Source organism: Rattus norvegicus, chromosome 14, assembly GCF_021556685.1.
Source record: "Rattus norvegicus strain SHRSP/BbbUtx chromosome 14, alternate assembly SHRSP_T2T, whole genome shotgun sequence".
Classification (NCBI taxonomy): domain Eukaryota; kingdom Metazoa; phylum Chordata; class Mammalia; order Rodentia; family Muridae; genus Rattus; species Rattus norvegicus.
In genome coordinates this window covers 85140928-85379596 of record NC_141547.1, presented here as the reverse complement: position 1 = coordinate 85379596, position 238669 = coordinate 85140928, and the positions used below count along the sequence as shown (strand labels likewise).

General features: G+C 50.4%; 6 protein-coding genes and 2 long non-coding RNA genes across 33 annotated transcripts; 4 read left to right on the top strand and 4 right to left on the bottom strand.

Annotated features, from left to right (window-relative positions):
- Window positions 1-8015: 8015 nt before the first annotated feature.
- On the bottom strand, window positions 8016-23480 carry LOC148001435 (uncharacterized). The gene is made up of 2 exons (XR_015637542.1): window positions 23336-23480; window positions 8016-10256 (listed from the first exon to the last, which is right to left on the bottom strand). It is a non-coding gene; the product is annotated as an uncharacterized LOC148001435 (long non-coding RNA).
- Window positions 23481-40372: 16892 nt separating this feature from the next.
- Camk2b (calcium/calmodulin-dependent protein kinase II beta) lies at window positions 40373-129238 on the top strand. Of its 10 annotated transcripts, XM_087582266.1 has the most exons (24): window positions 40373-40647; window positions 76287-76381; window positions 88860-88919; window positions 97194-97248; window positions 100675-100740; window positions 106353-106425; window positions 108957-109059; window positions 109133-109216; window positions 109711-109805; window positions 109928-110050; window positions 110358-110441; window positions 111227-111269; window positions 112228-112302; window positions 116510-116547; window positions 116704-116775; window positions 118158-118202; window positions 119515-119563; window positions 120711-120824; window positions 121278-121406; window positions 122250-122378; window positions 126202-126277; window positions 126364-126458; window positions 126564-126797; window positions 127088-128996. In XM_087582266.1, the coding sequence occupies exons 1-23, from the start codon at window positions 40583-40585 to the stop codon at window positions 126794-126796; spliced, it is 2001 nt and encodes a 666-aa protein (XP_087438392.1). In that variant the 5' UTR covers window positions 40373-40582; the 3' UTR covers window position 126797; window positions 127088-128996.
- A 1818-nt stretch (window positions 129239-131056) lies between these two features.
- Ykt6 (YKT6 vesicular SNARE protein) lies at window positions 131057-174005 on the bottom strand. 2 transcript variants are annotated; one of them, XM_087584266.1, is made up of 7 exons: window positions 173892-174005; window positions 138856-138965; window positions 137057-137157; window positions 135910-136014; window positions 135590-135655; window positions 133897-133998; window positions 131057-132811 (listed from the first exon to the last, which is right to left on the bottom strand). In XM_087584266.1, exons 2-7 carry the CDS (start codon window positions 138956-138958, stop codon window positions 132776-132778), a joined length of 513 nt encoding a protein of 170 aa, XP_087440392.1. In that variant the 5' UTR covers window positions 138959-138965; window positions 173892-174005; the 3' UTR covers window positions 131057-132775. The 2 variants fall into 2 exon arrangements, with proteins under 2 accessions (XP_087440392.1, NP_113880.2); NM_031692.3 differs by lacking the exon at window positions 173892-174005 and adding an exon at window positions 141992-142214 and having other exon boundaries at window positions 138856-138938.
- Gck (glucokinase) lies at window positions 146906-189350 on the top strand. Of its 9 annotated transcripts, NM_001270849.1 has the most exons (11): window positions 174162-174314; window positions 178525-178675; window positions 178971-179081; window positions 179538-179692; window positions 180659-180778; window positions 183146-183241; window positions 183349-183448; window positions 185434-185617; window positions 186751-186906; window positions 187667-187900; window positions 188368-189349. In NM_001270849.1, the coding sequence occupies exons 1-11, from the start codon at window positions 174270-174272 to the stop codon at window positions 188510-188512; spliced, it is 1497 nt and encodes a 498-aa protein (NP_001257778.1). In that variant the 5' UTR covers window positions 174162-174269; the 3' UTR covers window positions 188513-189349. The 9 variants fall into 9 exon arrangements, with proteins under 9 accessions (XP_087438426.1, XP_087438430.1, XP_087438429.1 ...); XM_087582300.1 differs by lacking the exons at window positions 174162-174314; window positions 178525-178675 and adding an exon at window positions 146906-147533 and having other exon boundaries at window positions 178971-179133; window positions 188368-189350; XM_087582304.1 differs by lacking the exons at window positions 174162-174314; window positions 178525-178675 and adding an exon at window positions 146990-147533 and having other exon boundaries at window positions 188368-189350.
- A 2086-nt stretch (window positions 189351-191436) lies between these two features.
- On the top strand, window positions 191437-193724 carry Myl7 (myosin light chain 7). Of its 2 annotated transcripts, XM_087582608.1 has the most exons (7): window positions 191437-191525; window positions 191751-191864; window positions 192043-192118; window positions 192342-192446; window positions 192959-193037; window positions 193183-193231; window positions 193578-193723. In XM_087582608.1, exons 1-7 carry the CDS (start codon window positions 191523-191525, stop codon window positions 193677-193679), a joined length of 528 nt encoding a protein of 175 aa, XP_087438734.1. In that variant the 5' UTR covers window positions 191437-191522; the 3' UTR covers window positions 193680-193723. The 2 variants fall into 2 exon arrangements, with proteins under 2 accessions (XP_087438734.1, NP_001099487.1); NM_001106017.1 differs by lacking the exon at window positions 191437-191525 and having other exon boundaries at window positions 191744-191864; window positions 193578-193724.
- Window positions 193725-195675: 1951 nt separating this feature from the next.
- LOC108352788 (uncharacterized) lies at window positions 195676-211367 on the bottom strand. Of its 3 annotated transcripts, XR_015637539.1 has the most exons (4): window positions 211139-211208; window positions 202155-202475; window positions 200567-200759; window positions 195676-197126 (listed from the first exon to the last, which is right to left on the bottom strand). It is a non-coding gene; the product is annotated as an uncharacterized LOC108352788 (long non-coding RNA). The 3 variants fall into 3 exon arrangements; XR_015637540.1 differs by lacking the exons at window positions 200567-200759; window positions 211139-211208 and adding an exon at window positions 211232-211367; XR_015637538.1 differs by lacking the exon at window positions 200567-200759 and having other exon boundaries at window positions 211139-211226.
- A 7895-nt stretch (window positions 211368-219262) lies between these two features.
- On the top strand, window positions 219263-225448 carry Pold2 (DNA polymerase delta 2, accessory subunit). Of its 4 annotated transcripts, none has more exons than XM_087582607.1 (11): window positions 219263-219307; window positions 220508-220784; window positions 222494-222615; window positions 222790-222913; window positions 223243-223357; window positions 223450-223648; window positions 223892-223972; window positions 224094-224251; window positions 224469-224596; window positions 224866-224967; window positions 225212-225448. In XM_087582607.1, exons 2-11 carry the CDS (start codon window positions 220565-220567, stop codon window positions 225370-225372), a joined length of 1410 nt encoding a protein of 469 aa, XP_087438733.1. In that variant the 5' UTR covers window positions 219263-219307; window positions 220508-220564; the 3' UTR covers window positions 225373-225448.
- A 92-nt stretch (window positions 225449-225540) lies between these two features.
- Aebp1 (AE binding protein 1) lies at window positions 225541-235532 on the bottom strand. Of its 2 annotated transcripts, none has more exons than NM_001100970.2 (21): window positions 235090-235532; window positions 233230-233568; window positions 232637-232708; window positions 232444-232515; window positions 232227-232337; window positions 232084-232152; window positions 231026-231103; window positions 230625-230705; window positions 230487-230543; window positions 229781-229890; window positions 229568-229707; window positions 229171-229255; window positions 228933-229077; window positions 228751-228836; window positions 228400-228523; window positions 227992-228188; window positions 227730-227909; window positions 227178-227529; window positions 226956-227095; window positions 226759-226858; window positions 225541-226357 (listed from the first exon to the last, which is right to left on the bottom strand). In NM_001100970.2, exons 1-21 carry the CDS (start codon window positions 235334-235336, stop codon window positions 225756-225758), a joined length of 3387 nt encoding a protein of 1128 aa, NP_001094440.1. In that variant the 5' UTR covers window positions 235337-235532; the 3' UTR covers window positions 225541-225755. The 2 variants fall into 2 exon arrangements, with proteins under 2 accessions (NP_001094440.1, NP_001423875.1); NM_001436946.1 differs by having other exon boundaries at window positions 230487-230540.
- Window positions 235533-238669: the final 3137 nt, after the last annotated feature.

Below are 238669 nucleotides of genomic sequence, written 5' to 3'. Positions count from 1 at the left end.
GCCCCTGCCTCCTGAGTGCTGGGATTAAAGGCTGTGCCACCATTGCCTGGCTTTTGGGTTTATTTCTTAAGATTCAAAATTGACAACTTTTGTCTTCAAATTGGGAACAGAGTCCCAGCACGCTCAGTGTTGGTTCTGCTGTCTGTTCTCCACAGTCAAGAGCCTAAGACCTGCACTGCCTATCCAGAAGGCCTTGTTCCAGGGAAAGCCTGCTGCCACCTGAAGCTTGGTGGCCCCTGCTGCTCCTGAGGTGAGGGAGCAGAGTCGTCACAGGGCCAGCTCACCTTGTGGCTATGGGGAAGGTCTGCATAATGGGAGCAGCCACACCCCAGCCCAGGCCGTGGACATCGCTGCAAGGCTAGCCATCTGGATTTCTGCCTGGGACGTTAGCATTTGCCAGTTGGTCAAGATTAAAGATACCCAGAGGTAGCCCTGCCTCACTTCCTGCCGTACCTCCATACTAGGTGTTGTAAAGAGCTAGACAAGGCCTCATAGACTTCCTGGCACAACCCTCCATGCTAGTTATAGGAGTGAGTAGCTCTCCCAAAGGTATGTGGCCTGTGGCTACCTTATCAGTCTTCAGCCATCCAACCGAAGACTGGCACAAGGTATCTTCTCCCCTTTGACAACAGTTGTCCCTGAACCCTCAACAACCCAGACGTGGGTGCCTCAGTGTCTCCCCAACCCTTTGCTGAGGCATTGTATAAGGTCAGGGTGGGATAGAGCCAGAGAAAGAGACATTCAAACCCCCCCCCCCCCACCACCACCACCACCAGCGGCAAGGATGCCTGGCCACTTTGTTCTGGTAGGTACTAAGTGGAGATACTATGTTGCCTGCCTGCCAGCATTTTGCGTTCTATGTGCACCAGCTTCCTCCAGCACAACAGGCAGGAGTTAACCTCACACCTCTGCAGACCTCAGGATTTCCCACCCTTAACTCCATGTAAGATCCCACCCACCCCCACAAATCACATGTGTCCCCTTATCCCTTAGGGCACAGACTGGTGTGTGCTAGCTAGCCTCTGATCTTCCCAACACCTTTGAGAAGTTCAAAGCCAGCTCTGGCCTGTCCCCCTGGCTGAGTTTCCATGGCAGTGAGTGCTCAACCCCTCTGTAAATGCTTTCCGAGGATGTCTGCTGTGTGGAGGCAGGAATCACCTCAGGCTAGCGAGCCCCTTGCTGCTGTCTTCAGAAGGCAGCAAGTGTTCAGTTACAGAGCCGCCTTTGTCTCTTGATTGATAACGCTCCTTTCTGCAGCCCTGAAGGTGTGAGTGTGCCCTAGAGTGGGTGCGTTTCCCATCTTGCCCTCTGTTGCCCTTTGCCAGTTCCCTAACTTGTGAGCCCTCTGCCTTTCCTGGATCCCCTCATTTGGGCCCCGGGTGGTGTCCAAACTACTAGGTCTGACTCTTCCATAGGCATCTGACACTGTCCTGCCTGTATGGCCACTCAGACTGCAGAGATGGCCACAGCTGGTATCCCAGATATCTGCTCCTGATTGGACCAGCAGGGTGTAAAGACATGGTTGGTTATTTTCTCAAGTTGAAGGTTAGGAGGCAGTTTGGGGCCTGGGCTGAGGAGATAGATGGGTCAGTTGGTAAAATGTTGCTGGGCATGTGTGAGATTGAGTTCAGATTCACAGACTCAACATAAAAGGCTAGGTAGGACGGTAGAGACATGGTTCCCTAGAGCTTGCTGACCAACCAGTCCCACCAAATAGGCAAACTCCATGTTGAGTGAGAAAGTCTTGTCATCAGAAAGTAAGGTGATACAGGTGTCTAATAAAATTCACCACACTTTCCAGAACTAAGTCATCGGACAAACTGCTTTTAATAAATTCCTACTGGCCCCTGACCCTGCAGCACTCTTGTCTATGTAGGACCCTTACTTTCACATACATTTCATAGCCCTCCTCTTCACCCTGGGTCCTCACGCACCATTTCTTCCCTTTCCCCACACTCTACACTCTTGTGACCAAACTGGGTCCTGGAACTCAGTCCCTTGTGAGGCCTGTAGCAGGTCGGAGAGGAGCAAGCTGTCCTTCAAAGCCCATCGGGTGGGGCTGTGTGTAAAGTGGAGGCGTGCAGGCCCTCGTTTGCCGGCCTGAGGACCGCCCATGGGAGCTGCTTCTACACAGGCCCCTCCTGCTCGTAACAGCTTTCCTCAGTTTATCCCGGATAGTGCTGGAGCTGCCATCCCTGCCTCCCATCTCGTAGCAGTCGGGAACCATAGGAACCCCTTGTCTTTGCCCCGAGATGACTGTAATTTTTAAATTGTATAAATAGGTGACTGCTTGTCCTTCTCTCACCCTTGCCTCTGTGAGCTGGCTCTGTGGCCTCCCTCAGAGAGGCTTTCTGACGTGAGTATTGCTTTAATTATCTCCTGCAGGTGAGTGTCTTGGTTGGTCTGGATTTCTCTGTCTTGAGAGTAGAGCTATGGTAGAATCTCCTGCAGCCTCCTCTCATTTTTATGACCCTTTTCCGCTTTTCCTTTTCCTTTTTCCTTTTTTGTCTTCGTGCCAGGTGAAGAGTTAAGAGTGCTGTGCATTACCACTTTGTGGGGAAGTTGAACAGTCTTTGACATTTTTACTAGATGGATTTCTTGTATAAACTTCTAGTTGCATTTTTCTATTCTTTGCTTATATGCTGTACACACAGGACAGGTATTGTCATCAGAACATCAATTGTTCTGAATTGATGCCTGTGTAAGTTATATACATTCTAGAGTTGAGTAGCCTGAAGCCCACCTTTTCTTAGAAGGCTCCTCCTCACTCTCCAGCCTGCTCCCTTTGGGTATGACTATTCCTGGGATCACCTCGGTGTCTTCAACTACTGTGTCTGTTTTACCTTCATCTCCTAACCACACCAGAGACAGGTCAGAGCTCTTTCTACTCCTGGCCTTGTTTCCAGAGCCAAGCCTGTTGTCCCTGTGATGCCCGGTGGCAGCTCCCATGCTCTGGAGCCTGCAAACACGTGCCTGTCTCCTCCCTGTTGGGACTACCTTTCTTATCAGAGGACATTAAATGCTTAAGATACTTAGCTTTCTCGTTTTTCATCGAACTTATGTAATGACGTGCAAAATACCAGCATCTAGCCTCTCAGCATCCTGGCCCCTCCGGGCTCAGCCTGCATAGACAGCATGCACAGGCCTGGCGGGGTAGATCTAAGGGAAGGATGCCAAGGATCTAAGTGTGGATGCAAAGGGACCCAATCCCCATATCCCACCTACAGCCTGTCTTCTTAGGTCACCCAGGAGCCATCGAGTACACTTAAGCCTTAAGGCACACTGAAGCAGGCTAAGTACCCCCACAGAGAGTGAGGAGGGATTCCTATCTGTGCAGTGAGAATCAATAACCTTAGAAAAGTCAGATTCAAGTCTACTCAACCAGGAAGTTGCTACTAGAAATCTCAATGCCCTTGGACCCAGATCCTTCCTGGGGCCAGCTGGAAGGAGCATAGTGTGGGAGCCGCTTCCTGGAGTCCTTGACTAGAGTCCTGACAAGCAGATAGGAAGGCACTAGAGCCCCAAGGGTTGCCTCTCCTGCACTTTTGTCCCCGATGCTGGTTAACAACAGAAGAGCTTATGGTGTATGACAGTGTCCAAAACTAGGTGAGAGGGAAGTAGGCAGAGGGCATTTAACTTGAGCCTTTCCACCCTCCTGCATTCCCTCTGGGGAGACCCTCTGGTCACATTTCACCTTGATCCACACATTGGGATCCACTTTAGGTTCTAACCCAGTTGTTCTCAGCTTGCAGGTTGTGATCCCCCTTCACAGGGGTCACACACCAGAAACCCTGAATAGCAGACGTTTTCATTGCAGTTCATAACCACAGCAAGATTAGTTATGAAGTATCAGTGAGAATGGTTCCATGGTGTTGGCACTACCACATGGGAAACTGTAGAAGGGCTCTATAAACAGCATTGGGAAGGTTGAGAACCTCTGCTCTAACCCCATTAGAGCCCAGAGCTGGTGTCCGGAACACCCCAGTCCAGCAACACATGAGAACCTTCACAGCCCTGCTTCCTCAGCATAGATGGCTGCCCACTTGTCCTCAGGCTTTCCCCACAGCCTTTCTGACCTTGAAGTCATGGGCTCTTGGAAAGAGATGATAGATTTCAGTCACTGTGCTAAATGATGTTCTAGTGAACGAACACAGATCCCACTGGAAAACGGGAGTGCCAGAGCACAGGTGGCCACTGGAACCCCAAATGACACAAGTTGTTGTAATGTGAGGACTCATGACCCCATGAGGGATGGAACCATCTCTTGAAGGCACTGGTCTTGTGTCAAGTTTTTCTAGATTCCTGAGGGCTCCAGCTAGACTCCAGAGCCTGGTACCCTCACTGCAGCTCTGTGCATCCTAGCCCACATCGCTGCCCCTCCTTCCCCTGCCCCAGGTTTCCTCTTGTTATTCTCTTTGCCCTAGGACTCCCAGACTGGACATAGACATGGGCGGTTGGAGGCATGAACCATTGGTATGCAAGATTGGGCTAATACTGTAAAGGTACCCATTCTCCCCAGCCACTAGGGTCCTCTTCCAAATCTACATTTGACGGAAAATGCCTATTTTTCTCTGTCTCCTCCATACCAGCTAGATGGTGTCCACTTTCTAGATGATCTGAATACCAGTCAAGAGCCAGATGTCCCTACATACAGGGGTGAGGGAATGGTCCTCTACTTACCCAAACTGTAAGAGGGAGAGCGCCTGATAGTCCCCAGCAGCTCGCTACTCAAACCACAGGAAGGCAACAATTAGAAGGCCCAGTGGTCCCCTAGTCTCTCCCATTGGAGGGCTCACCCAGGGTGCCTCAGACCCATCCAAATTCCTTTAATCCTTATTTTTCCAACTGCTACCTCTTTGCTTTCTCTGCTTGCAAGACTACAAAGCTTCAAATATTACTTCAGGGTGCCCCTCTCCCAGCCTAGAAAAACCCACCAGTTCCCTTTTCTCCCCCCACTCACCTTTGGCATACTCCACCACCATCAGGAAGCTTTTGTGTTTATATTTATATTGTGGAAAAATACAAATTACATAAAATTAGTTTGTTTTACATTGTGTGTGTGTGTGTGTGTGTGTGTGTGTGCGTGCGTGTGCGCGCGCAGACACACATGCATGTAAAAACTGGTTCTCGTTCTGCATGTGGGTCCCGGGGTGGAGCTTCAGGTGGTCAGTCAGGAGCCTTTACCTGCTGAGCTATCCTGAAGGCCCCACTTCAACCAGTTTTACGATTCCACGGTGGCACAGCCATCACCAGCATCCATCACCAGCGCTTTTTAAAACACTAAACTTTAATTTGTTGCTGTATTAAATAGGCGAAATGTTAAAAAAGGCCCTTTTCTAGGCTCTTGGAAGAGTTAAAAGCCAGTGGTCCCCACTGTAGGGGCAACTGGCTGCTGTAGCAAGTGTCAGGGTTGACCACCACAATACCCACTTTCCCCATCCCACCGCTCCCTGCAGGGTCAAGGCGTGGGATGGTGGCCCTGTGGATCTTCCGCCAGCCTACCTGGTCTGATTATTGCGTAGGAGTGGGAGAACTAGTGGGCTCCACTGTGAGCGCATTTGGGGTGGACAGCAGGGTCTAGCCGGTCTGAGGGCACAGCCAGGGAGGATCTCCTGACAAGCGTGCGGAGTGAGGGCTGCAGGATAAGACTTGGAATTTCTAACTGAGAATGGACTGCTCTGTCCTTGGTCTCTGTAGGGAGGAGTATCTAGGATCTGGGATCCTAGCTGAGAGATGGGCCTAGCTGAATGCCTCTTATGGAGACAAAGATGGCCAGGATGAAATGGTCCTGTAGGCCTGGCTGTCATAACCTACCATGATTACCTTTCACACATGGGTGCCTTTCATGTGTAGCCAAAAATAATCCTAGATTGGTTTTACAACTGCACAGTTGTGAAGATGCCTCCCCAGTGCAAACAGCACAAGATCAAAACCAAGTCTCCTTCCCCTCCTCTCCCTCCCTCCCTCCCTCCCTCCTTCCCTCCCTCCCTCCTTCCCTCCCCCCTCTCTGTCTTTCCCACCACCACCTCTCTCCACCCCCCCGTGTGTTGTGTGTGTGTGTGTGTGTGTGTGTGTGTGTGTGTGTGTGTGTGTGTGTGTGCGTGTGTGTATGTGCGCGCGCGCAGAATCAATATAGAACTGTTGGGCCTCTACAATCCATTATACTTCCTTTAGGTATCCTGCCCTAACCTCTGGAGACCACTAATTTATTCTCATTCACTGTAGTGAACCATTTCATGTGTGGTTTATGTGCAGTTGTTCAGTATTTTATTACTGAACACCAGACTTTCCCAGATGCCCACTCGGGTTGCCGTGTGTTGGGGTTTATTCCTTTCTCTTGCAGAGTAGCATAGCTGAGTACGTGGGTGTACCGTAACTTAACATCCACTCAGCAAAGCACATTTGGGCCGAATAGTTTGTGAGACAGGAGAAAAGGAAAAAGTAGAGGAAATAAGAAAAGAAAAGGCCCCACACAACACCACCAAAAAAAAAAAAAAAAAAAAAAAAAAGAAAGAAAAGAAAAAAGCTGGAATCTGCTTAAACCTCTCTCACTGAGAATCAAAACTTCTATCATATTTAACATTTGTTTAAGGCCTTTTTCTCCTCTCTGTTTCTGTCTCTGACTCCTTCCATTTTTCGTATTTGGTGTAGGTGTTGTCTGTCTGGGTGACCCTGTTGTTTTTTTTTTTTTGTTGTTGTTGTTGTTGTTGTTTTTTGTTTTTTCCGGAGCTGGGGACCGAACCCAGGGCCTTGCGGTTGCTAGGCAAGTGCTCTACCACTGAGCTAAATCCCCAACCCGGTGACCCTGTTGTTAAATGTGCAGAGATCTTTCTGCCTCTGCCTTCCAAGTGCTGGGATAGAAGATGCATGCCAGCGTTACCTGGCCTTCATTCCCATCTGTAAACCTGTAAGAGACATCCTAACCCTATGTTACCCAAGTGGCCCAACCTGTCCAGGGCAGCTTCAGAGCCACCCGATGATCCTGTTTATCTAGAGGGTCTGGCATGATGGTGCATGCTTTTAATCCCAGCACTGAGGATGAGGGGGGCGGGAAGCATGTGGGTTTCTGTGAGTTCAAAGCCAGCCTGGCGTACATAGTAAGTTCCAGTCCAGCCAGGGATACATAGACCCTGGGGGTGGGAAGAGAGAAATTTCTTAGCAACTCTTTTGTATAACTTGAGTACCGCTAAGATTATATTTAATGCCAAGATATATAGCTCTGGCTATCCCTTCAGAAGCCCACACCCATGTTTGGGTATGTCGTGTTCTTTTCCTGAGTGTCTCTTGACTCCCTTGATGAAAGTTTGAATAAATATCTTTTGCCAGGTATGGTACCTCATGCCTTTAATCTCAGCACTTGGGAGGCAAAGGCAGGTACTCTTCTGTGAGTTTGAGGCCAGCCTGGTCTATGTAGCTACTTGAGGCAGGTCCATGCTACATAGTAAGATCCCGTTATTTTGTTTGTTTGTTTGTTTTGTTTGTTTGTTTTTGTTTTTTAAGATATAAAGAGGGGTTGGGGATTTAGCTCAGTGGTAAAGCGCTTGCCTAGGAAGCGCAAGGCCCTGGGTTCAGTCCCCAGCTCCGAAAAAAAGAACCAAAAAAAAAAAAAAAGAAATAAAGAAAAAACATTGAGACTTTTAAACTTAGCAACTCTTGGGGTTGGGGACATGGCTCATTTAGTAGGGCAGTTACATGGTTGCCATACAAGCACAAAGACCTGTTTGGATACCCAGCACATACTATGATCCCAGCACTGGGAAGGCAGACATAAAAAAGATCATTGGAGCTTGCTGGCCAGCAATTGTAACCAGTTGGAGAGTTTCAGGTTCAATTAGAAATGTTTTCTCAAGAAATAAGGTAGAGGGATGGAGAAACAGCTCAGCAGTTAAGAACACTGGCTGTGGGCTGGGGATTTGGCTCAGTGGCAGAGCGCTTGCCTAGGAAGCGCAAGGCCCTGGGTTCGGTCCCCAGCTCCGAAAAAAAAAAAAGAACACTGGCTGTTTTTTGCTAGAGGACTGAAGTTCAATCTGTAACTACAGCTGCAAAGACCTGATGCCATCTTCTGGCCTCCACAAGTACCAGGGGTGTACACAGCAGACAGACATACATGCAGGTAAGATGCCTGATATCAACATCTGCCACCACACGTGTGTTCATACATGGGTATTTAATAGTTTTTGCAACTCCTCTTTAAAAGATACGTACATTCTTGGGCGCTTTTCTGTTTTTAATAAATTCCAACTTTGCCTCTGCTGGTTTGTTTGTCATAAAATTCTTTCTGCACCGAAGTCAAGGATGGAGTCTTTCCTGTGTTGAGGTCTCTAAAGACTGAAGGAATGGCGAAGGGGAGCTGAGCCTCAGGTCCCTGCTGCCAGTGGCAGTTTCCAGGTTGGTTTTCCTATCGCAAACAAAGCTGTCATTAACATTCATGTACAGGCTTTTGGGTGAACAGACATCTTTATATCTTTGGAATAAATACCCCAGAATGTAACTGCTAGGTCATATGTTTAAGTGCGTGTGTAACTTTAGTAAAGCTGTCAGACTGTTTCCAGAGCAGCTGCAGCACTACATCCCCACCAGCCGCACCGCGAGCTCCTGTTTCCCTGCATCAGTGCCCAGATTGTCTCTGCTGTGATAAGCAGAGTGGTGGCTCCACAGAGTCCTGGCCAGGCCCTGTGGGGGTGGGGCGGGGATCAAGGTTGTAGGTAGAATTTAAGTTTCCAGCAGTTGACCCTGAACAGCAGATTGTTCTGGATTCCTGGGTGGACCTAAAACCACCCAAAATAATTGCCTGATTCCATAAACGCAATGAGTTGGAAGAATCAGGAAGACTTGCTGTGGATCCCTGGCTTCTGCTGTGGGTGAACCCTGACCACGAACTCAGGGACTTCTGCCATCTAGATTGTGGAATACTTTGTTCTGTATAAGACTGATTTTGTTATCGTTTGTGACAGTAGTAATAGGAAATGATACAGGTTGGAACAAGATTGGTTTAGGTTTTTAGAAATGAGGCCTACTGCGTAGATCAGGCTGGCCTGAAACTCAGAGAGATCTGCCTAACCCCAAGTTCTGGGATTAAAGGTATGCCATTGCGTCTGACATCACTAAACATTCTGTCCCTCCTAATAGATATGAGAAGGCATCTCCTGATTTAATGTTCATGCCTCCGGTGGCCAGTGACTGAGCATTGAGCAGTCTTCTTAAGTGCTTTCTGTCACACATGGTGCGAACTCTGTGAGTCTTGGCCAGGTTCTAATTGAATTCATTGTTTTTTATAAGTGTCAGATTATGTACATTTTATATATTCTAGATAAAAATCATTTGCTGGCTGTGCAATTTAATGTTTTCCTATGGCTGCATGCATGCATATATACATACATACATACATGCTTTTATATACATATATAACAATCAATATAGAAGACTTTTATGTCCCCAAAAAGTGGGCAGCAACTGACCCAAGCTGGTATCCTCCAGTTTGACTCAGTTCTCATCCTGTCTCCCTGGCCATAACATTGGATTACACAGATTGAGGGTGTGGTCTCCCTCATTAGCCCCTCTTCAGAATCAGTCACAAGCCCCAGGTGTCTCACCTGTTCTTCTGCGTGACTGGCTATAACCTGGGTTTCTAGAACTTTCTGCTCAAACTCAGTTAATTTCCTTGGGCAACTTAATAGAGTTAGGGAAATTCCCAGGTACTTCACAGGCATTAACAGAACATGCAAATGAGGACTCAGAGTAATCTCTGTGGAAAGGGCCTTCCTAGACCACAGCCCAGGAACATTCACAGGTTTTAACTGGCTACCGTGTCTGAATGGGGTTTAATGAAGGCTCGTTGTGGTCAGTATAATTTTTAGCCCTTCCCTGTCCTGGGATAGATTTTGTAGTGGTCACCAGCCATCCTAGGATGCTACCTAGGATGCGGCAGCCACAATGTATCTCATTAGCACACAAGACACCATCACTCCAACAGGTTCCAAGGATTTGGGGAGTCTACATGCCTAGAAATCTATAAGAAGTCCAAATATATTCTCCACAACACCAGAGTAGTTAGTAATTCAGCACTTTTACATAGTCTTGCTATCCCTGAACAAAAGTTTTTAATGTTGATGAGATCCAGTGTTTCAAAATTTCCATTTATGAATCAGTTTCTGGCGTCAGATCTAAAAAAAAATCTTATCCTAGATCTCAGACTTTCTCCCATGTTTTTCTTGAAATTTTGTTGTTACTTTTTTTTTTGGTTCTTTTTTTCGGAGCTAGGGACCGAACCCAGGGCCTTGTGCTTCCTAGGCAAGCGCTCTACCACTGAGCTAAATCCCCAACCCCTTGTTGTTACATTTTTACATTCAAGTCTGAAGTCCGTCTTGAGGGAATTTTTATGTAAAATGTAGGGATTTTGATTTGCAAGCCTGGATCACACAGATTGAGGGCGTGCGGTCTCCTGGATTCAGCACTGTTCACTGAAAGGATGGTCTTCCCGCCATGACCTCCCTTTGTCCCTTTGTTCCTCCAAAGTGAATCGAGGCAGCTGGATAGATAGCACAGGCACTCAACACCAAGCCTGACAACTTGACTTCCCAGAACCCGCATGGTAGAAGGAGAGACTTGACTCTTGACACGTTATCTTCTGACTTTTACACATGCATACACGTGTACACATACATACAAATAAATGTAATTAATAAAATGTTGGAAAGTGAGGTTTTGTAATAGGAACAGAACAGAATCCCGAGTGACACCCTCTGAGATTTCCAAGGATCTTGTGTTCCAGAACAAAGAGTTGGACTAAGGACAAATGGATAGTTAAAGAAACTAGACAGTGTAAGAAAAGGGCTGGCATGATAATACAGACCTTTAATCCTAGCGCCCAGCAGGCAGAGGCAGGTGCAGGTGGATCATCTATGGATTTGAGACTAGCACTGAGTTCTGGGACATCCAAGGCTACACAGCAAAACGAGAGAGAGAAAGAGGGAGGGAGGGAGGGAGGGAGGGAGAGAGAGAGAGAGAGAGAGAGAGAGAGAGAGAGAGAGAGAGAGATTTTTCCCAAATGGAAATGCGTTGGAACATGACCAAGGCCCAAACAAAGCCTCCCTACCTCAGAGCCATGACGTGTATAGGTAACGTCATTTACCCTCTCCCACCTTTCTCTGTATATCATGATTTTCTAGAGCATGCTCTGTCTCTTACTTGTAGCACATTTTGGCCTTTCTTCATGACCAACCTACCCTATTACCATAGAGTACTAGTGAGTGCCCATGATTCTAGCTACTGGAGAAGCTGCAGTGGGAGGATCACTTGAGTCCAAGAGAATATCCTGGGACACAGTGAAGTACTCAACCAAAAGGAGAAGGAGCATTGGGCATAATTTCTTTTTCTGTTGAGTTCCAGTCATCTGTGTATCTACCTTCCACCAACACGGTTTTAGTTCTATATTTTGTAGGCCCAACACATTGAGGCCTTTTTGTATCTCTTTTACTTATTGTATGCTCTTTGCACATAAATTTTAGAGTTTAGAACAGTATGCATTTCTACAAAAGGCCATGTTGAGGGTTGCGTTTTCAAGGCAGACTTGCCACTCAGCTCTCAAACTCACAGCCCTCCCACTTGAGCCTCAAGTTCAGTGTTATGCCCAGCACTTTGTCACAATTCTAATGTTAGAATTAGATTAAACCTATAAATCAGTTTGAAAGATTTGACCTCTTTCCTGTGTTGAGTCTTCCAAGCCACAAGCATGGTATGTTTTCAAACATTTCAAATCAATCAAGTATTTCATTATTGTTTAAGGGCTTCTCTTGCTGTGATAAAATACCATGACCAAAAGCAACTTGGGGAGGAATTAATTTCATCTGACAGCTTACAGTCCATCATTGAGGGAAGTCAGGACAGGAAATCAAAGCAAGAAAACCTACATGCAGGCAGGAACCAAGGCAGAAACCATGGTAGAACACTGTCTATCGGACTGCTCATCATGGCTTCCTCAGCCTGCTTTCTTGTACCGTCTAGGACTACCTGCCTGGTGTGGCACCACACACAATGGACTGGAACTTCCCACATCATTCACTAAGAAAATACTCTACAAGCCAGTCTTATGGAAACATTTTCTCAATTAAAGTTCCCTCCTCTCAGATAACTCTTAACTTGTATCAAGTTGGGAAACTTTTATAATTTCATGCATTCTGCATGTGTTTTGTATGTATGCATGCATGCCAGAGCTCTCGAGAGAAACCACTGATGGGGTGAATCTATACATATTAAAAGGCACTTTATTAGAGAAGTTTATAGGCTGTGGTCTGGCTCATCCAGCACTTGTTGCCTCCTGATGGAAAGGCCAAGTTGTTCAGTCCATGAGACGGACATCTCAGGTGACCTTCAGTGTATGCTGGGATCCCGAAGAGGTAGGTTCTAAAGCCACTGAAAGAGCGCCTCAGTGGCAGGATTTATTTTTAAATGATGGCTTAAGGGAGGAAAAATTAGGTACGAAATATGGACTAGAAAATAAATACAAGTGTTAGCTGTTTTCTTACTAATTATTTTATAACCACAAACTTGTACAGAGGAGGATGCCCTGTACAAAGCAACAGATTCAAACATGATGCTCCCTTAGCCAGGTTGAAGATCCAGCCTCCGGTATTGAAATTTAGGATGCAGTCCTTGTTTTTGAATGAGTCACTGGGTGTTTGGCACAGTCCATGCTTTTAACCAGTGTCTTAGTTAGGGTTTTACTGCTGTGAAGGGACACCATGACCAAGGCAGCTCTTATAAGGACAACATTTAATTGGGCTGGCTTACAGGTTCAGAGGTTCCGTCCATTATCATCAATGTGGGAACATGGCAGCATCCAGGCAGGCATGGTGCAGGAGGAGCTGAGAGTTCTACCTCTTCATCTGAAGGCTGCTAGCAGAATACTGGCTTCCAGGGAGCTAGGACTAGGGTATTAAAGCCCACCCCTAAAATGACATATCTACTCCAACAGGCCACACCTCCAAATAGTGCCTCTCCCTGGGCCAATCATACACAAACCTTCACAACTAGATTTGAACAGAAGAATGGCCACCCGACCCAGGTAGAAGTAGATGAAGCGTCTGTGTGTTACCTAGCTACTGAAGTCCAGTCCCACAGAGCAGTGCCAGATACCTAACTACTGAAGCTCCATCCAGGGGCCTAACTACTGAGGTCCCACCCCACAGAGCAGTGCCAGGTCTGCTCCACGGTGTCTTTTTCTGCATTGTACTTCTCCAACACCTGAGTCTTGCGCTCCACTGAATCTTGTGTCCTGTCTTCTGACAAGTCTGCATTTCTGATCACCGCCTTCCAGTTGCACACGATTACCATGGAGCAGGGGCCAGTAGGCTCCAGGGAACTCCTGGGGAAGGTGCTGGTGCTGCTCAAGCAGCAGAGATCTGGTTGCTGCCGAAGCCATGGTGCGTCTCTTCTGTCTTTTTATACAGGCTGCTGTGAGAAGGCAGGGCCAGGTTTACAGCGGTCTCCTGACCTCAAGTGATCCAATCAAGAAAAATCCTATCCCTGTGCCCCAATGCTTGGGTTTTAGTTGATTCCAGACGTAGTCAAGTTTTGGTGTTTTCTGTTAGTTTATAGAAATAAAACAAACATTTGTGTGTTGGTTTTAGATCCGCAGCCTTACTAAACTTCTTGGTTCTAGGATCTCCTGTTGTAGTGGCTAGAACTTAAGTACTGTGTTGGCAAGGACTGTGGGCACACATTTACTTCACTTCTCTACGACTGAGGTGGAAATTATCCAGTCTGCTACTACCTAGGTACAGTTTTTGGTAGACCCCTTAAGGGTTGAAGAAATTTCTCTCCCTGTTTGCTGAGCCCAAAAGGTTATGCAGTAAAAGTTCGGTCCCCAGGACAGCCGTGTTCAGAAGTAACAGGATGGGGAAAGTAAGACAGTAGGTTAGTTCACTAGTGGAGTCTACATAGATGAGCTATTGGAAGGTAATAGAAGGAGAAGATACGACTGACTACCAGGAGAAGGCCTTCTAAAAAGATTTATTTTTATTATGTGTAAGTGGTAGCTATGTACATATGAAGCCAGATGCCCTTGGAGGCCAGCAGAGGCCATCAGATCCCTTGGAGCTGGAGTCACACAGTCCTGAGCTGTCCTGTAGGTGCTGGGAACAGAGCTCTGCAGGAACTGCACACAGTCTTTTTTTTTTTTTTTTTTTTTTTAATTAACTTGAGTATTTCTTATATACATTTCGAGTGTTATTCCCTTTCCCGGTTTCCGGGCAAACATCCCCCTCCCCCCTCCCCTTCCTTATGGGTGTTCCCCTCCCCACCTTCCCCCCATTGCCGCCCTCCCCCCAACAATCTAGTTCACTGGGGGTTCAGTCTTAGCAGGACCCAGGGCTTCCCCTTCCACTGGTGCTCTTACCAGGATATTCATTGCTACCTATGAGGTCAGAGTCCAGGGTCAGTCCATGTATAGTCTTTAGGTAGTGGCTTAGTCCCTGGAAGCTCTGGTTGCTTGGCATTGTTGTTCATAAGGGGTCTCGAGCCCCTTCAAGTTCTTCCAGTTCTTTCTCTGATTCCTTCAACGGGGGTCCTATTCTCAGTTCAGTGGTTTGCTGCTGGCATTCGCCTCTGTATTTGCTGTATTCTGGCTGTGTCTCTCAGGAGTGATCTACATCCGGCTCCTGTCGGTCTGCACTTCTTTGCTTCATCCATCTTGTCTATATGGGTGGCTGTATATGTATGGGCCACATGTGGGGCAGGCTCTGAATGGGTGTTCCTTCAGTCTCTGTTTTAATCTTTGCCTCTCTCTTCCCTGCCAAGGGTTTTCTTGTTCCCCTTTTAGAGAAGGAGTGAAGCATTCACATTTTGATCACCTGTCTTGAGTTTCATTTGTTCTAGGCATCTAGGGTAATTCAAGCATTTGGGCTAATAGCCACTTATCAATGAGTGCATACCATGTGTGTTTTTCTGTGATTAAGTTGCCTCACTCAGGATGATATTTTCCAGTTCCATCCATTTGCCTACGAATTTCATAAAGTCATTGTTTTTGATGGCTGAGTAATATTCCAGTGTGTAGATGTACCACATTTTCTGTATCCATTCCTCTGTTGAAGGGCATCTGGGTTCTTTCCAGCTTTTGGCTATTATAAATAAGGCTGCGATGAACATAGTGGAGCACGTGTCTTTTTTATATGTTGGGGCATCTTTTGGGTATATGCCCAAGAGAGGTATAGCTGGATCCTCAGGCAGGTCAATGTCCAATTTTCTGAGGAACCTCCAGACTGATTTCCAGAATGGTTGTACCAGTCTGCAATCCCACCAACAATGGAGGAGTGTTCCTCTTTCTCTGCATCCTCGCCAGCATCTGCTGTCACCTGAGTTTTTGATCTTAGCCATTCTCACTGCCGTGAGGTGAAATCTCAGGGTTGTTTTGATTTGCATTTCCCTTATGACTAAAGATGTTGAACATTTCTTTAAGTGTTTCTCAGCCATTCGGCATTCCTCAGCTGTGAATTGTTTGTTTAGCTCTGAACCCCATTTTTTAATAGGGTTATTTGTCTCCCTGCGGTCTAACTTCTTGAGTTCTTTGTATATTTTGGATATAAGGCCTCTATCTGTTGTAGGATTGGTAAAGATCTTTTCCCAATCTGTTGGTTGCCGTTTTGTCCTAACCACAGTGTCCTTTGCCTTACAGAAGCTTTGCAGTTTTATGAGATCCCATTTGTCGATTCTTGATCTTAGAGCATAAGCCATTGGTGTTTTGTTCAGGAAACTTTCTCCAGTGCCCATGTGTTTGAGATGCTTCCCCACTTTTTCTTCTATTAGTTTGAGTGTATCTGGTTTGATGTGGAGGTCCTTGGTCCACTTGGACTTAAGCTTTGTACAGGGTGATAAGCATGGATCGATCTGCATTCTTCTACATGTTGACCTCCAGTTGAACCAGCACCATTTGCTGAAAATGCTATCTTTTTTCCATTGGATGGTTTTGGCTCCTTTGTCAAAAATCAAGTGACCATAGGTGTGTGGGTTCATTTCTGGGTCTTCAATTCTATTCCATTGGTCTATCTGTCTGTCTCTGTACCAATACCATGCAGTTTTTATGACTATTGCTCTGTAATACTGCTTGAGTTCAGGGATAGTGATTCCCCCTGAAGTCCTTTTATTGTTGAGGATAGTTTTAGCTATCCTGGGTTTTTGTTATTCCAGATGAATTTGCAAATTGTTCTGTCTAACTCTTTGAAGAATTGGATTGGTATTTTGATGGGGATTGCATTGAACCTGTAGATCACTTTTGGTAAAATGGCCATTTTTTACTATATTAATCCTGCCATTCCATGAGCATGGGAGATCTTTCCATCTTCTGAGGTCTTCTTCAATTTCTTTCTTCAGAGTCTTGAAGTTCTTATTGTACAGATCTTTTACTTGCTTGGTTAAAGTCACACCGAGGTACTTTATATTATTTGGGTCTATTATGAAGGGTGTCGTTTCCCTAATTTCTTTCTCGGCTAGTTTCTCTTTTGTGTAGAGGAAGGCTACTGATTTATTTGAGTTAATTTTATACCCAGCCACTTTGCTGAAGTTGTTTATCAGCTTTAGTAGTTCTCTGTTGGAACTTTTGGGATCACTTAAAACACAGTCTTAACCACTGGGCTGTCCGTCATTGCAGCCTGAGCAGAGTTTTTAGGGATGTGCAGCTGAAGGCTGTGCCTATCTTAGGTTTCTTCACAACTCTTCCCTCTCCTTAGCGCTGTCTCCTTCTCTACCTGCTCTGCTGAATACATCACCATGATGTCGCCTCACTATGACCCAGAAACACAAGCCAAGCGATCAGAAATTGAAACCTGGGTCAAAATCAATCCTTCCTGCTTTAAGGTGGATGTTCTTGGGTAGTTTGTCGTATCACAGTGATGGAGATTTCTCATAAACACAGATGTGTGTGTGCACGCACACACCTTTGATGATTTGTCTTTTTTAAAGATTTATTTCTTATGTGTGTAAGTGTTTCCCTATATTACACACCCGGAGCCCATGGAGGCCAGGAGAGGGTTAGATCTCCTGGAACTAGAGTTAGAAGCAGTGTAAGACACCTGACGTGGGCTCTGGGACCTGAACCTGGGCAAGAGCAACGAGCTTCCTATAGCTGTCTTAGTGGTTGCTCTTGGCATGACCACAGTAGACATCTGTGACTTACACTGTTGGTGTCCACACCTCCTCGTTTTCACTGTGTCTAAACCTTAATTCCATTAACGTTCCTTTCCCCTCTCTGATTTAAGAATGAAATTGTTAAAGGATTCCTTCCACACCGAGGAACCACATCAGGCGGTACTCAAGTTTTTGCTTTAACCATTGGGTGTGACTAAAGAAATCCATGAAGTGAAGAGTCTGCTTTCCATACCTTACTTTTATTCTTTACATTAAATTGTTTTCTCTTGGGCTGAAAAGATGACTCAGCAGTTAAGAGTACTGACTGCTCTTCCAGAGTCCTGAGTTCAATTCCCAGCAACCACATGGTGGCTAACAACCATCTGTAATGGGATCTGATGCCCTCTTCTGGTGTGTCTGAAGACAGCTACAGTGTACTCACATACATTAAATAAATAAATAAATAAATAAATAAATAAATAAATAAATAATCTTTAAAAAGAAAAAGCGTGCACCTGTGAGAGTGCACCTGTGAGAGTGCACCTGTGAGAGTGCACCTGTGAGAGTGCAACCATGCAGGCGCTCACAGAGGCCAGTGATGGCCTCAGGTCCTCTGGAGCTGCCTGACAAGTGTGTTGGGAATCAAACTTGGATCCTTTGGGAGAGCAAGTGCTTTAACTGCTAAGCCATCTCTTCAGTCTAGTCCTTCCCATCACTCACTTCCCTTTTCCTTGTAACCTTTGCTTGTTTTGGGACATTTGACCCTTGAGGTTAGGTCGTAGGGAATCCATTCTCTTTCTTCTTCATCTGGAGTTGGATTTTCTCCACACCCCTGGAAAGGTTTTGTTGGATATTGAGTTTTTTGGTAAGAGGGTTTTGTTTTGTTTGTCTGTCTGTCTGTTTGTTTGTTTGTTTTTCTTTCCAGCACCTGAAAACACTTCTGCTTCTGACCATGGTGGATTCCAGGGAGACTTTACTGCCATGTGGACTGTGTGTCTCTGTGGGATATACACCAGCTTCACTTGGGATGCTGTAACTTCTTCCCTTTGCCTTGAGGGTTTTTTTTTTTTTTATAGATTTATTTATGTATCTGAGTGCACTGTAGCTGTCTTTAGACACCAGAAGAGGACATCAGATCCAATTACAGATGGTTGTGAGCCACCATGTGGTTGCTGGGATTTGAACTCAGGACCTGTGGAGGAGTGGTCAGTGTTCTAACCTCTGAGCCATTGCTCCAGCCCGCCTTGGGTTTTAAAAGTTTAATAGTGTGATGCGAATTGATTTAATATTATGATGTGAATTGATTTGGTTTTTGCATTATTTAGTATTTGATCCACTTCTTAAAAACTATAGGTTTGGTTCCTTTGTGACAGTTGGAGTGCTTTCAAACATGTTTTGGGTAATTTTTGATCCCTAACTCTTTCCCCCTCATGGACTCCAGTGAGATCTGCTTCTCCCCTCACACACACCTCGCCGCACCCCTCCCCAATCCCCCACACATGTTCCTGAGGCCTTGAGCCTTTCTTTTTTCCAGTCTGTTGCTGAGTAAATCCCATTGGCCTGCCTTCAGGGCTGCCACCTCAGTCCTCACTGGTGCACTCCTGAGTCCATGCAGCCAGGCTTTAAATCCAGGGGTTGCATTTCTCAGTTTTATATTTTTCACTTGGGTCCTTTACATAAAAAATAAATTTAGGGGGGCTGGGGATTTAGCTCAGTGGTAGAGCGCTTACCTAGGAAACGCAAGGCCCTGGGTTCGGTCCCCAGCTCCGAAAAAAAGAACCAAAATAAATAAATAAATAAATAAAATAAATTTAGGGACTGGAGAGGTGGCTCAGCAGTTAGGAGCATGTTCTGTTCTTCTAGAGAACCCAGATTTTTGTTGGCAGCATAGCTGGCTCACAACCTGTAACAAGCTTGAGGGAATCTAGCTTCCTAGAGCACCTGCATACACATGCAGGTGAATGTGTGCATACACAGAGGTGAATGTGTGTATTATATATATAGTGTGTGTGTGTGTGTGTGTGTGTATGTGTGTGTGTGCGAGCATATACATACAATCCAATAAAATAATAAAATGATAAGTCTATAAAAAAACAAACTTATGAAAGCCAGATATGGTGTCTTAATCCCTTTAATCTCAACACTTGGAAAGCAGAGGCAGGTAGACCTCTGAGTTGCAGTCTGTCTTGGTCTCCATTAATCAATCAGTTAATTCCCAGACAGGCAGGACTGCATAGGAAGACCCTGTCTCAAAAACAAAACAACCATTCAATAAATAAACTTATTGAGTGTTTTGCTGCTTAGGTCAAAATAATTGGTAACTCTTTTGCCTGAGCATTTTAATGATAGCTGCTCTCCAGTCTCTGTGAGGGAACTGTAGTGTTACAATGGACATCAGTTGATTACTTCTCTCAAACTGTGGCTTTCCCAGCTTCTGGTACTGTGTGTGAGCATCTATCAGATCATGGAAACTGGTGGTTATCCTAAGGGACTCTCACTCCTCTTTAGGTTGCTTTAGCAGGTGCTTGTCCTTTTTTGGTCTAACCTGAGCAAGCATCTAGACTACTCTGTGAGATACAGTTTCACGGGCATGGCAGTTTCCGAGACCCGGCATTTCCGCTGTGGTGCGCTGCGTGCCACAGTAGATGGTCCTTCCGCTGGGCCCGGCCGGGCTCCTGTAGCACTCTGAGGAGAGAAGGTTGCACTGCCTCTTCCTTCCCGTCCCAGCTGTGGTTGACTCTATTTCCCAGTCCTTCGACAAGATGTAGATTTTCCTGTGCTTTGCTTATTTTCTGTTATTCCTGTAGAAAATTCGCACTGCAGGGCTCTCTGTGCCTAATCCCAGCATGTGGGAGCTAAGACAGCAACCAGGAGAGCTGCCACAGCGTAGCTCTCAAGAACCAGGCCCCAGCCAGTGTGCCGCTTTCTTTTCAGCTCTCTGGGTCCCTTTGTACGTGTCGTATGGTATCGATGGGGAGAAGCCCTAGAGAGAGTGGGTCTGCGCTGTCTTGTCCTCACACCAGAAGCCCGGTTCTGCCATCTCATCCTGGTATCTTTCTCCCCAAAGAAAGGAATTGTGGGTGGAAGTCCAGTCCACACAGAAAGCTCCTGAGCTTTCCAAAAGGCTCTTGTCATTGTGAAGGCTGATGAGAGGACAGGCTGAGTGTGCACGCAGAAGTTATGGGCCAGAAAACACCAGATTTCAGGAGCACAGAATGAAGGAGCCCCGTTTGCAGAGTTCCTGTCTGGTAGGCCACAGAGTGCCAGGGCCTTATAAAGCACAAATGCTGGGGACAGGAGAGAAGGCTAGGAGAAAGGCAGGCGAGGCAGTTGGGAGAGGAGGAATGGTCGACCTGGACCTCGGAGGCTTGGACTCTCATGTTTCCTGATGGACCCAGGGTAGATGCTTCGCTCTGGAAGCTCTGAGGCCCCACCCAAACCTCGGTTGGTCAGAAACTGCCTTACTAAGAAGGGAAGACACAGCTGGGCACAGGGCCAGGAAGGATTTGTAGGGAGCAAGGTCCCTGGGTAGAACAGGAGGGAAGCACTCAGAGGAGCAGGAGGTGGCCGCTCTCAGCCGTTCCCATCCGAGGATAAAAATACCAGCTTGCAAAATCAGCTGCTAATCTTGTTGCTAGGTAGAGTTCAGCTCCTGAATTGCTGTTCTGTGCTAAGTTTGGCTGAACAGCTTTTCCTGGGAATCAGACACCCTGCCTGCTAGCTCTGGACCCTGGAGGAGGCGCAAGAAGGCAGGCATTTGGCTGTTGGTGTACAGGGTATAGCTCGATTATTATCAGCTTTCCCACCCCTAATGACAGACAGACAGACATGGAAAACAAAGGCACAGATCCCACTGAAGCACATAAAGGAAGATCTGGCCTGTGGAAAAGAGCTAGTCTTGGGCCAGCAAAGCTGCCTTCAACCATCTGCAGAGCTGTGGAAAAGGCTGTGCCTTAGATGGTTTATAAAGACACACAGCACACAGAGAGCTGGACAGGGTGGGTCATGGGCATTGTGGCACCATGATATGAAGACACTGAACACATAGGGAACTGGACAGGGCAGGTCACGGCAGTGTGGCACCATGATATGAAGACACACAGCACATAGGGAGCTGGACAGGGCGGGTCATGGGCAGTGTGACACCATGATATAAAGACAGCACATAGGGAGCTAGACAGGGCAGGTCATGGGCAGTGTGACACCATGATGACGATCTTGAACTGCATGGATCTTAGTAGGATGGGCTTCATGCAGCTCTAGACACCAGGGAACAGACTTGCAGAAAAAGTGCCCTTGTCCCCTCCAATTCCATCTGACCCTTGAGTGACCTTGGTCGAGGCCTGAACAGAGGATGCATGGCCTCTGTAGCTGACCATTTGGACAAAGGGACAGGGAGAATGGCTAGAGAACTGTGTGAGGGACCCAGGAAGGGTTACGCAGGAGTGAGAAAACATGGGAAAGAAAAGCTTTTATTCTCTGAAGAGTGGTGTGGAAGAGTAGGGGGGCGTTTGTTTAATCTAGAACAGTCTCTTGCACGGCGGGGTCTGGCCATGGCCAGCAGGCTCTGTGCAACGGGTCCTCTCTCCTCGAAGCAAGAGGCAGGGGTGTCAGTGTGTCCTCCCTCATCTGGGCCACCAGCTGTTCCTTTTCTTTGTTCCTTTAATAACAGCTTTATTGAGGTATAATTCACATAGCATAAGATCCACTGTTTAGAGCATGCAACCCGGTGCTTTCGGGCATTCACAGCATTCGGCAGCCCTTACCACTTCCTAAATTTAGACTGTGTTCTTCACCCCAGAAAGAATCCTGTATCCACCGGCAGTCAACTCCCCGTCCCCACAAAGCCTCATCAGTCAGTCTACTCACTGATACCACCTCTCTGAGTTTACCTGCCTCATAGAATAGAGTTGGACCTCTACTGCACACCACAAAGAGAAATTAACCCAAAATATATCCCGACTTAAACATAAGAGCTGACCCCATAGAACGCTGAAGAAAACAAGTATCTTCATGACTTTGGGTTTGACCATGGCTTCTTTGCTATGGCATGGATCAAGTGATCTTTATTGAGATTAGGACTTTTAGGACATCAAAATACATTATCCAGAAGATAAGCAATAACCTACACTTCCACCTGTACAATGAAATAAAATACCTGTGATCATATATCCTGCGCGTGTTCAAGGTCAGGAATGTAGGAAGAAGCTGGGCATGGTGGCGCACACCTTTAATCCCAGCACTCGGGAGGCAGAGGCAGTGATCTCTGAGTGAGGCCATCTGGGCTACAGAGTGAGTTCTAAGACAGCCAAAGCTATGTGAGAGACCCCATCTCAAAAAATTGTAGAAAGAGCCTTCCCTACTCACCACAGGACAAAGTGGTGGAACGTGGGCAAAGCACATACTCAAATGTCCAAACTCTCAGGAGGAAATCAAAGGTGTCAGGGAGGCTGTAAAGGAGCAAGGGCCTGGGCTGGAGAGATGGCTCAGTGGTTAGAGCACTGACTGCTGTCCCAGAGGTCCTGAGTTCAATTCCCAGCAACCACATGGTGGCTCACAACCATCTGTAATGGGGTGTGGCGTGTCTGAAGACAGCTCCAGTGTGCTCATATACATAAATAAATCTTTTTTTTTTAATAAAGAAAAGTGAAGGCCTCATTTACTGCTGGGAGAGTTGGGAAATGGTGCAGGTGCTTATGGGAAACAACCCACCACTTCCTTATGCTAAACATGGAGTTGCCAATATGAGCAGTCATTCCACTCCTAGATATAGACCCAAAGAATTCAAACCACTCAGATGGGTACTTGCAGTCAGTGAAGCAGTATTCATAGTCACCCAAAGGAGAGAACCCCAAGTGTCTAATAACCTTTGGATGGTTACAAAGAATGTGGTATATCTGTGCACTGATTCTCATTCTAGCATAAAGAAGTTTGGGGGCTGAGGCTATGTCTCTCCATTTGGTGTAATGCTTGCCTAGCATGCACAACTCTTGAGGTTGAGCCCCAGCACCAAATTAAACCAGGTGTCATGGCATGTGTTGTAACCTGAGCACCTGAGAGGTGGAAGCAGGGTGGATCAGAAATTTCAGCTCATTCTCGGCTACACAGAGAGTTTAAAGCCAGTCTCGTGTGGGGATGCTAGGAGATGTTGTTAATGGTATAGCACGGTTGGGGTTGGGGATTTAGCTCAGTAGTAGAGCGCTTGCCTAGCAAACACAAGGCCCTGGGTTCCGTCCCCAGCTCAAAAAAAAAAAAACAAAAAAAAAAAAACAAAAAAAACCAAAAAAGGGGTTGGGGATTTAGCTCAGTGGTAGAGCACTTGCCTACCAAGCGCAAGGCCCTGGGTTCGGTCCCCAGCTCTGAAAAAAAAAACAAAAAAACAAAAAAACAAAAAAACAAAAAAACAAAAACAAAAAAACAAACTTGCAGACATGCTCAGAGGAGCAAGTCAAAGAGTAGGATTTTGCTACTTGAATATTTCAATGTTCAGGCAATTCACAGAGACAAGGAGGTTATAATGCTCCATGGCTAGAGTTCTGCGTGGGACAATGAGTGGTTTGGAAATATGTGAGTGATGGTTGCATATCTGGTGGAAGCCCTTCATGTCACTCGAATCGTCTACTTTGATTAAAATCAAAATTTTGTTGTATAAGTGCTTTAGCGCCAGTTTTAAAATGTTAAAAATGTATGCGCGTGTATTACCTCAGAACTCAGGAGTCTGAGGAAGAAGGGTTACAGAGAGCCAGCCTAAGGGACGCAGGGAAACACTTGTCTCAAAGGAAGTAAAATGCAAACAAACTGTATGCATGCTGGTTCCAGGACATGGCTGGGTGGCCTAGAGAAGTTAATCATTTCTTTTACCTCCTACAGCGGCCCTACATGTATTACGTAGCCTGTGAAATTGTTGTCAAAATCAAATGACATCATTCGTGTGGCTACTTAGAACAAAGTCTGACCAGTAGTGAGTGTTTAATAAGGGGAACCTTTGTTATGTGATCATTTTTGCTCTCTCTAGAAATATGCTGTTTGACACCATCTATAAAAATACATCTTCTGGGGCTGTAGAGAGGGCAGGCTCAGTGGTTAAGCACACTCACTGCCCTTGCAGTGGATCCCAGTTTGGGTCTCAGCACTAATGTGGTAGCTCACAACCGTGTTCCAGGGGATGGATGTTTTCTTCTGCCACACACTTAATCTTAGGACTCAGCGGGGCAAAGGCAGGTGGATCTCTATGGGTTTGAGGCCAACCTGGTCTCTATAGAAAGTTCCAGGCCAGTGATAGTTAAATGGTGAGACTACCCCTCTTCCTCCGTCTCTCTGTCTCTCTCTGTCTCTCTCTGTCTCTCTCTCTCTGTCTCTCTCTCTCTCACACACACACACACACACACACACACACACACACACACACACACACACTTCCTCTGGAGCTGGAAAAGTATCTGGTGGTGAGGAGCGCTTCCTGCTCTTTCAGAGGTTCTCAGTACCTCAGTATGGTGGCTCACACCTGCCTATCTATCTCCAGGGGATCTGGTACTCTTCTGGCCTCCTCAGGCACCTCACACATGTGGTATACACACAGAGACATGCATATACATAAATAAACATTGGTTAAAGTAATATCCCCCTAGGAGAACATTGGGACTAGCTAGAAAGTCCAGGCTAAACAATTATTTGAATAGCAGTGGGCAGCTGCCAGCAGCCGGAACTAAATGAGCCACATTTCCAAAGAAGAGAGCTAGACGGTGAGCTGCCCATACCATTTACCCCCTGTGTGGTTTTTATTTAGGAGACAGAGACTAATCTGAACAACAGTAGACATGCTACTGTGGATGGGGGAAGTTTAGGCGGACTCAACTCTATGCCAAGACTAAGGACTGCTGAGAGCAGAGAAACAGTCGTCCTCGGAGAAGTGCACACTAACTGGTTATCCAATAACAAATGCTCACCCCTGAAAACACACATACAAGCACCATCATACGCACCAAGCAGTTTGTGTTTATCTATTCGGGAACACACAAAAATCCATGAATTCGAGAGAGACTGCAAGGGAGGGGATTACTACATGGGAGAATTTGGAGGGAGGAATGAGAAGGGGGAATACATATAAAATACATGTATAAATACATATATAATATAATATAATACATATACATATATAAATACATATATAATACATATACATATATAATATAATACATATATAATTTTTAAAAAGCAAAAGAAAGACAGACAGACACTAGGAGTTCAAGCAAGAGGCCAGTATGCTAAGGTAAGGAAACTGGAAGAACTTTCAGGAATTTCATGAGAGAGGGAGAAAAATTTAATTATAGGGCTGACAAGCCAGGCAGGACCCAAGAGACCAGGAGCCCCAAATGTAAAGGTTTCCCTTGAAATGCTTGCCTGCGCATTAAATCCACATGGTGAGAGGCTAAGACCAATGGAGTTGTGAAAAGTGGAGTTTCTGATGATCCCATGGTTCTGAGACAGAAATGGAAGTTCAGAGTCTTAGCTCGGTCTATGGAGAGCAACAGCCTAGAGGCATGTTTGAGCAGTGATACTGCACAATAAAACCCACTAGGGCCAGCTTTACCCCGTGCCACCCTGATTATGATGGTTGTCTCACACGATCAATCCTCCAAAAGACAAGGCCAACTCCTGCCGCCAATATACATATACAGTTGGGAAAGACAGGCATGGAGGGCTTCTGCTATAACCCTACCCTCACCCCTCAAAAAAGTAACAGCTTGAAAAGGAAGCCATCAAAAAGAACACATAGGGGCTGGGGATTTAGCTCAGTGGTAGAGCGCTTACCTAGGAAGTGTAAGGCCCTGGGTTCGGTCCCCAGCTCCGAAAAAAAGAACTAAAAAAAAAAAAAAAAAAAAAAAAAAAAAAAAAAAAAAAAAAAAAAAAACACATAACAGTTGTGATTAGGATGCTGAAGTGCAGCTCCACAGCTGGCAGCTTCAGGCAGGGGTCCAAGTCTCCTCAGTGGGAGAGTCACTGGGACTTAAACCATGCTCTGGTAAGTATATGAACAACTAAAGAGTTGACATTTTAAAAAATGTTGTTGGGGTGGGAGGTCACAAAGTTGGGCATGGGGCAGACATGGAAAGACTGGGATATGAGAGTGATGGGGGTGTACGTGGTGAAATTCCCAAAGAAACAATACAAATATTTTGGGTAAAAAAGATGCTTAATACAGAAGAAGATAAGACATGTATGGGATGTTTTGAAAAGACACACAATTGTTGTCTCAAACACAAGAAAAATATAACAAAGAAGTGATTAGATTATGATTATTTTAGAAACAAAAGAAAGCCATCAGCCCACAAACGGAAGAAAAGCAAGGAACCCAAACAGGATAAACTCAGTCTTTAAAGGACCCAAGGATTCATACTCAGCTGGACAGCACACACATACTCAGAAGGCAATGACATATTTAGAAGGTTTAGAGGAAGATAACTGCCAACCTAGAATTTCTTAGAATTTTGGAATGAAAACATTGTTTTTTAAATTTGAGGATAAATTTCTAGGGAAAACATTAAAAATGAGTACATGGCGCTCTTCAGCCCTCTCGGCTCTGGGAATAGCTTCTACAAAGCAGCACAAGCTTGTAAGTAGCAAAAAGTAAGAAAAACAGCTAAAACATAACCAAAGGCTAACGAGGAATAGAATAAAAAACAAAAGTTATTTAATCAAACACAGGCAAACAAAGAGGACAAACAATATAAAACATGTAGCTGGTATAAATAGAAGAAAGAATACATAGCGGGTAGAAAACAACGTATATCAGAGAGTACATTAAATGTAAGCAGACTAAATATTTCACGAAAAAGATCAGGACAGTCCAAAGGGAGAATAAGCCACATTGCCACAAAGAGGTATGTCTTAATAAAGATGCAGAGGGGAAAGCAAAAGGTGGAAACTACACCCGGTCAGCTGTCAAGGGGTTAATACATAACCTCTCCATACATAGGCCATCCCTGTAGACCACACTTTGCATAGGCAGTCTGATAGTATTGTCTGCTAGGTCTTCCATAAATACCAAGCATCTTAACAGAGGAGGGTTTTCTCATAGTCCTGGTGTCTGGAAGTCTCAGACGTGTGGGAAGGGCTGGTTTCTCTGGGGCCCCTCCTTGGCATGGGAAAAGTGTCTTCCTGTGCCCTCAGATAGCTGTCCCTCTGTGTGCCTGTGCCTAAATTTCTGTTTCTTCCAACGACACCTGCCTGCCAGGTTAGTGTCCACCAGGCTGATTTCAGTTTTACCTTAGCCAAATCCTCAGTGTCACATTCCAAGGCACTAGGTTAGGATTTCAGTGAGTTTACAGAACAACATTTAGAAACTGATGCTGCTACAGCATGGTGGACAGCCTCCGTCGTGTAACACTGGGGACAGGATGCACCAGACTCCATACTTGCCTCCAGGGAATCTATTCAGTTGGGGTCTTTCCCGGAACATACAGCACTTGAGCCAACTAAACCTTTCATGCACTATCAACCCTAACAGAACTGTTTGGATAAATCAGGCTCTAGGAGAATAAGGATTGCTGGAGATGGAGACATACCATGGTGCTGAAGGGGGCGTACTCACCAGACATCTTGAAGATTTCACATGAACTTAGTAACTTCCTAGCATGAAGTTGACAATCTTCAAGTGAGGACTAGAAGCTTTGGCAGCCACAGCAGACAATTTTAACTCACCTCCCAAACGAAATGAGAGAACAGGCAGACACCAAAATTCAGTGAAGAGCCTGAGTAACGTGGTTAACAACTTGGTATGCTTGGCACATTTAGCACACCATCCCCAGGAACGACAGAATACACATTATTTCCCAGTGCATATGGAGCATTGCGAGAATTGATCATATGGCTGAGCCATAAGTTTCAACACATTTTAAAGGATTAGAATTATTCAGATCATGTCCCAGGAATAGAAGGGAACTTTTCTTGTTCTGTTAGAGAGTAGCTATAAAAAAAAAAAAAAACCATTTTAATGATGAAATATTTCAAACGTTTCTCCTGAGACTTGGACTGGGGTGGGGGAAATGCAGTATCCACTAGAGTTCTGTGTCCCCGATCCACAGTGGACATATTGCAAGACCCCAGCAGATGCCCAAGGCCATACATAGTAACAAGCCGTATAGACTCTGTGTTTTCCTATGTGCTCCAAAGCAGATAGGGAACCGGGGGTGGGAGAACGGGTAATGTATACAGCATGGTGCACTAAACAAAGGATGATTCAAGGCAGCGGAGATGGGGCGTGATGACGGAAACTCAAACTGTCCTCGAGAGAGTGGCGTGACTGGGCATGAGTCTGTCAGGGACTCCTATCTTTTCATGGCTGGTGTCTCCCGCCTGAAACCATTGCTTTCTGAATTTTGTCCAGGTTTATGGCTAGTCACAGGGAGTGAGGCTACACTGGAACGAGCCGGTCCATGACATAGGAAAATTATAAGCAATTCCTGATGGAGGTGCTGACCCCCGACTTGCTGGCACCATTTCCTCCTTGACCAGCACCCCACCTGGCTGTGGCCGACTGCCCGACTGGCGTGACCGCCTTGAGCCTCCTTGACAGACTTGGCAGATGTGCCCTTCCCTCTGGGTCTTGTAGGCTCTGCTTGCTTCTCTGTGTTCTTACTCACTCCCTCCTCAGGCGGCCACCTCGACGACGCTGCATCGTCCTGTGGGATTCCTAGCTCTAGTTCCAGCCTCCTCCTGTTGCCGATCCCGCGATACTCTGGAAGACCTCCCATTCACCTGATCCTGTGGGATGGGTGCGTGTCTGCACCTCCTGAGCTGAATTACTATCGATCCAGAGCCTCTTAACTTTGTTTTCCTCCATCTTGCCTGCATACAAGGAAAGCAGGAGTGATCCACACTGCCTGTTTCCCTCTACTACCTACCTTCCGGTCGATCACATCCTGCCTTCAGGATGCCTCCCTTCCAACTGGACGCCTGCCAGCTCCCCCGCCCCCGCCAATAAACGGCAGCCATTATTAGTTGGTTAGTGACCCCGAAGGTGAGGTGGGTGTGAGTACCTCACTGTGTACTGTAGAAGTGTAAATACACTTTCTAGGGCATGGCAAGGCATTGCTTAGGCCTCCCTCAGCACTTCGCCTTGTGGCATAGAGGCACAATCAGGAAGAATGTAAGGGGACACCGAAAAGATCCCTGGAGCTCCCAGGATCCACCCGATCCCCACAGATGCTGATTGTGCTGACACAAAACTAGGTGTCACTAGGAAGAGGGAACTCGGTTGAAGAATTTCCTCCATCACATTGTTCTTTGGGCACGTCTGTAAGGTATCTCAATGGTTGGTTGATATGGGAGAGCCCAGTGGGCAGTGGCACCCCTGAGCGCATGGTCCAGGGTTGTTTAAGAAAGCAAGAGAGCGGGGCTGGGGATTTAGCTCAGTGGTAGAGCGCTTACCTAGGAAGCGCAAGGCCCTGGGTTCGGTCCCCAGCTCCGAAAAAAAGAACCAAAAAAAAAAAAAAAAAAGAGCAAGCCGCTAAGCACTGTTTTCCCATGGTCTCTGCCTCAGTTCCTGCCCTGCATTCTGTCAGGGACGACTGTTATGTGGAAGAATAAACCACATAAACCCTTTCCTCCCTGTCTCAGTCAGGGTTTCTATGTCTGCACAAGCACCATGACCAAGAAGCGAGTTGGGGAGGAAAGGGTTTATTCAGCTTATACCTCCACCTTGCTGTTCATCACCAAAGGAAGTCAGGACTGGAACTGAAGCAGGTCAGGAAGCAGGAGCTGATGCAGAGGCCGTGGAGGGATGATACTTACTGGGTTGCTTCCCCTGGCTTGCTCAGCCTGCTCTCTTATAGAACCCAAGACCACCAGCCCAGGGATGGAACCACCCACAATGGGCTGGGTCCTCCCTCCTTGATCACTAATTGAGAAAGTGCCTTACAGCTGGGTCTCATGAAGGCATTTCCTCAACTGAGGCTCCTTTTTCTGTGATAATTCCAGCTTGTGTCAAGTTGACACACAAAACCAGCCAGTACACTCCCCAAGATACTTTTAGTCACTGGTTTTTTTTTTTCACAGCAAAAGAACATAACAAATATATTGATGATCCAAGCAGAGAGCAAGGGCTGTGATAATAGGGTGCAGCTGCTGCCACCTTACCCCAGGCAACTGGAGCTTCTGGGGACTGGGCAGAGCCTTGACCAGATGGCTGACCCCATCACGACCACATCAGAGTCTGTCTGACTTGGTTGCCAGTCACTCACTGGCTGCTGTGGGGTCTGGGGCCCCTGGCCTGAGGCTGAGGCTCCAGCAGAAGTCTTGTGGTCTGGGTATGTGACTAATGTCCAACTAAGCCGGAAACTGAGGGACATCCAAAGAGAATCACAGAGAGGCCTAAAACCCCCGCCATGGTGCAGACACATAATGGATGCTGTGTGCCAAGACACTGCCTGGCCTTCACCTTTGACTCCCTTGGTCCCTTGAGCTCGGGTGGGAGTACAGCAGGGCTGAGGACATCAAGAGCACGTTATCTCTTGTACCAAACTCTTGAGATGCAGGGAAGGCCATATGCAGAGTGCAGCTGGTGGTCAGGCAGGGGCCACTCCAGCCTAGGAGCTTGTAGGGCCTTTTCATGGCCCACTTCTCTACCTCCCTGACCCTTCGAGGACTCCTGAGTCGTAAGGTCAGGAGACTTAGAGGCCCTTCCAAAGTGCTGGCCTCAGTCAGCTATGGGAACCCCTGAAGGACACAGGGAGGGGCCTGTGGCTCTCCAAGGAGGAAGTGAGTTTAAAACATTCCCACCCAAGCCTGGCACTGCCACCCCAGTCACCTGGGAGCTCAAGGAAGATTGGAATTTCATTTAGTTTTGGTCAGCTTCAAAAACTCAGTGAGATCCTATCTCAAAACAATTTTTAAAAGGTCGGGAGAGAGGTCCGGGATATATGAGGCCCTGGCTCAGTCCCATGAACTGCAGAGAACATCACAGCGCCTCCCACTTCCCGTTCCAGAGACACCAAAATCTCGGAGAGGAGATGGTAGAGCCCCCACGAGTTCCCGCCGGGGAAAAGGCCCCATGACCTCAGGTATATCCCTGTGCATTTGAGACAGACTTGTTCCTTCCTACACGTGGTTTGCTCAGTGCCTCATTCTGGCCTGTACTGGAGAGGGAGGCAGGGAATAGGATCCCCACAGCCACCCACTGCCTCCCTCGCTGCTGCTGGCATCAGGCGATTTCCTTAGCCGCAGACTAGGATGAGAAGCGAGAAAGGCAGCCCTGCTGTCGTGTGCCGGCCATCACCCAACACTGAATGTATGTCCGTGCCAGCAGCTTTTCCTAATTACGGTGGCTGTGTACAAATCGCATTACATTTGTCTTCCTCCACAAGAAAGGCTCCCGCATTCACAAGCCTTCACCCTCCTTGCATATCACGTGGCCGACAGTTGCCTCCTATTGCGGGACTCTCTGCCAGGCCTGTCCCCTGTGGGGGGCAATTTGGGCTGTTTCCAGTTTTCTTGGTTATAAATAGCACTGCTGTGCATATCTTCATTACAAATTCCCTCCTTTCCCTGAAACCCAGAGCCACAGAGCCTACAGGCATCCGGAACCCAGGCTCGCTGCCACACAGACCCTTGACAGACCTGGGGATCTCAGCCATGTGCTTCCTGGACACCATGAACCAAAACCTGATGCTCCACGTCCCCAGTTCACAGGCAGAAAACAAGCAGAAACGAAAATTACAATTGTCCTTTCTACCACCGTCTCCCTCAACTTTCTATACCTTAGGATCAAAGACCTCTTTGTATGTTTGGGGCTGAGGGAAACCACGACTCTGGTGGCAAAGAGCATCAGCTTTCTTCAAAAGGTTAAAAACGTACGTGTGCGTGTGTGCGTGCGTGCGTGCATTCGTGCATGCGTGTGGGGGGGGAGGAAGGGAGAGGAGAGAGAGAGAGAGAGAGAGAGAGAGAGAGAGAGAGAGAGAGAGAGAGAGAGAGAGAGAATGAGATACGAGGATGCTGGGATCTGAACGCTAACCCTCAAGCTAGTGCATCAAGCACTCTTAGCCCTGAGTGGTCTCCCCAGCACCACTCACCCAGGGTTATTTCCTCCTCTCTCCCTTTTAATATTCACACTATTTTTTAAATGTGCAAATATAATACATCATACATTTTTATTGTGCAGAGTTCAACATTTCTTTTGTGGGGTTTTTCTCTTTTGAAATCAATATGAGTAGTTATTGAATTTCAACAAAATAATTTTCTTTTTTAAAAGATTTATTTATTTAATGTATATGAGTATGCTGTTTTTATGCACACCAGAAGTGGGAATTGGATGCTATTACAGATGGTTGTGAGCCACCATGTGGTTGCTGGGATTTGAACTCAGGACCTCTGGAAGAGCAGTCAGTGCTCTTAACCACTGAGCCATCTTTCCAGCACAATTTTCTTATTATTGGTAAAATGAACATCGTGCAGGAGTCCCTGAGTATCACTGGGACAAGGGCACCAGGGCCCCTTGCATATTCCAGAATCCTCAAATGCTCAATTCCTTTCTATAAAGTGGTGTTGTAGCGTGTGTATGAAGCCCTCACATATCCTTTCGTAGACTTTATTTCTGTGTACTCAGTTTTTGTTTGTGTGCATATGTGAGTGTGAGTACACACACAAGCTACAATGTGTGTGCGGAGGTCAGAGGACAGCTTCTGGGAAGCCGACCCTCTCCCTTTACTTGGTTTGAGGCAGAGTCTTGTTTCTACCCCAGCATTGTATAACTCTCGGTCAGCTGCCTTGTGCTTTGCCCTAGTACTCTCTGCCTCCCTTCCCTGCCAGAAGCACCGGGCCTGAAGCTGTGCTCCACTATATAGGCTTCCGTTTGGTACTGTTGTTTGTCGTTTCGGTTTTTTGAGACAGGATTTCTCTGTGTAGCCTTGGCTGTCCTGGAACTCACTCTGTAGACCAGGCTGGCCTCAAACTCAGAGATCCACCTGCTTCTGATGACCAAGTGCTGGGATTAAAGACGGGGCACTACCACCCCTGCTCGCCTCTTTTTTTTTTTCCCCAGGATTGAACTCAGACTGTCTGGCTGGTCCTCTCTGCATGGCTTCATGCCCAGGGCAGTGCAGTGCTGTGCAAATAGGTAACAGTCCCCATGGCTCGGACAGTGGCAATGGGAAAGATGTCTGAATGCAGTACAAGTGCATTTTCCAAAAAACGGGTTTTTAGATTTATTTATGTATATGAGTACACTGTAGCTGTCTTCAGACACACCAGAAGAGGACATCAGATCCCATTACAGATGGTTGTGAGCCACCATGTGGTTGCTGGGATTTGAACTCAGGACCTCTGGAAGAGCAGTCAGAGCTCTTAACTGCCGAGCCATCTCTTTACCACCACCAAGTATTTTTGGTTGGTGCTTTGTTGAAGTTACAGAGGTTACCTGTTCCCTCCCTCCCTCCCTCCCTCCCTCACTCCCTCCCTCCCTCCATCCCTCCCTCCCTCTCTCCACCCATCCCTCCCTTCTTCCCTCCCTCCCTTCATCCCTCCCTCCCTTCATCCCTCCCTCCCTTCATCCCTCCCTCCCTCCCTCCATCCCTCCATTCCTCCCTCCCTTCATCCCTCCCTCCCTCCCTCCCTCCACCCATCCCTCCCTCCCTCCCTTCATCCCTCCCTCTCTTCACCCTTCTCCTCATCCCTCCCTCCTTACTTGCTTGTGCTCTCCCCGCTCCCTCTCTTTCTCTCTCTGTCTTTCTGTCTTCCTTCCTTCCTTCCTTCCTTCCTTCCTTCCTTCCTCCTCTTCTACTTTATTTTTCTTTTCCTTTTGTTTTGGGGCAGGGTTCCTCTGTGTAACAGAACCCTGGCTGTCCTGGACTCAAATCGTAGACCAGGCTGGCCTTGAACTCATGCCCCTGCCTCCTGAGTGCTGGGATTTAAGGCTCGAATGTTCTTTTGTTTGCTAATTTCTGTGTGGCATTGTCAAGCCCCGCCCTCCCACTTCCTTCAGGCTGTTTGGCTTGTTTCTAGCTTGAGCTAGAATCCTTAGATTCTGCCTAATCTTACTGCTTTCCTGGTGAGTGCACACGAGCGCAGGGCTTCTCCGAGTGTGGCTGTGGCCATGGCTAGGGCTCCCAGCAGCAAACATTCTTTCTCTGTGTGTTCCTTTCCACAGCCCTTGTCAGCTAACGTCTCTGCTCTGTCTACAGAGCCTCCTTTGGTGATTCCTGAATTTTCACATCGCTCTCAGTGGCCCTTACTTGTGTAGAATTTGTCCAGGGCTCTTCTGTCTCCTAACCCTTGCTCTGTGACTAAGACTGATCCATGGGAATGAGGAGCAGTGTAGTCACCATATGGGATCCCAACACAAGCATACACTTTGTGTAGTTTTTAGCTTGAGGTATGATTTACACACATAATCCCATGGAATTCATGTAAATCACATTTCCACAAAATGCACCAGTTTTATGTTTCCGACATTTTGGGCAAATGTATTCACTCGTGTAACCATGGAAAAGAGAAAGAACAATTCTGTCACCCAAATCGATTCCTTTGGGCCCTGCTAGTCCATCCTGGTTATGCCGTGCCCTCTGGAGTGAGTTCTAAATCTGTGCCCGTAGAACCCTGTTGGAGTGGAGGTGTACCTCATGCATTTGTACCTGAGCCCTTTGGCTCTACCTTGACCTGCTTGTGCTATGCGTGTGCCAGTAAGCACTCGCTTTGACTTACACCAGCTTGTTCACCTGCGCTCATCCTGAGTCTCAGCTGTATCAATGCAGTGATATCAATGTTCTTATATCCATTTCAATCTGTCTTTTTTGACAGATTTTTGTTTCTTCAGATGAATGCCTAGGAGGGAATCTGATAGGTCATAGAGTAGATATCTGTTTAGTTTTATAAAAACTGTCAAACTTCCTCAGTGGCTATCATGTGTTTACCAGCACAGTCTCATAGTCTTAAACTCTGACTGCCACCACATATTAGCTCCTAGCCGACCTGGGAGACAGTTGTTACACACGCCCTTGTCCTCCCCCATCAAACCTGCTTGGCACAAGGAGAAGACAGCTGGATCTTAGTGTCAGAATCTAAGAAAGCACTTACATTAGATAGACACTAGACTGTGCAGTCAGCCTGAGAACCTTGTGGTTTTCTGACCATCATGGTGGTCTCTACTGTCCCGGTCAGCCTAGCTGCAGCAACAGACCTCTGTCTGTGGTGGGACGCCAACCCCAGCCCCACCCTCACGCCCACCCCAGCCCACCCCAGCCCACCCCAGCCCACACCAGCCCACACCAGCCCACACCAGCCCACCCCAGCGCACACCAGCCCACCCCAGCCCCACCCCCAGGCCTCCTTTTGCCTATGGGTAGAGGCTGTGCAGAATAGCCGGGGAGGTGGTTCCAGTGCAAGTCTCCAGTCTCCCCTCCAGCAAAGAGAAGGGAGTGTCCAGGCTGGCAAGCCCCTAGTGTTCAGTATGGGGTAAGGAGGAGCTAGGGCCATCCCTGGCCCCTCCTGGTCATATGGGCATGCCCTATCACTATAGTCTCCCCTGCTAGTATAACGGACTGGATTATGTTGAGCTGGGATAGTGTCATGTGTTCTACTTCCAGTCCGAAGGCCGTTCTAGGAGAACAGAGGTAACATCAATCAGAATAGGCATGGTGAGGTCACACTGAAAGGGTCCAGCTCACCAAGGGGCCAGGGAGGACCTGGAGTGTTCCAGAGAACCTCAAGCAGACAGAAGCCTAGACAGGACACCAGAGAAGTGACCCCAAGCTGCAGTCGGAGTGGGTTTTGTGCGACTACTCTCACCTCCCTTCCCCCCTGTGCCCAGGGTTACGGCCTGGTCTCTCCTGGGCATGGCGGTACCTGCCTTAAGCTTGGTGGCTGGTGAGCAGGAGTAAGTCTGAGGCTCCTGTCTGGTGTCCTCAGGTTGAACCTTTGAGCCAGGCCTGTGGACATTGCTCGGGGCTGACTAGAGAGCTCTACCATGTAACTGTTGACCATGATGGTGGGCTCACATCTATTAGAGAACTCAGATACCAGACAGAGTCTGCTACAGAGGAGCCACCGACAAAACCCACTGGGGCTTCTTCGGGCTCAGTCTCCCTATTCTTTTCTCTAAACAACGAACCCATTCCACTTGCAGGGCCTTAGCATAGCTGCCTCTTCTGCTAACATCATTTTCTCGAATGCACTTAACGTCATCCTCTCCACATCATCCAGAGCCCTGCTTACATGTCACCACCACAGAAAGCCTTCAGTGGACACTCTGAAGGCAGTACCTGTCACCCTCTAGCAGGTCTCTTGCTTTAAATCTGTGTAGACTAGCCTCTCCACCCTAATCGTAAAGTGGAGGGGGAGGGGGGCCCAAGGCCTCCAGTGGCCATGGAGGAGACCCCTGTGTGCCATTTGCTCCCATAATGCATACAATATAGAGGGAGATACAGGACCAAAGGCTGGCTCACAGCCAGAACAGGATGCAGTGCAACCGGGCTCTCCCCGCAGTCGCATACAATTGAAAACATAAGAATCGTTTCTTCCTGCAATATATCATTTAGTATTTTGGGGACTGTGGCTAATTGGAGGCACTGAGACTGTGGAAAAACAAGCAGTCATTGTCAGGAGTGGGCATCATTGTGTGTCAAGCATCACTGTGGAAAGCTGTTTCGTGCTCTTGTCAGTTTGAATGTATAAGCCCTGTAGACACGACTACCTTGTCATTCTCTGGTGTGAGGCTGTGCTTGGGCAAGCCCATGCACACAGCTGGCACACGGCGATTGCACTAAGAGTACTGGGGGTCTCTCACTCTTCAGCACCATAGTTAAAGGCTCTAGTTAGGAAGATAGATCTGGATGCCAATACTGGACTAGCTTTGTGATCCAAAGCTGGTCAGTCTGCTGTTGCCATGACCACCACCAATACCATTACCACCACTGTCCCCACCATTACTGCTAATGTCACCGCCATCACCACTACCACTACCATCACTGCCGCCACCTCGCATGCCTACCACACTGTCCTAAATGGACCGATGTGTTCCGGGCCAGGCGATTGGGCATCGGTAAGCTCTGGTCCTCCTGCTCAGAAGACATGGCCTGATTACTGGGCTGGTGCTATACCGTGAGAGGTGGGAGTGGTACCTTACTCCTGTACCACAGCAGACCCCGGAGGTAAAGGCATCAGGAAAGTGGTGATTTTCTTTGGGAGAATGAGCCCCATGTGCATCACTTGTGGCTCTGCAGATGTGATGCTTGTTGCCATGGTGACCGTCCTAACAATAACCTTCCAGAACCGATATTCCCCACAACCACCCCAGCTGCCACCTGGGAGGGAGAACCCTCCTTGCTTACAAAAGTGAGCCCAAAAGGACAAAGTGGGAGGTGGAGATGACATGGGGTGGGGGTGGGGCTGGAAGAGCCGAAGCCAGATGAGAAGGCTTCTGGGGTTCAGGAGCAGAAAGAGTCACAGCTGGAAACCTTTCTCCCTCCCAACCTAAGCATTCTGCTAGGGGGGAATCCACTGGGGCTGAAGGTAGCAGGTGGGGTGTGCTGTCTGGGCAAGGACAGCCTGTGGTAGCTCACCTCCTCCCCATTGTCTCTTGCTGGATCCTCTGCCTTCCTGACCCAGCCGGGTTAGAGTGTAATGCTCAGTCCAGAGAAGGGGCTTCGAGAGGAACTCACAGGAACAGAGTAGGGAGAAAGGGTAAGGACACAGGGGGCTCCAAACTACTCTCTTTACTGACTGCAACTCTGTGTAGCACAGCCTACCCATTTTGAAAGGTGACTTAGGGGTTGGGGATTTGGCTCAGTGGTAGAGTGCTTGCCTAGCAAGCGCAAGGCCCTGGGTTCGGTCCTCAGCTCCAAAAAAAAAAAAAAAAAAAAAGAAAGAAACCCTTGAAAGGTGACTTAAAAGAGTACCCTGAGTACTGCCATGTCCTCACCTGGTGTGTACATCTGTGTGTTCTGTGTATAGGTATATTTTGTGTCTGTGTGCTTATGTGCACGTTTTTGTATAAGCATGTTTGTGTATGTGTGTTCGTGTTCCGTTTTGTTTTTCTGAGATATGGTTTCTCTGTGTAGCCCTGGCTCTCCTGGAACTCACTCTGTAGACCAGGCTGGCCTCAAACTCAGAGATCACCTGCTTCTGCTTCCCCAGTGCAGGGATTAAAGGCGTGTGTCACCACCAACCCCCTGGCTGTGCGTATATCTTTGTTTGTGTGAAAATAAAAATGGGGTGGGCTTTATGGGCAGTCCCGGCCACCCCTCTTTCTTGTGAATCTATTTTTATTTTGTGAATGTGTGCGTATGTGTGCCCACGAGCGCCCACAAGCCTGTGTAGACCAGAGGTCAATGTATGGCTACCTAGGCCACTTTCCAACTTTTTTTATTTGAAATGGGGTTTCTCACTGAAACTGGAACTTGCCAGTTTGGCTAAACTGGCTGACCAGTAAGCCCCAGAGACCTTCCCCTCTCCGTCCCTAGTGCTGGAATCACAGGCCCGTGCTTCTGCACATCGGTTCTGGGGATCGAACTTAGGTCCTTGGCTTGCACAGCAAGCCTTCGCTCAAGCTCCCACCCCCCCAGCACATCTTATTGACTGTGTCACAAGCTACTTCTGTCTCTTTGTTGACCCGTCTGTGGTGGAGATGGGGGTAACTAACAGTCAAGATCAGCTACCATTAGGATTCAGACACCACCTAGGTCATCTCTCCCCTGGTGGAAGAGTCTGTGATTTCTTGGCCTAAAGACAGCCTAACTCCCCTGGAAGGGTGCAATTGTGATGTGTTTGTTTTGCTAATTGTATTCTGTTGTTCAGCCTTGCCTCCCTCTCCCACCAGAGCTCAGAAAGAGCCCAAGCAGCGGCTCTCGGTGATGTTACAGGAGGCTACATTATCCCCAAGAACAAGCTTCAGCCTGGCCTTCACCCTCTCCACACCCTTCCCATGCCTGTCCCACAGCTCAGCATCCCCCACTCTAAACATACATCGGTGGGGGCACAGTAGAGTTTCCCTTTCTGCTCAGGTTCCTATTTTCTCAGCTGGACATCTCTAACTGGGACCTGCACTTGCTCATGCAGTCTCATGTTTGCTAGCCATTTGCCTTGTGGTGAAAGTCAGAGCTGTACACCGGTCATCAGGACCTGCCAGAGGCCTAGTTTCACCTGGGAGCACTCTGTCAGATCTACCTTTAGGAAGATCCGTAGTAGCCGCCCAGCAAAAACCCCATTCTTCTAGGAAGATACTTGGTAGAATGTCCAGGGCTAGTCTTTGGTTGAGATCCCAGTCCACCAAATCTGTTCTTGGGGATCAGTAAGTGGAAAGAATCCATAAGGTCGCCTAACAGTGCCACCCAAACTGGCTGCAGAGTTCCTCCTAACTGCCCAGGGGGGACCTGGCCCCAAACACCAAGAATCAAGTCAGGGATGCTGGTTGGGGGCAGGGGGGGCTTGTGGAAATCCACCTGTGCCTTCCTTCCTTCCTTCAGGGCCACTTTCAAGAGAGGCTGGAGGAGAGAGGGAGACAGAATGGAGGCTCCCCTTCCTGGCCAGGGCAGAGGCAAAGGGCTGTCCAGGCTACCTGAGAGCTGTGAGCTCTCAGAACATGAGCCCCTCACAGAGCTGAGTAGCCCCTGTTTTGCTGCCTCAAGACCCAAACTGGACTCCAAATGATCAGCCCAGGACAGAAGACACCTTAGTTGCCAATCCCAGGAGATGCAGGGAAGAGTCTTGGGACCACCGCCCCATCCTTTTTCTCTCGCCTAGAAGACTTGGGGGTAGCTCTTCCAGGCTATGGGGGAAGGGTCTGGTAGCATCTTATGGGGGATACAGGAATGGGGGAGCCCATGGGAGGGCGACACACGACCCCTCCCAAGTGGGGTGCAGTTCCCTACTGCTAAGGGAGGTGGGCCTTTAGGGGAGAAGAGTCTGAGTCCACTGGTCAACTGCCGCAGCCCAGTGGCTTGTCCGTACAGGGCGCGGGCTTAGAGGGTCAGACGCAGTGCGTGGGCACCGTGTGGTGCAGCCCATGTGCTGGGACAGGGCGCGGGCACGGGTGGGATTGCATGGTGCGGGCGCAGTGCGGGTGCCGGCGCGGGCGCGACCTGTGTGCGAAGGGAGCCGCGGTGCGGGTGCAGTGCGCGTGCAGGCGCGAGCGCTAGTGCAGGTAGAAGGCGCGGGTGCGGTGTGTGTGCGGGTGCAGGCGAGTGTAGGGTGCGAGAGAGGCGCGTGCAAGGGGCGGCGGGCGGGGCGGGCGCGGCGGCGACAGCGGCGCCCGCGCCTCTGCGCGCGTAGGTGTGCGGCGCGCTCCTGGCGGGGACAGAGCGAGCAGATCTCGCGTGCGCTCGCCGCCCGGCGCAGCCCAGCCCGGCCCCCGCCCGGCGCCGCGAGCCGAGGTGTCTCCCGCGCCCGCGCCCGTGTCGCCGCCGTGCCCGCGAGCGGGAGCCGGAGTCGCCGCCGCCCGAGCGCAGCCGAGCGCACGCCGAGCCCAATCGCCACCGCCATGGCCACCACGGTGACCTGCACCCGTTTCACGGACGAGTACCAGCTATACGAGGATATTGGCAAGTAAGAGCCTCGGCGCGCGCGGGCTGTCCGCAGACCCCGGGGAGCGGGGACCCCATCGCCGTCCGCTTCGCGCGCATTGCGGCCCCGCGCGCCCCCGGCTCCTTCGAGCTGCGGGCCCAAGCGCACTGCCCCGTGCAGCCCCGACCCCCGAGCCTCGGGTTCTGGGCCCCGCTGCCCCACTGCAGCGCTTATGGCCCTGCCGGGTGCCATAGCTTGGCGGGGACCGAGACTCGGGGATATGGACTCGGCGCGGCGGGGGCGGCAGCAGGTGTCCCCCGAGCGCCGGGCAGACGTGACGCATTTGGCGGCGGGGAGGTCAGAGAGGAACGGCACGCGGGGGAGGCTGCCAGGCCTAGAGTGCCCGAGGGGTCGGTCCTAGCCCTAGGGGGTCGTCTCCGGTGTGGGCACGCTGTCCTCACCCCCACCCGAGAGGCGGGCGGCAGCGGTGGCGGACCCGCTCCGCGCCTGCTCCTCGCGTGGCCCCATCTGCTCTGGGGGAGCAGCGTGGGAGCAGCTTCTGCCTTGGGTCCCTTGGGGAATCTGGGTTCTAGAGGATTTTCCCCCAGATTCTTCTGGAAACAAGAATTTGGAGGGGGTGGACGAGGTCAGGAAGCCAGGATCAGGCCATGGGGTGGGGGTGGGGGTAAGAGAGCGAGGCAGGGAGCCAGTTGGGCCTCTGATTTCAGGGTCATCGAGGCAGACAGAGGCTGGCTTCTGGACCTTTTTTTTCCTCCTGTGGTGGGAAGGCTGAGGGGAGGGACTTTAAAGGCGTATTTCTAGTAGGGCCTCGTGGGGAACAGGTGCCCTGGTGCTAGGACGCTGCCCAGCAGCACAAGCAATATGGGGGTGAAGCTATGGTTTAGAACATCCAGAGTGGGCTTTGTCCTAGGGTCTCAGATACAACGAAGCCCCTCAGGGGCCTGGGGCTTCCCTCTGTGATTTAAGGTGACCGCAGGGGCATCCTTAGGTGCTGGCTGCATAACTCCAGAACTGGATCCCACTCCCTCTCCCCTCCCCCATCCGTCTTGTGCCGTGGGGGCGCTGGCGAGATTTCCTCTTACACATCCAGCCGCAAATCCTCCCCCCCCCCCTTTACTGAAAAAGCGTCTGAAAGCTTGTGGTGGGCGAGGGACGCTGATCATTGATAATTGTGGAGTGCCCAACTGGAGGAGTGTGGGGGTGTGTGCATTCCCCACTTCTTCCTGCACGTGCCGAGAGGATTTGGGTCAGGTCTTGGGGGGCGGGGGTGAGGAGCCTAGTGGAGTGACAGGAGGAAGTCTATGCTGGATGGGAAGGAACAAGGCTGGGTGGACCTGGACAGCCATCCCAGCCTGCAGAGCCCAGCACCCCTGTGTCTCAGGCGTGGGGGCATTGAAGAACCTTCCAGTAGCCTGTGGGGCTGTGCTCTGTGAGGAAGAGGTGATGGGCTGCCTGGGAGTCCTGCGGTGGGGTTAAGGCAGCCTCGAGGTTATGGGGGCCAGCCCTGCAGCTCTCAGGTCCTCTGATGCCTTGAGGAAGAGCTCTTCTGAGCCAGACTCATCTCCTCCACAGCTGTGTGCTGCCAGGGCAGGTGGCAGTTGTCAAAACAGAACAGTGGGAAGCCTCTCCTTTCCTAGGGAACCTTCTTGTCACCTTCTCCTGTGTGCCCAGGAGCTTGTATCCCCACCCTGGGCCTCTTGGTATCTTCCAAGCAGTCCACCTCAGGAGACCATAACCTACAGATCACCTAGGCGGTTGGCTTCCAGAGTTGGTGGGGGCCGTCCTGTGCTGAGCAGCAGCATAAGGTGTCCAGGGGCACCCCCACTGGGGAGCAGAGGCTGGAGGGTGACATTTGCAGTAGACTAGCCACTACCAGCTCCTCCCTGGGTACAAAAGAATGAGCACTCACCCAAGCGTGGGGAGGCTCCCGCAGGTGAGCCCCCAAGCCTGGTGTGGAGGGGCCACTCTAGTCAGGAGCAGTCAGCTCAGCCCAGCATATCTTTGTGGAGACTGCTAGGCCCCAGGCATGGGCAAGGAAGGATGAAGGGGATGACACCTTCAAGCTGTGGGGACTCCCCCTCCCCCACCCCACTCTCCCCTAGTAGCCATATTGACCATGTTTGCTAGTTGTTGCCGTTCCCTGCCTGCCGCCCAGTTGGTGCTGCTTCAGAGTCCCAGGTAGACACATCCAAGTTTATTTAAAGCTGTAGCCCCTGGCACCCGGTCAGGAGATGCTGAGTCCCCTGCTTGGCCGAAGGGCCACTCCCAGGCCGGCTCCCAGACCCACAGCTGCTCTTGGTTCTCTGGTGGCAGCTATGGACTCCCCCCTCCCTCCCTAACTCTCTTGGATCCTCAGCTCTCCTTCCTCAGGCCTAGGCATCAGATGGGACGCCTGAGGGGAATGGTTCTCTGGGGCCCGGCCTATGAGGCACCTCAGCCTGTGTCTCTCTTTGCAGCTAGTTCTTGCCTCGTGGTTCATATGCTGGGCTGCAGACACAGCATGAACCCAGGGCCCCAGGAAAAAGCACAGTGCACAGTGGGGGATGCCCTCAGTCCACATGGACCAGCCTTACTGTGGTTGAAATGATTTCTTATTGGATGTGTTTGAATAACTCAGATACCCCAGGAACAATAACCATCGGTGTCCCTTCTACCCAGAATGAAAAAGTATGTCGTTTTGCCTCTCAGTCCTGTCTCAAAATTATAGCAAGTAAAGCATTACGAATAAATATTAAAGAGCCCCTTTTCTTCTGCCTCTGTCTTGCATTTGCACAGATACGAGGGTCCATCCCTATCAACACTAGGATCCTTCCCAGTTTTCTTAGAACTTGGTAAAAATCCAGAACTTGTGTTCTCAGTCAGGCTAGTCTTGCTGACATACATGGCGCTGACAGGCAGTGGCTGTGGCTGCCACACGGTCACCGTGTATGAGCACCATGTATCATCCGCTTTGCTCCTCGTGGAAATCTAGGCTGCCGCCTATTCTCCCGTCACATGACCGACGCTGTGCGCACGTTCGATAGCACACGGGTGACATTTGCTTTGGTGTTTGTCCCTGGTGATAGGGTTTACACCTGGTGACGCTTTACAGTATCCTGCGGTGCCCAATCCCACTGGCCATGAGCCCGATGCACGGGCCCTGCCTTTGGCAGGTACAAAACGATAGTGGGTAGAAAATGATCACAAGTTCTGGATTAGTGCATGTGAATTTTCCACTTTTAGAGAATTGTTGTCTTATTAAAATATAGGTGGTCTCCTGTGAGAGACTTCCATAAGTTTTGTATATAATTTGGGGTTCATGGACACTCCTACTTTGGGGGAGAGAGCATGGGAGCCTTGGCCTATAGCTTAGTTCCTATTTTTATAGCAGTGTCTATGGTTACTCTACCTCACCAAGCTTGGGCTATGGAGATCACCTTTGACCTTCAGCCCAGAGAGTTCCCACCATTCTTGACCCTGCCCCCATGGGCCTAGAACTGACCTTAGTGTGTCCTTGACTCCATCTCCCATCCCCAGTCAGCATCCAGAGCAGGCTGGGCTGTTCAGGTGCTGCCCACTCTCCAGGACTGTTGCCGTCAGCTGTTGGTGCTTCTTCTGACTGGACAGCTCTGAACTGGTGTGTGACCTGCTGGGTAGTTGATAAACTTCGGACATTCAAAGCAGGCTAGTTTGGGATTCAGCCATGTCCTGGGACTGGTTGCAGGAGAAATCTTGTTCTTACTACATGTTTGCTCTCTCTCTCTCTTCTGCCCTGGAGGACCCCAGGCACTATCTGCCTCAGGGCCTTTGCCCTCCTCCCATCTTCTTGCCCTCCCCCTTCTCCACCTGTACTTTCTGCATTGTCTTGCTCTCTCTGGGACTGGGCCACTCACTCACATGAAAGCAGGAGCTGGGACCCCTGCCTGGTGGCTGTGTCCCACGGCTCAGCCACAGTGGGTTTCACATCACCTGAGGGGAAGGGGTAATTGGACCTCTGGCCTTTGCCTGGTGGCTTGCTCTCCAGAATGAGCCCTGGTCTTGATTCTCTAATATAGGGTAATTTAAAAAGAAGTCGCACATGCTGGCTTTGCTGGCAAGATGCGCATTAAGGTGACGCTAGTTTAGTTACTATTTAATGATATTTTTATACCATAACCTACTTTGCTGGGAGCTAAGAATACATCTGCATGCCTGCTGCCGGACTCTGTTCTGGTGACAGTTGCTAACACTTCAGGGGTGCCTTTTTTATTAGCATGCTGGGTCTGTGGAACAGGTCCTGTGGTCATGGCTAGTTCACCGGGGAGATGCTTGAGGGGTGCAGAGAAGCTCCATCTCTTAGTAAAGGTCCGGTTTCCGTCATGGAGTTTGCCCTGGGATCCAGTTCTGCTCGTTGAAGCTGATGAAGCCGTTCAGCCCTGGGATTTAGACGTATCACCGCTCGGATGGTGAACTCTCAGCTACCTTGTGTTTTCCTCCGATCCCAGGCTCCTGAGGACCATGCCTGTCCTCCAGCAAACGACTTGCCACACCATCTTTGTGCATTTCCAAACCCAGGGCCCTGTTCACTTCCCTCTGTGGAAATGTCATTTCCTCTTATCACCTCTCCCCGACAACCATCACTCTGACCCCATTTGAGACCAGCAAGATTCAACATTTTATTTTATTCATTAAACAAACTAGGGTAATACAGTCTTGTTAATAAAAAAAAAAGTCAAGCAATACAGAAGTCTGTGTGGTGACATGGGACCCTTTGCTTCTCCCACCCCTCCCCCCGGCCCAGGAAGCATGCCTGCCCGTCAGTGTGAGGTGTGTGTGCATGTACAGTTCTAGTCCATACACATCCACATCATGCATGTGGTTTGAAAGCAGGCAGGCTCACCATGTGTGTGGCCCTAACATCTGTTTACCTGACACTTCTTCTGCACAACAGCCCCTCATGCCAGAAAGTCAGACGCCGTGTTCATGTGTGTGCAGAAGCACACGGGGGCCAAAGTCAGGAGTCTTCCCCAGTCAATCTCCACCGTGTTTTCTGAGACAGGGTCTCTCACTGGGATTAGACTATTGGACCAGTAAGTCCCAGGGGACCTCTTGTCCATCCGGGGGGCTAGCAAGCTGAACGCAAGCCCGTGTGCTTGTATGACAAGCCCTTTACTGACGGAGCCATCCCCTGAGCCCCTCATGTTAGAAAGCCTTTCTTATGTGTATGAATTGTGTTCATTTGGAAGAGACATGGGTGCACGTCCATAAACTGTCTTTTTTGAAAGAAACTTGGCATCAGTCTCCTGATATGTGATGGAGCACGAAAGGACCATGTATCTGAAGACAGAGCCTGGCTGCTCGTTGGGAAGATGGGGCGTAATGAAGGAGTGGCTGTGGGCTCAATGCAGCCATGGGCCCTGATGGGCAAATGCCCTCATGGAGGCTTGTCAAAGTCAAGGTCACTGGGACTAAGGGAGACGGAGTCCCAGGTCTCTCTTGAAGGAGTCAAAGAATATAGTCTTGTATTTTTTTTCTTTCTGAGACCCCCCCTACAAGCGGAAGGCTGGAAGATTAAGAGTTCACACTAAGCCACCCTAGAACTCAGCAAGTTGTTAATTTAGTTGGAAGGACCGAATAGTCAAGCTCAACTTCTGCCTCTACGAGAACCTCCGTCATCTTGTACCTCTTGGTCCAAGCAAGATCGGTGGCCTTTCTAGACATGTTAATACACTTCTAAAACTGGCCCCACTTTTCTAGGTTCTCTGTGAAAAAAGCCTGTTTTGTCCTTCGAGCAAGCACTTGATTTGTTCTCCTCTTTTTGAGTCAGGGGCTCATGTGACCCAGACTGGTCTTGAGCTGCAGCTGGTCTGGAGCTCTTGATGTCCCTCTGCCACCTCCTCAGTGCTGGGCTTACAGGCTTGAGTCACCACACCCAGCATCGAGTACAGCTCAAGTCACTTTGTCAGTGGAGAGACAGAGTGCGTTGTGTATCGACTTTGGTTTTTCAAGTATTGTCCTATTGCATAGTATATGGAAGCATACATTCCATTCATATGAAACTCTGAATTTATTGACAATGAAATCATCTCTTCCTGGTGTTACCAGCTGTCTTCCCTTGGGATGGCCTATGTCTCCTGGGTGAGCATCACACACTGTGTCGGGGCTCAGCGACCCTGCAAGCTTTAGGATTGGTACAGTGATCCCAATCCCATAACGAACTTATGATTCTTTGTCAAGCCAGATACCCGTTTTTGTTGAATCCTAGAACAGATCAGCAAGAGCCAGGCAATGATTTAAGGTTGCGTTCTAGGGGGATCAAGGTCTATAGTTGCACATGGGGGCTGACTTGAGACCCTGAGACATTGCCCTCCTATTTTGTGAGCTGCAAGACTGAAGGAAGAGGTGGGCTCCTCTTTTTTTTTTTTTTTTTTTTTGGTTCTTTTTTTTGGAGCTGGGGACCAAACCCAGGGCCTTGCGCTTCCTAGGTAAGCGCTCTACCACTGAGCTAAATCCCCAGCCCCGAGGTGGGCTCCTCTTGGGGGAGACTCCAGGCGTTATGGTACAGTAGCATGCTCACTGACGGCGCCTTTCACAGCAAGGAGCCAACATATTCAGTGGCTTAGAACCGTGCCTTGCATGTATACAGTAGGTGGTCAGCAGTGGATCAGCAATGGCCTGGGCCACTCAAGCCTTATTACTGTGACTATCCAAGAACCACAACACAATTTGCCATTCCAGGCAGGTGAGGGTCCTCAGAGGTACCCAGATGACTAGGCTGAGGGGTCGGATGGTTCCCCTTGGAGGGGTACATCCGTGAGCTTCCCGCCCTCTACGGTGGCCCAGTGGTGCCCTGGATTTGCATTCTTCCACTGCTCTGCAATACAACACTTCCCGTTATTTCTTGTACGTTAAGGTATTTTGAGGCTCAGAGTCTGAAGGGTTTGATCCGGGTCATTTGCTAGGGGGATTTGGGGTGTAGAAGAAGCAAGGTAGGCTGAAGAGGATGAGCAGGACACTGTCTCTCCACCATCGACAGCGTTTAGGCTTCACTCCAGCCCACCACGTCAGACGTGATCGAGAAAGGCCAGGGGGACTGAAAACCTCCCAGGTGGCTTGGATGACCTCACCTACATCCCCTTGCTTCTTTGAAAACCTCACTAGCTGCATTTGGAATTTGCTTTTGTTTCCTGTTAATAAACAGTGATACCTTACCTAGACTTCACTGTCTAGAGCAGCGGTTCTCAACCTTCCTAATGCTGCGACCCTTTAATATGGTTCTTCATGTTGCGGTGACCCCCGGCCATAAATTTGTTTCCCCTGCTACTTCATAACTAGAGTTTTGCTACTGTTACGAATGGTAATGCAAATCTCTGACATTTCCGGTGGTCTTGGGCGATCCCTACGAAAGAGTTGTTCAACTCCCAAAGGGGTCTCCACTGGTTGAGAACCGCTGGTCTAGAGGAGAGAATATGTGGTCACAAAAGGAAGTTATAACTGCGATTTAAAATCATTTTGTAAGTAAATGAATTTTAATAAGGTATTTGCTATAAATCCTCAAATATATTTCAACATGTAATTAATGGAAGTTATTACACCTTTTACACTCCTTTTTATATCACAACTTTGAAACTTGCTGCATATTGTAAACGCATGACACATGTCAGCTTGGGCCAGCCACAGTTCAGGCTCTGGTGTTCACCTGCTGGCAGTGGCTGTCAGGGTGGAGGGGTTTTTGTCTGTTTGTTGGGTAGCAGTTACAGTCTGCTTCTTGTTTCTCCCCTCATAGATGAGTTCATTCATTGTACACATCTCATTGCACGTTCACCGTCTGCCAGGAGTCTTCTGGCCACTTGAGAAATTCTAGTGAGCGAAGCAGTCAAGGATGCCTGCCTTGGGCTAGTGGGGAGACATGGCAAAAGAGCTAAACAGAGCGCCTGCTAGGGCAACAAGTGATGGGCACCTGCTAGGACAGCAAGTGTGAGCACCTGCTAGGACAGCAAGTGATGAGCACCTGCTAGGGCAACAAGTGATGAGCACCTGCTAGGACAGCAAGTGATGAGCATCTCTGGGAGTGCAGGAGCATCAGGTAGGAGGGAGGGCTTCATCTATAGAAAGGGTAGTAGGACCAAGAAAAAAGTAATGATAGACTCATTTAGATCTGGAAGGAGAGAGGTGACATTACTACCATCCCAACAGAAGGGATTATACAAAAATATTACGAACAGTTGTGTGCCAAAGGGTAGATAACCTAGGTGAAGTCGAGAGGTTCTTAGAAAGACACACACTACCGGCAAACAACTCAAGACAGAATCAAAAGTCAGAATGGAGATTGGATTAGTAATTCATCGTAGCCTCCACAGATGGCTTCCCAGTTTATTTCATGAAGTCAGTAATAACACTAGACTGACCACTACTAATGCAGAAGAAAACTACAGACGAGTCTCCTTTATGAATATAAAAGCAACATCCTATACAAAATTAATAACACCAGCTTACCAGTGCATGGGCAGACTATACAGCATCACGAGTAGGATTTATCCCAGAAACAGCAAACGCTGGTTTAATGTTTAGAAAGGAATCTGTCTACTTGATAGAGTAAACAAACACTCTGAGCATCCCCGTGGATTCAGAAACACGTTTTCGGGGTTGGGGATTTAGCTCAGTGGTAGAGCGCTTGCCTAGCAAGCACAAGGCCCTGGGTTCGGTCCCCAGCTCCGAAAAAAAGAAAAAAAAGAAAAAAGAAAAAAGAAACACGTTTGCATTAGCTACTTAAATTTGTGTGCGTGTGTGTATACACATATGTGTATGGTGTGTATATGTGTGTATACACATATGTGTATGGTATGTGTGTATACACATATGTGTATGGTGTGTATATGTGTGTATTCACATATGTGTATGGTGTGTATATGTGTGTATACACATATGTGTATGGTGTGTGTGTATGTACACAGGTGTGTATGGTATGTGTGTATGTGTGTACACAGGTGTGTATGGTGTGGTGTGCATAGACTCATATAAGTGTTGGGGCCAGAGGTCACTATCCAACGCCTTCTTCAGTTGCTGTCCATCTCAGGTTTGGGGACAGGGCCTCTCTCTGACTCTAGTGTTTACCCATTTGCTAGACCGAGTGGCCAGTGAGCTCTGGGGATCCACCTGTCTCTGCGCGTCCTTCTTCACGTCAGAGCTAGGGCTATAGACACACAACCTTGTCCAGCTGTTAAGTGGGTGCTTGAGATCTGAACTCAGGTCCTGCCTGGGTGGGAGGCAGTCGTAATGAGCCTTGGGCCTCTGGTAGTGATTTTTCTCATTGCTGGGGCAGAATACTCCACAGAAGTTACGTGAAGACACAGAACCAGGGCGATTTTAGTCCATCACGTGGGGACAGGCGTGTGTGTGGGTGACACTGTGGTGTTGGGAGCACGAGGCGGTGCCCCCACATCTCCACAGAACCAGACGCACGCTAGAAGGAACCAGCTCTGGGCTTTCGATTTCCAAGACCCACCACCAGCACCTTAGGTCAGGCAGCTGGGCGCCTCAGACAGCGCCACTAGCGGGACCAAGTCCTCAGCACATGAATCTGGGTGTAGGGGCACAATTTACAGTCAGGTCCTAGCAGCATTTTGACAAAGGCTTATACTCTTTCTTGATTTGGAAAGAAAACAAAAATATTGCAAAATGGAGTAGAAGGAAGCTTCTTTAACTTGACAGAAGGTGTTTATGAAAATCCAGTGATGTGACCATTTTTTAATTGATCACAGTGATGAAGTTCTTGCCAGGGATATTTGGGCAAGAAAAGAAAAATAATCATATTTGGAAAAAGTAGGTAAAACTGGTTGAGATATATATATATATATACACATATATATTTTTTTTCAATCTTGTACAAAAGTCTAAGAAATCCATTATAAAATGTTAGAGAAAAAACCAGCTAATTTCAGACTACTGATACAAAAACCCATTGTATTTCATCACACTAACAATGTTTAACCCCAGAATAGAGTTATGAAAACAATTCCATGAACATTGATAACTAAAGGAATAAAATATAGTGGTAGGTTTTATAAAAGAGGAGTAGGGGATATGATCATTGATGCCCAAAGCCCTGGCTGGGTTCAATGCCCAACACACACACACACACACACACACACACACACACACACACACACACACAAAACAAATTACAAAAGACGAGAAGTACACTGAAAACTACAAACCACCGTTGAGAGCATGTAAAGACCAAAATAAATGGACCAGCCGCTTCTGGTCATGGGTTAACCGGCTGACAACTATTCAGAGCTGTGTCGTCACCCTTCCATTCCTGAAACAAGATCCCCTTGGAGGCTCAGTGCCTCAGAGGTTGCAGTCTGTGGTCACTGGCCTGGTTGCTCACTTCTGGGCTCATGCATGGTGAGGCAGAGTGTCAGGGTGTGGGGAGCGTCAGTCGGGGTAAAGGGCTTTACCTCAGTGCAGACAGGAGGCAGGAGGTAGGCAGAGGAGGTAGAAATGCCCCCCACCCCACCACAACTACTTTCTCCAGCAAAGCCCCACCATAGCTTCTGTCATTTTAGTGGTTTAATTCATTGATGAGAAGCCACCCCCAAAGCCTGTCTGCTGCCCCCGAGCCTTCCCAGGGATCTCTGGGGGATGTTTCAGATCCAAACCACAGCAAGATGGCCAAATTGTTGTTGTTATTGTTGTTGTTGTTGTTGTTGTTGGTGGTGGTGGTGGTGGTGGTGGTGGTGGTGGTGGTGGTGGTGGTGGTGGTGGTGGTGGTGTTTTCAAGACAGGCTCTCACTTTGTATGGATGTCCTGGATGTCCTGGAACTCACTGTGTAGACCAGGCTGCCTTGAACTCACAGAGATCCACGTGCTTCTGCCTCCCACGTGCTGGAATTAAAGGTGTGTCTCAACTTGACTATGGTTTCAATGTACTACTGCCTGAAAGATTCTAACATCCTTCTGTTTACAGAACTTGACAAGTTTGTCCTAAAATCTGAGGGATCTAGAAGAGCCAACACAATCCTATAAAAGAAAGAGTCTTGGAGGATCCAGGATCCTAGTTTTTAAATCACACAACTAGAGCAATCAGGACGTAATTGTGTTCGCAGACCAATAGTGTATGACCAGTGAATCTGAACTGAGTGCCTGGGATAAATCTGCATCTTTACGCTCAAGGTTTTGTTTGCTTGTCTGTTTTGGTTTTGGGGGCGCCACAACTTGAACGCAGGATCTTTGAATACAAGACAAGCACTCAACCACTGAACTGCCTCCCAGCCCAACGATTGATGTTTGACCAGGATACCCAGAAAGAATAAAATGGTTCATTCAGCAATGGGACAATTGGGTCTTTGTGGTGGGACACGTCCATAAATCCCATCACTGACAAGGCTGAGACAGGAGGATTGTAACCCAGGATTCATATCACAACTCTGTTCCAGAACAAACGAATGAATTCAAACTACCCAACTGCAGAAGAGTGAAATGAAAGGGACACTATTGATCTCGAGATGACTCGTAGATTTAAAGTGCTTACCTGGAGATAGAGTGAGTCTTTGTGGCCCCGAGTCAGGCGATGGTTGTTTAGATTGGCATTAGAATGTAAGCAACAAAAGAAAAAGCAGGTAAATTGGACTTCGTGGACATTGAAAACATCAGTGCTTCAACGGCCGTGAACGAAGGAGAAGACAACTGATGGGATGGGAGAACTGATTTGAAAACCAGGTGTCTAGGAGTTCGTGTTCAGAATACTTAAGAACTCTTCCTGCCTCGCACCAAAATAAATAACCCAATTTTAAAAAGTGGCCAGAGTGGACAGGGAGATCTCGGAAGATATCTCAGTTGGTGAAATATGCTTGTCTTGCAAGAGGGCGGAACTGAGTTTTAGCCCCAGAACACACAGCTTGGCCAAGATGGGCGGTCCTCTGAAGCTCACCGCCTGGCCAGCCTAGCCTATAGCGTGTCTCCATGCCAAAGAGAATAACTAGTGTCTCGGAATAAAAAAAAAGCAGGTGGCACCTGAGGGAAGGCGAAGCTCTCTCTGGCTTCCACATGCACATGCGCCCTTTACACACAAGTAGATAGAAGACCCACTCGCCAGGGTCCTGAGGAGCAGCCAGTGCTCACTGGCTCTGGTCCACATCTCCCTGGTCCTTAGCTGGAGTAAGAAGGACGGATGGGGAATGACTGTCCTGGGGCAGAGCTTGGAGTGATGAAACAGGGAACTTAGATCATGAATGGAACATACTACAAGCCATTGGGTGATACATTCTAACTGGATGAATTGTTACATGATTTATATCTCCAGAGGCCCCAGGCCTCCCTTAACCTGCAGAAAGGTAGGTGTGGAAAGGCCAGCCCCATCAAGCCAGCTTCTGCTCCGAGGCCTTCTCGGATCACTCAGTGAGAAGCACTGCTGTCCCCAGAGCATCTGGCAGGTGCTCGGTGGGTGACTGTGCCTCTAAACTTAGCCGTTCCTTGGGCATCTGCCTAATGTGAGCTCAGGCCCAAGGCACAGCAGAATCAGATTCCCACTAGGTGAGCCACTTGCAGGACCAGCTCTTCCAGGCAAAGCCAGGAACTGCAAAAGCTCTATCTGAATATGAAAGACTTGTGCCTGTCCTTTCAACGACAGGAGAGGAGGGTGGTGAGCCTGCTCTGTTCCCTCCGTGTCCAGAGCTGCCTTTCTTGAAGCTTCTACTTCTAGGGATCCACTAAGTCCCCTGACTTTCGAATGTCGCTGGTGTGGCTTCACCTCAGTGTTCTTCTCTCACGGTGTTGTCCCATTTACCACTCCACATGAGCCGCACTTGGTGTCCATGTCCCCTTTTCTTTCTTGGAGCTCGGTCCACAGAACAGCACACAGCTTCCTCTGTCTTGAGCCTCCCAGGACACATATGTGGTTGCCCTGAAAGGCAAATGGCGACCTGTGGGATGTGGACCAGAGCCAATGAGTACGGGTTACATTTCAGGACCCTGGCTGGGGTGGTGGGATGAGGGGTAGGTCCCCATGGGCTGTGTGCTCCAGGGGTCATGGAGAGTGTGATGTCATAAGGCCACCATGGGCTGGATCGACTCATGGGTCTCATTGTGTCTCCAGAGACCAATGTGGCTCAGCTTGTAGTGCTGAGAACCCTCACCCATCCTGGGCCCTCCGTTCCTTTCCCTTCCCCCCACTTTCCCTCGTCACAATAATCCCTATGGACCGAGGGAGAAGATCCTTCACCCAAAAGTCCTGCCCAGATCCATGACACTGATGCCCTTTCCCCTTCTCAATTCCTCAGTTTCATTCTCTCTTCGTCCACACTCGTCTTTGTGAGTGGCAGACACGGTGGGCCACTCTCTCGCTGGGAGGATCTCTCTCTCTCTCTCTGTGGCAGGTGCCCTCCAAGGTCTGGGGAGGGGGAAGGGGCTGTTGCTCTGGGTCCACTCTGGGGCCTAAGCACAGAGCTTATCCCAGCCCCCTTGGCTTCTACTTCACTATGTACTGCCTGGAACCCTTATAGATTCCCGCCCCACCGCCCTCAAATCTTTAGCATTTTCACCAGAGGTGAAGGTTTGATTGGTCACAGGGATCACAGGGACTCTTTTTAGACACACCCTTTAAGAGCTGGGGAAGTTAGCTCAATGGTTGAGCACATTTTTGATGTGTGAGGTCCTGCATTTCACCACACAACCAGGACAGGACAGTTCCGTCCCAAGTTCAAGCTTATTTCATATCTTAAAGAAAAAAATGGCTGTTGATTCTCTCTTTTTTTTACTTTTTATTTCCTTTTATGTGTATGTATTTTGCCTGCATGTGTGGCTGTGCACCATTTGTGTGCAGTGCCTATGGGGGGCCAGAAGAAAACATTGGATCCCCCAAGAGTGGAGTGTTAGAGAAGGTTGGGAGCCGCCATGTGGGAGCTGGGAATGAAAGCCAGGTCCTCTGGGAGAGTAGTGAGTGCTCTTGACCAGTGAGCCACATCCCCAGCGCGATTTCATTGTTTCTTAAAGCTTCCAGAGGCACAGCCACATTCACCACTGGAACGTTTTTTAACTTGTGGTAAAACTTAGCATCTAGGTGGCTCACAGATGTGGTTGAGCAGCAACGCTCCCTGCTGTGTAGACAATCACTGTTCACAGTGACTGCTCACCATCCTGCCCTCGTACTAACCCCCGTCCTCCACCATCCTGGCAACCTCTCTTCTACCGTCTGCCTCTGATGTCACTCTCCTAAGGACTCCATAGGGACGGAACTAAGCAGCCTGTCATCTAACTCAGCACAGTGTCTGCGGGGTCAGTCACGTGAGAGCATGCATAGGAACCTCCTTCCTAAATCTGGTCCATTGGCTGACGGGACACGTGCTATGCATCCGTTCACTCCTCAGCGGACACCTGGGTCTCGCCCACCACGTGAATGACACAGATTTGATGTCACTGTGTAGAGGACACTTCTACGGACATGATGATATATGTCCATGTCTGCCAGGCATGTGTTATGAGTTGCTGGTCTGTTCGGCCTTGCGTCTGTGGGTTTCATTCTCCCACCTCTAAACCAGGAGTATGGTGTCCCTAAGGCCCTCTGCTTTTTTTTTTTTTTTTTTTTTTTTTGCATATGAGACTTGCTGAGCTTTCCTGCAGGCTGGCCCGGTGTCCTGCAAGTGACATGAGCACCAATCCGTGTGCAGTGTAGAGCCCTTAAGAATAGAACAAGATGAGTGAAGTCAGATTGACTGGAGGTGCAAGAGATCCCCAGTCCTGAGAAACTCTAAATATTAGATAACTGCAGGGTGGAGCTGTTGCAGCCTCTGAGCTGGGAAGCTTCGTGTTCTAAGTGTAGCTTCTGCTTGGTGTCCAGCGTTCTCGTGATACCCTCTCCAGACTAGGAATGTCATGTCTCCTCCTTGCCTGTCCTCCACGAGCCAATGTGGCCTTGGCTGTCACTCTACTCAAAGGTAATCTCAGACCCTCTTTTGGGGTTTGATGCAATTCTTGTCTCATCTCTGCATGGTGACATCCCCACTGTCCCTTCCCCAGGCACAGCCACCAACAGTCTTTGCCGGGAGGATGTGACTGGCTCTGGAGTGGCACCTTTGAAGGTGGTGGCCTGGCGGCTGTCGGTGGCCTTCTGTGGAAGCTACCGCTGGGCCGACTTTCCATCAACTCACGATTTGGGACAGTTTCTTCCTCGTTGGCATACTTTCATATGCTCCTGTCCCACAGATGTCTCAATGTCACGGGCTGCTACCCAAGGTGACCCCTTCCTGCTAGCGTGCTCTAAGGCCACAGAAAGGAGTCTGGAGTTGTCGAACTGGGCCAGGGGGTCATCGCGCAGTACGATGTGCTGTCGAGTCACCGTTCTTGTCGTGACTCCTGTCTGTGCTCTTACCCTGGGGTTAGATGGCTCCTCTGTATTTGGAGATGTCTCGTGGCCTTCTACATGTTGTGTGATGATGGAGCCAGGGCTCAGACATCCAGGACAGATCCGGAGGATACACCACAGCTCAGATCCTTAGAGCTGAGATTCTGGACTGTCTTAGCACAGTGGTTTTGAAGTTGCTCCTGCTAGGCCCCTGCATGGCCTTGACCCAAGAGCCCTCCTTCATCTGAGCCAAAAGAAGACTCCGCCTGGTTGTAGTAAGACCCCTCTTTCTGAGCTGGTCTGGTACCTGCCTGCCTGCTCTTTGGGACAGCCCCTGGTGTTAAGATGGCACTTTGGGGACCTTGTGGCTGTAGTGGGTGCTTGGCATGCAAAGCAGGCAGGGCTCTGGGCTGAGAAACAAGCCACCCTTTGCACCCTAGTGCCCTCTGTGCCTGCGACATCTTTCTGGTCCTGCCCAGCTTGGCAGGCAACAGGAACAGACCAGCATGGGCAGATGCCTAGGGAGAGGTGCCCATTCAGTCCCTGGGTGCACAGCAGGGGGTGTTGAGCGATTGGAACAGTGCCGCATGGTCAGGACTATTGCTAGGCAGAGTGCCTTCTGGAGGCATCGTGCAGACAGTGTGGGTGTCAGTGGTCACCTGTGTTTTCTGCACAGGATTGGAACTGATCCTTGTGACACAGGCCACGTCTGGTCCCTCACAACCCTTGCTGTGGTCTCCCTTTCACCTTCATCCTCTCTTTAAAAAATGGGGTGACCTTGTCTGGCCCCCAGGCATACCAGCAAGGGGTGGCAACTGGAGAATCCTGAAGGTAGGCATCGGGGGACATGAGCTGTGAGGAAGCATCAGCAGCCCTGGCAGAGCAGGGGTGGTTGGCGAGGACAGGAGCTGTGTGTGTGTATGGGGACGGGGGAGTGGGGGGACTTGGGCCACAGCATGTGGCATGATGGAGATTTCAGCCCTCCTCTAAGGGCTGTCCTGGGCCTGCTGGCTCCTGTTGGTCCCTGCCATCTGTAAGGTCAGACTCAGGGAGGTACCAGCCCTGTGCCAGTTAAGTGCCAGCACCGCCTGACAGGCAGAGGCTGCTGCATATTTGGACGCTTGGGACGTAGAGAAGATGCAGTTCTGTCCTCAGAGTGCCCACCCTAAAGTTTTGAGGACAGACAAATGTTCACTGAGCCATCTTTCTCAAGCACTTTCTATGCCACTGAGACCATGGCAGGTTCACACGGTATGGGAGCTGAAGGTGCTGAAGAGGTGGCATCCCTCACATAAAGGGTACCCATGAGTCCATAAGAAAAGAGCCAGAATCCTACCTGATACATAATTGAAGGGGCAGTGTGCAAAACAAAAACAAAAAACAAACAAACAAACAAACAAAGGTTTGTGTTTGTAAAACTGAGAAAGGAAACCAAAGCTGGCTTCTGTCTTGTGGGTCCTTGATAGCCTGTGTGCTGACCAGCTCCCTCACCCGGCTCCCTCACCCGGCTCAGGCTCAGGCTCAGGCTCAGGCTCAGGCTCAGGCTCAGGCTCAGGCTCAGGCCTCCTGTGGTTAAGGACCCTGGTTCAGGCTCAAGCCTACAAGCACTAAGCCTGGGGGTGGGTCAGCCTTGGATGTGTTTCAAGGCCTCTTGATGTGGGCAGTTAAGGAATGTCAGAGATGTGGCTAACCCTGGGGGCCTGGCCCTAGAGCCAAAAGCCAGACAGTGTGATTCCAACACTGAGTCCTGCCCTTCTCTTCTGCTCCGACCCTTGCTCCCGGTCCCCAATTCCTCCTTCCTGCTGCTGCCACCTCCCCTGCCTGCACTCTCCTTCAGCAGAGGACGGTGCTTGTGGTAGGGAGTCACAGTCAAGATCTCCCACAAGTGCTGATTCTTGTCACACTCTGTCCCCAGGACCCTGAAGTACCTTCTCCTAATGTTCCTAGTGTGGGTCCTTGTCACTCAAGTGCAGATGTTTCCCCTGCGTGGCCAGTGCACCAGTGCGGTTCAGTGACTGGCACGTCTCTGCATTTGGGATTTTGAAATCCTTCTCTGTCTTGGCATCAAAGAAATACACTTTTGTGTCTTTATAATTTCACATGGAGGCAGGTTTTTATTATGTAGCCCAGGCTGGCCTCAAACTCAGAATCTTCCTAGCTTCTCCCAAGGGTCACTTCTAGCCCAGGAAAGAACATGGAAAGGTTTTTGTTGGTAGTGTTGGTGTTGGTGTTGGTGATGTTTTGTTTTGTTTTATTAAATAAGCCCATTTAGAGTAGTTTTATGCTTACAAGAACAGAAAGCACGGGGCTTCCATCTGTCCCTTCCCCACCCTGTATTACTAACTTTTCTCACGGCGGTGACAACACACTGACAAGAAACTTAAAGAATGAAGGGTTTATTTTGGTTCCCAGTTTAAGGAGAAAGCCTACTGTGCAAGGAAGGCAGGACAGCAGGAGCGGAGGCAGCCGGTCACCTCCCATCCCATCCACAGTCGGGAAACAGAGCAGAACACCCCAAGTCCCACGCCCTGAAGTCTCACTGCCACCACCTGGGGACCAAGTAGTGCGACACTGAGGCCTAGGAGGGTATCCCACAGTCTGACCACAACACCTACCCACCCTGAATCCTTCTAATGTTTTAAAAAGACTCCTCTGTTTTCATTTTATGTGTGTGCATGCTTTGTCTGTATGAATGTAAGCGCCACGTGTGTCAGTGCCTGAGGAAGCCAGAAGAGGACATCGTACCAACTGGAAGTGGAGTTAGAGGAAGGTGAGCTCCTGGATGTGGGAGCTAGGAACCAAATTCTAGTCCCATGTAAGATCAGGATGTGCACATGATGGAGAGATGATGGCTCAGGGGTTAAGAGCACTGACTGCTCTTCCAGAGGTCCTGAGTTCAAACCCCAGCAACCACATGGTGGCTCACGACCATCTGAAATGGGATCCGATGCCCTATTCTGGTGTGTCTGAGGACAGCGACAGTGTACTCACATACATGAAATAAATAAATCTTAAAAGAAAAAGGAACAGGATGTGCTTAGCTGCTGAGACACCTCTTCCGCCCCACTATGTCATTTTTAACATTAGGGGTCACCTAATAACATGTATTCACCTTCACCACACCATGTAATGTCACTACCCTAACTGTCTTCTGGGCTCTCCCTTGACACCACCCCTGAAAAAACCTTGGCAACCTTTTTTACCATCCCAGTATCATTTTCTAGAAGTTGGGGCCGGAGAACCATCTCAGGAACCATGCAGAGCATGGCCTTTCAAATGGAGTTCTTTCTCTTGGAGCCACATCAGGCTCCCCGGTGTCTTCCCATGACCTGATGCTCATTTGCCTTTAGCTAACATCCCACTGTCTGCACAAACCACCATTTATGTACATGTCCCTATGGAAGTGCATGAGCCACCATTTATGTATATGGAAGGATGTCTTGGTGGCTTGTAAACTTTGGCAGTTTGCTCCGAGCTGCTTCCAGTGTCTGTGTTCAGGATCTATCGCTCTGTGACTATCAGAGTGCATCCTAGGGAGTGTAATGGCTGGATCTGGTGGCATAGCAATTTGAATTTTGTAGGAAACCGCCAAACTGTCTTCCTCAGTGGCAGGGCCGTCCCCACTATCAGTGAGCATTCCTGTAGCCTCTCCTGCACCAGATGTCAGGGTTCTGGATCTCAGCCATCTTCGGAGGTGCGTGGTGTATGTCTTTGCTGTTTTAATTTACAGTTCAGGATGAAGGACGTTTGGTGTCCTTCCATACACCGTTTTCCCACCTGTAAAGCCTTCCCTTAGGTGGCTATTTGGATCATATGCTTACTTTTCCACTTTGCGTTGTTTGCTTTTAAAGTTTCTTTGCATATTTTGGAAGCCAGTCCTTCACCAAATAATGTGTTTTGCAAACACTGTTTTCTGCTCAGTAGCAATTTGCATTTTTGATCTTTAAACAGTGTCCCTCCCAGTGCTTCAAGCCCACCTTCCCATTCTTAGTGCTGTGACTAAAGTCGATTTCAAAGTCCCGTCACCTAGACTTTCTTTTCTGTTTCTCCTTAGGGTTCTGTGTACTATCTTGGCGCTTGTAGTCCTTTTCATGTTAATTTTCGTAAAGGACTTAAGATCTTGCCAGGTGTGGGGCCCAGGGGAGCACAGGCCTTTAATCCCTGGCACTTGGGAGACAGACAGGAGGAAGTCTATAAGTTCAAGGCCAGCCTGGTCTTCATAGCAAGTTCCAGGCTAGCCAGAGCTACTGTCTGAAAATAAAGAAGACGCAAGCTCTATGTCTAGATTCTGTTTTCCAGCTGGATGTCCACTTGTTCCAAGGCCATTGTTGGCAAGACCCTCCTTTCTCTGTGTGCTCTCCAGCGTCCTGGGACTGTGTTCTTTTCTTCCAGGCTTGTGTTGGCCATTCGGCATCTTTTTCTTCCCCACATCAGCTCTAGAGTAAGTTTGTCTGGATCCATACCTAGCTTCTCTTATCCTTCATCTGTCCACGTAGCTGGGAAGGGTTTCCATTACAGAGTCGGTCTGCATCATCCGTGATGGTTTACGCCCCTCAGTTCGTCTTCCATTTTTTTTTAAATCCAGATTTCGCCCTTTCCCCTAGGAGGTCTTACTTATATTTTGCCAGAAACACACCCACTTATTTTACTTTTTGTGGTGCTGACGTAGATGTTACTATATTTTAGGTTTCAAATTCTAATTGCTTATAAGACAGCAGTTGGATTTTAAATATCTACCTAACGGCCTCCGTCCTTTGGTCCCACCTGTGACAAGGCTTTTGTTGGTCAAAAGAGGGTTCTGCCGAGGAGCATTGTTTCTAACAAAGATGCTTATTGTTTCCCGTCCCCATCGATATGATCCATGTCTCCTTTTCATTGTCTTACTGCATTATCTGGGACTTTCCAGTATGGTGGCACGTCACAGTGAGCATGGAGACATTCTAGCTTTCTTCGGATCACACAGGGTAGTATCTAGCTTTAAGTATGATAGAAGTTGCAGGTCTTTGTCAATTCTTTTTTTGAATCAAGTTGTGCAAGTTCTACTATATTTCTAGTCTGCTGAGAGTGTGTGTGTGTGTGTCTGTGCTGTAATGAGTATTGGATTTTTTTTTTTTTTAAAAAAAGCTCTTTTTGCTATCTGTATGGTCATATGATTTTTTGTCTTTAATTTGTTGATGACATGATTATATTGAATTTGCATGACTGTATTGATTTTGAGATGAAGCCAGCCTTGCGTACCAACGGTGAGTCTCACTGGATTCACCTTGGAGACCTGTCAGGGATTTCTGCATTTAGTTTATGAGAGATCGAGCCACAGAGACCAAATGGCTAAAATGAGTTAGGTATTCCTTAGGCTGTTGATTTTCTAGAAAAGAATCGGTACACTTTCTATGTGTTTGCTTGTTTTGCTTTTGAGGCAGGATCTCACCATAGAGCCTTGACCTGCCTGTAACTCTCTGTGTAGGCCAGGTTGGCCTTGAGCTTGTGGAGGTCCATCTGCCTCAGCCTCGCAAGGGCTGGGATTAGAGATGTGTGCTAGGGCATCCCACTTCTTATCCTTTCTTAAACATCTGATAAAGTCCGCGAATGAGACCATGCGGCAGGGTTCTTTCTGCTTGTGAAAGCTGTCAGTTACTCCCTCAGTTCCTCTGAGAGATCTAGACCTAGTCAGATGACCTCAGAGAGGCGAGCTGGTCTTCCTTGAACACGGGTCTTGAACACCAGATCCTCCTTGTCTTAGCCTTCCACATACCAGAACTGCAGCTATGTGCTACCACGGTGTGACATTTGTCTTTCCAAGAGTTGGTCCATCTCACCTAATTTATCAAACCATGGCCACAGGGCTGTCCACACTGTCCCTAGTCATCCTTTCAGAGTGGGCAGGCTCAGGAGCGACGGTCCTGCCTTCATTTCTATGGGTCCCACGCCATGGCCCCATCCTGCTTGCATCTGCCCTCTTCCTCCTCCACCTCATCTGGATCACACACATTTGTGGCCAGCAGTTTTTCACTAGCATTGATCTTTCTGAAGCTTTTGGGTTTGTTGATTTTCTGTATTGATTTTCTGTCTACAGTTTCACTGATTTCTGCTCTAGATTTCATTGTCCTTCTGCTTCCTTCAATACTATTCTCTCTTTTTCTCGTTTGGTTTTATTTGGATGTGTACAGATGTCTTGCCTGCATGTGGACATGTGTACCAGGTGTGTACCACACGTGTGCCTGGTGCCTACAGCAGTCAGAAGACGGCTTCAGATCCCCTGAGTTATGGATGGCTGTGCATCATAGTGTGGGTGCTGGGAATTGAACTCAGGACCTCTGCAAGAGCAGCCAGTGCTCTTAACCACTGAGCCCTCTCTCCAGAGCCTCTTACCCATTTCTTTAGGAGATGCTCATGTTACTGACATTAGATACTTCTTTTTTTCTAAATATATGCATTTTATGATAAAGTATTTCCTCTGAGGATCAATCTCACTCCATTTGACAATTTTTAATAAGCTGTACTTTTGTTTTTTTTAATCAAAATATCTTCTAAATTTTCCATTAGCCCTTTCCTTTAATCCTTAAACATTTGGAAACATGGCGTTTAATAAATATTAGGATTTTTCAGGCCGTCTTTCTGTTACTCATTCTCTTTTGATTCCATCACAGCCTAAAAGCCTACTTTGATTTCTGTTCTCTTAAAGTCAATGTGTGTTTACGGTCCAGCACGGAGTCTATCTTAACAAACATCTTATGTGAGCTTGAGAATGGTGGGTAGATCCTGCTGTTGAATAAGCTGGTCTGTCTCTAGACCTCCATCATGTCCTGACTATCTGCCTGCTCCGTATTCTCATTTCCATATATATGGGTGTGTGCACATATATATGTTCATATGTGTGCAGGCACACTGTGTGTGTGTGTGTGTGTGTGTGTGTGTGTGTGTGTGTAGGCCAGTGGACAACCTCAGGTGTTTCCTCCTAAGATGTCACACAGTATCACACAGGGCTCACATTCACCTGGTAGGCTAAACTGGCTAGCCAGCAAACCCTGGAGTGCACCATGTTCACCTTCCAAATGCTGGGGTCAGTAGTGCGTGGCACCACCCCTATTGTGTTGTTGCTGTTGTTGTTGCTGTTGTTGCTGTTGTTGTTGTTGTTTTATGTGGGTTCTCGACAGGAGACTTAGGTTTTTCTGTCTGTGCAGCTGTTATCTCCCCAGCCCCTGACTCTGGGCATTTCTGATCCAAGGTTTTGAAATCTCCAGTTGTGTAGCAGGTCTGCCTAATTCTCACAGTTCCACCAGCCTCAATCTCCAGCCCGTGCTTTTTTTGTTGGGGTGACCATGTCTTGGGTTGCTGTGTCTTCTTGTTTAACTGTTTTGGGGGACTGCAGGTCTTCTTATCGTTTTACATCCTCAACTCTGAGACCAGAGTCCTCTGCCTTCCCCATGAGCACTCGTGTGCAGTGTTTTGAACTTTGTCTGTTTGTTCTCTGTAGTAAAAGTGGCCATCCTTATGAACGGAAAGTAACACCTCGCTGTGGCTTTGTCATGATTTTCCTGCGGTTATAGGATGCCGCCATCTCTCAGGGTCCTTACTGACCCTGTGGCTTCTGTGGAGAAATGTTTACTCAAGTTCTTGGCTTATTTTTAGAATTGTGCTTTGGCTTTTGTTTTTTTGTTAATTTAGTTTTTTTCAATTTAGTTCTTATAGGATATATGAATTACAAATATTTTCTCTATACTGTAGTTATCATTGTCTTGGTAGTGTCCATGTCTCTGGCTGTGTTTGTGACCGTGTCTGTGACCATGTCTGTGACTGTGTCTCTGACTGTGTCTGTGACTGTGTCTCTGTCTGTGTCCGTGACTGTGTCTCTGTCTGTTTCCATGACCTTGTCTCTGGCTGTGTGATCTGGGAATTGAGCTCTGCCTCATGCTTCCTAGGCTGCACTGAGCTACATCTTGTTCCCAGTGATTTCATACTTTTGTGAAGTTCAGTTTATTATTCTTGTTGCTTGCCCTTTGATGTCACATCTAAGAGATCATTGCCAAGTCTAATGCTATGAAGATTTCCACCCATGTTTTATAACTGGATCTCTTAAAGTTAGGCTTTGGTTCATTTTGAGCTAATTTTTATTTATGGCGGATAACAAGGGCCCAACTTCATTCTTTTGCACATGGCTATTCATTCAGCTTCCCCAGGAGAATTTGTTGACAAGACTTTCCATTCTATAGTGAAAGGCTTAGCATCCTTATTGCAAGTTGTTGGACAGTGTTTCATCCCGCTGGTCAGTGTCTGTTCTTACTCTAGAACCACATTTATTTTCATTACCTTTGCTTTGTAATGAGTTCTGAAATCATGAAATGTGAGTCTTTTAACTTTGTTCAGCTTTCCCCCAAAAGATTGTTTTGACTATTTGGTGTCCCTTGGGATTACATATGAATGGGTGGGCAGATTTTTACTATTTCTGTGGGCAGCAGAGCTAGAGAAAGTTTGATAGGATAGTACTGAGCCTATAATTGTTTTGATAATATCTGTCTTTATTCCTAATCTGTTTGTGCCTTTACTTTGAAAGTGGGTTTCTTGTACACAGTATATAGTTGGGTCATGTTTTATACTCCAGTCTAGTTTGTCTTTTGTTTGTTGTTTGTTTTTGTTGTTTTTGGGTTTTTTGTTTTTTGTTTTTGTTTTTGTTTTTGTTTTTGTTTTGAGACAGGATTTCTCTGTGTAGCCTTGGCTGTCCTGGAATTCACTCTGTAGATCAGACTGATCTCTGCTTTCCAAGTACTGAGATTAAGGATGTGCATCACCACCCTGCTGTATTTTATCTTTTAAGTGGAGTATTTAGACTCAATTGAATTGATATCCTTAGGTTAATAACTACCATATTAGCTACTATTCTCTCTCTCTCTCTCTTTCTCTCTCTCTCTCTCTCTCTCTCTCTCTCTCTCCTGTTTCCTTTTTGTCTGTTGTGGTCTAACTGAACATTTTAAACACTGATTCCATTTTTTCCCTCTCCCCCTTCTTTCTCTCATACTCGGCCCTCTCCTGTCCAGTGTATCAATATCAGTAATACTTCATGATTCTGTAGTCATCCTAGAGTTTACGGTATGCATTTACAGTTGATCCAAGTCTACACTTAACACTGCCCTGCTTCTCAGGTGGCAAAGCAGTACATTACCTTGTGGGCTTTCTCATTTATCCATTAGCTATCATCACCAAATACATTCATTATTGCTGCTATTGTTAAGGAGAAATAAAGTGTTCTCAAACAGACATGGGGGAGCCGTTCACCAGTAAACTGCCTATTAAGTAACATTAAAATTTTTCAAAAAAAAAAAAAAGATCAGAACTCGTATCTAGGGGAAGAAAGAGAAGGAACAAGTGACAGTAATATGATAAATATGTTATAACTAAATAAAAACACTATCACTTGGTCTAATGGGTAGTAGTTTATTAAAACATTAGCAGCTACAACATAGTGACTATAAGTAATGTAGAAATAGATACACTGGGAGAGGAGCAAGACAAAGAGGAGAGAGAGAGAGGAAGGAGGAGGGACAAAATGGGATCAGTTTATAAATGTTCATTAGGCCGCAGCAGGCAGAGATAGAGAGACGGGACAGCAGGAAAAAGGAAAAGAGAAAAATAGTAGCAAATGTGATAGCTAAGAGCTTTGCTCTGCTCCTTAGATGCATGGGTTTGGATCATGCTCTATTCGTCCTCATTCCAGTGTTTCTCATTTTTCCCCCCTTCCTTCCGTGCATCACGGGTCCTGGGCATTTCCCTCTGCACATCTCAGTTCTGCAGTTTACCATAGATGCCTCTCCAGATCCCTTGTCCTTTCTTCAGCCCCACCCAGAGTGGTTTTGAGCTCCTGCAAGGCATTCTCCCTTTCCGCCCTTGCCTCTGCTTTGCTACATTGTTTCTTTCCCAGGCTCTCTCAGAATTTCCATTACTCTGATCACATTGACCATCTGCTTCTATGTGTATCCCAGCCTCCCCATTAGCGCCTTTAACATGTTGATCGGAGTTGTTTCCAATTCCCGATCTGCCAGTTCCAGCGTCTCCCTGCCACATGGGAGCCTGCCTGCTCTGCTTCTTTTTGTCCTTTTGTTTGATTAGTAGGCTTTGGTTGAAAGTCAGACATAATATAGAGGCTACAACTCTGGTAGACAGGTGTTCAGTGATTCGGGAACTGCATGTTGGGGAGAGAGCTCTGTCACCTCATACTCAGGTGGCATCTGAGTTGTGACCTTCACACCTGCTGCTTCTTCCTTCTCTTCACCGTTAATGTGTTACAGGAGAGCTGGAAGGGTTTAGGGTTGGGTTTGGCTTGAGTTAGCCAGCATCCTGGGTGGCAGGGTTTGTTAAGAATGCGCAAGTGTATCTAAAATTATTACCTCTCCCCCTCCCTTTGCCTGATACCCAGAGAATGGTCCTCTGATTTCACTGTGGGAGCTGCTAGGGCTCTTGGAAGTTAGACTGACAAAAGGGTGAGTGCGTGCTGTCAAGGCTGGCCCGTCCACATCGGGCTTCCAGCGCTAGGGGAGTGGGCTCCTACCCCAGCACTGACTCCCAACAGCCTGTGTCTGCTAAGCCGTAGTTCAACAGCAGTTTGCCTGTGCCAACTGGTGGACCTGGGAAGAGTTCATGACCTTTATTTAACATGCTCAGCCTTGTGTGTGGGAAGAGGAGGACGCACTCCCGAGCTGTCGTGCATGCTGCAGCCTCCACATTAGCTCTTTAAACAAATCAAAACACCAAGAACTTATTTCACCCTGGTCTGTCTGAAGCAAAGCCACATTCTCTCATTGTTTTCCTTGATATCTCCGAGTTTGGAGTAATGAGCCTTCAGCCTCTTCCCGTGGCGTCTCCTGTTCCAAGTATATCTACTAGGATAAATAAGTTATCCTTGTCTGCTGAGCCCTGACTGCAGCCTCTCTCCTCTACCTGCATCCGACCTTGCTGCCACCTGGCTGCCCCCGTGCTGGGGAGGGGCTAGGTTACTTCTGTGATCCAAGGATGGCCATGCTGGAGCCAGGGGAGGTCAGTACCTGATAGGTTTACCTTAGGAATTTATTAATATGCCTTATGAGTCTCAGATGATTCATGGCCAGGGTGCCAGGGAGATGAGCAAGCCAGCCTTGTGTGACCTTTTCAGCTGGTATGTGCTTCCTGGTACATTATGGGGGAGGATTGAGAAAATGGGGAATGGGCCAAGATTGGGGAACAGATCCTAGAACCTACAGCAGAAAAGGATATCCGGCAGGTCTGAGACCACCCTACCCTTGTTCCCAGGGCCTTTACTGTGGAAACACCAGTTGCCAAGTCAAGGACAGATTTCCAGATCACCCGGTGCCTGAATGGAGGGAGGAACAGAGGGCCAGGAGATAGGATTCACTCACATTGAAAAGTGAAGGACCAGCCTGTTGACCTGTGGGTCCTCCTAAACCAGAGATCACATGATATACAGCCCACAGTGTCCTCCTAGGGTCAGCAGACATTGCTGGTCAACCACCGTGCATCCAGGCAGCTGTGTTCCAGGCTGCTATTCCTGCCCCACAGTTGTCACTTTTGCAGCCAATCCTTGGCTTGTTGCTGGGATAGGAGAGTCAGCAGCCAGTGCCTGCTGACTGATGGTCCATCTCATATCCCTGCTTCTGCCCAAGCATGTCCCTCTGTCTCAGCTGTCCACCACACTGGCAGCAGCCCAGGATGCCTGTGGCCCTGTTCCCACCTCCTGACTCTTCTCTGTGTGCAAAGTAGACAGAAGCGTCCTGTGTGGGCCCGTGACTCTAGCAGCTTTGGTGGGAATGAGGAGGGTCCAGGAAGAGGGGTAGGAACCCCAGTTCCTGTCACATTCTTCAGATAGGGGCCTGAGTGTTAGGGGCGCTGGGCCAAAAAAAAACAAAAAAAAAAAAAAACAAAAAAAAAACTTGGAACAGCTCTCCTGGGAGGGTGAGAAGCTCCCAAAAGCCTCTTAGACCTCACCTGGCCCCAGAGTACCACCCCAGCACATGGCTCTTGCTGCCTCAAGATAGCCAGACAGTCCAGGATGACTAGACAGTCCAGCTGTGGCAGGGAGGGGTCAGACTGAGACGTGCTGCAGCCTGTGAGACTGAACTCTTAACACAGGTTCGTGAAAAGCAGGTCATGGAGAATCATCACCTTGCACCTTGCACCCGGGGCACCTGAACTCAGGTGGTGACAGTGACAGGGCTCCTGTGTACACCCATTTGCACACCTGTGAGCTTTGCCAGGCCGCAGGGTTGATCTGATCACGGGAAGCCACGTGTGTCCCCTTAGCCTAACCCTACCTAGTTGAGAGTTGAGAGAGAAGATGGGGACCATGCTAGGGATTTCTCCATCTGAGATGTGCTCACAGAGCCTCCAAGAGTGGCAGCTGTGGTCCTGGGGTGAAGCCAAGGAATCTGGGTGTGTATTTGTGTGTATTCCGATGGACGACACATTCACCCTTCAGACAGAAGCATCTGTTACAGGCGTCTGTGGGTTGCATGGAGTTCCAGCCGAAGTCAGTGTTGGATCTCTTGGAGCCTTTTTTTTTTGAATGGAGATTTCTTTAGCCAATAGGTTAGGGGAAAGCTGCCTTGCAGGGAGAACTCACAGGGATGATGGCTAAACAGAAGATCCTGAAAAGTCCTACACCAAATAAAAAAGAACGTTCCACTTCACGCCCACACCGTACACCCACATGCACACACAGACCAACACAAAATAAGTAAGATGAAAAATTCAAAACAGAACTGGGCATAGTCGCACACGCCTTTGATCCCACCAAGTGGTAGGCAGAGGTAGGCATAGCTCTAAGTTCAAGTCCAGCCTGGTCTACAGAACAAGTTCTAGGGCAGCCAGGGATACACAGAGAAATCCTGCCTCAAAAAAAAAAAAGTAACTAAATAAAAACCTTGAAAGTAAATAGGGTATTTGCACATGTCATTAGGTTTAGAATGGGGTCATACCAGAAACATGACTGGTGTTGTCATGGGAACGGGGGAATTGGTCACACAGCTATCCAGGCATGTGACCACTCAGTCATACAGAGTGATCCATCTCCATGCCAAGAAACAGATGCCTCAGTACAGAGACCCAAGGAGAGGTTCAGAGACCCAAGAAATACCAGAACTAGAGTACCTGGCAGCTGTAGCTTGGCTGGCTGTTGCTAGGGTTATAAATTAATGTAAGAAAACCCAGTGATTTGCATTTGGAAATAGACACTGTGGAAATAACCGAACTGCTCACAGCAGGTCATTCAAGAGACAGCAAACTGGAAGCAACCCTTCCGTTGCCAAAAGAGAAGTGCTCAGTTTTCAGAGAAGGGGAGCTCTCCACAGTCTGAGGAGGGGCTCTTGTCCAAGTGTGAACATGATGAGTGAAGTAATGTTCAGTGGAAAAGGCAAAAGCCAAGAAAGGACTTGCTGAGGAAGCCACGTTTGGTGCTTGGAGACCACTTAGAGTTTGTGTGTATGCAGACAGAAGTCAGTGCTGTCCAAATGTTTGTCCCCAGAAGGGCGCCACCTCAAGCCCAATGCTCAGAATCAGGACATCTGGATGTTAGGCAGGGCTGGGCATACAGCCTGGGAGTTTAGCCTGCTCTCCAGCCATCTGTAGATTGTACTGGATAGCAAGCACTCCTCTGTGAGGACTTTGCTTCTGTCATAACTGAAATGCTCCCCTCACCTGCTTCAGGGCCACAGAGCGGTGAATGGAAGTTCACTACTGCAGACCACACTCAGGGTATCACACAGCAAAGCAATGCTCACAGGTCAGACCATGCTGTGGAAGATGTATTCAAGGCGTGTGGAATCCTGATGGGGACAGGAAGCAGAAGAGTAGACAAGCCACTCTTGAGTAACAGGAAGCCTCCACATGGTGCAGAGCCACACCTGCACAGGCAATGTGCAGGCTAGGAGGTCACAGTGATTCCAGCGTGTTCTTAATGACCTTGGCTATTCTGTCACAGACCTTGTAATCATAATGATACAAAAGCGATCCCTGCTGTTGGTGGGTGGATAGATGAGTTCTGTCCTTGCGTTGTTGCTTAGAAGTTGAAAAACACATAAAAGGAAAGTCTTGTTGTAACATCAACACTGTGTTTCATGCAGAGGTTAGTGTTTCCAGGAAGTTGCTTAGGTCAGTGTTAAAATAAGCAAGGACTAGGTATGTTGATGGGCACCTATAGTCCCAGCCACTCAGGAGCTGGGAAGATGGTTTGAGACCAGTGGTTCAGAGTCAGCCTGGAAAACACCAGAATCTCATCTTAGGTTATGATAAATAGATGAATGGATGGACAGACAGATGGATTCACGCATGGATGAATAGACAGACAGGTAGATAGATGATAGAAAGGTCTTCCTCTTCATTTTTTAAGAGCTCTTTATAATCAGAGGGAGAAAGGGATTTTGTTCAGGCTAGCGCCTAAATGGCAATTTAAGAATAAACAAAGTTTGAAGTCCCTCAGTGTGGCCCTGACTTTCACCTAACCAAAGTTTTTAACTTTGACCCAATCAGTAGAGCCTGCTTAGAACTGACCGTGTCAGAAGACTGGACAAATGGTTGGTTTCAAGACAGCTACTTGGTAATTTACAATAGGAAATAAAACCATTGCATGGTCAGTTTATTCCAAAGAGTTCTGCTAGGGTGGATGTGGTGGAGAGGCTCTTCTGAGGAGGATCCCCTGTGGGGAATCTGCTTGAGTGGGACTCCTGAGGGATCTGATGGAGTGGCCTTGTTGGGAGGATGTTCTTGGGGTCGTCTGGGAGCACTGTGCTTGTTCCTGACTCCCATGGGACCTTTAGACAAGAAACCTGATGGGAAACATTCATTCATAAACCTGATGGGAAACATTCATTCATAAACAGGGCCAGTGGGGTTGGAGCTTTGGTCTTCACTTAAAGCTACTGGTCATCTTTCTTCCTAAAAGAGAGGAGCCCCTGGAACTGCCAGTAGCCTCTCTGTGGATGACAAAGTCCCCGACTCAGCCCTGAGCTGCCATTGTAGCTGGCTTCTGAGAGCATGTGAAAGGCACACTGTACTTCGTTGTCAAGCAACCAAAGGCGTTTGTGGGAGAGGGCCAAAGTCCTGGTGGCAAGTGTACTTATGCAAATAGTTAGCTTCCCTCACAGCAGAGGCCAGAGACAGAGGCAGAAAAGCCTAAGGTGGCAGGAAGAGGCCATAAGGCATGGTGGGGTTCAGAGATGGAAGTGTGGAAAGGTCCACTAAGGGGCTAGAACCTCGAGGGAGTGGCTAAGAACACCCCTTGGACTCGGTGGCCTGTTGTGGGGGTGGCTGGGGTTCCTATCTATACCATCCTGGAAGCAGAATCACGTGGTTCTCTGTGTACTGAATGATGCATGTAGCATCTGTACGGATAATCTCATTCCACCCAGACGTGGTCTACAAGAAGATAAACAGCCATTATCTCCTTGTCATCTCAAGTCCCCAGAGGACAGCCGAGCAGAGTCTGTGAGGACAGAGGATGTCATTAGCAGTGTCTTAACCATGCTCCCAGATCTGGGAACCATGGTAACTCAGTCTTTGCCAGAGTATAAGTGACTAGATTCTCCCCAACAGGAATCTTGGCCAGAGAATCAGTAACTTCTGACTTGGGACTACTGGTCTACCATCTCCTCTGTGGGTGTCAGCTTCTGTACTACAGTTGCCATACTGTGACGAGGCAGCAGGGGGCAGCCTAGACAGCAGGAGAGGTCTAGGGTGCTGCTAGCAAGACCTAGTATAGGACAGAGAGAACCACAGAGTAAAATGGGAAGGGAGTTCTGACGTAGTCCATGGGAGCCACAGACGATTAGCAATGGGCAACAGACTCCTGGTGTTGGCTGGTTTGGCAGCATCTCAGAGCCAGGGTCTACGGAGGGCAGCAAGGCTGGGGCTAGTAGATGGCCAGACTGTCTATCATAGGCCAGGAATGGGTTTCCTGAAGACTGACCTTCTGTCACTCCTCTGATGTCAGTGGTCATCTGACCAGATTGCTTTTCCCCTGGGCTTGCAAGGGAGACCTCACTCCAGTGATAAGCAGGTGTGGAAAGCAGTCTCCTGGGGCTGCCCAGCTCGAAGGCTCCAATCCCGCTTGGAATTAATCCCCACCCCTTTTCTCTCAGGACCTGTTTCTGGGTACTGTTGATCCTGTTGTAAACGAGGCAGTGTTTGGAGCCTCCACTGAGTCAGGGCTCAAAGAGTACTTCCTTGTTTTAATTAGCTTTATTTGATTTTAAAAGCCCTCTAACGTACTCAGTGCCCTGGGGCCTCATGATCTAAACAGGTTATTCAAATCACTTTCTACTTCGTTCTGAAGTAGGCAGCCCGCACCAGACATCCCACATGTGACCTTGGTGTTCAGATGAAGTACACGCCAGTGTCTAGCAGAGGTGTCGGCCTGGACCCTGGACCTTTTTCTTCCGTGGCTCCACTTCTGTCCCTGTGGCCATGGGTAGGTGGCCCAGTTTGGGAGCCAGTAGTGTTTTCCAAGGTGAGTGCTGCTGCTGCCCATCCTGTGTTTCTGTGCCTGGCTCAGTTCCTCAGGGCCATCTCTTCCACCCCTTTAAAGCCAGCCCTGAGGAGTCGTCCCCCAGACCACTGCAGGCATGGAGAAGCAGCCGTAGGACCACCCTCTCCTTCCCCAGTGACTCTGCCTCCCACTAGGTGCTCCTGTCACAGGAACACCCCCTGAAGGTGGACACACACACACACACACACACACACACACACACTCTCACACGTGTCTAGCATGTATCATATAAGCAGGGGGGTGCAGCACCTGACACCGTGGACATCTTCAAGATGGGGTTTTTTTTCTTTCCTTTTTTTTGGAGCTGGGGACCGAACCCAGGGCCTTGTGCTTGCTAGGCAAGCACTCTACCACTGAGCTAAATCCCCAACCCCTCAAGATGGGGTTTTAAGCCTACCCAGGTATTTGCCTCCCATTCCCCAGGCTCTGCTCATTCTGACCATGAGGCCTCAGCATATTTTCCTAGGCCACATCCACCTGAGGGGACCCCTTCTGATGAGCCATTTCAGGGCCCTCCTCCTCCTGCCCCTCTTCCTGGCTGCCATTCTCCTGCAGCATCTCCTGTTTTGCTAGGCTGGACCAGCACCAAGGCCCGAAGCTGCAGCGCCCTCAGCCAATCTGCAACACTTGCAGTCCGCTCTGACTTCCATGCCAGACCAAGGGCTGGGCCTAGCACCAGCATTCGGAGCAGGCAGGACACAGACTTGCGTGCAGAGAGGAGCAGTGGGGAAGGACAGAAATATAGTCATAGTAGAGTAGAGAAACGAATTGCAGCTATTCAAGATGGCGAGAAGGAAGATCAAAAGTTCAAGGCTTAAATGGACTCTGGGGAAAAAATTAAGTTTGGAGGGATGGGTGTTGGGATAATCCAGGAGGAGTTGGAAGAGGGGAGAGGGAATAGATATTAACAGCGTGCATTGTATGAATCTATGAGGTTCTCAGAAGACAAATTAAAACATTCTATGTTAAAGTAGATATTTTCCTTCCCACTTTTTAAAAGTTGAGATGTAAAATTTAAAAAAAATATATGGTACTTTTTTTTTTTTTTTTGGTTCTTTTTTTCGGAGCTGGGGACCGAACCCAGGGCCTTGCGCTTCCTAGGCAAGCGCTCTACCACTGAGCTAAATCCCCAACCCCGGTACTTTCTTAATTAAAAAAAATATCCGAGGCCTGCTCGGCAACTCAATGAGTCTCTCTTTAAAAAGTAAGAAGGGGGCAAATGGTGGAGTGCTTGCCTGGTATGAAGGAAGTCCTAAATCCAAGAGTGGGGAGGATGGGGGTGGGGTGAGGGCTGGAAACCAACGGAAGGAATTATCATGAAACACGGGTGGGCAACAGTCAGAGGAGACTGAGCTGTCTGAATCTGGTCTTGAAGGAAAGCTTAGGAGTTAGCCTGAGGCAGGAACAGGGTCGCGGTCCACACCAACGATCTTGGTCCTTATTGTTTCTTAGTCATTACAAATTGGAGTGGTGGGTGCTGTGAGTCCCAAGGGGGTCAGCAATGACATCGGCCTCCTTGCCCTCGAAGATGTGCAAGATACCAGCCCCGTCCTCACTGTCCATATGCCAGGGGTGGGGGATGTTCCTGTGACAGGAGCACCTGGCAAGAGACAGAGTCACTGGGGAAGGAGAGGGTGGTCCTACAGCTGCTTGTCCAGGTCTGCAGCGGTCTGGGGGATGGCTTCTCAGGTCTGGCTTCAAAGGGGTGGAAGAGATGGCCCTGAGGCACCGGACCCAGGCACAGTAGGCATCCAGGGTCAGGCTCCTACCCTTATTGCATAACAGCCACCGTCTCCCTGTAGGGTATCTGGGTTGCTGGAATCGGGATCCTGCTTGAGGTTGAGGCCAAGCAGGGGCCAAGCAGTAGGACTTTTGGCTGGTCCTCCTGAGAAGTTACTGACTGCCTGGCTATACCTGCACCTCCCTGCTTCAGGGCCTTAGCCCTGTTTCTCCTTCCCTCTGGCAGCTGCCCAGGCTTGGCTCCTTCCATCACTGCTGGGTGCCTAGCCAAACCTGAACTGACAGCACGGAGCCTTCTGCAGAGGAAAGGAGGGAATCTGGAGCAGGGAGGGAGCTACCAAGCAATCTGTAGACTGCCCGCCTGCCACAGACTCTTGGTAGTTTTGTGTATGGACGCCCTCACACTGGGGGAAGGCTATGGTGCACCAACACTTACTCATGTCCTTCCCTGGGTCTGGTCAGCAGCTGGGAGCCTACTCTGCTGATAAGATGTGTGTGGGTGAGGGAAGCCCTACCCTCCTTTGTGTATGGGCTCCCCAACTGAGACACTGTCTGATGTCTCAGAGATGCACAATTTGGCCTCCTGTGAGGTCTTGCCCATGGCACAGGGAAGCCCAGACTCTTGACTCCCCTCAGGAGGCTACACTCACTGTGCTCTCTGGGCTTGAGAAACACAGATGACAACATGGGCCCCTGAGCAAAAGGAAAGTGAGTCTACGAGGCAGGCAGACGAAGCTTGCTGGGGCAGAGAACCACACGACCACCCTGTGAGGCCCTGCTGCTGGGCTATATCCACCATGGGGAAAACAGATGTACACCAAGCCGTGCAACCAGGAAGCCACAGGCAGGAGGAAGCCAGTCCACACAGTGGCTGTAAAGGACCGTAACCCAGGGAAAGGAATGGTTCAGATATAGAACATTTCCCTACAGCGCACAAGGCTCTGGGTTCTGTCTAACGTGGCTAAAATCAGAAAGAAGAAAACTGGGAGGGGGAGAAAAAAAACACCAATAACTTTATATTTTCCTTACGAAGGGATATTTTGAGACTCTAACCCGCACAGAGTGGGAAAATGGAACAAGAAGCTGCAGATTAAACATATGCTGTGTTGCCACACCCGCCCCTGAGCAGCCCTGACCCTGTCCACAGGGTCACAGCAGCTAGGCTGTGTGGCCCGCCTGGGCGAGACTTTGTGTCAGCCCCTGAGTTGAGCCGCTGATCTCAGTGGCTTCGGAGGGTAACTGTTGGTCATGATGGTGTGAGCCACTCAGACGCCTTCAGATGGAGGGCAGTTACTTTTTGTTCTTTTATTTCTCGGAAAGCAAACAGTATTTAAAAAAAAAAAAAGGTTCATTCCGAAAAGAAACAATGGCAGTCACTGTCTGAGCTGTGGTGATCTGAGCTACTTGAGGGGTGCAGAGAGATGTAAGGTGCTAGGCTAGGGAGTGTTTGGCCTGGTTTGGCCTCCTCTCCCCTCAGCTCCAGGTCTCTGTGGCTTGGCCTTGTGGGCAGCATTCAGAACCAATCCTGACACTGCTGTCACTTTAAGTCACACCCTTGAGTTCCAGCCCTTTCTTACTATGACCCATCCTGGACCTCTGTGGCCTCTTCAGTGATACGAGGATGGTTGTGTATCCCAGGGAGGTCCTTGCCTCTGGTTTTGCGGTTAAGCTATGTCATGTTTCTCCCTGTGAAACCTTCCATGGGTCCCAACGGCCAGCTACACCAATTACCAGTATACGTCCCCTCCAGCCTGGCCTCACCCCTCAGTGGAGTATGCCCGGGGATTATGAACTTGAAGATGCCTCTTGTTCCAGCTGACCAATAGATCAGGACACGTGTGTTACACAGGGATCGAGTGGGGGACCCTCTCAAAGCTGATACTCCTTTTTCAGAGTCCCCACAAGAGTATCTGTCTGGCTCTGTCCTGCAGGTGCCAAGTAGGGTGGCCAGGAACTGTGTGGGAGGGGCATGGGCTTCCTTTGGTCACTGGCTTTGTGCCTAAGGTCTGGCAGAGGCTAGGTTCCAAGTGTCCTTGGAGATTAATTGGTTCTCTCTTTCTCTCCCTGTGTCTGTCTCCTGCCCCACGTCCTTTCCAGGGGGGCTTTCTCTGTGGTCCGACGCTGTGTCAAGCTCTGCACCGGCCATGAGTATGCAGCTAAGATCATTAACACCAAGAAGCTGTCAGCTAGAGGTAGGACATGGCGGGGAGGGAGGGTGTTGTGTGTGGGTGTGTGGAGGCGCTGTCTCAGCCTTTTGGGATGATGGTGAGGGATCAGGAATGGCAGTGCCTTCAAGATGGATCTGGCTGAGTGGACGTCGGGGGAGTTGACCCTCAGATGCCTCACAACTTTCAATCTCTGATTTGGGGGTTCCCTCGTAGCCTCTCCTCCTTCCCAAGCCTGCAGGGTCTCCGTCCCAGACCTGAAGAGAAGTTCTCACATTGGCGAGGCACTGGGGGACTAGGTGATATTTCCCTAAAAATGATGGCCAAGGAAAAGCAGGGGGTGGCCAATGGCAAGGCTACTCTTGGGCCCTGGCTCACCCGGAGTGTCTCAGATGGTTTCTTAACTGAGTCTTCTGAGCTGGGAACACCATTGCCTGCCCCAAGGAAGCCTCTGCAGGCTGGCAGGTATATCGGTGCTGGCTGGGCGGGCCACCCAGACAGACAAAGGCAGGGCCTGCGTGGGGGTAGGGCACATCATTTCAGGCAAGGTGGTTATCCGAAGCCACTGTCTGATGATTTCCTGGGGATGGGTCTAGATGTGAGTGGGGTTCATGGATCTGCACAGGGATCTGGATAGAGTCCCCAAGTACTGTAGGGGCCTTGGGGGTGGCGAGTGGGTGGCTGCCAAGGTGAGATGGCATTTGCCATGCCACCACTCTCTTCCCCCTCTTCCTCCTCCTCCCTCTCCTCCCCCTCCTCCTCCCCATCCTCCCCCTCCTCCCCCTCCTCCTCCTCATCCTACCCCTCCTACCCCTCCTCCTCCTCCCCATCCTACCCCTCCTCCCCCTCCTCCCCCTCCCCCTCCCCCTCCTCCCCCTCCTCCCCCTCCTCCCCCTCCACTTTCTCCCCCCTTTCCTCTTCCTCCTCTCCCTCCCATCCATCCTCAGACCGTGCAACCAGAGTGAGCTTCCAGATTGAAATCCGAGCTAGCAGAGGGCCAAGGAGCCCTGACCGCTCTCATCCTGACTGGTAGATGCTTTGAAGCTGAATTACGATGGAGGCAGGGGCTCATCCAGTGGGCATGGTGAGGGTGTGACCTGCTTTGCTGACTGCAGGGTCTACAATTTACAATCTGGCAACTCACAGGTCACATAGCTGACCCCACTCCGGCAACTTATCAGGATATGTGTGAGCACATTTGAGCACCTGCTGTTTACCAGACCACGGGGGCGCCCATATGGGTTTCTTCTTGGGAGTGTTCTCTGAAGCTAAGACGGTGATCCTCCAGGCCCAGGGTGCTTCTGTACCAGCCTGTCTCCATCCGCATCTCTGAGAAGTACTGGGCCTGGTCAGTTCCCATGTTGGCCCTCTGTCCCCAACGGTCAGGGGAATGATATGCAGAAACCTTGCAGGCAGGGAGGACGTGGCCTCGTCTGTTCCTAGATAGGGAGCTGCACTGGGTGGGAGAAATTCTTCATGGGCTAGATGTGGGCCACCTACTGTCAATGGGCCTTCGCGCTGTCCTGACTATAATTCAGGACGTGGGCTGGGAGCTTGGTTCTTCTCTGACCAGACACAGAACTAGCGTGGAGCTCTCCAGGCTCGAAGCCAGCCCAGGCCCAGTGTGAGGCAGTTCCTATGGGCCTCCAAGCAATCCCCCTGAAGGCTTCACACTCCCTCCTGTGAGAGATCACAAAGGAGATGAGGTTCATGGTTCAAAGCACATTAGGTGTGCGTGCACACGTATGTCTCTGTCTCTGTGCGGTATGAGTGCGCACGAGTCTGTTTGTCTGCGTGTGTCACACTGCTGGTGATACTGTTGGAGGTAACGCCCACAGATGGCTTACTGTGTACACCGATGCTCCATGCTCCCCATCTTCATGCCCCCCTCACTGCCATCAGTGTTGGTTGGTATGCACACAGGTGTGAAACATTCCTGGCATCATAAGGCGGGTGGCACACGGGCCTCACGTACCCAGGAGGTGCCTGAGCACCTTCTGTGTCAGCCTCACTTCCTTATGTTGTCACCATCCCTAGACATCTCCAGCTTTTGCCACATTGGTATTTTATCCCACCTGTGTCTCTCACTGCCACAAGAGCTGCCCTGTTCTCGGGGGTATCTGGGAGACAGGTTGCTTCCCACCGTTGGAGTATTCTTTCAAACCAAGGCTGCTCTTCTTCTAGCTCTGGTGCTAGGTCCTGGCTGTGCCAGCAGGCTCCCTGGAATCCTGGCCAAGCCAGTTGCTCAGTAAAAGCTGCACACGTTACGTTCGGCAAACCATGCTGCCTTCCCCAACAACTTAATCGTGTAAAACCCCATCCAGATGTGTTAACCTAAGCAACCAGAATCCAGAATGCTTTGCTTCTCCTTTTGCCTCTCTGTCCACCGCTGACCCTCAGAAGCCCTGCTGACCTTGACCTTGGCCTCATCCCGAGGCAATACAGATGTAAGGCTCAAGCCCGTCTGGGCTAGCGAACCTCTTTGGCTGTATGACCTCACGGGCCGGCTCAGTGGGCACCTTTTTTCAGAGCTGGAGAATCTGTGTCACCTCCTCACTGCCAGTCACCGCTGCGCCAAGGAGGAAGAAGTTGGTACTGAATCCAGAAAGAGATGAGACCTCCCAGTAAATGACAGTGCTTAGAGTCACATGCCCTGTACCAAAGGCCTCACCTCAACACTCAGATTTTCAAATTTAATACTTAGTTAAATAGAGAATTGTGAGGCATTCAGTCTGTGAATAATTAGAGATTATTAAGCTACTCTTAACAAAGCAGCTAAGGGAAAATTAATTGATTGAGGTAGAGAGATCATTGCACACATGAGTCTTAGAAACATTGTTTGCTGTTATTCCCCACCACCACCACCACCACTGTCACACAAAACAGCTGCTCCTTTGGGGGTGGCTTTGTTGTCCCTGTGGACACCCTGTGCGGAGGTAAGCTGCAGCTACGGAAGCCTGCACAAAGGTCAAGCCTGGTTAGTGACTGTGCACGGGAGGACGGTGTGAACGGAGGGAGAGCCTGCACCTCAGGTCTGCTGTGGGAAGTTGAGGGTGTCCTCATCATGGTCCCCATTGCTGCTGACTCTCCCACAGACCCTTAAGACAACTCGGACTTACCAGGTACAGAGGAGGCAACAGTCTTATAGATGCCGAGAGATCTCAGACCCACAGCTGGTAGGTAGAAGAACCCAGCTGGGGCAGGCAGTGGGCTCACAGTAGGGATCAGATGTCCCAGGTTGGGGCTCATGTCACCGATAGGCCTGCCATCACATGTGGGCGGCTCTCACAAATGAGGATCCAAGCTCAGCAAATTCCTTGCACCCTCAGGCCCGTGCCCAGCTAGCCCTGCCTTGCATGCCTGGCACCTGGCCTCCCAAAGGCTCACATGGTGTCTTCTGCATTGGGAGACACACCCTGCCGGAAGCTAAGAGGAAGAAACTGTCCTGATGTATCAGGGTCCTGGGGTGCAGCTGGAAGGATGTCTACATCGTCTCAGAAACCTGCCTGCGATGTGTGTGGGCCTAGGGTCCACATGTGAGGTGGCTGCTGTGACTGACAGGGTGCCTTTCTTGGCCTCACTACCCACAACCCCATACACCCCCTACCCAAGGGATGCACATGCAGAACCTACAGAACTGGGTTAATAGAGTCGGGCCGCTGCAGTGCACAGCAGCCTGAGCCTGTGCCTCAGGCAGTGCCCTCTCCTCCTGGAGACCCTCCCCTCCTTCCTTTCCAGCTCCCTGGCCAAAACCACAACCCTTCCACCCCCATCGGTTGGAGCCCAGGGGCGTTCCCTAGGGACTTGGTGTGTGGAATGGCTTCCCTTGGGCACTCCTTCCCTACTGCCAGGGTCTGCCTGTCACTGTTTTGTTCTGTCTACCAGACTTGGGCTTAAGGGGTGTGGGGGAACAGGTGAAGAGCCCTGGAAGAGAGAGTCCTCATCCTCAGGGTCAGCCACCCTGAACGAGGGATCCAGACGGAGTTGCCAGATTCCACATCTGATAAATAGGGTTTTTTTTTTTTTTATCTTTTAACTGATAAACAGGTTTAGTAATATTATTATAAACAGATAAAAGATTACATAACCATGCTCAATATTACATTCTTATACTTAAAAAAATACTTTTGAACTCTGTCTGCAACTTAAACTTACCTGGGCATCCTGTGTTTGATCTGGTGGTGTGGACAGGGCTGTGGAAGACAGTTCATAAACTCAGTTGGTTTAGTCTAAGCTTCTGACAAAGCCAGACCCACAGAAAAGCCTGAAGTGGAGAGACAGGTCATGGCTGAGGAACCCTGGCCCTTTGTGCCCTCACCTGTGAAACGGGGACAGATGAGGCTCTTCCTGCTGACTGGTTGTAGGGTGTGGCCGCTGGTGTGAAGGGTTGTAAAGACTTCGGTCAGACTGCTGGTGGGAACAATCCCAAAGACTGGGATCAGGGTGGTTGGAAGTGGCTGCCAAGAGCTATGCTTTGGAGCCCCTTAGACCATGGCGTACATAGTGCCCACCCCTGGGTTGAGGTGGATGAGGGAGATAAGATAGTCTTCATCTAGGGCCCAAGTCATCAGGGAAGCCCTCTCTCCTTGAGTCCGTCTCTCCTAGGGTCATTTGTTGCTCGATTCACCATCTTGCAGGGCTGAGGCTGGGGTTTGAGCCTCATCAGCTGGTTGGCATCATGAGAGGTTTCTGAGGACGGCCTGTAGGAAGTGAGTTACTGGATACTGGGTTCTAGGCCCTCCTGCCTCAGCCTTCTGTAAAATGGGTGAAATTGGCTTAGGGTAGCCTGAATTTTCTATCTCTAACATCCCTCAAATCTGGAGGAATCCTGCCCAACACCTACCAACCACCACAGAAGGTGTACACGGGATCCAAGGGATCCATGGCCCACACTGTGGACCCGTTTTTGAGGCCTGGCTTTAAGCATAATTCAGGAGCTGATCTCTCCTTGCTTTGGCTCTGGGCCCATCCCAGTAGGGAAAGGGATGTCCCATGGCTGCACTGGTTATGTGGTAGGCACTTAAGGAATTGATTGGCCTGGAGAGATGGCTACGTGGCTAAGATCACTGTCACTGGCTGCTCTTCCAGAGGACCTGGATTTGATTCTAAGCAACTACATGGTGACTCATAATTCCATCTGTTATTCCAGTTCCAGGGGACCTGATACCTTCCTCTGGCTTCTCTGGGCACCGGGAACACAGGTGCATCGACATCATTTGGGAAAACTACCCATGCACGTAATAAAATAAAAATTTAAATTTTAAAAAGAAATGGGCTTTGAGGAGAGAATTGTGCGGATTGAACTGCGGGTACCTAGCTCGTGGTGGAAGAATGGGAGAGCAGGTCCTAAGACACCTCTGTCATGCTGGCCAGGTGGACATTTTGAAGAGCTGGAGTCCTCATGGGAGCCAGCTTCAGAGAGGAGAATCCAGAAGATATCCTCTCAACTCTGCAGGAGCCTCTGTCCCCGGAGGCCAGGAGCTCTGGGCCACAGGGTGCTTCTGTGTCTTAGTGTCACCAAAGGGAGCTGCGGCCCTAGGTCTGATGTGAAATAGTTGATGCTGTCTGTAGCTTGGAGGGAGGCTGGAGACCCGGGCAGGCCCAGGCTTCTTATGAGGAGAGGATGTTTCCCAGAGTGGGAAACAGACACCAAAGAAGATGAAATTTCTTTCGAGGCCAGTTCCTCTCCTTGAGCTCCCTTGGGAGTTGGGATGCTGGAAACCGGCCTCAGCTGACTGGAGATGCTTGCATATCAGGCCTCTTTGGCTGCAAGGACATGATAGGACTTCTCCGCATGGTTTATGTGGCTGGCTTGGGGTAGAGCACAGAAGGGCAATGAATAGTGTGCATTACATAAGTGGGCTGGAGTTATATGAGCTCATTTGCTAAGTCCCCCCCCCCCTATGTCTTTAGCAGCTAGAAGTGCTTCCTAGTCTCATGAGAGCAGGTCTCAGGCCACATTAGGTCCTAGGTGTCCAGTCTGGGATGCTTGAAGATCTGGGCAATAGTTGCAGTCTCTGGAAAATGCAAGGATGTGGTAGGTACAGGTAGGAGGCCACCATGCCCAGGATCTGTGGCAGGAATGTAACCCGAAGCCTTGAGGCTGCTGTGATGTAACGTGTAGGGCCACAGTGAGTGAGTCTTGTCCTCGAGAAGCCACTGACCCCAAGAGCTCCTTGTCCCATGACCATGTGACATGATGCTTGGTCTCCAGCACAAAGCACCAGCTTGCCCACTGTCACTGGAGGACTTTTTGATGGTATCTGAAGAGGTGGGCTGCTCTGGGACCTGCGTGGGGAGAGACATCACTCCAGGTCTAGACTGATGGCCCCAGAGCTGGGAGAGGGAACAGCTGATCAGACCAAGGCCTGTGTAAGGACAGTGATTGGTCAACAGCTGACAAAGCTTTGAGACCTCAGAGTCTAGGCTCCTCACTTTGGTCCCTTTCTGTTCACAGCCAGGGATGTAGAAGTTCTGTCCCAGGGCAGTGGGCATGACCAGCACAATGGCCGACACTGGTCAGGTGAGATGCATACAAGCTGCAATCACGTGTTCTCAGAGACCATGGAAGAACATGTGTGCAGGGCCCCAGGCTGCTCTCTGAGCACCGTGAATCAGCAGGCTTGGGCAAGGCAGGGTGTGTGATAGCCAGGAGAGGTGACCCAGGTGCCTGCAGGAGGATGTTTGCATAATTCTGTGGTTTGCAAGAATGAACAAGAGCTGTGCCCTCTCCTGGTGGGGGGCGGAGATGGAGAGCGTCACTGCCCTATCCCTAGAGATGGAGCGGGGGAAGGGGGCACATGGTTGAGCATGTGAGGACTTCCCTAGTTTCTCTGTTATGGCTGTGCACGGCACTGACCCCAATTTTAGGCCTCACCTTACAACTTTGCCAGCTTAGCAGGGAGAGCAGGGATACCAAGCAATATCTCTGCTTCGAAGCAGAGCCGCAACCACGGGTAGACAGACAGTTCTCATTTCTGAAGAGGGCCCCGGGAGTGGAACATCAGCTGAAGGGCAAGGGGACCCTGTGGAGGGAAGATAGTGAGTGCCCTTACCATGTAGCCCCAAGGTGGCTATACTGTAACCCACATGCCCAGACCCCAGAATGCCAGCCATCCCTGACTGAGAAATAGTTCACAGGCCCTCCACCCCGGGGTGGGTGGCAATTCTTAGGGACAACTGTATGCTGCACGCAGGTGGCCAGGGTCCCTTGGGAGCCCTGCTTCCTTTCTTGATGCCAGTGGGGTGGCAGGCAGCTGTGGGACACGCTCACAGATGCCTCTCCTCGTGGTGGCTGCTGGCTGATGTTGTCAGGTTAATTGCTGGTTGCCTTGATGCTTTCTTAAAACAAAACATGTACAGAAAGCCACAGTGAGAGCCACCTCTTTCCACTTCTCTGGCCTGCCATCTTTAAGCTTCGAGTGTGGGCCTGACTGAAAATCCCTGCCGTCTCTGGTCCTGGGGGTTAAGCAGGAGTCCATGTCCTCCTCCAGACCCATCTCATTGTCACTTCCACTGTCGGGTGCCTGCTAACTCCCATGATGCCCTTGGAGAGCACCCTAGGAGAGCTCCTACAGGAAAGAATGGGAGAGCTCTCCCGGGTCACCCAAAGACGAGCAGACAGAAGCCTTTCCCCTGAGGGGCTGTGTAGGAGTCTTTGCTCACCCACAAGAGCCACTTGTCTTTCGTAAGGAATAGTTAGTCTCTGCCCTGATCCATTTTCAGCCTCTGCATCAGCTGTGCCCCCAAGATTGGGTCGGCAGGCCCCACTGCAAGCCTGCAGTGGACTGACCAGAGAGGGCCCGGGGTTGGTTCATCTCCATGTGAACTAGCCTGGGGAATGTGGGCAAAACTCTATGCAGGCTGGATTTCACCTGGGTGACATCCTTCCTTCAAAAACCACTCCCGACCTAATTCAAGACTCCTTGTCTTTGAACCAATCCAAGCTTGGAGCTTTGAGGCCTTCCTACTGGCCCTGGGCTAGCTTGTACCAGTCCTTAGATTTGAACTCACTTCTGCTGCTTTTCTGGTATCCACCTAGGTCTGCAGGTCTGGTGAAGCTACAGCCAGCAGGGTATCCTACAATCTCCAGGCTGGCCGCTCACCGCCACAAAGACTTGGCAATTGGCTTCCTTAGCATGCATGGCCCTTGGGAGTGCAAAATTCTGATGTTTAACGTCCAGGTGGAGAGGACCTGGGATGGAAGTGTGTGGTTACTGGGCTGGACTGGAGCCCTGGGTGTTATGTGATGTGGTTGTTCTGAGCTCTCTGAGACATAAGATGGCTGACTCCCAGGCTGTCCAGGATGCATGTGGCTGAGAGAGATGAGAAAGAACAGGACCCTGGGGCTGAGACAGTTCCCTTGGGACAGGTCTTTCCACATGCTGAGGTCAAAGGCAGCAGGGCCTTGATCCCACTGCAGTCGGGCACGCCGGCTAGGCTGTGCCCAGCTCTCTAAGTGACTAGGGTGAGATTCAGACAGATGGAGAGCCCTTCTCTGTGGCGCCCTTTGTTGCTTTTGAATAGGTCCAGCAATGGTGGATGTAGCATCCCTTTGCATGGGGAGAGTCTGAGACACCCCCCCCCTCAGAGGACCTTGTAAGGAGCTGCAGTTTCCTGGACACCCAGCAGAAGCCTTATTGGTAAGGCTGTGTCCCTCTGGGGAAGGACAGAATTCTCTGACATGCCCTGGCCATCAGGAACCTCCAGCTATCCCTCATCCAGTATCCCTACAGCCACCCCAGGCAGCACAGGCAGACTGACATCTGCCTCAGTCAGTGATGCTAGCTTTAGGCTCGTGCACCGGGAAGCTTATTTAGCCTGAGGAAGCAGAGTCCAGGAAGCCATGGCCAGCCCTTCCCAGTGTCCTGATAAGGGTGGTTATCACTGGGAACCTCCCTGGGGTAAGGGATAATGGCCCCCTGATGAGTGAGGAGAGCCCCCCTGAACCTGCCTGCATCAGGCACGGGTGTGCTCTCTACATACTTCAGTGTTCCGTCAAGCACTGTCCTTTGGCACCAGGCGTCACCATTGTTCCCATCATGCAAATGAGGGCCAACAAAGGAGTGTCCCAAGCATACTGCACAGTGGGACTCCAGCTCTGGGTCCCGGAATTGCAGAGGCTCGGGACCACAGAAACAGGGAGTGAGAGAAGGGAGCCCTCCTGTGTAATTGGGCCTCACATCTTCCTCTTCTTGCCCCTCCTCTGTCCCACCCAGTGTCCTCCCATGACAGCCTGCAGCTGGCAGGGCTGGGTGCCACCCACGCCCCTCTTGTCCCCTGCTTGTTGGCTCCTCTTGCTTGCCACCCCCCCCCCGCTATGAGTCACCTCTGCCAGGGAGCAGGTGGGGGGGCATGAGGGTGGCAAACCGGGGGAGGGGAAGGTAATTGGAGTGGGCGGAGAATCTCTGCCTTCTTATCTCTAGAAAAAGGGACAGGAAATGATAGCCACTTGCCGGGATTGACTACAAAATGTCACTCCAACTTGTCCTGTTGAGGCCTTACTGCCCTGGCTTCCAGGTGCTGAGTCCCCAGAGCCACACCCTAAGTGTCCTTGGGATCAAAGGTAGGCTATCCCTCCTGTCCCCAGCCACAGCTTGCTACCTCTGCCTCTTGGGCATTTTTGGAATTAAACAGGTTATCACCTGTAACACACACAGATGGTGCCTGTCGTGTGGCAGATGCTTCGGAAGGACATGTCACATGCTGTGGCCTAACTGCCAGCACCTTGGGGCAGGCCCTGCTCCGGTCATCTGCAAGGTGACGGACACTAGCCCTGTCACCTATATATAGCATAGAATACTTCCATTCTGCTCCCTGAATCCTGAGAGCGTCATGTGAGTGCCCAAAACCTGTAGAAGAAATAGTCCCTGGGCCTGCAAGTCATAAACTCTCCTACCCAGGGACAGCACAAGCAGTTTGCATTGGCCCAGTTTCCGCACGCGGGTCATTCAGACGGTCTGGGGTCTTACAGCGGGTTTTCATGGGACCGTGGAGTGAGGGAGGAAGGAAGAGTACCTCTGGACCCCTTACTGCTCTTTGTCTGTACCTCTGCCTCAGCCTTTGCAAGCAGACACAGATTCTTCAGAACATGGAAGCCGTAGGCTGCAGAGGATGCAGGCCAAGCCTTTGTCACAGCTTGGAGAAAGGGCCTTGGCTTTAAGGCTGAACTGGGTCACCTGCTCTGCTGGTGCCGGGGAGCATCCTGTGTGGGGGAAGTGGGCTGCCTCACCCTGCGTGAGTCACTCAGCATGGGGGTGAGGGCTCTGTCGAAGCTGCTTCTCTGGTCCCTTGATGGCCTGGACCTTGCGGGTGCCCAGCGCTGGGCTCCACACTGAGCTCAGGGGACACCTGAGGTTTGTGTCTGGCAGAGTAGACAACCTAGCCAGTCAGGTTTGCACACTGAGATCATGGCAGAATCACCTAGGAAAGCTTCCAGGCCCCGGCATCCCCGGGGGCGGCATCTCGGGACACTGCACTATCATTAGAATTCAGGCAGGCGGGTGGATAATTGCAGGCTCCGCTTTAGTAAAAATTTTGAGTAAAATTGTGTTGGGTATTTTTTTGTTTTGTTATTTTCTGATAAGTACTTTTATGGGAGTGTGGATGAATGCTGTATTCTATCTGAGGGGTGTTCCTCTGCGAGTAGGAAAAAATAGCACGTCTTTAGCCTGAGCTTCCTTAACCAGCCCCCTGGGTTAGCAGGTGTGGTGTGGTGTGTGTGTGTGTGTGTGTGTGTGTGTGTGTGTGTGTGTGTGTGTGTGTGTGTGCGCGCGCATGTGTGCCGCCACCAAAGTAAATAAGCCAGCTTATATACAGCCCCTGTGTGCCCCTTTCTTGTTTGGGGTGCAAATTCTCACCACATTTGAGCTCCTAACATGCTGAGCCCGGGAGCTGTCTCTGAGATTCCAAATAGACACACACACACACACACACACACACACACACACACACACACACACTTCACCCCCAACCACACCTCTTTCTTCAGCAGGCACCTCATAGCGGGGCTTGGGCATATTTTCTAAGAGGAGCCCAGTGCTTGCTGGGGTGGATGATGATCTTGTAGGAATAGGGAGGCCTGGGCTTCTGGTGACACAGTGGGTGAGGCCTGAGTCTGAGGAGGTGGGAAAGCCTCTTTGGGTTTGTTCCAAGGACATGTCTGTTGTAGGCGTAAAGGTACAAGTGTGTTTCCACAGTAGGCTGTATCCTAGACCACACTGCCCGCCTCAGGCATCTGACCACAGACAAGACTCAACCAGGTCTGCCTTCCTGCAGGCAGACGTGTGCCTCAGCACTGGGGCTAGGGACCCAAGACTAGCTTACACACCCCTAAACTGCCTTTTTAAATGGCTGGCTGCCTGCATTCTTCCTTTTCTGTTGGTCCTAGGGACTTCCCTTGGTGAGGAAGGCACCCCTCTGAGGTTTGGATTGGCATATTCATTATGGGCTCGCCATTCTGGGAGGGGCTCAGCACTCAGCAAGAGGTAGGGGCTCTAAATGCTGCCTCCACCCTCTCCCCGGTCTGCCCCCCTCAGTCTTGGCAGGGAGGCAGCTGCTGTCCTTAGTGCTGAAAAGCATGCTTTCCCCAAAATAATATAGTCTCTCTCTCTCTCTCTCTCTCTCTCTCTCTCTCTCTCTCTCTCTCTCTCTCTCTCTTCTCTCTCTCTCTCTCTCTCTCTCTCTCTCTCTCTCTCACACACACACACACACACACACTCTCTCTCTCTCTCTCTCTCTCTCTCTCTCTCTCTCTCTCTCACGCATGCACATCAGCAGCATTAGTTGGGAAGACAGAGTGCAGAGCTGGGTGAGAGCTGCCCTCATTTCCCCTCTGGCTGTGGCCAAGTGCAGCCCTCTGTTCTACACAGGGGGGTTTGGGGGTGGGGGATTCTTCTGCTATGTCTATCAGCTTTTGAAAGCTTCCTGGCACCTTTTTTTTTTTAGAATATAGAAACTCTACCTTGTAAGTTGCTCCTTCTTTGGGGGGCCTTAGAAAAGGTCTGCCACAGAAACAGTCAGGACTGCTGGCCCTGCCAGGAGACGGTGGGTGTTCAACAAGTGACCTACCAATCAGCCTTTGAGAACTCAGTGTCCAGATGCGCCATGGCTGGATATCTTGGAGCAGCAACCTTTGGCCTCTGAGGACACATGCCTGCTGCCAGCTGGCAAACACATCGGTGTGTAGACCCCACTACTGCCCAGAAGTGGAATTAGAAAGAACAGTGATTCAGCCAGTGGGCCACTAACAGACTTCCTGTTCTTTGCATTGTTGGAGGCTCTCGGGCCAGAGTTATGCTTCTCGACGCTGCCTCCTGTTTGTCTCTGTCCCAGGCACAGTTGTTTATAGCCCTAGGTACCCACAGCCTTCCTCTTCCGCCAGGTGTGTGCTCCTGATAGCCAATTGTTTGGTGGCTGCCCCACATCAGGGACCTATCCCGATGTGGCAGCCGTGAGTTCCCGGTGCTCAGACATGAGATGACACCTTGCCACTTTCTGTTCCCAGATCACCAGAAGCTGGAGAGGGAGGCTCGGATCTGCCGCCTGCTGAAGCATTCCAACATTGGTGAGCACCCAGAGGACGGTAGAGTGGGTGGTTTTGAGAATGCCTACAGAGAGATTTAGAACTTAGAACCGGGACCGGTGAGCTGTCCAAGCTTCACACATGCCGTGAGTGTCCGGAGTTAGGACTGCTGACCCTGCCAGTAGGAAACAGGGATTCAACAGGAGCCTGTCAGCCCCATCTGCCCATCAGCCTAGATGGGAGCCAAGACAGGATAGTCACAGGATTCTGGCTTCCCTTCCAAGCCTTGATCCCCAGAAGGCACAGCTGCTCTGCCAGTCAGGCTCCTTCTGAAAGCCCAGACAAATGTTCAAGGAGCTGCAGGGACCAAGGTTGTGCTGACCTGGAAATTTGGCTCAGATGTCCCTGGTCACTCAGTCCTTCCCTGGTAGCCATGACAGCTATTACAAGACCCTTGCTATACACATAACCCACAGACGTGCCTGTTCCTCCCTCTAGAACTGAGGGAGAGTATGGAAACTCAGCTTTTACCCATGCTGGGGGGACTGGAGACACCTTGGGTGTGGCTGCAGATTCAGGACTGACTGACCTCAGAGGTGCCAGGATTTATCAGGGGGTTCATGGTCTCTTCCCTACAAAGTTTCAATCTTGCCAGGACACAGTCCAGCAATCCAAGGGGTCCCCCAGGGACTGCATGGAATGGCCGGATTGGGAGCCTGGCTTCTACATCCCTTTCTAGAGCAGGAGCTAAGGTAGAGAGGGAAGGTTAATCTGCTTTGGGGACCTGGCTCCCAAGTGCTGGAGATCCTCGGCTGGCCACCAGCCCAGACTGAGAGCTGGATGGGGAAAGATATATCCTTCATTTCTGAGGCTGGATCTCAGCCACCAGTTGGTAGTCGTTTTTTTTTTTTTTTTTGTTTTTTGTTTTTTTTGTTTTTTTTTTTTGGTTTGTTTTTCAAGACAACATCTCTCTATGTAGTCGTGGCTGGCCCTGAACTTGCTGGGTAGGCCAGGCTGTCCTTGAACTCAGAGAGGTCTACCTGCCTCTGTCTCTCAGGTGCTGGGATTAAAAGTGTGCACCACTGCACCCAGCATAGAGCCTTATCCTCTTGATAGGCCAGTGCCTGGGCCTGCCCTAGAGAGCTGACTTAGGAAGTCTGGATCGGCCCAGGAACCTGGATCCCAGCAGTGTCTTTAGGGTTGCTAGGCCATGCTACTTGGTACCTGCAACTGAGTACGGAGAGCCTGACACCTCACACTGAGCCCTGCACCTCTTCTTGGAGATCACAGGATGGCACCCCGACTCAGCACCACCAGTACCTCTAAGCCCTTGTTTACCTACTCCCGACTGGGCAGCAACATGAGTTGTACCTCATTCTGCCTGTGTTTTCGTGAACTGCCTTATTAGGACGAGTGGATGCCCAGATGTGTTTTGGGTTATTTCATTTAGTTCTTCAATAAGATCTCTGTCTCCCAGGAGCCTGATGGGGTTCCCGATGGGTTCTGGCTTGGCTCTGGCTTCCTGTGTGGACTTGGGGGAAGGGGACCACTAGACGTCCTCATTTCAGTCAGGTTAGAGAACCCAGTCAGGTCCAAACCCAGAACATTCCTGAAGGCAGACCTGAGACTATGAGGCTCCAATGGAACCCTCTCTGAAGATCCAGGGGCCCTCTGAGGAGGAGGGGGGACTATTAGAGTTACTCCTAGCCTGCCTTTACTCTGCTCCCTTAGCCCCACTTCTACACAGAAAGCTCTCCACAGGTCACCCTGGGACTGTCAGTGAGTCAGGGGACAGGTAGGGAAGTAGGTCTGGGTAGGAGTTCAGTCCAGAAGCAGCCTGTGGCCGGCTGATGAGGGGAGGGACACACACACACACACACACACACACACACACACACACACCAGCCCCCCCCCCCCCCAATTGTGGAGATGTTTCTGCCCTTCTCTCAGGACCCGGTAGGGTGAGTTGAGATGACTCACAAAATAAAAAACTCCCCCTAGGGGACGCAGCATCAACTACAACATTTCTTCTTTTCAGAGGCCTGAACCACATCCCACTCAGATGCTCTGAGCCGACTTTACTAGTGGACACAAACATCCCCGTTTTCATAGTGTTTTCACAAGTGTGGTATCCATCTGTGCTGCAGAGCACAACCTCAAAGTCTTCGCCAACCAGCCTGGGGCTGTCTGTGCTCTCTCGAGCAACCTAGCTGGCTGTCGGGCCCTCACGAGCTTGTGGGACCCTCTGCAAAGCGCCTGTGTGTGTCCCTGTTTGAAAGTTATTAGGAGTTTCACACCAGGGCTGGAGGGCTGGCTCAGAACTTAAGAACGCTTGCTGCTCTGCAGGGGACCCGAGTTGGATCCCCAACACCCACGTAGCAGTGCACATCCACCTAATAACTCCAATTCCAGGGAATCCAGTGCCCTTCCCTGGCCTCTGTGAGCACCAAGTAAATACTTGGCAGGCATAGATACATGCAGGCAAAGCACTTGGAAATCATTTTCTAAAGGATTTAATTTTAAAAATTAATAATTTAAAGAAGGATTACAAAGCAGCAGCAGCAGCAGCAGCAACAGGGCTGGAACTATGCAGGCCCCTCTCCAACTGCAGGCCTGCATCCGGCCTTGCCTAGGGCAATGGCGGATACAGCCAGGCTGTGTCTTCTACCCAGGGCTTGACTGGAGCCTTGGAATTAATTTCCAAGGTGGTTCCTTCTACGATCTCAGTTCCTCTTCCGTAAGTTCTGCCCCAGAGCCATGTAAGCATTGTTGTGAATGACAATAGGGTCCTCCAAAGCCAGTGATGAGAGAAGAGAAAGAGAGAGAGAACACTTTAGTGTCCATTGCCGTGAGATAATCAACGAATAAGGAGAAATGTGTTTTAGCTCACTGTTACAGAGATGTCAGTCCAGGGACTGGGGAAGTGGTTCAGTGGGTAAAGTGCTTCTCTATCACAAGAGCCTGGGGCTCAGATCCCCAGCACCCATGTAAATGCCAAGCAGGCATAGTGCCAGCCTGCAAGCCCAGTCCAGAGCAAGCTGGCTGGCTGAAGCAGTGCATTCTGGGTTCAAGTGTGGACTCATGAATAAGGCCGAGAGTAATTGAGGAAGACACCTGGTGTCAACCTCTGACCTCCACATGCACCCACACACGTACACGTGCACCCACATGTGTGAACATGCATCCACACATGGTCAGAGTCCATACCCATGCACACCTATGCAAAATAAGCAACAGTCCATGATTTCTTGTCCTGGTTGCTTTGGGCCTTTGGTAGGAGAAAATGTTGGAGGGGACCTGTTCACCTCATATGTGGCAGCCAGGGAGCAAAAGAAGAGAGGATGGGGGTCCCCACCGATCTAACTTCCTTACCAGGCCTCACCCCTTATATAATCCATCTCTCAGTAATGCCATGTGCTGGAATGGAGCCTTTGACATGTGGGCCTTTGGGGGACATTTCCAAACATAATATGCAGAGACAAAACAGAGAAATAGAGACAAGTATGAGGAACAGCAACAAAGGCAGAGAAAGAGAGAAAAATGAAGGCCAGGTTGCCTTTCAGAAGTATGACAAAGCAATACCCAACAGTGTTCGTGGGTAGATGCACAGTCTGATGGCATTGACGTCCGACAGTGTTCCTGGGTAGATGCACAGTCTGATGGCATTGACGTCATCTACAGTGCAGTGGGCTCACTGCCTACAGCCAACCCCTTTTGCTCTTTCCCATCAGCCTACCCTCACTAAACATCTCCCTGTTCTCCTCTCCCCATCCCTGGACCCAACATTTTGCTTCTGTGTCTGTGACTGACCAATCTCAAAGCCTCATAGAACCAGAGCTGAGCCATATACGTTGTCCGTCCTTCCATGGCTGTCTGTCCTTCCATGACTGGCTTATTTCACTGAGTGTTGAGGTCTCTTTCTCCTTCCTCCTCCTCATCTCCTTCCTCCTCCTCTTCCTCTTCCTCCTCCTCCTCTTCCTTCTCTTCCTCCTCCTCCTCTTCCTCCTCTTTCTCTTCATCTTCCTCCTCTTCTTTTTCTCCCTCGTCCTCCTCTTCCTCCTCCTCTTCCTCCTCTTTTTCTTCCTCTTCATCTTCCTCCTCCTCTTCCTCTTCTTCCTCCTCCTCCTTTTCCTCTTCCTCCTCCTCTTCTTCCCCTTCCCCATCACCTTCTCCCTTCTTTCTCCTTTCTTCTGCTTTCTTCTTCTTGAGACAGGGTTTCCCTTTGTATCCTACAGAACTCTCTCTGTAGACCAGGCTGGCCTTGAACTCAGAGATCTGCCTCTACCTCCCAAGTGCTGGAATTAAAGGTATGCATCACCACACCCAGCTAGAACTTCTTCCTTTTGAAGGCTGAATGATTCTGCTTGTCTATCCATCTCTTGATGGACACACGGGGCTGCTTCCACCTCTAGGCCATTGTGACTGGTGATTCTCTGATGGGGTACACAGGCTAAGTCTCTGCCTTCTAAGTATACTCCTGGGGGCAGCTTTGCGAACCCTGTTTAACCCTCTGAGGAACGATGTGCCTTCTGATGATCCAGTTTGCATGGTACCTGTCCTACGTATAGAAGCCCACAGCCAGGGTAATCGGCTCCCATGGAGGAGATGCACCATAGGGTTTGGGATGCGTTTTGCAGCCACCATGATGAGCATCTGAAGCTGGGAACCTGGTTCCGACCTGCTGAGCTATTTCATTGTGAATGATGCTTATGACTTTACCCAGGACCAGCAATAAAACCAATCCCTCAACTCCCAGATGCTGGCTCCCCAGCATCTAGGGCCTAGCCAGGTGTTTGCTCTAGGATGGACCAGTCTCCTTCAGAGTGAAAGAGAGGGCTGGACGAGTGCAGCACCCCTGGGTGCTGGGGAGAGGGAGAGAGGGGGGATCTGATTGAGGCTCTTGCAATAGCAAGAAGCTTTGCCCGGATACCCCTCTTGGGAAGAGGCCTAACTCATTCAGGCTGTCACCCCGGTCTTTGGACTCTAGGTGTTCTGCTGTCAGGCCAAGTAGAAGAGAGCCACAAAGCAAAACTGGCAGGAATATGTTCACAGGTCTTAAGGGGTGGGGTTGTGGGGGTGGTGGTAGTGGTGGTATTCTGGTGTGGGGAAGGGGTTCCTCTGGGTTGTCTGGAAGAAGGTGACTGAACAGAAGAACCTATGTGATCTTGGACCCTATGCCACCCAAGAGAGGGTCCCCAGGTGGAGGGGCTTCCAGATTCGGTTGTAACCGTCAAGTTAGTATCTGCGTGATATTTATCCTTGAGCACAAACAGTGTGGGCCTCACCTGGATGTGTCCCTGAGCCCAGCAACATCCCCAGGGAGACGCCAGAATTCACTATTCAGCACATGCTTATACATGCCTGCCTTTTTTTTGTGTGCCAGGAGAGGCAGTCCAGGTTGGGTCGCTTGCAGAAGCTCCAGCCAGGACTTCTGAGAGCTGGCCCACTATTGATATCACATGCTTGACCTGCAGCAGCAGGACCCCCCAAGTCTTCTCATGTTTGGGTGCTCCAAGCTTCTTTGCTCTCAAGAGCTGTCACTCCAGCTTGACTTGGGAGTCTGAGCCCTTGAGCCCTGCTGAGCAGAAGGGAAAGGGTCCCCAGCAGAGAAGTCCCAGAGCAGAACAGGAAGAGGGACACGGCCATGTCCTGAGTTCCTCTCCCCTGGGAGACTCAGGTAGGGTAGGTTGGCTCTGGGTGAGGTTTGCTGCTGCCCACCCGACCCAGACCCTCCTGGGTGGTCTGACAAGAAGCTATGGTGGACCTACCCACCTTATACAGAGGTGGCGACAAAGTGCCATTTACTCTGTGTTCTTAAATAGATTCTTTCACATTTCTGTCATGTTTTCCTTAGCCTTTTCCGTGAATTCGCAAGTCTAATGTGCTGGTTAAAGTTACTTTGAAGCCATTAGAATAAGCACCTGTGTTAAAAAATGGCATCCACAGGGTTGGGGATTTAGCTCAGTGGTAGAGCGCTTGCCTAGCAACCGCAAGGCCCTGGGTTTGGTCCCCAGCTCCGAAAAAAAGAAAAAAGAAAGAGAGAAAAAAAATGGCGTCCACATACCCGCTACCTTAATTCCACGTAAAGCAGAGCCCCATGGTTCCTTCTGCGGGAGGAAACTGAGTCTTAGAAAGAAGATGGGACACATCTCTTTGGTCAAGATGAGCCAAGTCTCTTTGGTCTCTAGGTAGGTGGCTGAGGACAGGCAGCCCCCAGCAGTCGTTCCTGGAGGCCCTAAGGGGCAACGGGATAACCCCAAGGACCAGCTAGGCCTTCTTGGAGCATTGCCTTCAGGGATGGGTGGAAGAAGGTCCCCCTGGGACTACTGGGAGCCTTCTCTGCTCAGAATGACATGTCCCAGTGTGGTGGCAGCTGGACTGTCTCAGACAGGCCGCCCTATAGCCCTGCCACTAGGAAGGAGAGTGTGCTCTGGTCCAGCCTCAGGGGTTTTGTTGGAAGGTCCTAGAAGGAGGCTGCCAGCAGGTACCAGGGACTCGTCTTGACGTATGGAGACACAGACTCATGGACAGAGTGGAGGCCCAGGTAGCGAGAGAGAGTCTAGGGGGCCAAGTAGAACAAACTTGTCCTCACTAAGAGGCTCTGATAGCCCAGAGAGATAACCAGGATGTGGGTCCCAGAGGATGGGTTGGGTAAGGTGAGGGAAGCTATGCTACTGAGCCAGGAAATGGAGGAGAAACGTAAGACCCTACCTCCATAATGGTTACCTCTAGGCCACTGTCATGGGCTTCAGAAAACACCCCAGGTCCCTAAGTGGCCTCAGACTCTGAGCTTCAGTCATCTGGTGTTTATTATACTACGGTGACAACAGTGACAGACACAGGGCTGTGGCTCAGGGAGCACTCACTGCTTCACATAGGAACACAGCTCACAGCACCCTACGAACAGGGGATTCTTCCATTTTATAGAGCTGCACACTGGGCTCAGGTAAGTGGGAGGATCCCTCCCAATCCACACGTCTACTTTGGCGGCCACAGTGGGTGTTCTATTTCCTGTCTCTACGGAAGGCCTGGGGCCTGGTGTGCTAAAGGTGAAAGGCATCATGGGGTTAAGGTGTCCGGAACCAAGTGGGGGCGTGGGACAGATCAGAGTTCCTAGGCATAAGGATACTATCAGGACGGTGCCTGGGAAGACCGGTGCCAGGAGGGAGGGTGCCGGCAGCCAGCTAGAAACTAGGACAGAGGGGAGGGTGCCAGGAGCAGGAGTTGTGTGGGTTGTTTCTGCCTGAGGTCCCGGAGTCCTGTGGGACCAGGGAGAAGGTGGCTGCTCTTCACCCTCCAGCCTCGTGGCCCAGTCTTGGGTGGTGGAAGGCAGCAAGGTGGAACTTAAGACTCCAAGAGCACAGGGCCAGGGCTAGCACAGCACACACACCGGAGCCAGACCCCAGCTCCCACAGCCTCATTCACCCCTTGTGGGCCTTGTGCCCTCGCCTGGTTCATCGGCCTCTCTGCTGAAGCTCCCTTTTCTGCAGCCCCTGGTTAGTGAGCTGATCGAGCTAACACATGCAAGGCGCTCGGAGCAGCCCCGGCATGCAGGGGATGCTGTTCTAGCAAAGGGCAGGATCCGCATGCGGGAGAGCAGGGCCCAGAGTGACTCATTCCTAGAAAATCCTTCCTGCTTGGTGCAGAGTGCAGCTCCAGGCCGAGACCTGGCAGCTCCCCCATGCCATTGCCATCAGAGTTCCTCATTCCTGAGAGCCCATCGGCCTCAGCCCAGTCCAGGCAGGCACTGGATACAAGTTCAGCAACTGGTGTGGAAATAGGCCAGAGAGAGGAAGACTGTTAGATCCCACTGACCAAGAGGGAGTCAGAAGTCAAGGTCTGAGCCTCTGAAAGCTGCCATACCTGGTAATCCTTCTGAGTGGAGGCTCTGTTCTGCCGAGGATAGTCCAGAGTGGAAAATAGGTTTGTTTCCTGCAGAAACCTCTCCCATGGTGACACAGCTCCTGTGAGGGGAAATAGGAGAGCAGAAAGGGGCCAATAGAGGGGCAAAGTGCTGCCTAGAGCTCCATGGTGCTCCCTCCGGACTCTGTGGTGCTCCCTCCGGACTCTGTGGTGCTCCCTCTGGACTCTGTGGTGCTCCCTCTGGCTCAGCATGCAGCACTTCAAGCCAGCTTGTATCTTCCCCCAGCCCGAGGCAGTCTCCTTATCTTGGGGGAGACCCTGTGGGCTACAGAGAGGAGTTCCCTCCCCCAAGCTTGCAGCACTGGTGCTGTGTGGGCCCCGTCAGGGTGGAGGTGGGCAGTAGGGAATATCCTGGGCTACCTCCCACTCCTCATGACTTCTCTGTCCCCGCAGTACGCCTCCATGACAGCATCTCTGAAGAGGGCTTCCACTACCTGGTCTTCGACCTGTAAGTGCCAGATCCAAGGACCCTCACCTTCCTTCACTCCCAGCATGGGGCCCACAGCTTCCTCAGGTTCAGGAGCAAGCCTGTCCCCACATCAGGACTCTCCTTAAGTGCACTTCTGCAGGGGGGTACCTCATCCCCAGCCATGTCCAGCCTAGCCAGCGCTGATTTGGCTATGCACGGGTTTTTACCCACAGTCTGAATCTGACATGCTGAGGACGTCCTCCATGCAGAAAGCTGGTAGGCTGAGGCAGTGGAGGGAAGACCACAGAGAGCAGCCAGTGTCCATTCACCTCCCTCCCGCCTGAGGCCTGTCATGCTGCGTTGGCATGAGCATGCACATTGATGAGCGTGGGTGGAAGGATAAGTGTGCACGCGTGCGTGTGTGTGACAGCACCTGGGCTTAGAGCAAGCGCAGAGATGCTCTGCGTCAAGTCCATGAGTGAACAGGCATGTCCGTCTTAGAAGTGTGACTGGTGTGTTTTGGGGATGCAGGCCTCCGTGTGTGTGTGTGTGTGTGTGTGTGTGTGTGTGTGTGTGTGTGTCCGCACGCATATGTGAGTGTGTTTGCATGAGTGTGTGTGCAGTAGCTGAGTGAGAAGGCGTTCAGGGCCAACTCCGCCTCTCACTTCCTGCCGGATTTAGAAGCGATGATCTCATCTCCCTTACTCTTGACAGCTCCTGCTAAGAAGCACTATATTTAGCTGTCTGTGAATCAGGGCTGCTTCAGGACCCTGGGCTGGGTGGGGCCCAGGGGCTTTGGCCTGTCCAGGCAGCCTTCAGACTGCACATCCAGGGAAGCCTGGCTCTGGTACTGTTACTATGGTTACCTCATGCCCTCTGGCTACCCTTGAGCAACAGGCTGAATGGGAACCGGAAGAAGCTTCCTAGGGCCACCTCTCAGCTCTTCCTCCTGCAAATGACAGATGTCCAGGCGGTTGGACTTGCAGGCTTCAGCGTTCTCTGCCTTGTAGTATCTTCGGGTGTTGAGAGAGGCTGTCCCTGCATGGAATTTGTTTATTTCTCAGCTACCTCTGTGTGTCCCACAAGACCGTGCCTAGAATCATCAGCTACAGAACAGGTGATGACTGCTTAGACATCAGTCCTATGACCTGAGGTGGGGCAGGCTCACTTTCCCCCTGTGTACCTCAGAATCACTTTCACCACCCTCTCTTCTCCAGAAACAGAGGCCTGTGGGCTGAGGGTGGTCATGCCCAGGGCCTCTGATGGCCAGCGGATGGCTGTACTTGTTTTAGGAGCTGAGAAGGAAAGAGAGTGGATGGGGGCAGGGTTGGATGTGTTTATGTGTAGGTATGACACATTTATCTCTCAGACCTCCCAATATATGCCAGGCAGACAGCTGCAGGGAGAGACTGAGGAGGTGGTCTGGACAGAAGGCCTCCCATACCTCCAGAGCCTCCAGGGTTGCAGGTTCTGAGGTGATTAGCACCCCAGCAGCCCTCAAGGCCTTGTCAGTTGGGAGCTCTGCAGGATTTGGGAGGTGACTGGTACACACCAGGCCTAAGCATGCAAGTTACAGAGCAGGGTTCCCAACAGTGACCCCACATCTCCCACAGCAGCCAGCTGAGAAGAGGCTCAGCTCCCTGCGCCATGACTCTGGACCAAGAGATGGCCCTGGTGTCCGCACACCGACATGCAAGTGCCTGACACATGCAGTTACTCAGGGAAGCTGGCCCTGGCCCCCCCCAAGGGCATCCTTTGAACTATAGCTCCATACCAAGATGCATTGCCTTATGCCGTTTTCTCTGCCCAGACTTGAGTTTTCAAAGCCTGGGTCGAGAACTTTCTTTTGTGCTGAGACTCAAGCTATCAATCACACAGCACTGGGGATGACAGCCCCTTACCTGGGCTCCTGCTGGATCTGACTCTCCTGGTCCATGTGTGTGCAAACCACCCATTCACAGTGTTGCTATTTCCGCTTTTGCCATTGGCATTTGATGGAAGAAGACAGAGACAGAGAACAGGAGAGCGTGTGGGCGGATATACTACCAATGTTGTCTACGGTCTCTTGGGGACAGGCATTCAAGTATTTCAAGACGTCAGCCCACCCTGGAGCCCAGATCCAGGCACTAAATCCCTTGTTTGATGCTTCAAATATGGCCCAAGCAACAGGGCATTGAATAAGGGAAGCTAGACAGTCTCAGACCTAGGATTAAGGGTCACAGAGCCGGGAGTAACCCTGGGAAGCCCTGGCTCAAACCCATGTGCTGCCAGCTCTGGGGAGCCCACTTGGGTGTAAGAAACTCAGTTTTCTCAGGGAACATGTGTGAAGGAAAAAGCATTTAAATGCCACCAGGTATGAACAAGTTTGTCCTTAATAAGTTGTCGCTCTGGGGGTGTGTGTGAGGATGGAGGTGCCAATGATGATGGTATGGTGATAGTAGTCATGGTGGTTAGATGGTAACAGTGATGACAATGGTGATCACTGATGGTGATGATGGGGTGTTAGCGATGATGACAGTGATGGTGGTGGTCATGGTGTTGGTCGTGGTGATGTAATGAAGATGACATAAGAAGAGTGATGGAGAAGGTAATGACGGTGATGGCGATGACTGGTGGTCATGGTGATAGTGATGGTGCTGACTGGTAGTCATGGTGATGGTGATGTCGCTGACTGTGGTTGTCATGGTGATGGTGATGGTGCAACTGTGATGATCATGGTGACAGTGATGGCACTGACTGTGCTGGTCATGGTGATGGCGATGGTGCTGACTGTGGTGGTCATTGTGAGGGTGATGGTGCTGACTGTGGTGGTCATTGTGAGGGTGATGGTGCTGACTGTGGTGGTCATTGTGAGGGTGATGGTGCTGACTGTGGTGGTCATGGTGACAATGATGGCACTGACTGATGGTCATGATGATGGCAACTGTGGTGGTCATGGTGACAGTGATGGTGCTGTGGTGGCCATGGTGCCATGGTGACGGTGATGGTGCTGTGGTGGTCATGGTGACAGTGATGGTGCTGACTGTGGTGGTCATGGTGACAATGATGGCACTGACTGTGATGGTCATGATGATGGCAACTGTGGTGGTCATGGTGACAGTGATGGTGCTGTGGTGGCCATGGTGCCATGGTGACGGTGATTGTGCTGTGGTGGTCATGGTGACTGTGATGGTGATGACTGCTGGTGATGGTGATGGTGATGACTATGGTGGTCATGGTGACAGTGATGACACTGACTCTAGTGTTCATGGTGCTGACTGTAGTGGTCATTGTGAGGGTGATGGCACTGACTGTGGTGGTCATGGTGACAGTGATGGTGCTGTGGTGGTCATGGTGATTGTGACAGGTTTGACTGTGGTGGCAGCGGTGGCAGTGGTGGTAGTGATGATAAGTAAAGGTGATGACAGTGATGGGGTATCAGGGTGACTGGGATCTCCAGGATCCATGACTGTGCTTTCCTCATAGGGTCACTGGTGGGGAGCTCTTTGAAGACATTGTGGCGAGAGAGTACTACAGTGAGGCTGACGCCAGGTGGGTACAGCTTCCCGCCATGCTGCCCTTCCCTAACCTCTGGCTCCTTCCTCATTCAGTGCCACGCCTGCCCCTTCTGTAACCCACATTTGTCCTGTGCGCCACTGTCATTTCCATGGTCCCTCAGAGGTCAGCTGAGTAAAAGTGTCAGCGCAGAGGTGTGGGGCTGAGTGGGGAGCAGCCTGGCCTGCACAGAGAGGTTCTCTTCTGGGACATCCCATCCACCGTCCATTAGCTTCCTACAGATAAGCACACAGTGTGATGTTCTAAGAAAGACAGGCCAGGAGCCAACCCCCATCGAAATGTCCTCTCATAGCCATCTTGAGCACCCCCAGCCTGAACACAACATTGTATTGACTGCTGCTGGAAGAGTGAGCTCTGGTTTTCCACAAAAAGCTCCTGAATGCGTTCCCACCTCACTCCAGGGCCTTGGGAAGAAGCCGGGGAGACATGAAACCTTAGTTCAGGGCCACAGGGCATTTGTCCTCTCAGTCAATCAGAGGACCAAACCCTAGATCCACAGGTCTCAGGTGTGCGGGTGAGTAGAAGTACTTGGATTCCGTCTGGGCCTAGATTCTTCATGAATACTTGGATAGTCCTTCTCAGCGGGCCGAGGCGATGAAGGACGATGGCTCGGAGAGGCCTGTTTATGGCTGCTGGGGACCAGACTGAAGGGTGTCTGGGGCAAGGATGGGTCTGTTTCTCAAAGGCTCCTGGGGTCCATGTCAGGTGCTATCCTGACTGTGTCTTATCTCAGGGATAGTTGTGGATATGTGTGTGGGTCCTGTCCACCATTGCTTGGCCACAGAGATAGATGTACATTTAAAGGCGGAGGGTGTAGGAGTGGGGCACGCAGGCAGTGGGGAGGGGCACGCAGGGGTCTTTCCCGAGCAGGCAAGTTCTGGGTGGTTTTACATTTTCTATCTTGTCTATTTTAAAGCTCATCTTTAATGAATATACATTATGTCCCTTTTTGAAAGAAATTAATATTATTTACATGAGCTTTATGTGACTCGATTCTGCACTAGCAGGAAATCTTGCTTTTCACTGCAGGCCCCGAGGCCCTGTGGGAAGCCATGAACATCCTGGTTCATCATGGCCTCTCAGGTCTTCCCCATGGAGCTAGGCAGCAGAGGCCAAGCCACAGAGAAGGACAGGGTGGGACAAACCACTCTGTCCCAATTCAGTCTCAGAAGACTAAGGGCACAGAATCCTTTCAAAGGCTCCCCCAGGATAAACATTGTGTTTTGCCAAATCTTAGAAAAGGCCTGTCCTGTGGACTGGAGGAAAATAAATGCTTTCTTTATATTCTGCTTATAAGAGAAGCAGAAAGAGAAAGGGAGCCCCTTTCCCTGACCTAAAATGACAGGTGGGAAATGGGTGGGTCACTAAGCTGGGGAACCACGCCCCTTCCAGGTAACCTGTAAGGGGGAGGGAGGCTGATGATCCTTCCCTCCTTATCAAAGTCTTCCAGCCCTTGGCCCTCTTCGATTCGTATAACCCCATGTGTGTGGGGTTCCCTGTAAGCTTTATTCTCCAACCCAGGGGTCTGCTTCTATTACTGCGGTCAGAGCTCACCTCAAGTATACCGGCCTGGTATCCATTCAGGGCCACATTCAGGCCACAGTGGCTCCAACCTCAGTCTATCTCTGAAAGGTCCACAGCGCCCTCTGGTGGCTCTAAGGTGCCTGGCCTGTATCAAAACTCGAGAGCCCTCATTTCTGGACCCCCAGCCTTCTTGCTACAGGTGACAGAGAAATAGAGTAGTCAACCCTGTCCACGACCCACTGGGTCCAGGAAGGTACAAGGCAGGGAGTTCCCATGTCCTTAGCCTGTTCAGGACATAGGAACCTGTATGCTGAGAGAGGAGAGTGAGCTGTGTCCTTGCCAGGAACCACCATGTCTTCTCGGAGGACAGGAGTGCCTGCTGCTTCCCAGGGAAACACTATGTAGAGAGTGCCTTAAGTATTTAAGGTTTCCCGGACCTATCCCTGGCCAAGAAGGCATGGGCTTTGTCTCTCTGGTATTCAGGAATCTAAGGAAGGAGCATGCTTAGTAGTCAGACTGTGAGGAGGGTGGGCAGCCTGCATCCTGTGAGGAATCTGCTTCCACTGTCTGGCCAGATGGTGTCAGTCCATCTCCCTGGTGCTTTCTCTCAACCTGAGCTCAAATTTTACTGTCATCCACGTGGATCAATGGCTGTGGGGTAACAACCCACAGAGACAACCTTATCAGACTCCTCGTTAGGCACCAAAGCCTAAGACAGAAGCATAGAGGTCCAGCCAACAGACACAGGGGTCTGAGTCCCAGCTGTGCGTTCTCCCTCCTCAGTGCAGGGAACAACCCCATTGAGAAAGAGGCCTGGGCCGCAGAGTACGGGCCTAAGGTACTGGAGCTGCCATACAAGTAGGGTGTAGCCTCTTTATGGGATTCCTCATGCCCAGAGCAGGAAGGCAGACAAGAGGGGCTTTTCTGAACTCATTTCTAGCCAAGGAAGCTGGAGGTTTCCTTTAGAGTGACAACGGGCTTTCAGTTTGGAGACTGTGGGGGAAACTTAGAGGTGACCAAGTCCTTTTACAAAGTACGGTTAATGAAGTCCGGAACACTGAGACTTATTCTTGCAAGTCCTAGAAGCCAGGCACAGCAGCATGCACCTGTGATCCCAGCTACTGTGATGCTGACTAGATCCCAAGCTGAGAATCATGTCCAGAACCTAGCCAGTGTCTGCCATGCTGCTTGTCGGTGATTCAGGCCACAGAGTGACTCCCAAGCTAAGACACTAAGAAAGTATTGAGTGCCTGGTGATGGAGGTGGCCTGGGCCAGAGCAGCATGAGGAAAAGTCCCTAAGGCTCCCTGACCTGCCATTCTCTTGACTGGGTGAGTGCCCCAGCCTGCCTTGGGTCCCTGATGTCACTTTCTCTCCTACACCTTGGGGCCATGGTCTCCTGGAGAGCCATGACTCACCCACTAGGTTATTCTGTAGTACTAGTGACCCTCTCGGGGTGGCTGTGACCCATATGAGGGGCTTGCCCCTGTGTGAGAACTGGCCTATGTCAGAAAGGGAAGATCACTACCCCAGCAGCATGGGCTAGACCTCTGGGCACCCAAAGAGGTTTTCTGGGGCCCAGCACCACCCGGAAGGGTGCCTGGGTGTAGGTTGATGTCTATATGCAGGTCAGGGCTGGCACAGGTTAGGTCAAGGCCATGATTGGACAGTAAAAACGTAAGGCGGGGACAAAGTTTTGGTAAGGCGAGAGAGAAAGGAAAAGGAGAATCAAGATGGAGACGGAGAACCTGACCCAGATCCAGGAGGTCTTAAATGGCCTAGGCAGTTAGTATATTTCTTAAGGGATGGATTTCTATAGGTCAGTTTGTCTTATCTAGGTGGGTGGTTTACATCTTTACCATTTGGCTCTGAGTTTATGGTGTGGATGTTCTGTGGGGGTGTAAAATTTGCTAAGTAAATCTGAGATAAAGCCATTGTTAAATTACAAGTTTCCGGAGGTTTGAATTTGTCGGACGTGTTGCAGTGTGGGCAGAGTTTGCGGCCAGCAGAGAGACAGCCGGGAGATACTAAACGGAGATAAATTACGGTTCATTCCATATGGCCCTCCGACGCCAGACCTAACTCTAGGGACCAACGTAGCCAGGTGCCATGCTGGAACGGCTCGCAGACCGCCTGGGTCTGAGAGTACTTGGGGGCAGCGTAGAGCCGCTGAGATAAATTATTGTTAGTTTTGTGTGGCCCTACGGTGCCAGTGCTAGCGTGGGATAAAAGGTTTCATAGTTTTAATATTTACTGAAATACTGGGGGACAGGGGGTTAGGACAGTGTGTGCTGCTGCACCCATGCTGATGATGTTATCATGGAGGGTAAGACCTCAGGGCCTGGCCTAGAGCCTTAACTGGATTTTAAATGGTCTGTCTGAAGTCTGAGCTTGAGGAGCTCACTGAGGAAGGTGCCGACCCTTCCCTCAGCATTCTCTACAGTGTGTGGAGCAGGCTGGGCCCATGCTGGTGGTGTAGGCAGGTGGCACTTCCCAGTGACTGTGGTTACATGTAAATCAATCCTCTGAAAGAACATCCCAGACAGAAGGGAGGTCAGCCAAGTAGGGCTGTGCAGACCACAGACATGGCTGGAGACCTATGGTCTGTGGCTTTCATTTTCTCTAAATAGGGCCACAGGACCCAGCTCTCCGTTTCACTTAGTCTGAGAGGCCCGTTGGCCATTGGGCAACTCAGTAGAGGCCCTCTGCACTTGGCAGGGCTGGGGGAAATATTGGAGCTTACAGCTGTGCCCCCGTTGGGTCTGGCGTATGTGCGTTTGGCCTATGCTCTGCTCACTTGGGTAAGACAGTCTGTGCCCAGCCCTACAGGCCTTGTCATGAACACAGTTGACCCCTAACCTGCATGGGACTGGTCATCACCCTGAGTGACAAGTGCTTGACTCTCTTGGGGAATCAGAAAGAAAGGAAAGATAAGGTAGGTGCCAGGCAAAATAGAATGTCATGAGAAATAGCAGTTCCTTATGGTGACACGGCCCCTTCAAAGACAGCAGACACAGGACAGGGACCAAGGTGGACCCTGGGAGAAAGCTGGGAAGAAGGGGTCTCAAGGCCCCCATTACAGGCAAGAGGTGGTAACCTTCGAAGGTTACCTCCCACATGTTGGACATGGTTCTTTCTGAACTCACACACCTCGGGTTCACATCCATCAGACGTCAAGGGTGAGCTTTGTAGGGAGAAAACTTGAATATAATTCACAGTGCCTTGCTGGTCATGCCCACATATGGCCAGACTTGGGGTTGGGGGTGCTGTTTGAGAAGGGTGGTTTCCATACCCCAGAGAAGCCAACCTTTGGTCATGCCACTGTCCGTAGGGTGAGATCCCATGAGACTCATACCTAGCTCCAGGGGTTACTGGGGCAGCAGGGAGTTGAGCACAGGCTACAGGGCCTCTGCATCCATGGGGCTGGTGGCCCTGAGCCTGATGTGTGGAAGGACAGGACGGGTCTGAGACTGCCACCGATAGATGTCACTAACTAGGAGAGAGCTGGGACAGAGGGGACTTGTGTGCTTAAGCTGTCCCCTGGCTAGAGAGGCAGCCTGCCCAATAGTTGTCTTCATGTGGATAAGGCTGGGCTGATGACACATGATGAAGAAGCACATAGTAATGTAATATCTCCACAGCGGGCAGGTTCATCCACATAGCCTGGCACCCATGCTCCTACCTGCCACACCCATAGGGTCCACTTACAGCTGACCTGCCCACAGCGCAGGGTCTGTTTAGCCTAATTCAGCCTTAAGAGAGCTAAGCTGAAACCAGAGTGTTTCCCTTCAGAGTTGCTGCTGAGGATCTGGTTCTGATTTCTAAGCAGACCTGGGTCCAGCATGGGAGGCAGAGCAAGGACTAGAAGAGCTGACCTTGGGGCTGAGGAAGGACTCCCTTGTGGCCAGCCTCTCCTTCCGCCATGATTCCCCTCATTCTCCTTGCTCGCCCAGGCTGGGGGTTGAACCCCAGTACCCCTGCCTTTCCCACATCTCCTGTTGCTTCCCCCCCCCCCGCCCCGGCCACCCCAGGACCATTCAACTAACCTGCCTGCTGTTTGCACAGTCACTGTATCCAGCAGATCCTGGAGGCTGTTCTCCATTGTCACCAAATGGGGGTCGTCCACAGAGACCTCAAGGTGAGTCTCCTCTCTGCTCTGCAACAGGTGGTCACCCACACCTACAAACTGTGCAGCAGGAGGTGTGGCGTACAAGGGAGGTGGGGTGTGCCAGGCGTGTGTGCACATGACATGCTTGCACACAGGAGTGTGAGTGGATGCGTGTCCATGTCTGGGCAGGGCCCTCATGCACATGGGTGCATGCGTATATAAAATAGCTCTGTGTGTGTGTGTGTGTGTGTGTGTGTGTGTGTGTGTGTGTGTGCATGCGTTTGCACACATGTGGAATGTAACTGCACACTTACAGCTCAGCTCCTCAATCACTTCTAGAACTGTCCGGTTAGCAGATGTACACTCAGTTTCTCACTTTCTAGTCTTCTACCAAGATGGAGCTCTCAAGGCTGGGGACACGGGTGACTCAAGGCAGGGTGAGGAGAGCAGGAGCAGACTGGCTTGCTCGACTCCTCTCGGGTCTCTCTTTCCAATTCTGTGATGCCCTTTGCTTGACTATGGGCTCCAGGCTCTGTGCAAACGAAAGCCTGTAGCTTGGTGTGACAGCTCATCCCTTTAATCCTGGTGCCTAGGAGATTGGGGTAAAAGGATCAGAAGTCCAAGGCTAGCCTAGGCTACATAGCAGGTTTGAAGGTGACAAGTCTACATGAGCCCCCCGCCCCCTACTACACACACCTCATGAGAAGAAAACAATTGACTCTGAGTTATCTAAAGACCCCTTCCCCAACCCCTTCCCCCCTGTAATCTCTCCCTTTCTAAGGCCTGGCTCAGTCTCTTGCTGAATCCACCTGTTTGGGGACACTGTAGATGCCAATCCTAGCCTGAATGTCTTTAAGGCCAACCTCAGTGCTAACTGGGATGGCCACTCCTTTCTTAGGCCACAGGTTAGGGACCAGTCTTTGCAGCTGTTCTGGGGAAGGTGTCACACAGAGTAGGCCCAGGATGCCCCCTGCATCTCATCATGTGTCCTTGCTTCCTTAAGCATCCTGCTCTGCCTTACCTGGGTACAAGGCCCCTGAGACACGGGGGTATACGTCACTGATTACATGGGGTGCAGGCACTACGCTCGCAGAGAGTAAACGCTGAGGCTAAAGCACGGAAGTATGTTTTCCCTCACGTCTCCAGGTCTGGGCAAACAGGATCTTCCTTTTGAGAGAATACAGTGTCTCTCCTTTCCTGGAGGACATCTTGGTGAGGCAGAACCACAGATGACACCATGCTAAGTGGAAGCTACATGGTCAAGACAAGGCAGGAGAGAGCATGTGTAGCTGGTGTCTCGGGTGGTGGTTGTGAAGAAGCCAGGGTGCAGCTCAGCCTCTGTGGCCTGACTGCTGCCTCCTCCAGGCCCCAGACATTCTTGCCTTGCACTTTCTAGAGTTCCCATGTGACTGACAGTTTTCAATGTTGGAGGAGAATGCTCAGGGTCCCTGCCATGCTCACGATGGCAAAATGAAAATGGGCCAGGCTGAGTGTGACCCCAGGCCAGGCTGAGTGTGACCCCTGCCTATCTATCACCAGAGGGGAGGGAGTCCTAGGAACTCTGCAGCTTTCAAGCTTGCTTACTTCACACCCACAGCAAGAGCTCTTGTGAGGCTCCAGTCTGCCATGGGCTCAGGGCACCCACCTCAGGAAGCCCACATCTTTCTCTGTAGGTGGTTGGGCAAACTTCGGTCCCAGGAGTCACATTAAGCCTTGTAAAGTCTCTGAGGTGGATGACAAAAGCAGGCTGTGTGGCAGGTTGTGGTCTGATCTCAGGAGTGAGGTGCCTCTGTGGGTGGCGAGGGCGCCTATGAACTCACCAAGGGGACCTGAGAGCTGAGGAACCTCCGGGTGGTCAGAAGCCAGGAACTTCCTGCTGAGTGCTGGACCAGAGACCCGATCCTTGGGAGCTGCCGGACAGGCTGCTGTGGTTAGAGGTTAGATAGAGAGGCCAAGGGAAGCAATATCATAGGGGCTTTTATGGCCCTCAACAACCCAGAGACAACGGCCTCTCTGGCCACTTCTTCAGGACAAAACAAATGTCCTTCCAGATGAAGCCAGAATGATTCTCCAGGAGGATGCTTTTCCCACCTGCAGATGCAGACATCCAAGCGCCCATGGCTCCTTTCTGTCTCGTGTAATAGCACTAACTGGGGCTGGGTAGAGCTTGGGTGTTCCTCCATGTTCTATGAAGACCATTGCCCAAGCCCCTGGACTCTCTACCATGTCAGAAAGGAGAGGGGCAAGACTGGCCTCTATCAGGGGGTCAGCCCTGCAGCCCCATACTGGAATCGTTGCAGTTGTCTGTGAGAGTGAACTGGAGATTTCATTCCTATTTTAGGAAGCAGGGTCTCCCAGTTCAAACTGAGAGCCAACTCCCATTACAGTGACTGGGGCTGCTGTCCTAGTCCCCAGAGAGGAATGGAGCTCTAGGTCTAGAACACCCATGTCGGGAGGCACAGCATCCTCCCTGTCCGGCAAACTGCTGCCGTCTCTTGTCCCCGGCCCCTCGCAACTGCTCGTGGTGTGAACGCTGTGCCCTGATGGCTCTCTCCCCGTAGCCTGAAAACCTGCTCCTGGCCAGCAAATGCAAAGGGGCCGCAGTGAAACTGGCAGACTTCGGCCTGGCCATCGAGGTTCAGGGAGACCAGCAGGCATGGTTTGGTGAGTGTCAGGGGGCGGGCAGGGGGTACTGGCAGCTCCTCATGGCCCTTCATGGTCCCTTCCCCTTCGATAGGATTTGCGGGAACACCAGGCTACCTGTCTCCCGAAGTTCTTCGGAAGGAGGCCTATGGCAAACCAGTGGATATCTGGGCATGTGGTAAGACCTGTGTGTGAGAGGTGGCTGGGTTGCATGGTGAGCGTGTGGTAGTGTCTCTGGGATCATTCCCTCTGCCCTGCAGTGTACAGGTGGCTGGCTGGCTTCTCCTGCCCTGAGCCAAGTACGTGTGTCCTACCTGCCTTTGGGCTGCCTCAGCAAGGCTCTCACACTGTGACTACATTTACCCATGCGCTCTGGCCCACTGTGTTTGTCTGCCTGTGCTCAGTATAGGTCTGTGCCCAGAGCAAGTGGACACCAGGATACAGGGACCTGGGGCTGTCAGACCACAGGGCGAGGTGGCTCCTTAGGTGGGCTCTTCTCTTTCTGGTGGGGATACAGCAGAGGAGGTCGGCCAGGCTCCCTAGTAAAGCGGAGACAGAGCAGGGAGCAGATACTGTTTGTGTCATCCTCCCCATGGCGGAGGGGCGCAAAGGCACACTGAGGACTGACCCTGGTGCCTCCCAGGGCTATGCTGCTCACCTCCACATCCACAGGGGTGATCCTGTATATCCTGCTGGTGGGATACCCACCTTTCTGGGATGAGGACCAGCACAAGCTGTACCAGCAGATCAAGGCTGGGGCCTATGACGTGAGTGAGCGCCGGGTGTGGAGGGCGGGGACCGCCACGGCCTGGGTCTTCCCTCCTCTTCAGGGGTGTTTGCCCCAGGGGAGGGGCTTCAGCCTTGCCCTGTGCCCCACTTCCTTCTGTAGTTCCCATCCCCCGAGTGGGACACCGTTACCCCTGAAGCCAAAAACCTCATCAACCAGATGTTGACCATCAACCCCGCCAAGCGCATCACGGCCCACGAGGCCCTGAAGCACCCATGGGTCTGCGTAAGTCGTCCTTGGCAACCTCTAGGGGCCAGTTCCTGGTGGGTCTATCCAGGGCCCCTAAGATGGCCCCGGGCTTCTGTTCCTTGTGTCCGACCACTCCCCTGATCTGTGAAGGACAAGACTCTTGAACTTGGAAATAGGTTGGGGACAGCAGGTGGGAACAAGTGATCTCTCGCTGTTGTGGTGGCTGGCCCTAGAGTGCCATCACCCTGAACCCCTCTCCTAAGCCTCCTTGGTTCCCCCTCTGGAGGCAAGGCTGATACTTCTGTAGATCCTCACTGCCCTGCGACTTCCCTTCTCCCAACAGCAACGATCCACGGTGGCCTCCATGATGCACAGACAGGAGACTGTGGAATGTCTGAAGAAGTTCAATGCAAGGAGGAAGCTCAAGGTAGGCAGGACTCAGACCCCATCCCTGCATCCTGGGGGGGCCCCATGCTGGAAGTAGGGGTGTTAGTGGGGCCTTCAAAAGAGGAAGCAGGAGAAACCCCCCAAATCCATGCCTGTTCACGAGTCCAGATCAGAGGATTCCAGATTCTGGGACAGCTCAGAGGGGCGAGCTTGGCCCTGAGTGCAGAGCATCCTGAGGGCTGAAGGAGTGCTGGCCCAGAGCAGGTTCAGTAAAGGGCAGAGCAGAAGGGCCTGGTGGGCCCAGCAGGTTAGAGAGGCAGGCGGACAGGCCTGATCCTGAGAGTTGCTGGCCAGCTAAGGACAGGGTTAGCCCTGGGAACCATTGCTCAATTGAGCTTCCCCAAAGCCCCAAGGGCAGCCCTGGCTTCCCTGGGCCCGTTAAAGGAGTGGTTCTCAACTCAAGGGTCGAGATACCCTGCAAAACCTTCATAATGTAACAGTAGCAGAATCACAGTTATGAAGTAGTAACGAGATAACTTTATGGTGGAAGGTCACCAGGACATGAGGAACTACCTTGGGGTGTCACAGCATTTAGGAAGTTCAAGAACCACTGGGCTAGCTGTCATGGTGGCAGGCCTTCCTGGCCATGCTCACTTCTCAGGAGTCTTGACGCTGTGATTTATGGGTAGCATGAGCCTTAGCTATGGGCGTGTGGCTTCCCTCAGTGCAGCTGCCAGGCTCTGGAATTCTTACTTCTCTGGGAGACCGAGCAGGGGGGACAGAAGCAGACACTAACAGGGTGGCCCTGTCTCTGTTTCTCCTTAGGGAGCCATCCTCACCACTATGCTGGCCACACGGAATTTCTCAGGTGAGACATTCTTCTCCAGGGAAGACGGTGTTTGAGTCCCACCCTCGTTCTACAGAAAGCCCCCTCCTTCTTCATCGGCCCCCCCGCCCCTTTCCTCCAGGCTGGCGGGGGCCCAGTTTCTGTCCTCACCTCTAAGATCCTCTACCCAGAAGGCCTTTTGGCTTTTCTCGTTGGGTAGCTACTGAGGTCTGCTATGCCCCAGTCCTGCCTCCTCCGTGTCGTTGGGTCTGTGTCCCTTACTTGACACCCCAGTGTCTGTGCTGCCAACACCTGGCCTGCCACCTGTATCCGTCCAAGCATCTGTTGGGCAGCCCTGTGGCCTCCTTGTCCTCAGTTCTCTGAGCATCGTGTTGTGTGTGGGAGACAGCCGAAGTGGGGGTGGATGAGATTGAGGTCCGCGCACGGGGTGACTTGTAAGTGGGCCGCCTACCCTGGTTGTTTGGGTGGGTGATGGGAAAATGAAGTCTCAAGGGTCTGTTAGAGACCCATGGGGCCCGCGTGGGGGGACAGTGTTGGCCCCAGTGCCCGGACAGCTATGTCTGTGGCTTCTTCGTCGTCTGACACTATGTGCGAGCGTTCATGGTCGTCTCTCCTTGTGCGTCTGCATCTGGTACCCTGCCTCCTGTTACTTTGCTGTGATGCTGTACTGCCGGGAATGGGCACACAGTCACATCAACACTAATGGGACTGTCCTGTCTGCTGTGTGCCCCGCATGCCCCACAGGGCACAAGAAGCCCCACTGGGGTGTTCTAAGGAGAAAGGAGGCAAATGCTTTCCAGTGTCTATCGGCCCAGTCTTGTTTCACTATCCTGAGAAAGGGATTCTGGAGCCATCCCCTACCTAAACTTTAACTCTAATCTTCTTCTGCTTCCTTTGTCTCTTCTCTTTCCTCACCTCGCCCTTCCCCACGTCTGTGTCCGCCCCCTTCCCCCCCTCGTCTCTAACCCGGTGCTAACAGTGGGCAGACAGACCACCGCTCCGGCCACAATGTCCACCGCGGCCTCCGGCACCACCATGGGGCTGGTGGAACAAGGTAGATGTGTCTTGCCCAGTGTCCACCCGCTCCTGCCCATCCCTCCTGTTGGCATGCAGCCCCCCTGCTGCACGCAGCCACTGGCCAGACCCCCAGAGCCTCCCCGGAGGCAGGCAGTCCCCTGGGAGCTCTGCTCCTGTCACATCCCAGCTGAAGCCCTGCCCTGGGCAATAAGGCTGCCCCTCACTCTTGTCTCATCATCTGTAAGAGAGAGGTCACATCAAATCCCAGATGCATTTGCCTGAGACCCTTGGTTCTGCCTCTGGATGTCTGGAGACCCAATTCAGAGTGACCCTGATCTCACAGGAGCCACTAAGCCTGCTGCTGGAGGGTATCAGCCCTGAAAGGGGAGCCCTTGGATCAGGGCTTGGGGATAGAGACATGTCCCAAGGATCTGTAGGGCCCAAGGGTCTGGTGGTCTGTGCTACAATTCCTCAGAGTGAAAGTGGGGTGCTATCAGTGTCTGGAACTGAAGGGTTCTTTCTGAAGACCCTTCTTACTTGGTCCCGAACTCCCTTGGGGGAGGAGGTAACCTCCATCAATCTGTCCCTTTGATGGTGTGAGACCTTCTGAGGGCTCAGTGACCCAGAGCCCTCACCACGGGGTCCGTAGTCACCACCCAAACTGAATGCCAGCCAGCAGCACAAGGTTCGAGTCGCCACTGAACACATAGACCCAAGCCAAGCTTCAGCTTCTCCTAAAGCCTTGAGTGTCAGCTGAGGATCGAGCACGGGTTTCCCAGCCAGCTGAGGACCAGCCCTTTCCACACGCCTGCCCACACCCACCTCACAACACCACTAGGACCACAGCAATGATCACCTACTAGAGGATCCTCCTCCTGGGGGATGCTTAGGTCACCCTAGGCTTGTCTGTTCTGCCCACAGGGGCCCGTTGTAGACGCTCCCAAGTAATTATATAAAGCTAGCGGCTGTCAGGGCGGCCCTATTGCCAGGGGACAGTGGCGTGAGACAGGTCACCTCTGAGCCATGCTCCGCCCAGGACTTCTGCTGCAATGCTCGCCTGCCTGCAAGTGAGCCGGGGCAACCTTGCATGAGGCTGCCTGCATGTTGTGGTTCTGCCCCAGGAGCTGAGGGTCCCTCTGTCCTGGAGGGAGGTCAGTGCATGTCAACAAAGCTCGGCATGGCTGTCCACGGTGACTAGAGAGAGAGAGCAAGGCAGAGCTGAAGGTCCCATCTACTCCGTTAGGTCGGCCCAGCCCAACCACACACGAAGGGCACACATTGGGGGTCTTCCTTCTCCGTGATTCTGTCCGAGCACCTTGACAGCTGTAGACCCTTGCTGTAGAGCGTTTTTGCACTTTGGCTCCCACCACCCCGCCCCCATTGAGCAGACATGCGCAGTAAGGTGCCTTGTGACTGTCAGGCTGGCTGGCTGTGGGCTGGAGGTAATGGCTTGGCCTGAGACCTGGAAATGGAAAATGCCCTCCTCCTGAGTTGGGAGTACAGATCTGAAGAGCCCCCAACTCTAAGTATCTGGAATCCCCCCTCCCCCACCATGTTTGTTTAGTCCACTTTGGCTCCGGCTGCACCTTCTAAATCCTTTTGACTCGAGACACCGCAGAAGTGGCTTCTCCTGTATGAGTGGAGTATGCAGGTTCCTGGCTGCAGGGAGCCATAGTTAATCCAGGGCAGATAGGGGAGCTGGAGAAAGCCAGTCTCCAGGAAGCGACGGCCAGAGCCCATGCAACCAAGGAGGCTGGGCCATGCACCCATGTGTCTAGGCTATATAGGTTATCGGTGAGAGGAACAGGAAGTGCTGAAGTAAAGTTGATGTCTGCCTGAGTTTTCTAGGTCTGAGCTATAGGCATGGCTCATCTGGGTCCAAGTGTGCTATGGCCGGCTTGGTAATAATGTGTTCACCCCCCAATAAACCACAGATACCATTCCTAGTAACACAGCCCGGAACTGTGGTTTTGATAGACTTGAGGGCTTAAATGGAACCCTTTTAAGATCAAAGACAGTCCTGGGATCGAAGCAGGCCCAACCCTTCCAGTGTGTCTTTCCCCGTGAGAACCCTCCAAGGATGTCTGAGGGATAGTGAAACGCCACTACCGAATCTCAGACCAATAATGGCTTTCCCTAGGTTCTAACACAGAATCCAACAGGGGACAGGCTGGGTTGGCTGTATGGCCTGCTGGGGCGGGGGTGGGGGGAAATCAAGCCCACCTTCTGCAGACTGTTGAACCTGTTGAAATTGCCACCTCTTAGAAATGTCCGTCTTCCCCTACTGCCCAGAAAGCCATAACAAGTACCCTCAAAGCAGGACAGTCCTACTTCCTTGGGCTCCAGGGAGGGTCCCATCTCCCAGCTCTGCCAGTCTCAAGTGTCGGTTGAGAGCAGCAATTCACCCTTAGCAGTTCCTGTGCCACAGAAGCCCGTGCTGCCTGGGCGAGCAATGCAGGTCTCTAGGGATGACGATGGAGGAAGATGGAGGAGAGTGAGCCATAGACAAGGAGGAGGGCTATGCTGGGCAACTCCAGGGAGTGTCTCGAGACACACCAGAGATGTTTCAAAGTCCACTCTATAAAGAAATGGGAAGTCAGCATTTAGCCCTAGGAACACCCCTTGGGGCTACCCTGGGATTGAAGGTCTAGGGAGCCCCAAGTCTGTAGATGACATGTGGAGGGCAGCTTCGCTTCAGAGAGACCCGCTTGTGACAGAATTTATGAGACAAGCACCAAAACCATGATGGAGGATGGCTGTCGGGAACCAGTGCCCGCCACAGAGGTACTCCAAAAGCATTCAGGTTCCAAGATGGTATGTGGTTTCAGTTGCCATGTCCCCATGTCCCAGCATACAGAGCCTGGTGGAGGTAAGGGGCTCAAAGTGCGTCATCTGGCTAGGGAGGGAGGTAGTCAGGAGGCAGCAGTAGTGCCCAAGTCTGGGCTCTGAAAAGAACTGCCCTCAGAGGTATGGGCACGCAGAACCCTTCAGAGTTCTTACTCTGTGGCCTGCAAGTTTGCGTTTCTGATCACAGCAGTGGCGCTGCTATGGCAGAAGACCATGTTTGACTAGGTTACAGCCCCAGGACTAAATGTGCTGTCCCCAAGTCCCCACCATGCCCGCTGTAGGCTCCCCACTAGTAGGCAGGAGAGGCTGAGGTTAGGTATGGTCAGCCAATGTCTAGTGTACAGGATTTGTGGGTAAGGGCTTTGGAGACAAGGAACTGCGTACCATGCTCCCTGTGCTATGCCAGCCATGACTGCCTTAACCTGCTGTGTTGGCCAAGTGGCCACTTGGCTCTTCTTGGGGACAGGCTGGCTTTGCTGCCTTGTGGGGGCCTTTCTGAACCAACACAAATCTTGTTTTCTCTCTCCTCCTCTCTTCCTTCACTCCCTCCTCTCCTCATCTTTCCTTTTCTGTAAGGTAAGCTGACCTTCTCTCTCACTCTCTATTTTTTTTTTTTTTTTACTGTTTTAATTCTGTAATGAAAACTCTAAGCTCTGCTCTAGTGGGTGCAAGTTCTGGGGCTAAAGGGTGGGGCAACGGCAGGACCGTCCTGCTCTCCGAGGGGAGTGTTGAAACCAAGGGTTCCATTTCCTGGGCCCAGGTGTCTGCCAGGGCTCATGGGCAAAGTGGTTGGTGTTGGCCTCCGTCATGGCCACCAAGAAGTAGTCCCACGGCAAGGGCTGCTGGGCCATTCAAGGAGAGGACAGGGAGGCCAAGCGGTGTAGCCCTGGGGCAGATGTTTGTTGGCCCTCCGAAGGCGGAGGGTGGGGGCTGGGTGAAGCCCTCTGGCATGACAGCCAGCTTTGGCTCACCATCCTAGTGAGAACACAGAAGTGCAGAGGGCAGGGCCAGGTTGAGCATGCCTTTCATTTTGCATTCTCATGCCTTCCGGTCCTGATCTGGCGCCGTCCAGGGAAATGGGAGGCAGGGCAGATCATCCCGCCTGCCCTTCAGGAGTCATAGGCACGGGACAAGGAGGCTCCTGAGCCATTGAAGATGCTGGGGGCAGGGTGGTTCTGGATGAGGCTCCCCCCACCCCAAGCAGCTGGACTCAGCAACCCTGGGGTTCTGCAGCTGCTAGGGCCAGGCCATGTGCCAAGGCCACACCTGCCTCTGGCCTCAGGACCTGAGCTTTGCTCCTGAAGAGAGGGAAGGGGGTGGGGGAAGGGGTGGGAGCTACAGTGATCTTAGGCCCTAGGAACTCACGATCCTTCCTTCCTTCTTTCCCAATGCAGCAGCCAAGAGTTTACTCAACAAGAAAGCAGACGGAGTCAAGGTGAGACCCCCAGCCAAGCCCTTTGTGGGGTACAGGGAAGGAAAGCAGAACCTGGAGCTCTGCTGCTGACCCCAAGGTTCTGGCTTTACCCAACGGAGGCCTGACTAGGGAGGGTACCCTTTCTTCCCTAACAACTCTTTATCCTTCTCTCCACAGCCCCAGACAAACAGCACCAAAAACAGCTCGGCCATCACCAGCCCCAAAGGATCCCTCCCTCCTGCCGCCCTGGTACTGACCCCTGCCCCTGCTCATGTCACTGTCAAGAGAGGCCCTGTGAGGCAGGGTCTGGTGAGACTCTGCCTGTCTCTGACCAAACCAGTCCCACGTGGAAACAATGGAATTGCGGGTTTTGAATGCCAAGAGGAGAGGTCACTGTCAGGGTACCCCAGATCAGTCAGATGTAAAACTGTTTGGTGAGCCCTTCCCTGGGAGCCCCCAGGAGCCCAGATGCTGGAGAGAGGTATGACTTCCCAGTTCGATGACCTCTGGATCACCTCCCCCTAAGAAGCTCTAGTGAGAAGCGGCCTGGAGGCCACGGAGGGAGGCCAGGGACCCCACCTTGTAGAGAGGTCAACCCAGGCTGGGCTCTTCAGATATTGTACCCTGGAGTGCTGCCTCCTGAGTTTAATGGGGCCATGGTTATGTAATGGGGAAGTGTGCGGTTGAAGGAACAGTGGGCTTGCCCACCTGTGACTGTTTTCGTCAGAGCCATATACCATGTTGTCCTGTGGATTACAGAGAGGAAAGTTTGGGGAGCCCCTGCTGAGGAGGGTTAAAGGTGCCCACAACACCCCCTACTAGAGTCCCCCTTGTTCCTTGAGAAGGTATTGGGCCATTTCTAGCCTCCTTGCCCTGGGTGACCTTGGTCTAGGTGAACCTCACAGCTTGTCCTCACAGCTGATCTTCCCAGGGTCGTGGAGTTGTAGTGTCAGGCGTCAGCCTTCTGAACCATGGATCTTAGGAGTTTGCTGGTAGCACACCTGGTATCCCCACGGGCCCCACACAGGTGCTCCCCATAGGAGCACCTTGGCCAAATTGGGGAGCACCAAAGAAAGCCATCCTGGCCAGAGCCGGAGAGCTGGCTCAGAGCAGCAGGGTTATTGCAGGAGGGGGCCAGGCCTTAGCTCACCTGGTGCCCTGGGGGCGGCTCACACCGGCCTCACAGCCAGCCCCACCTTGATCCAGTCCATCCCATAAGCTACCCCAAGCCCCACGGCATCTCCAATCCTGTGCCCACTCCCACGCTGGGGCAGGAGGTGGGGAGAACTCCCAGGAGTAGAACCCCCCCCACACACACACACACCTACAGTTTCTCTCAGGCCCTGTGAGCTCCATTTCTCCTGGCCTCTGGCCTGGGCAGACCTGCCCGTTGCATCTGTCAGGCCTTCTCTACAGTCACCCAGGGCCATCGCTGACCACCCGCTGCCTCCATTCTTACCGGGCCATCTTGCTGACCGCCTCTGCCTTCATCCCTGTCCCTCTGCTCTACACTCTCTCTGGGCAGACCCTGGCGGCTGCCCACTCCTCTGGCTCCCTGGCTCCCCATCCTCTGCTTCCTTCTTTCTCACTCTCCCTCTCTCTTTCCTCCCTCTGTCTGCTGCCCTCTATAGGAGCCTCAAACCACCGTTATCCATAACCCAGTGGACGGCATTAAGGTACTGCCACGCCCCACTCCTCACCCTTTCCTTGGGCAGGAGGTGTGGGCCCAGGAGGAGGGTGTGGACGGTGACCTGGGACAAGCTCTTGTGACTTTGATAGAGAGCAGATGTGTGGTGACCCCGAATGTAGGGCAGCGCCCACAGCCTACCTGCCCGAGGCCACCGCAGGACATAACGGCCCCCTCGATGGGAGCTCACAGTCACCACGTGGCTGGCCTCCTGCTGCAGCCCTTGGGGCCCGCCCGGCCTGCTTCCCAGGAGCCTCTGCTCCTAGGCTGTTCTCCACCTCCACCCCCTGGTGTGGCCCCAGTGCTTCTTCCTCCTCTCTGCTCTGCCATCTGCTCCCTCATCACATTGGCATCATCACCCGGGGCCGGGAGGGGCTGGCGTGCTGTGAGGTAGGAGAGAGGGGCAAGCGTTGGAACTGCTTACGGTACAGCGATTGCGCTGGGCCGGCAGGTCAGACTTGTTCCCAGGCCTAGCTCCATGATGATCTGACAAGGTGATGCGGTGGGTAACCCCAACTTCCTTTGGCTAGAACCTGCACCTGGCCCAGCTCCGTGCCAGGGACGGAGGGCAGCTATATATGCCCACAGTTCTAAGTGCCAAATGTCTGATTTCCTACTACCTCAGTGTCTGGTACCCTTTGGTCCCTCGTGTCCGCTGAGGAAATACTCCCCTCTGAGGGACTACTAGTTAACCTTCTGGACCAGAGTAAAGGCCTGACTTTGCATCGGAAGGCCCTCAGTGTTGGCCCAGAGCCAAATTCAGTCTGTCCGTGCCAAGGACCCATTAGAGGTCTGGGGATATGTTGACATGGGCTCCTCTGCCACTTGAAGGGCCTTACTGAAGTTCCAGGCCTAGGAGGGGCAGTGGCATCTGGGGTATCATCTCTTCTAGGGGAAGGAATCCCTCACCTAGAAGCTGCTAACGATGTGTGCCCGCTCCCGAGTTTCAGGGCCTTCCGTCACTAAAAGTCGGTCAAGTCCCGTGTTTTTCCATCTCGGGATTTCAAAAGGCCTGCTCTCTCATAGCCAGCCGAGTGTCTCCGAGTCTCTGAGGGAAGGTGAAGCTGAGGCCCTTGCTGTTGGAGATGTGGTGGCCTGCAGGGATGGGAGCCCTCCTGAGGACACACACATCTAGAACCTTCTCCCCAGTCCCTGCCCCCTGAGGATATTTCCTGCTGGGGTGGGAAGGATGTCTCCTAAACGTCCTCAAGAGTAGCTTTGGAACCCAGGCTGGCTTCACCGTTGGAGGTATCCTGCCTGCCCTTGGCTCATCTTGACCCCCATCTCCTCTGTCTCCCCAGGAATCTTCCGACAGCACCAACACAACCATAGAGGACGAAGATGCCAAAGGTACCATCACAGAGGCCTGGCCTGGGCCTGTTGGTAGTGGGCGGGTCTTCTGCAGCATCACTGGTCCTGCTGTGCTCCAGGGGCCTGATGCCAGGGCCTGTCTGGTGTGAGTTGGAGAATGCTCAGGCCATCCTGGCTGGGGTAGCGCACGTGTGGGATCTCCATTCCGGGATCCAGGAACTCGGTTCTCACAGGGTGTGAAGTACATGAGATCGGGATGTTGTTCTTCTCTCAAAGTTCCTAAGCTTTGGTTCTGTCCAGCCTGAGTGGCCAGATGGCTGACCCATGTTGCGTCCTTTGATGGCTCAGGAGCTCCCTCCTAAGGTGGACTTCGGTACCGCACCCTGAGCCCTGCCAGTGATAATGTGTGTTCACAGACCAGTAGCTATCAGTGAGTGGGGTCTCCTAGCTTCTCCCACTCTCTCTGCCTCTCTGGGATGAGGTCCGACAGCTTCAAGCTGTCCATGGAGCCCTAACCTGCCCTTAGGACGGACCCTAGAATCAAACAGAGCTTACCCATTTGTTCCACCCCAGCTGCAATGCTGACTAAGATTCCACCACACTCCAAAGTGGAAATCGGCATAGGACATTGGTCCTTGAACTTAAGGGAGTACACCCCCCTACAAGCTGAAGCAGGCCCTTGAGTCAGCACCATGGACACTCCCCATACCTCTCTGTCAAAATTCTGGCCTTGAGTTGGACAGTGGAACACTGAGCTGTAAGGGAGGGTGGCTGGGCCTCAGGCCTGCAAGGGGACAGAAGCAGCAGACGAGGCTGGAGGTAGGGGCAGGAGCCAAAGGTAGGGGAAGCCTCAGAAATGAAGGGCAGGGGCACTCTTACCTCAGCCATGTACCAGAGCTCTAGCAGAGCCAGGGCACCTCTCAAGCCACCATGTTTGGTGAGAAGCACTCTAAAATCCTAGCTGAAGGTTTGCAGGGCCTGGCACGGGCCCACAAAGTGAACCTTCTAACACCTACCTTGAGGTGCCCCCAAGAGTGACTGCCTCGCCTCTGTCCCCTAGGTCCCCAGCAGTGGCCTGGGATTCTACACCTGTAACCTTTTCCTCTGCCCTGTGCCTCTTGGTTCTTTCTGCCACCTTCTGTCTTGAGTGTCTACCCATCTACTGCTTGCTTCTGTTCTGCCTCAGCCCCCAGGGTCCCTGATGTCCTGAGCTTGGTGAGGAGGGGCTCAGGAGCCCCAGAAGCCGAGGGCCCCCTGTCCTGTCCATCTCCAGTTCCCATTAGTCCCCTTCCAGCCCCGTGTAAGTAGCCTGGGCCCTGCTGCTATGGGGATAACTTGGAAGGGCCTGACAGTTCTCTGAGGGGCCATTCAAGAGCCAAGGGTTGGACAGGCCTGGACTGTTGGCCCCAGCTCTGTCCTCACACATCCCCCAGACTGGGGCTCCCCATGGTTGCCTTGGTCCAACCAGAGGCCTCTATTGATCTGTGGGGATGCTCTCCTGACCTGCTTTCCTGCTCACGGTCACTACACAGTCCCTTAAGGATTTGGCTATGACTTCTAGGCCTCTGGGGCCCACTTAAACCTCCCTCTGTCCCTGGCAGCTCTCGCTGCTAAGCCTGGCACCAAATAGGAAGCCGGGTCCCAGATTCCCTTGTGGTAAGAGCAGGGACCCTCCTTCCCCCCGTCCTGTCAGTTCTGTCGTCTCCTCGTATGTTTGTCTGCCTTGTGTTCACGTGTGTCTGTTCCACCCCAGCCCCCAGGATCTCTGACATCCTGAACTCAGTGAGAAGGGGCTGTGGAACCCCAGAAGCCGAGGGACCCCTATCAGTGGGGCCCCCGCCCTGCTTGTCTCCGGGTCTCCTAGGCCCCCTGCCCACCCCGTGTAAGTAGTAGCCCCCCACCCAGGCTTGCTGCCCCTGCTACTGAGGGCTCACCGAGAATGGCTCAGCTTCTTGCCCCCGCCATGCACGGCCAAGCTCCCCACCCGGGACCAGGGTGCCTTATTCAAGTCATATGCGCTAACACAGTGAGGCAGCTTCCTAACTGCTCCTTTTGGGCTCAATGCCTCTGACTCATCTCAGACCCCCTACCCCTTTCCTGCACGCCGCTCCCCTCACTTCATCCCGGGCCCACTCCTCGGTAACAGGGTGGAGCCCTTAGCCCATCTGCGCAAAGAATTTTCTAGCCTTACTAAGTCACTCATACCTTACCCCAGAGCCTATCTCCAGAGCAGCCCTTGGCTCTTGATGTACCCTATCCCTGAACACCATTTACCTCACCATTCGAGGCAGGGGAGGTCAAAGAAGGAAACCCCGCTGGCCTGATCTACCCACATGGGCCAAAACAGTGCTTCCATATGACTATCCCTCCTCCCTCTCATCCCGTCCTCCACCTACCTGTCACGTACCTCTCAAAGGTCAGTCACTTGCAGCCTAGCCTCTGGCTTCTTTGGGGCCAGGTTACCTCTCCTTGGAGGGCGTCCTGTGCCTTCAGTGGCTTCCAGCTCAGCACGCTAGAACAGACAAAAGCATCTGCATTCCTCGTGCCTCCTTCCCCAACATTTATGTCCCCACCCCCCACACTGACCTCCCCGCTCCCCCCTGTGTCTCCTGATGCTCTGACACTCCCTCTGGCCGCCCCTACTGTCCGGCTTGGCTCTCAGTCTGATGGTTTCTCCCCTGCATGTCTTTCCCACCTGTATTCATGTATGTCTGTTCTGCCCCAGCCCCCAGGATCTCTGACATCCTCAACTCAGTGAGGCGGGGCTCAGGGACCCCAGAAGCTGAGGGCCTCCCACCAGTGGGCCCCCCACCCTGCCCATCTCCGACTCTCCCTGGCCCCTTGCCCACCCCATGTAAGTAGCATTTTAAGTGGCCCTGACAGCTCCATGGAGGGGCGAGAGCCCCCATCGTGGTGTCTGGTCAGCCTGACTCTGGGAATAACCAGCCTATGGAGAGATAGGGGGTCACGGCATCTGCCAGGGAAATCGTGTCAGAATACGAGAAGAAAGCAGTGGGCTTCAGTAAATGCACTTTACGGTCATGGAGGGTGTGCTTGTGCGTGAGGTCAGTATGTGGCAAAGCTCCCAGACACTTCACTGGAGCCCTTGCTTCTACGCAGCCAGCCACCACCACATTCTGACAGGAGAGAGTGGGGAGCAGGTGCCCACCAGTGCGCGGGGAGACCTTCCTGTACAAGAGGACAGGAAAAGGAACTTCTGGGAATCCTGCTATGCTGGCTGCTAGGCTGGACTCTGGGGGCGGGGCAGCCCCAAGGATGAGTTAGGGAGAGCAGCACAAGCAGGTGGCTCTTCAGCCTGTGTGCCGACTGTCGCCAGTATCACTTACAGGGATGGATGACATCCAGGGCTGCAGCCACCACTTCCCCCGCCTCTGGGGAGACACGGGGCTGGGGGTGGTGCTGAGATGCCTACAGAGAAGAGGCTGGGCCAGGGCCTCGGCATGGCAGGGCAGTGGCTGGGTGAGTAGCTGTGAGAGGTGGGCTTGGGGTGGCCTACCCCAATTACTTCTGCCTACGAGGCTGGGGTGGGGGAGTGATGCAGGTAGCCGGAACAGAGAAGAGGTTGCAGTGACCCACAAGGGCCACAGTGTGCGGGTTGGTGGGGGGTCGGGGGAGGATAACAGATTTGTGCTGTGTAAGGGACAGCCTCTGGAGGTTATGAATCCCCCCCCAAAGTATTCCGTGGTCGGCAGAGGGGATCAGAGTTGAGGCGTGAGGAGCCGGCCAGGTTATTTCTGGTGCTGAGGAAGGGGGACAGTGGCAGGGGTATATAGTAGCCGGTACTGACAAAGCATGGGTGGGTACTCACCCCTGGTGAGTGCAAGACAGCTCCTGGACAGCATCTGTCCTGTCTGGGTGCTCTCTCATCTGATCCCAAGGGCCACACTGTTTTTGTTGGGGAACACAATCTGCCCTAGGGGTCTGTGCTATGAGCAGGTGGTTGCTCCTAGGCCGGGTCCTAGACGGGTCTGCGGTTCCACAGCAAGTGACCACATCACTTTAGAGGCTATGAGACTGATCTGCCCTTGTAAGGTCTGTGCTGAGCTTGACTAGGGAAAGGGGTCCTGCAGGAGGGGGCTTCAAGAAGGACTAGGATGCATCTTGCCATCCTAGGAGGGGCCTGGCTGAAGGAAAGAAAAGACTTTTGAGAGAAATGTGGGTGATGTCAGATGGTATTGGGTCCTCTCTTTTTGGGAAGGTTTCAACTCACCAACTAGGTTCTAGGTCTCTTTAGGCTCAAGCCCCTCCCCACTCAATGCTCTCTGAGCGCCAGGCCTCACATCCTAATCAGGGATTACACAGGATTCAGGCTGATCCGGACTGATCCTTAGTCAGCTGCCCTGCCTAACAGCTGCAAGGTTGGGGGCTTTGGGCCAGTGGGAGGGACACGAAACCTTCTCTGGTACCACCCAGATACTCTCAGCCTCTTTAGGCTGCATGGCTTCCCACAGGAGAGCTGTGGTCCGAGTAATTTTCCCACTTCGAGACCCAGTCAAAACCCTGCCCATCTCTTCGGCTTCTTGGACTTGCAGCTTGTCCTTGGTCCCGGGTTTCTCCATGAGAGCTGTCCCCGAGGTCAGGGATTCTTGGCCTCTCTCCTGCACGTTTGATTTCCACTGGGGTCTGATGAGCAGCAGCCATTCTGCAGGTCAGGAGGTATCCAGCTCCCATTCATAGGCAGCCTCAGTGTCCCTAGCTGTTAAATGGGCCAGTAGCTCTTGCCAGAACACTATTCCCAAGCTCCAGCACAGTTCACACCTCTGACCGGTGCTGTGGTCATGAATAGGCTATACTGCTTTGTTTGAAAACAACCTAACTTCTTTAAGCAGAAAATTAGTCTACTTACCACAGTGAAAGGTGGAATCGTGGCATGCTTGAATCCAAACAGTGCTGTTATCTTACTTCCAACCACTTTTGCCATATGCTGAGGGACTCCTGTGGAGGAATAGGGCACTGAGGTACTTGGGAAGGGTGGAGTGCAGAGGGTACTTCCCTTGGACCTGAGGAAGGAGCTGCCAGAAAGAACAAGTGTGACCGGTTGAGTGGTGACAAAAGTGATGGACACTGGGAAGCAGGCAGAGGCACTGCTTTGGGGACCAAAGTGCCAGATGCTGCCTGGGATCCAAAAGGTAAAGCTAGGAAGAGCTGTTGTGAGTTTGGGACAGAGCCTTGGTACTCTCGCAGAGTGAGGTACATGGCTGTGAGGCTAGGACAGGAAACACAGGCCTCCGGGAGCTCATAGCTCACCACCAGAGCTAGCATCCCAGGGTGGGCAATGGCAATGACCTTACCCTGAGTTCAAATGGTGACACGATTCAGACGTAAGAATAGGGAAAGGAACTGAAACAGGACAGCAGAAAGGGATCTGAGTTGGGGCGGCGGTTTCCAAGATGGGGGAACTCCATGGGTGCACACACACAAATACCTTACACATGCTCACATAGCATGCATATACACAACACAAGGACACTTACATGCATCTCACATACAAATGTGTATGCACGCATGCGTGCACATGCCTCCATGATACTCACATTGACCCTCGTGGGTGCCTTCTCATATGTGCACACAGATATTCACACTCACGAACTGCACGCACACCAGCCCCTTGTGCTGTGGATTCCGTATACTCGTGCTCTTACATAACTGTACCCGGGTCCCCACAGGTGACACCCAGCAGTATCTGCTGTCAGCGTCACCAGAGTAGTCACAGTTCATATATTCACCAGGAGAGGCCGATATCCTTGTGCGGGCCCATGCGTGGCATGTGTGGGCCCCTCCATGAAGCAGGCAACCTTTGTTGTGGATTCAGTACCTGATGGGGTGGGCACCCAGACACCCACTGATCCTAGAAGCCCTGCCACAGAGTTAGTCTCTATGCCTTCAGGTTTTAAATTATGATTAAAACGAAGTTCATCTCAAAGCCAAGAGCTAGCGCTCAGAAGACGCAATGAACCGGAGGGGTGTGGGACACTCAGGGTGGGTTTTTCGTGAGCAGCACGTAGCCCCAGGGCTAGGCTGGGAAACCGCATAGAGCAGACAGACACCTGGATCTTTCTGAAGAGTCCCAGGCCATCTTGTCCTTTGCTCAGAAGCTACCCAGACTCACACCCCTCCTCCAAGGAAGTCTGAAGCCTCTGACCACGCCTACTGATGGTGGTTCCCCTCCCCTGAGAGCTGTTGGAGAGAGGGCCATTAAGTGAACTACACTGTTAGAAACTGAAGCAGAAGAACAAGGCAGGGCAGAGGCTGACTGGGAGTCCAGCAATGGGGTTGATTACGGGGGGGGGGGGGGGTGTGAGGGTGGGGGGGGCAGCCCCTCCCATCTGTGGGTTTTAGACATTTTCTAATCGGAATAGGGCATGTGCTTCTTGTGAATACTTTTATCTGATAAACAGCTATTGCATGTGGAAACGAGGAAGTCATTAGAGGCACAGGCAGGACCAGTGTGATGGAGACAATTTGGGTACAGGGGCCAGAGCCTCAAAGTCCTTTCTGGAGAGGACAGACCTAAGCCAGGGTGGGAGCAGCTGTGTGGATGCCCGTCTGCAGCTCCCGATCTTCCAAGGCCCCTTACTTGGGCTCTGCTGGAAGTGGGGGCGTCCAAGGGTGTGACAGGCTAGTGCCTAGTGGTCATCCCTGTTTTCTCCCCGCAGCCCGGAAGCAGGAAATCATCAAGACCACAGAGCAGCTCATCGAGGCCGTCAACAACGGCGACTTTGAGGCCTATGCGTGAGTCTCCCGGGGGGTTGGGGTGGGGGGTTGTGGAGGGCGAGGATGGAGGATGGGGCCCCTCCTCACTTGGGTTTGCCCCCCAGGAAAATCTGTGACCCAGGCCTGACCTCATTTGAGCCTGAAGCTCTGGGCAACCTGGTCGAAGGGATGGATTTCCACAGATTCTACTTTGAGAACCGTGAGTGAATAAGCTGGGGTGGGCATGGGGGGGGGATTCTAGATGGGAGGGGTGGGAGGTGTCTATACCTGGTGCTGTCAGTTCAGAAGACATGCTTGTCCTCAGTGCTGGCCAAGAACAGCAAGCCGATCCACACCACTATCCTGAACCCGCACGTGCACGTCATCGGCGAGGATGCAGCCTGCATCGCTTACATCCGCCTCACACAGTACATCGACGGCCAGGGCAGACCCCGCACCAGCCAGTCCGAAGAGACCCGTGTGTGGCACCGCCGCGACGGCAAGTGGCAGAATGTCCATTTCCACTGCTCGGGCGCTCCAGTGGCCCCACTGCAGTGAGGTGAGTACCTGGGGTGTGACCCAGTGCTGTGTGGGGTGCCCGCTGGGTGAGCAGGTGAAGCCAGAACGGCTGCGGCTGCGGCTGCGCAAGCCAGAGCTTGGTGGGTCGGGGGTGGAGTCAGTGGTCAGGGTGGGTGGGTCCTGAACTCCACTTATAACCAAGGCAAAGGCAGCCTACGGGTAGCAACTGCCTTTCCAGGCAGGCTCCTGCCAGAACCTTTTCAAATAGCAAAGGCTTGGGTGGTTACGCTGGTAGGTTGTGCTGAGGGAGATGACCTGCCCCTGTTTCAGAGCTGCGCCTGGTTTCACCGGACAGAGTTGGTGTTTGGAGCCCAGCCGCCCTCGGGCGCACGGCCTGCCTGTCGCATGTTTGTGTCTGCCTCGTCCCCTCCCCTGGTGCCTGTGTCTGCAGAAAAACAAGACCAGATGTGATTTGTTTTTTTAAAAAAAAAAAAAAAGTAAGATGATGACAACGACAACCACATGCAAACAAACAAACAAAAAATATTGGCATCGGATGAAATGGAAAACAAACAAACAAACCTAAAGAAAGGAAAAAGCTGTAAAAATCTGGCATTTGTGGGGCCGCCCCCCCACCCAAGCTCCACATGTGTCTGTTGCGCTCCTGGCTTTGGGGACCCTCAGGGCGTGAATGTGCCCATGCCGACTGTGTTAGTCTGTAGGTACCGCACTCACCCCACACCTTGGGCGTCTGCATCCTCCTCCCATGCATGGGCCCCACGTGCTAACCTGGCTGTTGTGGCGTCAGGTGTCTTGGGAAGGGCTGGGGGCTGCCTCCTTTCCTGCTAGTTGTGCCTGAAAGCTGCTGCTGTTCCTGCTTCCCCTACCCGTCCCTCATCCCGAGAAGGACTGGGAGGGTGCTCCTCTAGCCAAGGACCTACCTTTGCCCCATGGAGTGTGTAGGAGAAGCTCGTCCTCAAGATCATCAGAAAGTAACCTGGTTCTTTGGGGAGTGAGGTATGGAGGTATGTATCTCGCCTCCAAGCCTCTCGCCTGGCAGGGATTGGTTAGGAAGGCAGGCTGGCTGCAGCACCCACCCATCTAGCTACGAAGAGAGGACTGGGCAGGGATGGACTCCTTCCTGTTTGGGGTTCTTGTCCCTTCCCTGCCACCAGCAGCTGAGCGAGAGTGGCCCACCCCTGGCCCGGGCAGTTCCTCTCTGAAGTTGGCAACAGACCCTCACGAAGACGGAGTTGCCGAGATACTGGACAGAGCTGGGAGCAGACGCTGGCTGCATCTAGGGGGTTTGTCCACTGAGCTTGAAGTCTGGGTGCTCGAGACTTGGTTAAATGTTGCAGAATGTGATAAAGAGGGGCCAGAAGTCGGGTTTTAGACTGCTGGGCAATGCAGGTCCATGTGAGGGTTTGATGGTAGGAGTGCTTTCCTAACCTGAGCCTAGAGAAGAAATAAGCCAGAGGATGTGCCTCCTCAGAGGCACATGGAAGGCCGAAATTGGTTAGGTAGGGCTGTATTGTGTGAGGCCTTTCCAGGTAGGCCAGAGATACGTAGTAGAGAGAAGGCAGGCTGGGGGCAGAGATATATGGGTGTGGGGCCTGGATACCAGTGGGTGGAGGGAGGGTCCATTAGGACAGTGTGCCACCCCCAGGGCCCAGTGGTGCTCCTAGGTGCCGGCTGCCTGGACTCGTGGGTGGCCCTTGGTGACAGAGGGAATCATCAAGGCTGGACATGTTACAAAGTCAGGCTAGGGAGATAGGTATAAAGCCGGGTTGGGTGGGGGTGGTCAGGGGCTTTGATCGCAGAGGTCCGTGGGCCTCCACCCCAATGCTGCCCACTTTAAATTCACGTCATTTTCAACCAGGATTTTCTTTATCTTTTACTACAAATCAAGCCAAGGGAGGGGCACGAAGTGGGGAACGGGACACAGGATCCTAAACTCCAAGGGGACTGTCCACCTACAGACACTCAGTGGATACCACCTTTGATCCACACTGTGCCCAGGACAGCTGCCCCCTACCCATGGACACAGGGTAAACATCTGCCAGGCTCCATGAGTGGCCCAAGGCCATGGAATAGAGGCAGGGCTTGTCACAGACAGCGTGAGGCCCTGTGGCCTGCCACCCTGACATCCTGGGGTCTCCTTTCCTCTCCCACCCACCTTGTTATCTCCACAAAGCTGCCTGTCTGGGATAATTTGGGGATTTTTTTTCTGGGGGACAATTCTTTTGCATGACCCTCTAAAGAGCAGGACACGTCTGCTCTACTGGCTAGGTGTTCGCAGGTGGTGGCGTCGACTGTGGCCAGTGCTGGAGCGTGTCACTGCCTGCAGTACTGGTGACCCTCCTCTCTTCTCTTTTTGCTGAGTTCCATTGTCTTTTCTTTCCGAGCCTTGTAGGTGTACAAAACTTATTCTTATTTTGTTCTGTCTCGGGAAACTGCAAATAAAAAAAAAAAAAAAAAAAAGAACGAATCGCTTCCAGTACAGCTGACTGCTTTATGCTGGGACCCTGCCAATTCCCGGCCACAGAATACAAACCTACCTGTTCCCTAGCCCAGAGGTGGCTTCGGAACCTCCCCTGATGGTGAGGGTGGAAGGACATAGGGTGCTTCAGGGCAATCAGTAGGGCATAGGTTTCTCTTCATCCCGAAGGCCTGTCCTTGCCCATCATCCTAGTAACCAGAAAGGTGGCCTTTGGAAAGGGCAGCCACTGCACCCAGAGGAGCCCCAGGTCCAAAATCCAGGCATCCTCTTGAGCCCCTTTCTCGACTTCCTTTTGACATATTGACTTTTCTTGGCACTTTTCCTGTGCCAAGTCTGTTCCCATGGCTTATGCAGGCATACAGTACAGGACAGTGTTTACTTTAGGTCGTCACCATAGGGAGAATCAAGAGGCTTTGCAGAGAGTCTCAGCTAGGAGCTCAAGTCTGAGATCTTAACCAAGAGCAAAGTGACTCTAAGAGCCAGGACCCAAGACAGCAAGGCCAGAGCCAGGCGCTGGGGCCTGTGGGCCAACTTTGACCCAGCTGCTGAGAGGCTCTTCCCAGGCTTCCCCTGCACTTCCAGCCCAAGCAGAGGGCCAATCTTTCCCAGTAATCTGTGCTAGGTCTGTGCTTTCTTTGCTCAAGTCTGCAAAGATGAGCCCCTATACCTGCAGTCCTAGCCACTATCAGTAGGGAGGCCCAAGAAGACAAAAACTGGCCAACGCTCCCCCAAGCTTCCTCTCCCATCTTAAGCACATTTCTAAACATCTTCACTTTGTAAAGAAGGCCACTGTTGTCTACCTAATGGTCTCTGTGGGCTACACCTAGAGAAGTGCTCTCAGGTACGCAGGCAAACAGGCGGTAGGTAGGTAAGTCTTGAGAGCTAATACAAAAAAATCTAGGCCAGTGCCCACAGGTACAGTAGCAATGGGCTCTCTAGCTAGGGTTCCAGCTTCCTATCAGCTGTAATCGGAGGAGTGTTTCCAGGCCAGGCCTCCCTCAGGAAGGCAGCATGCTACAGAGCCTGAGCCTCCACCATGCATTATTCCTGAATGAAGCCTTTCTGTGGGTGTTGGACAGCCAGGCAGGCAGCAGTTTTCAGGGGCAGCACCCAGGGTCAACGATCTGGTATGGGGCTGAGCATGAAGGTGAGACAGACACTCTTGAGGAACATTTCGAAGCTCCTTAGACACCTGTCACTCTAAGAAGGCTTGGGTTACCCTGAACACTACCAGGTCCACAGATCAGGAGAAGGTAGCACACTGGATCCAGGGCTTCTAGCTCCAGCCGGGCAGAAGGGGTCTCTGATGACAAGGACACCAAAGACAAGCTACAAGGCCTAGCTGAGCCGCTGAGGCAGAGGTGACAGAGGCCTTACTAATTGCTAGCCACTGAGGCCATTTCAAACTCAAAACCATACTCTAGATTTGAATAATCCCATGCTGACCCTCACAAGTTACCTGTGCCCATCGGGAGTAAGGAATTCCCCAAAATCCTCGAGGTTTCCCAAGCTTGGTAGAAGTTTGCAGCCAGCCTGCACGGAATGGGAAACTTGGGCAAAACCAAGCCTCTCTCCAGGATTCTATCGCGAAGAGGCAGCTCACCCAGGCAAGCTTTTTGGGGTGCAGAAAACTGGGTTCTGAGACAGCAAGGCCATTCCAGCACTCCTACCCGAAAGGTCTGGAGGCCTATCCAGGACAGATCCTAGTATCCACAGAACAAAATACCTGGCGTCTTCCCACCCCTCACTGGCTGACATGGGCACAGAGGCCTCCCTGAAGCTAAACGTAAACACGAAACTGAATTTCAAAAGACAATTTTATTTGGACAGAAACCTTCAGACAGAACATAGAGGAATTAGGCATTATTAAAATACACTCTTGCCAAGTGATTTAACATTAGAATATGGTGGGGGGATGGGAAACACAGGACAACTCATCCACTGCAGGGTAAGCGAGCAGACCCTGTAGACAGCCACACGTAGGCAAAGGTTACCTTTCCCCCACAAACTTCTACCTCCACCCACCTCTACTCCTCCCAGGACCCCCAGAGCAACAAGAGAAAGACGCGCACCCAGGCCACTTATTACACCACAAGTGCCAGCAGCACTGTGCCGTCCAGGGACCCTGGGTTGGAAAGGTCTGTGGCAGTGGGAAAATTACGTGGGCAGGCCACTCTAGGGGGAGCCTGAGCCCTTTGGCTAGCAGTATCCAGAGAAATAGGTACAGCAACTAGTGGGGATTTTTGGAAGCCATAGTAGATGTCCCCCTCCCCATATGGGCATTCTGAGGGCAGCTCAGCAGGCTCAGGGTAGGGATCATCAGAGTGAGACAACTCTGGCTCAAAACTCAGAGGCCAGCATCCCAGCAGTGGCTTTTGGGGAGACAGGGTTTCTCGGATATAGCCTGTGCACAGCAGAACATGAAGAGGTGATGTGGAACCTGGCACATTCTGGGTTTACCCTGTAGGCTGTGCTGGCAATGGTACCAGCTCAGACCAACCCCTCAGCATCCTCCACCCTGCAGCTGTCTGGTTGGGAAGGGCTTGTGAGACAGAGCTGGTCAGACCAGAGGTGGGCAGTGGAAATGTGGAGGCTGCTGGCACTTGTCCTGGTACCCACAAGAATGACTTGTCTGACACATAAGCCCCAGGCAGTTGCCAGAACAATCTTGTGGGCACAGAGACAAATCAAACCAGCTTTGAGAGGTGCAGCACCCGATACTTTGATCTTGATGTTCAAAGCCCAACTGCAAGTCCAGGTGAGTGTTCCTCCACACTGGACACTGAAGGCACCTGCATCTGCTTCTTCCCCAAAGTTGGACACTCCCAGCGACCCTCCCAACGCCAGAACAGCCCCAGCCCACACGCAGTCTGCTAGCTGATAAAACTGTCCTTACACATCCTGCCCAGCTTGGCCCTTTCTAAGTACCTCATATAAGTCATTTTTGTAGTAGTGGATAAAGGTACTTAGGATGGGCCCTGTTCCTGACAAATGCCAGTCCTAGCAGACAGGCAAGCTAAACATGTAAGACCCAGTGACCACTGCCTGTTACCGGCCATGGTGACTTCTCCCAGCCCCCACAGTGCAAGGCAGTAGAATGTTGGAGTGTTCAAACCCTGCCCTATCACCCGGGCCCCTCCCCCCACCCCATTCACCGGACAGTTAATATTGTTAATGCACAAATGAAATCCTAAGTCATACCAAGGATCAGGAAAAAGATTCCCTCCCATAGAGCCTTCCAGGGTTAGCTGAGAATAAGTCCTTCAGCACCTATAAGAGCCACTTAAAAGTTTATGGTTTCATTTTCCCAACATTACATCTTTGAGCTCAAATTTTTTCCCATAGTCACAACCACACACATGAACGTCGATGTCCCCCCTAAATCGTTCCTCCATTCCTCTTGGGAACGTCAAATAAAAGTAGACAGTCTGCCTGGCTCCAGATCCTCTTCTAGGATGTTGCTTGTCTCCAGGGGTTGAAGTGACGTGACGATCCAGCGCCTGCCTCTGTGGGCTATGTCACATGATTGCACAGCATGAGTTTTGTTTCCGGGCCTTGAAAGAAAAAAAAGGAGAGGCTGAAGAGTGCCGAGGAGCAATCAGAGAGAGAAAGCAAAACCAAACCAAGGGAAGGCCCTGGGGCTTCAAAGGGAGCTGCTCACATGGCCTGACACAGCTTCATCTGCCAGGCTGGGCTCCTCAGGGTTTTGTCACAACCCACTAATATTCCCAATACATTAATACAGTTCCTACAATCAGACCATGTAAAAGGGAAGGAAGCAATATGGAGTCAGGACTGGCTGAGTACTTCAGCAGTGCTATCGGACCGCCTGGCAGTCTTCTAGAGAAGCTGCATGGTTCCTGCTCATGTTTGCAGGGGCTGCTACTGTGCCCATTCTTGCTTTGTGGTCAAAGGCCACCCTTCTAACCCTGCCTGGTCATCTTCCTCCAATACGGCAGCTCAACATGAATACGCATAGGCAGACAGCACTACTACTGTCCCACAGTGGGCCAAGAACACAATGTTGGAGCTGAGGAGACGGTTCAGCAGTTAAAAGCACCGGTTATTCCTCCAAAGGACCAGGGTTCAAAACCCAGCACCCATGTGGCAGCTCACAACCACTTACAAGTCCGGTTTCCGGGATTCTATGTCCTTTTCTAGCCTCTGTGGGCGGTAGGTATTAATGTGGTGCACATACATACACGAGGCAAAATACCCAACTACATTAGACAAAGCAACAGAAATGTTCACAACTGGAAACTGAAGTAATGCCTGGAGAGAGGCAGGCAGACAGCAGGAGGACCCTGCCAATGGAAGGAGACGTATTAGAGAACCAAGAACCACCTCGGAGATGTGAACTGCTGGTATCTTCCTTAAGACCAACTGTTCTCTCAGCAGAGGAATCAGGAAAACCCTGGTGACCAAAGCTGGAACCAATATGGGAAGTGGGTGGTAGGTCTGAAACCAGCCTCAGTCATGCAGCGGAGTGCCTGAGTGTACGCTGCTCATCACTGAGGCTGAAGCACTTGCTTTAGGCTCCCGGGAGTGGTACCCAAATCTGATCTAATCAAGAGTGCTGGAGAGACAAGCTGCAACAGCTTTGTGGGGGGGCTGCCAGGAGGGCAGCAGGGCTACTCACAGTTTTATAGAAGGCTTTCGACTGTGTTCCCAGGACTTCTGATTTGGATACCAAGTCATCAAGCTTCTCGCCTCGCTCTAACAAAGACTCCATGGTGTTGTGCTAGGCAGAAGAGACAGGAGAACTCTTAGCTCTGTGCAGTGAGTGTCTGCTGACAACAGGTCCTTACGGAGTTCAATGGCTACAAGTGCCTCCTCTGGGCCCCTACCCAGCAGACACAACAAGCACGGAGACCCAGTTCCAGAATATGTTCCAGTCGTGCCAACAGCACAGGACCCGGTGGCTTTCCCAATATTTCTCCAGCACAGACCGAGAGAAGCACTGCTCTAGGAAAGCTCACACAAACCATGTCTGCATTATACTTGTGTACTGTAAGCACACGTGTGCAGAGAAAGACATCTCTGAGTGCTCTATGACTGCACTAGGATGGACAATGGTGTCCAAAGTTCACATCCTCGGAAATAAGGTCTTTCCAAGTGTCATCCGTTTAAGAAGCAGTGATGCTAGAGTAGGGTGGTCCTAATTACATAACTAGCATCTCCATAAAACCAGAGATGCAGACACAGAGAAAAGGCCATGTGATGACACAGGAGAAACTAAGAAACAGTGAGAACTGCCAGCAACCCCCAGAAACCAGAAAAAGGTCTGGAACACTCATTATTCACATGGCCCCAAGAAGGAACCAGCCTGGCCCAAACTTCAACAGCAAGCCCCCAGGAGACTAACACAGTGAGAAGGCTGTGCCATCTGACCCAAGAGCCACAGAGCTACCGAGCACTTGAGACGAGACAAGCCCTAAAATGTGCTTCAAGTGCAAACATAGACACATTGCAGACTCAGGCTCAGTGTGCAGAAAGCTTTATTAGTACGACTGGAGAGATGGCTCAGTGATTAATCATACTGGCTGCTTTTCCAGAAAACCTGGGTTCAATTCCAGCACCCACACAGCAGTTCACAACCATCTCCAACTCCAGTTCCAGGGGATCCAATGCCTTCTGGCATCTAAGAGCACTGTATTTGTGATAGAACATGCAGGCAAAAATCACCCTTACACATAAAACAAAAATTTATAAAAGGCAATACTGTATTGATGACTTTTTTATACTAAAGACATGGTAGAAAGATATTTGGATATTCTGGATTAAATAAATAATACCGAATCTCAACTACTTTCCTTTTGTCATTTAAAAAGTGGCTCCTTCAAAATTCAGAATTACACACACATATCATATGCACAATAGATTGCATGCTCACTGACAGCACCGTGACAGGGAGTGCATCCCGAGATAACTGTAGTCTGTCAGCACTACAGTCTCTGCCTTGCAGAATAAGAGCACAGAGATGGGGGCCCTCTGAGGGCCTTGCTGCCCTTCTCACACAGCCACTGCCAGTCCATCTGTGGGAGTGGAACCACTGAGCCAAGCCGTTCTCCACTCCTGTACACAGCTGAGCAATTCACACAGCAGAAACGTCAGCTGAAGGCCAGGATGCAGCTCACTGGCAGAATGCTTACTAGGACCACCCGGATTCCAAGTCCAGGGCACTGTGACTATGATGGGGTATGAGGGAGAGTGAGGAAGTCCCTGAGGCATGCTGTGACTACTCTCATTAAGCTAGGATGGCCTGTGTCGGGTCAGCGGCACCTCCTTCTGCACTTTGGTGCTCAGGCTTACTCTCCCACTTTGCAGCTTACCAGAATGATTTTGGTCTCATCCAGTTCGGCCTGCACTTTACTCATGGGATCAGCCTCCCGGGGGTTCTAGGAAAGAGACAGAACAAAATCAGGGTTGAGACTGAAGTAGTTACCTGTAAACAATCTTACCTAAGGAAACTACCAATAATTCTCGCAATAAAAAGGCACAGAACAGAATTCAAAACCTAGGTTATCTGTCTGAAAATGTCTCTGTGTTTTTCAAACACGATTCGCCTGTGCATCAGCCTTGGTCACTGACCCTTTCCAGATGGTCACATAGCTTCTGGGCCAGTCTCTAGAGGACATTCTTTTAAACTCACCTGGTATCTACTAAGGTGGCCATCTAGGGCTGTGTAATGGATTGTAGCAGGGGATCCTACTGGCCAGTCTATTCTATCGACCTGCTTGGAGAATTCATCTAGTACCTGCAAAACAAAGAGACTCAACGTATCTCCCACCAGCTTTCCAGGACCTTTGGTGAGGCCCCTTCATCAACAGCACTCAGCCCAAATGAGGCTCCTGGGCTCTCCAGGGTACAAGGACATCGAATGGCAAGGGAACAGTCTAGGTTCAAGTTCGTCTTTTCAAATGTTTATGATTAAAACAAGTCCTAAGTAGTGTAGAAGCAAAAGTAAAGTGTGCCCAGTGTACAGTAAACTTCCCCTGGGGAACAATACTAGCCCTCTAGTTTTCCAAAGTAATTCTTCAAGAAAGTGAGCTTGCTGGGCAGTGGTGGTGCAACTCAGGAGGCAGAAGCAGGCTGAGTTTGAGGTCAGCCTGGTCTACAAAGTCAGTTCCAGGACAGCCAGGGATACAAAGGAAAACCCTGTCTTGAAAAACCATAAAAAAAAAGGGGGTGGGGGGGGGTCTTTGGACGTGTTTCAATGTTACGAGGAACAGGACAAGGAAATACTTCTGTCTCTGGTTTACAATGAGAAGTCACTGGGTACTAAACTCGATGGAATGGGTAGGAATCGGCGTGCTGCAACATGCCTTTAATCTCAGTACTCAGGAGACAAAGTCAGGTGAAATTCTGAGTTTGAGGCCAACCTGGTCTACATTACGAGTTCCAGGCAAGACAAAGATACACAGTAAGACCCTGTCTCAAAAACAAACAAACAAACAAACAAACAAACTCCAGGAAGCCATTGACCTCCACCAGGGGAGAAAGCTGTAATGACTGCCTGCAGTAACAACAGGAAGAGAATGAGGAACCTTCAGCAGAAGCACAGGGAGAGCCGGCAGCAGTGGCCTAATTTCAGAGGAGAGCTAATGTAATCATGGCAGGAGCACAGGTTAGTTGAAGGCCAGCGTCAACACCAAGGAAGAAATATATATAGGCAGTGATTTCAAATGTCTTCTGGCTTGGGTAGAGGGATGGTGAAAATGTCTCTGGAGCATTCACCCCTCGTGCTTCAGGTTCAGCACGTCTCACTTGACCTCCTAGTCTAGTCCAACAACACTCACCTTCTCCAGCAAGGTAAAGGCCACTCTGGAAGGGTATTCGCTGTCAGCAATGACCACACCTGCCAGACTGTCACTCCGGACGTAGACATGGCAAAGGTACTCTATGGAGACAAGAGAGCTCACATAATATGAGGGCTTCAGACCGTTTTGAATCTGCCGATGCATCATAATATTGGTTCCTGCTTTCTAGTGCAAACATAGCCAGCTTGAACCTATTTTGAAACTCAACTGCTCTGAGCAAGCTCTACTAGAAGGCTCTTTACCACAGTTCTATGGGCCACGCCCAGGAGCTCTGACTAATATCCTAGATTCCCTGACACTATGTGTGTAGGGAAATCAAAATGAGTACCAGGGATAAAAAAAACACAGCAGAGACAACGTCCCCAGGAGCAACTCCAGATCACTGCCATTAGCCCAGGTCAGGACTGGCTAAGTCTTGGCAATTTATGGCTCTCCCCGGCTCTGGGCTGCTCCTAAATTGAGGGGATACCAGACAAGACAAGCTGCTTCTTCTTTCTTAAAATAATCTCTTCAGGGTGGCCGAGAAGCAGAAAATGACCTCCCAGGGCTTCAATCTCCTGTAATAAGACTACATGATTTGACCTACTCTAGCCTGTGGTGGGTGGCTAGGAGGAATTGTCTAGAAAAAGCCCAGGAGTCCTCGATGAGGCCTCTAGCATTACTGCACTAAAGCTGTCATAAGATTAAAGGGATTGGTTTGCAGAAAAGCCTCTGAAAACAACCATATCCACAAGACGGTTGATTTTCATCACTTGAAAGGATTCAGAAATGACATGGCTAACTGCACCCCCCAAACCAAAGAACCTTGGGTGAGATCTTACAAATAATCTTACAACCGTTTATGGATCTGGCCCAGAAGATTCCAATGTTAAACAGAAGGAAAAACAGAAGAGGAAGAGTATAAGCCCCTGGAATCCGAGAGGCGCAAGATCAACAAGAACAGAGAGGAGGTGAGGGGGAGAAGTACCATCTTATTTTATATACATTCCCAAATAAGAAAGAACTAAACATGGAGTCAGTTTCCATAGAAACTGAGAAGCTTGCCAGTGTGAGGAATAGTCCTTAACGGATAGAACTGTGAAGGGTGACAGTAGGAAGGAGAGAGAACACTGATAGTCACAAGTCCTTTTCCCTTCTGTGGTACTCATAGGACAGAAACTCTTCACGGAGAATATTCAGCCAGTATTGCTGATCTGTGATATATCATCAATTCAGGAACTCTATCCTGGGCCACTGCTTACCAGAGGTGATCATTGTTATGCTTGAAGAAATTCATGTAACTTCAAATTTGTCTGTGAAATGTATGAGTCTGAAATAAAATCCCAAACTGATAACTAAAACCTGAATTATGAAATGAAGAAAAGATCCTGCTTTAAGAAAAGAAAAAAGAAAAAGAAATCTTGAGGAACGCAGTAATGGCCTCACAAGTGCCAGCTAGGAACCCTTTTCTGAAGGCTCTGCTCTGGGAGGAAAAGACACTATGAAGGCGCTGATGACCGAGAATCAGCACTTATGACTGCTCGGCCTGCGGGCCGGGGCAGGTGGAGAGCCAGGGTCTAAGGTATAGTGAGTGTGAGCTGTGTAAGTGCAGTTGCACTGCCATGTGCAGTAAGTGTGGACTTTAGCACTCGGCGGAGTGCTCTTTATGAACAGGAGAAGCAAGCAGAGGACATGTGGTAGCTTAAGAGCACAGTCCTGGGAGCAATCACACGGCCCAGGGAGCACTGTCTGAGGGGGGACAGCCAGGCCAGCACTCAGAAGGGCGTGAGTCCTCCTACCTTGTTCTTTAACAGAAGCTCTGCTGCCTTTCGCCGATCGTTCCACAATCAGTTGACTTGTAAAGGTCATGAATTCCTGAACACTAGGAAACATAACACACATTTATAACCTTCTTTCGGTCACACTGTCCCCAACACAGTGGAAAGTGACCGCTGAGCTTCTCTTGGTTTTATTCATTCCCTCCTAACCTTAAAAACAGTAATAAACCCAGTGTAAATGAACACGGATGTATATACCACAATCAAGTCATGCCTGTACACCAACAAACCAGTCAGAACAATCCACTTCCGGGTGTCTGAGAAATCTTTAGGCTACATTTATTTTAACGTTTCTCTCAGAACATGATTTGGGGCCCAGTGAGATGGCTCTTTGGATAAAAGCACCTACTGTCAACCCAGGCAAGCTGAGTTTGATCCCTGGGACCCACATGGTGGAAGAAGAGAAAAGACTCCTACAGGTTGTTCTCTGACCTCCATGAGTATCCCGTTATGCACTCACACACACACAGAGAAAATAAAGATGTGATTGAAATCTTAACAACACACCTGGGGTGTCATGCCAAAGCAGAAAGGACCTCCTGTACTAATTTCCAAGAAGCGGTATAAATAAATACACTGCTCTAGAAAATCACTAATGGTAAAAACTGTCAGTTAGTACTGCGGCCATAGAACAGACCATGGCTGGGAATGCCACTGACCCACACAGTGAGAGCTATCTCAGGTCCGCTGAGGCCCCAGATGCTGTGGAAGAAATGGAAAGAAACAGCTTAGTCAAGGCAGAAGGGGGAGTAGCTCATATGAAGCTGCAATGCAGTTTATCATGGCCAAAAGAGAGCTGTGATTTCAGCCGGAGGACAGGCGTTCTCGCCTTCAGCTGGAGGTGCACAATAAAGGGCAGCCAGGGCCATCAGTATGAGGCTGGCCATTGTTTGAGACAGGGTCTTTGTAGCCCTGGCTGTTCTGGAGCTCTTACCTAGACCAAGCCGAGAGATCCAACTGCCTCTGCCCCCTAAAGGTGTACACTACTATATCCAGCATTATAGTATTCTTAACTGCGATATCTGAAGACCTAACTCTGTGATTTCAAGTCTTACTAGGTCTCACCCAAATTACTGTGCTGACCTCGACAGTAAAATCAAGACTGGTGGGATAGTTAAAAATGAGGTAATATATACAAAGTATCACCTGGCACATAATATACTATTATCATCACGAGGGAATGACACGCTGAAAATAATCACAATTCTTTATTTTCCTTCCCTCAAGAGAGCCTTTGCAATAAAACAAAAAAGATATCTATAGCAAGATTATAGTCATGTAATCAGGGCTATTAGTCGTGCACTAACTGTGAGAGACCACTCAAAGTCTTCAGTAATCGTGGTGACATGAAGGCTAAGAATGGGGGGGGGGGTTTCACTCAACTGGAACATATGTCTCTCTGCTTCACTGCTAGTTATCTGACACTAGATAACGTAGGGACATCAAAGAGAGAGCAGCACCGTGGAAGCTCTGAGAACCCTCCACAGAAACAGAAAGAGGAAAATATGAGAAGAGCCAAGTTGGTTCCATCTGAGAAAAACAACATCCAGCGTAGAAGAGAGGCCAGGGTAGAGAGGAGCAGGAAGAACAGAAGGAGCCAACGATGACACAACAAATCCACCTTCAGGAGTGCACACCACAGGAAACTGTGGCCCTGAGCATCCATGTGGGTGCCGTCTGCCTGCAGCTGCACGCGTGCATATGGACTCTTTCCTCAGGAGCCACCCACCTTGGATTCTGGGATGAAGTTGGTTAGGGGCTCACAGAGTGGGCTTGGCCAGGGACCAGTCACACCCCGATCCTCATCATCTCTTTTCCTAGCTTTGGAAGTACAAGCATGTGTGCCGACGCCCACATTTTATTTTCCTTTAATGTATTTGGGATCAAACGCAGGCCCTTGTGCAGCAAGCAGTTCCCTGAATGAGCTATTTCTCTAGCTCGTTACCTTCCAACCCCGAGGCAAACATTACTCCAAAACTATAATCCTCAGCAACTCACCTCCGTCGGTGGATGCATGCGTAAACAAAGGCAGTGTTGGCACAAAACTTAATACTGTGTACATTTTGAAAGGGAAACAATCTTGGTATTTGTGGCAACATAGATGAACCTGGGGGGCCATTCTGCTTAGTAAAATCAGTGGGACACAAAGACAACTACTGTATGATTCCACTTATATGAAGTCTTTAGAAGTCTTTAGAACTATCAAAATCTGAGACACAACCTGAACAAGCAGATTTCACCCAGACTTTGAGACAAGATGACCACAGGTCACCTGTTGGGTCCTTCTCCTTTTGTGTCTGAGTCACTCTGCCCACTCCCACAAGACTGGGTATCTGTGGAACTTACAATTAAAGCATCCCAGAATCCTTTATGCCTATAAGCAAAACTAGTTGAGTGGTTCCTGCCAAACTACCAGTGTGGACCCTTTCTGATCACCAGGGCCCAAACACTAAAACTTATAACTGCACCCCACGCCCAATCCTTGAAGAATCAGTGACTTTACTCAGAAAGGAAATATCTCCATACACCTCATATAGAAGTGTTGGAAAGCGCTTTGACCAGCGACTCTCAAACTGTGAGTTGCAACTCCTTTGGCAAACCTCAACCTCCAAAAATATTTACAATACGATTTATAACAGTAGTAAAGTCACAGTTATGAAGTAGCCACGAAAATAATTTTATGGTGGGGTCACCTCGATAGGAGGAACTGTACTAAAGGGTCTCAGCATAGGAAGGTGAGAACCACTGGCAATGATGAAATATAAAGGTGGCTGTTGAGGTACCAAACACTGGTTAAATCACGGGGTGCGAGGTGGTAGTCAAAATACTTATTTCTGACTGTGGATATCCTAGATCAGAACATTTGGTAGTGCATCTAATCCGCACGATTTTCAGTGGTCTTCTAATCTTTATACAACAGGGCAATATTGTGGCTGGCAGAGCCCTTTACCAGGGATGCTAATGACTCCTCAGGCACAGCCCGAGACCCGAGGCCGAGGCCGTGCTCCCCTTTGAGAGATTTGAATCCCCGCCCTTCTGGACCCAACCCCGACTCCCAGGCCTCCAGGTCTAGCCACCAGGGCCCGGCCCACTTTACCTGGACCTCTGGAAGAAACTGAAGGAAGACACATCGTACGCGGCTTTGAGAAGCACCGCTTTTGGTTCGCCTTTGTAAAAGACACTAAGGCTGTACAGCTTCATGGCGCCGCACCTTCGGGCTGCCCGCTGGACCCCAGACCCGCTCACGGGAGCGCGGCCGCAGTTCCTCAGAACAGCCGCGGCCGGCTGCTGACGGGGCCGGGCCGGCTTCTTCCTCCTAGCTTAGGGCCCACTTCCGGTTCCAGTCGCTGGGTGCTTCAGACGCGCACTGGAGGACGGAAGGCAGGGTACGCGCGTGCGCGTGCGCGTGCGTGTATCTAAGCGGCGGGACGCACCCGCGTCAGGCTGAGTCGGCGCCAGAAGGCTCGGTCTCCGCCTGCGTGGCAGTGCCTTGGCACACGCTCTCTTCCGGGCTGTCGCGCGGACCCTGACTGGCGGTGGGCAGTGCCGTGCGGTACCCTCACTCTTCCTTCTCCATCCGACTAGAATAGCAACTCGTACCTGTCCCTACGCTCTACTTCTTTTATTACATCCTGTATGTAACAGCACCAGGCTAACCAACCCTCTTCCCTGGGTATCCCAAGTACAGACGACTAAAAGAAATGTCCTCCATCCTTTCCGTTGCAATAATAAAAATAAAAAACGTCACTGGCTGTGGCCAGGTTCAGCAACCCCTGACATAGACACACTTGTTCGACAAGCCAGGTAGCCAGAGGCTGTCTCACCCAGCCCCATTCACCTGCACCGACATTGTGGCTCCACAGGCGGCAGATGAGAACCATTTCTGAAGAAAGTCTCTTTATCCAAAGTTGTACAAAATGACCAGGACAGTGACCTTGCAGAAAAAGAATTGGATTAAGAAAAGTGGAAGCAAGAGGCAGACCTTGGGCTTATCCAACTCCCTTACAGCTATTCTTGGCACTTCTTCCCGCTCTTCTCTGGCTTTAAAGCTTCATCTAGAGATATGCGAACTCCCCAAGCCAAGCTTGTTAATCTATTGCGAATGACACTGTCTTCCCCTCCGTTTCCCCAGCTGTTGTCCAGCTTGAATTCAGCCTCAATACTTCCACACCACAAGTGAGGACCCCCGCTCCATATCTGTTAAACTCGAAAAAATATCCTTTTCGTAGACATGTTGCAAAAAAAAAAAAAAAAAAAAAAAACCGATAAAGTATCACATCCCAAGTCCTGCTCATTGCAGATGTTTAACAACGACGACGATGGTTATTTGCATCATTATGTTCAATGACAAAGAAAGGAAGAAAGAAAAGAAGGAAGGAAGAGAAAAGCCTCGTGATAGATTGAAGGTGCCCTCCAGACTGTTAGAAGCAGAGCTTTAACCGGAGGCTAAGATCTGAGCAAGGTCTATAGATTAGATAATAGCACTGTATTTTTATTTCCACCTTTCAGTCACTACCTTACAAGAAAATCTCTGGTTTTATGAGTAGAAATAGATGAACATTGTATATACAACTTACTCTTGAAGAGTTCATATGCATATATACCTACATGTAGGTATATCTACATATATGTATACTGAGCTGTATATATTCATGTGTCTATACATGTACTATATGACCATATTATAACCTATATTAGGGTTCTCTAAAGGAATGGGATTGATAGGACATGTATTAAGAGAGGGTTTACCAGTTTGGCTTCAGGATGCTGTCTGTATAAGTAGTCTAACAATGGCTGTCTCACACTGGAGAAGCATAGACCACAAGACTGGGCTGTCTCCTCCAACTTAATCTGGTGCTGAAAGTCTGAGGATTTTTGGAGAAATTGGTCTTCAGCCTACATTTGAATCCCTATGTTGGTTTAGGTGTAAGAATGCTATGGTGACCGGGTAGAACTAGCCAGGGAGAGCAAAAGCAAGCAAGCAACAGGTAAAGCTTCCTTCTTCCACATGCTTCTATGTGGATGACCACCAGGAGGTGCTGCCCAGAGTTAAGGTGGGTCTTCCTACTCCATTTAATCTGCTCAAGAAAAGCCCTCACAGGACTGCCCAGCAGCTAGCGTTTTTAGTTGATTCCAGGTGTGGTCAGGTTCACAACCAAGGCTATCGTCACAAGGCCAAAGGCAGAGCAAATACAGTAAAGAAGATTTAAGGGGTGCAGATGAAGGGTGTCCAGAAATTTCTATCCTTGTAGTGGCTCAAGAAACCTGAAAATGTGGAGAGAGAAAAATCTACAAGGATCCGTCATTGAAAAGGAAAATATGGCATCACTGGTGTGGGATGATGGCGCTCTTGTGTTCTGTCCCCCTGAGTCCTGAGACATCAAAGGAAAGTCCTTTTGCAGAGCAGGAGAGGCGGCTCAGTGAGTTAAGGTGTCTACTGCTAAGCCTGACGGCCTGAGTTTGATCCTCAGGACCCAGTGGTGGAAGGAGAGAACCAAGTCCCCCATGCACACATGCACACAATAGCATCCATGCCAGCCCCCTGCACACTCATTCATGTGCATGCATGTACACTAACACACAAAAATAATATTATAGATAATATATATTTATAATAAAAGTGTTAAGGGTTTTTTTTTTTTTATGTGTTTGAGTGGTGTTCTATGCTGTACCCATGGAGGCTAGCAGAGGGTGTCAGATTCTTGTTTTTTTCTTTTTTTCAGAGCTGGGGACCGAACCCAGGGCCTTGCGCTTGCTAGGCAAGCGCTCTACCGCTGAGCTAAATCCCCAACCCCTAGAGGGTGTCAGATTCTTAGATTTCCTGGAATCAGAGTTACACATAGTTATTAGCTGCCGTGCAGGTGTTGGGATCCAAACCTGGAATCTCTGTGAGAACAGCTAGCTAGCGCTCTTAACCGCCAAGACATCTCTCCAGATCCTAATTCTTAAAAAGCCTCTTCGAAAACATTATTTGTAATAAGAGTGTCCATGACCAAAGACCCAGGTCCTATGGATTTGCCCAATGGATTCAGCAAACACCTACCTGTCTCCGAAGCTTTGCCCCCTCACGAGAGGTGTTTATCCCAGCTACACAGCAGGGACCCTAATAAATCAAGACTGCATTGAAAGGGCCTCGTTCGTACTAAGCAAGTCTCCCCTTCGCTGGGATGTTCCAGTTTCCCCCGAAATGTCTAGGCAGCAGGAAAGATAGACCTGGTCTGCCACTGATTTTATGTCTGCCATTGGCTACGTCAGAACATGTAGGAGCTTTTGGAATTAGCGAAACAGGTATTTTTCAGACTGCCTTCCCTGCATGGGGTTTTCCTGAAGCTATAATTGTCGAGTCAGCCTTTCCCGGCTGAGGACGAGCTGTACTGGACAGATGCCAGCCACTTGAAATGGGAATACCTGGTCACTTAGGCAGTTCACTTATCCCATCCACGGTACTTGATGGTTGCGGGTCAGCGCTACACAGGAAGTTCAGAAGGGAGGCTTCGGAGAAAACAGAGAAGCAGGCAGGAGAGCCTGCAGGCGTTCCTCCTGCTCCACAGCCCATGTGGACTCCCCTCAGCCTCAGTGTGTGAAGGTCCCACCTGAGAACAGGAGCATACAGAGGAGAGGCAAGAAAATGAGGTTTGCCCTCAGAGCTGGGCACACCAAGCCAAGCTCGGCAGCGCCACAGCAACAGTCACAGAGCAGAAGTCCTCACAAGGAAACTGTCCCAGGGCTCTGGGTGCCAGTGGTCCTCATGGTCCAGCTGGCTCAACCCTGAACTAGTCAAAAAGCCTCTCCTGCTGACCCAGAACAGACCTCGCCATACCAACACTCGCCAACCAGAGGGCTCCCGCCTCACGCTGCACAAAAGTCGGCCCTAGGATTTGTGAGAGAGAGTGAGAAGCATCAGAAGACAAGCCAGGATATGCTGGGTGCCGTCCGAATGCCACACACTCCAGACATAGTCGCAGAAGGACCGGAGCGTTTGCTAAGTAGGAGCTTTGGAACGTTTGAGGGGAGATCTGTGAGGTTGCATGTCTCAGAAATGACGGGCAAGATCCATCCACAAGAATGCAACGAGATGGCTGCCTGAGCAAGACCGGAGTGTGAACAGCACCAGTAGACATGGAAGGAGGAGCCTCATAGGGCCTTGAACATAAACAAGGAACTACAGACAGCTAAGGAGTTTGGGGAGCAGGAGACATTGCGTCTCCCTTTTATGAGCCCCTTAATTGGTTGTTCAATACCAAGTGGTCACCCCTGAAATCATATTCAAAAAGTAATACTAACCTTACTAAACAGATTGTGGTAACGTGGTAATATGTGTGTGTGTGTGTGTGTGTGTGTGTGTGTGTATGTTTTCATAGACAAAATAGATGATATATTTAAATGAACTTGCCATTATAAAACGCATTCTTTTGTACACGGATTACATATGCTAATAAGTACTTTTAAAAGAAGAAACACTGGTGGGGGGCGGGGCTGGAGAGATGGCTCAGTGGTTAAGAGCACTGACTGCTCTTCCAGAGGTCCTGAGTTCAAATCCCAGCAACCACATGGTGGCTCACAACCATCTGTAATGGGATCTGATGCCCTCTAGTGTACTCAGATACATAAAATAAGTAAATAAATCTTTAACAAAACAAAAATACTTAATTCCACCAACAGATGCCCTGGACTGAGGCTTCCAGGGATAGCAATAGAGACGCGCACAGTCCCATGCAGTGTGGAGCCAGCGTGGTTCCTGTCCACCATTAGTTCTGGTTTCAGACCAGGACAAAGAGAAAGAAAGGGAAAGCTTCTTTGTCACAAGAAGCTTCCTAGCCCTCTCCAGTGCAAAGGCCAGGCTGGAAGGCAAAGACGATTTTCCCGTTCTTTTGGTTCTCAGGCGTAGAGGGCTCTGCTCCTTAGTAAGTGTAACAGGCACTAAGGCACTGACCTGGGAACTGAGCAGGTGGTAATGTCTACCAGGCTGGCAGTCACTGCAGTGACAGGGTGACAGAGTGGTCACCATGGTGACAGGAGTAGAGAGGCCTTTGGCCATCAGTCCCAGTTTTCTGCATGGTGGCTCTAATGATAGAATGGTCACCATAGAAACCACAGGCCCTCTCAGGAGCACAGAGGCCCTGACGGGAGGCATCTACTCCACACCTGGTTAGAACAGAAACATCGACTGTGACTGAGCTCGGAGAAGAAAGCTGAAGCGTGAGGGACAGAGTTACCTGTTGCCTCATTACTCAAAAGCCATCCCCGAGCCACCAGAGGGAAAGACCTTTTTTGCTGAGTCTGTCTAGAGGCCACCGGTTCCTCACAGCTCAGCATAGCTAGGAAAAGTCAGTCAACACTGAGGACATTTCCCTGGAACCACATGGCCCCTCCTAGAGGCTGCTGGGCCTGAGGAGGCCTTGGTGGGGAAGGGTCCAGAAGTGAACAATGAAAAAGAGGAAGCTGTGGCTTCAACCAGCCTGAGGCGGACATCATCGTTCTCTGAGGTCCGGTGCTGGCCGTGACTCCGTGAGAGAAGCCTGGACTATTTCTACTTTGGAAATCTTGCGGAACACTGAGGGGGTCCCAGTTCACCTGGGCTGGTGGCTGCGCAGATGCTGGATGACAGAGCCAGGATGGAGGCCACCAAGAAGGAAAAGGTATTTACCTCATGCAGCGTTTTAGAAGCATCTGTGTACATGCCCCCCACCCACCCGACACTCACAGGTTTGGCTGCCGCCTATAAGGGTCTGTACCTTAGAATCTGCTTTTATCTTTAAGAAAGCTGTGATTTGGGGCACTTGTGGGACAGAAAGATGTCTACTTCCTGGACAGGTGTTTTGACCCAGCAGTGGAGCTGTTCAGAGGTCTGGGAAGCAATCTACAGAGAGACTCTGAGGTCGAGGGAGGAGGTGGGGGACAGAAATCCTATTGAAGTATTTGGGTTGTCTGAGGTATTAGTGGGTCAAACCTACTGCCTGATTTTGAGAATGTACTCAACAGCTACCACAAGCCAAAGACAGCCTCCTTCTCCTCCTCTCCCCTCCCCTCCCCCTCCCCTCCGCCCTTCTCCTCTCCCATCCTCTCCTCCCTTCCCCTCCCCTTCCCCATACCCATACCCTTCCCCTCCCCATCATCTTCCCCTCCCCCATCCCCTCCTCCTTCCCCTTCCCCATCCCCTCCCCCTTTCCCTCCTCTTCCCTCCCCCATCCCATCCCCCCTCCCTGTCCCTCCCCCTCCCCTCCCCCACCCCTCCCCCTCTTCCTCCTCCTCCTAGCAGGAAGCACTTCACAGGGACCTTGCTCCTTAATAAGAAGCATAGGGCAGTCCCCTTCCCAACCACAGAGAGTTCCAGATGTCAGGCCTTGGGCTGACCTGTGAGCAAAGAAAGTGATGGGGACTGAGCATGTGCTGTGAAACATGAAGGGCAAGCACCCTCATCTCTCCCATTCAGGAGGGAACAGGATTCAGTCATTTTGGGCACATTTTCCCCCTGGCTTGTCTCCTCTTTGTGTGAAAAGGCAAGGTCAGCGTAAACACCCCCTAGCCTGCTTCTGGCAGAGCTAATAATGTTAGGAGAAAAACAGTCAGAGCCAGCCGGAGTGAGAGGGCCCGCATGGTGCAGGCAGAGACAGGCCAGGATCCATCCAAGTCCCACATGGGCCTGCTATGGTCACTTCAGTTTAGCTAAGACAGGCCAAACAAGGACCACTTCCTACCAGCTGGTGTCTAGTACAAGGTAGCTGGAGACAGAAAAGAGGGGTTTGTTCAAACAGGAAAGGAACTTTGGAGTCTCTGCATAGGTGTTCCCTCGATTCCGAGTAGGCAACTGCTCTCTCCAAGAAAGGCGTGGCCCCCACTGAGGTCTGGGCCTTGTCTGCTAGAAGGGAGACTGGCTTTTTCTTATACATAACTCCACGCCTTCTGTTTTTACTTCATTGTAGTTCGTTTCTACCTCTCCTCTTCAGAGAACTGCAGGGTCAACTGTCCTTACTTTCTATGCCCTGGCTTCTCAGGGCTCCTTAAAAAAGTCTGTAAAGGACACACACATGGGTGTGTCTGTCTATGTCTAGTGTGTACATAGGGGTCCCTAACTTGACCAAGCTACTCACAGGTAGACTCTAAGTAGCTGATGTAGCAGGAAGCTGCCGGGAGGACTGGAGACAGAAGGGTTAAATAAGCTACCTCATTTCCTCCCCCAGACCCATTAGCTTCTTAACTCTTGTCCTCAATTCCATAAGCAATGTATCCAGACCTACAGTTCCCTGTAGCCTCCGAGACTGACTTTCCACACCTGGCTCCTGCCCAATGGAATCTTCTGCAGCCATGGGCCAGATCTGCGCTTCTCTCTTCCTCCCCACTTTGAGTCTGTCTTTGGGGGGAGGTGATGTCTGGACCTCAGCTGGCAGACAGGCCAGGCTGAGTCTGGAGGCTGCCTCTTGGCCTCTTTGGCCGATGACTAATCACTAATTAATTAGAACAGTGATGTTTGCCTCCGCCAGCTGCTGTGAGGAGGAAGAACTGCCTGTCAGGATGGTCAGCTGCTGGGCTGATAGCCTCTCTGGGGAGATGGATAGATGAGACTAGAAATGTAGGCACTGAGCTTGCCAGACCTACAGGTCCTACTGCGTGTAATGGGAGTCTCCCATTGCTACCAGGACAAACTGTCACAAACTCAAGAGCTTAAAACAATGCACACTTGGGGTTGGGGATTTAGCTCAGTGGTAGAGCGCTTGCCTAGGAAGCGCAAGGTCCTGGGTTCGGTCCCCAGCTCCGGAAAAAAAAAAGAACAAAACAAAACAATTCACACTTGCTATGCTAAAGTTCTAGACTCTAAAATGGATCTCCTAGGGTTAAAATAAAGATATTGGCAGGACCGGCCCCTTCTGGGTGCCGTAGAAGATGTCATTTCCCTTCCTGTCAAACTCCTACAGACAAATTCCTAGGCACCTGTACCCTTCCTTCCATATTCGATGATGGCCTCTGCATCTCTCTCACCTGTGTGACCATCATATAATCTTTGTCCCCTTCTGCCCCAGCCTGAACAGATAATGTGGGATCACCACATCTCAAGTCACTAACTAGATCATATCTTCCAAGCCTTCCTTACCACATAAGGTGACAGATTCGCAGGTCCCAAGGGTTGGGACATCTATAGGAAGTCATGACCCTGCCTCTTACACTGTCCTGTCTCCCAGCTTAAGATCCCCCCTCAGTCACAACCTCTTCCCTAATTCGCCCTCTGGTCCTGTTGCCCTTATGTTTTATTAGCTCCCTGCATCTAAGAACATTCCCTTGTCAGCAATAGATATGCTCAAGTCTGTGCCACGCCCTCTCCGGCCGTGTCAGTTTATGATCTCTTTTACCTGTGGCCAACTGCAGTCCAAAGATAATATGCAGGAAACTCCATAAACAAGCTAACAAGGAGGTTCAAAGATTCACTTTTTACTTTTAATTATCTACTTATGTATAACTGTGTCTGTGAATGTGCACACATGAGTCCTAGTGCCCTCGGAGTCTAGATGAAGACATCGGATCCCCTGGAGTTGTGAGCCCCCCATCCCCCATCGGTACTGGGAATAGAACTCTGGTCCTTTGCAAGAGCAATATGTACTCTTAAGTGCTGAGCCATCTCTCCAGCCCCTAAAAGAGGCTTAAAACTGTATGTTGCTCTGTATTGTAGGATGAAACACCTCACATCCCTCTTTTGTAAATCCTACTCTTGTCAAGTGTACCCACAATTTACTATACATTAATATATAGTACATGGTGTGTCTACTTCCTGCCCAGTAGCCATTTAGAAGCTATCTGCATTATCAGGTTGACTGGCAAATATCTCAACCTGGCGTTCAAGTAACGTTTGTGCAGTAGCCTAACTGCTCCACGATGCCTAGTGTCCTCCCCTCGGCTCATCTCATGACACAGGCACTCATCATCTCTCCTCACGGGAAAAGCGAGACATGGCAGAGCAGTATATTTTAAAAGAACACTTAGGGGTTGGGGATTTAGCTCAGTGGTAGGGCGCTTGCCTAGCAAGTACAAGGCCCTGGGTTCAGTTCCCAGCTCCGAAAAATAAAAAAATAAAAGAACACTTAGCATGGGGTATTGCTATAATTGTTCTGTTTTATTATTAATTATCACCGTTAATCTCTTACTGTGCCAGATTTCTAAACTAAAGCTCATGACAAGCATGAGTGCCTAGGAGAAACATTATATAAATGGCACCCTTTGTCTCCCAGGTCTTCACGTGTCCTCTGAGGGTCTTGGAAGCATCCCTTACAAGGATAAGGAAAGCTAACTTTGCACACAGAGTTTTAGTGAAAAGTAAGCACATGGAGGACAGAATTAGGGACAAAGGAACATGGTGGGGTGTGCTCAGACCCGTCCTAGGTCACAGCCTTTGCTTTTCATACAGAAGTCTCCCGCATGGCCCACTGTGTGTGCACGGGGCTGGGTGTGTGAGAGGAGGGAGCTCCTGCCATAGGCCGGTCTTTGGTACGCTGCAAATGGGATGCACATCTCCAGACTTCCTGTTCAATGTTGCCTTTCTGAGAAACTTGCATGGGGAAGGCTCAGCAGGAAGGAATATTTTCCCTTGGTTGTTTGTCCTACGAAGGCTCTGAAGTAGGAATTACCTTCAGGGTTTATGGAGTCTTCCAGCTCCTGAATACAGAAGAAAGACCTACTGACGCAGAATCCATGGAGACAGGAGTCAACTTATGTATATGTATGTGTATGTGTATGGGTATGGGTATGGGTATGTGTATGTGTATGGGTATGGGTATGTGTATGTGTGTGTGTATGTATGTGTATGGTTATGTGTATGTGTATATGCATGTGTGTGTGTATGTGTATGTTTATGGGTATGTGTATGTGTGTGTGTATGTGTATGTGTATGTGTGTGTGTGTATGTGTATGTGTATGGGTATGTGTATGTGTGTGTGTATGTGTATGTGTATGTGTATGTGTGTGTATGTGTATGTGTATGTGTATGTGTGTGTGTATGTGTATGTGTATGTGTGTGTGTATGTGTATGTGTATGTGTATGGGTATGGGTATGTGTATGTGTGTGTGTGTGTATGTGTATGGGTATGTGTATGTGTAGGTGTAGGTGTATGTGTATATGTATGTGTATGTGTATGTGTGTGTGTATGTATATGTGTGTGTGTATGTGTATGGGTATGTGTATGTGTAGGTGTAGGTGTATGTGTATATGTATGTGTATGTGTATGTGTGTGTGTATGTATATGTGTGTGTATGTGTGTTTGTGTATGTGTATACACCTGGCCTGCTCTCATAAACAACCTTGACATCGGACTGTTTCTGTGTGCCAAGGATTCTCAGTGCTCCTTCTATTGCCAGTGATGGAGCCTCATGTTGAAGGAAAAAAAATGTTGTCATGGGCAGATTGTCAGGACCGCTCTGGTATGTGTGGTTTAGGAGCCCCTCTGAGGCAGGCCCAGCCCTTTGCACTCCTATAGCCACTGGTTACTGGGGCCCCTGCAAAAGGGGATACCCAAATTAGGATGCCTAGTTAGGTTTGTACTTCAGATAGACATAAGCACCCCATGGGCACTCTATTTTCTTTGCCACATTTAAGGAAAGAGTAACTCGGGGTTGGGGATTTAGCTCAGTGGTAGAGCACTTGCCTAGCAAGCACAAGGCCCTGGGTTCGGTCCCCAGCTCCAAAAAAAAAAAAAAGAAAAGAAAAAAAAAAAAAGGAAAGAGTAACTCCTCAAGTCTTCCTGGGTGAGCCAATTCCATGTGTAGAGCAGGTGTCAGGAGGACTCACCATGTTTGTGAGCTGTTAGTGGCTGTCCCAGTGCTTTAGGGAGGGGCCATTGTTTAGCAGGTACCACGGTATCCACAGCAATATTTTCAGTGACCGAGATGATTATTCAAACACAAATGCATGCCCATTATAGACACTAACAAGAGTTAAGTAACGAGGAAAATGACTTTTAAAATGCTTTGTGTCGTGTGTAAATATTTAGTGACCTGCTTTACCTAGAGAGCGTTTGGTGATAGTTAGTTCATGGGTGGGCATCGTACTTTCTCTCACTTTAACACTGGAGTAATCCTGCCATCGGTAAATTAGCTCCCGAACACGTTTTCAAACTGGCTGCAATGGGGGCTGAAGAGATGTCTCAGTTAGTAAAGTCCTCGCTGAGAAACCATAAGGACCCCAAGTCTGCAACCGGGGCACCCAAATAAAAGCCCGAGTCTGGTGCCATACACCTGAAATCCCAGAGCTGGGAAGTTGGAGGCAGAAGGATTGAATACCTGGGGCTTACTGACAAGTTATTTTTGCCAAACCGGCAAGCTCTAGATTCAGCGAGAAACCTTGTCTCTAACAATATGGTGGCAATGCCAGTGAGATGGCTCAGTAGAGAAAGGAACTTGCTGACAGGTCTAATGGCCTGAGTTTGATCCCCAGAGTCAATATGATGGAAGGAGAGAACTGACTCCTGAAAGTCGTTCTCAGCTTCAGGCATACCATGGCATGCATGAAGCGCACACGCATGCGTGTGGACGCGCACGCGCGCGCACACACACAAACACACACACACACACACACACACACACACACACACACACATACACACACACATTCTTTTTTTTCTTTTTCTGAGACAGAGTTTCCCTGTGTAGCATTGGCTGTCCTGGAACTCACTCTGTAGACCAGGCTGGCCTCAAACTCAGAGATCCACCTACCTCTGTCTCCTGAGTGCTGGGTTAAAGGCATGCACCACCACCACCACAACCAGCACCACCAGCACCACCACCACAAACAGCACCACCAGCACCAGCAGCAGCAGCACCACCACCACCCAACTCCATTTTTAAATGGCTGCAAATGTCGTGAGCATTCAGGAAGTCTGAGGCCACCTTGGCTGAGATTATCTAGAGAAAGTCAGCAGGTAGACCAGATAGCTTCTTCAACACATTTAGGTGTGGTACAGCCCATTCCATTAAGCCATCTAGGAGAACTTTAACCTCTTGGAAGTGGGCAGAGTGACTTCCATGGATCTGGAGAATTGGATGTCTCCAGGGGCTTGGGGGCAACTTGGCAGAGAAAGCAAATCTTGGGCTAGAGATAGAATTCTATGAGCAGAACTTGGTGGTTTAGGGAGGACCTTGCTGTGGTATGATGTGAAATGTCTTCATATGTTTAAACACCTGGTCCCTAGCTAGTGGCACTGTTTGGGAAGGTTGTGGAGCCTTTAGGAGGTGGAGTTTCCATGAAGGAAGCTGGTTACTGGGAGTGGGCTTTGTCCTATTTTCTGTTTACCCTCAGATTCCTGAATGTGGATACAATGTGACTAGCCAGCCCCGGCTTCTGTCTCCACACTATCCCAGCCTACTGCCTTGTCTTCCCACCGTGAAGGACCATATCCCTTGGGCTGCAAGCCAGGATCAATCAGCCCTTTTTCCACTAAGCTGCTTTTGTCAGGGTTGATTTATCTCAACAACAGAAGAGTAACTCAAAGCTAGTGCTCTCTGCTGAGCTCCCTCACGTGCTGTCTGGTTGGAGTGTTTACAAAGCAGACAGAACACAGCAAAAACCTCCCCTTAGGCCTTCTTCCTGGAGAGCTCCTTGCCTGCCCTCTTCTGGCATAACACTGGGGCTCCATCTCCTTGCAGGGGGCCCTTCTTTCCTCCCTCACTAGAGCTCCCGGCCTCTTCCCTCCTGATCCACCCAGGGTCCCCTCTGATGCCCACTTCACCCTGTTTCCATTCACTTAGACACCCTCTCCCTGAAGCCTAGGGATGACTTGTTATTGCTGCTCTGTCCATTAGGGATGTTGTGCTGTTCCAGATACCCAATTAAACTGAGCACATCGGAAGGTTTGTCATGTTACCTGGCCAACAGCCCAGAGGCCCGTGTTTTTCAGTCTCAGAAAGACTTAGGTTAGCTTTCCTGACTCTCTTGACTTTCCCCTCATGGCTGTCGGATGGACCACAAGTGTCACGGGCACAAACAGTCCAAGCAACTCAGAAGCAAAAGTGTATGGTGTCTCACCCTTCTATGGCTCCAGAGATTGACCTGGCTAGGTTAGAGAGGAACTGAAGAAAAGACAAACACACGGACATTCAGAAAAGCTGGGATGGGGTGCACTGGTGTACTGGGTGCCTGGATGGAGAACCCTCAGCACCCCAGGAGCTCAGTGCACAGTTAAGCACAGAGGTGGAGTCAGTCATTGCATACAGATGAACAAGAAGGTAGGTTCGGCTGATCTGAGTAGGAGCAGTCTCAAGAGGGGAGCAGTCTTCATATGCTAAATATCTGGGGGAAGGGGTTGGGGATTTAGCTCAGTGGTAGAGCGCTTGCCTAGCAAGCGCAAGGCCCTGGGTTCAGTCCCCAGCTCCAAAAAAAAAAAAAAAAAAAAAAAAAGAAAAGAAAAGAAATATCTGGGGGAAAATGGACTGAGGATATTTTCTGCACAAACGATTAGTATCCATATGTGGACCAGAGGAAGACCGCCATTGCTCTGGGCCTTACCCAGGGAAGACTTTTCTGATCCAATAGGGCTGAGACACTAGGGTCCTTGACATAGCAACAGTGTGGTGCATCCACACAGGACTTCGCTCCATCCCTACAAGGGAGAGGCTTCCATCACCGGATATCTCAAGGTCTAGAAAGCAAATCCAGCAGATTTGGACAGTAAGGACCAGCCACGCAGGTTTGGGCCCAAAGCTGGGCATATTCCTGCCTGACCCTGATCAGAATGAAGGGCCTGTGGTCAGGCAGGAAGAGATACTAGCTCTTTAAGGAACAAAAACAGTGTCTGCTCCACCCTTAAGAGCACCACAGCAAGAGGCGAGCCCAAGGACACAGCAGTTCTAAGTCACAGGATATCAGACAAGTTAGACCAGAGGCCAGTGGCCGGCACATCTCCAGGTTGCATTAGCCTCTGGATGGGCCATCGCTGAGCACTGGGTACTCACAAGGGGCCAGGCCTGGCGATCTGGACCTGCAAGAGACACAGCATCCCACTCCCTGGCTCCGTCTCACAGAACACAAAGACCCTAAACACAGAGAGCAATGTGCGGGCTCCAAGAGTGACAGCCACCAGCTGATGTTTGCCCTAAGATCTAAGATGAAGGAGAAGAGGAGCTCCTGCCAGGACTTTGTTCTCAGGGAATGTTCTCTTCTATTCAGTAGAGCCAGCCCGAGTCCAGGAAGCCTTGGCTCTCTTGTCCAGAGGCCTTTCAGGCCACGCTCAGATCACCTTGGTCCCATTAAAACAGAAAATCTTGTGTGGGTGGAAAGATTTGTCTTCTAATCCCTGTGCAGTTCTGTCCCAGGGTCTGTCATCAGATCCCTATCTGATGACAACTGGCAGCAGTTTTGAAGGTACAGATTGCTCATGGAAGAAAGCTAGAAAGAGTCCTTTACCAATCCCAAGACATCCATCCCAGTATCAGAGCTGGGATGACAGCTTCCATGGTCCTAAATGCCCAAAAGGCTTCCCAGGAGACTGCCTATCTGTCTCTAGCATCAGCAGCTCTTCCTTCCAAGTGTATAATATGACTAAAATGAAATCCACTTCTTTGAGCCAGGTGTGGTGATGGCCATAGGTAATCCTGACACTTGGGAAGGGGAGACAGGGGGCTGAGGAGTTCAAGGCCAGCCTCAGCTCCATAGTGAGACCTCAACTCAAAAACTCAAACCAAAACCTAAAGCCATCTTTTTAGGTGCAGTTTGGTCAAATGTAAGCACCATCACCATCAAGACTCCTGCCACTGAGCTGGGCAGTGGTGGTGCACACCTTTAGTCCCAGCACAGAGAGGCAGAGGCGTCTTATTGAGTTTGAGGCCGGCCTAGTCTACAGAGTGAGTTCCAGAGCCGCCAGGGCTACAAAGAGAAACCTTATCTCAAAAAACAAGATAACAACAAAGGACTTGTTCCATCACTCCAAGAGGCCCCTGTTCTGCCTCCACAATGACAGTCACCTCTCCTGCTCCAGTTCTCGAAAATCTCCCTGTTTCCCCCTCTTTAGAATTGCCTTTCCAGAGCGTCTATAAGTAAAACAGTCTGCTGTATCTGGTTCTTTCCCTGGCAGGGAGCTTTGCTACGTCAGCAGCAAGCTGGCCTTTGCCCTTTCCCACTGCTCAGTCGTGTCAGCACCTGGGTTGTTCCCGGCCTCAGCTGTCATGTGTGAAGCCCCCGTGAACATCCTAGCACAAGTCTTTGCATGTACATGGGCGACCATTTGGCAAGCAGAGAGAGAGAGAGAGAGAGAGAGAGAGAGAGAGAGAGAGAGATGTGTGGAAGGACCCTATGTAAGACTTTTAACCTCAGAAGAAACTCCCAACCTCTTTTCCTCTGCCTTTCCCAGCACAGGGACAGGGGCCCCGTTGATGCACGTCCCCCCAGGTCCTGCTCCTGCCTGGGACCATGCAGTGGCATGCCAGTGTGACTTAACTTCCATTTATCTTTTGACTAATGATGGCATATGTGTTTTGGTATCTACACTGGACATTCTTTGGAGACATTTTCTTTTAAGATAGGGGTGTTATCATCTTACTAAGTTGGCAAGGTTCTTTGTGTCTCCTAGCCTCGGTCCTTTTACCAGGTGCATGTTTGACAAGGCAAGTGACTCTACGTGGAGCCTGACGGCACAAGTCCACACTTGTTTCCATGAACTGTGCCCACACCCTCTCCCCCTATGTCCCATCCCCCTGTATCTCTCCCCCATCACCCAGGTCCTGCTATGTGGTACCCCATCCCTCGGCATCGCTCCCCCATCACCCTGACTCCTGCTATGTGGTACCCCAACCCTCAGCATCGCTCCCCCATCACCCTGACTTCTGCTATGTGGTAGGTACCCCATCCCTCAGCATCACTCCCCCATCACCCTGACTCCTGCTATGTGGTACCCCATCCCTCAGCATCGCTCCCCCATCACCCTGACTCCTGCTATGTGGTATTTCAGTTCATTTGTCCCTCCTTCTAGATCTGTTTCTTTTGGTCTTTTGAGACAGGGTTTCCCTGTGTAGCCCTGACTGTCCTGGCACTCACTCTGTAGACCGGGTCGGTCTTGAACTAAAGACATGCACCACCCCTCCTTCCAGATCTTGTAGGCAGGCAGGTCTTGGATTCTGGGTTCTGGAGATATAAGTGCAGAGTTAGAGCCACAACTGCTCTCCCACCCTGCTGTCACACCAAGGCATATGATGTCCCGCCTCCATACCGCCACATGCGTTCCCTAACAGACAGAACCTCATGACAACAGTGAATGACATCGCTCATTCAATAAGTCACGTTTGTTCCAAGTCACCGGCAAGACTTCCATAAGCGTATTTTTTAGTTGTTTTGAAGACGTGTGTATGCTAGGCAAGCACCCTGCCACTGAGTTATACTCTTAGCCCCATAAGCATAGTTTTTTTTTTGTTTAGCAACTGGGCTTGGCATTTGTATAAAGAGGAAGATTTCCACATCACTCTACACTTCAACTATTGGCTTGGCTTGGCTTCCTCAGTGAATTTTTAAGCAAATTACATTATTTGAAAATTTTCCATTTCTTCTGATTTTTGAAATACATTGGTATAAGTCACACGTGACTCTCCTGCGCCTTCTAAGAACTTTCATCTAGAACTAAATCCCTTTCTTATTCTTAAAGTTCCTTCTTAAAGTCTTTTCTGTTATATTTGATTATATTTGAAAGAGAAAGAGAGAGGGAGAGGGAGAAAGAATACAGGAGAATGCATGGCGCTGTAAGGTCTGAGAATTACTGAAGGAACACCCCGGACTCGGACAGTGTGAGAGAGCGTTTATTCTGCAGAAACAGCCAGCATGCAGGGCGGGGGGCAACCATCCAAGCAGAACGGCGACCCTGAGGGAAGTTCGCAGGCCCCTTTAAAGCCAGTTGGGAGTTTTCTAGTTGTGGTTGGGGCTCCTTCTACAGGATTAGTTGAGTTTATGTTATAGGATATTTGTGCACTTCTGATTGGTTCGTACCTCGAGGGAGAGAGGGTTACCTTAGAGGGACTTTCCCCATATATGTTGTAAGCCCCTGACCAGATGTTGGGACAGTTGCTGATTGGCTGCCCTTTTCCTGCATTTGTTGTTGTTGTTGGGGTTTTTGTTTTGTTTTGTTTTGTTTTTGTTGGTTTTTTTTTTTTTTTTTTCCTGAGAAGCCTAGGCTGACCTGGAAAACTGAAGCTTAAGGCCTAATATGGCTGCCTGCTAAAACGGAGTGAGTTAGGTCCTCTCAATACCACACACATTTAGAGGTCAAAGGACAGCCTTGGCTGCCATCCTGCCATCACTGTTGTGCAGGTCAGGGTATCTGCCTCAAAATCATCCGGGGTCATCTCACTTTCGGCATCTAGCGTTTACGTGGGTTCTGCTCATGGAAACTTAAACTTCGGTCTTCAAACCATTAAAGCAAGTGCTTTGCCCAGCGAGCCATCTCCCAGCCTGTGATAACCTAACTTTTAAAAATCTTTTTTTTTTTTTTTCGGAGCTGGGGACCGAACCCAGGGCCTTGCACTTGCTAGGCAAGCACTCTACCACTGAGCTAAATCCCCAACCCCAACTTTTTTTTTTTTTTTGGTTCTTTTTTTTTCGGAGCTGGGGACCGAACCCAGGGCCTTGCGCTTCCTAGGTAAGCGCTCTACCACTGAGCTAAATCCCCAGCCCCAACCAACTTTTAAAAATCTAAGAAAGGTTTATTTATTTTACTTCCAGGGTCTGAATGCTTTGCCTGCGTAGGTGTCTGTACCACATGCGTGCCTGTACCCACAGAGGTCAGCAAACCACCATGTGGGGGATGGGGATTGAACCCAGTTCCCCCTCAAGAGCCACAAGTACTCTTAACCACTAAGTCACATCCCCATCACTGTTTTTGCGGTCTTTTTAAACACGTGGGTTTGGATCTGAGAGTAGAGGTTAGGGTCTCAGGTCACTGAAGCTTGTGACTTTGAGACTAGCCTAGGCAACGTTGAGAAACCCCATTTCCCCCATTTCAAATAAAAACAAATTTGTGTCTGTCAATCAAGCTTAGAGTATTATTTTTTTTTTCTTTTTTTCAGAGCTGGGGACAGAACCCAGGGCCTAGCAAGCGCTCTACCACTGAGCTAAATCCCCAACCCCACTATTTTTTTTCTTATCATCACTGACTTCTTTCAATTTTCTTTTCATGCCCTGGATCTTCTTTAAGCTTCTCCGTTTTCACAACCGAGTGTCCGGTTGCTTTATCAATTGCTTTTCCCACAGTGGAACCAAATACTTGGCAGAGCCACAGAGGGGAAGAAGGATTGGTTAGGCTCGTGGCTATGGGAAACACAGGGAATGTGGGAAGGCTCCTGCCTGTGACACTGGGAGAACACTGGGGTTTGCTCACTTCTGGGCAGATCCGAAAGATGGGGCAGGAATCAGAAACAGGTGTCAACCCACTTCTACCTAAGTCACACCCAAAGCTTCCAGACACTCCCAAAACCAGCGCAGAGAGCCGGGACCAAGGGTTCAAACACAGCCTGTGAGGGACCTCTTACATTTGGATGTTGCTTGTCCACTCTACTTTTATTACCAGGGGACTCCACGCCTTAAGTCTCAGCTATCAGAGACAGAGGTGTCTCTTCTCACACATCCGGAATTGCTCCAACCCCCTTCCCTCCATCCCCTGCTTTCTCCTACACAGGGGCTACAAGACCTTTAAGAAACAGAATCCAGCAGAAACCCCTCAGCGTCGGTGCGGTGGCACACTCCATTAATCTTAGCACTCAGGAGGCAGAGGCAGATCTCTGTGAGTTCAAGGTCAGCCTGGTCTATATAATAAGTTCCAGGACAGTCAGGGCTATATAGTAGGATCCTGTCTAAAACAAAACAAACAAACAAACAAACCACGAAAGTACCCACAGTAGCTGGGTGGTGGTGGCACAAACCTTTAATCCCAGCGCCCAGGAGGTGGATATCTGTGAGTTTGAGGTCTGGTCTACAGAGAGAGTTCCAGGATAGCCAGTGCTACTTGGAGAAACCCTGTCTCGTAAACAAACAAAAAAGAACCCACAGTCTCTCTTATGTTCTCCAAAGAGCCTACAGTATGCCCACTGGTACTTCCCGTTTCTTTTTCTTTTCTTTTTTTTTTTTAAAGTTTATAGTTTACTGGTCCTATTTCCAGACACTGGCACCATTACAGAGGATGAGGTCCCAGAAGAGGCTCCACTCTATCTGCTGCCATCCAGTTTCTAGCTCACTTCCTGCCAGCACCACCATTGGCCTTGGCAGCTGGACCCCCACCCTACTCTGTTCTGAGGCCCTTCCTGTTTTTCTCAAGGTCTTTTGCTTCTCATAAAGGCCATGTGTTAGGCTCATGCATAATTGCAAAGCACATTGTCCAAATACCAAGACAACTGGCTTGACGGTGTACATTTTGACTAGCATGAGCTAATGTCCGTGTTTGGTACCGTTGCCTTCCTTGGGGGAAGGACATCCACGACCATTCGTTCCCTTGGTAGTAAACACTTAGTCATGAACTTCCTGTCCTGGGCAGCTACTAAGTTATCTATGATGACAACAATCTTTCAGTACCCAAGGAGGGGAAGAAAAGGCCGCCAGTTTGAATTTCAACTAAACCATTTCTCTCTTGTTTGCTGGACACTAAGCTCCGTGGAAGTTAAAGATCAGTTTCTAGAAGTTCTTGCTTAGGTAGCCCATGTAACTAAAGCTGGAAGAAGGCAGGGGAGATTAGCAAGACCGTGCAAAGGATGTGTGGAGTGTTCTGTATTTCCTGAACACAGTTGTCCTGAGTACTGCAATGAATTTAGGTAGACAGACGGACGGACAGACAGACTGATAAAATACATAAATCACTTTCATAACTCAGATTGAGCATAAACTCGATACTCAGCAGTATTGAAAACTAAATGATCTTATATCCTGTTCAAATCTCTTGCTGATCATCAGTCCTGGACCCTGTGTTGATTAGGACAAACCTCGTTACTGTAACCAGTCTTATGTAAGACTGTATTTCTCATCGCATAAGTCAGTGTGGGACATCTGACAGCCCAGACTCTCCACATTGTTGGGAACCCAGACCTCCTCAATTCCATGACTGTGCCCAGTCCCTAAAGCCAAATCATTGCCTGTGTCTAGCCAGGGAAAGTTGGGCAGAGATATTCTCTTCCTAAGTGTGTGGACCTGGAAATTCTCTGGAGCCAGCTTGCTATAAAGAAGGCTGAGAAAGACAGAGTAGCCAGGAGCTCAGCATCCTCACCACAGTGGACAAAGGGGTCATGGATTTGGGCCACAGGTAATGACCTCTTCCATAGCCCGCTCCCCCGTGTGCTTCCCCTGTGTGTCACATTCCCATGCACACTTCCTTCTCACACATAGAATACACATCCACCAATGCAGTTCCTGAATTCAAAGCAAAGCACAGGATCTGGGAGGCTGGAGACAGGGCTCTCCGTGCGTGCAGACCATGCTGGTAATCGGTAATGAAAAACTAACAATCCACCAATAGGAGCTTGGATAGAGGACCGTCGTTAGGTCTCCATCGCTGCCATAAATATACTTGATACAATCAACTTGTAAAAAGGAAAAGGTTTACTTTAGCTCACAATTTTTAAACTGTCTCCATTTTTGACTAGTTAATCCTGCTCCTTGGGACTTGTGACACGGTCCTGATGTGAGATTGCCATGAAGCGACATGCGGCTAGAAAGTTAAAGAAAGAAGAGGAAGGGCTGGACTCACACTGTGCCCTCCTGGGGCACCCCACCCATGATGTAAAGAGTTCTCTATCCCTATTGGACCTTGGGAGGACATTTAAGAACCAAACTTAAGTGTCAGCTTCCGCTCAGAAAGAGAAAGAGGGAGAAACCGATGCATGGCACTGAGGTGTGGTATCGTGCAGGACCTGGGCATGAGCCTTCAAACAGTCTCGGTCGGTCCTCTGTGAAGAGCTCACACCCTCCCCAGCCTCAGCACCCCCTTTGGAAGACAGTGGGACTCTGAGTGTACACCGTCCTTTCATGACCCACTGCCTACCGATAAACTGTGGGTCCCAAGAGTTACCTTTTGGTTTGAATGATCAAAGACTTCTTTTCAAGCCAAGCCTGTAGGGTTTTCATGAGAAACTGCCAATGGTTCCTCTCACCCTAACTTTTAGTTCTAGCTTCTCCTAACAGAGGGACTTAGAGGCATGTGGAATAGCACACTGGGGTAAGAAGTCATAATCTTCAGCCAGTGTGAGCCCCTCTGTTTAACTGAGGAGTCCAAGGCTAGCCTTTGCCATGGTTTCTTCGGGAATAACTCCAGTGTTAGAGCAGTCAAGAAGTACTTAACTGTCCTGGCACTGTTTGGGTCCCACACAGCACCTGTAATATCTGTAACCATGCCAGGCCCCTGCCAGGGAAATGCTGACTGAGAGAACAGAGCGAGATTGTGATTAAGGAAGTAAAAACCCTGCTTATGATGAAAATGGAAGGCTTTTTAGTCAGTCTCTCCTTTATTGTGATGGAATATGGATGCCGTAAAGTCTGTCATTGTAACCATAAACTGTGTGTGTGTGTGTGTGTGTGTGTGTGTGTGTGTGTGTGTGTGTGTGTAGAAGAGGGGGTCAGAACCCTTGGAGCTGGAGATACAGATCACTGTGAGCCACCTAGTGTGAGTTCTGAGAGCCAAATTCAGGCCTCTGGAAGAGCGGCAAGCAGTCTTAACCACTGAGCCATCCCTCCGGAGTCCATTTTAACCATTTTTAAAACTACAATTTGGTGGCATTGATCACTAACGACATTGCATACCTCCTCACTATTTCCAAAATGGTTTTATCATTCCATTCAGAAACCCACTAACTTCCTATTCCCCACAGTCTTAGCAGGCACTGTTCCTTCTGTTTCAATGAATTTCCTTCTTCTTTATTTACAAAACAGGAGTTATCATTTATCTCTCTATATAAGGCTTATTTTGCTTATCATAATGTTGTTGAGGTTGATCTGTGTTACAGCATGTATCAAAACATCACTCTTTTTCATGGCTGGATAGCATTTCCCAGTTTACACAGACACCTTTTCTGTCATTCACCAATGGGTAGGAAGTTGGGGTATGTCTATGTTTTGGCTGTTATGAATAATATTCCTATGACTGACCTGGCATACAAGAATTTGTTTGAGTCCCCACTTCCGGTTTTCAAGAGAGTGTACTTAGATGTGCAATTGCCAGGTTGTACAATATCCTCTGTTTAAATTTACAATGAATCACCAAACTTGTTTTGCACAGCAAACGGAATTATTTATACATTTGCGTGTGTATTTGCATACTCACTTACATATTAATTTGCATACACATTTACATACAAGTGATCTAAACTCTCTCCTCTGCCAATACTTCATCATGGCCAACAACTCTTGCTATTTTCTGGCCCCCTCCTCGGGCCCCTTTAAGATAACTGTCTCAGTGGGCATGGGAGGGGGCTTCACAGTTACGATTAGCATTCCTCAGATGACTATCAATGTCTGTTCATGCAATTTTTGTCTGTTCTTAAATCGTCTTCAGAAAAGGGTCCTAATCTTTTGCCCAATATATGGGGTTGTTTGCCTTTTTGTTGGTGCTGTTGGGTTCTAAGAATCTTTCTTATTGGTGAATGTGAATTTAGCTGTTCCTTACTAGATGCAAGATTTACAAATACTTTCTTCCATTCAACCATCTCGTCATAGTGCCCTTCTGCCTTCTAAGGCTGTTGTCTGTTGCTGTCGTTATCCAAGATGGGGCTCTTGCTCTGTTGCCCAGATCGACCTTGAGCCTCTAGGTTCAAACGATCTTCCTGCTTCAGTCTCCTGAGCCTCTAGGCCTATTGGAACAGGTCACCATACATGGCACCGGGACATTTATGAAGTCTGATTGATCTGTGACCTCTTCTAACAGTGCCCTTCATGTCACATTTAAGAAGTTATTCCAAGGGGTTGGGGATTTAGCTCAGTGGTAGAGCGCTTGCCTAGCAAGCGCAAGGCCCTGGGTTCGGTCCCCAGCTCCGAAAAAAAAAAAAAAAGCTATTCCAGGGCTGGGTGTATGGCTCAGTGGTAGAGCACTTGCCTGTCATAAAGACCTAGACTTGATCCTCCACACCAGAAAGAAGTTCAAAAGAGGCCACTGTTAAATCCAAGATGTAGCCCATATCTTCCAAGAATGTTCTAATTTCACAATTTTTTTTTTTTTTGGTTCTTTTTTTCGGAGCTGGGGACCGAACCCAGGGCCTTGCGCTTCCTAGGTAAGCGCTCTACCACTGAGCTAAATCCCCAGCCCCATTTCACAATTTTAATCCTTTTCTTTTTAAATTAACTTCTGATTGGCGTACAAAGATTTCATTGTGCTATCTCCACACATATATAACATTGCCACCTGATTCCACCTACGCTTTGGTCCACATCAAGGTCATTTTTATTATGATATTGGGAAAGAATTCAACTTCCTTCTTATGTATCAAATGGATACCAAATTTATGCTACATCTTTTGCTAAAGGGATTGGTTTTCTTCCACTGAATTCTCTTAGCACCTTTGTCAAAAATCAAGCCATGTGCAGGGATACATTGTTACTGTGCACTCTGCTCTTTGCCACTGAGTTGTCTGTCTGTCATTAAGCCAACATCTATCATAATACTCTTGGTTACTATGACACTTTGTAGTAACTTTGAAACTGGAACTATTTGGTGTTTTGGTTTTTTTTTTTTTTTCAAAATTGTTTTTAATATTCAGGGTTCTTTGAGGTTCAATATTGATTTTAAAATAAGTTTTTTTTTTACTTCTGCAAAAATCATAATTTGGAGAGTTAGGGACTGTGGAGAATCTGTGGATCTCCACACGTGGGGTAGTGTGGTTCCCCCAGGGCTATTGTCATCCATTTGCTGTGATGCCCTCGCTCCTTTCAGCAACATTTTGCAATTGTCAACTACTTCATTCTCAGGGAGCTTTTGGTTTTTTTTGGTGCTGATGTAAATGGAGTTACTTTTACATTTTTTTTTCTGGTCACTTGCTGCTGGTGTATAAAAATACAACTTTGCGTGATGATCTTTAGATCCTGCAACTCTGGCGAATTAACTCTGGGAGCATTGACTCAGGGATTTTTATGGATCATCTGTGACCTTCTACAGACACAGTGACGTCTTCTGAATTAGAGAGAGTTGAAGGTCCATTTGGATACTGAAGAAAAATTTGTATTCAGCCACTTGAAAACCGCAGAATCTTTTTTCCACAGTCTGGTGTCTGGGGAGTCCAAGATCAGGCTGTCGTGTGGTCACATCCCGTTCCCCATGATTCATTTTCAGTATCATACGGTGCAAGGTCGAGAAGCTCTCGGGACCTCTTACATAGATGCATCCCTGATGGCTCTGCCCTTGTGACCCAGTGAGCTTTGAGAGGCCTCACCCTAAGGTCCTCCCACTGGTAGGATTCTACCTATGGGCTCTGAGAGTAAAACACATCAGCACTGCAGCCCTTTGCAGTTTGGGTATTTTTTATTTGTTTTTCCTCCCCCAATTATTCTGGCTAGACATTTCAGTAGTGTGCTGCTTAGAAGTGGTTTCCTTGTCCTTGTTCCTGACTTAGTGGAGAAAAATGTGAGTATTTTGCTGCTGAGTATGACGTCAGCTGTGTGCTGTTATTTGTGCCACGTGAAGGGACATATTCACAGGTTCCTTGGACTAGGACTTTATAGGAACCACAACTCTATCTTCTTATGCTGTCCTACCCCACCCTGGATCCCCTCTCAACCAGAGGGCATTTCCCAACTTTCTGTCTAGAACGTCTCCCTGTAGCATTTCCTGTAGGGCAGGCTTACAGGGGAATTCATCCATCTGGTTTGGTTCATCTGTATCTTAATGTTTCCTTTCTGTTGGAGAGAAGCTTTGGAGGCAGTGGCAGTGCTAGGTTAGATGCTGCTGGCTGGCCTGTCCAGCTTCTGATGCCAAATGGCTTCTCGGTTTCCGGGAGCTGTGGATCCCTTGTGTGCCACACTTCACTCTTCGGGAGTAGATTTCAAGTGTCTCTGCCTTTTGACACTGTGACTACAATGTGTCCAAACTGGGATCTCTTGGAGTTTCTCCTGCTAGGAGCTCTTGTGTATGTCTGTACCTTTCTTTATACTTGGAAACTGTTTCACTGCTATTTCTCCAACTAGTCTCTGCCCCAATCACCCTCTCCTCCTTCTAGAAGCCATTGTCTTTAAGATAATATGTTTGATGGGTCTCATGGGTCCTGTTGGTTTCCTTCATTTCCTCTTCCTTTCCTTTTTCTGTTCCGCAGACCAATTACTTCCAATTGCTTGGTTTCCAACTTCCTTGCTTCTAACGTAGGCCCATCAAAGCCTGTGATTAAAGTCTGCAGAGATGGCTCAGTGGTTAAGAGCACTGACTGCTCCTCCAGAGGACCCAGGTTTGATTTCCAGCACTCACATGGGGACTTACAAGGTTGTCAGTAAGCCCAGTTCCATGGGATCCAGCACCATCTTTCTGGCCTCTAAGGGCCCCCAGCACACACATGGTACATACACAGACATACACGCTGTTAAAACATCTCAACATATAAAATAAAGTATCTGCCTTTGAGCCCTTCAGTGATGTTTCCACATCTGTTATACTTTTTTTTTTCCTTTTCTTTTTCTTTTCAGAGCTGGGGACCGAACCCAGGGCCTTGCGCTTGCTAGGCAAGCGCTCTACCACTGAGCTAAATCCCCAACCCCTTCTGTTATACTTTTAAGCCCTCAAATTTCTATTGAGTTTTTAATACCTTCCATGCTTTTATGATCATCTTTACCTGTTGACACATGTCTCTCCTGACTTCCCTTAATTCTCCATCCACTAAGCATGTCTAAGACATCTGACTCCACATCTGAACTTCTGACTACTTCCTTCCTTCCTTCCTCCCTTCCTTCCTTCCTTTCTTTTTTACCGTGATTCCTATATCCTCACATACACACATGTTCGTCTCTACAGAAACATGACTGATAGAATTATATATTAAAAAGGGATTTACTAGGGGTTGGGGATTTAGCTCAGTGGTAGAGCCCTTGCCTAGCAAGCGCAAGGCCCTGGGTTCGGTCCCCAGCTCCGAAAAAAAGAAAAAAAAAAGGGATTTACTAGAGTGGCTTACACCATATGGTCTGGATGATCCAATAGTGCCTGGAGAGGCTGAAAATCTGGTAGCTACTCAAGACATGAGTCTAGATGTCTCCTCCACTGTCCTGGAATGGGGCTGAAGGCAAGGATGACTCCTGGAGAGGCAGGGCTCTCAGTGAAGAAAGACAACTGCAATGGACAGCAGCAGAGCAGATGAACTTGGCATCAAGACAGAACCGCTCGGATCCTCACCTGGACTCGCTCCGTTTCCACCCCAGGCTCCGCCCCGTGTTCTCCCCACCCCCACCCCCGCCTCGCAGTCTGCCCCATCCCCCATTCCGTGCCCCGCCCCCTCGCCCGCGGCACGCCTTGCACTCTGCCCCGCCCCCATTCCATGCCCTGCCCACTGCCCTATTCCCACCCCATGCAGAGTTCCGGCTTCTCAGTGTCACTCCTGACAGTTCCCCCAGACCTTCATCCCCTCCCGCTCTCAGAGACAAGCAGACTAGCCACCACATTCCCTCACCTGCCAGTAGCCCAAGCCTCCACCACATCTGTTTCCCACGGAAGCAGCTCTGAGGTTCTTTCCTGACTCACGGTGGGATTAGTCTTAGAATGCTCCCTCCACGAAGTCTTGAACAAATGATCCCAGTACCTGGGGAAGTGTCAGTGGGAGGATCATGAGTTTGAGACCATCATAGCTCATACAGCAAGACCCTGTCACGAAGGAGGAGGGGCACTTCGGAAGGCGCTTAAATCTTAACAGTGTTGGAATCAGAATGGCCTGGGTTTCAGTCCCACTGAGTGGTTTGCAACTGGAGCCTCCTTGTAAATCGCTTAACTCTTATGGGCTTCAGACTCCACAAAGCGCATAAGCTGTAATTTGGTTAAAACTCTGCCACAGCATCCTTCGCGAGGTCGCCGATGACCTCAGACTAGCTGCGGCATTTGTCAGGGTGAGCTCTGCTGTCTCTTAGTCTATCTCCCTTCTGCCCTCCAGCCCCAACATCCTTGTCACAAGCCACTCCCTACCGTCTGACACCTCCCACTCACCAGGCCTATGGCCTGCCCCTTTACACAAAGGCCTGGCCAATTTCTAGTTCACTCTGCGCTAAGCAAACACTTGCAACACTCCTTGGCCTCCACAGCCCATTGCATCAGTGTGCCTGTACCTGGAACTAGACTAATACTGAGGGCAGCCAGAGAGCAGGCCAATGGGGGTGGGCTGGCACTGTGGGCCCCCTGGCATCCACTCTACTTCCCTCTAGATAAGGGCCCTGGAAATTTGGCCAATTTAACTGTGAATCAGGGCCTTGGACCTTTTGTACAAAAATTAGCGATACCCCTCTAATCTGTTCTTTTTTTCTTAATTTAATTTTGAAATCATACTCAAGCCATGTGTGGTGGCTCCTGCCTTTAATCCCAGCACATGGGAGGCAGAGGCAGGTGGGTCCCTATGAGTCTGAGGCCAGTTTGGTCTACATAACAAGATGTAGAAAAAAATATATATATATTATTATATACACACACATATATGTATATACTATTCATATTTACACCATTATGGTGGCCCATTTGTATATTTCCTTCAACATGAATATCATCAACATCTCATACGCATATCCACAGCAAAAACACATCATTAACAATATCAAAAAGAGAACCATTTGCTTCATGTTGACAACGTGTTAACAACCCCACCCCATTTTTAAAAAATTACTTTCAAGACTTGGAGACTCAAGACAAATTGACTTTATGCTCCTGCGTGGTTTCTGTGGGTCCAGCAAGTGGTCTGCCTTATGGTCTCTCCCGAGGCTTAGTCAAGGGGGTAGGCTGGGTGACAGCATCAGGGAGCTTGACCATGGCTGATAGATCTTCTGTCAACACGGCAGACTATCAGAGTCTTCACACTTTTTCCTCCCAGTGTTATAGGGACACCTTCTTCCCACGTCCTACTCGCACCTGATGGCACTTGGCCTCCTTCAGAGGGAACAGACTGAGAGAGAGAAAGACAGGAGCCGGGCTGGAGAGATGGCTCAGAGGTTAAGAGCACTGTCTGCTCTTCCAGAGGTCCTGAGTTCAATTCCCAGCAACCACATGGTGGCTCACAACCATCTGTAATCAGGTCTGGTGCCCTCTTCTGGCCTGTAGTTGCATACATGCAGGCAGAAAGCTGTATGATGTATACATAATAAATAAATAAATGGTTTTTAAAAAGAAAGACAGGAGCCACAGTGTCTTGTGGCATAGCAGTCATCGTTTCTGCAAGATCCTATCCATGTCCCAAGATAGACCTGTGCACACAGCGGGTGTAGCTGAAATGTGTACCAGGTCAGTGTCTGATAGAAATTGCAGGAGGGTGGCTGTAATCCCTTTAAAAAGACCACCATTGCCATCTTTGCATGCTACACTAGTTACCTTTTGCTGGACAATGTCTGCTAAGAAACAATTTAAGGAGAGCCTTATTTTGGCTTCTAGTTTTAGGGGGACACAGTCCTTCATGGCGGGGAAGAGATAGCTGACCATGAGACAGCTGGTTTCACACTGAGTCCACAGTCAGGGAGCAGAGGGAAGACAGGAAGTGGGGTTGTTATGGGGGCTGCTTAAATCCAACATAACTCAAACACCAGGTCCATGCAGGGGATAAAAATGTCTTGTAATCAAGCCAATACTATTATATCAGGGCCATGAGGCAGACTCTGGAGCTGAACTGCAACAATGAGTCAGAATATTGAAGCTTGCAAACCCCAAACAGCTGTGCCAAGTTATTGTTACAAACGTGAGCTTAGTTTAACCCTGCCAACAAGATGGAGGTTATCCTTGAGATGGCCGGACTCAGACAACTGTCTCCTTACAGATTGTCTCTGAGATGGCCAGGGCTCAGATACCTCTGTCCTAACAACAGAAGCTGTTCAGCTGTTGGAAGGTTCCCAACTCCCCTAGCACCTAGGACCTTGAACTTAGTTTCCTCTATGATTAAACGGAGTCTGAAAACTAAATGGCAGTATTTAGAACAAGTTTCTTTTGCTTGTCCCCAACAGGGTCTGGCAATAAACCCATAAAACCTGCCTCCCAGTGACTCGCTTCCTCTAGTGAGGCTCCATCTCCTAGAGGTTCCATAACATTCCAAAATTGACAGCATCCCCAGCTGTGAGGGACATGTCATATGCTAACATTAAAAATCAGCCTGAGAGCAAGAGAGAGGGCTTGGCATTCACTGGCTGCCCTTCTGGGTTCCAATCCCAGTATCCACATAGTGGCTCACAACCATCCGTAACCCGTTCTCAGGGTATCCAATGACCTCTTCTGGCTTCCTCTAGTGCTGCACACACATAACATACTGACACGCATGCGGGCAGAACACCCATATACATAAAAAAAAACCAGATCAATATTTCAAAAATATTTTTGTTTTAACATTTTAGAATTATTAATATTATTATCATTATTATATGTGTTTATAGCGCCCTTGTCAAGCTCAGAAAGCTCTGTGGAATTTGTTCTCTCCATCTTTCTCTTTATGTGTATGGATGTTTTGCCTGCACGTATGTCTGCGCACTATGTGTGCCTGGTGCCCAGAGAGGCCAAAAGAAGGAAGTAGAGTTACAGAAAGTTGTGAATCATTACCACGTGGATGCTAGGAATTGACCCTAGGTCCTTTGGAAGAGCATCCAGTGCTCTTAACTGCTAAGCCGTCTCACAGCCCCCTCTCCTTCATCTTTACCTGGCTCCAGAGATCAAACTCAAGTCACTAGGCTTCCACGGCAAGCGCTCTACCTGCTGGGCCATCTTGTCGCCCTTCACATTACCTTTGTTGCGACTGCACGGACTGCGCAATGCTGTGGCCCTCTTTTGATACTAGAATGACTACGTTTGATTATCAGTTATCACGCCTGTCCTGCTGTCACCTCAAGGTTCATGAAAAGAAGACCCGGCCATGCGTATGAATTGGCTTCTTGCACAAGGCACGGGGGTGGGGAAGGGAATGGCTCACTGGGTAAGAGCGCTTGAGGTGCAAGTGAGAGAACCTGAGTTTGAATCCCCAGAACTCACACAAAAGCCAAGCACGACTCTATGTTACTAAAACACCAGAATCTGAAGGACAGAAGCAGGCAGATCCCCGCAGCTCACTGGACAGCCAGCTTAGCTGAAAACATAAACTTCTTGTTCAGTGAGAGACCCTGTCTCAAGCGATGAAGCTGGCAAGGGATAGACCAAGACACACGTACCCTCCTCTGGCCTCCTCTTTTGCATGTCAGCACATAGGTGCATGCACATGCACACAAACAACATACATACACACATGATTCTATACAACTGCATGCATGCGCACGCACACACAGGCATGCATCTGCACACAAGCACCACACACACATGCATGTACACACACATGCATACACGTGTACATACATGTATATATACACGTGCATGTACACACATGCATACATGTGTATATACATGTATGTATACACATGCACGTACATACACAAGCATCCACCTGCACACAATCATGCACGTGCACACACACAAGTGCACTCACACACTCACGTGTGCACGCAAATACATGATAGGAGAAAAAGAAGGTGTAGGGTTACCAACTAGGACAGAAAATGACTCATTCAGTCCGCTCACTTCCCTCTATTAAAGAAAAGATGAAGATGGGAAAATGTCCTAACTCGTGGCTGCAAAGCTCTACCTTTCCCCAAGCCCTAAGCACACACGGTGTTCATGCTGCTTTTTGGGTCCTGTACATCCATCATGAGATCTCATCCCTAAGGCATCTTCTGTCCTGCTCCCTCCTCTCCGGAGGCCTATCATGACTCTTGAGTGTAGGAAGCACGTTGTGTTACGTGTCCTTACTACAGGATGGTGCTCCAGGACGAGGTGGATTCACAGGAGGGTGGGTATGAGCTGCTAGAATCTTGTCCTGGGTGCTTAGCCAGCTAGACCCCACTCTTCCCTCAGAGGTGCAGTGAGTGGAAAGAGATCACTCCTTGGGACACGTTCTGGGAGGACACTTATTGCTCATACACAGTCTTAGCTGAGACAGCAATCGGCTCGGTTTGTCTCTGGCTTTGCATTGGTTCACACCCCTCCTCCCACCTCCCAGAGGTGAGAGTGAAAGGATTTGCCGCCTCCTCCTTCTCTGTGCTGTGGCTTGCCCCAGGAGACAGAGAAAGACCCCCAGGCAACTGGTCCTTGGCCTGGCTGGTCCACCCCAAATTCAGACATGAGCACAACCCCCTGAAGCAAAGAGGCTCAGAGCCAGGGGTTGGGTAGTCAGGGACTTGTCATATGAGGTCTGGTGAGGCCAGCTTTGCTCTATTTTGGGAAAGCGATCAATCGTGTCAAGGGGTGACCATACTGGCCAATCTTGGGAGAACCTGGCATTCCGACAGGCACCCTATGTACCCTGACCCACTTGCCAGTGGCAGCTAATTTTAGCAGAGCTTGGAGATGCCAGCAAGTGCAGAGGATGTTGGGGTCACTCCTGGCCAAACCCAAAGAAAGGATTAAGAGGTGTCTGAACCTCATAGAAGAGTCCAGAATGTCCTGGGCGTTGCTGTCACAAAACCTAACGGCCTCTTCCATCCCATTTATGGCTGTTTGGGTTCAAGGCAACTTAAGGAGATTCTATAACAGTAAAACAAAAAATCTGATTAAAACGCATATTGTTTTACTTGGGGTGGGGGGTGTCAGGGCAGCCAGAGGACCTGAATCTACTCCTGCTTGTATATGCACAGGTGCCCTTCCCATCTGCCCCCCACCCCCGCCCCATGCCATGGCCAAGTTCTGTCTTTTCCACAGCTTGGCTTCTCCTTCCCACCCAAGTTCCATGGTGAAGCCCCAGACTGTGTGACGAGCATCGTCAACCCCTCCGCAGGTGAAATCCCACGAGGATCCCCCACTATTCACAAGTCTGAAGCCTCGCTGGCACACAGGGCTCCTCATGCCTACCTGTTTCGAGGTGCCCGATTTTCATCTTCTTTAACCAGTCTGAAGGGTGGGGTGGGAGTGGGCAGGCTCCAGCCACCTCATTAACCTCTCCACAGCAAGTCCAACCAGTGTTCTGTCATCCTGTCTCATAGCCCTGTCCCTGTGGCCTTTGTCAAACCCGACCCCACGTGGTTCTTTGTCCTGGCCCTGGCCCTGGCCCTGACCTTGTGACACTAGGCAGGGTATTTCAGGAGCCACCCCTCAGGCCCGTTAGTGCGGAAGTCCTTGGCTGCCTATCTTTTGCAACACTCAGCCAGACAGTCCTCACCTGCAACAGGTGGCCTCAGGAGTCAGGAACATCTCTACTTCCCCAACGACCCCTGGGTTGTCCTCTCAGAGATGGCTATGGATACTACAAGGTGTGGAGCCCAGTTGTTGACTCTGGTAAGGGCCATTCACAGGCCAAAGGCCTTGAACTGGGGGTTAGGGGGAACCTTGAGAGCAGTATGCTCAGGTTGGGGAGAGGGATTGCTGCAATGGCCCTTGAAGGATGGGTGCGATTCTGTAGGAGACCTGGATGTGCCCCTTCTTCCCCGCATCCCTCCTCACTGGTGCCATGATTGTCTAGCTCTTGAGGAGTCCAAGGGGGCTTGTTTCTGGGATGGCGATGCCTAGTCTGGGGACCGTTTCTGAGTGCTGCTGGCCTCTAAGAGATACCTCATGCCTGTACTTGGAAGAGCGTGGGACTCTCTTTCCCGGGAGTACGAGAATGGCTGACCTAGGGTCACTCATTCCTGTGTATATAGCTAACACAGGGCCTGGGAAAAGAGGGGCCAGGCTTAGGCTGGGCATGGATGCACTGACACTATCTCTGAACCTTCGAGACTGTAGCTTTTATCTACAGGCTTCTCTGGCCCTTGTCCAGATCCTCTGAGGTCCACGGTTCCCTGGGGCTACCTCTGCCAGTGGTTGGTGACGTCTTTTTTCCAGCAGTATAAGGTGGGCTGTCAGAGCCTGCTCAGGACATCTGGCCCTGCCAGCCCCATCCCTTCCACATGCTATTCAACCTGTGACCTAATCCAGACCTGTAGCCTTAATAGCTAAGGGATTTCAAGGGTGTATCCCACTGTTTCCCTGTACTCTGTCCTCACACAGCCAGCCGTACACACTTAAGAAAAACGTGTGCAGATGGGTAGCATGCTTAGATCGGTTTCCCGGGATTCCCAGTTCCAGTAAATGGCTGCTGCAGCTGCTCATCCTAGTCCATGGGATCCTCCTAATATGTCCCTTCCTGAACCCCTAGACCTTAAGCTGTCACTAGCTACAGATACGTTCTCTAGACCTTACCACATCCCTGTCACGGTACCCAGATTCTGGAGACTCTGCACTCTGTAGCCAGGCATCTCTAGCCTTCTCACGGTTGCCAGGGTCACTCAGCTTCTCCCCTCTACTGCAACTTTCCCACTTTCTTCAAAAGTGAAGACCTGCACCCTCCCAGCCCACCCTGACACCCGCTTCCTCGCCTCATCGCCCCACCCAACTCGACTGCCATGCCACTCTTTTCCAAGACTTTCCGTGAGCACTGGCCTCACATGGTACTGTGCTTGGGACAGATGCTCTTCTCTATCATCCCACGCACCACATAGCTAGCACAGAGCACACTGCCCAGAGCTGGCTGGCACCAGCTCAGGAAACCCGCTGGCGCTCTTCAGGGAATTCAGGGAAGGGGAGTCCTCCCACAGGAAGAGCCCTGTTTGCTTGTGGTCATAAACCTTGGTTGTCTGTCCTGGGACTTTTCAGACAAGGTCTATGAGAGAATCTAGCGAGCTCACAGCATCTCTCTGCAACACACGGTACGTCTAGAGACACATCAGAATGGCTCACTGGACACCCACCAAAGTCAGGTCCTGAAATCGCGCAGGAAGGAGCCCGATGGGGGGGTGTGGGCTCTGAGTCCAGGCAACTGCTTAGGATCCATCTCCTTACTCTTGGCTCTGCACACCATGGCGCTGTGGGAGTGGCTTGTACTATGTGTGTTCACCATCCTGGGAGTGTCTTGGAATGACTTGGGAATATAAGGGAGTCCCAGGGTTGCCCACAGTGGGCCTGGCCCACTATCTTTGCTCCTGTGCACAGCCCTGTTAAATAGACTTCATCATGACATGATGCCTCTTCTCCCCTCCTCCCCAAACCCACAGCTGAGGGTTGTGAAGCCACTCCTTGTCAGACCTCCCCAGGGTTGCACAGAGCTGGGGCTGGAAGTATGGGCCTCTCCAGACCCAGTGCACACAGAGGAAGGGGCTTCTGTCTCCAGGGATGAGATGACTCACCTTTGGAAGGCATTCTCCACAGCGAGAACAGAGCCCTTTAGCTACTGCAGCCTAAGCCTCTTCCAGCACCCACCCTCCACTCTGTATCGCCAGGTTTGGGGAAGGCATGTGGGGTTATGCGAGGCGTCCTTCTAGCCACAGTGGTCTGGGTCAGTGTGAGAAATCCTGAAGCATGGCTGGTTTAGTCAAGGCTCAGAATGAGTGTTCCGTGGCCAGGTTCAACCACTAGGGGGCAGACTCTCCACTTCCCTGCAGCCTCATCAGCATGCAGACCGAGTTTAATGGAAATTTCTGTAAAAGGATCTCAATTTTAAATAGATTTTTAAATGCTGGCAGATCCACGGGCCAAGCGCAATTCTGTTTACGAGAATGGGGCTGGGCTTCGCGGAAGGTTCCCTCTCACTTCCTCAATGCCAGAAAGTTCTATCGCCTTCTCTGGAAAGTCTGCAGAAGGCAGCATGGGGGTGATAGGTGTCTTGGGTTTATTCGTCATGGGTCTTAGGGCATGTTTGTGGGTCTTCTTTCAGAGTAGAGGAGGTTCTTATGTCCTTCTTGTGAAGCGTCCATATATTCTATGTCCTGAAGTTGCTAAATCAAAATTGAATTTTTATGGAGGCAGTGCATGGTCCTCTGGACATTTGGCTTCAGTGATGTCCAGGACCTCAGGGTACTCTGATGTAGAAGTTGCAGAGCCCAGGTCCCAGATGGGACACTTGCTTTTTCAACATCTAGATAAAGGTGACGACACAAACATATTGGCCCTACCGATCCCTCACCACAGTGAACTAAGAAAGAGCAGAAACCATTCACTACATTCTCATCGGGATGCTCTAAGCTCTGGGCAAATTCTCCTCAACTCCAAGAAGAAGGCACAAGTCACTTGGAGCCCTCATCAGCCAGAGAGTCCAGCCATACACTGCCCAGTCATCCTGGACCATCTCCCTAGCCCTCGTCCTCTTCAGAGACCCCAACCTGAAGTCTTGGGCTCCCTTTATGAAGAATCTTGACCTGAAGGCAACCTCAACCCTCACCTTCACCCTCACACTAATCCAGGGTCCAGGCCTCTAGTCACTCGGAGGAGCTGCCGCTACAGAGATGCAGAGATGGGGTCCACCACTGCCTGAGAGCTGAACCTTTGTGCCACGAGACCACAGATATCTTACAATTGGATCCCTTTGATGGTTTTCTGTTTGGGCTGGTTTCTTTTTTGAGACAGGGTTTCCTGCCTCTGACTCCCAAGTACTGGGATAAAAGGCAGGTGCCGCCACACCTGGCTGGTCACTGGGTCCCTCTGTACCGCTGTAACTCAAGGGAAAAGACAAGCATCCCATGACTGCTGGTTCTCAGGAAACTGTACAAATCTAGGGAAGAAACAGAGGAGGCCCAGGGTATTGCTTTGGGGACATCCTGGATTTGCTGAATACAACCTGGATTGTTCCGCATAGCGCTGAGAATGTCTCTGGAGGCCTTCTCTGCAGGGGTGACAGCAGAAGCCACTGGCTACACGCTCACCCCATGCTCATCTGATGTCGGTGCATGGGGCGAGCCGGTGGGGGGCAGGGGGATCTTCTTCCCTTTGGTGTCTTTGTCAAAACCCTTGTCAGCCCTATTCCTGTCTGACTTCCCTGGGTTTAAACTTTAGGTGGGGTCCTTTAAAAATAAAAGTGGCCATCAACCAAGGTTCTGTGTCCCTTAGGAATGCTTTCAGTTAAAGGAAAGCAAGACTCCCGTGGCTTATGGACTACAGGTAGAGTTGAACACCAACCTCTCTTCTCTGCCAGGTACAATAGGCTAACAGTCTCTTCCTCCCAGCCTTGTCTCCATGGCTACCAGGTAGCTGCCACTATGGCAGTCGTCACAGCCATACACAGCTGTGTTCACCAATTACGAGGCACGGAAGCCCCCTCCTCCTTTTTTTTTTCTTTTCTATTTTTCGGAGCTGGGAACTGAACCCAGGGCCTTGCGCTTGCTAGGCAAGCGCTCTACCACTGAGCTAAATCCCCAACCCCAGCCCCCTCCTCCTTGGTCAGGATTGAGACCTATGCCCAAGCTTCAGGCACAGGAGATAGAATTACTGTGCCTGGCTTAGTCCAATCAGGGTTTACGGTTCTACCCAGCCCTTCTGAGCAAAGCTTGGGTAACAGGAAGAAGGTGCCCCCGCTTACAGTCCAAATCCCTCTAACCCGCCGAGTTTATGTGAAAGACACAAAAAGTACAGGTTCTCGTAAAAGAAGCTGGATCTGTGGCTTTCGTAAACGAAGAGTTCTCATTTTTCTTTTTCGTTCAAAGTACGAGTACCTTTGCAATTATTCCCCGCTGCCCAGGGCACCAACAAATGCACGAATGCATGCTCCCTGCTGTGCAGAGCGGGTACTCACAACGGGCACATGAACCCTCGCTGCCGAACAGAGCAGGCGGCCGCCACACAGCTGCCCACCTGCAGAGTCCAGCTACTCTTGAACTATCATGTGGAGGGTGAGTCCCACACCTTGGCCTTCCACATGCAGGGATGGCTGCCCCCATTCCTCCTCACCAAATTTGCCATTGAGAACATTTTCTCCCCTCATCCAAAATCTTAGGGGCGATGGGAGTCACTGCTGGGCACCGTGCTGCAAAGACCCTTCCTGTTAAGGACAAAGGCTGCCCGGCTCCCTACCGCCCGCCACTCTGGAGTACCCAGGCTAACAGTCACTGACATTTGAACTAAACTATAGTAAATAGTCCGAGATGTGGTGAGACACAGCTGCTAACTCCCCCCCCCCCCGCACAGGTCGAGCAGATCCTGGCAGAGTTCCAGCTGCAGGAGGAAGACCTGAAGAAGGTGATGAGCCGGATGCAGAAGGAGATGGACCGTGGCCTGAGGCTGGAGACCCACGAGGAGGCCAGTGTAAAGATGTTACCCACCTACGTGCGTTCCACCCCAGAAGGCTCAGGTACCGCAGGGTTCATCTGTCCCTAGCCGGGACCTTCTAGGCAAATGATATCCCCAAATCACTGGACCAGTGTTTGTCCAGCTGCCTGAAGCCCTCGGGTGCTCAGGCCCAGCCTAGACCTATCAATTCTTAGGAGAACTGGCTTTTTTTTTTTTGCCTCTAAGCTCACTTGGGGAATCTCCTCCTTATCCTGAGTCTGGTCTGTTATTCTAGGTGTAATGTCACTCTCTAGGTTCCAGCAGCCTCTACCTAAGGCAGGGCTTTCCCACTGATGCTCCCCGGTTTGCCTTCCACCCTTCCACAGATTGCTCTGGCATCACCTGACCCCCAGTGTCTAGGGTAGCATCCCTTCACCCACGTTTTCTGTAGGCCACGACACTGAACACCTCTCCCTCTGCCTGCAGAAGTCGGAGACTTTCTCTCCTTAGACCTGGGAGGAACCAACTTCAGAGTGATGCTGGTCAAAGTGGGAGAGGGGGAGGCAGGGCAGTGGAGCGTGAAGACAAAACACCAGATGTACTCCATCCCCGAGGACGCCATGACGGGCACTGCCGAGATGGTGAGCAGCCTGAGGGGCTGGCCAAGGAGGGCAAGGGGTCAAAGGTCACCCAGGATCTCGGGAGGGTTCCAAGAGCAGGAGTGATGGTGGACCACCCAGCTTCAGAGACCCATGAAGGTGGCTCGGAGGCTTAAAGTATTCCAAGTCCCAGTCCCCATCTGCCCAGAACAAGAAGGAGCTGGAGAAAGGTCAGTAGCAGGAGAAAAACCCAGCTTCTGTCCAGTTTCCTAGAGGAAAGCAAAGCATAGGATTGAGCAGCCAGAGGCCAGCTTTCCTCTCAGGCCACCATTACCCACCAGCAGGATAGACCAAGAGGCACGGTAGAAGCCACTGCCCAAGCAGCAAGGGTTTCTAAGCATGAGGAAGACTTAGATGGGAGACCTAGAAACAGAAGGAGCCTAGGATTAAGACAGACTTCCCTCACAGCCATCCCCGGGGGCAAGGCAAAACCCATTACCAGAGGGGCAGCCAGGTGAGAGGTTGCCCGTAGCCACTCAGCCTTCCCTTAGCACACCTTGAACTGGGCAGGCCATGACCCAGCACCCTCATCCATCTACAAAGAGCTCAGCAGTGCCCAGCCATGTGAGCAGCTCCACCGGAAGGGATTAGGACCAGCCTTCAGCGAGGGTCAGGTGGACAGGATACCTGGGGAACAGCAAAAGAGACAGGAATCATAGTCACGGCCAAGAATTCTACCCAGAGCTTCTTGGGACAGTCGTTTAGGCTTGAGGAGCCAGTCCTCCGCTGTGTCACCTGGTTCTGGGGACTGCAATCAGCAGGGTCTCCACCTAGGGAAGTGCAGGGCCTGAGTCCTGTTGAGAAGCAAACTCCAGACAGGTCCAGCCTACAGTTGCAGGCTCTGGGGTCAAATGTCATAACATCTCCGAGAGACACCGTGGCACCGTCCTTGGGAGAGAGAGCTGCTAGTGTCCAGGCCCTGACCTAATGCCATGCTGCAACTCCTAGCTCTTTGACTACATCTCTGAATGCATCTCTGACTTCCTTGACAAGCATCAGATGAAGCACAAGAAACTGCCCCTGGGCTTCACCTTCTCCTTCCCTGTGAGGCACGAAGACCTAGACAAGGTGAGCCGGGTGGAGGAGAGGGAAGGGGGATGAATGGATGGGAATGCACTTATGCTGCCTTCTGTTGCAGCTCCCCAAACCACACTGAGAAAGAGCCCAAGCGCAGAAGGGATTGCAACTGTGACCCCTGTCACTTCCTACCTGTAAAGCTTTGGCAAATAGATTCTTACTGCGTGGCAAAGTCTCTCAGGAGATATGCTGTGGTCACCCCACTACAGATAAAGAAACAGGTTAAACAAGTCGCTGGTAGTGGGAGGTAGCAACAGGCGGTAAGAGTGAGGCCCCAGCTCACCAAAGAGCAATGACTTCTGGCTGAGTCAGAAGTGGGAAAACTCTGAGAATTTACCCCTCAGCAGTCACAACCTCAGGAGTCACATTACACACATGCACACGGGCGCACACACACACGCACGCACACGCACGCACACATAAATGTACTTTTATCCTCCTGATGTAATTGTCATCTAGATGCTTACCACCTCAGTCTGCTAACCTAGGCCTAGTCCTGGAAGCTTCTGGCTTCCATACAATCTAATCTAGGTCTAGAATGTCTTCAGCCTTTGAGACTTACGGCTGAGTACACTCACCCTTTCTTGTTCTTTCTGAACTCTGGCTGGCTGGTTCAACTCAGCTGCTGTGGCTCAAACTTCTCTCCAAGCTGACTGATTCAATTTGGCTTCTCTCTCCTCCTCTCCTAAATTACTCTGTGTGGCTTCAAACTACCTCTAACAATCTGTTCTAATCTTCTGGCTCCTTCTCTTCCCTGGCTCATTCTGTCTTCGCCTGTGTCTAGCTTGCTCTCTCTCTCCCTCTCTCTCTCTCTCTCTGCAACCCATCTCTGTAAAACTCTCCCAGTAAAACTGCCACTTTTTTTTTCTTTTCTCTCTCTGTGCCCTCACAAGTAGCTTCCTTTTCCCCTCTCTTCTCATGAGAATTGGGTAGATCCTATTCTGTCAAATCTTTCACTGATTCATCACTCTGTCTACCACTCAATTAGACACCACTTTCAAACATGGGTGCTTCCTTTTGCAAACTAAGATCACCTTCATTGTTTGGGCTCAAAGGTGTGTACTAAGAGTATGTCTGTATTCCAGCCAAAGGGATTAAAGGCACGTGAGACACATCCTAACTAGAAATAGGGTTTTCTGGGGTTGGGGATTTAGCTCAGTGGTAGAGCGCTTGCCTAGGAAGCGCAAGGCCCTGGGTTCGGTCCCCAGCTCTGAAAAAAAGAACCAAAAAAAAAAAAAAAAGAAAGAAAGAAAGAAATAGGGTTTTTTTCCCCTTTCAGTAAATAACTCAGAGTTATTATCTCAGGGTTCACAGCGTGATGAAGATATCCTGCAACACATGCACACAAATGTGCATGTGCACACATATCATAAGAACTCTGCTTTAAAGGGGCTGGGGATTTAGCTCAGTGGTAGAGCGCTTACCTAGGAAGCGCAAGGCCCTGGGTTCGGTCCCCAGCTCCGGAAAAAAAAAAAAAAAAAAAAAAAGAACTCTGCTTTAGTTTCCTTTGTAGTTATTGTAAATAAGTATTCTTCTGACAAAAGCAACTTCGAGGAGAAAGGGTTTAATTTAGCTCACTGTTCCAGGTTATAGTACTTCATAGCAGGGAAGTCACAGCAGCAGGAGCTTGAATGCTGGTCATATCACATCCACAATCAGAAGCAAAAAGCAAAGAATGCGTGATTGCTTGAGTTCAGCTTGTTTTCTGCACATCCCTGCCTAGGGAATGGTGCCGCCCACTGGGAGAAAGTCTTCCCACCTCAGTGTGATCAAGACAACTGTTCACAGGCCAACTTAATCTAAACAACCCCTTACTGAGACTCCCTTCCAAGGTGATGTTTTACTATGGCAAGTTGACAGAACAAATCGTTACAAGCTCTATCAGAAACAAAGCCAGGTCATGCTCCAAGAGGCAAAAGCCGCAGTCGATCCCACACCTCCTGTACTTTTTAAAGCCCCAAGATCCACAGAGAAATCCACATTTGGTTCATCCATGTGCGGCAGGATTTACTGTAAGAGAGGCACCCAGTGTTATTCAGCACTGCTCTCCCAGGGACCTGCCTGGCCTACCTCTACTCTGAAATCCTGAGCTTTGCTGCTCAACATTCTTAGGCTGGGGTTCTAGAGCATTTACTCTAAATTCTCAAGGTTCTAGGTACGTGTGTGTGTGTGTGTGTGTGTGTGTGTGTGTGTGTGTGTGTTGTTCCCAGTTGTTTCCAATGCCTCTCAAAGCTGTGTGAGTCTACTTCCTCAAATGTGAAATAAGGGGTTGGGAGTGTCATGGCTTTATGGCCTTGTTGGTTTAAAGCCACAGATCCCTGCCAGTGCGGCAGCCATGAGGCCATCCTACCCTTACAGGGCATCCTCCTCAATTGGACCAAGGGCTTCAAGGCCTCTGGAGCAGAAGGGAACAACATCGTAGGACTTCTCCGAGATGCTATCAAGAGGAGAGGGGTGAGCACAGCTTTGCCTGCCCTGAGGGGCTGTCCTGAGCATGTCTGCCTTCATCACAGGGCCCCTCTCCTCAGCTCCATGTCCATAGTCTCTGTACTTCTTGGCAGGACTTTGAGATGGATGTGGTGGCAATGGTGAACGACACAGTGGCCACAATGATCTCCTGCTACTATGAAGACCGCCAATGTGAGGTCGGCATGATTGTGGGTAAGGGCTTCTCCCCCTGGCAACCATTCTAGGCTGCACAAGGGTCATAGCAGCCAATGCCGAAGCATTTACAAGTGCCAGTCAGAACAGGCCTGGTCCCTGAGCCAGGCGGCCGTGGGGGTGTGGTGATATGGGAACTGGAGGTTGATAGGGAGTAGTATGTCAACGTTTGCAGCATCAGGGCGTTAGATGGCCTGCCAGCTGCATGCACACCTGCCCTGCCTATCTGGATGTAATTAAACCGCCTTGTCTGGTAAATTGACCACACTGTACGAATCTGTCCAAGTGAGAGAGAATCGGCAGAAGTGGTACCATCCATGTGGCTGGCAGCCCTGCCTCAGCCCGGCCCTGCCCCTGACAGCAAACCCAGCACTATGAACTGCAGGTCCTAGACCCGCTCTGGAGGGAAGGAGAGTCTTGAAAAGGAAGCCACAGTGCTCTCTCTTAAGCAGGAGCAGGAGCTGCATAGCAACTTCCTCCTCCTGCCCCTGCTCCCACTCTCGGAAGTTCCTGCGTTCTTCCGAAGCAGTAGTTCAACCGAATCAGTTATCTGCTCTGCACACAGAGGTAGAAATGTACGTTTGGACGCTTTGGGCCCTGATTGCCCAGAAAATCCATGTGTTAGGCTTTCCAGAGCCAGATCCCCAATGCCGTGTGTTTGTATTCATAAGTTCTTATCCGTACTTACGCTTGTGCCCTAAATAACATGTTTTATAAACTCCATTCATTTCATATTCATACATATATAAAACGTCATAGGTGTGCACGTACGGGTACACACATATACATATTTACATTTGATATGGCTGTTCTGAGACAGAGTCTCGCTACGTAGCTCTCCCTATCCTAGAACTCACTATGCGGACCAGGCCTCAAACTCACAGAGATCCACTTGCCTCAGCCTCCTGAGTGTTAAGACTAAAGGTATGTGCCACCACACCCGGCTATGTGCTTTACACTCCAACCCGACCCCTCCGCGTCACTTCTCATTTCCTGTTTTTACTTGTGATCTAGCCTGTGTAGTGAAAATCCCTCTCTCCAGATGCCCTTGGTTGTGCCTGCCTCTGCGTCTCCTCCTGAACGCCTCCTGGGGCTCTCAAGACATTTTTTTTTTTGGTTCTTTTTTTTTCCGGAGCTGGGGACCGAACCCAGGGCCTTGCGCTTCCTAGGCAAGCGCTCTCCCACTGAGCTAAATCCACAACCCCTCCCAAGACATTTTAATCTGAACTTAGTCCAGTCACCTATGGCTACTCCCCAGGCACACCGCCACCTCCTGTGGCATGATGCACACGTGATGGGTATCTTTGCTGGCCCATGGCTAAGTGCAGCAGGTCCTGCCTGCAGTAGCTTCTGGAGGGCTTACATGGTGCCTCACTCACTTTGAGAGTCTTCTAAAAGAGTTCAGGAGAGAGACTCCAAAAAGTGCCTGCAACATGCTAGAAAACAAGGGGCTGGAGAGATGGCCGAGGAGTTATGAGCACTTGATGCTCTTCCAGAGGACCTGGGTTTGATTCCCAGCACCCACATGGTGGTGACTCACAACTGTCTGTAACTGCAGTCCCAGGAGATCTATACCCTCCGCTGGCTTCTCTAGGCATCAGACAGACAGACATGTAGTGTGCAGACAGAACATTTATATACCTAACATTTAAAAAAATTTAAAAAGGGGGTTGGGGATTTAGCTCAGCGGTAGAGCACTTGCTAGCAAGTGCAAGGCCCTGGGTTCGGTCCCCAGCTCCGAAAAAAAAGAAGAAGAAAAAAAAAAAGCCATGACCCCCTCACACTCATTTCCAGTGTCAAAACCACATCAGCACACCTTGTTTTTCCTCCATCCCCAGACTTCCCAGGAAAGGAGTGGGGATGCCATTCTTGTTAGAGGGCAGTCTGCAGACTGACCCCGCTACTCTTCGTTACATAGATGCTCCAGTCTCCCAGCATCCACCCCCGGTTCTCACAGCCTCAATGTGCCCCATCCCTCCCTCTAGGCACTGGCTGCAATGCCTGCTACATGGAGGAAATGCAGAATGTGGAGCTGGTGGAAGGGGATGAGGGACGCATGTGCGTCAACACGGAGTGGGGCGCCTTCGGGGACTCGGGCGAGCTGGATGAGTTCCTACTGGAGTATGACCGGATGGTGGATGAAAGCTCAGCGAACCCCGGTCAGCAGCTGTAAGGATGCTCCCTGCCCTCCTAGCCCACCCCGGCAGCTGCTCTGGCCGGGTTCATCACAGCTGGCTCACAGCACACAATAGCTTGTTTATAAGCAGCTCTGGGGAGAAGCAAATTGACGTCCCTCTGTGAGCTGGCTCTTTCCTTCAGCTCAGTTACACCCTGCTCTGTGAGGTGTGGAGCTGTCACGGGGGTTGGTATAAAATCCTGTCCCTCTACTCTCATAGGTGGCCGGCCACTAGATGGCCCTGAAAGACCCTTAGCAAGGTTTATCTGGTTTAAGGCAGAAACCCCCACAGCACATAATGCATGCCAGTTCTACACAATGAGTATTGGCATTTAGGGGAATGTATCCTGGGACCCAACTGTCTTGAATCATGGCTACTGCAGGGTGTTGAGGTATGCTCCTCTAACCTCAACACTCGGGAGGCAGAGTCCCACAAATTGCTTTGTGTTCCAGGCCAGCCAGGGCTACAGAGCAAGTTCCAGAATAGCCAGGGATACATAGTGAGACCCAGTCTCAAAAAATAAAAGTAACTAAGTAAATAAAATGAATGGTGCCTGAAACAAGTTAGCCACCTACATGGTACTGTTCTCACGCTAACTACTTAATGAGTTTCATATCAGAACCTCACAAGCCTCTGTTGGATCATTTAATATCTGCTGTATTGCAAGGTGAAAATATGGAGGCTCACACATTAGACAAAAATATACCAGGCTGCCATGGGCCATGTTGGCACCAACCCTGTGAGCCACTGAGAATAGCTATCATCCCTTCACGTGGTTGTCACTGAATTCCCAGGGTGCGGGCTTCACACAAGGCTTGCCACCAGTAAGCTTTCAAAGGACCACAGAGGCTCCTTAACTCTGTGACCCTTTCATATACCAGGGCCAGCCCAGAGTCAGATGGGGCCCTCAGCTGGGTTTAAAATATGCAAGTTCCTAGGACCTGAGGTTTCTGAAGCCTCTGTTTACAAATGTGGGGGCAGGGTGTGAGGGCAAGGACCTTGGATAATGACTAGGGGGTAGGAATGAGAGGAATCACAGTGTCCCACGTGGTCACCTCCTAACCAGAATAGGCCTGTGGGGATTTCCCGACGGCCTGCTGGCATGACCCACGGTTCTGTATCCAGGTACGAGAAGATCATCGGTGGGAAGTATATGGGCGAGCTGGTACGACTTGTGCTGCTTAAGCTGGTGGACGAGAACCTTCTGTTCCACGGAGAGGCCTCGGAGCAGCTGCGCACGCGTGGTGCTTTTGAGACCCGTTTCGTGTCACAAGTGGAGAGGTGCCTGCAGGGGGCAGAAGCAGGGCCCAAGTGCGGGAGGGGAAGGGAGGGGGTGGGCACAGAGACAGCTCAGTGGACACAGAGAGATGGAGCGCGGTTCTAAGGGAAGCAGAGTATTAGGTCAGGGGCACCGGGGAACACGAAACTAGGCTCAATACTCCTAGGACCTCTTGCGTGAAGTGTTTTATAAAAAAGCCAAGAATATGTTTTGTAGAGCACGGTATGGATCCCTTCCGCCCTGAGATACCAGCCATACTACGGGTATAGTGTAGAATAGAGTTTATTTAGGGAAAGGGAGTTAAGAAGAGGAGAGAGAGAGAGAGAGAGAGAGAGAGAGAGAGAGAGAGGTAGACAGAAGAAACACAGAGATAGACACACAGAGAGAAGAGACCGGCCAGGAACATATAAAGGGGAGTGGGGGAGGGATGGGGAAATGAAAGAACCGGAGAACACAAGGAATTGCCAAGCAGTTCCTTTTACAGCAAGCCAGGCCTACCTAGCTGTTGCCAGGTAACTGTTGGTAGCCTAGAAGGAATGCTAACACTGAGTGTCCACTAACTCAGTGGACACGGTCCCCAGTTTCTCTCCATTACCCAGAGCCATCGTCTCTCAGTTTCGTGCCACAGCTCGGAGAATATGGCACTGCCATCCTCGCGACAGCGAGGATCCGGAGCTGAAGAAAGAATTGCTAGGCAGGGCAAGTCATACCCATTCCCCCCTCAGGACCCTCAGTGACTTCCCTCCTCAATCCTGCCCGCAGCGACTCCGGGGACCGAAAGCAGATCCACAACATCCTAAGCACTCTGGGGCTTCGACCCTCTGTCACCGACTGCGACATTGTGCGCCGTGCCTGTGAAAGCGTGTCCACTCGCGCCGCCCATATGTGCTCCGCAGGACTAGCTGGGGTCATAAATCGCATGCGCGAAAGCCGCAGTGAGGACGTGATGCGCATCACTGTGGGCGTGGATGGCTCCGTGTACAAGCTGCACCCGAGGTCAGCTTCCACCTTCGCTTGCGCTTCAACCTCCCAGGCTTCAACCTCTCCTTTTTTTTTTTTTTTTTAAGATTTATTCATTTATTATATATAAGTACACTGTAGCTGTCTTCAGATACACCAGAAGAGGGCATCTCTTTACAGAACCGATGTGAGCCACCATGTGGTTGCTGGGAATTGAACTCAGGACCTCTGGAAGAGTAATCGGGTGCTCTTAACCACTGAGCCATCTCTCCAGCCCTCAACCTCTCCTTCTAAAGGGAGGCTCAAAGGGCGTGGCTTTTCAGTCATTTGTGAGCCTATCCTGTTTGGCTCTCCCTGGGCCAGGAAAGCTGAATGAATATACTGCAGTCTGGGGTGAGGGGTGGGGGTGAAGAGATAGGGTATGGGCTGCCCGTGGCGGGGTGGCAAAAGTGGGCTCTAAAGGATGGGAGTAGAAATAGCAGCTCTGTTTTCCTCCTGTTCAGCTTCAAGGAGCGGTTTCACGCCAGTGTGCGCAGGCTGACACCCAACTGCGAAATCACCTTCATCGAATCAGAGGAGGGCAGCGGCAGGGGAGCCGCGCTGGTCTCTGCGGTGGCCTGCAAGAAGGCTTGCATGCTGGCCCAGTGAAATCCAGGTCATATGGACCGGGACCTGGGTTCCACGGGGACTCCACACACCACAAATGCTCCCAGCCCACCGGGGCAGGAGACCTATTCTGCTGCTACCCCTGGAAAATGGGGAGAGGCCCCTGCAAGCCGAGTCGGCCAGTGGGACAGCCCTAGGGCTCTCAGCCTGGGGCAGGGGGCTGGGAGGAAGAAGAGGATCAGAGGCGCCAAGGCCTTTCTTGCTAGAATCAACTACAGAAAATGGCGGAAAATACTCAGGACTTGCACTTTCACGATTCTTGCTTCCCAAGCGTGGGTCTGGCCTCCCAAGGGAATGCTTCCTGGACCTTGCAATGGCCTGGCTTCCCTGGGGGGGACACACCTTCATGGGGAGGTAACTTCAGCAGTTCGGCCAGACCAGACCCCAGGAGAGTAAGGGCTGCTAGTCACCCAGACCTGGCTGTTTTCTTGTCTGTGGCTGAAGAGGCCGGGGAGCCATGAGAGACTGACTATCCGGCTACATGGAGAGGACTTTCCAGGCATGAACATGCCAGAGACTGTTGCCTTCATATACCTCCACCCGAGTGGCTTACAGTTCTGGGATGAACCCTCCCAGGAGATGCCAGAGGTTAGAGCCCCAGAGTCCTTGCTCTAAGGGGACCAGAAAGGGGAGGCCTCACTCTGCACTATTCAAGCAGGAATCATCTCCAACACTCAGGTCCCTGACCCAGGAGGAAGAAGCCACCCTCAGTGTCCCTCCAAGAGACCACCCAGGTCCTTCTCTCCCTCGTTCCCAAATGCCAGCCTCTCTACCTGGGACTGTGGGGGAGTTTTTAATTAAATATTTAAAACTACTTCAACATGGCCTGTCCGTTGTTCTTTGGCCTCCGTGGTGGTGACAGCAAAGAAACATCACTGATATACACAGATACTCCCTAAATTGGCTGTGTCTCTATTTGCTGTGCCCTGCACCACCACCACCCACCCCCCTGCCCCCAACACTATTCCCCGGGGTGTGTGTGAGAGGTAGGCTGTAGGAACAGGAATGAAGTGACCTGGGGGGACACTGAATACCCCTGCTGGGCCCAGACAACCCCTCCCCCCAAGCTGCCCTTGCAACAGGGAGGTGCTGCTCCGGTCAGGGGTGGGGGAGGGGTCGGTTCAGCTCTAGGATGGTCTCAGCCGCATTCTATCTCAGAACCAGGGAGGAAGCAGGAAGGGCCAAGGTTAGGAGTTGTTGAGCAATTTCTAAGGTCCCTCCAGAGGCTCTGGTAGATGACATCACTAGCAAAGGGCTTAATCTATGCAGCATTAATATGCCTTCGGGTGAACAGACTTGTATGAGCTTAATGCACATTTATTTCTCAATGGAACTACCCAGGAAGTCAAAGGCTTACTCTGTTCTCCGTTTCATTCAGAAAAAAAAAAAAAAAAAAAAATCCCAAATTGGTGGTTTTAGGTGAAAGTCGAGTTTTCCTTGAAATCTTGCTGTTTTCTGGTAATTCTCATGTCGCATTGCTTCTGATCGGCTTCACTTTCTTGAACAAACACAAGCATTGGCATTCACAGGGCCCAACGCTCACATTTGCACACTTACGTATTGGAGCAGATTTTCAGTACAATGTCTTTCAGCTTCTCCTACAGACCGGACTCTGAGGCACTGTACTGATTTTTTCTTTTTTAGTCTCTCTTTACACATCCAACCTGAATGAATGAACTTTATTTTCAGATAGTTAGGAGGGGTGTTATAAAATACTCATATGGGGTTGGGAATTTAGCTCAGTGGTAGAGCGCTTGCCTAGCAAGCGCAAGGCCCTGGGTTCGGTCCCCAGCTCTGAAAAAAAAAAAAAAAGAAAAAAGAAAAAAAATAAAATACTCATACAAAAGGAGGCCTTGGATCCGTGTGTGGTACAGACTTGTAATCCCAGCACCAGCCTGGGCAACAAAGTGAGTTCCAGGCTAGCCTTGGCTACACAGCTGACCCACTCTCACGATAAAGGAGGGTGGGGTGGGACTTGAGGCCCACCAGGGGCGAGTGCCCATATTCTAACCCACCTTGCCACATTGGGATGAGGATGAACATTGAACCCAGTCAGAGGCCTACTCACAATCTCCCCTAAGCTGTCCAGCTTCTCTGACTTCTCTGCCACACCAGGGTCCTCAGAAGTTGACTGTTGCTGTTTGCAACCAAAGCTCCTTGGTCCACGATTCAGAGACACGAGGTGGGCTCTGCGAGCCAGTTTCACAAGAACCCAAAGCTTTCCTGAGAAACAGTACCACACAGGCCTGTCCCGTGCCAGGGCCTCTGGATTCCAGATGTTGAACAGGCTGAGTGGCCAGGAGAAGGCTACAGCTCTCCGTTGGGAATATCAGAGAGAACTTGGGGAGGAGGGTAGAGTGGAGATGGAACTTAACGAACAGCAAGACTCCAAATAGGCTGGGTATGACTGTCTCCACAGGGCAGGCGCGAGTGAACAGCAGCTCAGGTTGGAATGTGAGGAGAGCAACATTCTGTCACCCCAATCCTGAGTTACCCCCAAACCAAGTAAATGGTCCTGTGGGGCTCACAGCCTGCTCAGAACTGCTGTCTGTCTGTAGTCAGCTAGGCAGCAGGCCAGAGCTCAGGGGTTTTACTCAGCCCAGAGGATACTGGCCAGAGACCATGCTTGGAAACACTTACTGCTTCCTAAGCTCACAGCAGCGAAAGCAGTAGTCAGGTAGGAGGGAGGGTCAGGTGACAGGGACTTCCAACATGACCTGGAATAACAAAGGCTTTGAGTGTCTCTGACAGGGACGACACGGAGCCTGGCCACAAGAGATGGATCTATGGATCCTAGGATGTTACACTCGGGGGCCTGAAGGTTACCAGCAGTGTTGAGTGGGATCTACTTGGGGTCCTGTCTTTCTCCACCAGCAGGGGTTTCCAAGTTTAGCCCAGTTATCCATTCCTCTCCTTATTTGGGCCTTTGGGTGATAAGGTTCAGACATAAAGAGTCCAGTGACAAGATCATTCAGTCAGACCACTACGGACCATGGTAAGTGCTGGGTGGGGAACAAGAGACCAGTCACGCACAAGTGCTAGTCTCTGAGCTGCCAGGGGACAGAGCCAGGGACTTCTGTGCCTGAGCTGGGCTCAGGGAAGTGATCTTTCCGGGTGGGGAAAGGCCCCTCTCCCTGGCACTCCTGCATGAGACTACAAGTGGTGGGAGGAGGTCTTTGGAGAAATGGAGAGAGGACCCTTCTGACCGTCAGTATTACAGGCCAGTAGGAAGGCTGGGACCCGGGGCAAGGCTGCAGCCACCAAGCAGGCTCAACGTGGCTCTTCCAATGTCTTCTCAATGTTCGAGCAAGCCCAGATTCAGGAATTCAAGGAAGTGAGTACCCTATCTCAAACAGCCTCTCACCCCAGGGAGACCGCTTCATACCCCATACACAAGCTCTTCTCCGAGGGTCAGTGGTCCTCGTTCACACCACCCGAGCCTCTCTCCCTTGCCTGCGTTCCCTGAAAGAGATGGGGTTAGTAGCTCCCACCTGAAGGCTGTCTCCTCACAGGCCTTCAGCTGCATTGACCAGAACAGAGACGGAATCATCTGCAAGTCAGACCTGAAGGAGACTTATTCCCAGCTCGGTGAGTGGATCCATAGATCGGCCTCCCAGTGACCCGTCTTGCTGTCTTCAGGGGCTTGCTCTGAAGGACACGGCCCCGCCCTTTCTCTCACAGGCTAGCCTCAGTTCAGTCACAAGTCCCCCACCCCCGACCTGCCCACAGCTGGAGCTGCCCCTGCCTCTCCCCTCACTGCCTGGGAAGTTGGGGGGAGCAGCCTGGGTCACCTCTAGTCCTACTTTCATAGGGAGGGTAAGTGTCCCAGAGGAGGAGCTGGATGCCATGCTGCAAGAGGGGAAGGGCCCCATCAACTTCACCGTCTTCCTCACGCTCTTCGGGGAGAAACTCAATGGTGAGTTTGCATCAGGTCTGAGTCTCCTTAGCCGGAGAGCAAGGAGTCAGTGGTCCTCGCCTGACCTCACCTGACCCCTGAGCCCCATGTGAGGCTCTCAACTTAACTCACCTGAAACTTGTGGACTCTGTCTGCCCATGGCCAACGCAGAGGCCGTGGAGCATCCTGGACTGACTTATTCAGGAAACATCCACTTCCAAATCACAGTTTTGACTTCCCAGCCAGGCCTGCCAATCCCTTTGATCCCCAAGAAACACTCTGTAGGGTGAACCCTGATGCACACCTCCAATCCACCCCACCTTACCTTTATTCACTTGATGTAGCCTAGGCTACAAGGCCCCGATACAAGAAAGCTCCCTTGTAGTCTAAATTCATCCCGGGTGGGGCCTAGAGGCTGGGGATGTGAGAGTTGACCTGGCTGCTTCGCCCTCTCCCCCCTTCCCCCTCTCCTCCTTTCTTCTCCCCTCTCCCTCACTTACCCCTTCCTCCTCGCTCCTCCCCTCTCCCCACAGGGACCGACCCTGAGGAGGCCATCCTGAGTGCTTTCCGAATGTTTGACCCGAGCGGCCAGGGAGTTGTGAACAAGGAGGAGTAAGTGAGGCCCTTTCATCCCCACAGTGGGCACCACAGGGAAACCACGAGGGTGGTGAGGTCCTTTGTGTGTCTCAGGTATGTGACCAGTTCTACCCTGGGCCCCAGTCACGCTCTCCCAGCTCTGGCCTTCTCTTTTCCTCAGGTTCAAGCAGCTTCTCATGACCCAGGCAGACAAGTTCTCTCCTGCTGAGGTGAGACACCCTGACCCCATCAACACCTGCTCCTGGCATTGTGGCAAGCCTCCGGGGTTAGGCCTCATGACACTCCCCACCCCAGGGCTGTGTGAGCTAAATGGCTAACAGGATCTTCCCAGAAGACATATAGGCTCTGTTAAGACCCGAACGGGAGAATTCAGACTCACAGGAGGGTGGGTTTATCTCTGTGGTGAGTCCTTCGGTCTCTTCCCCGCTGGGCCCGTTTCTTAGTCTGTCCACACACAGGAAAAGCCACCAGACTGCAGTTTGGGGCTGAAAAGGCTGAGTCCCAAAGCACAGCTGTTGGGACAGGGTGTCACATCTCTGCTGTCACCTCCCACAGGTGGAGCAGCTGTTCGCCCTGACACCCATGGACCTGACAGGCAACATCGACTACAAGTCTCTCTGCTACATCATCACCCACGGGGATGAGAAAGAGGAGTAGAGACACACTGGGGTCACCTCAATAAACTCTGTGCCTGAACTGAACTGAGGCGTTGGCTTGACTGTGACAGGCGGGATGGAGGTGGACCGCACAGGGCACCACCCTACACCACCAAGTAAAATAGCAACCACTGTTTTGCCCATCACTGAACTCCAAGAGAGAAAACGGGGTACACACAACCTCCATGAGGCCCAGGAATGAGCCACCTGTGGGCAACCCAGCTCTTGAGGTCTGGGGAAAGAAGAAATATCTTGCTGGGCACTTTCTGCCCAACATCCAGCGAGTGGATGCAGCCCCAGGGACTTCCAACCACATAGCCTTCCCTGTAGACTCAGGTCTACTGCCCCGTTCTCCTCTTGATAGGCTGCCTGTGTGGGCCCTATGGGAAAAGCACAGCCAGAACTAGATGCTGGCTGAGGGGTGGAGGCCTTGCTTAACACGTTCCATGTCCTGGACTCCATGCACAGCAAGCAGCTCTCCCTTAGAGGGCATCACGATCATATGGAAAGCATGGGAAGAGGATGACACGATGGGACATGATGCCGGACGCACAGCCGATCACACGCAGATGCTAGAGACGGGTCTCCTGCTTCATGAGGCCCTCATCGGGGTTTTGTTAAGGAGTCATACAACTATATCTTAGGGAGAGGACTGCCCCTACAGAATTGTTAGCCCCCCCCCCAACATCCCCCTTCTCTGTCAAACAACAGAGGTTGCAGGAACAGGCAATTCCTCCACAAGTATCTAGGGAGAGACGGAAAAACTAGTGAGTGTTGGGGCAAACCAGAGCAGCCAGCTCTCTGTGCCCGGCCTCCCTCCAAGACTGCCACAGTGGCTGTAAACTTGGAGCTGGGATGAGGTGAGAAAGAGAAAGAGGGGGGTTGGGGATTTAGCTCAGTGGTAGAGCATTTGCCTAGCAAGTGCAAGGCCCTGGGTTCAGTCCCCAGCTCCGAAAAGAAAAGAAAAGAAAAGAAAAAAGAAAAAAAAAGAGGGCTGGAGAGATGGCTCAGCGGTTAAGAGCACCCGACTGCTCTTCCAGAGGTCATGAGTTCAATTCCCAGCAACCACATGGTGGCTCACAACCATCTGTAAAGAGATCCGATGCCCTCTTCTGGTGTATCTGAAGACAGCTACAGTGTACTTATATATAATAAATAAATAAATCTTTAAAAAAGAGAGAGAGAGAGAGAGAGAAAGAGGGAGGAGAGGGAAAAGGGGAGGGAGAGAGGGAGGGAGGGAAAGAGGGAGCAGAGAGAGAATTTTTACACCATCCCTTCCTGAAGGCAGGCAAGGAAAGGGCTTTTACCTGCCCAGGTGCTCCACACTGGCCCCTACCTGAACCTGACAATTTACCTCAAGACTCAAGGCTTAAAACAGTTGTTGTGGTTTCTGTGGCTTATGAGGTCAGAAAAACCAGACTTTGCCCACATTTCCAGGCAGAGGGAAGTTCATCCCATTTCACTGGAGTGCCAGCCGGGACAGGATAGACAAATCTAGGAGCTGCCCTAGTCTGGTGACAGGCCTACACACTGGTTTCACAAAGCAGGACTGTGTGCAGCCCATGGCTCTATGCAGAGCTTGTTGAAGACTGAAATGCACAGAGAAGTCACAGGAGTCCAGGGGTGAGGACAGCAGTGAATGGCTGTTATCCCAGCACCCATAAAGCGGGGGCAAGGGGGATTGTGAGTCAAAGCCAGTCTGGGCCAAGTAGCAGAACCGTCTTTCAGAAAAACAATCTATAGATTGGATATTGTCTCTGCATTTTTTCATTGTCTTTGAGCAGTTTCAGACTCTGGAGGTTATGAGAAACATCAGCCCATGGCTTTCATCTGCAGATACAGGAGGAGAGGTGCAGGTGGTTTCCCCTTCCGCTCAGTCAGAGAAGCTGAGCTCTCATCTCAGCCTTCCTGATTGTCCAACCTGTGGTGCTCCTTGAATCTGCTTCCAAACTCTTTGCGGTATCTCACTGGGTCTCTCATGAATGAGCAAATAAATCTTCGCTAGGCATTCATTTTATTTCATACTTGAGTCATATGTCCTACTTTGCACCTGGTGGGGGTGGGTGTTGGTATAAGCATGAGGACCTTAGAGTCCCAGAAGCTACAGGGGAGAGCTGGATGTGGTGGTGCATGCTGGTAACCCAGTAAGTACTGTGGAGTCAGAGGCAGGTGGATTCCTGGGGCTCACTGGCCAGCTGGGCTAGGCTAATCGGTGAGGAACAGGCCAAGTGAAAGACCCTGTCTCTCAAAATCAAAAACAAAACAAGGCAGACATTCTTGAGGTCTGGCACCCAAGGTTGCACACACAGATACATATACATGAGCTCAAGGACACACCCACACCCACACAGCCCTGGGTCCCACCTGCCATTGCCAGGTAGCAGCTTCCACTGGAAAGCAAACCTAAGACGTGCAACAGGGCCTCAGAAGCCCGTATGCCTCAGGCTGCACCCAAGTTCTGTGTGGCTTGAGATTAGGCTTCTATACTCTGTGCTCCCACTGCCTACCACCCTGCACCCCAGTTATTCCTGAAGCTCCTTTAAGGGGCTTTATCAGAAGGATATATAAAAACAAACCCTCCACTTCTGATCCTTCTGCCTTCTTGAAGCCTGGGAAGCCTCCTTGTTCCAAAGATACTGGTACTGTAACCCAAGGTGAACGTTCCGGATTCCCCAGCGCTCTTGGTCCTCTAGAACCTCCCAACCTATCTTACCTCAGGGCCCCACATAGCGACTCCCTGAGCTTCTTGCTCTTATGCTACAACAGCACTGGAGTTTCCCCATCTCCCTGGATGTACTGTAGCCACCTTCTGCTCCTCCTCTCTTAGAGGAGCCCACCCATCCTGACCTGTGCCTCTGCAGGGCCGGGCTGTAAAGGCCTGTGGAGCCTCGTTTCCTACAGTGTGTTTCTGGAATCGCAGGTGTTGATCTTATCTGGGCTCTCAAGGCGGGGCTCACTGTAGAACGCAGTGCCCTAATAGCATCTTTAAGGGACAGAAGCAGAGGCATCTAGAAGATGATTCTCAAAACAAGAGAAAGTTAAGTGTTGATCTCATAGAAGACGAACGTGAAACCGTAATGGGGGAATCGAGGAAAGGAATGGGCACTAAGTTCACGTCATGGGAGAAATAAGTTCTGGTAACCACAGCACAGGAAGGGGCTACAGAGAACGGCAATGGCCCCTGCATCACATAAAACCTAGAAGGGTGGACACTGGATGCCTTTATAAAAGAAGAGAATTGGGTGTTTGAGGAGAGAGATGCGATCGCTGAGTTTTTTTTTTCTTCTTCTTCTTCTTCTTCTTCTTCTTCTTCTTCTTCTTCTTCTTCTTCTTCTTCTTCTTCTTCTTCTTCTTCTTCTTCTTCTTCTTCTTCTTCTTCAAGCAGTTTTACTCAGGAACCTTGATACAACCTTCTGACTCTCTCTCGCTTCTGGCTCTCTTGCGATCGCTGAGTTTTAGTTACATACATGTGGAAAGAAAGAAGACAAGGCTCTCAACTCGCATGCAACTATTGTGTGTCAGCTAAAAATAAACACGTAGGCTGGGTGTGCTATACAAGTAGGCTTTGTGGTGGTGCACACCTTTAGTCCTAGCACTGGGAAGCTGAGGCAGGCAGATCTCTAAGTTCAAGGCCAGCCTGGTCTACAGAGTCAGTTCTAGGACAGCTGAAACTACACAGAGAAATTCTGAGTTTAGGAAAACCCAAACTCAAACGAATAAATGAAGAGCCAGGCTGGTGATGCCGGCATTTAACCCCATCACTTGAGAGTTGGATCTCTCTGAGTTCAAGGCCAGCCTGGTCTATATATAGAAGTTCCAGGCCAGCCAGTGTTACATGGTAAGACCCTCTCTCAAGCCAATAAGAACTTCAGAGATGGCTCAGTGGTGAAGAACACTGGTTGCTTCTGGAGAGGATCCCGGTTTGTTCCCCAGCACCTACATGGGGACTCACACCTGCCTGTAATTCTCCTTCCTAGGATCTGACCCCCTCTTCTGGCCCCTGCAAGCACCAGACACATGTGTGGTGCACAGACACACATACAGGAAAAATACACACACACACACACACACACACACACACACACACACACACACACACACACACGAATAACTATTAAAAGTTTTTTTTTTTTTTTGGTTCTTTTTTTCGGAGCTGGGGACCGAACCCAGGGCCTTGCGCTTCCTAGGTAAGCGCTCTACCACTGAGCTAAATCCCCAGCCCCAACTATTAAAGTTTTTAAAACAAGTTAATCCCCAGGGCACAAAGGAGGTGTAGGCATCCCTTGTCTTCTACTGGGGTGTTTGTTTAGAAATCTTGTAACTCCAGCCTCTTTCTTGGCCTCTAGTTACATAAATCTATCTGAACGTCTCTTTCCAGAGTTGCAGCCCACGACTGTTTCCTAATGGCCTGGGAGCCCACTTGAGATGTCATCACCATAGGGGACAGCATCCTTATCTCCCAGCGTCCCACAGGAAGGCAGAGGCCTAACTTCAGCAGGCGCCTCTCTGTGCTTGTAAATGCGCTCCCAGCCTTAAAGATAAGAGTTTATTTTTTCCTTTGGATAAAGGTGATTAGCACACCCAGACGGTCCAGGCCTGAGGGGGACTTGGGATTCACTATGTGTGACATAGGGTTCCCATATCTCTCCAGAAAGTGAATGGAACAGGTTAGCCCTGGCAGCAGATGTCTGTGTTTGATCTCTGTGGGTTGTCAGAGACAAGCGCTATGGAGTTTAGTGGTTACTCTCTGTATTTTTTGTGGAAAGGTTTTCTGGGCTGACAGGACAGTTCGTTTTCCGTTATCTTATCAACGTGGCCCAGTGAGCAATCTTTCCAGAGCCTTCACAAGCCTCTGATATGAACGCAAGCTGCTCCCTAAGAGCCAGGTTAGTGGAGGCTGGGAGCCTGGTACCTTTGTGTCCTTTGATCTTAGGCTGAGTCCCCTTGAGCCCTCTTATCTCAGCTCCTGTCTTGCTCCCACCCAGCCTCTCTCCACATTCTTCCTTCAGCTGAATTAACACCACAGATTCAATGGGAGCCAGACTCTTAGACTGCTGCCCTAGTATGAGGACTATGTGACCCTGCATACTTCCCCAGCAGGCCTGGGCTGCTCAAAACCCCACACTGTCAAGGTCTGCTGGAGGCCTGCTGACTATGCACATTGCCCTCTAATCCAGACCAACCTCCACAGGCCGGGCCCTGTGTGCCGCTAACTCAACACACTCTCGTTTTGCTGCACGTGATGTCAGAGGACCCCAGGGATGCTAGAGAGACAGAAGTAGGACCACATGTGCAGTGAAACTGCTGGAATCTTCTAGACTGATAGCCGAAGGTGGAGTGATAGAGAGGGAATCATGGAAGAAGGCATATGTATGAGCCATGTATGACCTTACCCTCTCTGGGGTTTCCTTTCCACATTTGCCAACTGACTGGGCAGCACCTTAACAGCCCCTGCCAAACCCACCCCATGACTGCCACAATGATCTCAGTGGCCACTCAGTGCCTGCACCCCCACGGCTGCTCTCTCTTCTTCCACAGTAACTAAGTCAGGCTGGGCTCCTGGCTCCAGAATAAAGACTCCACTTTCGGCAGTTTTGCTGGCAAATAACAACCAGATGGTAGCATTTCCTGCCTAGAAGACAGAGGAATGTCCTTTTGCTCAGACACCTGACATTCTTAGCTTTTGGTTGGTGAAAGCTAGTGATCCGATGACACGTTCCGAAAAGGATTTGCCTAAAGAGTCACAAACACAGGAGAAATGGACCATACATGGACATCAAGGGGCTAAGGATGGCTCGAGATAATTTGACAGCAGCTCTTGACAATCACAATTCCTTCCAATTAGTCCCTCTGTTGTAGGCCCTGCAACACCGTCTTTTTCCCCCCTGGGGAATTTCAGGTCACACTGCATTGACATTTGTGCATAGGAATCCCAGAGCAGAGCAGAGAGCCGCCAGGCCTAAGGGTAGGTCTCTGCAGAATTCACCAGCAGAAAGATCCCATGGTGCAACCGCTCCCTACACTTGGGAAGTTTTGTGACTCTCACATCCCCAGAGGCTCGAAATGAAGACATCGAATTGCACAGCCTCTTGACAGCACCCATCCAACCCCTGCAGCCTCCTCTTCTGGGTGATATGCCTGGAATAATCAGATTCTGCTTCAGAACTTCTGGGCTTGGGTGAGTACTGCCATCTCCTCTCCAGGACACCAGCGTCCTGGAAGCCATAGTCCTGCGTGAGCAGCACCCAGGAGCAATGACACAAGAGTTTAGTGGTGAGCCGCTCCTCCCACCAAGGGCCAAAGCTGCTGTACCGCTCAGAAGGCAAGACAGCCTGTGGCGTGCTGTCCCCAAGCTGGAAGTTCTGCCCTCGCTTGCTTAGGAATGCAAAGGGTACTATGCTGAGGATGATAATAATAATAATAATAATAATAATAATAATAATAATAATAATAATAATAAGGCATAGGAGTGCACTCCTTTAATCCCAGCAGTCAGGAGGCAGAGGCAGGTGGATCTCTATGAGTTTGAGGGAGATCTGGTCTACCCAGTGACTTCCAAGTGAGCCAAGGCTACATAGAGAGAAGACCCTGTCAAACATAAAAACAGAGTAAGAGACTATAAACAGACAGAGGCCTGACCCTTAGTCATTCACCTGGGGTTCTACCTAGAAAATTCCCATGTCCCCTATCTCCTTGGCCACGTCGAAGCTCAGGAAGTAAGAGACCAGGAGCCACATGGTCAACCTACAGCATCTTGCTTTGAACCAACAAAATCGGGCCAGGCCTGCAGATCCATGGTCCATCAGCTTAGCCAATGTCCCAGTGGAGTCCAACAGGAGGAACATTAGCCACTAACTCTACAGGAGCCTGGGCTCTCTGGGCAGTCACCTGAAGCCAGAGCTGAATGGAAGGCATGGAGCATCAAGATCAGAGAGCTTAGGCCATGCCTGAGGCAATGGAGCAGCTCTGGTCGGTTCGTCTGGGTTGGAAGAGCTTCATAACCCACAGTGAACTCCTGTGTCTGCTGCCATGGTGACGTGACAAGTGACTCCAACCAGACCTCCTCCTCCTAGTCCTCTTTCTCTTAAAAAAAAAAAATGTAGTCAAGCTGAGTAGAGAAGCTAAGGCAGGAGGATTACCACTAGGCTAAGATCAGCCTGAGCTATAGAACAAGACCCGTCCTCGAAAAAACAAAAAAATCCTTCAAGGATAACCGTTAAAACATCGTAAGACAGGCTTTACTCTAGGCCATCATAATAGGTGTGGGAACCACAGCAACAGATTTTGTAGCGGGGACAAAGACTGGACTTGACTCCAGATATAGTGTGGCCAAGGAGCCAGAGGCAGTATCTGTGGATGGAGACACCAGAGTGGGGAACTCTGACTAAATTAACTGTCAGAATTTTTGTTGAAGGCAAAGCCAGAGCGGCCAGACAGGGAAGGGGGTGGGGAAAGGGACCTAGTCAGGTATGGGGAGTGGAGGCTGTGACCAAACTATCTGTGCTAAAACAGGACACATGGAAGTGACCCCCAGGACAGCCCTTGATCCCTACACAGTAGACATTCTAAGGTGGTTAGTAGTGAACAAGGAGGAAATAAAAGTCTCCAACCGGATGCAGAGGCAGAAGAGTCTTTACAGACTGGGTTCACAGTTCGCCACCGGGAGCAGTTAATGCCCAGTTTCCTCTCTGGGTAGTAGAGTGCGTCTCCTTCAAAGGCTGTGTGAAGGTGGTGCGTCGTGGGGGCTCTGCAGGGGAGGGGGCCTCTCTGCTGCCTGCATCTGCACTGTGTGGTTTGTATATGTGCACTGGGGTACGGTAAAGTGTGTGTGTGTGTGTGTGTGTGTGTGTGTGTGTGTGTGTGTGCAATAGGGAGACCCTCTTGCTGGTATCTTTTCCACATCCTAAACACATATGCCACCCCTCCTTCCCCAGGACACTGCCTCTGCAACCCTAGGCATCTGAAGCAACTTTTGTCCTTCTGTCTCCTCCAAACCTTAGCCCCATCTCCCCTGACTGAAGATCGCCTCCCGGAATGAGCTGCTGACGTGCAAAGCCCCACAGCTCCAAAATAGAACCGTATCTCTCCTCTTGGCCGCCTGCCAACAGTAGCACCTCCATCCCGTTTTGCCCAGGACCCCCTGAACTTTGACTTCCTCTATATCCTCACCCTTCTGGAGAAACAGAGTGAATTCCAGATAGCCTGGGAAAATACCCTGACGGTCCAAAGGGCTTTTATTGCAAACAGCCATGCACCTGCCTGGGGCTTCTTGTCTGTCACAGGTCCCTGGGTAGGAGCTGAAGAGACAGAATCAGAAACTAACAGCACATAAAAGCACAGGTCCAAACGGCTTTATCACTGCGCACGACGACACATCCCCAGGACACTGCTAGTGCAGGCTTAGGCATGGCTTTGGGGTTCAGTGTGCTGTTAGCTGCAACCTCCCCAGGACTATTGGGCTCTTTTCTCTACTTACTCTGAGGTGAGACTGGAAGGTGCCTGGAGTCCGATGCATCTCCTTGTTAAAATGGCTTCTCGTAAGAACAGAATGGCCCTGCCTATTTTAAAACCACTGTTTTGAAAGTGCTCCCATGTTGAAGACACTCAGGGACTTTTCTCAGTTTCTGCTTTGCTGTGACCACCAGGTAGTAAGAGAGAGGAAAGAGACCTTCACTTCCTTGGCACTCTGGGTGCGTGTTAAGCACTGTTAAAATCTGTTAAAATCGGGGTTGGGGATTTGGCTCAGTGGTAGAGCGCTTGCCTAGGAAGCTCAAGGTCCTGGGTTCGGTCCCCAGCTCTGAAAAAAAGAAAAGAAAAAAAAAATCACTATTTGTACTAATGATGTCATTGATTGGAGGCTTTCCTGACGCGTATGCGCCTGTAAATAAGCTAAGCTGTGGCAGACACACGAATCCTCAGTGGTAGCCTGGGCTCTTCCTGGCTGTCCTGGCTGTCCTGGCTGCCTGAGCAAAAGGACTGTCAAGGGTTGGAGAGGCTGCTCGGCCATTAAGAATACTGGACACTCGGACACCGCCGGAACCTGAAGGGACAGACTGGATAAACAGTTCTCTGCACCCAAATCCCATGGGAGGGAGAGCTAAACCTACAGAGAGGCAGACACGCCTGGGAAACCAGAAGAGACTGCACTCTGCACACATCTCTGAAGCCAGAGGAAAACACCAAACGCCATCTGGAACCCTGGTGCACGGAGGCTCCCGGAAACGGCGGCGCAGATCTTCCTGGTTGCTGCCGCCGCTGAGAGCTCATAGGCAGCACCCCACGAGCAAACTTGAGCCTGGGGACCACAGGTAAGACCAACTTTTCTGCTGCAAGTGACCTGCCTGGTGAACTCAAGACACAGGCCCACAGGAACAGCTGAAGACCTGTAGAGAGGAAAAACTACACGCCCGAAAGCAGAACACTCTGTCCCCATAACTGGCTGAAAGAAAACAGGAAAACAGGTCTACAGCACTCCTGACACACAGGCTTATAAGACAGTCTAGCCACTGTCAGAAATAGCAGAACAAAGTAACACTAGAGATAATCTGATGGCGAGAGGCAAGCTCAGGAACCCAAGCAACAGAAACCAAGACTACATGGCATCATCGGAGCCCAATTCTCCCACCAAAGCAAACACGGAATATCCAAACACACCAGAAAAGCAAGATCTAGTTTCAAAATCATATTTGATCATGATGCTGGAGGACTTCAAGAAAGACATGAAGAACTCCCTTAGAGAAACACAGGAAAACATTAATAAACAAGTAGAAGCCTACAGAGAGGAATCGCAAAAATCCCTGAAAGAATTCCAGGAAAACATAAATAAACAAGTAGAAGCCCATAGAGAGGAGTCACAAAAATCCCTGAAAGAATTCCAGGAAAACAATCAAACAGTTGAAGGAATTAAAAATGGAAATAGAAGCAATCAAGAAAGAACACATGGAAACAACCCTGGATATAGAAAACCAAAAGAAGGGCTGGAGAGATGGCTCAGCGGTTAAGAGCACCCGACTGCTCTTCCAGAGGTCATGAGTTCAATTCCCAGCAACCACATGGTGGCTCACAACCATCTGTAATGAGATCTGATGCCCTCTTCTGGTGTATCTGAAGACAGCTACAGTGTACTTATATATAATAAATGAATAAATCTTTAAAAAAATAAATGCAAGCTTAGGGGTCACTAAAAAAAAAAAAAGAAAAAAAAAAAAAAAGAAAACCAAAAGAAGAGACAAGGAGCTGTAGATATGAGCTTCACCAACAGAATACAAGAGATGGAAGAGAGAATCTCAGGAGCAGAAGATTCCATAGAAATCATCAATTAAACTGTCAAAGATAATGTAAAGCAGAAAAAGCTACTGGCCCAAAACATACAGGAAATCCAGGACTCAATGAGAAGATCAAACCTAAGGATAATAGGTATAGAAGAGAGTGAAGACTCCCAGCTCAAAGGACCAGTAAATATCTTCAACAAAATCATAGAAGAAAACTTCCCTAACCTAAAAAAAGAGATACCCATAGGCATACAAGAAGCCTACAGAACTCCAAATAGATTGGACCAGAAAAGAAACTCCTCCCGTCACATAATAGTCAAAACACCAAACGCACAAAATAAAGAACTATTAAAAGCAGTAAGGGAAAAAGGTCAAGTAACATATAAAGGCAGACCTATCAGAATTACACCAGACTTTTCGCCAGAAACTATGAAAGCCAGAAGATCCTGGACAGATGTCATACAGACCCTAAGAGAACACAAATGCCAGCCCAGGTTACTGTATCCTGCAAAACTCTCAATTAACATAGATGGAGAAACCAAGATATTCCATGACAAAACCAAATTTACACAATATCTTTCTACAAATCCAGCACTACAAAGGATAATAAATGGTAAAGCCCAACATAAGGAGGCAAGCTATACCCTAGAAGAAACAAGAAACTAATTGTCTTGGCAATAAAACAAAGAGAAGAAAAGCACACAAACATAACCTCACATCCAAATATGAATATAACGGGAAGCAATAATCACTATTCCTTAATATCTCTCAATATCAATGGCCTCAACTCCCCAATAAAAAGACATAGATTAACAAACTGTATACGCAACGAGGACCCTGCATTCTGCTGCCTACAGGAAACACACCTCAGACACAAAGACAGACACTACCTCAGAGTGAAAGGCTGGAAAACAACTTTCCAAGCAAATGGTCAGAAGAAGCAAGCTGGAGTAGCCATTCTAATATCAAATAAAATCAATTTCCAACTAAAAGTCATCAAAAAAGATAAGGAAGGACACTTCATATTCATCAAAGGAAAAATCCACCAAGATGAACTCTCAATCCTAAATATCTATGCCCCAAATACAAGGGCACCTACATACGTAAAAGAAACCTTACTAAAGCTCAAAACACACATTGCACCTCACACAATAATAGTGGGAGATTTCAACACCCCACTCTCATCAATGGACAGATCATGGAAACAGAAATTAAACAGTGATGTCGACAGACTAAGAGAAGTCATGAGCCAAATGGACTTAACGGATATTTATAGAACATTCTATCCTAAAGCAAAAGGATATACCTTCTTCTCAGCTCCTCATGGTACTTTCTCCAAAATTGACCATATAATTGGTCAAAAAACGGGCCTCAACAGGAACAAAAAGATAGAAATAATCCCATGCGTGTTATCGGACCACCACAGCCTAAAATTGGTCTTCAATAACAATAAGGGAAGAATGCCCACATATACGTGGAAATTGAACAATGCTCTACTCAATGATAACCTGGTCAAGGAAGAAATAAAGAAAGAAATTAAAGACTTTTGAGAATTTAATGAAAATGAAGGTACAACATACCCAAACTTATGGGACACAATGAAAGCTGTGCTAAGAGGAAAACTCATAGCTCTGAGTGCCTGCAGAAAGAAACAGGAAAGAGCATATGTCAGCAGCTTGACAGCACACCTAAAAGCTCTAGAACAAAAAAAAGCAAATACACCCAGGAGGAGTAGAAGGTAGGAAATAATCAAACTCAGAGCTGAAATCAACCAAGTAGAAACAAAAAGGACCATAGAAAGAATCAACAGAACCAAAAGTTGGTTCTTTGAGAAAATCAACAAGATACATAAACCTTTAGCCAGACTAACGAGAGGACACAGAGAGTGTATCCAAATTAACAAAATCAGAAATGAAAAGGGAGACATAACTACAGATTCAGAGGAAATTCAAAAAATCATCAGATCTTACTATAAAAGCCTATATTCAACAAAACTTGAAAATCTGCAGGAAATGGACAATTTCCTAGACAGATACCAGGTACCGAAGTTAAATCGGGAACAGATAAACCAGTTAAACAACCCCATAACTCCTAAGGAAATAGAAGCAGTCATTAAAGGTCTCCCAACTAAAAAGAGCCCAGGTCCAGACGGGTTTAGTGCAGAATTCTATCAGACCTTCATAGAAGACCTCATACCAATATTATCCAAACTATTCCACAAAATTGAAACAGATGGAGCCCTCCCGAATTCCTTCTATGAAGCCACAATTACTCCTATACCTAAGCCACACAAAGACCCAACAAAGAAAGAGAACTTCAGACCAATTTCCTTTATGAATATCGACGCAAAAATACTCAATAAAATTCTGGCAAACCGAATCCAAGAGCACATCAAAACAATCATCCACCATGATCAAGTAGGCTTCATCCCAGGCATGCAGGGATGGTTTAATATACGGAAAACCATCAACGTGATCCATTATATAAACAAACTGAAAGAACAAAACCACATGATCATTTCATTAGATGCTGAGAAAGCATTTGACAAAATTCAACACCCCTTCATGATAAAAGTCCTGGAAAGAATAGGAATTCAAGGCCCATACCTAAACATAGTAAAAGCCATATACAGCAAACCAGTTGCTAACATTAAACTAAATGGAGAGAAACTTGAAGCAATCCCACTAAAATCAGGGACTAGACAAGGCTGCCCACTCTCTCCCTACTTATTCAATATAGTTCTTGAAGTTCTAGCCAGAGCAATCAGACAACAAAAGGAGGTCAAGGGGATACAGATCGGAAAAGAAGAAGTCAAAATATCACTATTTGCAGATGATATGATAGTATATTTAAGTGATCCCAAAAGTTCCACCAGAGAACTACTAAAGCTGATAGACAACTTCAGCCAAGTGGCTGGGTATAAAATTAACTCAAATAAATCAGTAGCCTTCCTCTATACAAAAGAGAAACAAGCTGAGAAAGAAATTAGGGAAACGACACCCTTCATAATAGACCCAAATAATATAAAGTACCTCGGTGTGACTTTAACCAAGCAAGTAAAAGATCTGTACAATAAGAACTTCAAGACACTGAAGAAAGAAATTGAAGAAGACCTCAGAAGATGGAAAGATCTCCCATGCTCATGGATTGGCAGGATTAATATAGTAAAAATGGCCATTTTACCAAAAGCGAACTACAGATTCAATGCAACTCCCATCAAAATACCAATCCATTCCTTCAAAGAGTTAGACAGAACAATTTGCAAATTCATCTGGAATAACAAAAAACCCAGGATAGCTAAAACTATCCTCAACAATAAAAGGACTTCAGGGGGAATCACTATCCCTGAACTCAAGCAGTATTACAGAGCAATAGTCATAAAAACTGCATGGTATTGGTACAGAGACAGACAGATAGACCAATGGAACAGAATTGAAGACCCAGAAATGAACCCACACACCTATGGGCACTTGATTTTTGACAAAGGAGCCAAAACCATCCAATGGAAAAAAAATAGCATTTTCAGCAAATGGTGCTGCTTCAACTGGAGGTCAACATGTAGAAGAATGCAGATCGATCCATGCTTATCACCCTGTACAAAGCTTAAGTCCAAGTGGATCAAGGACCTCCACATCAAACCAGATACACTCAAACTAATAGAAGAAAAACTAGGGCAGCATCTCGAACACATGGGCACTGGAAAAAATTTCCTGAACAAAACACTAATGGCTTATGCTCTAAGATCAAGAATCGACAAATGGGATCTCATAAAACTGCAAAGCTTCTGTAAGGCAAAGGACACTGTGGTTAGGACAAAACGGCAACCAACAGATTGGGAAAAGATCTTTACCAATCCTACAACAGACAGAGGCCTTATATCCAAAATATACAAAGAACTCAAGAAGTTAGACCGCACGGAGACAAATAACCCTATTAAAAAATGGGGTTCAGAGCTAAACAAAGAATTCACAGCTGAGGAATGCCGAATGGCTGAGAAACACCTAAAGAAATGTTCAACATCTTTAGTCATAAGGGAAATGCAAATCAAAACAACCCTGAGATTTCACCTCACACCAGTGAGAATGGCTAAGATCAAAAACTCAGGTGACAGCAGATGCTGGCGAGGGTGTGGAGAAAGAAGAACACTCCTCCATTGTTGGTGGGATTGCAGACTGGTACAACCATTCTGGAAATCAGTCTGGAGGTTCCTCAGAAAATTAGACATTGAACTGCCTGAGGATCCAGCTATACCTCTATTGGGCATATACCCAAAAGATGCCCCAATATATAAAAAAGACACGTGCTCCACTATGTTCATCACAGCCTTATTTATAATAGCCAGAAGCTGGAAAGAACCCAGATGCCCTTCAACAGAGGAATGGATACAGAAAATGTGGTACATCTACACAATGGAATATTACTCAGCTATCAAAAACAATGACTTTATGAAATTCGTAGGCAAATGGTTGGAACTGGAAAATATCATCCTGAGTGAGGTAACCCAATCACAGAAAAACACACATGGTATGCACTCATTGATAAGTGGCTATTAGCCCAAATGCTTGAATTACCCTAGATGCCTAGAACAAATGAAACTCAAGACGGATGATCAAAATGTGAATGCTTCACTCCTTCTTTAAAAGGGGAATAAGAATACCCTTGGCAGGGAATAGAGAGGCAAAGATTAAAACAGACACAGAAGGAACACCCATTCAGAGCCTGCCCCACATGTGGCCCATACATATACAGCCATCCAATTAGACAAGTTGGATGAAGCAAAGAAGTGCAGGCCGACAGGAGCCGGATGTAGATCTCTCCCGAGAGACACAGCCAGAATACAACAAACACAGAGGCGTATGCCAGCAGCAAACCACTGAATTGAGAGTAGGACCCCCGTTGAAGGAATCAGAGAAAGAACTGGAAGAGCTTGAAGGGGCTCGAGACCCCATATGTACAACAATGCCAAGCAACCAGAGCTTCCAGGGACTAAGCCACTACCTAAAGACTATACATGGACTGACCCTGGACTCTGACCTCATAGGTAGCAATGAATATCCTAGTAAGAGTACCAGTGGAAGGGGAAGCCCTGGGTCCTGCTAAGACTGAACCCCCAGTGAACTAGATTGTTGGGGTGAGGGCCGCAAGTGGGGGAGGATGGGGAGGGGAACACCCATAAAGAAGGGGAGGGGGAGGGGAATGTATGCCCGGAAACCGGGAAAGGGAATAACACTCGAAATGTATATAAGAAATACTCAAGTTAATAAAAAAAAAAAAGATAAAAAAAAAAAAAGAATACTGGACACTCTTCAGAGGACCTCAGTTCCCAGTACCCACACGGTGCTCACAACAGTCTATGACTCTAGTTCTGGGGATAAGACAACCTCTTCTTGCCTCCAAGAAGACCACAAGAACATTGTGCACAGACATCTACATGGGTGAAACAGTCATGTACATAAACATTTTAAAATAACAATCATAAGTAATAATGATAACAACACTAATCATATACTTTTAAGAGGACAATCAGCCAATCAGCCTTATACCAGCGTTCTAAATGCTCCATGGAAAAGCCGGCCCAGCAGGGGCGACTGGTTGCTCTAGCTCCGGAAAGTGCCACCTCCTGCAGGAGTGTGTCAGTTTATACCAGACATCGTACTCTCAAAGCCTTAGTGAACTCTAGATGACCCTGCGATTACGTCTACCTAAGGTCACTTAGGTGACTGATGCTAAAGAGACAAGGCTGCGATTTGCCTGCAAGAAATGTGTCATTCACATACAGACCTTCACCTGCAGGTGACATGTGCTATGGCTAGCCCAAGCTCCCCTCCTCTGACTATTCATAGGCAACTTAGAATCAGTGAGGTGGCTTAGAGGCTCTCCTGGGATACCCCAGACCCAGGCAACATCAGGCTCAACTGAAGACCTCTGAGCAGTCTTCTCTTTCCTGCTTTTAGTAGTAAGCTGAGCTGATAACAAGAGAAAGACCAGGGTGCAGGCAGGGAGCCAGTAGTGGTTGGGCAGGAGGATGGCTCAGGGGTTAAGAGTGTGGATGTTTTTGCACAGAACCTGGCTTTGATCCAGAGCGCCCACACCAAGCGGTTCACAATCTCCAGCGACTCCAGCTCCAGGGGGGTGGGATACCTCTGGCCCTGGCAGCCACCTGTACTCGTGTGTGTGTGTGTGTGTGTGTGTGTGTGTGTGTGTGTGTGTGTGTGTGTGTCAGTGCTAAGCAGGTGCAGTAAGGGGGTCCCATCCTGCAGCTCAGCAGCTGGAGAAGAGCTGACTAGCCCAAAGGTATGACAAGGGGAACAAGCAGGAGTCAGGATAGCAGAGATGTGAGGCTGAGGAAGGATAAAAGGTTGGCAGGAGTCAGAGGATAGAAACTGCAGGCTCTGAGTTTCTGAGAACTGCTGAACCTTAAGGCGGAAGGCCTCAGGCCTGAGCTGGAACACTGCTGCCGCAAACTTACAATAACAAGGAAAGCCCAATTTCCCGGACCCGCACTAGAGCTAAAATTGATAGCCGTGCAATTAAGAGCATTGGCTGCTCTACGACAGAACGGGGGTTTGATTCCAGCACCTACAAGACAGCAGACAACCATCTATAACTTCAGTTCCGGGGAACCAACTCCTTCTGGCCTTCGAGGGTAACAGATATATACCTGATACACAGAACATCCGTACACAGAAGAGTGAAATAATGATACAACAAACACTTCAAAGAGCTCTAATGCGCGAGTCGAGGGTCCCTCTAGTGGAGGACTGCGCTCACTCTCCACTAGAGGGCGCCAGTTGTTAAACGTTCCCAACCGCTCACGGGTTACTGCTCTCTGCGGCCATTCCCTGAAGATAAGAGCTGTCAAACGCCAGCGCTGGAAGAACTTGTCCTTGCTCACCCACAACTTCTGTTTCAGTAAAAGGCCCTAGCCAGATGATAGGCAGCTGAGGGGCTTCGAGGTGAGGCTCACCAACAGAGTAGGGTTTTCTTAAGACCGAGCTTTCACCAGAACAAGAGTGGGCCCACCGACACTCTATAAACCCCTTGAGACGCCGGTGGCCCGACCCCAACCCCGAGGACCTTTAAGCACTAGGTCCCCCCCCCCCAAATACTCTAATGTCATCATAAGGGCTGGACCCAGCCCCTCCAGATGCAGATCAAGGTTCAAGGTTCGCCCTTCAGAGTGAAATACCTGATCTCAAGTCCTGAGCTTGAAATCCCGCCAATCCCCACCATGGAAATCTCCAACACAAGAACCGCCCCCCACCCCCACCCCGTATAAAACCTGCTTCCTGCCCAGTTCTTGGCTGCTTCTCGCGGGAGCAGAGGCGGCCATCCTCTTGTGCCTTTTCCAATAAATCTCTTGTGTGAGGTTTGTTGTGTGGTGTGACTCTGTGGTTGTTCCGAGGCTCCTGACTGCCAGGATTTCCTTCAGCGCTGCCGCACTTACATTGGGAAAATCCTCCCTACTCTGAGTTAACCCTTTTCCCTTAAGAGCTGCAACACTTATACACTCCATCATGGAAGGAGAAGGAACTCATAGGCCACACTTTCCTGAGGAGCCATGAGCAGTTAATGGTTGCTGGGGAGGAAAAGGAGGCAGAGGAGTGTTAGTAATAGTAGCAGAATATTCTGGATCCTTGAACAGAGCCTTTCTACAGAGCACTGGCTGTCTGGGAACTCAGCTCACTAAGTAAACCAGGCTGGCCTTGCACTCACGGAGATCCACCTGCCTCTGCATCCTGAGTGCTGGGATTGAAGGTGTGAACCACCACACCCGGGTTTACCAGGAAGCTGACCTCACTCGAGTAAATAACCCTTCACCCATTCTCATGCAAACAACCCTAATTAAATTCGGTGAACCAAAACCACAAAACGAAACACAACACATCCAGTAGGCTGGGGACTGTTGGAAAAAAGGGGGTTCAGAAGGAGGGGTGAGAATAATGGGGGGATAGTATGAAAGTACATTATATATGTATACAATGTGAACAACTATATATATACATATATATGGTATATATACATATATATGTTATATATATATATATATATATATACCAGCTTCCCTAGAGGTGTCACGAAGACAGTGCCACAGGAAGCCCAGACTAGCCCTTGTCTGCTCAGATTGCAGGTGCTCACAACCACACCTGGATCCCTGGCTGTTCTTTGATCCCCTCAGTAGTGTCCACATTAGGGCCAGGTCCGGTGACACACGCTGTAATGCCAGCACTTAGCAGGAGAGGGCTGGGGGGGTTGTGGGCTCCCGGGCAGTGAGCTTGTCCATGTCGAGTCTAGCGATTTGCTGATGACAGTCTCAGCTCTGCAGTCAGAGCACAGCTCTAGCTGTGGGTAAACTGTGGTTCCTGAGACAGTGGTTTACCCCGACCGCAATTCTTTGATGGCTCTAACAAAAGCCGCTAATTTTCGGTTCGATCGGCATTTTTCTTTAGTGTGTAGATGGAGTGGTCACTTCCCAACTCTTTATATATCTGACCAGATGCTAAGGCTATGATTTTAGGGCTGGGGAGATGACTGGGTGCTTAAGAGCGCTTGTTGCTCTTACAGAGAACCCAAGACTTGGGTTCGACTCCCAGCACCTACATGGTGGTTCATGGCTATCCATGACTCCACTTTCAGATAATCGAATATCTTCTTTCAAAACCTTCAACTTCCAAGGGTACCAAGCATGCATGTGGTGAACACACCTGTATACAGGCGAAACACTCATATATATATATATATATATATATATATATATATATATATACATATATATATATATAGTAGTTTATTTTTAAGAGATCTTCAGGAAATGTCTTAGTAAAGAAGACCTAACTTTGATCTCCAGAACCCACATTTTTAAAATCCCCCCGGGGATGGGGAGGAGTAGAACCCACTTGTAATCCAAGTGCAAACCCAAGCAGACCCTCAGAGCTTGCTGCCAGCCATCCCAGCCTACTTGCCAAGTTCCAGGCTGGCATGAGACTCTAAAAAGGTACGCAGCATCTAAGGGGCAACACTCGGAGTTGTCCTCCTGCCTCCTTGTGTGCACGCCCACACGTGCAAGTGCCCATACACACAAGTGTGCCTGCGCACCCAAAAGTCTTCCGATCAGTGTTCAGTTTCACACCACAGGACAAGGGACTAAGGTGCATATTTTACACAACCAAAGCAGACCTGGCCTCCAGGTTCTCCCAGCATCCTTCAGTCCCTACCTGTCATACCCTGCCCTTAACCCTGAACTTTCCAGCCCAGGGGCTGGGCTGCCCTTCTCTCAGAGGCTATTTCCTATATAATCCAGGCATTTTGGTCTCTCTCTCTTCTCCTCTCTTGGCTGTGCACTCCCCCTTCTCTCTTTCTCTCTCCCTCCCCAACTCACCCCCTATTCCTATGGCAACTTCCCCGTACTTTGTCCTAGGGACCAGTGAACTTGCCAACCTGAGAGCAACTTCCCAATAAACCTGCTTTAAAACAATCCAATCTGGTTCAAATTGATTCCTCGGTGAAATAACCTATCCATCAGTGTTCTCCATAAAAGTATGAGACCTTGGTACGCAGCTCAGTAGAGCTCTTGCCTAGTATGTTCAGGACCATGAGTTCAGTCCTCAAGGCAGACACACACACACACACACACACACACACACACACACACACACCACATACCACATACCACACACACCACACCACACACACACCCACACACACCACACCATACACACACACCACACCACACCACACACACACACACACACACACACACACACACACGCACGTGAGCATTAGGGACGGTGGTGGAACAGGGACCATAGGTATCATCTCCCCTAGGTGACAGATGTGCAGCAGAGTCTGTCTGGTACAATATTCTAACTGTACTTTCTTTGACCGTGTTTGTCTATTTGGTGTTGTCTTGTCACAAGGTGAATTAACCATAGTTCCTTTCTTTTCATTTTCAGTCTTAGCATCAGGTATCTGCATATGCATGGATTTGTGAGCCATCACACATATGCAGAGGTCAGAGGACAGCTCAGTGAGTCAGTGTCTCCTTCCACCTTTTTTTTTTTTTTGGTTCTTTTTTTCGGAGCTGGGGACCGAACCCAGGGCCTTGCGCTTCCTTCCACCTTTATGTGGGCGCTGAGCACAGAGCTCAGGCTGCTGGGCTTGTGCTTCAAGCACCTTTACCCGATGGGCCCTTTGGGGTAGCCCCAGATTAGCTGCATTCACTTCCTCTCGATGCCTGGCACTGGTGACTTCTCTAAGTGCTCCCAAAGCTAGCCAATTATTCCTAGAGTTATCATAAGAGCTCAGCCAGCCAGGGGTGGCCCTTCCACACACAAATCAACGGTTCTCCCAACACCTGACTCCAGAGACCTGGAAATCACCTTAGTACTTGGGTGAAGCGGCCTGAGGTAAGGGGCTCTTGGAGAGTACTTGCTCAGACAACGAACCAGACAGAGGCAAGAAGAAACGTTAAGGAAACGGTTAATAAAGGCTGAGTTCAGGAAAGGGAGAGTATGTTACAGAGGGGCAAGACTGTGGACATGAGGAAAACAAAGGACCAGCCACAGAAAATCTCTGTCTTTTGAAGTTTTCACTGAGAGCATGAAAAGAACATTCTGCCCAGGATGTTATGAGCCCTAGATATAAAAAACACACTCCGGGCTGGAGAGCTGGCTCAGGAGTTAAGAGCACTGACTCAGGGGCTGGAGAGATGGCTCAGTGGTTAAGAGCACCGACTGCTCTTCCCGAGGTCCTGAGTTCAAATCCCAGCAACCACATGGTGGCTCACAACCATCTGTAATGAGATCTGATGCCCTCTTCTGGTGTGTCTGAAGACAGCTACAGTGGACTCATATATAATAAATAAAATATTTAAAAAAAAAAAGAAAAAAAAAAAGAGCACTGACTGTTCTTCCAGAGGTCCTGAGTTCAATTCCCAGCAACCACATGGTGGCTCATAACCATCTGTAATGAGATCTGATGCCCTCTTCTGGTGTGTCTGAAGACAGCTACAGTGTCCTCATATGTAATAAAATAAATAAACCTTTAAAAAGAAGAAAAGAAAACCACATCCCACCTTTTCAGACCAACCAAGAAAGAAATAACCACATTCTACGACTGCTGGTTTGTAATTGAAGGCTCTTCTGTGTGGCCCCAAACTTGAAGAGTGTGTGAGACCGGAAATAACCGAGCACCTCTGACCACAGGCTTCCCTTCACGTTCGTTAGCTTTGGGCCACGATGGCACGGCTAATTGTATATATCCTCACCATCCTTTTCCTTCTGTCTGCTGTGACTTGAACAGCCTCCTCCCTATGCTGGTATGATTTCAGCCCACCTAGGCCCAAAGCAATTAGGTGGAGGACTGTTTACCTGGTTTGCTTTTAACTAAGCAGTGACAAGGACTTCCAGGACCAGCTGGCTGAAATGGCAGCATTTCAGTTTAAGGCATTTCTTAGCTAACCTGCCTCCTCCCTAGCCCCTCACTGTGGTGAGTGGCAGGCACATTGTGTGAATGGCCCTCACAGGCTATAGGTTTGAATGCTTGGTCCCCAGTTAGTGAACTCTTTGGGAAGGATGAGGAGTCTTTGATTAGGAGTCTTGGAGGAAGGGTTTCAAACACCCACACCAGGCCCAGTCCTTCTGCCTCTCTTGTGGATCAGATGTAAGCCCTCAGCTACTGCTCCAGACCATGCCTGCCTGCTGCTATGCTCCCTCCCATGGTGGAAACAAACTAAGCCCCTGAAACTGTTAGCAAGCCTCCAATTAAATCCTTTCTTTTACACGTTGCTTTGGTCATGGTGTCTTCCTACTGCAACACAGCACTAATTAAGACACCGACTGTCCCAATCGCTTCTCTTCTATCAACACACCAAGCCTGTATGTCCCCAGTCCTGGACCCAACTAGAACCAGTGTCTACCACTGGAACAAAATACCGAGATAACTAACATATGAAAAGACTTAGTCAGGAGCAAAGGTATGCACTTATAGTCCCTGTTACTTCAAAAGATGAGGCAAGAGGATTGCTTCAGTCTATGACATGGGGGCTAGCTTTAGCAACATAGTGAGTCCCTGGGAGGGAAGAGAAGAAAGAGAAAGAAGCTTTATTTTAAATTTTGAAGTACAGGCTCATAGTCAGTGGGTCCTATTGCCTTTAGATCCCACTGCAAGGCAATGTACCACCACAGGAGTGCATGACAGAGTCAAACAGCTGACCTTGCAGCTAGGAGGGGACACAGAGAGTCCAGGGGCATTTCTTCTGCCCCACCACACCTCTGAAAGGTTCCACGGTCTCTCACCAGCACCTCCCAGGGGACCAAGTCTTTTAGAGACCTCCCAGGTCTGTGTTAGCTATCTTGCCACTGAGTGATCAACATATCACAACTAAGGGGACAATTTAAAGGAAGATGGTTGTAAGCCACCATGTGGGTGCTGGGAACCAAACCTGAGCACTGTAGGGTCGGTGAGCACTCTTACCAACTGATCCCTCTCTCCAGCCCCGATTTCTAGAGCTTCTAACTGTGGGGTTGAAAATGTCCAGTTTTCTTATATCAGAGTGATACGGCGGGAAGAAAGGTACCATGACGTGCAAGGAGAGAGGATAATACATTCTATGTGACACAAAAGCACAGGGAGGACTATTTGGAGGGAAAGGACAATGGGGACCAGAGAGAAAGGGACAAGGAGGATGAGGAAGAAGAGCACAGGAGGGTGAGGACTAACAGTATGGTGGCACATGCCTCTGTCCAGTAACCAGGAGGCAGAGGCAGGTGGATCTTTGTGAGTTCAAGGGCAGCCTGGTCTACATTGTGAGTTCCAGGACAGTCAAGGTTATGGAGGAGATCTTGTCTCAAAAAGCCAAAGGGGGGATGTGTTGGAGAGGGACCAAAGTATAATGTCACTTATATATGAAAATGCCATAATAAAATACATTATTCTATATTCTAATTTTAAAACTATTACACAGAATTATCAAAAGAAGCCTTCAAATCCCCCCCCCAAATTCAATGATCACAAAGTATACAAAGAAACAGGACAGTGTGATCCATTCAAAGGGGGGGGAGGAATCAACAAATTCCTTATGAGAAAGGCTCAGGGGTCATGAGGATGACGAGGTGGAAGGACTCATATGCCAGAGGAAGGCCAGAGAGCTGTCACGTTAGAGAGATTCTCTGAAGCAACTGTATTACTGACGAGTCAAATGACGTCGAGCTAGACAAGCGAGCACGGAGTCAGTGAGTGACGTACAAGCAAACGGGAATTGACAAAGACACCTTTAAGGGTATTTTTTTTAAGTAGCAAAAATATTCTGAGGTTGGAAAACACAACAACTAAAATAAAACCTCTAGCGGACTTAGATTTAAAGTAATTTGAGCAAGGGCGACACTAAAGAAGAGCTAAGGTGAAAATCAGATAAAATTAGCAAATGTAAGTTAAAGGTTGCTGGAGAGATGGCTCAGAAGTTACCAAAAAAACCCACTTGCTGCCCTTGCGGAGGCCTGGGTGACAGCTCACAACTGCCTGTAACTCTTACTTCCAGGGGATCCTATGCCATCTTCTGGCCACTGAGGGCACTGCATGCAAATGGCGTGCAGATGTACATGCAGTCAAACACTCACTATACATGAACAATTGGTCATGTTTATCACAGCAATAGAAACCTGACTAGAACACCTGAGATGCTCTCACTCTGGAGACGGACACTAACAATTAGCCGGAACAAACTGCAAGATCCCCAACTCAAAACACAAACAAAAGTGGAACTAGGACCAGGGATGTAGTTCAGAAGGCAGAGTGCGCACGAAGCCCCTGGGGTCACTCTCCAGCACTGCATAAAACTCAGGGTAGTGGCACATGCCTGTAACCCCAGCACTCCAGAGGTGTAGACAGAAAGATCAGGAGTTTAAGGCCCTGCTTGGCTACACTGTAAGTTCTAGGTCAGACTGGACCAGTCTCAAGGAAAAAGTAGAAATAAAGACATTCTCGGATAAAATTTGGTAAGTTCGTTTATTGTAAGAAATCCTAAGGGGTTGAACAATGAGAGAGCTTAGTGTCACTGTAACTTTGGTTTCTAATTCTAAGTGGTTTCTAAATCCATCAAATGGGGTTTGTTCCTGGAACAAAAGAACGTTTCAACATAATTAAATATGCAACAGACTACTTGAGACAGTAGGCAAAAATCCCCCAAACTTATCCCAGCTTACAAAGGAAAAAGTACTCAACAAACTGAAACATTAAAAACAAATGATTTAAATCATTATTAAAAAAAAAAAACAAACAAACAAGGAAAACCTTGTCTCAAAAAACAAAAACAAACAGAAACAGAAACAAGGCGCTGGAGAGAAGGCTGGGTTAAGAGCTCTTTCAGAGTAATGGCGGTGGGCTCCCTGCCCGACTGGGTGGCTCACAACCATCTGCTAACTCCAGCTCAAGCGATCTCAGTCTCTTCGGACCCTATTGACGCCACTTACACTCACATGTACGTAACCGCACACGGGCACACAAAATAAACAAACCCTCTAAAAGCAAATACAAAACCAGACGCTGGAGAGACAGCTCAGTGGTTAAGAGCACTGGCTTCTCTTCAAGAGGGATTCCCAGCACTCACAAGACAGCTCACAACCATTTCTAACTCCAGTTCCAGGAGGAGTCCAGTTCCAGTACGCCCTCTTCTGGCCTCTGAGGATACTGCACACGCATAGGGTACAGACATGCATGCGGGCAAAACACCCATACACATAAAACAAAACAAAACAAATTCAAAAGAAATCAAAAACTTACCAAGCCGGAAGAAAAATACCTTAAATAATAAGTTTCAGATTGAGTAATTAGGAATAAAAAAAAAAAAAAAAGGAACAATGTTACCAGTGACGACTGCTGCACTTGCAGTCAGGGTCTTAGTGAGATTACAGCTTTTGCCTCAGGGTCATTTTGCCTCAGTTTCCTGTGAGATCGGAGAATTTGTTCACGCTTCCCAGAGAATTTGAGAAGTCAGAGTGAGAATCATAGCGCAGGATAGTGTAGGAGGGAAGCTGCCACCACCCACAGGAGCCTCCAGACCACAAGCGCCCGGGGAGAGTGGGATCAGCCAGGCGCAGAGCCTCAGAACGGCCCACACTACCCACGGGTTCACACGGTGAGGCCCAGCCGCAAACGCCGCATGCGCATGGGAAACTCAGTGCTAGGTAAGGGTTGTCCGGGGAACCGGAGGCGTGGCTCCGCCTCCAGAGGCGGGGTGCACGGGGATTGGCTGGATGAGGCGTGCAGCGACGGGCGGGGCGGGGCGGGACGCCATTGGCCGAATGCACCAATGGGCGGGACGGGCGCGCGGAGATTGGCGGGATGCGGCGCGGCGCGGTGAGTGTGCTGCTGAGTGGGGTCAATATGGGTGTTGGGCCAGGCTGGGGGCTACCTGGGCAGCAGGATGGGGTCTTGAGGGTGCTTCGAACTGCAACGTGGGCCCGAGGTGGGCGCGTCTGCTGCGGGACAGGTCGCCCATAGCGTCCGGCTCGGGGCACCATGTGGGCCGCTGCCACCAACGTGCGTGTTTGCCTTACATAGAGTTTACATGGGCCCATTTTGCAAATTGTAGGGTCCGCTTCCTAAGCCAGAGCTGTGCGTGAAAGAAAGCCGAGCCAGCTAGGGGAACTTGAACTTTGTAATAGCTGTACCAAAAAAGTAAAACTTGAAGAACGCTGTGTTCAAAACTCACGTTACTACATCCAACCTGTTGTCATCTCAACTACGAATGAAGAATATGTTGAAGTAGTTTATACTATATACTAAAATCCGTTGTGCATCCTCCAAGCACATCTTAGTTGGACCTCTTAGTGGGAAGGCGGTGCAATACATCCTTGAAGAAAACAAACCTTTGCCCTCCCGGAGCTTAGGATGCAGTTGAAGGAGACAAAGTGAATGCTTGAGAAGATGAATGATGAAGACAACTGAAGTAGCAAATCTAGTTAATTAGATAAGGGAAGCTGAGTTTTAAGGAAAGACTTGAAGCCAGTAAGCCTTGGGGGAATATGGGAGAGGAGCCAGTAGGAGTAGAGAGGCCTCTACTTGGAGCCTCTCCTGTCGAAGGGACACTTGGAAGGAGAAACAGGTAGGAGGGAAGGACCAGCAGGACCAGAGCTGATCTTACAGGAAGTGGTAAGAACTTGGGGTTTTATTTACCGAAAAGCAACCTCTGGAGAGTTTTGAGCAAAGCAGGGACAGCTTTATACTTCAGTTTTATCACTAATGATTCTTTAGAGACGTCTGGCAGCATTCCCAGAGGTAGCACAGTTACCAGGGAGCTGGATAGAGGCAGATCAATAATTCCACTTGAGGGTATGCTGAATTTGAGACCCTGGTGATCAGGTAGAAATAGAGAGTGGAGAAGGTGATGAGCGAGGTTTGGAGCAAGCTCCAGGATTTATCTGATTAGGTTATAGGGCAGCATCTCCTGACACATGTGTGCACATTGGGTGCAGTGTAAGCAGAGTGGTTGGGACACCAGGGGAGCTGCTGCTTCGGGTACAGGTAGGCATTACAGGAACGCCTTTGTGTGTTTCTGCAGTGATAACTCTTGGGCCTGGACGCAACTGCTTGGACCAAACAAGCCACGAGTGCCGCCATGTTTTCAGAGCAGGCAGCACAGAGGGCCCACACTCTGCTCTCCCCGCCATCAGCCAGCAATGCCACCTTTGCCCGGGTGCCTGTGGCCACGTACACCAACTCCTCACAGCCCTTCCGACTGGGAGAGCGCAGCTTTAACCGACAGTACGCCCATATTTATGCCACACGCCTTATCCAGATGAGATCCTTCCTGGTGAGCCGGGCGCAGCAGCACTGGGGTAAGCTTGGGTACGCTGCTCCCAACAGCCCAGCATCTAGAACTGGGACTTTATCTAACCTGGGGTACTTCCCAGTTACCATGGGAACAGTCTCCCGCTCTTTGCTGCTTCTTAAAGGCGAGGATTGAATTAACCTGTGGGGTTGAAGTTGGGGTTTGGCTCAGAGGCTGGTCAGAGATAAGGGCTGAGTTCGGGCAGTGATGGCTACTGTCTCATACATGGAAGACATGGTTTTACTATTCTTGCTACCTTCAGTGTGCACTGGTCTCTGGTGTGCCCACCCTATCGAGAGAGCTCCTCACAGTGGAAGCCTCAGTCTTTGAGGGATGGACCACACCTAAACCGTAGAGCCACAGGCAGGGATTCGGGATCTGTTGCTTCTGTTGACCTCTGGTGTTTCTGTGCGGTGTCAGTCCCCCTTTCCTTCTGCGGAATCGTCAGCTCCTCTGGGTGGAGCTCTGAGGAATGTTCCTGGCTCTTCTAGGGTGTGAGTGTGGCTCTGGCCCAGCCTCCACTTCACCCTCCCTCCTCAGCAGTTTGTCCTAGGATTGGGTCTGTGCCGATGAATCCCTGGAACTCTCTGGAACTCGCTTTCCTTCTTCCTGCCCAGTGTGCCTCCCCACATCTTCCCTCCTGGGCGTGGGGAACATTCACCCATGTTCCGGTTTTCCTCCTGGGGACTTTGAATGAACAAGGCTGCTGACTCCACGGGGAGTAGGGTGGGCCAGGGCGGAGGGGGCACAGAGTAGGAATTACGAGGTGTGTATATTTTCAGGGTGAGGGATCGGGCAGAGCAGGGGCTGGCACATGAGAATCCAGAGACTTAGCCTTTAATCCTAGCACTGAGGAGGCAGAGGCAGGTGGGTCCCTGTGAGTTCAAGGCCAGCCTGGTCTGTGGAGTGAGTTCCAGGATAGCCAGAGTTGTGTCATAAGACCCTGACTGGAAAAAACAAACGAATGCAGAGTCTTAAGGACATGGTAGTTGTCTGCACAGAGCATGGGACAGGCGTGTAAGTAATATCCTTCACAGTTACTTCACCTGTCCATGAAAGGAAGTGCTGTAAAGGGACTTAGAACAACGCACATCTATTCTCCTGTGGTTCTGGAGGTGTAAACTCTGAAATCGAGTCAACAGGGCTGATTCTGTGTAGAACAGAGGTTCTCAGCCTTCCTAATGCTGCGACTCTTCAATACAGTCCCTCGTGTTATGCTCACCCCCAAGCATAAAATTATTCCATTGCTGTTTCACAGGTGTAATTTTTCTATTATGAATTATGAATATCTGATATACGGATATTTGATATGCTACCCCTGTGAAAGAATCATTTGACCCCCAAAGGGTCAAGACCCACAAGTCGAGAACCGTTCTGGAGACTCTAGGGTGGGGGCCTTTTGGCTTCTGGTGGCTCCAGGAGTTCCTAAGCTTGTTCCCTATCGTCACATGGCTTTGCCTCTGACCTCCCCTGCCTCTTTGGATGTTTGGTGTCAAGGTCCCACTCTACCTAGAGCCCCTTGGTGCTCTCTGGTAGACCCTGCCCCTCCTTCAGCCTCACATTGAGGTCCAGAGATCCTTGACTTAACATGCTCTCTCTCCTGGCAAAGACCAGGGGAGCAGCACTCCTGTGAGCCTCAGTAGAGGCTGGGCAGGGTCCTCCGTGGGTGTCCTCAGGGTAGGGTTTCATACTCTGACTCTGTGCCCTCATGTCCAGGCAGCCAAGTTGAAGTGAAGAAGTTGTGTGAGCTGCAGCCCGGGGAGCAGTGCTGTGTGGTGGGCACGCTGTTCAAAGCCATGCCTCTCCAACCCTCCATCCTGCGGGAAATCAGCGAGGAGGTGAGCCCTACCACCCCTCGCGATGCACCAACCTTGTCCGATGGGTTGAGCTGGGCCTCAGAGTGTAGGGGATAAGAGAGTCAATCCAGGATGGCAGGGATTGTAGTGCCATTTCATAACCCGGAAGCCACGGCGACCCGGGCTCTGAGACTGCCTTCCATGTGTCTCTCCCAGCACAACCTGATCCCCCAGCCGCCTCGGAGCAAATACATCCACCCAGATGACGAACTGGTCTTAGAAGATGAATTGCAGCGTATCAAACTGAAGGGCACCATCGATGTGTCAAAGTTGGTCACAGGTGGGAGCCCAGGGGATGTGGGGGGTCTGAAATGAGGGTGACTCCGGGAGGCCTAGCAACAGTGTGTGTGGAGAAGCCCATAGGAGCATATTAGGGCGTGGCCTGTGTGTTAAAGGCTGGTACACCAGAGTCTTGGGAGGTCGGTATGGGCTCACATGGTCCAGGGCTGTTTGTCCGGAGGTCAGTCTTCCTGTCTCCACTGAGAAGCAGTGAGCTTGAGAAGTAGATACCAGTCCTTAGAGAGGATTCCCAGAGCGTCTGGGTCAGGTGGTTGGACAGTAGGAGAGCCTCAAAGGCTACCGTGGGGCTCCGATTTCACCTTTCCCCAGGAACGGTCTTGGCTGTGTTTGGCTCTGTGAAGGATGACGGTAAGTTTCAGGTTGAGGACCACTGCTTTGCTGACCTGGCTCCACAGAATCCTGTGCCCCCACTTGACACAGACAGGTGAGGAGCCCAACTCCAGTACCCCAGGGACTGCGGTGGGAGGACCTGCCTCACTCCTCCAGCAGCCTGCAAGACCTCACCATCCTCTGCAGATTTGTGCTACTGGTGTCCGGACTGGGCCTGGGCGGCGGTGGCGGGGAGAGCCTCCTGGGCACGCAGCTGCTGGTAGACGTGGTGACGGGACAGCTTGGGGACGAAGGGGAGCAGTGCAGCGCTGCCCACGTCTCTCGAGTCATCCTTGCAGGCAACCTCCTCAGTCATAACACCCAGAGCCGAGATTCCATCAATAAGGTATGGAGTCCAGCTGCTCAGCCGTGGCCGGGAAACATGACTTGCCAGGCCCGATGTTCCAGGGCTGTCCTCATAAGGGGGGGCCAGGGTGGAGTTCAGGGCCTGTCGGCCACTCCCTATCTGCCCTATCTACCTGCTGCTGGCCTTTGCCTTTCTCAGAGTCCAGGGCCCTGGTGGGCTCTGGGTGTCCACTGGAGTCAGCCTCACTGAGGACCTAACCACATCCTGGGCCTCTTCTCCCAGGCCAAATACCTCACCAAGAAAACCCAGGCAGCCAGTGTGGAGGCAGTCAAAATGCTGGACGAGATCCTACTGCAACTCAGCGTAAGCAGCCCTGGGGGATGGCAGGCCAGTGGAAATCCAGATGATGAAGCCGCTGTTGGATGGGGAAGGGGAGGTGGGGCTTCTTGAGGCCTATGAGCTCTCCCTGCCTTGTGCCCCCTAGGCCTCAGTACCCGTGGATGTGATGCCGGGAGAATTTGATCCAACCAACTATACGCTCCCACAGCAGCCCCTGCACCCCTGCATGTTCCCCCTGGCCACTGCCTACGCCACACTCCAGCTGGTCACCAACCCATACCAAGCCACTATTGACGGAGTAAGGTAGAGATGGCGCGAGACCTGGGGACAAAATAAGTCTGGGAGGTGGCAGGGCTGCAGAAGGCCCTCCTGGCATCTGTCTACCTTGCAAGGTTGGCTTGGACACCCCCAGGAGGCTGTCAGGTGGGATCTGAGACAGTGTTTGTGGGTAGGGTGGCAGTGAAAGCCCCCGTCTCCCCCCACCCCCCAAGCCACAATCAGGAGAGCCTTTCCCCTGCAGGTTCCTGGGGACATCTGGGCAGAACGTGAGCGATATCTTCCGGTATAGCAGCATGGAGGACCATTTAGAGATCCTAGAGTGGACCCTGCGAGTCCGTCACATCAGCCCCACGGCCCCAGACACCCTAGGTATCTGCTCAGTTACACTTGTGGGACGAAGGCCCGGGATGGGTTCCCAGCACAGCCTGATACTCAGAAAAGCTGTTTTGGCAACTGGTCTGGAACGTTCGTTCTGTCCATGGTCAAAGCCTGCACCGTACAGACTGGGAGCATACCGTCCTAGAACTGCTGGGCCGTGGGACCACAGAGCACTTTGGTCACAGTTGGGGTGCTGTTGGCATTCAGTGAGAAGGGAGGGACCCCTTAGTGGGACAGCTCAACAACAGGCCTTCCTCCAGGGTGCTACCCCTTCTACAAAACCGACCCATTCATCTTTGCGGAATGCCCTCACGTCTACTTCTGCGGCAACACTCCCAGCTTTGGCTCTAAAGTCATCCGAGGTGAGTTTTACCTTCTGGGGGGCTCCAGGCCTGAGTCGTAAGGGACATTTCTCCTCACTTGGGTGCAAAGGTCACTACAGGGTCAGACAGTCTGTGCGATGGCTACTGTGCGTGCCATGGTGTAGCTGACTGGGTTGAGATGGCTCTGAGCACACGGTCCAACTGTGGCTGTTCTCTCTGAGGACTTCCCCGTAGGGCAGGCCCTCCCCAGAACCTAAGGTGGACCCCATATGATTGTATGCAGGTCCTGAGGACCAGGCCGTGCTGTTGGTGGCCGTTCCTGACTTCAGTTCCACACAGACAGCCTGCCTGGTGAACCTGCGTGGCCTGACCTGCCAGCCTATCAGCTTTGCAGGATTTGGGGCAGAGCAAGACGACCTAGAAGACCTGGGGCTGGGTCCCTAGTGAGAGGCAGCTGGGTCAGGACATCAGCCTTGCAATGTGAGCCCTGTAAATAAAACATGAATTTTTACCATCTGAACCTTGCGCACCTGGGTGTGTGTGTGGGATGGGACAGATAGGGAGAGCACCCAGCCAGCCAGCCTCTTGTCCAGCCAGTCAGAGCAGGGGAAGTGGTGCCGTGAGCTTGTTTTATTGGTGTGACGTTGGCTTCCTTGCCTCCCCAAAGGCTGGCAGGTAGAACCGGGGGCTTCTGCAGAGACTCTGCTTTTGGAGGCCTGGTGGTAACAGGGCCCACCCAGGAGCATCTGATGGCTATGCGCCTGCCAGCACAGGCTGGGGAAATGCTGCTTTAGTTTGAATTGGGCTAGGGCTTTGGGACCCCAGTCTCAGAAGTCCCCAAAGTTGACTGTGTAGGTCTCCACTGTTGTGACTGGAAACGTGAGGCCTGTGTCCATCTCCTCCTCCTCCTCCTCCTCCTCCTCCAGTTCCTCCACCTCCAGGTCAGGCCCATACTCTGTCTCAAACTCTGTCACTACCTCTGTATAGGTCTCAGTCTCTGACTCCTCCCAGCCCGCAGCGGTAGTGGGTAGAATTTCCCAGAGCCTCGAGGTACTGCCTGGTGTAGGGGAAGGAGGCAGCGTAAGGGCAGGAGTGGGGCTCGTGGCAGGGCCTGTGGTAGAATTGAGGCGCCGCAGCCTCATCTGTTCCCTCATCCTGAGCCGGTACCGTAGCCGGCGCTGCTGCAGGCGCCGCTGCTGGGGTGTCATTGGTCGTGAGGGGTCAACTCGGAGAATGGGACGGTTCCCGTTCATAGCCAAGATCTCCCGAATGCGCTTCCAGTTGGAGCGCGCCAGGATGAAGTTGCACTGGGTGGCCCCGATATCGTAGTCCACGTTGCAAATCTTGGCACTCGAGGTGTAGCCCTCTGCGTGAGCTGTCACACGGTACTCACCCGGGTTCAGAATGCGCCAGTAGTCACCTCCACTCGCTGTATAGGAGAAGATGGGCCCGTCTGTCCCACGGTCTCCCAGCCCTGCTCTCTCAGATTCCCCTAGGCCCAGTCCTCAGATATCTCGCCCCGTCCTGCCCTCCCAAGTCCTAGACAGCCCAAGATCTTAGGCAGGGTCCAGAAGGCCAGAGACTTGCTACACAGACCAGGCTTGCCTTGATATTTGGGGAGAGTCGCTACTGCTTTGAGGGGACGAGGTGAGTCCCTCACCTGGGAAGGCAAATAAAACTGTGCGTTCAAGAACCAGGTGAGATGACACAAGCTCTAATCTCAGGACTCGAGGGCTACGAAGTTAAAGCTAGCCTGGGCTATCCAGCAAGTTCCGAGCCAGCCAGAGCTGCATGGTGAGACCCCTTTAAAAAAAAGTGCATGGGGAGTACCTGTCTTTACTCCGTGGTTGATGCCACTCACAGAGATGGTAGCATTGGCAATGGGGATCCCTTGCTCATCCGTCACCACACCCTTGATGCCACGGTGCACCTTCAGAGGGGAGACGCGGTGGGAGCCCACATAGAGTCCACGTCTACACCCCTCCCAAGCCTCACCCCGCCTTCTGTGCAAGCCCAGATTATCCCACCTGCTCCATGAAGGTTAGCAAGGCTTCTTTGTTGTTCTCCCACTCTCGGGGCAGCTCGCTCTCGTGGGGGAACTTGTCGCAGCCCAGGTATATAGAGAGCTCCAGGCAGTTGGTATGCAGGTAGCTGAAGTCATTGAAAGCTGGACAGACAAACAGGTCTGTGGTCATCCTCTCCCCAGCCCTTCCGGGTGCCTTCCCCAAGCTCTTCCCAGGCTGACTTACTCCCAGACCGAGGATTCCACTTGGCCCCGTTGACGATACCCATGCCGCTGGTGTAGTCCTGGGCCTGGCACCCTCCCCGGTAGGGCTCAGTCATGGTGAGATGGGCAGAGGCAAAGGAGATAGCCAGCCAGCGGAAAATGGCGTGATCTGGAGTCTCCTGGGCCTCAGACACCTCATCCTCGTCTTCTCCACGGGCAGCTGCCAGTGCCGCGGCCAACAGCTGCTCCTGGCTAGGTGTCCGGGCCATGTCATAGGGGTAAGACACAAGCCGCTCGCCACCATTCAGATTTGCACCCAGCACAAAGGGGTTCTTCTCCATCCAGGAAATGATGGCCCGGACTTCTGTGGATACCTAGGGATAGGTCATAGAAGAATCCCCATTCCATCTCTGAGCACCACACCACTCCCACATCCTAGCCGCGGCCCTCCGAGTCTTCCTCCTCCCCTCCAAAGTCTCTGTGCCAGCACCTCAGCTTCCTGTCAGCAACCCCCTCTCCAATGTGCCCCGCCCCAGGCCTGCCACTACCCAGCAAGCCAGGATGTGCCTCTCACCGTGGCATCTGGGGACAGGTAACGTTCAGGGATTGGCAAGTTATTGTTCGGGACCCTGTAGGGGACCCATTTCTTCTCCTCAGCTGCCCAGAGCACAGAGTTGAGATCTGGGAAATCCTCGAAGATGTCAAAGCCCTCCTCAGTCCACAGCCCCAGTGCCCAGTTCCCAAACTCTGAGCCCTGCAAGAAAAGCCATGGGATGGGAAGTCAGGGAGCCCATGCCTCCGATCTCTACCCACCCCTCACCAGCCCCACAACGCACCATCTGCGCTGCCACCTCGTAGCCGTCAGGGTTCAGCGAAGGCACCAGGTGGATGCGCGTGTCCTGCACCAGGTTACGCACTCTGGGGTTCCCATCCCGGTACTCGTGACACAGGTACTGCATGAGCAGTAACAGCAGCTCTCGGCCCAGCACCTCATTGCCGTGCATGCCGGCTGTGTAGCGGAACTCAGGCTCCCCTGCAGAGGCAGGAGCCACAGCAAGCCCTTAGCCTGGCAAGGCCCCGATGTACCCAAAAGGTTTGGGGGCAACTGAGGCTTATGGTGCTCAGCAAAACAAGTCTGGGTCCCTGGGGCCTCCAGGTCAGACAGTGAGGGGGCGTCTCCACTGTGCGGGCCCAGCAGGAGCGCAGCAGTGCAGGGCCCTGGTGCTCTGGACACTGGCTCTCACCCAGCTCATGCTCCCCGGGGTTGTCTGAGATCTCCATCGCATAGATCTTGAGCCCTCGTGAACTCTTGCCCAAGCTGTACGTGCGGGTAATGGTAGGACACTCCTCATTCACAACCTTCATCAGCTGGCAGAGAGGAGAGATGACGTCACCTGCTCCCCTCATGGGTTCTATGGGAAAAGGCAGGGAACGCCAGCCCCTCTCAGATGCCCCCAGGTGCTAGTTTCCTCCCTAAAGCAAGATTCCTCGAGGGGAGACTACGCCTTCGGAAAAAGTAAGGACAGGGCTAATTAAGTTTAAGCTCTCCTGTACTCTGGCAGGACCCATCCCTGCCTGTGACTCCAGTCCCTAACCTGGCGCATGTCCTTGTAGCTGTGGTGCCGGAAGTCCAGGCTGTCAGTGGTCACCACCTCGTTCTGTGCGTAGTAGCTGTAGACAGCTGCAGAAGAGCAGACATACGGGGCCTGGGTCAGTTGCCCCTTGGTCCAGATCGCATGCAGTTATCCAAAAGTCACAGGCAGCCCCCTTCACTCACGGGTCACAGGGCAGCCTAGCACCTCCAGGCGCATGCACAGGCTACCGTTCCAGGTGAGTGGATAGATGCGGATGAAACGGGCCACAACTGGCTCGGGGAGTTCACTCAGCACAGGTGTGTCCTTATCCACATTCCCATGGAAGGTCTAGAGAGAAGCAGGCCTCTGGGTCCCACCCTACCACTCCCAACCGTCCTCCCTGGTCCACACACGAGAGTCGAGCATCTCTGTGGCACCCACCATTTCCTCATAGCCATTGGTGTACATCACCCAGGTCTGGCTGTCATTGCTGAAGCCCACGAAGAAGGTAGTCACAAAGTCGTCACTGTGGAGCAGACACAAGACTAGCTCTCACCCAAGGCTCTAAAGAACCCGAGACCGACCTCTGGGTTAACAGGGCTGTGAGCAGGACCTAGATCTCTGGAGCCAGATCCTGTGGCTGTTTGGCCATGGGCAGTTACTGCTGCAAAGCTTATCTACTTGTCTGAACATGTGGACTGAGTAGCCATGACTGAGGGACGGGTATTTTGGGCCCTCAGGGATGTGTCTGGGATTCCCAGTTCAGGTCAAGGGCTGTCTGGAACGTTCCACACGGTGCTAGAGCCCCTGCCCGCCGCCCAGGAGCCCATCTACGTACTGGATGCTGGAGTCCCGACCCTGTGTAATCACGCCTGTGAACCGAGTCGTCCTCCGGGTGTCCACCTCAATCCACTGGGTCTGAGACTCGTCCTCAGCACACCATGCCCCATCATAGTAGTCATCTTCATTGGCACCAGCCTGTTAGAGGGGAGGCTGAGCATGGGCAGATGACCCCTTGCCCACTGCCCGGGTGGACATTCCTCTCACGCACCTGCATGTTGAGCCGGCCCCGCTGGGCTCCGAGGCCATGGCGCAGCATGGAGGAGGCGCGGATCTGGTTGTCCTCAATGCGGTGTGACTCCATCCCGATAGGTGGGCACTCTGCAGATGCACACCTTGGGCTAGCGCTAGCTCACGGACTCGGCCTCCCTCCATTAATCCGGAGCCAACGAGCCTACAGCCTATACCCCTTACATGCCGGTGCCAGTCGACTCAGATCAGGCCAGGAGCCAAACTGCCCCAAACCTGTTTCCCCTGCGTTAGCTGTCATCCAAAGAACAAGCTGATGTGCCCAAGACGTACAATAAAGCCCAGGTCCCCAGGGGCTTCACCCAGATGAGACCATTTGCACACTGGCTTCAAAGTGAAACCTAGAAAGGCAGCTGGAGACCTCCTTCCCTCCTTCCTCGAGGCCCTGACCCCATCCTATCACCCAGCTGCTGGATACCAAGAAGCTCTGTTCTCCCCCCCCCCACCCCAAGTCCCTAATAAGCCCTCCCCAGCCAATGCAAGAAGGTCAGCCTCAGGCCCCGGCATGCATGAAGCTGAGTAAGGCTGTCTTCAGCTTATACAACTGTCCGATGTATGCTGCAAGAGTCTATGGTCGAATGGGCTTCTGGGGGTCAAAGCTGCACCAGGAAATCTGGTCCTATGTATGGTCCCCAGTGGGTTCTTGCCCTGCGCACAGCCCTACTCACTGATTTTCTCCACTGGACCCCACTCCTCCTCCAGCTCCTCGCCCTTCCGGGGTCCTGCTAACAACAAAGGGAGGGGCTGAAACCACGGGCCTACTGTATCAAAACCCAAACGCTGCCCCATGGAGACTGGCCAGGCACCTTTGTGGTCCTTGTTTTTCTCTGCCGCCCACTTGTCTTCTGTGTCCTCCTTGGGGCTACTGCCCTCCTTTTTGGGCTTCTCTGGGGCATGTAAGATAAAAAAAGAGGCCAGTCAGGTTGGCCCCAGGCCTGGAGTAGGGGAGCCAGGCTGAACTGGGAATACATAGCGGGGAGTGACAGGCTGAGCCGGGGCATATGGAAGGATCAGGTTGAGACAGGGGTACATGAAGGTCAGGCTGACCTGAGAGCATGTGAGGAGGGGTCAGGCTGAGCCTGGAGCATGCAGATAAGGATCAGGCTGAGCAGGGGACAGAGGGATTCAAGTTGAGCTGGGGGCACATCTGGTAGGCACATCTGGCCTCAGGAGTTGGCCTGCTATGCTATCTGCCTGTCTGACTCACTCAACTCCTCCTTTTCTTCATCCACCTCTTGTCCAACATCGGGCTTCTGTGGTGGGGGGTGGGGGAAGTAGTAGTCCACTGTAGGAGAGAAAGCCTGGGTTAGCTGGCCCTAATCCTACGCTGGCCCGCTGGCCCGGGCTCCTGACCTCATGGGAGGCAAGCTGCGACAATAGAGAGAGGTGAGGAGAGAGAGGGCGGGTGAGACTGAGTTCACAAGCCTCGTACAAGCTCTGCCTATGAGGAGGAAGAATCAAAGACAGACAGAGAGTGGCGTCAGGACAAGACACATGCCTGGGGAGCAGCTATACCGTTTGTGGCCAGGAGGGGTCAGGCTTTGAGATCTGGGCTGAGGCCACAGGTCCGAGGCCCTACAGTAGCGGCAAGTCAGTGCTAAGGACACTAGAGCTCAGAAACGAAGAGAATTGAAGGATCCACTGGGATCTGGGGAAGGAGTGTGCTGAGGTCAACAGCCAAGCCCCTTGGGTTTACGGCCATTTTCTTGTGCTTCAGTTGTGTCAGGCTATCCCCGGCCGCTGCCACATTACCCTGGTTATTGTTGAGTGTGTTTTTAGCCATCTGGAGTTTGTGATCATTATAGGTTTAGACGCTGATTTCTGAGTTTATCGTTGTTGGATGAGAGCTTTTTTTGGGTGTTTCCCCCTTGATTTCTGTTTCTTCTCTGTCTAGTGGCCTGAGTGGCCCGGGGTTTTGGTCAGATATTAGTTAGATCAGGTCCAGTAGGGTTTTGTGGACTGCATGACCTCTGGGGCCCTAGTAACTGCTTAGCCTTGGGTCCCTGGTGTTGGTGGGCCTCTGGAAAAGCAGGCCCATTAGTGAGCCAACCCCACTGGAGAAGGCAGATGCAGTGACCTGACAAGAAGCCTGCTAGAGCCCAGGATATGGAAGGCTGAGCCCACATAGGGAAATAGGGCTGAGAGACCTAGAGATACCCCTGGGTGGGGGTGGGGGGACAGTCGGGAGCCAGGAATGCAGGCAGGGAAGGCCTACAATCTACCCCACACGTCTATCTAAGGACTCACGAAATGCTCCATACTCACAGTCATCGTAGTTGGGGATCAAGTAGCCATCCCCATAGTCAGGGGGCAACAGGGGCTTCAGAGGCGGATCTGTGGAGGTAGGGCGGAAGTGAGCCAGGGCCTCTCTCCTGACCCCGACCCCTATCTACTGCCTCCCATCATACCAACTTCCTTCCTTTCCTCCGGCTCTTGGGTCTTCTCCTCAGGGGGCTCTGGCCAGATCCTCTTCCTGCTGGGTGTGGGTCTGGGCTGCTTCTGGCGCCTGATGTACTCAACTAAGAGAGAGGCAGGTTCTGAGCAGCCCTGCTGGGTGGGCCTCAGGTTGAACCCTCACTGCCCAGGCCAGATTCTAGTCCCCGCCCAGGGGGAGGCCCTACTCACAGTCTTCATAATCTTCCCGCTCTATCTGGTCATTGTAGTCCAGTGTGGGCATCTCGGTCTCCTCCTCTGGCTCTGAGGGGAAGATAACAATGGCCTAGTGACAACCCTACCAAGGCCCAGTCCAGGAAGCCTCTCAGTGTAGTAGGGCTGAATGGCCGGTCACCCTGAAATCAAGAGGATGATAGCTACTCACCTGGCCGGTGCTGCCTGGCCTCCACTTGGGTCTCTTCTCCTTGGCCCTGCCAGGTATTCAGGGAGGTTCTTCCTATGACACAGAAGTCCAAAGAGCGGATGAACAGGAGTGCCTACCCGGACCATCTTGATAGCTTAGTACCACAATGCATCAGAGCCTTTGTGGATGCTATAATACCCTCCTAGGACCACAGCTCACTTCCACCTTACCTCCACAGATCCACCTCTGAAGCCCCCTGTTGCTCCCCGACTGTAGGCACAGCTACTTGATCCCCCAACTATGATGACAGTGAGTATCGAGTACCCCAAAGTCCGTGGGATGTAGTATAGCCCTGGGGTACCCTGAGGCTAGAGAGCTATGCCGCTGTTTGTGGCAGCGCTCACCATGAAGCTGGTGCCACCAGAGGCAAGCAGGAGGGACCAGGGGACAGAGCTCTCACCTATAAGCTCCCGTGCTTCTTCCTCCCTGCCCAAGAGAACTCACTGAGAAAGCCAGCAAGTTAATGACAAGTTCCCTTGTCTTAAAGTCCCAGGAATCTCTCCTCATTTCTCTGTCCTCAAAGAGGTCAGAGCTCCAGGCATCCTGCTACAAACCTCTCTCCTCTGGTAGCTCCCTGGTGCCGGGGTTGGAGGGTGAGGTGAGTGAACGCTCCGGCGTTTCTAAGGGGGCTACAGTTGAGAATCTCTTTCCTGCCGAGGGCCTCTTAGTGGCCTTGGGTGGCTTCTCCTTGGGCTTCTTGGTGGCCTTGGGTGGCTTCTCTTTAGGCTTCTTGGTGGCCTTGGGTGGCTTCTCTTTGGGCTTCTTGGTGGCCTTGGGTGGCTTCTCCTTTGGTTTCTTGGTGGGCCTGGTGGAACCTTCCAGGTGTTTTGCAGCCTTGGGGCCTTTGTCCTTCTTTCCTTTCTTCTCTTTGTCTTTGTTCTTTTCTGGAGGGGCTGTCAAGGATGAAGATGCAGGGGCAGACGATCAGAGCTCAGTCTGTGTGCCCTCCTGGTCCCCCTAGATGCCCAGAGCCTGGGTATGAGGGCACCTGCCAGTCCCTGGTCTGGTACAGATCAGGAAAGTGAGGTTAGCCCCTTGCTCAAGTGGTAGGATGAGACCCCTGTCCAGGCCTCCCGTCTCCACATTCAGAGTGATCACTAGCAACTCTTGTCTGCGCTGAAGTTCTGAGTTCAGGGCACGGTACCTATGGAGACATCTCCATCTGCCAAAACCTCCATGGGGTCCCTCATAATCCACTTTTTCACATGTCTGCCTAATCCTGGTTCTGTGCCAGGCATAAAAGGTACAGGGGAGCCTCAAGAGCGAGGCTACCCAAGAAAACAGCCAGGCAAATTAAAAAGCATTGCTTGGCCTTCTAAGAGTTTCCTTTCATAGAGAAGAAAAGCTTCAAGGAGACACTCAGGTCAGGCTGGGGGTGTAGTTCTGTACTAAAGCAGCCTTGGTTCCCTAGCACTGCCCTAAGGGAGGAAGGCAGGCAGACAGGCGGGCACTCAGCCTTGAAGTCCAAAACGGTTCCGGTTGAAACCCAGAACAGGAGGCCCTGGGCACCATATCCAGGACAGAGGGACAGGCAGATAGGTAGTTCTTGGTGCTGGCTCATCTCAGAGAGGTCTGGTAGCAGGGACCACCCTCCTAGCACCCCAGGAGCTACAACGCAGCAGAGAATTTAATGGTGAGTGAGAAACACACAGGCAGTTGGCTGAAACACAGGGAACATTGCAAAACATGCAGCAGAAGTAGGGTCACTTGGCAATGTCCAGAGAGTCTTGGTTGCTGGAGGCAAAAACGTGCAGGGAGGTGAGGGGTAGGGGAGAGCGGGACAGATCTACAGCAGTGGGGGCCGGAGGAGGAGTGGCTGACCTCAGGAATGATGAATGGTGCCTTACAGTCTCCTGGGAGAGAGATCACAAGATCCTTTGCCACTCTCCAGACGGCCATGAAAAACAGCTAAGATTTACTGACAACGGATTACATAAGAGGCTCAGGGTTATGTGCCTCCAGGATCCAATCACCCCGCCTAGTTCTGACCATCTCAGACCGCCCACTTTCACCTGGAAGTCTTCCTCACCCTCCTGCCCTGCCTCTGTGTTCGTGTGGGAGAAAAGGAGACAGGCAGATGCCTGGGCTTGAAGCTTACCACTAACGGACTGGGGCCAGTTCGAACGACAGGGAGATGAATCACAATTCCCTTCCTGCCCAAACCTACATTCTCTTGAGACCTAGGGATGAACAACTTGGGCGACTTCTATCCTCAGAAGCTCAAAAGCCCAGCACCACCCTATGTACACATATCTTCAGGTCTCCAAACTCCAAGACAGGACCGCCTGTCTTGTATTGCTTTGTATTACACTGGAGAGACATCCCTCACTGGGCAGCATGGGAAGTGGCTAGACCCTCCAGAGCCTCTGTATGCTCACCTGAGGCTATGGTCACCCATGCTACCAGGTTCTCACCTTCTGCATCTGCCCGCGGCTTGCCCCCTGCCTTGGATTTGCGGGCACGCTGGGTGGGTTCGGGAAGTGGCTGGGCTTCCACGTCGTCCTCCCGGGGCGGGGACTGGGTCTCAAACTCCGAAAGGAAGCCTTCGAGGAACTCCTGGATCTCGTCGTCCGTCAGCACCGTCTGTGGGCTCCCCTCCGGGCACAGCGCCAGGAGTGCCAAGAGGCCGCAGAGCAGGGATGCGGTGCGTACCGCAGCCATGGCTCTGGGCACGCGTGGGAGTCGGGTGGGCTTGAGCAGGGACTTGGGTGGCAGGGGCGGCGCCCCGCGTGGGGGCGGGAAAGGGCGTGAGGAACCCTGGGGAGCAACGTGGACGTCGAGGGTATCCAGAAAGGGGTGGGGGAGAGAGATTCAAGGGGATTCCGAGAGAGGTTCTGGCGAGCCCAGCTCCGGCGGCAAATGGGCGCTCCTACCCCGCGTGGCTAGCTCTCACGCGGACCGCCCTCTGGAGTGCTTGCGACGGCCTGGCCGGGGCGGGGGCTTCGGGTTTCCGGAGGGGGAGGAGGAGGAGCCGGCTTTGGACCCGGGGCTGCGGGGGAGGGAGGCGGAGCAGCACGGAGCCCCCGACTAATAGCAACGTCAGCGCCCAGCTTAGAGGGTCTGGGTGCAGGGCGCCTAGGGGGAAGGAAGGCCTGGGAGAAGAGAATGCAGTTCTGGGGAAGGAAGTGTGCGGGAGTCTAAGGAGACCTATGCTCTACCGGTTGTGCCCTCTGCTTCGAGCCCCAAGCTTGCTAGGAGAGGGACGGAGTAGGGCCCTGAGAGTACTGGCGATCACCTCCCTCCCACTCTCTGCAGGTTAGTTCTTCAAAATGTCATCCGCTGTGTGCTGTCTTCGTCCCGTTATCACCAACATCCCAGGTCTTTGGAGCCAATTTTTCTGAGGGAGGCTGTGAAAAACTCTTCCCAGCATCCCGGCTGCTGCTGTGGAGATAGGGGTGCCGCTTCAGAGATCAGGTCTTAGGGCCCAGTGTGGAGTAACAGCTAATTCCCTCCTTCCCCTAGCCGGAATCAGTTAAAATAACAACAAACTGTTTACAATAACTTCAGCTACCACATAGGTCCAGGACAGTGGCAGACAGCTTTCAACCAAGGCAAAGAGGCACTCTGATAGTGCGAAATGTGGACCACAGGATGATTGACGTGGGAGAGAGTACATCTCAGCTGGAAGAGAAAAGAGAAAAAAACAGGTCAAGAAACACCAACAGGACCCCACTCCCTCAATCTCTCACCTCCCACCCTTCCGGGCCTGCAATGAGCAGGTAGAAAAACAGGAAGATTTTCTGGGGCTGGACTCTGTACCCCACTGCTCTCTGGCAGTGGGTGAGCACCCTCCCAGCAGTCCCCTTTCTAGCTCTCCTTGAGGAAGCAGGGATACAAGAGTTGGTCCCTGGGAAATCTATCACATCTCTGCCCTCCTAGGCATCTGATTCAGCAGGGGACCTCCGTGTCCATGACTTACTGTATGCATATTAAAGGGGACCACATTGCACTGTGCCTTGCACACACAGTCAACCCTAGCATCCATCCTGCGGGCTGTGGTCCTCATCCACTTTGCTCTCCCTCCCCCCAGCCCAGGACAATCCTCTCACAGCCGGACCTCTCCATAAGAGACTTCAGCCTGGTTGTAGACCGAGAGTGAAGCAAGCCTCACACCCACTGTCATCCTCTGAATCATTATGCTTAAAATCAGTTCTGGGAATTGGCTTCCGTGATTGGAGTCTGGTCCAGGGTGTCATGCTGGGGAGGCCACAGGGTGCATGAGGGGACATGGATGTCACTTCCCTAGGACTGGGTCAGGCTTGGACTGAATTTGGGCTGGCTTTTCTCTGCCAGGAAAAACAGAAGCCATTTCAAAAATGAAAAACAAAACAAAACAAAACAAAACAACAACAACAAAAAAAGCAACCCCAAAAAATCCCTAAGGTCTAGAGAGCCTTTTCCTGGGCCTCAGTGAGTCACTGACAGGAATGTTGTGAGCAGAGGAGATTTGAGGAACTAGGAGGACTGAGGGATTGAGGCCTCCACACTGCTAGTCCAGGAAGGTGGATGGGAACATGTACAAGGCTGGTGATCCTCCCTGAGGGAGCCCATCTGCAGGAAGCCCTTTGGACCTGGGCCCACAGCTCTGGGGTAAGAGGATAACCAGAAGTCAGAGCCTTTGAGAAGAGCCCTCCACTCTGCTGAAGAGCACAACATTTAAGTCAAATGTCCAGAGGGCACTGCCAAGGGCAGCTGAGGACCTGGGAGGCTGGTGGCTTCTGTGACCCAGAGCACTCAGAGGGTCCAAGAGTACTCCACTCCATGTCCATGTCCAAGTGTTCTCCTGAGGGCCTGCTAGACTATCCAGTAACCCCTCTCCCTCCCAACCCCAGTTTTCCATGTGAATGCATTGGGGCCTTCTCAAGGGATCACACAACAGCACTGGGCTGGCCTGAGAGAAGCAAGATGTCCTTCAGTTTTTTTTCAATGCTTCAGAAGTAGAAGGAGAGTTCCTAGGAGAACAGAGGCTGTTTGAGGGGGGAGCCCCCCCCCCGCCTTGGTCCTTCTGTACATCTGTGTAGTTTGCATCTCTGAGGGCTTGGAGCAAGCATCTTCGGTTAGTGCTAATGCTGGAGGGAAGCCCCAGGAGAGAGAGGCTAAGGTCGGGTCAAGGGCAAAGAGAACTGATGTTCTGTGGTGTCAGGTAAACACAGTTGTCACAGGGAAATGGATACAAACATCTCTTTTCCCTTTGCAGTATCAGATCTCCCTATGGGAGGAAGGGTACCTACTCCCTTCTTTCGAGAGGCCAATCTTGGGATAGGCTCCCGGGGTGGAGAGAAGAGATATTGAAAGTAGGATAAGAAATCAACGTTTTTAATTACATTGAATATGATAGGTCACTTCTGGTGGAACAAACCTGTCATCTCAGCGTTCGGAAGGTCAAGGCAGGAAGACAGCCATTTTGAGACCAGCCTGGATTCTGTAGTGAGATCCTGCTTCAGAAATAAGTTAGAGCTGGACAGATGGCCGGGTGGTGCAGAAGACCCAAGTTCTTTTCCCATCACCCGCATGGCGGCACACAACCACTCCAGTTATGGGGGAATCTGCTGCCCTCTTCTGGCCTTTCTGGATACTGCATGCATGTAGTGCACAGATGTTCTTGTAGGTACACACTCCTACACAAACAATTAAAAATAAATCAAAGAAGTGAGCGGGGCCATGATGGCACATGCCTTTAATCACTTGGGACACAGGGGCAGGTGGATCTTTGAGTTTGAAGTCAGCCTGGTGGTCCTGGACAGCCAGGACTACATGGAGAAACCCTGTCTCAAAAAACTAATTAATTAATTAATTAATTAATTAATTAATTAACTAATCTGAGCTTAGTAAGTCAATGTTTGCAGCTGATAGGTCAGAAGTGGGAGGGTGGGAGCCCAGAAATGGGCTGGAGATGGAGGCTATTTCCTATTTCCTATTTCCTCATACATTAAGGAAGCTCTTCCTTTTCCTGCGCTTCAATGGGAAGGAGTGGCTTGACTCGAAGAGGAAGGG

Bases quoted from the DNA above. Each gene is read 5' to 3' on its own strand.
- Gck (NM_001270849.1), top strand. From the start codon at position 174,270: ATGGCTATGGATACTACAAGGTGTGGAGCCCAGTTGTTGACTCTG. The intron at 174,315-178,524 runs GTAAGGGCCATT...CCCGCTGCCCAG, and splicing joins GAGCCCAGTTGTTGACTCTG to GGCACCAACAAATGCACGAA. The intron at 186,907-187,666 runs GTGCCTGCAGGG...TCCTGCCCGCAG, and splicing joins TTCGTGTCACAAGTGGAGAG to CGACTCCGGGGACCGAAAGC.
- Aebp1 (NM_001100970.2), bottom strand. From the start codon at position 235,336: ATGGCTGCGGTACGCACCGCATCCCTGCTCTGCGGCCTCTTGGCACTC. The intron at 228,524-228,750 runs GTTAGGGACTGG...CCTCTCTGCCAG, and splicing joins GCTACAAGGACATGCGCCAG to CTGATGAAGGTTGTGAATGA. The intron at 227,910-227,991 runs GTGCGTTGTGGG...CTTTTCTTGCAG, and splicing joins ACGAGGTGGCAGCGCAGATG to GGCTCAGAGTTTGGGAACTG.
- Myl7 (XM_087582608.1), top strand. The intron at 192,447-192,958 runs GTGAGTTTGCAT...CTCTCCCCACAG, and splicing joins CTTCGGGGAGAAACTCAATG to GGACCGACCCTGAGGAGGCC. The intron at 193,232-193,577 runs GTGAGACACCCT...CACCTCCCACAG, and splicing joins ACAAGTTCTCTCCTGCTGAG to GTGGAGCAGCTGTTCGCCCT.
- Camk2b (XM_087582266.1), top strand. From the start codon at position 40,583: ATGGCCACCACGGTGACCTGCACCCGTTTCACGGACGAGTACCAGCTA. The intron at 109,806-109,927 runs GTGAGTGAGCGC...TTCCTTCTGTAG, and splicing joins TCAAGGCTGGGGCCTATGAC to TTCCCATCCCCCGAGTGGGA. The intron at 126,278-126,363 runs GTGAGTCTCCCG...TTTGCCCCCCAG, and splicing joins GGCGACTTTGAGGCCTATGC to GAAAATCTGTGACCCAGGCC.
- Ykt6 (NM_031692.3), bottom strand. From the start codon at position 142,095: ATGAAGCTGTACAGCCTTAGTGTCTTTTACAAAGGCGAACCAAAAGCG. The intron at 136,015-137,056 runs GTGAGTGTTGTT...TTTGTTTTGCAG, and splicing joins CCTTTACCTTGCTGGAGAAG to GTACTAGATGAATTCTCCAA. The intron at 132,812-133,896 runs GTGAGTAGCCCT...TTTTCTTTCAAG, and splicing joins CGAAAGCCTTCTATAAAACT to GCCCGGAAACAAAACTCATG.
- Pold2 (XM_087582607.1), top strand. From the start codon at position 220,565: ATGTTTTCAGAGCAGGCAGCACAGAGGGCCCACACTCTGCTCTCCCCG. The intron at 222,616-222,789 runs GTGAGCCCTACC...TGTCTCTCCCAG, and splicing joins TGCGGGAAATCAGCGAGGAG to CACAACCTGATCCCCCAGCC. The intron at 223,649-223,891 runs GTATGGAGTCCA...CTCTTCTCCCAG, and splicing joins GCCGAGATTCCATCAATAAG to GCCAAATACCTCACCAAGAA.